General features: G+C 36.9%; 5 protein-coding genes and 2 pseudogenes across 21 annotated transcripts in view; 2 read left to right on the forward strand and 5 right to left on the reverse strand.

Moving 5' to 3' along the window:
- Positions 1-40,265: 40,265 nt before the first annotated feature.
- On the forward strand, positions 40,266-51,189 carry LOC128868451 (uncharacterized). 2 transcript variants are annotated; one of them, XR_008455118.1, is made up of 5 exons: positions 40,266-40,449; positions 40,585-41,832; positions 41,899-42,495; positions 45,900-46,215; positions 46,333-46,420. XR_008455118.1 is itself a non-coding variant. In XM_054110552.1 (4 exons), exons 1-4 carry the CDS (start codon positions 40,375-40,377, stop codon positions 50,904-50,906), a joined length of 2,067 nt encoding a protein of 688 aa, XP_053966527.1. In that variant the 5' UTR covers positions 40,266-40,374; the 3' UTR covers positions 50,907-51,189. The 2 variants fall into 2 exon arrangements, 1 of the variants encoding a protein (XP_053966527.1); XM_054110552.1 differs by lacking the exons at positions 45,900-46,215; positions 46,333-46,420 and adding an exon at positions 50,760-51,189.
- Positions 51,190-54,909: 3,720 nt separating this feature from the next.
- On the reverse strand, positions 54,910-68,838 carry LOC128868449 (zinc finger protein ZFP2-like). 4 transcript variants are annotated; one of them, XM_054110550.1, is made up of 5 exons: positions 68,757-68,838; positions 68,320-68,623; positions 67,767-68,265; positions 62,249-62,356; positions 54,910-59,244 (listed from the first exon to the last, which is right to left on the reverse strand). In XM_054110550.1, the coding sequence occupies exons 2-5, from the start codon at positions 68,614-68,616 to the stop codon at positions 57,692-57,694; spliced, it is 2,457 nt and encodes an 818-aa protein (XP_053966525.1). In that variant the 5' UTR covers positions 68,617-68,623; positions 68,757-68,838; the 3' UTR covers positions 54,910-57,691. The 4 variants fall into 4 exon arrangements, with proteins under 4 accessions (XP_053966525.1, XP_053966524.1, XP_053966526.1 ...); XM_054110549.1 differs by having other exon boundaries at positions 68,702-68,812; XM_054110551.1 differs by having other exon boundaries at positions 62,249-62,302; positions 68,692-68,812.
- A 1,216-nt stretch (positions 68,839-70,054) lies between these two features.
- On the reverse strand, positions 70,055-70,235 carry LOC128868981 (U2 spliceosomal RNA; annotated as a pseudogene).
- A 79-nt stretch (positions 70,236-70,314) lies between these two features.
- LOC128868985 (U2 spliceosomal RNA) lies at positions 70,315-70,410 on the reverse strand (annotated as a pseudogene).
- Positions 70,411-74,927: 4,517 nt separating this feature from the next.
- Positions 74,928-81,955, forward strand: LOC128868515 (protein flightless-1). Its single transcript, XM_054110691.1, has 7 exons — positions 74,928-75,097; positions 75,224-76,913; positions 78,075-78,416; positions 78,479-79,559; positions 79,625-79,775; positions 79,840-80,118; positions 80,179-81,955. Exons 1-7 carry the CDS (start codon positions 75,038-75,040, stop codon positions 80,311-80,313), a joined length of 3,738 nt encoding a protein of 1,245 aa, XP_053966666.1. The 5' UTR covers positions 74,928-75,037; the 3' UTR covers positions 80,314-81,955.
- A 4,646-nt stretch (positions 81,956-86,601) lies between these two features.
- On the reverse strand, positions 86,602-174,248 carry LOC128867340 (ryanodine receptor). Of its 12 annotated transcripts, none has more exons than XM_054108483.1 (33): positions 174,176-174,248; positions 173,328-173,381; positions 151,924-152,150; positions 148,976-149,179; positions 145,552-145,629; positions 145,124-145,312; positions 144,840-145,039; positions 144,603-144,777; positions 144,160-144,509; positions 140,886-141,010; positions 138,358-138,922; positions 137,851-138,288; positions 137,366-137,785; positions 135,132-135,735; positions 130,558-130,657; positions 126,011-126,215; positions 125,206-125,947; positions 124,214-124,591; positions 123,375-124,156; positions 116,109-116,261; positions 115,922-116,037; positions 113,171-115,443; positions 112,138-112,617; positions 106,620-106,757; positions 106,150-106,424; positions 101,080-103,177; positions 100,691-100,803; positions 99,666-100,008; positions 99,138-99,438; positions 93,757-93,867; positions 93,268-93,687; positions 89,638-89,839; positions 86,602-89,531 (listed from the first exon to the last, which is right to left on the reverse strand). In XM_054108483.1, the coding sequence occupies exons 3-33, from the start codon at positions 151,975-151,977 to the stop codon at positions 86,858-86,860; spliced, it is 15,306 nt and encodes a 5,101-aa protein (XP_053964458.1). In that variant the 5' UTR covers positions 151,978-152,150; positions 173,328-173,381; positions 174,176-174,248; the 3' UTR covers positions 86,602-86,857. The 12 variants fall into 12 exon arrangements, with proteins under 12 accessions (XP_053964458.1, XP_053964456.1, XP_053964451.1 ...); XM_054108481.1 differs by having other exon boundaries at positions 106,150-106,436; XM_054108476.1 differs by lacking the exon at positions 100,691-100,803 and adding an exon at positions 100,279-100,388 and having other exon boundaries at positions 93,757-93,891; positions 106,150-106,436; positions 116,109-116,306.
- Positions 174,249-184,174: 9,926 nt separating this feature from the next.
- LOC128868663 (nephrin) overlaps positions 184,175-288,358 on the reverse strand; it is a 104,574-nt gene continuing 390 nt past the window's right edge. Inside the window, exons 1-23 of one of the 2 annotated variants that reach the window (XM_054111003.1) lie at positions 287,523-288,358; positions 259,439-259,795; positions 254,350-254,502; positions 252,348-252,521; positions 243,819-243,972; positions 240,081-240,217; positions 231,717-231,884; positions 231,510-231,641; positions 219,917-220,053; positions 216,797-216,950; positions 215,259-215,396; positions 214,277-214,441; positions 213,893-214,189; positions 210,706-210,987; positions 210,200-210,623; positions 209,550-209,716; positions 209,017-209,205; positions 206,947-206,949; positions 202,716-202,862; positions 197,150-197,298; positions 194,707-194,818; positions 192,542-192,729; positions 184,175-191,148 (exon numbers count right to left, since the gene is read on the reverse strand). The exon at positions 287,523-288,358 is cut by the window's right edge and continues 390 nt beyond it. In XM_054111003.1, the coding sequence (XP_053966978.1) occupies positions 190,558-191,148; positions 192,542-192,729; positions 194,707-194,818; positions 197,150-197,298; positions 202,716-202,862; positions 206,947-206,949; positions 209,017-209,205; positions 209,550-209,716; positions 210,200-210,623; positions 210,706-210,987; positions 213,893-214,189; positions 214,277-214,441; positions 215,259-215,396; positions 216,797-216,950; positions 219,917-220,053; positions 231,510-231,641; positions 231,717-231,884; positions 240,081-240,217; positions 243,819-243,972; positions 252,348-252,521; positions 254,350-254,502; positions 259,439-259,795; positions 287,523-287,706 (4,602 nt within the window). In that variant the 5' untranslated portion in view covers positions 287,707-288,358 and the 3' untranslated portion in view covers positions 184,175-190,557. The remainder of the gene's footprint in view (positions 191,149-192,541; positions 192,730-194,706; positions 194,819-197,149; positions 197,299-202,715; positions 202,863-206,946; positions 206,950-209,016; positions 209,206-209,549; positions 209,717-210,199; positions 210,624-210,705; positions 210,988-213,892; positions 214,190-214,276; positions 214,442-215,258; positions 215,397-216,796; positions 216,951-219,916; positions 220,054-231,509; positions 231,642-231,716; positions 231,885-240,080; positions 240,218-243,818; positions 243,973-252,347; positions 252,522-254,349; positions 254,503-259,438; positions 259,796-287,522) is intronic. The other variant, XM_054111002.1, reaches the window with a different exon arrangement.

Consider the following 288,358-nt stretch of genomic DNA (forward strand, 5'->3'; position numbering starts at 1 on the left):
TTTTATACCATATTTTTTCATCTATTTTGCTTAAAAAACCATATTTTAAATAATAATATACTCCCAGAATTATTTTCTTATAGATTAGAATTGAATGAAAAGAAAAAATTCCGAAAAATTTTAGAACCATTGGTCGATAACTTTTTAAGCTAGAATGCCCACCAGTTGAAAAAAAGTAGTTTCGAGAAAAACGTCGGTCTAACTAACGCGCGATACGGTGCGGAACCGACGGGCAGTCACTTAAGTGCTCATAGAATCGGGAATAAAGCGAGTTTCGCTTTAAAATTTTTAACACATATTCTTGAGTAGTTATACTAACGATTTATGCAATAAAAAAAATTGAGTTTTTGATCGATCTAAACCGGTTTCCCCCTTAATCAAAATTGGTATATCTGAGACTATTATCTGTCGATTCTGTGGATGAATGGATACTAAAAATGTTCCGCACCAGGCAGCAAATGCAATAGCTTTATTTTGGTCGCAATGCGCAGTAGCCTAGTAGCAATTCCTTCGTATATTAGGGGTTTTTAATCTGAGAAAGAGTCTATGGTCTTTTGGCGGTCCTGCTTACAAATGGTTTTTCGCTTTCCTATCCCCTTTAGCTGATCTTCAACATTATCCACAGGCATCTTTATTGATGAGTGGAAATTGGTTTTTGTAGCACCAAATTTTAAAAACGGGAACAAGAATCATGTGAGTAATTATAAATCTATTTCCAAGCTTTGGATTACCTTTAAGTTGTTTGAATACATTGTAAAAGGTTAGATGTTTTTTGCATGCAAAAGTTTAATGCGTCTCAACCCGCACGGCTTCATCCTTAGTGGTCGATCTTGGCTTCAGAAAGGTTTCCAGATGAATGTTATATATACGGATTTCTGTGAGGCTTTTGCCATAGTTTCACATCCAATCCTTTTTAAGAAATTAGCGTTCCTTGGCTTTCATACCGTATTTCTCCGTTGATTAGAGTCCCATCTCCTAAATCGTAGGAGTGTAGTTGCTGTTGACAATCATCATTCATATTCATTCATCATGCCACCTGGAATCTCCCAAGGTAGTATTTTTGATGACCTGAAAACCTATTCTTGAAAGTTTTTTCTTGGTGCACCAGTTGGTTGGTTGGTTGGTTAGAGTGGTGATTCAGCCAGAATCCAACTAGCGCTTCCGCACCATTTTGTTGCCACATCCTCGTTACCAAATTGTTTAACAGTTATTTGCAGCAGGACTATATCCAGTCTGTGCGGTTTAGGAACCTTATTAGGTTGTTGACGTCTAAGCCAGATAATTGCTCGAGACTCTCGAACAGCGGTTTGCCCAGGGTTAACATTCTGTCCCTCCATAGGGCAGGGCATTCACAGAGGAAATGCAAGATTGTTTCTTTTTTCTCCGGTTGTTTACAACTGTGACAGTATGTGTTGTGAGGGATGCCCATTTTGGCGGCTTGCTCTCCGATAGACCAGAAGCCAGTTATGACTGCCGTAAGTCTACAGGTGTCCCGTCGTTTCATGTTTATTAATGTCGACGATTGCTTGAGGTTGTAGGTGGGCCATAACGTTCTACTGATTTTGCATTTCGTCTGGTCTCTCCATCTACAATCTGCAATTCAAAGGTATTTTAGGGAAATTGCGTTCTTGACCGCACCTAGTGGAGTGAATACTGGTACTGCAAGAACGCTATTCATGGCAGATCCCCCTCTTGCCAGTTCATCAGGTTTTTCGTTACCTTCTATGTTCCGGTGTCCCGGAACCCAAATTAAGGTTACTCTATGGTTTTCACTCAAGTTGGTGAGGCTATTCCTACTTTTCTCCACCACTTTAGAGGTTGTTATAGTCGCGTCCAGCGCCTGGATTGCGGCTTGGCTATCCGAAAGAATAGCGATATTGCCCTTAAAAGAGAAATCTGCGATTAGTAACCTACAGGCTTCCCCAATTGCTAGTACTTCCGCTTGGAAGACGCTGCTGGTATTAGGGAGACGCACAGATTTTTCAATTCCAAGTCTATGAGAATATATCCCAGCTCCAACACCACAATCCATTTTACTGTCATCTGTATAGACTGTGGTATCGAAGTTGAAGAGAGAATCCCTTATTCCATTCTTTTTTAGATGGAAAGAGTGTGGCAAAATTCCTATTGAACGTTACCATCGGGACGATGTAGTCAGTCCTCACCGAGGTTAACTGAGTTTGTCGCGATAATAGACTAGCGTGCACCAGTAATCAATTGTTTTTAAATATTTCAAAATGCTACCAAATTACTTTCGCCAAGTGCTTGTCCCCTTTGAACACATTTTCTTTCATTTCTAACTATATATGTATATATATTTCTATACGAGGTGTGTTCAAAAAGTATCGCGAATTTTGATTTTTTTTTTTTTAATTATTTATTTATTCATTAATACCTAGTTTTTCCCCTTCAAAGTAATCCCCATGAGATATTATGCACTTGCGCCAACGTTTTTTCCAATCTTCGAAACACTTAAAAAAAATCATTTTTTTCTTTATCTTGTTCAACTCCTCCTTCGATGCTGTCTTTATCTCGCCAATCGTAGCGTAGCGTCATCCTTTCATTGGCCTCTTCAGTTTCGGGAAAAAGAAAAAGTCACAGGGGGCCAGATCTGGGGAATACGGAGGCTGTGGCATCATTAGTGTGTTATTTTAGCCAAAAAGTCGCTCACAAGCAACGATGTGTGAGCGGGGGCGTTATCTTCATGCAAGAGCCAATTTTTGTTCTTCCACAAATCCGGGCGTTTCTGGCAGATTGCTTAGCGCAAATCGCGCATAACTTGCAGGTAATATTCATTATTGACCGTTTTATCCTGTGACAAGAACTCATGATGCACAACGCCCCTGAAATCGAAGAAAACGGTAAGCAAAACTTTTATATTCGACCGAACTTGGCTTCCATTGAGATGATTGAACTTTGGTTTCCACGTCATAACCATAAACCCACGATTAGTCACCAGTTATGACCCTCTAAGCAAATTTTGGGTCGTCGCGGGCAGAGTCCAACATCTCATTAGCAATGTTCATGCGATGCTGTTTTTGTTCAAAATTGAGCAGTTTTGGTACGAATTTTGTGGCGACCAATGTCATGCCCAAATCATTAATAAAAATCGAGCCAATCGATATGTCCTTAGCAACTTCTCTAACGGTGATTCGACGATTGGCCAATACGATTTTCTTCACTTCATCAATTTTTTCGTCTGTTGTTGAAGTGCACGGGCGTCCGGCACGCTATTCGTCGTTCACATCTTCTCGGCCTTCTGAGAGAACATTTTGTACCACCGATAAACGTTGTTTTCGTCTAGAGTAGCTTCTCCGTATGACACAGTCAACATTCGGAATGCATCGCGCTTAATTTCGTTTTTCACACAAAATTTGATTTATAATTTGGTTCTTTGATCCATCTTTTTGAATAGGTAAAAATCGAAGAAGAGATGAAACACGTGCAAGCAAAGCAGCTGTCAACAATTAACTGAACATTGAAAATGGCAGAACTCGTCGGCATGAGTGAGAGGCATAAGTACCAACATATCGCCACAAAACAATCGAAATTCGAATATACGTAACCTGCGAAAATTCAAAATTCGCGATACTTTTTGAACACACCTCGTATATAGATGTATACAGTTTATACAATTGGCTCTTAAAGTCTTCATTAGGTGTTTGGCCGAGCTCCTCCTCCTATTTGTGGTGTTCTTCTTGATGTTTTTCCTCAAATGGGAGGTCCGTACAGTTTTAATCCGACTCCGAATGGCAGATGGTTTTTATGAGGAGTTTTTTCATGGTAGAAATACACTCGGAGGTTTGCTTGCCGGGGGGCGACCGCTATTGAAAAAAACTTTTTCTATCATTTTGTGTTGCGCTTCGTAATGATAGTCACGCATCAACCCATTCGGTTATGGCGGCCTCCAATTTTTTAGCTATATTAGCATTTAAAAGGCGCAACAGTTCAGAATCTACAAGTTCTTATATTCTTAAACTGGTCTACACATAATTTGTTTGTTTTAAAACGAAATATGCATATTTCATCGGAGACCTTATCATGCCTGAGTTGAACATATAGTATCCAAAAAGTTTTCATTGGCTTTGCTCTATGTTTTCTTCGTTTTCATGACCCCATTCTCTCATACCATTCTAAATGCTTCCTTATCAATTTCAAATTTCTATGGGTTCGGCGATTTGTTTTGTCTTTATCTTTCGCCTTTGGTATTATTCAAAAATTTGTAGATCGCCCCTCCCTTCTGGAGTGAATCTGTCTTAATACCCCATCTTTAGTCCCTCGTAGTTTAGATTTTTTCCATATTAGATTTATAATAATTCTGTATACAAGGAACACACTCATCAAAAATTATACTATAGTAAACTGTTATACAATATGTCAGCTTACAGTTATATCCCTAATATATGTAATATATATATTTATGTTTAAGTACAGCTTGTATGTACATATATAATATTATATGTACATATGTACGAAAACAGAAAATAATATAATATAAAGATCGGTGACGATAGCTACCACCAACGTTGACCTGAAGATATGACAATAAATCAAAAGATGTTTACGAGCTTCTAAGCGTGTTGTTATGTGTTACCTTAACTGCCATTGCTGGCGCTGTTACTTAATTTGAAAACCGGTGGTAATTTTCGAGATTGTGAGTATCATCATCAATCTGCATTGCACAGAGTTACAATATCGTGAGGTAATTATTGGCTTCTGAGAAGAATCTTAGTGAAATAATTTTTAGAAGTGACATACTTCTTATATATTTAGTGCAGAAATTTTAAAGGATATTTGCTTTCATAGAATTGGAGGCTTAATAATTGATGTAATTAAATCGAGCACCTGTTGCTAACCTTCATTCTTTTAATTGATTGATGCTCAATACTAATTGTTTTTGTTATTTTCTTTTATTTTCGAATAGCATAAGTTAATCAATGGAATTACTTAAATGCCAGAAAGTGGATTGGTATTAAGGTGAGCAGTTTTAAACAGAATCCGCAAGCTGTTATATAGGGTTGTTCAATAGGTGCGCTTCAACTTTTTTCCGATAGGGAGGGCGAACGACGCAATATTTTTTATTTTTCGCTTGTCATTTGTAAACTTCATTAGTATACATTTCATCATGGAACGCCACACACTTGAGCAACGATTGCAAATCGTGCAAATTTTTTATGAAAATAATCGTTCTGTTGCTGCTACTTTAAGAGCATTACGGCCATTTTACGGTCCATTTAACAAGCCGTCCCGTTTTGGGGTTATGTGAAGTCATTGGTCTACAGTAACAAGCCGGCGACGATTTGTGAGCTCAGAGCCAATATTGAACGCGAAATTGCTGGAATTTCGGCCGATTTATGCAAAAGAGTGGTCGAAAATTGGGTTCAACGATTGGACTTCGTAAAACGTGCACGCGGTGGTCATGCAAAAGAAATCGAATTTCATACTTAAATGTATATGTTCAAACTCGATAATAAAAAAAAAATTAGTTAAAAAAGTCAAACCGTTTGTGTTTTATTCAAAAAAGTTCAAAAGTTAAAGCGCTCTTACTGAAAACCCCTATATAAATGAACACATCAAGTCTTAAGTATGGCGCAGTTGTGTAGATGACTGAAACAGTTTTTGTTGTTTGCTCTTGTAAGGGCTTGCACTGAAACACTTGCACTCTTGTGAAAGCTGTCTGAATCTTGTCAAACTATCTTCGCTTTTTAATCGTGAGTAGATGTTGGAAGTTACACGAAATCAAAAAATCTCACGAACCTTTTAAATGACCCAGTATTATTATTATTAGAAGGCCATTACGCACTGCGACCAGAGTTGATCTATTGTGAAAGGCCTATTTTGTAACCCTAGAGTTTTAGGCTTTTTAGAAATTTTAGCACAGTTTTGGGTTTGTTGTTCCAAAGATTGCATAGAGATACTACGATACCACCAAGGTGGTGAAGTCTTTGTCTGCCCAACGCAGGACATTCACAAAGCACATGTTCTGAGCTTTCTATGTCCATTTCGCAAAAGCGGCAGACATTGGTCTCGGATAGACCAATATTATTTAGATGGTACCTCAGGCTGCAGTGACCTGTAAGGTATCCGGTTAAAAGACGCAGATCTACTCTGTTTAGTGAGAGAAGTTTGTCAGATATTCCTTTGTTGGGACTTAGGAAAAGTTTAGCTTGACACTGGCCGGCACAGTTTAGCCAGTGTGCGGCAAGTTTTCTCTCTTCCCATTTCCTAAGGAATTCATTTATGTGGCCTTTTGTTAGTCCACAGAAAGGCTCAGGACCAGTAAGTTGCATATTTGCTCCTTGTTTTGCAAGGTCATCAGCCATTTCATTTCCCACATGTCCTTCATGTCCCGGAATCCAACATAGTGTTACTGTGTTGAGGTTTCCTAACGTATTTAGAAGGTTTAGGCAATCATTTACCAATTTAGAGGTGATAGTTGTTGATAGAAGGGCTTTTAGAGCCGCTTGGCTATCTGAAAGTATGTAGATGTGAGTACCTCTCATTTTCCTTCTAAGGCGTTCTCTCACACATATTTCAATAGCATGTATTTCTGCCTGGAATATAGTTGGGTAGGATCCCATCGGAATCGATTTTTTGAATTTGGGCCCATTGATTCCTGCCCCTGTTCTACCATTTTCCAATTTGGACCCATCAGTAAACCATAGCTGTTCGTTCATTGATTATAACTTGGAAGTTCCTGAAGAGTATTGGTTTGGGTGATAGTATATCATCCCTATGAAGAATGGGACTATGTAGGAAGTCTTCTAAGATCTTTAAATGTCCTTTCATATCCCCACTTTTAAGTTCAGATATACCTTTTAGTCTTAAGGCACTCGAGCGAGCTTCCCTTTCAATTAGAATTGGAAGCGGTGGTATGTTCAGGAGCACACCCAATGCTTCCGTGGGACACGTTTTCATAGCCCCTGTAATACCAACACATACCAGGCGATGCAGTTTGCTTAATTCGTTTGCCGCCTTTCTTTGCTTGACCTTGGGCCACCATGCTAAGGATGCATAATTGACTATGGGTTTTACAACTGTGGTGAATGTCCAGAAGGTCATTCTAGGGCTTAGTCCCCATGTCTTGCCAAAAAGCCTTGCACAGGCAAAGAATGCCCTTGTGGCTTTTGAAGTAACTCTCTCAATATGGGAGTTCCACGTAAGCGTTTTGTCAAGACTAACGCCAAGATAGTTCGCTTCTGTCGAGAGTTCAAGTGTTGTTCTATTAAGGGTCGGACATTTGAGATTTATGTTCCTTCTCCTAGTAAACGGTACAAGAGTTGTTTTGGATGGTTTGATGGAGAGCCCTTTTTCCGTGCACCATTTGTTTATTATTGTAAGGGCTTGCTGCATGCGATCCGAAATGGTTTCCTCATGCCAGCCTAATACATAAACTACTAAGTCATCAGCGTAACCCTGAGTGTGAAATCCTAGGTTATTCAGTGACCCAGTAAAGGTCACAAATTTCATTTCACGCCATTCAATAAACATAAAAAAAAACTTAGACTTAGATTCGACTTTTTTTAGTTAATCACACCTTGTCTTGAAATGAGACTCCGCTTTACTCCAAAAACCTGTTACTGAATGACGATAAATATTAAGGAATCCAGGAATGAAAAAAAATGTCTCGTTGATAATATACAGATACAGTTGTCAAAGGAGCATTTGCCCTGTTTTCCATAACACTCAACATGATAAGCGCTTTCTGTTTTGTAACTCAGAAGCGTATTTAGATATACTATTGAAAACTACAAGCAGCGGTTGATCTACGCATTTGCAACAGATTTTCAACAAATCCAAAAGTCAATTGCGTTACGTTAGCTACAGGCTCAATCACAGCATATTTCAAAATAATCGGAAGACATAGGTTTGTATAAGAAACACAATCTTACAAAAGGTACTGTGCAACTAATACGGTAATTTTCTAGAAGCATTTTGTTCTAAGCTTAGCTTTTCCAACACCATAAATATTTCAATAATTTTTTAAAGAGAAGGTCCAGAAGTCGCTTTTAGGTAGGTGATAGTAAATATCAGCACCGAATCCTTGGCGCCGCTGAAGGAGGCTGGAGGGGTAGTAAATTACGGCTTCATTAAGGTCACTCTGCGTATATAGTGGAAAGATGTGGGCACCATCAAAGAGGGCCGCTTACCGCGGACGCTAATACCCGTCAGGAGGCATCAGCGGATCCCATGCTAGAAGATTATTACTCCTCTGATTTGGAAAGGCTGACAGGGGTCAAAAGTACATACGAAGAGCCCGACGAACTAGACTCCGATGAGGACGAGGGCGATATTACGATGGTGGAGATAGACTTCAAAGACTGATGGGCATTAAATGTTCGCAGATTAATATCCACCATTCTAAACCGACCCCTAGTGGTTTACTGTACCGCTTAGCAAATCGCGGAGATGATGTTACTCTCATGCAAGCGCCCTGGGTTCATGTCAAGAAGGTTTGCGGACGAAGAACGGAAGCTCAACAATTCTGGTTATGTATTAGCGTCCGCTTATCTCGCTCCTGATCATGTTGAATTACCGTGAAAAATTTGTAAACAAAGGATTAATGACTTTTTAAGTAGGACTGATTGTGAGATACGATCTTAACGCTGACCCCTCCTTGTGTGGAAGTAGCTATATAAATGAAAGGGGTGAATTACGTGCAGAATTTATCCTGGGTACTATGTTAGTCATTTGTAGCATAGGTGAGGAACCGACTTTTCCATCTAGAGATGTTATCTCCACCTCCTATAAAGAGAACTTGTTTTTAGATCATAAGTTTATTGATTTTAATCTTTTAAACTCCCTACCAGCTCCGATTTTTCCGAGAAATATTAGGAAGACCTTGTACAGGAAAAACCTTTATGAAATCACTTGATGAGACACCTACGTAAAGGGTAGATACAAGCATCAGTCGCAATCAAGTAGTAGAAAAACTCACCAGAGAAACAAATGCCACCTTGGTGGTCGCAAGAATTAAATAAGCTTAGGAAAGATTTTAAGAGATTGTTTAACCAGACTAAAGGAATTGGTCTCCTAGACGATTGAGAACGTCATAAAGATAGCCTCAGAATCTATAAAAGTGCTCTTAACAGAACAAAATGTAGTTCGTGTCGAAACATTTGTAGCTCAATTGATGGGACTCAGTTTATGAAACTTCTAGGCTTAGGAAAGTATTGGTCCCGACTACAATGTCCCCAGATTCTAGTAGGGAATCTCTAGATCTCATATTAGATACTCACATTCCTGGTAGTTCAAGCATCCCTACTGGATCTGCCACCCCAGAGTTACATTAGAACGGGGAGTACAATAATGAACATTATAATACAAATTTTGACGAAATCGTCTCTGAAACCAACTCAAGTTATAAGTCACCTGTCACCGACGGTCTTGCTCCAGTAGAGATTCAGCGAATGCTTGATCCAGCGATACCATGGCTCCTGGTCGTTTTTAAAAGTTGCCTCAGGCTGTGTTTTTATTCCCAAAGCAGGGAAGATTTCGTGTGCCCTTCCTTTAGACCAATCAGCTTGTCTTAAAATCTCTGGAACGTTTGATAAATCTTCACATAAAGTTGAGAAATCTTTCTCGGTTAAAGAATATACTCTAGCAGCCTTGCTAGGCACTACAGATGCGTTTAATAATATCTCTACAGAGAAAATACTCTCGACCCTTTGTAAGGTTGGAGTTTATGTGTCAATTAGAATACTAGTACGTAACCTGCTAGTTAGTCGAAAACTTATTTCCAAAGTAGGTGCTTCTTGCACCGCTCACACTCTTTTCATAGCAACTCCTCTTCTATGGAACCTGGAACCAGACCGCTCTTAATAAGATGTCTAGGTGATGATGGCCCTCGGAAAACAGAATAAGTGCTGTTCTCGGAGAAATACAAAATTCCACAAAATGTAAAGTCAACAATAAATTGTGTAAAGCTAGAAATAGCAGATAGCGCCAAATATTCAAGTGTAATTATCGACAAGAAACTAAATTGGAATATGAGTGTAGAGGACAGAGTAAGGAAACTTGCTGTAGCTTGATTTTCATGCAAAAAGGCCATAGTACGCAGGTGGGGTCTTTCTCCGAAAAACACTCACTGGCTATATAGGAAAGTTATCTGACCTATCCTCCTTGACGAGATTATAGTCTTGTGGACGATTGGTCTTTTCTTCTTACCTCTCCTAGACTTGGTAAGAAAACAGAATGCTGCTCGGCTTCTATTCAATGGCGCGATTTATATATTGGGCTATCGACCATAACACTCGGTCTGGGTAAACCCAATCCTGTTGAATATTGGTTGAATGAACCATACTTTAAAGGTTATTTAGTATGAGTACTATTTAGTTTATACGTCCAGCTACACGCGAGTATGTTGACAATATACCAGGTCGGAAAAACCGCTTACGGCTCTCTACTAATGGCTCAAAGCTTGACGAAAGTTGACTTTGGTATCTACTGTAAGAAGCCAAAAGTAAGCGTTTCGGCTCGTCTTCCTAATCACTGTAGCGTAGTTCAGGCTGAAATTCTAGCCATTAATGAGGTAGCTGTCTGGTTAGGCAAAAATGTGACTACCTTTAGAGAAATCTATATTTAGCCAAGCGGCGATTAAATTTATTTCTCGCAAATTCCGGGTATCTCTTAACGAGCATAGTGGCATACCAGGGAACTGTAATATAGACAAATTAGCGAGAGAAGGCACTAGCACTCGCCTCCATCTTGGTATGGAGATTGTAGATATACTCCTCTCAACCTACAAGCTGCGTGGTGCGAGTAGCATTGTCACCTCAACCAACACGAGATGGATTAATAGTCCGACATGAAATGCTACAAAAAGAATTTGGCCAACATGAAGCGTCAGGCGCTCAAATGCACTACTTAATAGGTCAAGGGAAAACAAATCTACATATGTTAACGGCTTTGATCACAGGCCACTGGCTCCTAGGTCGACGTGCGCAAACATTGAATGTACCTCATTTTCATTGTTGCAGAAGCTGCAAAAATGAGCATGAGGAAGGTCTGTCAGACATCTGCTCTGTTACTGCCCCATATAGCATGCCACCAGGCTTACATACTTCAGCTCATCGTTCTTGAATGATACTGATACCTTAGGATTTAAAAAAAAAATTTTAACGAGGAGTATCAGATAAACTGTTACTGTGTATCACAATAGATCGGCAACGATCTGAGTAAGTTGGTTTTGAGACCGACTCCTACTTCTACCTAAATACCTACCTACCTACAATTATGTAATTTATGCACAACAAAGTTTAATGGCATACCTTAAAACAAGGTCAAATAAGTTGGAAAATATTTTATTTAATTAGAGTAAACTGTTGTTATACCAAACATAAAAAATCTCTTTGATATACTTGCACTTGAATATACGAGTATGCATGTAGCTGCACCCAAATACCCTAATTTGAAAGTATTCTAATAAAATACTCAAGTACGAGGTGTATAAAAAAGTTTCGCGAATTTTGTGTTTTTAAAAAATTATTTATTTATTAATTAATATCTATTTTGTCCCCTTCAAAGTAATCCCCAAGAGATATTATGCACTTGTGCCAACGTTTTTTTTTTTCAATCTTTGAAACACTTTATCTTGTTCAGCTCCTCCTTCGATGCCGTCTTTATCTCGCCAATCGTAGCGTAGCGTCATCCTCTCATGGACCTCTTCAGTTTCGGGAAAAAGAAAAAGTCACAGGGGGCCAGATCTGGGGAATACGCAACGATGTGTGAGCAGGGGCATTATCTTGATGCAAGAGCCCATTTTTGTTCTTCCTCAAATCCGGGCGTTTCTGGCGGACAGATTGCAATTGCAAATTGCGCATAACTTGACCGTTTTATCCTGTGCCAAGAACTCATGATGCACAAGCCCCTGCAATCGAAGAAAACGGTAAGCAAAACTTTTATATTCGCCCGAACTTGGCGCGCTTTTTTCGGTCTTGGTTCGTGCGGCAGCTTCCATTGATATGATTGAACTTTGGTTTCCACGTCGTAACTATAAACCCACGATTAGTCACCAGTTATGACCCTCTGGAGCAAATTTGGGTCGTCGCGGGCAGAGTCCAACAATGTTCATGCGATGCTGTTTTTATTGAAAATTGAGCAGTTTTGGTACGAATTTTGTGGCGACCAATCTCATGCCCAAATCATTAAAAAAAATTGAATGGCACGAGCCAATCGATATGTCCTTAGCAACTTCTCTAACGGTGGTTCGACGATTGGCCAATACGATTTTCTTCACTTCATCAATTTTTTCGTCTGTTGTTGAAGTGTCCGGCGTCCGGGCGTCCGGCACGCTATTCGTCGTTCACATCTTCTCGGCCTTCTGAGAACATTTTTTACCACCGATAAACGTTGCTTTCGACTAGAGTAGCTTCTCCGTATGACACAGTCAACATTCGGAATGCATCGCGCTTAATTTCGTTTTTCACACAAAATTTGATTTTGAATTTGGTTCTTTGATCCATCTTTTTGAATAGGTAAAAATCGAAGACGAGATGAAACACGTGCAAGCAAAGCAGCTGTCAACAATTAACTGAACATTGAAAATGGCAGAACTCGTCGGCATGAGTGATAGACATAAGTACCAACATTTTTTTTTTTTTTATTACTATTGCATTCTAGTTCACAAAACTAATAAGCAATTCATTTTACATAGTTTTAATTAAATTAAAACAATTCAAGTAAAGACAAAATTTGATGAAAAGAGATCATGCGGTTTCGTGCTTTTTAATCTTCTCGTGAGGTCATCAGTTACAAGTAGTTTGGCTGCTTCATCATTGATGTGCTGCTGAAGTCTCTCTTTATGTTTATTTGCGAATTTTCTTATGATATCCGTAATGGTGTCCATATTAAGATCCTTATGTAGATTGCAATTACGAATGTACCACGGCGCTCTAAGGATGTCGCGTAATACTTTATTTTGGAATCGTTGAATGATGTTTTTGATGCTTTCACTGGTGCAGCCACAGAGCTGTATGCCATATGACCACACTGGTTTCAGTATTTGGTTGTATAAAAGTATTTTGTTATAAATAGAGAGTTTAGAATGTCGGCCTAACAGCCAATACATTTTCTTGTATTTAAGAAGTACCAACATATCGCCACGAAAAAATCGAAATTCGAATATATGTAACCTGCGAAAATTCTGAATTCGCGATACTTTTTGAACACACCTCGTACTTGCTTGCAAGTATGCTATTTGCAAATACTTTTCGCTCTGTATTTGCTACCACAAAGTAAATACCTTCTATAGTAGTTTTGCTGTTGACCGATTTTTTAGTTATTGCTCTGCAATCGTTTACTAGGCGATTGTAGAGCTTTCTTAAATTATAAACTGAAAATAACCAATGAGAATCATGTGGTTCCGCGCTTCCGTTGCACCTTTCAGGGGCGAAAAATACCGTCTAATAAGGCGAACACTTATGTCAATAAAAATATTTGCAACTAAGTGGTCACAAGCAGAGTCAGCACTTCGTTTATTTAATATTAAACTGCATGAATATATGTTTAGGTACAAACATATATACATATGTATGTGCATGTGTGTGTGTATATATTTTCCTAGAAATTTTCTTTAATCCCACTTACGAAAACTATTGTTTCTTAGCTAAATACATATGAATGTGTGTAACTGTGTACACATATTTAATACATATCTATGTATACTACGCATTTTACAGTAGAAAACTCGTGCATCTAAAACAGCCCTCTCAGAAAATTTGTACAAAATCTCTTGCTATTCACAATCAGTTATCCCGCTTGCTTTCAGAATATCAGTCTACTATTTTTTTTTTTTTTTTTTTTTGTCGGGACAACTAGCAAGTGCAGCACTCAGACATTAATTGAGTCCATTGTACTACACTTGGATTCCCTTTTAATTTTCTTTAAATCTACCCGATCTCCGAAGAAATCTGAGTAGATCTTGTGGTGCCAAGGAGCCAAGATGGTCGCTTCTTAACACATCAGTGCCAAAGACCTCAAACCTGATTCGAGCGAAGGCGGGGCAGACACACAGGAAGTGGTCCGCCGTCTCATCCTCCTCTTCACAAGCTGGGCAGAGTACACTGTCTGAGATGCCCAACCTTTCCATGTGCTTTGCCCACAGAAAGTGGCCCGTCATCAGTCCTACCAGCCGTCTGCACTCCCCTCTGCTTAATGACAGAAGGGTTTGCGACAGTCGATCGGACATGACAGGTAACATCAGTTTTGTCCATCTGCGGGCTCTCTCAGCCTGCCAAGCTCGCTTGTGGGTAGTAGTTACCCATTTGCTAACCGTGGCCGTGATGGCCGCAGAGGGGAGTGGCAAAGCGGGCTCTGGGCCAAAGAATGTGGCCTCAGAGCCCATCTTAGCTAAGGAGTCAGAGGTCTCGTTACCCGCTATACCCACGTGTCCCGGGACCCATGTTAGCATCAGGCTATTATGTCTGCCGACATAGTTCAGCCTGGATTTACAGGACTTCACTACCCCTGATGTGGTTTGAGGGCTGTCTAAGGCCATAAGCGCTGCTTGGCTGTCGCTGCAGACACATATAGATCTGCCTCTCCATCGTTTTTCCACAACAAAGTTCATCGCTTCTTGAACTGCATACACCTCCGCTTGAAACACAGATGCATGCATTCCAAGAGCAAAGTGCAGTTTTGTCCCGCTGGATTCCACGTAGACCCCAGAGCCGGAGCCATGCTCGGTCCTGGAGCCATCCGTAAAAATGCGAAAACAGTGTTTGCCGGGCTCATTTTCTGAGTCTCCCCACAACTGAGCCTCTGGTAGCACTACACTGTATCTCTTTTCAAGTACGACCCTTGATGGCATGGAGTCAAGGGGCATGGAGAGAATCATTGGATCGATGTCCATGCCTTCTCTGTGTTCCAATGCCGGACAAGGGCCGTACCAGTTCCCACTGTGTTTCAGTCTGCAGATGGCCTTCAAGGCCTCTCCTCGGATGAAAGCATCAAGTGGTGGTAAACCAATCAGAGCATCTAGTGCCGGGCCTGAAGTAGTCGGAAAAGCTCCGGTGCAACAGATGGCCACAGTGCGTTGTAGTCTCGATAAGGTCCTCCTGACTCCCACTAGGGAGAGTCTGCTCATCCAGACCACTGATGCATAGGTGATAATGGGTCTTATCATAGCCGTGTAGATCCATAGGACCTTGCTAGGAGAGAGACCCCACGTTTTCCCAAAGACACCTTTGCACTGCCAGAAAGCTGTCAGCGCTTTTGATGCCTTTGTTTCAACGTGTGATTTCCATAGGAGCTTGCTATCGAGGATTACTCCAAGATATTTGATTTCCTTGGATAGCTGGATTGTGACTCCTCTTAATATAGCTTTGGCAGAACGAGTCCATCAAGCTTCCTCCTTCTGGTAAAGAGGACAATACCAGTCTTGGCGGGATTTGCCGACAGCCCGTTCGCACAGCACCAAGTGTCAATCCGATCCAGAGTTTTCTGCACTTTCCTGCAGATGTTCGTAAGCGATGATCCTGTTACCAAACAAGCAACATCGAGTAGAGGATCGATTACCATGCACCAGAGCAACGGAGACAGCACACCGCCTTGGGGGCAGCCTCTGTTAACCCCAGATGACACCAGCAGATCTTCCTCTGCTCGCACCGAAATGATTCTTTGGGCCAGCATCGAACGAATCCAATTTACTAGCACCCGGTCTACGCCGTGCCTACTAGCAGAGTTACACATACTATCAAAAGTGGCATTATCAAACGCCCCCTCTATGTCTAAAAAGATACCCATAGCGTAGTCCCTCCTGTCGATGGCCAGCTCTACCCTAGCAACAAGGTTTTGCAGTGCCGACTCGCAGGATTTTCCACTCTGATAGGCATGCTGAAATAGAGACAGAGGGTGAGCCTTCAGCGACTTCTGACGTATGCGCAGTTCCACCAGTCGTTCGAGACTTTTCAGCATGAAAGAGGTCATGCTGATGGGTCTAAAGCTTTTGGGGCTGGTGTAGTCGTCTTTTCCAACCTTTGGGATGAAAGCGACCCTCACCATCCTCCAAGAGCGTGGTATGTAAGCCAGTGCCAGGCATGCCGAGAAGATTTTCTTCAGGGCTGCTGTCAGGAACTCTGCACCCTCCTTCAGCATGGCAGGAAATATGCCATCTGGTCCGGGCGACTTGTAGTCGCCAAAAGATTTGATTACGTCTACTATACGTAAGTAACGAATTTCGAAAACTGAAATATTTAGTAACTGATTTTCGAAGCAATATTTTTTGTTTCTGAAAATTGGCTTTCCAAATATTAAATTTGCTACATAGTGCATGAATGGCACGAATTGCAGTGACTCAACAACAAAATGCAAGGGAAAAAATATTTGCATTCTTTCAACTTTTATTACAACTTTGCGCGCTGCAAAGCATATAATGTCGTATGGGATTTTTCTATTTCATGATTGAAATGCAAAACTTACAGCACTGTCTCCTTGTCATTTCTTGTTCACCAATGTGCGTAATTATGTTTTTGAGTCATTTTTTGGCTGAATTAAAAGAATAATTTTGAGTGATGGAAGTCTTTACTTAACCTCTACGTACTCATTGTCTGTTTGTATACTGCAGCTATTTAATTCACAGATGTCAAATATGATTGACGTACGACGCCATTTGCAAAAATTACAAATTTTCCAATTGATTAATGAAAGTGATTAATTTTGCGCCACCTTGTATAAAAAAAAAAAGTCGAGAAAGCAAAAACAGTTGCTAATAACAGTTGCTATTACTTTGTTATAAGACAGAATTCAACAGGAGCCGTTAATAATTTGAATAAAACCCGACAGACCGCCTGAACATACATATCTACTGATGATATTATTTTGGTCTAGTCCGTAATAAATGTGCACGCTTCTTATCAAGGAGTTATGAATAGTTGCAAACAATTTTTTTTCTAAGTTTCAGTTTGAATTTGTACTCATGAATTGAATTTTAGGCTAATTAGTCCTCTAATTAATAGTCGTTGTTCGCATTTCAAACATGGACATTTTTACGGAAATTTCTTACTTTCCTGTGATCTGTGCAGGATACTATTTTGCTTAACCCTTGGTTACATTACAAGCAACGTGCTGCAATAGCGAGTACATGTGTAAAACAAGCGCATTTGAATGGGCAAAGTGGTTCAAGGAAAGCCGTGAATCGTGAAACCCATCTCTCGTGAGTTATGAGGTAAGCATTTATTAGCTTGCTTTCCACCTTATATTTGACTTTCATTTTGTTGAGCTTTTATTTGGTATTCTTTGTTTCGCGTAAGCCATATTTACAGCTTCACACATACTTGTGATTTTTGCTTTTTTTCACCTGTTAAGATGTTTTTTAAGGGGTAAACAATTAAACATGGGAATCTCTTCACCTTATTAGACATTTAATTTGCTCCAATTTCTTACTGGCACGCATATATAAAATTCACGTACGTTCTCCTAATCGCATAGTGAAAAGACACCGCACAGCACCAATACGATCGATTATGAAAAATCGAAACCCCATGCGCATGCACCTCTATACATCCAAACATGCCACATAGATGTACATAGGAATGTACATACATACGTAGTTGTCACAGCAGTTGATGATGCTACTGTTTCATCCATTATTGTAGCAGGTTTGGTGATGTGGATATCGCCCGGTATGCGGTATGCAGGTAATTCCAAATATTTGCGCTCAGTTGGCGGGTTTTTGCTAGTACTCGGCGGTAGTTGCCTTTTGTTGTCAATAACAACGTTTCGAGGTTATAGCGGCAAAATGTAACTTTACTTGTCGGTAAGTGCGAATTTTCTTGTTGGCATAACATGCCTTTGGATTTGTTGTTGCCGGCTTACCTGTAATGTGCGGATATATGGATTATTATGGGATCATTACGGCGAAAACTGGCTTGTAGGGACTACCCATTTTTGTCAACCACTTGAAGTTCAATAATTGACAATCATGGGCGATCAATAGTTAATAACATCAAAGTAAGAATAAAATGTAATGAATATTATTACAAATGTTTCCCTGACCATTACAATATTTTAGTGCTCAATTTAGGTTATCGCATCGATATACAACAAAGGAAGTTTTATCATCCAGCTGGACGATTCAATTTTTACTAAATTTTTTTGTTTTGTTTGTTTGCTTTTTATATTGTTAAGGAGCCTGCCGTCAAAATGACGAAAAATAAAGTAACTCTTTTGGCCATATTCAAACAACCTAGTTTTTCTCAGCCTAGTTTTAATAAGCATTGTTTACTGATTCATAATAATATCGGTATTGTTCGATGGTTTTCGAACCCTAATTCAGCAGTGAAAGCACTATTCGATTTAAGCAACACAAGGAAATCTCGACGCCGAAAAGTTGAAATGATATTTTACAGTGAGCCTCCCCTAACGAAAACGACGACGCACGAGTAATGGAACCACATTTCTCAGTCCCAGCGTATCGCTGCCGAAGAAAAAATTCGATTTTGGAGGGTCTGAAAAATAACTGGTACTTCGAAGAATGCGACAAAAACCAAGAAAGGTGTGCTCAAAACTGAATTCATTTAAGATGATGGCACTAGAGCAGCTGATTGCGTATCTTGAAAATGGCATCATTCGGAAATGGTTTCACATGAAAATCAAGTACATACAAGTCTGAATCCTTGTTGTCTCGAAAATATCAAAGAAATTGTTTGCAAAGTAAATCAAGTAGTGGGGCTTCAAGAATGAGAAAATACAAGATTGCGCCTTCCAAATGACCGATACATTTGTACAGGAAAGAAACAAGCAACAGAAGGGAGAGAATAAGCGAAAGTATAAATCCAAGATTGAAAGAATAAATCGTGAAAGCACACATTTTCTATACTAACGATACTCAATTATAAAATTCCCCAAGAATAAACAGAAACGGTTTTCCGAAGGTCACCACTTATATTCTCTACATCGTAGTGGTACTTCACTTAAACTTCTATTTTCACGTTTTCGAACTCAAGCGTGCGCGCAAGAACACCCAGCTGTAGAACTAAATCGCTCTGAAACCCTCTTTAAATAGCATATAATTTTTTAAATATTTTTGAATATAAATTATAAAAATACTTAGAGCGCACCACCCTAGCAGCATAACAAACATACTATATGCTTACTGGCATAAATATGTAATATGGTGATGCCGTATAAAAATATAGGTATATATGTAAATGTGTAAGTATAAGTATGTAAATATGTAAGGCTTAGTATGTAAATGCGCACTTGGCCATCCAAACATATGTACTGATACTGCTCAACGGATAATGGCTTTAAGCAGAATTGATGCGCTATTAGATTATATGTATTAACTCTTTAAAAATGTATTATCATAAGATTAAGAAATTGGTTTTGTATGTGAATAAAAATAAAATAAATAATTGGCGCGTACACTTCTGTTAGGTGTTTGGCCGAGCTCCTCCTCCTATTTGTGGTGTGCGTCTTGATGTTGTTCCACAATTGGAGGGACCTACAGTTTCAAGCCGACTTCGAACGGCAGATATTTTTATGAGGAGCTTTTTCATGGCAGAAATACACTCGGAGGTTTGACATTGCCTGCCGAGGGGCGACCGCTATTAGAAAAATGTTTTTTATTAATTTTGCTTTCACCGAGATTCGAACCAACGACCTCTCTGTGAATTCCGAATGGTAATCACGCACCAACCCATTCGGCTACGGCGGCCGTGAATACATATGTGAATACATATGCATATAAAGGACAGTTGAAGCCGAAGGATGGGTTAGGTTATGGTGGTAGTCGGTCCGTATGACCAACTCACTTAGTCTTTACAGCTCCATTGAGATACCACTGTGGGACATGGGAACATTTTATATATATCTTCATAAAACCATTTTGTGGCTCTTATGAAGCGCAGGATTGGTATAATCCCCATGCCAGACAGTTCTGTAAGACAATTAAAAAAGTTTTTACCTAGATAACCTGGCTATCCGAGAATACATTTATAGTTTTTTGTTACGGCATGCGTATTTATTACGTAGCCACTTCTTTATAGATAGAACTTCTGCCTGAAGACGCTACAGTAGTCTGGTAGTCGAACGGATAGTTCCAGTCGTAATCCATTCGAAAATACTCCATAGCCAACCTTATCGTCTAGCTTGGAACCATTGCCTTGGTTTATGCCACTCTCTTTTTGACGGTATACTTATCTTGAAGAGCTTGTCGAAAGAAAATCTTCTATTGCAAGCAACACAAATATTACGAGTCTCCTGCTAAAATTGGTGGTAATGTATGTACGAATAATGTACTGATGTCGACCGTGGTCGTACAGGTAACCGAAATGTGTTAGCGGTTGTTGTTGAAGTAGAAGACTCCGACTTCTATTAACTGGCAAATAAAAATGGTACAATCAAGCAGCTTTACACATATAATCAGTTCGTAATTTGTAAAGAAAATAAATGAGATTTCTTTTCAAGAAATGTCGCTGAGAGAAGCAGCTGCAGCTAATTCGAGAAGCGGGGGACAATTCTATAGACGCTGTAGTTGCAAAAGGAAGTATTCTACAAATAAATGCAGTTGTAAAAGCACGGGACTCTTGTGCTATTCAAAGTGTCATAATAGTTTAAGTTGTTGCAATAAATAAGATTTGAATCACATAAGTAAGTTTTTTTTTTATTATTATTATTTTCTTTTTTTGTCATGTAGAATGTACCGTGTATTTTAAATTCTTTCTCAGGAAGAGAGGTGAAAAAGTTACGTTATTCTTGTGGCGTTTTATAGCGACTGAACTACGGAGAAGAAAACATAAATCTCCAACATGTTCAACATTCACCATTAGTGCATGGTGAATGACAACATTTACCGGTGTAAGTCAGAAATAAGTGTATTTAGCAAATATTTCGGATATAGGTACTTACATCAAGCGACCATGTGAATGTTGACATTCACCGGCGAAAGTCGACATTCTCCAGATTTCGGTGTTTCACTGTAACATACCTGTATACTTTAACTTTTTGAACTTAATTACAAATTTTGCATCATTTCAAAATGTAATTTACGAAATTTTTGACTAACAATTTCATGGTACTAATATATAAGTATATGCCAATGACTTACAAGATCATTTTTCGTGGGTGTGAGATAGTTCATAGTTTTGATTTACACATAGCGGCATTGCCTGAGGAAGCAAAATAAAAGGTTATTAGAAAAGATCGCCTGAGCTTCACAAATTTTACGAATTAATTGTTTCATTACTAATTCTATCTGAGCCAACTATATCAGTTGAAAGACAAGCCGACAAAAAGAAAAATAATGCTTACAGCCAAATTCAAGAATACTTATGATTAAATGATACTTATGATGAAATTTTAACAGGCAATAAGATACTATCAACGAATTGTGGCCAAATTTGAATTTCAAAACGCTAATGACGATAGTGAATTCGATTAAGAATTACTGTTAATTCATTCAACTTTCTTATTCCTGAGCAAAAATTTATTTTATCTATGTACTATACTCATACTCGTATACTCGTATTTGTGCCAGAAAGTATAATGCTGTTTACATTCGAATCAACAAAGTTTTATTAAGCTTAACACAGTTATATCAATAAATGAAGATGGAAGGATTTGGCATTACATGACGAAAAAAACGATCTACGTGTTTTCTTGAACTCTATCACAGTCGCTTAGGCTGTATGTGCGCCATTATAAAATAGGGAACATAAGTTATGCAAAACTAATAATGAACATAAATATTTTTGAGAAACGAAATCATGATGTTTGAAGCGATTAAAGAAATTTTGACATTTTGAAACTAAACGTACCAAATGTACAAGTCCACGCAACCCATGTACCCCTCATTTTGCAGTGTGTTTTTTAATCATTGTGTAGCAGCAATTTTGACCTGTAAATTCAGACCATTTACTGCGTAATATGTGTGCATGTGTATGTATACGTACAAGCATATACCATTCACGTCCCTTCTGTTGTTCGATCCTACTTCAGAGTACTTAAAGTTCTTTTGATTATCCAATGCGATATGAAATTTGATCTTCGTATAAGATAGCAAGAAAACAATACCGTCTTAGTACCTTTCTTATTACTCAGAATGCCCTAGCTTTTGTGATCGCTATCACATCCGCATCACTATGCTCAAATGCATTTTTTAATTTTTGCTTTTGTACTAATATATTGTGTTGTGATTTGTTTGTTGTGAATTACGATTAATTGTTCTGAATTATTTTATCAAATCAACAAAACCAATAAAACAGCATTTAGCATCTCCCAACATGTAACGCGATACTTTTCAATGTACGTATGTAAATACGCAAATGTGATTAAAAAGGAGCTCGCATCATTGTCAAACAAAAAATTTATTTCACAAAGCAACAAATTGGTGCGAATTGTAGGCGGAGGTGCTATGCGTGTCAGCAACTTTTTAAATACCTGATTATGTGATTTCTTTGATTTCTTTTTTCCCCCACATTGGGCATTTATGTATTTCAAACTGAACAAACTTAAAGAGATTCCGCCGTCTATCCCTTCAATCGCTATATTGTAAATAAGAGCATCTGATGAGTTCTGACTCCACGGGACATAGAGTTTATGTTTACATTTATTGCTATATAAACGCTTCTTTATTTATTTTATAATAACTTCTTACAAGCCCACTTATGGGCAATTCACAAGTTCTTGTAAAATGTTATAAAGCGCAGTTGTAAGAATATGAACTTGTTATGTTAACTCAATGCCAAGCCGAAATGAATCTATGATTCCTTCAGGAGCTCAAAAAGAGTTCTTCGAGAATTCGTAGACGACAGGATTAGTCAAAGTGTCCGTGTAGTTTCAGAAGAGTTTCGTACATCTGAGACTTAATACCGGAATGTATTAGAAATACCCAAATACATATGAGTATATTCAATCAGAGTGCAAGCGATGTGCGACTATAAGTTTCAAATATTGCATACCGATAGAGTAAATGGTTCAAAAATATTTCAGTTTTCAAATATCTGGGACAATAATTAATTAAGTTCACGCTTGGTCGCTGTTGCTAGTGGCTATCGACTGCAACCATATTTTATTACGTCATCCAGACAAAATAATCGCTTCTATTAACAATAACAGTGGTTGACTGTAGTTAATGTAAATTTAAAGCCCTGGAAATGGTATTTCGGTTTAAGTGGTTACATTTCGCATTGTTCTCGCCGTATGTTTCTACCGAAAATATCACCGATTAAGTTACCAAACATACGGGTTTGAACAACGTTACTCTACTGTGCCATAAATTGGTCAAACAAGACATTTCAATCTCAACCTTAAAGCATATAAATTTTATGCTGGGGGCACGAGAGCCTTTTTTCTAAATTGCTGAGCTCTAAAATATAGCTAATATGTGACTGATAGACCATTTTAGTTTTTTTTTTTTTAAATAACCAACAACAGCCTCTTCAAATGTAATTCATGGCTTAAAAGTGTACTTCGAGGGTGGGCCAAACAAGACCTTCTATTTTTTGACATATTTATTTTTCTCTTTTTGTAGGTTATAATTGAATTGTTGGAAATTTGTTATGGAACTCTACAGTATAACACAACTCGTTAAAATTATCGAGTTTTTCTATTCTTGTCAACGATCAATTATTTTAACGCAGCGTAAATATCGGCAACATTGCATGAAGCGCATTTCCATTTAAATGGTTATGTCAACAAACAAAACTGTAGATTGTGGGGCTCTGAAAATCCAAGAGCAACACACCAACATCAGTTGCACCCATCTACATATACTGTTTGGTGCGGTGTTATGGCCACAAGAGTTATCGGTCCATATTTCTTCGAAAATGAGGATGAAACGCCGGAATCGATTTCAGGAGCTTCTTACAGAACATTGATTGAAAACTTTTTGCGGCCAATGGCGGAGAAGTATCCTAATTTGTGGTTTCAACAAGATGGAGCAACAGCGCACTGCTAGGCAAACTATTTTATGAACCTGCTGCGTGAAATTTTTAGCGAACGTCTGATTTCCAAAAATTCAGATTTCCCTTGGCCACCTCGTTCGCCAGATTTGACTGCGTCCGACTTCTTTTTATGGGGATATTTAAAGGACAACGTGCATCTTAATAAACGAAAATACTGAGTCTTCAACCAGAAACATTATGTGATTTAATGAAAAACGCGTTAAAAAGAGCCAACCTTTGTATCGAGAAAAGTGGTGGACATTTGTCTTATGTAATATTTCATACATAATTTCCATAAAATATATTCAATGTATAAAAACAATTAACCAAAATAAATGATTATTGCAAAAGTTATTTGTGTTTAACTTTAGTAAGTCTTATTTGGCCCACCCTGAAGTTGAAAAATTTTATTTCTTTCTTTGTTGGGCTTTATAAGACGTATTATTTACCTCAATGATTCATTCACATTTGAACTATGTGGTGTTTATTTGGAGACCGTCTAACCATAAGTAGGTAAATTCTATAATTTACATTTACATCTTCAACAATACTTTATACTAATTTATACTTCGAGGCAACCAAATTACCATAACTTTTATTTATAAAACTTTCTGTCAAAATAAGCTTTCTATCGTACAAGAAAATATTTAGTCAAGCAGAAAAAAACTATGTACTCAGAATTTTTAATTGACCCTCAAAATCTGGAATTAGGGTCGATAAAGTGTAAAATACCGCTCTGGCAAGCATACGTACTCATTTTCGACGGTTTTTATATTTTGCGCCTTTGCAACACTACGATTGGAAAGCCAACCCTCGACGACAAATAATCCTCCCCCAAGACTATGCGAGCTCTGACATCTCGGCTCACACAAAAGAGTTTATGAGCACTCAAAAAATCAAATTAATTGGTCATCCATCTTACAGCCATAATTTGGCACCTAATGATTACTTTCTCTTCCCCAATACCAAAACTAAAGTGCAAGGTGAACGTTTTTCAATGCCTGAAGAAGCTGTTAAGACCTTCTGAGTAGCAAAAGTGCTTTGAAAGTGGTTCAAGCGAATGCAGAAGTGTATTGGCTTCCAAGGAGAATATTTTGAAAAACAATAAAGCCATTTTAAATATTATTTTACTGTTTTCATTGTTCGGCGCAAAATATACTTATATTATATGTGTTTAGCAGCGCAAATATACACTATACATGTAAGGGGAATGCTGCTGGAGTGAAATTCCTTAACTAGATATAAATCTGGGGATGTTTTTCCCAAATGACAAAAAAACTACCGTATATTCCCAACAAAAGTTTTCTTTGTAAGTATGTATGATTTATCCTATTAAAAAAATATTAATAAAAGTGTTAAAAAGAACTAAAGATATTTGATTTTAAAAAACTCTTTACCAAAATTTCCAACACTGAATAAGTCTCAAAATTATTAAATTTTTCCAGTTTTAGAAAGAAACTGGCTTGCATATTTATCAAAAAAAAGCTGTAAAATGTACCGAATTTCCTCTTTGTTGACTTCCATTGTGTACATCTTTACAATTACTTGCTACTTTCAATTTACACGCAGCCCACGCGTCATCCCTTCTTGAATATCCTCTTCTTCTGCAGAATTAGATATTACATCGCTTTTTCGATCTTATAGAAAACTTATCTTAATTTGTTTTTATGCTCTCAACACATTTTGCCATTGCTGGCATAATCATGAACAAGAAAAGGGCGATGATACCGAAAATCACAGTGCCTCATCGTGCAATGTAAGAAATAGTTTTCCATATGCCGTAAACGTACATACTATATGTAGGTATTTTGTCATCCACACACCCTTGCGCACGCAACGATTTAGAGACCTTGTCAACTTTAGGCCCAGACTAACGTAGTCTGTTAGCCTTGTCAGATTGTAATACTTCGAGTACACATACAAAGCCGTTTTGCTGGCAGCCTTTCTCAAGAAGACCACTCTGATCTGCCGGAAGAGTTCCATCTATGTCTGGAGATTTGTTTACGAAGAACAACAAGGATACTTTGCATGTATTAAATTTTCCATCAGCTGTAGAAGTAACTAAATAAGTAACTAAAAATAAAAATTCGTTTTTATTGAACCAAATACAATTATTTGCCACCATACCCACACCTTTACTAAAAATCCACATGTCATTGAAAAATAACTATGCAGCCTCAACGAATGGCTGGTATCGTTTCTAGGCTAGCGGAGTCATCAGACCGAATTTCCTCGAATATGATGCCGTAACGCTATTACGGTGGCCGATGAACTCTATCCTGACATGATAACAAGCTTTTGATGGCCTGAATTAGATGACATGGACTTGAGCAATATGATGGACTTGATTTTAACAAGATAGTGCTACTTACGCAGTTCATGAAACAATCATTGATTGGTCTTGTAGGAAACGAAGTTCCCAAGATGCATTATCTCACGAAACAACAAAGTTAAATGCCTGCCGAGATCTTGTGGTTTGAGTCCTTTCTCAGGAGCTACGTGAAAAGAATGGTCTATTCTAATAATCCCGAGACGATACCGGAGCTGAATAACGAAATCTTACGCGTTATAAATGATATAAGAGTATATCCCGAATTATGCCAAAAGGTCGTAGTACATTTTGATATGTGCATCCTGTGTTACCAGAGAGTCGTTGTGGGCATTTAACGAATAATGTGTGTCATACTGCAGTCTTGTTGAGTCCCCTGCAGCTACTAGTGATATCAGCAACGATATATGTGAATGTAGATGCCTTAAAATGTCGTGAGCTTTAACAATTTTTTAATTGCTATTATAAATCGGAAATAGTCATCCTATCAAATTATTATTATCATAGCCAAATAACGAATTGAATAAGCTTTTCGTTGGGAGCAAAATGTAATAAAAGGCAGGATCATAAGTTCGAATTCGTTTCCTTGGTTGGTTTTAATACAATACCTTTATAAATGCATATGTATGTATGTATGGTGTAGTAAATTGAAACAAAATACATAATGTTAAGCATGCATGCATACATATATTTTAAGCCTATCGAAAATCCTGTGCTAAAAAATTATCTTCATAACATCCCCACAGAATGCTTCCCAAGAGAGTTTCACGCATTCCACTGATATATACTCAATTATGTAAGTTCTATATGTATGCGGATATGAGCGTGTGTATAGACACATGTATCCAAATGCATAACATCAATCAGTCTTCATTTGCGCTTGCTGAAATTTCTTACCCACCATTTCGATTGCCATGTACTGCGGTGTGAAAAATGTTCTCAGAAGTGCTCGTAAATTTTAATAAATGGCATCTTTCTCAATTTGCAGATATTTTCATTTGCCAAATAACCCGTAAATTGTGTGCATCATCTCAAGTAAAATTCCCAGCCATTTTAAAGGAAATTCGCAGCACGTATATTTCCGTGAGAAAAATCCAAACCTATATATGTATGTACATACATACATAAATGCCTATCCTCAGAGTAACGCGAAAATATCCCAGCTCGGGATTATACTAGTCAGCGTTTAATTTCCAACTCCTTCAACTAAATCATTTCTTTTAGCGACTAACAAGCACTGATATTATATATATAATATATCGTCCCCTTAGTATTAAAATAGCCTATAAATTTTTTGATGTTTTGAGAAAATGAATTTCAAACTTTTTGTCGAAAGTAGCTCTAACTCAAATCTCGTTATGTCTGTAAATATTTATTATTTTTTGACTGAATACAACGCAAACGAAATAAAAGTTACTGATCGTTTGTTTTAAAATAGCTTATTTTGACAGATTTATTTATGTCTTTCGCTCTGTTGCGCTATGACGTGGTTAATATTACAATTTAAGCAGATAATAATCGGTTCATCTGCTATAATTTTGACATTTGGATGTAGTCTAGCGATGGCTGATTTCTCGAGTTTATTTATATATGATTTATTTATATATGATTGGCTCTTATACCCTTTTTGGATGTTTGGCCGAACTCCTCCTCCTATTTGAGGTGTGCGTTTTGATGTTTTTCCACAAATGGAGGGACCTACAGTTTTAAGTCGACTCCGAACGGCAGATGGTTTTTTATAAGGAACTTTTTCATGGCAGAATACACTCGGAGGTTTGCCATTCGCGAACGAGATTGCACCGCTGTTGGAAAAAACGTATTCCATCATTTGATGTTTCATGCCCAGAGATTCGAACATAAACGTTTCCGAATGGTAATCACGCACCAACCCATTCGGCTATGCCGTCCGAATATTAATATATAATATATACAGACATACATATATACAAAAATAAGTAGATGAGAATACGAAAATATTTTCAAAGAACAGAAAAAAACTGTAGCAGGAAATTGGAAATAATAAACTCGCACCTAACAACTCTGTTTGGGTGGTGTCCCGCATATTTCTTAACATATAGTACCTTGCCTGTTGGAAGAAACGCGGTTCATCTTATTTTCAAATACTAAAGTTTCCAATGCATATAATCCATACAACCATTCTTACAGGAAGGCACATCAAAAAACTGGAACTCACCCAAAAACTATTTCCCTTTTCCTAATATTATTTCCATCATACTCCAAGCCACACAATCAACTTTAAAAAAAGTTACTCTAGTCAAGAATTTTCAACTACAGCAACTATGAATCCTATATTCTTGTGCAACAACTCTGCATTTCAAGACTAGTCTACAGACAGTCGCGAAATGAATACGAGTATCATGGGAACTCCTATCTTGTGGCCATTGCATTTGATTACGGGGTATATTCATACATGTAAAAATGTATGTGCTTACATAAGCATCAAAATCCAAAACTGTTAACAATGGACGCCTCTTAAACTCCCGCATCAATATTATCATGACAACAAAATACATACTAATTTGTGAGAAATATGCCCACATACATATGTACATACATTCATACTTGCTAATTATGCTTCATATTTTTCAATTTTAAAACAGCTCAGTTTTCAAATGTTTCATTCTTATTGAATGCTGTCATTTACAAATTTGTCACATATAAAAATTTGTTAAGCAATTTTCGAATGCAAATACACGTAGGGTGCAGACATGTAAATACTTGTGTAATATTAACTATTAATTTCAAACGATTTCAATTTAAATACATTCTTTAACACCTACCCACCTAAATATATAGATATTTGGATAACCGGTTTTAATCCCTCAAAACTTCTATTTCACTATTAAATCATTTACTAAAATGACCGTGTAATCGTATAATGAATGTCTTGATTTTGTGGTTCGCTGGCAAAATACTGTAGACAAACGGTTAAGGGTGTAAAACGATTCTTGCGTGTCTCACACACATATCCGTTAACTCCATCTTCCTGATGTTATAAAAGAAAAATGTAGCTTACATCCATAGCATCGCCTGTTATTCTGGTATTGTTAAAAATATATTAAAGGGCACCAGGCTAACCAACCTGCTATTAACGCTTCATCACAAATTCACATTCTCACAAAAATGACCTAGCGCTTAATATCTTCTTCCGCATAGGTATATCATATAAAGGGTGATTTTTTAGCTATTATCTTTTAAAACAGTTGGTTTAAACAGCTGACGCACGTTTCGTGTTTTGTTTCACTGTCAAAAATCTTCAGTTTGGCCCATAATTTAACCATGAATCGTCTTACAAACGAACAACGCTTGCAAATCATTGAATTTTATTATAAAAATGCGTGTTCTGTTAAGGAAGTTTAAAGTCGAAAAATTGTGTTCAGCTCATTTTTGGATCAATGTGTACGTAAATAAGCAGAATTGTCGAGTTTTGAGTGAAGATCAGCCAGAAGAATTGCAAGAGCTACCAATGTATCCAGAAAAGGTCACAGTTTGGTGCGGTGTATGGGGTGGCGGTATCATTGGACCGTACTTCTTCAAAGATGCTGCGAATCGTAACGTAACTGTGAATGGTGAGCACTACCGTGAAATGATATCCAACTTTTTTGCCCAAAATGCAAGAGCTTGACTTGCATGACATGTGGTTTCAGCAAGACGGTGCCACATGCCACACAGCACGCGTAACAATGGACTTGTTGAGAGGCGAGTTGGGTGAACATTTCATTTCACGTACGGGACCTGTCCATTGGCAACCCAGATCGTGCGATATAACGTCTTTAGATTATTTTTTGTGGGGCTATGTTAAAGCTCATGTCTATTCAGACAAGCCTGCTTCAATTAACGCATTGGAAGACAACATTAAAGCATTTATATGTGAGATACCGGCCGAAACATTGGAAAGAGTATGCCATAATTGGACTAAGCGGATGGACCATTTGAAGCACAGTCGCGGTCAACATTTGCATGAAATAATCTTCAAACATTAAATTATATGGACTGTACTATCGATTTAAATAAAAATTGCATGCATTTTTCTGAATTTTACGTGTGTTTTATTGAAAAACTTTCCTATATCTCTTAAAAAATCACCCTTTACTTGTATGTGTATATTTTCATGCACGCATAGATATACTCGTGTATTATGTATGTATGTCATGTACACATGTATACGAGTATAAAGTGAGTGAACATCTTGTACATGTTCTTAGCTGGAAGAATCTGCCAAAAACTAAATGTTATATATTACCGCGCATATATGCAGTAATGTATACCTAACCGCGATAACGTATATAACAGTATATAAATAGACAAGCATACTTTCTTTGCATACCTTTTACAGCTAAACTATATTTTTAAGGTATAAAGAATTATAACGCATTTGATTCGAAAGGAATCATAATATTGAAGAAAAGATTTTTAACCAAATTACGAAACTAATACGGCTACGCAAAATGACGTTGCTCAATACCAGCAGCATCGTCAGAATTGGGAAGGACCTCTCCGAGCCGTTAGATACCAAACAAGGTTTCAGACACGGTTACTCGGGTGTAACATTTTTAACCTGACGCTCAGGGGCAATTTTTTATAAGAGCGTACAATTGTTGGAACCTTGAGGGACATTTAGCAGGACCTACAAAACGTCCTGCCCCATAAAATTTAGTAAAAAAACTCACCCTCCTTAGTGGAGCAGTGAGCTCTTAAAACTAAGAGAAAAATCTAGATGAACGTTTAACCTCAGCTACTCGACGGGAAATTGGGAATTGTACAGAGAAAGTCGGAGACAATACAAGAAGGCAATCAGGGCCGCCAAAAAAGAGAGCTGAAGGGAATTCGTTCGTCAATCGAATCCACCAGGGATTCTGCTAGACTCAGCCGTGTTCTTTCCAAAGACCACTCAATGGCTAATTGGGTTAGGAAACCTGATGGTACTTGGATTGCTCCGGCAGAAGAACTTCTGCTAAACACGTATTTCCCACTTACGAAAGTGGGAGGCGAAATATTAGGCAGAGCCAATATAATCCACAGCATCTTGCAAATGAAATAATTACCAAGGAGAAAGTTTCATGGGCAATCAAATCTTTCTCACCTTTTAAATCTCCGGGGCCAGATGGGACCATTCCAAAGATGTTACAGGAAACCTTGAACTATATCCTACCATGGCTAGAGGAAATTTTTAAAGCGTGTTTAAACTTAGGCCATATTCCAGATAGTTGAAAACTAGTCAAGGTCGTCTTCATACCAAAAGTAGGTAGGAGGGGACATGAATCAGCGAAGGACTTTAGGCCAATAAGTCTTTCGTCTCTCCTGTTAAAAACTTTTGAAAGACTTTTGGATATACACCTCAGAAGCTCTTTAGAGGGATCTGGTATATCAACTGCACAACACGCATACCTTAAAGGCAAATCTAAAGAGACATCGCTTCACGAGGTAATCCGAACAATAGAGGGCTCTCTAGAGAGCAAACATTATACCATGGCGGCATTCTTGAATATCGAAGGCGCCTTTAACAATGTTAGCACAGATGCCATCCAACGGGCGTTGCTAGACCTAGAGGTGGACAGTTGCATTAGTAACTGGGTCATCTCCATGCTAGAAACCAGGATCATCAAAGCTAATATGGGTAATATCAACATAACCAAGAAGGTCCACGGGGACACTCCACAAGGGGGAGTATTATCTCCACTTCTTTGGCTATTTGTGATCAGCAAAATCTTAATAAAACTTAATGGAGGTGGGGTAAAAGTGGTGGCGTACGCTGATGATGTGGTGATAATGGTGTCAGGACTGTGTCCCAATACGATCAGTGGGATCATCCAAAGGGTGTTAGGCGAGCTTAACTCTTGGGGCACAGGTTGTGGCTTAAGTTTAAACCCGCGTAAAACAGAACTTATGCTTTTTACCACCAGATACAAGGTACCAACTTTTACCCTACCAAATATCAACGGACAAACTCTGTCACTATCAACCAGTGCAAAGTACTTAGGGGTAATTCTGGACTCCAAACTTAGCTGGAAATTAAACGTCGAAGAACGGGTAAGGAAAGCAGAAATTGCTTACATGCATACATTATGGCTGTATAAGGCGGTTATACGACCCATTTTATCGTATGGTTCGGTAGTTTGGTGGAAAGCTCTAGGGAGAGAGTACAATTCCAAATTACTTGGCAGAGTACAAAGATCAGCCTGTGCAATAACGGTCGGTGGAATCAGATCATGTCCTAGAGAGGCTCTCAATGCACTGACACACGTTATTCCAATAGACCTACATATAAAGAAGACGGCAACCATGAGTGCATTTAGGTTAAATGAAGCGGGATGCTGGAAAGAAAAAAACTAATGGTCACGCTAGTCTATTATTGCGACAAGCTCAGTTAACCTCGGTGAGGGCTGACTACATCATCCCGATGGTAACGTTCAATAGGAATTTTGCCACATGTTTTCCATCTAAGAAAGAATGGAATAAGGGATTCTCTCTAAACAACTTCGATACCACAGTCTATACAGATGGCAGTAAAATGGATTGTGGTGTTGGAGCTGGTATATATTCTCATAGACTTGGAATTGAAAAATCTGTGCGTCTCCCTAATACCAGCAGTATCTTCCAGGCGACCTTTTTTAAAAAACTTCCATCATCTATTTCGTTTATTAAAATGAAGGACGTTTATTAAAGTTAGAAGGCAGCTTGAAAGCAAACCCACAGACGAAGTCAAAAAAGAATTAATGTCACTCGTATTGATGCACAAGAGGTTAATATATAATATTTACAAATAGACCCTTTACATTGTATTCTTAAAACTCAGGTAAACTAAATTTTAATTTCACGTTCTTATCGGTAGGGCGTCCAGCCTACAATAAAAAACAAATGATTACATTTACAAAGCTGCCTAAGTCATGGTTAGGCTAAACTTTGGTAACTGTGCTGAAAAACACAAAACTTCCGACTGCATTGTCCTTGAGAGAATTAAGTGTGCAAACTACAACAGCAATCACAAGTCTTGTTCAAGTCACAACTGCTTGTCCCAATCAATAATGTTTGAAGATTATTTCATGCAAATGTTGACTGCGACTGCGCTTCAAATGGTCCATCTGCTTAGTCCAATTTTGGCATACTCTACTATATGGTAGCTTTTGCAAATCTTCTGGCTAATCTTCACTCCAAAATCGACAATTCTGCTTATTTACGTACCCATTGATCCAAAAATTAGCTTCGTCCCTAAAAAACACAATGTTTCGATAAAAAAGTGGATCTTCGGCCAACTTTCCAAGAGCCCTTTCACAAAAAATTCTGCTTTGCGGTAGGTCGTTCGGCTTCAATTCTTGCACCAGCTGTATTTTGAAAGGCTTCACACCTTAATCCTTTCGCTAAATTTTGCACGTTGTTACAGCTGCGATATTTTCTTCAGTTCGCATTCTACGTAAGCGTGTTGGTGGTTTGATGTCCAATAATGTAAATTTGGTTCTATATTTAGTCATAATAGCTCGAATAGCCACTTCAGTGGGTCTATTAAACTGACCATAAAATGGAAGAAACGCGCGATAAACTTTTTTAACAGAACACACATTTTTATAATAAAATTCAATGATTTGCAAGCGTTGTTCGTTTGTAAGACGGTTCATGGTTAAATTATAGACCAAACTGAAGATGTTTGACAGTGAAACAAAACACGAAACGTGCGTCAGCTGTTTAAACCAACTGTTTAAAAAGATAATAGCTAAAAAATCACCCGTTACATCGAAGAAGCAGCAGGAAAGCTGTACATTTTGGCAAAATAAATGCAGAGAGTATATATTATACCTACTATATTATATTAGGCAGAAGAAGAAAGGCGTCGTTCAATCGCCCTCTAGCAAAACCGGTGCAACAGATCATTTAAGGGTAAATGAGGAATAAATTAATACCTATATTTACGATGTGGTTTGAAATGAACCTTCAAGGAACAAACTACCATCTAACGCAATTCCTTTTTGGTTACGGGGTATTTCGAAAATACCTATATAGATTTGGTCATTACAAATCCCCAAATTGCCTTAACTGCACGGATAGGGAAGAAGATGTTGATCACGTCTTGTTCCAATGCTCCCCGCGCAATGCTCCCGAAACCTTTAAAATTTTGAACAGAGCATATATTGTAGATTTCATGCTGAAACAAAGTAAAGAAAATTGTATTGCTATTAATTTGTGAATTTTATTTGACAGTCCAGTGATCGAACTCAGAGGAGTTATTGTAAGAGATTTATTTGGATTTTAACGTAGGAAAATTCGTAACAATAGCATGAAAATTGTAATTGATAACGCAGATTGTGGCAAATCATGAAATTCCGCGAACCGACTGGCAGCAAAAATCGAGCGAATGAGATACTAAAACAAAGCCATGAAGCTCCGCCCATCTTAAATCATTATGAATATGTTTTACATGCGGGCAGATTCCCTTCCAATTATCAGCTGATTTCCAGCGAGTCGGATTTGATGTAACATGGGCAATTTTAGGCAAACTATAATGACTTATTTAATGAAACTTGGTGGTGATGTTAAGGAGTGGTTCAGGAACATCTATTATAACTCCCAATTATTCCGGATTACAGTTTTGTAATTATTTGCCTTCAAAGAGCCCTCGGGAACTTCACTATAGTTCGGCACATTATAATATATTATATTTTTTTTTTCTTTTTAAGTCCTTCGTATATCGTATTGGGGCCAAAGGGTTTACGAAATAGCACACGAAGAAATTGAGCTCCATCTTTTCTGCGCTTTCCTGGGAAATAATTTGTGCAGTTCCCCCTTTAACAACTGGTAGGGGGATGCCGATAACCGGGTAGGAGGTCTCTAAGGCCAATTAAGTCCCCTTCTTGGCAAGCTCATCAGCAATTTCATTTCCATCTATGCTCCTATGTCTTGGAACCCAGGTCAGAGAAATGTTACCTGCACACCCAAGAGATTTGATCTCCTCCTTACAGGACTTTGCTAGTTTCGTTCTGCATCATGACGACTGTCGGAGAAAATGTTAATATCTTCCTCGCTCCCGCGTTTCGATGGGAAGTAAGTGTAAAATGACATTCAGGACAGCACTGAGGCAAGTTTTACATGACGCATATGACGTTTTAATTTTGGGTTTAATGGTTTTAACATGGAAAGGAGTTTTACGCAAAAATACTATGGATGACATAGCCGGAGTTGGACTGATGAGAGTGATTTTTTTTAAGCGCGCCCGAAGGCCGCTCACGCTAAAAGAAATTCTACGCAAGAATACTATGAATGGCATAGTCGGAATTGGACTGATGAGGGTCATTTTTTTGAAGCACGGCCGAAGGCCGACCATCCGTAAGAAAGTGCTAAGCAAAAATGGGACACATTTGCAAAAACCCTTCTAGTCGACGCTCCTATAGATTTAAATTTTATATGTTCACATATAAATAGATTATCTATTTTTCGTGCTCAACTCCCAATCCATAATGACAAAGCGAGATTTCCACTACAAAATGTCTCCCAAAATCTGAGATTATAAAATAATCTTAGATAATAACCATACTTTTTGACATTCAACCATGTGTTTTCTATGTAATAGATCATTATTTTTATTAGTGTGAAGAAAAACGTCTAAGTACAAACTAAATAAAATGGATGCCGGCGAAGAAAACTGGTTTGTAGACATAATTCTAATAAAATGTTTGTTAGGTATTATTAACTATGCTTTCATATAACAGAAAAAAGTTTGTGTCCATTAACTTGTGTCCTCTTATTACTTCTTATAAAATGTAATATCAAATTTCGAATTTTTTGCAACCTCAGTAAACGTCGTTTACGGATTTCCTCCAACTGTTTATTATTAGCAGCCAATACCGCAATCAAATTAGCTATTCCTTCTCCTTGACTTTTCTTCATATCATTAATAATAATTAAACAAACCAAAAACTTCGAAATATTCCACCAAAATAATTTCTTAAAGAAAAACCTTTCATAACAGTATTGACAGCTGATTGTCAATTTTGCAGGTAAACTGCCGTATGGGAACGGATTTGTAATTTTGTGGATTTATTGATAATTATGCATATGTGAACGTACTTTTAACTTTACATTTATTCGCTTACAAGTTCAACTTCCAACTGAATACCCTATGCACATTACCATATATATGTACATATAAGCACTATGATAATTTCTAGATATGGCGTGTTCTTCGTATCTTCTGCTGAGCTCTGACCTGCCATGAAATGACCAAGGCTAATTCATGTTTTTGTTTTGGTTTCTCATTCGGTCGCTATTGTTGCCAGTTAGTTGTGAAGTTCCACCGTTCGGAACCAAGAATGATAGAATACACGATTGCGCCTAGCGAATTCGCCGAGCGGATGAATAAACAAGCAAAAGGAAGGGTAGTTTCACAATTTAACACACGGCACTTCGCTTACATTAGTTTGGTTAGTTTATATCTCAAAAATTACAAAACTAACAAGCCATTCCCTGAATTTTCACAAACACGTAATTTTTCCTACTTTTGTTTGTTTTTATTTTGTATTGCGAACAGTAATAAAGTAATTGTTTTTTAATGGCGGCACCATAGATACTCAATTCGCCTTGGTCCCGAACAGTATAATGGACCAAAGCCAAAAGCACACATATACAAATATTTAATTTATATATAATAAACATGATTAAACATCGTTTCTAAATTATTTTACTGTTTTTTTTTTATTTAGCTTGATTTGTTTACGAATGCGGTGAATACAAACGTACAAAGCTGAAAATTGTTTTGTTTAATTCAAATTGCAACATAGCTAATTTTAATTTAAAACACACATCTTTTCATAATTGGCTAACCACGCAGCAGTATTCGCGCACCATTTCGAAGCTTGGCACATTTATATTTAGCGTATTCGAAAACAAACCAATGGTATGAGCATTGGCTGTAAAAGTACGTTCACATATGCATTAATTATCAATAAATCCACAAAATTAATCTACCCGTTCACCTATGGCAGATTACGTGCAAAATTGACAATCAGCTGTCAATACTGTTGTGAAAGGTTTTTCTCCATAGAAATTATTTTAGTGGAATATTTCGGTGTTTTTGGTTTGCTTAATTATTACTAACGATATGAAGAAAATACAAGAAATAATAGCTAATTTGATTGCGGTATTGGCTACAAATAATAAACAGTTGGAGGGAATCCGTAAACGACGTTTACTGAGGTTGCACAAAATGCGAAACTCGATATTACATTTTATAATAACTAGTAAGAGGACACAAGTTAATGGACACAAACTTTTATTCTGTTATATGAAAGCACAGAATTATGTCCACAAGCCAGTTTTCTTTGCCGGCATCCATTTTATTTAGTTTTTACTTTGACGTTTTTCTTTACACTATTAAAAATAATGATCTATTACATAGAAAAGACACGGTTGTATGTCAAAAAGTAAGGGCATTATCTAGGATTATTTTATAATCTAATTTTGGGAAAGACATTTTGTAGTGAAAATCTCGCTTTTTAATTATGGATTGGGAGTTGAGCACGAAAAAGTAGATCATTTACTTATATCTGAACGCATTATAATGATTTTTAACTTATATCATTAGATCAATATACATATATCAAAAAACTACAAAACAATATCTTTAGCTAGGAAAATTTACAATTACACACATTTTCTTAGTAATAATAAGGTTTTATTGCGAAAAATCTAAATTTGCTTTTTGATAATTTTTTTTTATGAATTTTAATAACTTTGTATGCAACCATGTATCAGAAGAGATCTCAGCTGTGATCTCAGCTGTCGGCATTTTTTAACAATCAACTGTTTTAATAACTTTGTATGCAACCATGTATCAGACGAGATCTCAGCTGTGATCTCAGCTGTCGGCATTTTTTAACAACCAACTGAAACTGTTTTTGTTTATAAATCTGTGCAGTATAGAGGACGCACAAAATACCGGAGGTAGAGCCTTCCGAAAACCGCTTTTTTTCGATTTCGACAACCGATGGCGTCACTACTGCAAATAATCAAACAAAAGGAAGAGGAGTTCGTTGCTGATATGTGAATAGTCTCGGATTTTAAGATTTGTGATTTTTAAATTAAACAAAATACTAAAAATGATTTGGTGCGTGTTAAATACAATGTTTTGCTCTTTTTACCGATAACGTTGTGGCAAGAAAGTTTGTGTGTGTAAATTCTTGTGTTTGACAGTTACGACTAGCATTCGCTTACATTTACCGTTTTTTTAGCTTCATGAGAACTATCGATATTGATAGCTATGGGTTGACAGCTGCATTTCGCTTTTCCTAAATGCTTCCAAATTCTGGATCTTTTGAAAAGTAAATCTCTTCGCGAAGTTCATAGAGCACTTCGTCCATTTTGCGTGCGGTTTACATCTATCATGGGTCTTTATTTCTTTCTTATTGCTATCGAGCCATGCTGACTGAAATTTTGTTTTTAAAAATTAATCGGCTAAACATCGCCGACTTTTGGCTCCAACAAGACGGCACAACTTACCATACAGTGCCCTTAACAATAGGGCCGCTTTGCTGGAAGCGTTTGAAGTACGGCGAAGTTTCAAATAGCTCAATGTTCTATTTAAAACGCTTTATTGTATATAGTTTGATGTGATTCAGCTTTATTTGTGGATCTTTAGGCATATAGAGAGATGTTTATTTACATTTACTTATCACAAATGTTTAAAGGAAATTTAATAAATGCCTTTGAAAAGCATAGATGTATTAACATTCTTCAATTGTTATTTGTCTCAAGCTTGCGCAAAGCACTCTCATATAGCCTATGTTTTTGTGGATCTAAATATAATACGGGCACCCAAAACTTTCGTTGTTAGCGTGATTGGCGTCTTATCTTGTACATTTTGACGTGATCACGTCTTATAATTCGATTTGGCCGGATGCACGCACGAAAAAATGCGTCGTTATCTTGCTGAATCGTCGTTATCTTGCTCATTCGTCATTATCTTGCTCATGCGTCGTTACCTTACTTGAACTGCGAGCGAGAACGCGGAACGAATGACAAAGAGCACAATCGGCCCCGGCATTCGGCAACGCTCGACATCTGGCTCTCTCCTACTTCAGTAGCCATATATATGTATACGATGCGCATATTTATATAAATTCACACATTTGTATTTGCATATGCCTTCTTCCTGTGTGCATGGTAATGAACCATTTCTCTATGAGGATTATTAATTTGATTTACTTGAAGAATTTAAAATAAAACCAATTGTATCATCACGATGAATTCGAATATAATGTGTGTTGAAAAAGTCAAATCGATGATGGTGCCTCTTAATGTTGTAGACTTATTTACGTCTGATGCGCAATCGAAATTGAACATATCTTTCATGAATTTGATAAATGTTTCGTCATTTTTCACGTTTGTGTAAATGTAACTTGTCCTATTCCATTGCGATTCCATTTACCTCCTTTTCTATATCCATTTAAAATATCTATCAAACAAATAAATTTAAAATTTTGTTTTGAAAATTGCAACCATTACATCAGTATTTTCTGACGTGGTCACGTTAAACTATCGTCAGTAAGCCGACTTTACAGTCAACCTCCTTTTTTTACTATTAAAAGTAAAATTCTCAATATATTTCCTCAGCTTCTAGTTAACATCAAGTTTCAAAAATGTATTATGTATTATTAAATAAAGCTAATATCTCTGTTTCCTTTTATGAAATATCTCATTGCTATGACGCGTTCAAGCCGCCCATTTGACCATAAAGTTTTCAAAGCAAAAACACGAACAGCACGCAAAGCCAGCAAGCATTGGGCCAGCACTTTAACTTATAGCCACGGCGGACATATCATATTTAAAAAACAAATGGCCTGAAATTGTTCACCAGATTATAGTAAAAAGAATTCATTCCTACAATATTTCTGCCTCGTATCTTCATTTTAAGTTTTCAAACTCTTAAAAACACCCGATACATCGATGTTCGTGGCTGGCATTTCGTCTACGAGTGAAAAATCGAGTGCTTTCGAGATGTTTGAACAATCGAGTCAATCGACTAAAACATCATAGACTCGCCCATTACTAGATACAACAACAATGAATGAGCCAAAAAGGCAAATAGTTGCAGTTTACTAACAATGCAGTAATTTTTTTGCATTATTTTAGGATTATATATTTGGCGATTCAAAAATGGGAACGGATAATAAAAACGGCGAAGGATATCATAGTACGTTTGAACCTAGCTTTGCCGATCTTCCTATGGAGGTATGTTAGAAATGTTATATGTTAAATATTATATCATGTGACCGATATAGGCAATTTTAAGTTCATTGCAGAGTTGTATATGTACGTCTAAAAGTATGCATTGTAGTGGCAAAAATAATTTTCTTTCTATTGTAGGTTATCGTTTACATTTTTCGCTATTTGGATCAAGCAGATGTGCAGGCAGCAGGCAGGACCTGTCAACGGTGGCGTGAAGCTACCTTTGACATGGAGTTCACTAAAAAAATTTTAGTGCGGTTTACCAAATTATGCCTATCCGATAAAATTCCTCCCGCACTGGACTATATCAAAAGTAATAGGCCTTTTCGGAATTACCACTTTGAGGAAATTACGTTCGGAGGGGTGAAACAGATTATGAAACACATTGGTAATACAGCAGAGGAAGTAATATTTGACAATGTTGATTTGGGTGACAAACAGTTCTGTGATATTATGAGGCAACTGCAAACAATTCATTCGTTGACCATAACGCGCTGTTCACAGCTTTTTATGTCGGGTTCTTTTTTGGAAAACGAGGATCGCTTGACACTTGGAATAAGTTTCGCCAAAATACGACACCTTTCACTAAAGGACAATCAATATCTTTCGGATGCAATTTTGCTGCGTCTGACAGAAATGATAGAGAGTATTTACACGTTGGATTTGTCTGGATGTCACATTGCTTATCACAATGCAATTCAACGACGCTTTTATCCAAATGATGGGCGCATCGTCCCAAGCGAATCTATATTGACATTCAAGTTTATAGTTCGCATATTAACAATGCATCAACAACACCTTCGCAGGCTTAACCTTAGTAATACATTGATCGGTGCACCCTCACTAAATGCTCTTTCTATGTTGAAAAGTGGTGGACTCAGACTGCACAGTCTTGGACTTGCAAAGTGTAGACAGATAAATTCAGTATCTCTTAAAGCATTTTTAGAATGGCAGACAAGCCTATTGGAATTGAACATTTCAGACGTCGTTAGAGTAGATGATAGTTGCCTGGATGTAATTGTAAAAAATCTGTCGTTACTACAAGACCTTGACATTTCTGGGTGTGTAAATGTTTCAAATGATGGAGTATCACTTTTAAGCACTTTGAAACATTTAAAATGCTTAAATATATCGCGTTGTGATGGTATTCAGTCGAAAGGTATTACACACGGCATAGCTTCTACCCGAAATGTAACACTGCAAAATCTTCAAATGACCCATTTAATGGTGTGCGAAGAAGCCATCAAGACTCTAGCTGAAAACTTCCCTGAATTACGAGTTCTCAATTTAGAGCAATGCGTGAATGGAGTAACCGACGAATCCGTTCAAAGTATTATTAAAAATTTACAATGGTTGCGTGAATTATCATTGGTAAATTGCTCTCGGGTAAGATGCATATTAAAATCATTTTGTTGTATGGGTGTTTCAATTATAATTAAATTATCTTTCAAGATTACCGACGCAGCCTTAACTGGAATTAATATTACTCATCTAGTTTCTGTGCCAAACTCGAACAACTCACCTGATAGCCTTGGCCCACTATCATTTCCTACGTTTGTAGAACGTGATTCTCATAATGAACTCAATCAACCATTTAAGATTTCTTTACGAAGCAAAGCCGAAGAGGAAATCGTACGTGATGCTAATAGAAAAAAAGCAATGTTTGCGGCGTATGAATTGAACTTGATTGAAGAATGTAATGTTGATGGGTACAATTTAAAGAAATTGCGCGGACTCAGAACCTTGAAATTAAGTGGCTGTAATAAAATAACCGATGTATCTTTAAAATATGGCATCAAATTTCTTGAACTGCGTTACTTATCACTTTCGAATTGTCCACAAATTTCGCTTATCGGTGTTGAACAAATGGTGCTAGATAATCCTTCAATTGAGATACTCGATTTGTCGGATTGCGAAAGTATTAATGATAGAGCTATACAATTAATCACATATAATTTGACCAGACTTCGTGCGTTACATATTAGCGGATGCAGCCAGTTAACCGAGCATAGCTTAGACGCAATTTCAGATAACTGCAAACATTTACAGGTACTTACATATGTATATATATATATATTTGTACCATACGATGGTATATTCATACTTTTTATATTTAGATTTATGAAAAGTTGTAGCTCATGCGAAGTTTCTTGATCCAAGGGCTTTTCCTTCAGCTATCTTTACTTATAATTCGGTTATTGTTGCAGCAGCTCACAAAACCTTGCCAAGTGCAATGAAATAATCAATTTTTTTGAAATTGCATTGAAATTCACTCGGAAGTGGATTACAGAATCTGCCCGATAAATAATTTAGATTTGGAAAAAGTAAGTGTCTGGAGAACACTTAATTTTCAAAGCAAACAACCTATCAGCTGTTCGTGTAACTTGGAAGTTTTTATTGATTTTATGTACGTTTTTTTTATTTCGAATAATACACTCTTTGACAGAAATCAGATAGTGATTCGCCAGAATTTCACTGCTGGATAATATCTATTGGAAAATTAGCCGAGCAAAACGAATGTCTACCATTTTAAGCTTTGCGTAGAAAATAACTTACAATTTTTTAGCTAAACATAAGTACAACTTTCTTAATAATAATAATAATAAACTTAAGATCTTTTAGAAAAAGTTGCCGTGGAGTATTTAAGCCCATTTTATTGACTTCGCGTTAACATTTATCTCCTTTTTTAAACACATTTTCGTCTTCTGAAATATTTCTTGTTACAAGCCATAACCATAAATATTTAGGAAAAAGCTGCTGAAGTGACACTCTTTGCACGGATATAAATCTGGGTCGTCCCAGTAACCTAGAACCGATTATTGTGAGAACGAACTGTGTCGCATATATTTATATCTTCTTCTTAATTGGCGTATCCATGCTGGATGTTCGCGATTACATACAAACGTCATTATGATCTTAGTCGTACGGTTGTCAGGTCATATTATTAATGATGTTATAATATTTTTGTCTGTTTCTCGCTGCCAGTGTTAGTTCGCCGATTGTTTTGAGACCCGCCCGTCAATAACATTCCATTCCGGCCATAAAATATCATTAATCATCTCTCGATAGCGATAGATAACTCCTGTTATTGGAAAACCCTTCATTTTCAACTAATTTACATCCCTCTACCAAATCCTTTAACGAGTATTTTACATATACCTCTCTCTTTCTGTATAATATGTGTGCGACAATTTGAGCCAACTAAAAGTCTTTAGGATGCGTACGTAGAGGAACGCCTTGTTGATTACGTAGTTGCTCGATCTTTGGCAGACGTTTTAGTTTCATCGCAATTGGGCACCCCAATCCCCCATCCAACTATTTAGTCGACGGCGATTAAGTTGGTGTAGTGTGCGCATCTTCATATCTCTTCACCGACAAAATGGTTGGCCGATAAACCGCCTATTATGTATTACGAACCATACAGAAATACACTATATGGAAATTCACAATTACTTGATATCATGGCAACACAATAAAAATATTTATAAATTTGTCATCAAAATTGACAAGTGCCATGGTGCCAGGCCATTTGCAATTAAGTTGATTTGAAGAGTATCGTCATTATTTTTATAATTTTGCTTTCAAATTTTGTAATTATTTTTTTACATTTTAGTGGTTCTTATACCCATTAAATTTGTCTTAAAGGCTATTACAAAGAAAAAACTATGTATGACTCATAAATTACTAAAGGTTGATGATTTAGAAAATTATTTCTCAATGGCAAGTTAGCGAACAACTGAAAGGTAACTCCTGCCAGCTCTTTTCGGTTAGTAGTTTGTCTTCCAATAAAATTTGTAAGGCTGCCCCAATGCAGGCTTTTGTTTGTTCGTTAACTATCAATATAACTTCAACGTACTATAATGTTCATACATTGGCAAATCTCAAACAAACCAACAAAGGCAACAAAAACAAGCCTGCATTGGTCCGACACCTTTAGTTGATAAATGTTTCATGAAAGACACCAAAGCGCATTTATTAAAGGTGGTGGAACTAGACCAACAACAACGTTTTGTATCATACGTTTGATTGTCACGGCAAGTTATTGACGAAGTAGAAAACAAAAAAAATAATTCGCCTTGTTTTATTCTGTGCTGACAGCTACATAGACATAGCGAAAAAAAAAAACAAATCAGCTGATTTACCAACACTACCTTTAATAGATTCTCCTCGAAAGACACTATACGAGTGTATTCTGGCACCTAGAAAATTTCGATGAAAAGGCAATTAGATACTTGGTGTCTACACGCTCAATAATTTCGAGTAGCCGCTTGCGAGTATCATGTGGTGCCATTGGTTTGATGTTGGCCACATCTTTGTATAATGTATATCGTGTGACCATTCTGCGTTTTTGACTGATAATGCAGCGAACGTTAATTCACGAGCTACGAATAGTATGAATTGTTAAAAATGAAGTCTAACCGCGAAGACTTTTTCACCTCGCCCAACCCGACAGTGGGAAAGTTCTTAACAGAGTTGATTACAGTGAATTCTCTATAGTACATTGGTTCTGCACACTTTTTGGTTTCTTTTGAAATCAAATTGTTGAATGGCCGACGGCATTTTGCAAGATATTTGAATGTGCATTTCTATGTTCCTTTGACAAACGAAATTTCATTGAATTTACATTTTATTACAGGGAATAATATATGAATTTGCATATGCTTTATGCATATATGGGACAAGATTTGAGCTAAGGGTTTAATGAATTTCTTATCACAATTTGAAATTTATTGGAAAGGGGGGGACTTTCTGCATGCAATGGATTCACTCTATGATATATGGACCCATGTATAGGGAAACAACATGGTCCACGTCCTGTTGGCGCTGAATGATGCAAAAACAAACGAACTGTTTAGTTGGCGAATATACTTCAAGTAGTGCCGGCGCCAAGAGCTCAAATCGTTTCCAAACACAGATTTTAAAAACTCAGGTACACGTATTGATTGGAGTTTCCCGTTTTCGCCGTGGCAACATGGCGTAAAGTAATTTCTTACCTAAATGTAACAAATTTCAAAAATATTTTAAGACACTTAGTATATGAAACAATAAAAGTTAATAAACCCCGAAAATCTGGGTGCTCCATAAAATTCTCCATGCTAACAACGCCAAGTACACATGTGCGTGTTTATTTCCAGTTTTAGAACCACTGTTATTTTTATCGTTGTCATTTCTTGACCACATGTCTATCAAAAATCAAAGTAAAAATAAGACATACATATATAATTATTAGTAAATTCAATGCACTCTTGCACTCCACAAGTGAAAAACTGCTTTCTTCGAGCGACTCGACCATGATAACCAGCATTCTGTAACATTTTTCTAGGAGTTTCCACACAAATAAAATGTTTGGCTAACGTTTTTAACACGTTGACTGCCAAGGCCATTTTCAGAAAACTGACCAAAAATTACATTTTGATTTTTTCACATTATATGACTAAAAACTCTATTTCTAGATCATTGGTATCATCAAAAATCAAATATGATGTTTTTTAACACGTTCGCGCCGGCGGGGGGCGGCGCGTACCACCGGTGGCTCGCACAAGATTGCTTCATGAGGCGGCGTGTACCAGCGGTGGCCCGCACCACCAATGGTACTTTATTAGACGGTACCTATGAGATGAGAAGCCATAAACTGTAAACGTTGCCGTCTGTGGGCGAATACCATGAATAACAGCGCCGGTGGGAACGTGTTAAAGGAGAAAAAGGACTTACGATTTATCTCGTAGTTGGCGTCTGGGAAAGAACTCGCTAAGAATTATCTCGTAGTAGGTAGGTCCTTTTTTTCCTAAAAAAAACATCATTTTTGCTTTCTGTAGTATTTTGTTTTATAGTTATTACTATTTATTATAACTATCATAATTTTATTATTATTTTCTTTCTTTTTAGATTTATAAACATTCTCTACAATTACTGTTATATTTATCAAGAACCCAATATGGATAAGAAACGGTCACTGAATCAAAGTGAAATTGAGTACAACGCAAATCTAAGTGATTCAGAAGATGATTTCAGCGATGGTAGTAACGACATTTATGAAAATTATTATGAAATTTATGAAAATATTAAAAATGAACTGGCTCATTGGACGGAATTCAAAACTCTCCATATATAACAAAATAATGATATACAATCAAATTATCAAACCCGTGTGGTCTTATGGCGCTCAAATTTTGGGCTGTGCCAGTCAAAATAATATTAACATAATTCAACAATTTCAAAATAAAATTATCAAAAATATTCTCAACGCACCTTGGTATGTTCGCAATGCAGATATTCATCGTGACCTATGCATTCCTACGGTCGCTGAAGTTATCAAAATACAAGCAGAAGCCCACTCTATGAGGCTCCAGAGGCACATTAACGAGGAAGCCAACAAATATCTCAACACCGCAGGCCTAACCCGACGACTCCAGCGAAAAAAACCATATGATCTTATCGGTAGTTAATGTAAAGAAGAGATTTTAAAATTCTCTTCATAAAAACCCCACAAAATTGTTAAAATCATACTGATTGTTAGTTTCCCTTAAACTAGTTGTAGTGTCAACAAACATTGTATACCTATATATAGTTAAATGTTTGTAATAAAAAATAAATAAAAAAAAAACAATGTATGAGCCTTCTGAGAATACAAGTGATAGTGAAGATGAAGTCATCTCCGAACCTGAAGACGTCTCCGAATCTGATAATAATGACGATGATTTTCAAGCAACAACGTCAAATGAGAATGATGATTTGTGGACAGAAGTTCAACACAATCCTGAATTATTTCTTTTCGAAGAAAATGTTGGTGTGAAATTAGATGCATCAAATTTTACAGTACAAACGCTGGTGGATTTATTTTTTCCGGATGAGTTTCTTGCATTACTGGTAGAACAAACTAATTTATATGATGCGCAAGAAATTGCAACATTGGAAAATGGGAATCAAAATGCTATTAAAAAATCTAAAAGGATATCAAATTGGCAAGACGTTAGTGCTACAGAGATGAAAGTTTTTATTGCAAATGGGACCTTGTACTTTTCCAACAATAGAACATTACTGGAACACAAACAAGCTATATAATGTAAACTTTTGGCGCACACATTTGAGTCGCAATCGATTCCAGTTGATACTTCATTATTTTCATTTGGTTGATAACTCACAACCATCCACTGACAGATTATACAAGGTGAGACCAATCCTAAATCATTTCAACGATGTTATGCGTGAAAACTATGTACCAACTAAAAATATTTGTATTGACGAATCCATTATGCTATGGCGGGGAAGATTGCTTTTCCGCCAATACATAAAAAATAAAAAACACAAATATGGTGTCAAACTGTATGAACTATGTGAGACCGACGGTCTTGTAATAAAAATAAAAATTTACAGCGGAAAATCTGAGGAAACTACCCATAATGTAGGTCACACTGCTGACGTTGTTTTACATTTACTTGAGGACTTTCTCGATAAAGGCTACGCGCTTTACATGGATAATTTTTATAATTCAGTTAGTCTTACAAAACTGTTATATACACGAAAAACTTATGTGTGTGGACCCTACGAAGTAACAGAAAAGGAAACCCCAAAGATGTGGTAAATCGTAAACTAAAAAGAAGGGAGTGTTTTTGGCACACAAATGGTCCTGTTACTGTATGCAAATGAAAAGACAAACGAGAAGTCCTTTCCATTTCAAACATGCACGCTATTGAAATGGTAGAGGTGCCCAATCGCAATGGAAGAATTTCTATGAAACCGTATATAATTCGAGATTACAATAATGGAATGTCTGGTATTGACCGATCAGATCAAATGATTTCGTACTACTTATCTCTAAGAAAGACTATTAGATGGCACAAAAAGGTTTCACTTCATATTATAGAAATATATATACAAAATGCTCACAGAATTTACCAAAAAGTAGATTCATCTAAAATAAAACTGATAAAATAAAACAGAGAAGAATTCGTCTTGGCGTTGATTGGAGATTTTCAACCAGCTTTTAAAAAAAATAGATCTAAAGAGCTCCATTATTTAGAGTGTTTACCACCAACGGAAAAAAAGCCATGTCGTGTATGTACCCAAGAAAAAAAACGCCGAGAAACGCGTTACTTCTGTCCAGCCTGTCCAGAAAAGCCAGCCCTTTGTGTGGAAAATTGTTTATAATTGTTTATCATATAACGAGTTATCTTGTAGTTGGCAGTCAACGTGTTAACAATTTTTTAGGAAATGATTCTAGGGTTAACCTCTGCCATATTGATTGTACTGCGTACTTCTCAGACCGATAGTGGTCACATACTTTGGTTTAGACGTTAAAATCCCGGTTTGCTTGATAGAGGAATACATTCTCCCAATAGCTCTGCCAATATTTTGCTATTTCCATCTTTCCAAAATTTTATAAGTTTTCTTTCTTATACACAAATTTATTTTTCTTTGGTTTGGCATTAAATAAAATATGCAACTGAGTTTGCTAACCGCTTATTTATAATAACAAAGAACTAAAGCTGCGCGAAAATAAATCCTAATAAATTAAAAGTAGAGTAGAATGGGGTAAGATAGGTATGGGGGCACAATAGGTAGGTGGGGTTTTCGTCGCACTGTTTTTGCAGAGGTCATCCGTCTTATGTGAATTGAATACGTGGTGGGGGAACAACGTTCGCGACTGTCATTTCGGCCGTCACCATTGATTAGTTATCCTAGTTCTGGCGTCGTTATTTTTTTGTGAGCTTTTCTCCGATATAGCATTTTTTTTATTCTACGGGGCAGTGCATTTAATGTATGTAAATATTTGTCAGGTGAGTTTTATTTTACGTAGAAAATAATGCTGAACACGAATAATGTGTTATATTAGTTTTTTGATATTTTTGTTTTTAAAAAAATATATCGACACTAACATAAAACATGTGCTTGGGGGCACTATAGGTCAGCCGTCTGGGGGCATTATAGGTCACTACTTTTAATTGAATAAAATAAATTTTAATTGTTTTTGCAGCAAAATGGTGCGTAATTATGTGCGAAAAACGCCGAAACGAAGTGAAGAGGACGCAAAAAACGCAATCGCGGCAGTCCGAGATGGCGCTAGTGTTCGATCAGCCTCTAAACAATTTAAAATTCCGTTCGAAACATTACGTGCTCGCGTGATGAATTAAAGAAAAATTCCTAACTTTTATAACATGTGCAGTATTCATACTCTATAAATAAAAGTTAAAACGTTAATTTCCAAGCCATGCACATTGTTCTTTTCCCCTCACATATAGTGACCTATCGTGCCCCCCGATTTTGAAAATATCGAAAAAAAAGTACCTTTGTCTTATTGAATGCAGCTTCCAAAATATTTAGCCAAACATAAGTCAGTATAACCAAAATGTTAGCAGATAAACAACCTTTTAAAATCTTGCTTATTTTTCAAAATCAATGCAAAAACACCGTAGCAAAAGCTCTCCAAAAAGAAAATGACCTATCTTACCCCATTCTACTCTACTATTAAAAGAAACAAGCTGTACACAGACTTTCATTTACATGTTGCTGCGATTACTTACCGTTATATAAACAATGATGTGAAGAATCTTGTTATTTTATTTTGCTTTTGTAACTTAAAGTGTGGTAGCAGTTGATGCCCTGTTGTTGATTTCCGTTGTTAAATGGTGTTAAGTGGGTGGGTTTAAGAAGGTATGGGAGTAGGTGGTTAGTATCGTGCGAGGTACCTTCACATGCCGGACATATATTAAGTATTTAGGGGTCGATTCCGAATAAGTAGGAGTTTAACCTACTTTGATATCCAGAACTTAATAAGCCAAAGTTAGGCGATGCAACTGAAGGCCTTTATCTGCGATCAGTGGTGGTTGGACTCCGATGACGGCATTCGGGGGTCGCGAATTTCGGAAGGTGGTAAGAGACTCTTGATGAAAACTGTTTCATATCTGTCTGCATGTTGTCCGATCAAGCAGTTGCAGTCGTATCTGGTCCTGGGTCTCCTAGACGTAGCACCCCAGCAGGAATTGGTTGCTGAGCATCTTACATTCCTATAACAACAGCCGGTTCTACGTAACGGATTGGCAAATATTACGACTAATAGATCACTGGGAATAAACGGCTTGTCTTAGAATAATATATACATAGATATTAATAATATCACACACTAGTAGCCTCCTAATTCAGCTAAAGATATGTAAATAAACAAACGAATCTTGATTGAGCAACGGTTTCAAAAACAATAAGTAATACGTTAGTTACAGATATATGTTAGTTAGAAATTTATAATAAAAAATGGACTCAATTAACTACTTTTAATGTTATACATGGAATTATCGTCTTTTTTTTTTTGTTTATAGACTCTATCAGTGCATCGCTGTCGTCAAATATACACTGACATCGAAGAACGGTTTGCAAATATGACTACATTACGCAACTTAAATATGGATAATACAACAAATACGGACATTTCCATACTTCGCTTAAAAAAACGCCTTGAATATTGATATTTTGCTATAATTTTTTGTTTTCTTGTGTCGTTTTCAAGTCTTCTATAATGGTTGAAGTTGGGATCAAAAGTATTGATCTTTCGGTGAAAATATTGCCAGAAATATTTGTAAAACATGTGAATAAATATAATTCTAAGCAATCGAAATTTATGCTTATTTTATTAATACAGTTGTACCAGACAGTTCAAGCGGCGAGCGAAAGTGACCTTAAAGAAGTTTTTCTACAGCCGCTGGACCATTTGCTTAACTCAGTATTTCCGTGCACATACACACATACAACTATATCGCTTATTGTTAGCAGTCTTAGGTACAATTTCATAAACGAACATAGTTAGCATCGTAGCATCGCCCATTGCTAATTTTTATATTTTCTGTATGTTTTTTTTTTTAATTTTTCACAGGTACAAGCAAGATTTAAATATGTATATTCAAAACGCGTATCTTAAGGAACATTTTGTGTGTTAGAATGTTTGGTTCCATCAAAAACATGACCTTAAAGCCTTGTGTTTTTCCTTTTCGAGTTGATTGGCAAGAAGAGCGAGGAGAAATGTAATGTCATCTGCTTTATGTAAAAAGTAGGCGCATTTTTAAAATACTTTCACAACTTAGATTTCATTGAAATTAGTTATAAAAAAAGTAATGTAAATAAGATGGTTTTAACAAACTCATATTTCTAGCAGTTGGAACTATTTTGAACTTTCAATGTGTTGTTTCTTTAGAAAACTCTTTTAAATTTTACAGTCCATGGTGTTAGTCATAATTTAAGACAATTTTTAATCAAAATCAAACTTATTTCAGTAAAAAAGGGCATACTAATAAAAAGCAGCTTTCAACTAAATGAGACTGAATCTATATGGAATGAAAAAAATAACGAATGTCTTTTTAAAACTTTAAAACCACGTTAACCCCATTCTTCTAAAAGGTAAGGATTAAAACATATGTAGCTTTAAGCGTTTAAACCTAATTTCAACTTCTTTATAAATACGGGTGTATTTTAATCACTATAAAACAGTTAGTTAAGTTTGTCATCAAATCACAACATGTAATTTTTTTCCTATGTGTTATTTTTTTACACATAAAGAGGAATATTTATAACTTTTAGTTTTATTTACAATGCTCACATATACAGCTATGCATGGAGAAATACCGCACTTCTCCACAATAACATATAATGATTATTATTTTTTCTGGAAGGCTTAGTAAAACAGTCATTTTTACACAAATCTCTTCTTTATTTCAGCCGAAAAACGCACAATAAATAATAATCTAATATCGACAATTAAAAGGAGTTGGAAAAATCGACAGTTATCACATTTTGAATTTGACATTGTGAACTTTTACTGATCTGCAACAAACAAAAAAATTATTTTAAAATGGTTAAGTTTGATTATTTAACACTAAAACTACAGTTGTTTTATCCTATTTCTACGTAACCGGTCCTTTTGATCACAATAAATATTAAAAAAAATGTAAATAGAATAAAATGTATTTCATTATAATATTGCAGGCACATGAGATATACATCTAGTAGTAATATTTTTAGTTTTTTATTTAGGTTTAGTTATTATTTGGATCACCACAACTTTTATCGGATTGAATAACAGAAGAAGCCATTTGTGCCGCCTCTCCAAAACGTTTACGTGTCCAAAAAAAAGTGATGCTTGTGTTTTCTTTCCAATCAACAAGCGCCTTATTTTTATTTTTAACAAAACGTTAGTGCCAATTTTCTGCTTTGAATTAGAGTTAATTTTGCTGTACATATACCAACGCCGGCCGCCGTAGTCGAATGGTTGGTGCAGGACTACATTCGGCAGTGCACAGGTTCGAGTCTCCATGCATGAAATACCAAATAAAGTGTTTTTTAATAGAATGGAGTAAGAAATGATAGGTAAAATTATTTAAGAACAAACTTATGTATAATATTAGAGTAAATAGTGGAGATTACTTTAGGACGTGCTTCCAAGTGTGTGGGACTCGACTATCAAACTTTTTTTATCGTCCGAAACGACAACCCCTAAATTCCAAGTAGTGTAGGTGCTGCATAATTTGATATCGGGTGAACAATCGCCTTGTGTATGTTGTTAGCAACGTTTCTTTACCGTCGTGCTAAGTGCTTACTGCTATTAGTTTAAGGACCTTGTTATAGTTCCGTACACTGAGAGACGTCGCCTTTGCATAGAAGGTTTGTGACTGAGAAATTTCGGGTGTTTTTTAAGAGCTTGGGAACTTAAAATGATAATACAAAACATTAATATTGTTGGAATGTTTTTTTTATTCTCTGATAGATAATTTTACATTTATTTTTTTGAATATGATATCCGGCATATGTCCGCCATGTCCACCAGTTACATGGTCTATTCGATCAGTCCAATTTTCGTTTACTTTTTCGAATGAATCTGGTCGTATGGCGTCAATGGTGCCTTGAATATTGGAATAAATCGATTGTTGAGCCCGTTGTATAGAAAGTAGTGCAGGTTCTTTCTCATTGCGAAAAAAGGACAGATGATACCGACAGTGCTCTATGAGCTTCGCACTGGAAGCGTTGTTCTGGCGTTAAACGATTCATGATGACTTGCCAAACGTTACTGAATAGAAATATCGACACAGTTTGCCATTCTCAACTGTCAAACCGTAGATATCGATATTTATAGCTCTCATGCAGCTAAAGAAAGCCCGATATATATCGAGAAGCAATAAAGTTTGGAGAAGTAGCGACTTACCAACTTCTTCGGTTCCCCATTGCATGTATGAATTAGGCCCATTTCCTAAATGCAAGTTGCAATGCATATTTACAACTCATATAGTTCCTAAACGCATTCGTGAATTTTATGGCAACGCCTCATGTTCCTAATCGGTTGGCAACTCATTTAGATGCGCATAAAATGTCAAAATCGTGCATCAGTTTTGTTTGGTATGCAAAGCGTGTTCAAGGAAATTACAATGGCAGAGTAAGTCGCTTTATTTATTATAAATATACTATTAATTTGTTTAGTTATGTTTGAATCTTTACAAATAATTGAAAACGTATATTTATATCTATGTTACAGAGAAAAGAAGTGGACACATGAACGCAAAAAGTTATTAATTACGACAAGACTTCGCCATGAAGCTGATTTTAGCGGCAAAAAAAAAAAGAAATGAAATACCATTTGGGAAACTATATTGCGAGAAATTAAAGATGTGGAAAGCTCTTTTCCCTTTTCCAGAGACGATATAACTAGATGTTTCTTAAATATCATCCTCTAAAATTTTGGTTACCTATTATATATTGTATTTCAAATTCATTTTTACTCACCTTGAAGATGTTTTTTTGTCGTCATCCATTAGTGAATCAGATTCGCAAAATTTTTTATTTTTTAGCACCTTTCTTTTCGATGCCTTCAGTGTCCTTAAAAAATTATACCGCTTGTTTTTTTTTTCTTTTTAATAAGTTGTCCTATTAAATCAATATTTGATGTATTAGTCTTATGCATTAGTTCTTCAGCACTTGCCAATAAAACAAATAAAGTATACCTTGTCGATTCCATTTTCACGAATAATAAAATTCTTGGTTTTATTATCTACTTTTGACACATGCTTTATGTTCCTAAACACCTAAAGCTATTTTATGCAAAGCATGATTGCAACTAAAATATGCTTTACATTGCATACACGAATTTTAGAGTTATGCATTGCAAACTTGAGTTTAGGAAGTCGGTCTTAGTTTAGGTGGCCAAGTGATGATTTGGTTATTACCTATCATAAGGCCTTGGCGCAATTCGTATTTCTATTCCCAGCTAACCAAATTTTTTCAATTGGTCATGTTTGCGGTTGTGTAAGACAGAAAACAAAATAAGCTGTCGAAGGTAGCTTCTAAAATTGTATTGCAAAACATGAAAAAGCTGGGTGACACAATTTCATAAGCCCTTTGAACAATATACAGTCGTTTAATGCTTTGGCATTATTTCTTTATTGATTTCGAATTACATCTAACAGTAATTATTTGCAAAAACTAAATCTATTTATTTGAATAGAAGTCAAGATTTCACTAAAATATGTGCCCCTTTTACTGTTACTGGGAAAATTTGTACAGATAAGCACGAATCAATACAGTGCTACTAGATAATGCTATAGATACGCAGTAACTATTTATATTGTGAGTCTTTATAATAAAAAAACAGGAGACTCCGTTGCCTGTGACGATCTTATAACCGTCAAGAAATTCGGCCCTGATCGAAGGATACCCGAGATTATGTATTTTTGCCTTAATAATCCACCTTTGGGTTACCCACGTACCCAAATTTAAAGTAACTGTAAACAACATAACATAGAAGGTGGTTCCGGGCGTAGAAGTCTACGCAGTGGGGAAAGTTTCTGAACACCATTCACCGATTCACCACACCAATTCTCCTGCATACGATTGAAGCAGCTCACAACCTCTGGGTTTCTCCCAACTATGTTCAGGGTAGCTTCCGAACACCGAGTTGGAGGCAAACTGATGTGAAAAAGCACAACTGACCGTGTGTGCCGAGTTTTCAACCCGTCTCGGTAAAAATATCCCAATGAGAAGAACAGTAATGCCTCCTTTAAGAATTTTCTGTGATGATGTCCATGAAAAACGAGATAAATAATGTGATTTCAAGGCGTGCTCTTAAATGGGAAGGACCTTCTGCCCGGCTAGTTGATGTCCTCGACAATGCTAAGGCTAAAATCATCATTATGCAAGAAAGTGAATGGACGGAACAAAGAAAGAAAATCACAGGACTCTGTAACGTTTATTACAGTTGTCGTGTAAAGGAACGAAAATTCGGTGTCGAATTAGCGGTGGAGAGAAATTCCGTTTGGACGAACGTTTTGCCACAATCCGTAACAAAGAAAAATTTGTCAACATATCGTTGATTTGCGCTAACGCCCCGACGGAAGAGAAGGACGATCTCAAGGGTCTCTTCTATATAGATCGCTGCCCAGCCACGTACTTGGCGATTTTAATGCCAAGTTGGGCAAAGACGATTTCTATCGTCGCACTGTCCTAAAATTCAGAGAAGATAGTAAGAGCTGCATAGCTGTAACGAGCTGATACAGCCTTCTACAAGAGCGTACAATTACTGACTGATATCAGACGTATCGACGTAATGATATCGACATCATCGCCATTAAAAGCAACGCTATTGTGTCTAAGGTGACGACCAGATTGGGCGCTGAAAGCCGAGCCGAGATTGTCAGTGCGATAAAGATTGTCAGTGCGATAAAACTGATTACATACAAGTCAATACAAATAAGCTTGTGTATAACACAGTGAACGCCGACAAGAGCAGAGAGCAAAGCCGATGAGTGCGAGAAAACAGTTTCAAAGCGTTTTGCGCGCTTTTTTGCATTGCTGATGTTTACTTTTTAGAGTGCAGTTGTGTTTTTTAATGGTTTAAAAATAAAAAAAAATGGATATCGATCAAATAATAAGTGAAATTTTTTCCCGGCCTGCTTTGTGGGACCAAAAAAACAAATTGTATCACAATCGTGTTTGTGTGGAAAAACTGTGGACATCGGTTGCAGCAGAAATAAAAGTACCAATTTGATTTGAGCACAGCAGGACATTTTCAGTCCAGCACATTTGTGCCAATTGAAATCACAAATGAACCAACCACTTCATCATTTGCCTCCATACAAATTGGAAGTGAGCCATTATTGGACCAAATACAAACGGCAAAGGAGACGCCAATTTATTACACTGACTCGATACATAAATAGTTTTTTATAAATACAAATTATTACATGAAATATAATTGAATTAAACAAGGTATTAAAGAATTATTTTACCTCAGAGTCACTATCAATCTTTCGCAAGAAGTTACTGGCACCTTAATAAAATTTGTCCAGTTTTTGTTTAGTTTCACACCTATCTTGTCCAGAATGTAATCAAATGTTGCAATTTTCATTCTGGTATATTGTTGAAATTTAGCTGGATATTTTCTTAAATCATTATATAATTGATGAAATTCACCAAATTCATTCCTTTTTAGTGTAATTGGATGTTTTCCAAACTCTTTTGTGTTAATAATTGCATTAATCACACTAGAAGAAGCAAAATACTCGTCATCAGATGAATCCATTACCGTGTACAGCAATTTTATAAACACAAATGAACAACAAAATTAAATGACATAAGAGCAAAACACATGGAATAAACAGAATTTCAGCGCTGATTCTCGCATTCACTGTGTTATATACAAATTTTCTTCTCGCATGAAAATAAGCGTCAATAAGCTCGGTTCGGCTCCGCTTGGCATCAGCGCTCACTCTGCTCGCACCCTAAAGGTGAATGAGGACAAAACGAAGTATCTCCTATTATCACACAAAAATGCAGTGCATTCGCGATTTAGGAACCCCGTAACTTTTGGCAGTTATTGATTTGAAAAAGTGAAGGGCTTCGTCTATTCGGGAAGTGTTCGAGGGAAAGATTCTGTGGCAAATTTACTAACTTTTGCGCGCTGGTGACGGCAAATATTAAACACGAAAGAACGATGAGCTATATGAGATGTACACAAACATGGACATAGTGCAGCGACCGCTGGGAAGGGTCAAGAGTAGAAGAGCTTGAACTCAGCTAAAATGTTACTGCGCCAATAAAGAAAAAGAAGAGTAAACCACAAAAATCCTGGTGAGATAAGAAAACGATCTACTGAGTAATGTTACAGTCAAACTAAAAAAACTTTTCAATAGAAATAGCAGCATACAACAAATAATACTTAGCGTTGCCACCGCTCACAACATAAATAGTGACCTTCGTATACAAATTTCAACCACCACTAAATCTCTTCTTTATCTCGCCTAATATCTACCCAAGTTATTATTTGGTGACCATCTTTGTCTAAATCATCAAACTCCAGATACTGCACGCTATCCGTTTCTGCAACATCACATATAATATCAGCTGTACCCTGCGGAATACTTTGCAGTGTTTCATTACAAACACTTGTATTTGATTCTTGTAAAAAATGGACAGGAACTTCATTCAGTTCATTTGTTGTATCATGCGAGTCAACCGTAATCATCTCACTTCCTAATGTCAGTGTGCCTTTGTCGTTTATATGCGGCTGGTTTATTATTATTGTGTCATTCGTGTGACCTGCATGTTTCATATGTGCCAAAAGCAGTGGCTTTCTCATAAACCCGGCACCGCATTTGAGACATTCGTATGGTTTTTTGGAGCTATGAACAAAACGATGAGCGTTTCGATTTGCACAACTGTTGAACTCTTTGCCGCATACTTCGCAGGTATATGGCTTAGAGTTTCCATGTATAAGCATATGTTTCTTTTTATGTTCTGGATAAACAAACGACGAACCACATATTTCGCATTCATGGGGGCGTACACCCGTGTGCACGGCGTTAATATGATACTGTAACAAGCGACGTCTTTTAAAAGAACGACCGCATTGATCGCATTTGTGTAATTTTTCATTTAAATGTGTAGACTTTCGATGTGTCATTAGATTTGAGCGTTGGGCGAAAGCGGCATCGCACATATCACATTTATAAGGCTTTTCCCCAGTATGTATACGTTCATGATCTTTGATTTCCGCGCGGCGTGAAAAAGATTTGCCGCAAGTTCGGCATATGAACGGTCGTTGCCCAGAATGTACAATCTTGTGCACATCAAGGTTGTGCTGGGTGCCGAAGGCCTTTGAACATATATCACAAATGAATGTTTTCTCCCCCAGGTGTAGCTTCTTATGGTGCGTAAGAGTTTGCTGGTTAAGGAATGCTTTGTTACATTTATCACACTTATATGGACGCAGCCGTTCACTATGAATTTTGATATGCGCCTGCAATGTATAATTTGACGCGAACTTCTTAGGGCATTTCGTGCACTTATATGGTCGTTCCCCAGTGTGCATATTCATATGATCAATCAACAAGTTCCGGCAACTGTATTTCTTCTGACACTCGGAGCATTCGTATTGAAAGGTTGCGATGTTGTGAGTGCGTTTGTGCAAACGCAGCAATCTTTGACTGACGAAAACTTGTTGGCATATATTGCACTGATATTCTTCAGAATTTTCTTGCATTGTAATATATAGATGGGAATGCTCCTTGTCAACATGCTCTTTTAAACTCTCATTAGAAAGAAAACCAGCGAAACAAAATTCACAAGTATAAAAATGTATGCCATGATTCTTAATCATATGCTCCGTAAATGGATCCGCAACCATTGCTTTTCGTTCTTTGCACAACAGGCAAAAGTATATATTGTCCTGCTGCTCGAAAATCGTCTTTATTTTTCCAAACTGTGCGTTCTCGTCTATATCATGCTCATCATCTGAATTTTCTTCACTCATCGTATAATGTAATATGGATGCTAGTCGCGCATTAATAAAAAAGAAAAAAAGAAAAAGTTAGATTGTTCATATTTCTGTAAATATATGAAAGAATAATTTGAATTGAAATATTAAAACTCTATAAAAATATGTTAACTTCTAGAAATACCAATTTAAGATGACTTAACTTAAGTTTACACTAGGGATAAATTCTAAGGAGTAACATAACTCGAAATATTTATATTCATTATATAATATAATTATATTCACAAACGCAAACGCAACCAAACCAAAGTACATGCACTTTTTCGCTAAAGCCATTCTATTTTTATTATTTCCGGGTATGACATATGAAACAAAAATGAAATAAAATGAATACATTATATTAGATTTATTTAGAATAAAAAAAAATCAATGGCGACAGTTTTGATACTAATGCACCGTTTTTATTTCTAAAAGTTGAAAATTCAAACATATACAACATTTGGACAAAAGTCAGCAGTAAGCCTTTTCAAACCAAAAGTAACAGTACAATTTTTCATGTCAAAAATGAAAGTTAAAAACTTGCTTTTATTTTATCGGTCAAATATAAGAGTTAAAATTTGTTTATATTTTCGATCCAAAATAGCAGCTTACCTTCCCATAACAATATGTCAGTTTTCACTTAAAGTAATCAAAGTAAAAATGTACTTCCTTTTTAATTGCACTTTTTCATTTCCTAGACAAGCATTTAATTTCTTTAATTTAACAATTAATATAGCTACCAAGTTCTGCTCGGATAAGTTGCATTGCAAATCACTGAGAACAATTTTAAGTGCTAAAAACGCGCATTATACACTGACTTGTATCGCTGGCACTTGATTTTTGACCAAAAAAATAAGTCAGGTTTTTGACTTGAATAAACTTCTGTTAGGTGTTTGGCCGAGCTTCTTCTTCTCCTATTTGTGGTGTGCAACTGAATGTTGCTCCACAAATGGAGGGACCTACAGTTTTAAGCCGACTCCGACTTTTTCATAGTAGAAATACACTCGGAGGTTTGCCATTGCCTGCCGAAGGGCGACCGCTATTAGGAAAAGCCTTTTTTATTATTTGATGTTCATGGACGGAGTTTCGAACCTATGCACTCCCGGTAGTCACGCACCAACCCATTCGGTTACGGCACCCGGGGTTAACTTGTATATTTAACTGAAAAAACAAATGCCAACTTTTAACTTATTTTTGACTGAAAATAAATCGGTGCAAAAATAACAATTATTTATTGATTCTTTTGAAAAAAGCGTAACAGTTAAAGTCACTGATAATAAATGTGCTAACTATTTCTGAAGTCCCACTTGTCTTATTAACTCTTAACCATCTGCACGTTCAGTAAAATTAATCTTAAATAAAAAGATTAAAAGCATTGAACACAAAACTTGGTTTATAATATTTTTAAAGGCCTAAATTATGCTTCTAGGTGTACAAGCAAACTTGGGTAGAAATTAACACAAAGTATGACTGGCAACCCGCGACACGTAAACCACCGGCAATTATTGTTTAATGAGCGAAATTTAATATATTAGTTTTTTTTTTTTTGAAAATTCTGAGTTCTATGCACAGTAGGGAGATATTGGATTGGTCATGATAAGTTTTAAGAGTATGATTGTTAGCAGAAAATGTTTATGTTTATGTTGCTGTTGTTGTTTATATTTATAGTTTAGCTAGATTATTAGTTGTGTTTAGTGCAGATAATGTATTCTTATACACACTCCGCGAAATTCAATTAAAGCTTCCTTATGTACTGATATCCTTCCGGGAACTTACAACCCAACCCTTTTTAACAACATCGATCCCCTCCTTTTAAAGAGTTACATGCAAGACAACATAATCAAAATATGGATTTCTAAAGAACATAGGTACATATCCGCCGAAGTCAACCCAATTCATCAGCCAGTCAAAAGCCTGTTGTTAGCGTAGCTTTATGTAAGTAAACAAATACTTTCTGTTGGGCCCATGTTACAGATATATATATATATATAATATATATATACAATTGGCGCATACACCCATTTTGGGTGTTTGGCCGAGCTCCTCCTCCTAGTTGTGGTGTGCGTCTTGATGTTGTTCCACAGTTTCAAGCCGATTTCGAACGGAAGATATTTTTTATTAGAAGCTTTTTCATGGCAGAAATACACTCGGAGGTTTTCCATTGCCTGCCGAGGGGGGCCGCTATTAAAAAAAACTGTTTATTTTGATCTTCCACCGAGATTCGAACCTACGTTCTCTCTGAATCCCGAATGGTAGTCCCGCACCAACCCATTCGGCTACGGCGGCCGTAGGTTTAAAGAAACCAGAAACATCTAAAATTTCACCAACGTGGGATACATTTGAAAAAAATTATTTATCATTCATAAATTCGTACAGCTAGAAGTTTTGCCGGCTTAGGGAGTTTCAACTATTACGGAGGTTCATTTGAATTTCACAAACAGATTATTTCACATGATGTTTTTATTGTATTACTTTTAAATTAAATACGACGGTTGTTATTTATATTTCTGTCCCAGCAATGGAAAAATGAACATTGCTGATTGAAAACGGTTTTATTGTTTTTCAGAATATTCTCCATGATGATCATTGCATTCGTTTCAACCAATTTACAAACAAGTTTGCCCAGTCGCTTTTTTTCAAATATGTGGAATCCAATGTGAGCACACCTTTTTTACCACACTGTGATCATGCAAAATTTTATTAGCGGTCTTCATACTACATACCTCAATCTCACGGTGACAATACGATATTGCTCAATTATTTCGATTAATTCCATTTTTTTGACGAGATGGATTTTTGAAGCCACTGTATACAGTAAACACATCAAAACGTTGTACCTATATAAGTATGGTAAAATATGTCCAGCTTTCAAATGAAAACGTCAGATGACGCCTAATAACACTAGAAGTTCCCAAGACCAGAAATATAAATAGCAACCCTTGTATAATCAGCTTCCATAGAACATGAGCAAGCTGTTGTATATATACTACAAAAACTCATAATAAAAGTGTTTACACCTACCGCTGTTGTTACTACAATCTGGATCGTACATTAAAGATTCTTCGCTTTTGACACCTGAAATGGAAGAACTGCCATTGAATTCGTCTCGCATCTGACATATCGTTACATCTACAACAAAACAAGAACAATAATGATACTAAATTATTATTATTATTTACATCTTTATTTTAATTAAAAATATAAAAAAGTTTAGAGAAGCACTAAATGTCATGACTACCAAATTACATGTACGAGTACATGTAGACTTACGAAAAGAAGCATTGAAGATAAAGAAGAAGATAAAGTGAGCTAAAACATCTAGAATTACTTTAACTTAAATGAAAATTCTATTATATAATTGTTTTATAATAATACGTGTATATACTACGTACAATAATTTGTGCGATACTAAAACACATTAATTCATGGAATTAAACGTCCCTTTTCCATGTGAAAAAAATTATTGGTACACTACTTCTAGCTTAACGTGCTTTCCTATATTGCACAGCTAAATTTTTCTGAAATGAATCGAAAACAAAGTTAATTCACGCAGTCTCAGCGCAAAATTATCTTTCATTTGCATACTGGTGGCAAATTATATGCAGAATTAGACGAAACAAAAAGGCAATACCTTCGGTAGTAAATTGCTCCTTAACCAGGAGGGAGGATGATTGCAGTATTTTGAAATGTTTACTGCTTTGTCCACACCGTATCACTACTAAGAGCCGACCAGCCGGCGCAGCGTTTCTGTGCCCCAAGTGCTACCGGCTAGGTTGAGGACCTTGTAGTAGTTTTTGACCGTAGTGGCAATTGGGGTTATATGCGCTGAAAAGAAGAGCAAACTATCGAAGGTGACACTCAAAATGTTGGGGTTGTTAAATGTTGGGGTTGTTAACTGTTGGTATTGGTGTGTCATCGCCTTTCACCTTAAGCTGTAGTCTGACCTTCTTTATCCAGGTGGTAAAGAAGGACGCCGTGGATTTAGTGAGGGAAAGTTTGAGATTCCTCGCAGTGAAAAAGCGTGACAGGCTGGAGTGATAAACGTTCACTTTGAAATACAGGCAATCGATGTCATTGCCCGACGCCATAATCGAACAGTTGTCAGCATAGGAGAGCAGTGAGGCGCCCCCCTGGTGGTTGAGCGAGTTCCGAGATCTCGAAGTTGAAAAGCAAGAGTGAAATGACACCACCCTGCGGTACACCTTATTTTATCCTCCTCTATTTTGAGTTTTGAATTCGAAAGATGACTGACAAATGCCAACCACTCAAATAGTTCGCGGACCACCTCTTGAGTTCCGGCGAGTGTAGAATATCATCTAGTAGAGTGGAGAGGCTGACTGTGTCGAAAGCCTTCTTAAGGCCCACGCTACTAGGACCGTCCTCTCGCGATTTATCTTGGTGTTTATGGTGATGAGGGCTGTGAGGGTACTGTGCAGTCTGCGAAATACATGGTGATATATGGCTGGAGTCAGTTAATTCCTGTAGAATGGGAGTAGGAGTAGGAGAGCCTCAATTGTCTGCACTACTGAGGAAAAGAGAGTTATCGGCCGATAAGACTCTCCTTGGTTAAATGCTTTCCGAGGTTTCCACTTGTCAGGAATTATGCGCGTGGCCATAGACAGATTGAACGCCCTTGTGAGGTATCCTACTCTCAATTGTCCCAGGTTTTCCAGGATCAGAATGTTAAGTCTATCGGGAAGAATAGCTTTCGCTGTTTTTTATGGCCACTTGAACCTCATTTACTCCTTTCATATGCAGATCTTAAGGTGGCACCACTTGTCGCATTGGAAGTAGTCTTTCTGCATAGAGCTGCTTCAACGACTGTAGACGAGGGGTGAGGTACGGTGCACTAGACAGGGCAAATTTACTGGGGCTGTAGCCTTGGTCGAAAAAACCACCGAGCATAGTTGTTGTTTTATTGCAACTCGGTTATTTGATACCCGATTTTCAAAAACAATACAACGGTCTATGACCAAGGCAGCCGGTTCTACGTTACCGGAATGACTCGGGTTTCTCCCGATCAAGGGCTGCCGCCCTAGTAAACTAGCCCTGTCTAGTGTACCGTATCCCAACCAAGTCGTATTTTAACTGTTTAAAAAAAAATACGTTAATTCTACTCCAGTTCTTTACGTTGATTACAAGTCCCTTAAATTTGTTTGTTATTATCGCTGGCCTTACTTGTGTCGGCCATGTAAATTCCATCGTATCCAAAGTGTATAATATTTCAAGAAATTTGAGAATGTCGACAACATTTGCACAAATTGGTTTCAGATGAAAACTTGTTCTAGAACTTATATTGACAATAATCTACTATCCTGAACTAGTCTTCACTCGACTGGACTCTCAATCTGCTCACAAAATTTATGTAGTAGGTATTTAATCATGTTACTCGCTTTGTATGCATATGGGCTAACAAAATATGAGGGGTTGTTGGATGTAAAATCAGGGATTGTAATTGCCCCGCTACTTCCTACTTTTCATTTTTACTCTCGCTACTACTCTGAACTTGAACTGATGAGTAGAGGAGCAGTTAGTGCAAAACACGTGATCAATTATTTTACTCAGCTCCAAGCTACGTTTCGTTACTGCTAGTAGCTCAGAGTACTGATCAAAAAGAGTTTTCAGTACTCTTTGTAGTTGGAAATTTGAATAAAATATAATTTTAAGTTGTATTCAACCATATGTGCAACCTGCAGTATTCGGACATACCTAATTTGTCGGTTATATAATATTTTCAGTGTAACACCGCAAAACCGCATACAAAATGCATCTAACGAAACAAAAACGAACACTGCTCAAGTAGTATCCATGAGAGTAGTAGTGCTATTTGGAGAACACATGAATAATTCGCAAGGTACGCTCCGGAAGAGTTCCAAATTTTCTGCTACTACTCCAACTACAGAGAGTACTGCATTTTTTTTTTACCAGTACTCTAAGCTATTAGCAGTAACGAAACGTTGCTTCGAGCGGGTTTTGCGTTACCTGCTCCACCACTCATCTGTTCAGGTTCAGAGTAGTAGTGGGAGCAGAGCAATGTTTTCGGTAATATTGCTGCTACGAATTAGTTAATGCAAACCCTGCGTAAAATACCTGAATTATCTGATTGTACTTAAATACAATTATCTAAACTCGGAAAAAATGTTACCCATATCTGGAATTCTGTTCCAGTTTCAATTCACACCATCTTAAATAAGAACAATTTTAAGAAAGTTCTGTATTCATACTTTCATGTTGCACTAGTCATGATCGTGTTGCAAAAATACATTTTGCACTATGAGTATTGGTATCTACATATATCCTGGACCAGTATACAGTCATATTAGTGGAATCCTCTATGTTTAACGCGATTGTACAATAGCATAAAATCCAAAATACCTTCCCTAAAGTATGCAAAAGTACGAGAGTGTTCCAAATGTATGTCGCAAAGTTGACAATGAAAGAATAACAAGAAACAACTTGCAGAAGGTCGCAATTGTCGTGATACAATTCATAGCCTACAAATATGCATGGATTTCGCTGGTGCGTACTTTACGAATATTACAAATATCATATACCCAAAAAGCCGACATATTTATAATAACTTTATCGCGAGACGAAACCGTCCTGGTTTTGAGTCCACGTCTGACCTTAAAAAACTAACAGATTTGATTGACTTTGCGGCTACTACAAATATTGATGGAAATCTCACTAGACATGATCGTATTGCAAGAACACCCATATTTAACATGAAAAAAAATTGGTTGTACTACAAGAGCAAGCTCGCTCAAGCAGACATTGTAATAAATATTGAAGAAGATATCAACGATAATATAATATTAATATTCTAAATACACACTAACACCTAACAGCAGAAAAAAACCGTTCAAAGAAAAACTTACGGTCAGAACGAGCGTCTTGCCACCAGAAGAAGGAAACGTCGGAGAAAATGGCAAACGTTCAGATCTAATTTCCATGGCAGCTACGTTACTGGAATGACCCCGGTTTTCCCGACCAAGGGCTGCCGCCACAGTAAACTAGCCCTGTCTAGTGTATCGTACCCCAATTTGAACCCAACCCTGGACCAGAATAATTCTATTGCTGCATATTCCACAAACGGTTCCACCCGAACTCCACTTCGGTTAAGTGCAACAAGTGCAACGGGTGGTGCCATCTTAAGACCTGTTCAGGCCTTAAGACACATAGGAAGTGGTCCACACGGTATGTGGCCACGTGTTGCTCCCGCCACTTGGGGGCCCCTGCCTCAACGGCTTCATCGTCGAATATACCGGCACTTCAAACTGCCGTCACTAATCAAACCTCAACAGAACCTAATCGGTGAAACATAACTCACTCTCTGACCCACAACCCTTCTGCTCCTATCCCAGTGCGGGGACAAACTAGCAGCTCTTGGTCCCCCCGCAGTCTGTTCCGTGTGTCACACCAAGGTTCCTCGGAACCTGACATTCAAGTGTAAATCTTGCAGTGACTATGCTATCGCTTGCATCAGACCATTGCCCATTATCGTCTCGATCGAGAAACCTGCCGCCTTTGTTTCCGCGGACCACCGGTCATACAACAACTTTAATAAAGCTTCTTGAACCAGATTCGCGGACTTTACTGAGGACATCTGCGCCGCTCTCCCCAATCCCACCAATGTACGCGCAGGCGAACGCGCATTCCGCAAGGTGATCACAGCTGCCACGGCCCGCTTCATACCTGCTGGAAGGATCGGGGACGTACGTCCCAATTTCCCATCTGAAGCAGCTGTTCTGGCAAACGAGCGTCACCTCCTAAGCCAGACCGATCCAGGGGATCCTCGCATAAATGATATCAATTTGGAGATCCGGCAACTGGTGACCCAACACAAGCGGACTAAATGGGAAGAGCACTTGAAGTTCTGCAACTTCACCTCTGGTGCTTGCAAGCTCTGGTCCACCGTAAGGTCCCTGTCGAACCCGACGAAGCACAACGACAAGGTGGATATCACCTTCAACGGTCGTGCTTCGTCTGATCCGAAGAGATGCGCGAGCTATTTTAGCCGGCAATTCATTGTCTATCCCCCGGCTAACAGATCCAAACGTAGTGCCACCAGACGGCTGCACAAACTGACGTACAACAGTACGCCACTTGCTTTCTCCAGCGATGAGCTTCAGGGGGCCATCAACCATATGAAACCATCTAAAACCTTTGGCCCTAACGCACTAAATCTGATGTTGAAAAAGCTGGGTCCATTAGGAGTATAGTGCCTCACAAGGATCTTCACTATGTCTATGGCCACTCTCATTATTCCTGACAAGTGGATATCAGGTAGAGTGGTCTTTCTACTCCCACTCTACACGAAACATCGAAGGATTTAAGATGAAGTGGTAACTTATTTCCTGCCTTTGGTATAAATACAATTTTTTGTAAGGACCCAAGTGCGATACTTGTTCTAGAAATCCTGCCCTGGTCTAACTCACGGAACACTGTGGGGTGTTGCTCGTTGGCCCCTCTCATGAAAATTGGAGCGGGAAGGAAAGCAAATTTCACACTGTTATTATCGCTTAAATAAAAGTATTACCTTGCTCAGCATTAACACGTAAGTCCGAATCAATGTCATTACATTTTACGAAACTGCTTTCGCCGTATTCTGCTCTAACTTCAGAATCAGTATGCGAAATGATGCACTCGCCAACAATTGTTTCATTGTCTATTATCTCTTCGACTAAATCTGGGTCTTGCAAAGTTTGTTCAGCTTTCACAAGAACTTCTGAATTATTTTTCTCTGCTCCATTGTTTTCCCAACATCTCTGGCTTTCATTTCGGGGTGTGATTATACTCGTATTTAAACTCTCCTTTTTACTCTTTGCTTCATCAAAAATTATACTGTCAAGCACATCTTTAACCTCGGTTTTATCTCCGTGAGAAATTTCGCCGTCAAAATCAATTAGAATTGGTTCAATGTTATAGCCCTCTACGGTCTGATTGTAAGAAGTGATTATACGAATGCGCATTTCACAAAATTTCTGAAGTAGCTTTTCAAACTCAATGACATTTTTGTTGCACGCCTCGCAAAGTAACTGCAAATAATACATTAAAATACGACATTTAAAAATACATTTTCACAATCTTACGGCTGAATGGGCGCTAGTTTCATCCAGGTCCCTGCCTAGTGCCGTTGATAATATGAAGGACAGTGGATTATCAATTCCTCCATCATCTCGCAAACGGCTTTCAAATATCAGAAAGGTACCTTCACCTTCGACGAAATTACGATCGCAAAGAAAGCATTTGGCATTTTCTATAATGAATGCTTCAGCAGTTAATGTACTTTCGCTCCCGATATCCTCAACTTCATTTGTGTAGTGTTCCGTCGAAGTTAACACCATCTTAGAGAGTTCTGTTTCTGTGCCGCTTAATAGACTTGTCATAACAGATCTATAACAGATATATAAAAAAGATAATCGACTGTCGCACCACAGATCTAATTTAACAATTTTCTTAACCGTTTGTCACCTAATTTACACTCTACAGCTTTTATATATGATATTTCATTTAGAAGCAAACCTACACATTAAATTAAATCCAAAATTGTAGAGTAATCAAACCTACAAACAACATAAACTTTTTATATCAAAGATGGGAAATAATCGATATTATTCCTTAGTAAACGTACGTTCACATATGCAGTAATTAGCACTAAATCCACAAAATTAATCTACCCGTTCACACATAGCAGACAATCAGCTGTCAATACTGCTTCGAAACTTTTTTCTTCATAGAAATTGCTTTGGTGGAATATTTTGGAATTTTTGGTTTGTTTAATTATTATTAACGACATGAAGAAAAGCGAAGGAGAAAGAATAGCTAATTTCATTGCGCAAGTGGCTACTAGTAAAAAACAGTTGGAGGAAATCCGTAACCGTCGTCTACTGCGGCTTCAAAAAACTATGGCACCAATACGCATGAAATTCGATTTTACATTTTATAATAAGTAATAAGAGGACAAAGCGTTTATGGACACAAATTTATTCTGTAATATGAATACCTAATTAATAATATTTAACAAAAATTTATTACAATTATGTCTACAAACCTGTTTTCTTTGCCGGTGTCCATTTTATTAAGTTTTTATTTTGATGATACAGGGCTGTATGTCAAAAATTATGGTTATTATTTTGGATTATATATATATATATATATATTTATATTAAAGGTAGAAGAATTTCGTTTGGGAAATCTCGATTTTTTTCACGGATTGAGAGTTAAGCTTGAAAAAGTAGATCATATATGTACTTATATGTGGATGTATTATAACGTGGAACAGAAATACTTGGCGATTATTTCCATACTGGCGGTCTTCACCTTCTTTATAAGGCTGTCACAAAGATCAGTTCCTTCCTTTGCGACAAGGATTTCGACTGCCGTGACGTGTAAAACTTACTGTGGCGCCACAATGAAAGTATTGCCGCATATAAACAAAAAAAATACCAGTCTAACGGTTAGACGCGATAGACGTGAAACCTTCTGTAAAACAAACTGAGAGAGAATAAGACGAAAGCAGCATTAGGAGCGGGATAAATATAGGTTCATTATAATCTTGCTATAAAGTTCATATTTTATTTTCTTCATTTTATTATTATTCATCCTCAATGTTTTCAATTTCAACAAATGATACGAGTGGCTTATGATAGATAAAATATGATACAAATGCTTTGGTTTCGATGTTGTCAAAAAAAATACCCAAACGGACCGAAGAAACAGACTTACAAATTTCTTCCATTTTCGTCTACTTGTATTCATATAAAAATTTATGTCTCTTCCCACCAAAGCTAAATGTATTAGTATATTTCTTCTTGTATTTATTCAATAATTTGGGCCGAAATTCCGGCGGTACTGCAATACCGGGCCAACCCGTGGCAGAGGTGAAGCAAGCCCCTAAAACACTCCGCCCATTTCCAAAAATCAGTTTAACATTTGTTGTCCTCCGATGGAGGATCTATCAGATGTTAAGCTGATAAGAACAGATAAAGTGGGCTTCAAGACCGTTTTCCCCGGGGGGACATTTCCCCCCCGGGGTGATACATAAAAAAATTCCCGCACTCTTTTCGAGAGTGACGGTTCGCTAGATATATTTAAATCAGCTTAACATTTGTTGTCCTCCGATGGAGGATCTATCTATGTTAAGCTACACTTTGATCTTAGCCATAAGGCCGAGAAGCGATAACCATACACAACCAACAAACTACCTTGTCAATACATTTTCTAATAAACCTTTTGAGAATTACACGCTCACAAAAATTAATGTACGAAATATTTATACCGATTCACTTAAACTGACTTTCAGTATCTAAACCAAAAATAGAAAAGCCAAAAAACTGTTTTCAATAAATAATCAGAAATGTCCTACAATGCAAATTTCAAAAAAAAAAAATTTGTTTTCTTGTGATTTGAACCAAGAATTTTGGATCGGAAGCTCACATTGCTAGCCGCTCGGCTATCGCGCCATACTGTCGGCGCTGGCCTAAAAGTTATTTAGTTCGTCGCTACGTTTATATGTAATATTCGTAGCCAAGAGGGTCGCTTTTTTCGTTTCACTTTTTCTCAAATCACTCCCAACGATTCTAAAGAAGTTTTCACTTCAAAAAACAGATTTTCCTTTTGTGAAAGTAAATATTATATTCCATTGTGCTGGTTGTATTTCGCTGCGGTTCTAGCGTATGCATTAACGCTTTTAACTAATCTCGCCAACGACCGTTAACAGTTATTCACATTTTGCGATGTCGACTATCATGACGCTGCCATGCCGTCATGCGAGCGCTACCTTTGCGCCAACGTATTCAATAAAGGGCCAAACACACTCTACACTAAGTAGTTCCGGCGTGCCGTTTACATCGTCGCCGATATTTTCGAGACCAGTATTTAATAATTATAATAGCATTATGCATGGTCCTAGGCCAACAAATGAGTTAAACAATTTTCCATTTTCGAACAATTCCGGAACAGTACTACAGAGGCTGCAAGATTTGTCCGAATTTAGCGGGGAGTCAGAAGACTGGCCAACTTTTTATACAGCTTACATCCAATCGACTTCAATACAAATGACAATAAGCGAATACATAATACTATTTAAGGAGAAGCACGAAGTGATTAATTTATTCAGACAACGTCGCCGACGCCATAGAGCAACCCGTTTCCCTTTTGCCGCCAAAGTTAAAAATTTAGCAACGTTTTTACAATCCGCGAGTGGGCAACAAAAGGGTGTTGGGATATTTGCCTTTAACAGCAATTGCTAGATCATCTGCGTATGCAGTGACGTGGCAAACCCCTCTCTCCAGGGTCAGCAAAAGGGAGTTTACCGACAAAGTCTACAGGAGAGGAGAGAGGACACCACCTTGGCAGTAAAGTTCTTAGTTTATTTTTGTAAACTCCCCAGTCGGTTTTTCGTATGTTTCTAAGCTTCCCGACTTCAAGGGATCTAATGTCAATTCCAAATTCAATGTATCGATGGTCTGAGCACGAATTTTCGTTTGAAACTCGCCATCTCTTAACGTGGTTGGAAAATATGTCGGACGCCAGAACTTTCTCTCTATTTATTGTGATAAGCTCTGAGCCTAAATTCAACACACCAATTTTGCTTTATATAATAAATTCAAGTAAAGACTCACCTCTAGAGTTAGTGAGTTAGTGTCGTTACTCCCCCACAGGTGTCATCTACATTTGCATTGCAGGAGACAACCAGGTGTTTCCTCTTCAGAGATGCCTCTTTCACGAGCGCCTGAACCTAATCCTGCGGGGCGTCTTTTTCATAGGCCATATAGGCGGAGGCTGTCCAAAAGCAGGTTTTATCAAATATTGAATCTTACCTGTGTGTTGCACGGTAATTAGTTTGAAGCCCTTGATTCCGAGTCCGCAGATTGTGTTGCCGTATATCTATGGCTCTTGAATGAGGGCTACGTAAAGTCCACTGGCAGCCAAGCGGACGGAAAGGTGCGCGGACGCAAGTTTAGAGTGGTGGAGATTATATTGGATCAGCTTCATGTTAATCTGTGCGTTTCATCTCTACCATCGTGACATTAACGCCCTTCTCCGAAATCCCCCCACCCTCAGTGTCAGCGAGGAGATCCTCTACGTTGAAGAGCGGCCCTACACCTGTTAGCCTCTCAGAATCGGTTGAGCTTTGGTTGCAGACCAACCCTTTTGCGACGCAAGCCGGCTTTGTCACTCTCCTCATTTGAGTCCAAAGCTGGCTCGCCACTGCGGTAGATCCGAATGGTTGCGTCAATAAACCCGAACCTCACAACATTGTTCTTCTGCGTCAGCGGGACGAGCGATTCTCCATTGAAGATGAGCATCACCTGTAGGCAGGTCGCTATTGCAGGACTTAAAGATCTGCTAAATTTTGCTTGGCTCAGCCGGCTTGGTCGGAATCCAAACTCGAGCTCGAGGTCTGTTCGGAATTTCTTCCTTAGTAACCGTTTAGAGTTGGCTCCCGGCCAAACCTCTCCTACCTTGGCCACGACCAACCTATTGAGCGCGGCTGACCTGACGTCTTCGCAGGGGATGAGCTTTGCTCTACCTTGATACCAGCCTGCGTCATGGCAAAGAAGAGGAGATCCGGGGTGTTCCTCTAGGATCTGGAGGTAATCTTCGGCGATAGCCTCCTAACTCCACCTCTATTTTTCCTTAGGAATGGTCCCTTCCTCCTCTGCCAATGGCTGCCGATATCTCGCCGCCGCCTTTTACGACCTCACTAAAAGTTGGGTATTTATGGCCACCTACTTTTTGCTTTTTGGCGACCTTTCTTCCGCTTTATCTTCGGATCGTTGCCTTTTAGGAGTAGCACCCGCCGGTTTTCTCAAGACGAATATTACTCCCTTTGGCCAATCCAGCGATCCTGCTCTTCTATTAGCTGATCTGCTGCTACCTCTCCTAGTCTAAATAAGACCCTATCCCCCCTGTCCTGCAGTTGTACTCCGCCTAGAGGTACTAGGCCCTTCTACGGCAGCCTGCCGGTTAAACCTAGAAGTAGGAGCCGACCCCCGTCCCCTGAAAGAGGTTGAGGGGAAATGGGGATTGTTCGCCCTAAGCGGGGTTGATCCTGCTGGGACCAGCCCTATCGCTCAAGCCCCCTCTATATCTTATTAATGGCCCCCTCTATGTAAATAATGACCTTGCTCGCAGCTGGGGCAGCAGGCGGGTTCACCTTCGTCGGCTTTCTGGGAGGGCCGTCCTCCTTCTTAAAAATATATTTCTTTAAGTTCACAGGTAAGGCTAGATAGAACCGGAGGTCGCAATGTAGCCGGAACACTCCGTTCTCAAATGGGCTATTTTTGATCTGGGTCCCCAGCTAGGCTGAACCTCGGCACGGGTCGTATTACACCTTGTTCCAACCCAGAGCTTTTTCAAGATGTTTGCTCCTCCAATTGGCAGAACTTGGTAATCGTTCAAAAAAGCAGCCCGAACCATAGGAATGGAGTGAATTCGCTCAATACTGGAATGTCCGTAAACGAACCCACTACCATTCAACGATAAGGTCTGATTAATTATTCGACCAAGCCCCCGCACCACGACCTTCACGCAGGAAGAATGGATCTGGCTTAAGAAAAAAAGGACACAACACAAGAATAGTGGTAATAAAACACCGCTAGTCGCTAATTTAGATTATTTAGTACAAATAATCAACCACCTCAAGAACAACAAAACATATTTTGCCCACCACTCAAAACTAAATCTAAAATATGTATTTTTAGCCTGTCTTGGACATTTTCCGAATGCTTTATCAGGTAGGTGTCAAACACTTTAAAAAAATAAGCGTTTCGATTTACTGGTGCTGAAGTTGCATCTTTCTTCAACCACTCGCTAACATCACCACACAGCGTATTCAGACGATGCTCGTCCCTTTTTCTTTTGCTTCTGCTCGTAGTTGTGCTGGAGGCTTTTTCTTGTTTCGGCTGAATTATTTCCGATGTCAAGTTTTCCGGGCTGATGCTCATACTATTCATCAGGGTAAATCTCAATGATCGGCGGCGAATGTAACACGGTTTCTTTTATTTTGGTTTGCTATCGAAGCTTGTGATACAAAATGTTCTGATATAGTAATTATTAAAGACACTTAAAACTTGCCTTCTTGGCGCCACATGTCGTCGTGAAACGACATCGACTTCATATACTGTCATCCACCAAACTCCTTCGCTGCACTTCCCAAAGGTGCCTTGCTGCTTTTTGATATACTGGTCGCGAAGTGACCTAGAACGCCATTGACACTGTTCAATTAAAATTTCAGGGAATATTACATAAAGAATGACTAATTTTCAAAATAGCTACTTACCGGACGCATCTGTGGCGATCGCCACATTTTTCTATAATTTCTTCTACACGAGCCTGTTCCAATACTCTTTTGAGCTTTTGTTGAAAAGGAAAGAGTGCAATTGAATAGACTCAGATACAATAATTTAAATTTGATTTTAATTATTAAAATTATATATTCGAAATACTGAAAAACACCACCGATAATAATTTGCGCAATACGCATAAAATTGGTCTGTTTTAAACAGTTGTCATTTTTGCCGTACGTCAAAAGTTGAAAGGTGTCAGTTTCTGTGCATTCCAGTATGGCGTATGTAGCGAATTCGATTAAATACACACATTCAACTTTCATTTCAGTCAAATTCATTGCCGCTACGGTTGAACGGATCTATTGTGAACGACCTATTAATGAGTTGTGTTTATCGTTCCTCATCGATATTTACAGAAATTGATATAAATGTATTTTGCGTTATTGCTTTGTTGGGGTAGAAATCTTCGTTTATTAAAGTTTATCTCATTAGTCCTATTAAATAGTTTAAAAAAATGGCGACTGGTGTATTGCCTTTTGTTCGAGGTGTTGATTTTACAAAAAATGACTTCAGTGTTAGTATTACAACTATGAATATTTCTCTTTATAAGTGTTTGTAATGTTTGCTTGCAATATGTAAACATTACATTTGTACATACGTATTATGATATAGTGACGCAGAGTTCTTTTTTATATTCTAGAAAGATAAATTTCCGGCTGCTATTAAGCAAATGAACCGAGTTCAATGGCTAACCTTGGATAACACTTCTCTTTGTGAAATTCCTGAAGAATTGGGGAATTTGTTTAAACTTGAGTATCTTTCCCTAAAACACAATGATTTGGAAAAACTGTATGGAGAATTGACGGAGCTTTCATGTTTACGCTCTTTAAACTTGCGTTGCAATCAAATAAAAAATAGTGGCATTCCACCAGAACTGTTTCGATTAGAAGAACTAACAACATTGGATTTGTCACATAACAAACTTAAAGAAGTACCGGAGGGTTTGGAGCGCGCCAAAAGTCTTCTTGTATTAAATCTTAGTAATAATCAAATTGAATCTATTCCAGCAGCCCTATTTATACATTTGACTGACTTACTTTTCGTTGATCTCTCGAATAACCGATTGGAAACATTGCCTCCACAAACACGTCGACTGGCGAATCTACAATCTTTAAACTTGGCTGACAATCCTTTAGAATTATTCCAACTCCGCCAATTGCCATCCTTGCAAAATCTTGAAAGCCTTAACATGCGCAATACTCAACGTACTCTTCTAAATTTCCCCACATCACTGGACAGCTTATCAAATCTAGCGGAATTGGATATATCGAAAAATATGTTGCCGAAAATACCCGATTGTGTATATAATTTGCCCAACTTAAAACGTATCAACCTTAGTGACAATGCCATTACCGAATTAAGTTCGAACATTGAATATTGGCAAAAAATTGAAGTACTAAATTTATCTCGCAATCTACTGACAACATTACCTGCAGCTATATGTAAACTAATACATCTGCGTTGCCTTTATTTAAACGATAATCGTTTAGACTTCGATGGAATTCCTTCAGGCATTGGAAAATTATGTTCTCTGGAGACATTTTCAGCATCAAACAACGTTTTAGAGATGATACCAGAAGGTTTATGCCGTTGTGGAGCTTTGAAAAAGCTCAATTTGAGCTCAAACAGACTCATAACTTTACCAGAGGCCATTCATTTGCTTGAAGGTTTAGATCAACTTGATTTGCGAAACAATCCCGATCTGATTATGCCACCCAAACCATCTGAAGCAATAAAAGGAGCTGGCGTTGAATTCTACAATATAGATTTTTCCCTACAAACCCAATTACTTCTTGCTGGTGCTGCTGTACCTCCAGTAGTGCCAGTGACCTCTAATATTAAGGATTCTACTGCACGTAAAATACGCTTGCGCCGAGGGCCACGAGCCGATTCTGATCAAGATTCAGCTAAAATACTGAAAGGTATGAAGGATGTGGCGAAAGATAAGGAAGAGTCTCTCGGCCCACTCGATGATTTGCAACACGAATCGCTTAAACCAAAACGTTGGGATGAATCATTAGAAAAACCTCAACTAGATTATTCAAAGTTTTTTGAAAAAGAAGACGGACAACTTCCGGGACTTACTATTTGGGAAATTGAAAATTTTTTGCCTAACAAAATCGAGGAAGTGGCACATGGAAAGTTTTATGAAGGCGATTGTTATATCGTGCTCAAAACATTTGTTGATGACTTGGGCCTACTTGCATGGCAAATCTATTTTTGGATCGGTAATGAGGCTACTTTAGACAAACGCGCTTGTGCTGCAATACATGCCGTTAATTTGCGCAATTACTTAGGAGCACGTTGTCGTACAATACGTGAAGAGCAAAGTACGTATAGTTGAAATTAATTGGTGATATGAAAAAATTATCGGGATGTAAGCATTCTTATTGTGAAAAAAGTTGCCTGCATAGGCTCGGAGTGCGTTCGGCTGCATAGAAGTAACAGAAGCTAAATTTTTGGTGGCTGTAAATAATGATTTACATTCCTAATATATCTTTTACGATTTTGCTTCAATAGATAAATCTTGTTCATATAATCTTTTCTTAAAGAGCTAAATATAGTTCAATAAAATTCATAAAAAAAGAGCAAACTCTAGGTTAAAAAGTAATTCAAAGTTAACAATTTTTTTGGGGGTCGGTTAGTAAAGCTAATTTTATTGGTTAGATGGGAAAACAGCCCTTTGCCCAAAAACGGATTTGTTACTAAACCAAAAAGCCGTTGTCGTTGCAAACGAAAATATATTTTCAATACCTGCAAAATATACAATAGCTAAACCCATTTTTATTTTCAGGCTGTTAGTTGTAGCCAGTTTTTTGTTGTTATTCTTTTACTATATGAGTACTGTCGTACTCTTGCACATATTAGTCAGGATTTTTGGATTTCATGCTGTTGTGCAATCTTGCTGGACATAGAAGATCCCCCCAATGTTTTTTACTAGGGTATTAAAATCAACGATATTGGGCCTACTCGGAACATTGATCTTAGATTTTAGCTGTAGCTTAAAATATAACTGAATAAGTGGAGGCGGCTCAGCCGAATGGGTGGGTGCGTGACTACCATTCGGAATTCCGAGAGAGCGTAGGTTCGAATCACGGTGAAACACCAAAATTAAGAAAAACATTTTTCTAATAGCGGTCGCCCCTTGGAAGGCAATAGCAAACCTCCGAGGTATTTCTGCCATGAAAAAGCTCCTCATAAAAAATATTTGCCGTTTGGAGTCGGCTTGAAACTGTACGACCCTCCATTTGTGAAACAACATCAAGACGCACACCACAAATAGGAGAAGGAGCTCGGCCAAACACCCAAAATGGGTGTACGCGCCAATTATATATATGCATATGTATAATATATATATTATTATATAAGTGGAAATTATGAAAATTATGAATTGCTTGTTGAACGTTTGATGGGTGCGCTCTGTTATGTTATTTTGTATTTTAAATGTTATTTTGTAAAGAATTTAATAGATTTTTAAATATGATTTACAGACGATGAATCTGAAGAATTTTTGGCACTCTTTGATACGGAAGTTACGTACATTGAAGGTGGACGCACTGCTACAGGTTTCTACACGGTCGAAGACATGTTGTATACCATGCGTTTATATCGTGTGCATGCCGCTGGTTCATCAGTCCACTTGGAGCCCGTCGCTGTACATTTCGACTCCCTAGATCCTCGATATACATTTATGTTAGACTGTGGAATCAAATTGTATATCTGGCTTGGGTGCGCATCAAAGAACACATTGAACTCCAAAACACGCCTAATGGCCGAAAAAATTAATAAAACAGAAAGAAAAAATAAATGTGATATCATAGTGGAAATGCAAGGTGAGTTTTTAGTTTTAGACTTTTTCTGTGATCATAAATAAAAGGACAATAATAATCTGCAGGGGAGGAAAGCGATGACTTTTGGAATAATTTGGGGGTTGACCCACAAGAAATATCCAAAAAGAAAATTATTCAGCATGTGTTGGATGGTTTTGAGCCTACCATCTCTCGCCTTTATCAGGTTCAACTTGGCATGGGATATTTAGAGTTACCACAAGTGCAATTGGCCAATCAAAAATTGGTGCACACTTTATTAAATAGCAAAAATGTTTATATTTTGGACTGCTATACAGATCTGTTTGTATGGTTTGGTAAGAAATCCACCAGACTAGTTCGAGCAGCCGCGATAAAATTATCGCGAGAACTCTTTGAAATGATAAGTCGTCCTGATTTTGCCTTGGTAACTCGCTTGCAGGAAGGAACTGAGTCGCAAATATTTAAATCTAAATTTGTAGGCTGGGATGAAGTAATGGCCGTTGATTTCACACGCACCGCTAACTCTGTTGCCAAAACGGGCGCAGACTTAACCAAATGGGCTCGTAAGCAAGAGACTAGGGCCGATCTAGCCGCACTTTTTATGCCTCGTCAAAACCCAATGCCGCTTAGTGAGGCTGAGCAACTGGAGGAGGACTGGAATTACGATCTTGAAGCGATGGAAGCATTTGTATTAGAAGGCAAAAAATTTGTTCGATTACCGGAAGAAGAATTGGGTAATTTTTATACGGGAGAGTGTTATGTATTCCTTTGTCGGTACTGTATACCTGTTGAAGAAGAAGACGGTGAGATAGATGACATAAAGCAATCGGATGACGAAATTCAATGTGTAGTATACTTTTGGCAAGGACGTAATGCCGGTAATATGGGATGGTTGACTTTTACTTTTACTCTACAAAAAAAATTCAAAGCAATGTTTGGAGAAGAGCTAGAAGTAGTGCGGATTCATCAGCAGCAAGAAAATTTGAAATTCATGGCCCATTTTAAACGCAAGTTTATAATTCACACAGGAAAGCGCAAAGACAAGTCAAATAATAGTTCATTAAAGCCGTCTGTAGAGTTCTTTCACTTGCGATCTAATGGTGGAGCGTTGTGTACACGTTTGATTCAAATTCAACCAGATGCAGTAAATTTAAATTCAGCATTCTGGTAATGTTTCAATGTTTTTTATTCATTTATGTTCACTTTATATTAATTACAATGAAATTTTTCAGTTATATTTTATATGTTCCCTTTGACACGGAAGACGAATCACAATCGGGAATTGTTTATGTTTGGTTGGGTTCAAAGTCTACAGCAGAGGAGTCTAAGCTTGTCCAGGAAATAGCTGAAAAAATGTTCAACAACCCATGGGTTAGTTTACAGGTAAGTTTCAGCGCTTGAATCGGAAATCTACGAATATAAATTATGTGCTTTTCACTAAAAATAGATTCTAAATGAAGGGGAAGAGCCAGAAAATTTCTTCTGGGTGGCTTTGGGTGGTCGCAAGGATTACGATACAAATGCAGATTTTATGAATTATACCAGACTATTCCGATGCTCCAATGAAAAAGGTTACTTCACTGTTGCAGAAAAATGTTCTGATTTTTGTCAGGACGATTTGGCAGATGACGACATTATGATATTGGACAATGGTGAACAAGTTTTTTTGTGGCTTGGTTCTAGATGCAGTGAAGTTGAAATTAAACTGGCGTACAAGTCAGCACAGGCATGTAGTAACACAGAGTCAAAAATAATTATTGTTGTTATTGTTATAGTTGTATTTCAGGTTTATATACAACATTTGCGCATTAAACAACCTGAAAGACCGCGAAAACTATTTCTTACATTGAAAAATAAGGAGTCGAAACGTTTCACGAAATGTTTTCATGGTTGGAGTACTCATAAATCGCCCCCGGAGTAATTATTTGCGTTTATATAGTTAATCTAAAACTAAAACTATTTGTTAAACTAAAACCGAACTAATTAAGAACGTACTTTTCATTGAAATCCAGTTTCAAGACTTTAAAGTTTCGACAAATTAGCCATCATAGCACAAAATCGGACCGAACTAACTTAAGTATTTATAATACTCACGAATAATAGCATGGACTTGTTGTGTAAACGGCGTAGTTCAAAATTTTAATTTACCTTATTTTATTTTAAATTAAAACATATTCTAACGGATTTATTTATAAAAAAACATGGAATATTTTAAATGCTTAATACGGTGCACGAAAGCGTATGAAAGGGCTTTTTAGGTTTATTTAACATCTCTTTTCCTCCGGGCCAAACCCATCATGTTTACGGAACTTACCGTTAGATGAGATTGACGATGACGACCGATGACTTCACCATGCTTGGGCTTTGTAAACAGTCTCCACAACACGAATTGTTTCACTTTATACCTTTTATATATTTTTATGTTTTTAGAATAAACTGATATTTACAAAAAAGAAAATTGGTCAACATTTTATAGCGTACCGATGATTTTTACGATTCTAATTCCGTCATAGCCACGGGCGTACAAAAACCTGCGATATGTAAAAAAGTTATAAAGCAAATCGAAATTCGCTTAAAAATCAATACATACTACCGCTTTCTAACAAAGTCGGTAAAATTTTTTCGTAAAATCCGGTTACCAATCAATGAGTTAATAAAATAACATGAATTTCTGATACTGAAGCATGTGATTTCTGAAGCATGTGACGATGGTGCGAAAGAATATGTTAACATCCTAATGAGCACGGTGAAAAAAAGCAAATCAGCTGGTTGTTGTTGTTGTAGCAGTATTAAAGAAATTTCAAATCAGCTGGTCTACTCAAGAATGACAGAATGAAAGATTGCGCCTTCCGAATTCGCTTTGACGACGTCATTGGCATAACCAAAAAACTGCATTTTGAGATATTTTTATAATTGACAATTTAACACGCGGCTCTTTATTTGTTTAGTTTATTTAATTTAAAAATTACAAATCTTAAAATCATAATATTACCATTAAGTCAATTACTGAACATTTACAAACAAGTAATTTCTCTTCCGTTTGTTTGTTTTGTATTATTATAACTCATGATGTCAACCGGTTGTAAAAATCGCTAAAAAAACGTAGCGGTTTTCGGAAGGTGCCACCTTTAGTTTCTGTACGCCGTTAATATCACCTTTAATAGCTTCGCCTTGACACTGACTGTATAAAGCTTTCGTTGCACAGTAAAAAAAATATTTATTTGCTTTGCTCATTGTGAAACAGTGCGAATGGTAGATAAAGAAAACGTGTCAAAATCATTTACGAATGCACGAATGACAACAAACGTTCGCATGTTTAAGGGGTTATATACAGTTAGAAGGCCGAAAAAAAGCGAATTTTCCAGAATTTTTTCAAAGAAAACTTTTGGATTTATTGATCTAAAAATTTGTACACATATTATGTTATCTTTCAACTGTATTTTAAGACTTAGTATTAGTAAAAATATTTATTTGGAAAGGAGCTACAGCTGATCTCCGGGAGCTCCTCTCAAAAAAGACGTTTTCCGGAGACCACTATATATCTGGACTGAATCCTCTGAAATGGCGGTTTCTCCATAAAAAAATCGACTTTTGACCAAAATTTCGACCTTAAATTGTTTATAAAAAATATTTATCGGTGAAAAAAAATCTTCGATTAGTTACTAAAAAATATATTTAAGAAGCTCGTGTTAAAATTTGAGACTAATATTGGTCACAGTATTCGAGTAATATTGGTCACCGACTTTGAAAACACTATTTTGAGCAAAACGCGTTTAAAGTTTGAAAATCACTTTACAAGCACTCTGAACGATATTAAATTTTCTGTGTGTATTCTTAAATATATGTACATTAAGAAAAAAAAATAATAAAAAAATCGATTTTTTAGAAATTTCTAACTGTATGTATATAACCCCTTAAAATTGTAAAACACGCAATATTTATTAGTTTATTATGGAAAAATATTAGTAAATAAAAATACCGTGAATGTACATTGTAACCAAAAGTAATCAGCAGTTGCCTAAGTGGAAAAGATGTGGACGAAAATATCTTTATAAAGGCACAGTGATTATGTTTCTAGTGAGAGCGCTGTCAAGCTGTGGATTTTTTGTAACTTTAGCAAGTGATGCCACAGCGGAAGAAACAATAATTGGGTGTTTTTTAAACAAAAATTGTAAATTTTTGAGTTTCCACACTACCATAGAGGTATGCAAACGGTACGTTACCGAAGTTAGTTTTGGATGCTCGGTTCCCCAATAGGTCTATGTCTCATGTAGCATGATTTAAAGAGGTAAGATTACGAAACATTTCGTGAATGAAAAAAGAAACGGACGTACTGCTAACGTATTCGAAGAAATTCGTATAATCAGTAAATTTAATTCACTTAATTTTAATTGAAAAATTCTCCGCTTTAAAATTAAGTGAGTACAGCCTTTGTAAAAATTTTAATTTCAAACATATTATATTAAACCATTTAAATCATAAAAAATTAAAAAAATGTATTTCAGTGTTTTATTTATTTAAATAAAAGTTCTGTTATAGTCTTTGCGAAGTTTCTTTTTCGCTTACACGCATTGTCTGCAAGTAATTTGTTTAATGTCTGTAATCCGAAAAACATTCAGGAGCGAAAGTACAATTTTTTTTAATTCGCAAATCACATTTTATATATTCTGAGTTTTTAATATGTCTCTCTATATAGTTGCTGGCAATGAATAAACCGATTTCATTTATTTCGTCAAAGTCTGCAAAGCTCACATAATCGTCCTCATTGTTGAAGTGGGGTTTGATAAATCACCGTTGATTTATCCATGAAAATTTCTCCTCGTCACATGATTCTTCATGCATGATATTGGAAATCTGAGAGTTCAGCTTGCGGCAGATGTGTCCTGACAGATTTTTTAAACCACCGCACTCCAAGTATTTTACTCTCCTCGACTGACTGATTTTTATGACTCCGACAAAATGCCATTGAATACACTGGCACACAAAAAAAAAAAAAAGTTGTCTGTACACCGGGTGCCACCTATCTACGGCCATGTTTTTCGACCCGCTGAATACGAATTCCAAGTCAGTTTGGGCCGTCCAGACTTCAATTACTAGTAAATTGCAAAAAACTCCAAAAGTTAGCGAACTAATGGTGTTCGTATTACATTTTGAGTACCAACATTTAATTGCATTCTCGTAGGCCATTCTTTTTTCACATAGTGATTCTTTCTGTCTATGCTATCCCACAAACATAGATAGCAAGGATATTTTATGAATCCTGATTGATGGCCTAAAAGAAGTGTTGCGTTGTGGTCCATCGCATCTTACTATGGCTTACTACCTTTCCGGAAATCGTAATTCTTTCTCCTGTAGCTATCTAATCGAATTCGTTGCATTTGTATCCAGAAGAAAGGTTAGTTTCATCTGAAACATTTGCTGCCTGTGGTCACTCCCGTAACGTCTCTCTACTGCTGCCATCATATTCTCATAATTACCCTTATCGGCTTCTGGAACTGTCTGCAGTACTTCGGGGGTGGAACCCCTAAGTGAGATAACCAATACATCAACCTTGTTTGCCGTACTCCAGTGATTTGATGTTGCTGTTGTTTCGAACTGGAGCTTAAATATCGGGAATGCTACAATGCCGTCGAAAGAACTTTTACTTTGAGACCACTGGTTAAGATATAATTTTCGGGCGATATAATTACAGTTCGCAGAGGCAAGTTTTCACTGCCTCTACCTCCATTTCAATCGCTTCCAGTTCTGCTTTTAACTTAGTTTTTCGAGTTGTGCATTTATTTACATTTATTACAATTCTGCTGACATTTGTGATATCTGCGATGAGAATTGTGACGACATATTTTATAATATTTTCAATCTTCTTATTATTAGCTTACAGTTATATTATATTTTCCCAATTATTACTTTTTGACTATTTGCCCTTTGTACAATATATTATTAAAAAAATATCTTCTTGATAAAGCCTCTTCCTGTTCAAAGATGTACGAATTATCTTTATTTTTCACATTCTACATGGTACAAAATACACTCATATGTTTATAAAATATTTACACATAGCTTATTAAGTCTGCGTACACCTTGCAAATATTGTTAAATTCATTAGAAACAAAAATATAAATTTATAGTTGAAAGCATATTTTACTTACTTTTTATTTAGAAAGAGAAAGACTCCACCTGCGACCTTTATTTACTCTGTCCTCTACATTCATGTTCCAATTTAGTTTCTTGTCGAGAATTATACCTAAATATTTGGAGCTATCTCTTACACCATTTAATGTTGGCTTTACAAATTGTGGAATTTTGTATTTCCTCGAAAACAGCACTAATTCTCTTTTCTGGGTCGGAGAAAGCCTGAGTCAACTTTTAAAAACGACCAAGAGCCACGGTATCGCTGGATCAAGCATACTGACGATACCGTCAGTACCAGGTGATTTATAAGGTGAAACTATTAACCGTCCATCTGATCTTGGTTTCAGAGACGATTTCGTCAGAGTTTGTATTATAACGTTCATTATTGTACTCCCCGTTCTAATGCAACGCTGGGGTGGCAGATCCAGTGAGGATGCCTGAACGACCAGGAATGTGAGTATCTAATATGAGATCCAGAGATTCTCTACTAGATATGGTCCACGAATCGTTCGCCTTTTTACAAAACCTGGGGACGTGGATGTCGATACCAATACATTCCTTAGCCTAGAAGTTTCATAAACTGAGTCCTATAAACTGAGCTATAAAATTTCGCCACGAACTACTACCACAGAGCACTTTTATAGATTCTAAGGGTATCTCTATGACGTTCTCAATCATCTAACAGACCAGTTCCTGTAGTCTGGTTAAACAATATCTTAAAACCTTTCCTAAGCGTATTTAATTCTTGCGATCACCAAGGTGGCATTTGTTTCCGTGGTGAGTTTTTTTTACTACTTGATTGCGACTGATGATTGTATCTACCCTTTACGTAGGTGTCTCATCAAGTGATTTCATAAAGGTCGTCCTGTACAAGATCCAATTGGTCTTCCTAATATTTCTCGGAAATATCGGAGCTGGTAGGGAGTTTAAAAGATTAAAATAAATATACTTATGATCTAAAAACAAGTTCTCTTTACTAACTCTCCAGCAATCTGTTATGGTGGAGATAACATCTCCAGTGATAAAAGCCGGTTTCTCACCTATGCTACAAATGAGTAACCTAGTACCCAGAAAAATTCACCCCTTTCATTTATATTGCTACTTCCCCACAGGCAGTCGTACCTCACAATCTGTTAATTTATTAGGATTCGCGCACCTCTAATTCTTTGTGTTATATTTGATCGGTTAGCGAACTCAGTTGCACATTTTATTTAAAAGTGGTACTAATTTGCAAACATGGATACCTAAGAAAAAGAAATTAGTGTATCAGAAAGAAAAATAATTATAAAAATTGTTGAAAGAAGTATTGGCAAAGCTTTTGGGAGAATGAATTCCACTGTCCAACACGTACTAAACAATTTCAAGCAAAGCGGTATTTTATCATCTAAACCAATGCATGAGCGTATAAGACCACTATCGGTCCGAGAAGTATGCATTATAAACCCTCGAAGTATTTCCTAAAAAATTGTTAAAAACGTTATCCAAACATTTTAGAAAGGTTTTGTGCGGAAACTCCTAGAAAAATGTTACATAATCCAGTATACCATGGTCGAGTCGCTCGAAGAAAACAGTTTATTTCACTTGTGGAAAGGGCAAGAGTGCATTGAATTTGCTAATAATTATATAGTAATCCACCAGAGTTTTGGAAACAAGTCATTTTTTCCGATAAAAGTAAATTTCCTTACATTTGTTTGTTTATTCATGGGCTCTGACGACACAACTAATTCGATAGGCACAGCCGGTGTATGTATGACAAGCCAATATCTACATACATATGGTAATGGTAGTTAGTTTAAGGAGGTTATTCATTTCATTTTAAGTTCGTTTTCTCTTGCTGTACGTATTTGACCGTAAACAAGTGCCGATGTTTTGTTTGCTATCCAGTCACGAATAAAACATTTTGAAATTTAGAAAATGTAATATTACCAACTTTAATGTACATACACATGTAGAACAATTACTACTACCACCCCTCATGGTTGTAGATCCTTTTGATCTTAATTTATATAGAGCTTTCCTTTTGGGACAATATGATAAGTGAGTCGCACCTAAATTTCCTTTTTCCTCTGTGCCAGACATAATAGATGCATTTTTGTTCTTTAGAAAATAATAGTTTTATTATAAACATTAATAATGATTATTGGGCTATAGATAACTCAAGAATAAGTTTGGTAGAGGAAAATTATTTACACATAGTTATAATGAAGTGTACAAGGAAGTGTTTATGTATACAAAATTGTGTGACAGAAATTTATTATTTAAATATAATTTACATTTTGCTCCTGAAATTATTTAGTGTCAGCTTACTTGCTTCATTTTATGTTTTGCTTAAACTATCCACCACCACCTCCTCCTGAAAGCTCATCCTCATATTGCTTACGGAAACAATCACCAACGGGGAAGAAGTCCCAACTGCGCTGTTGATACATGTTCCACACATATGTTTCCTGGCCGGTATATTCAGTATCCGGTTTGTTGATAAGATGCATCAGGAAGAACATATAATTTGCCAAGTTATGCTCCTTCTGCACATGTGTATCAAACCCGTGAGGAACTATGTCGAAAAAGTCTTTGCCCATGCCACATATAAAGCAATTAGATTCCATATTTTCTTTCACCGACTCAAGTTGATCACGTAACTCTCCAAAAGCATCAATAATTAAACCTTGGATAATGGCCAGAAGAATAATGATGACAAAGAAGAAGAATGTGATGTCAAAAATAATACGATAAACTTCATAGTCATCCCCATCAGGATCTCCAATCTCATCACCTATACCACCTCCTGCCCGCACGCCTTTGTATAAATGAAATACAAAACAAGTCAGCATATCATGACATTTTTTATCCACTTCTTCGTCCTCCTCTTGTATATAAAACTTTCGGAAAAAGTTAAACGCAATTACTGTGTATATATATACAATTATTGTTAGGAGCATTACGGTGAGAACGAGCTGTTTTCCATTATGTGTAACAGATTGTAAAATGGTACGAAGAGTTTTGAAACCTACTGCAACATCTAGCAAATGGGCAGCGAAAAAAAAGTTATTGAAGTTGCCCATCACTGAGAATGAAAAATACCACAGTGAGTACAGGAAGGCGTTATCAGTGAATGTAACGCCTGCTTTCCATACCTGATAGCGCCAATCTATGTTCATTATATACTTCACCAAACCACTTTCTTCACTCTCTTGAGCCATGAAGGCACTTTTTTCCATACCAAGTAGATTGGATATAGAGTCGAAGTCATAAGTTTCGCTGTACTTTTGTCTCACCTTCTTTTTGACAAATTTATCCCAATAATTAACAGGAAATGATTTAGCCGAAATCACCAATTTGTCCCAGTGTGATTTAAAGTCATCATCTTCCGGCTGGTCAGCAATAAAAAGTCCATCGAATTCTAAACGGCGTGCAATTTCCTTTTCTCTCTTAAATATAGCCAAAGGTACTTTTAAATGATAGTAGGCTATCAACATAGCGAGAGATACTAAACTATGTAACAAGGCAGCAATACGTATAACATGAGCCATGTAGAAAAAGTCTTCATCGACATGCACAAGTTCCGGTAAATCTTCTTCGCCGCCTTCGTCATCTCCAGAGCCATCTCCTGAACCACCACCAAGTCCGGAAGCTGCCAAGCCTCCACCAGATCCTGAACCAAGTATAAGTTCGTCATCACCTGAAGTTTCTTCGTCATCACCAAAAGATGTTACTTTATAAAAAAGTAACATGAAATTGATGCTAAAAGCCAAAACCAATGCAACGTATTTAAGATTATAAAAATTGCGTGCAAGGAAGCTAACGGCGCGGTGTGCATACTGAGCGAAATCGATTTGATTAACAGCAGGCGTTTCTTGAGCAGTAGCTGAAGACTTCTTAGCCTCAGCTTCAATAGAAGCCATAGCTGCTTCTTGTGCTTTTTGAGCTTCCTGGCGTTCTTGTGCTGCTTTCTTGGCTGCTTCTCCGCCTAGTAAGTCTACGATAGAAATAGGCTCTTGAAGTTGATACTGGTCGCCTTCTGCTGGTTGATCACCAGCGACTCCTCCATCATCCGGATTTAAATCACCTGTCTCCTCCCCCGCGCCTGGGGATTCGCGTATGGTTACTTTGTACTGCCCATTTTCGTCCTTGCTTACATCTCCAAACGCTTGTACTGGTGCAGGTGGCTCTTCAATAGGTAATGGTGGTAAAGCTCTTCCAAATGGTTCTTCCTCTATTGGTGGAGCCTCAATTTCTTCCGGGGCCGGTCCACGCATTAGATTCATAAGTATTCCAAAAATATATCGAACTACACAGAAATTGCCATAGCCAGTGTAATAAAACATGTAAAATATTAATTTAAAGAATCCAATGATCAATTCCGGAATCGACTTGGTTTGCATTACACTTATTTGATGCTTAATATTGGATGGACTCAACATATGTATTACAAATTTAAGTCCATCTTTAATGGCTTGCACGGTTCGGCGAATGGGGTCTCTTGCTGCCCTCTCTTCCTCTTCTTCACTCATATATGAACTATAGGCAGTGTCACGCTTCACATTGCTACCACCGTCATCAGTAGCCATTAAGCCTGAAGCGTGTGTCATTTCAAAAATAGCATCTTCACAGAAGTTTACAAATGCCTCCAACTTCTCTTTGTCACCACCCTCAGTGACTATGGAATAGAAGAATGCGCGTTTGGATTCTTTAATTTGTGGCTTTTCCCACTGTTCAATATTTGAGTCCTTAATTTCGAAATACACTCGCTCAATGCGTTTAGAGCTGCCTAAAATCTCAATTCGACCCAGGAAAGGTTCAAAATAATTAAGCACCGACCCAGCAGTCTCTAAAAATCTGGCTAAACGGGGCTCATTAGGCATATGCTCACTTAAGTTGGTCAACAATACAGCCAAATTGAAGCCGATCTCCTTTGATGGTTCATGGAAACGATCAACGAAGTCGCCGTAATCAATTTTGCCTTCGTGATTACGTTCACAGCATGCCAAAAGAAAATCCATTTCCTCCCTGTTTAAATATCGTAAAATAATATATTATAATAAAGAAATAAACAAGATATTAGAAATAAAACAATATTTTATATTAATTATTAGTTTATATTATATTAACTCACGGTGTGTAATTCTTTGACTGCTCCATTTTGTCCCTGAAGTCCTTTGGCGTCACCCAACCCTCATTTTTTAAATCGATTTCAGCGAAGCTTGGAGATTCAATCAAATCTTTTAATTTTAAAAACATATCGAAGTATTTTAAAATTAATTCAACGTTGCTTGCTGACTCAACCAGCGTGTCTACCATCTGTTTTCCAATAGTACCTGTAATTGGATTGAATTTCGTCTAATAAATGCAGTTTGTCAAGAAAGAGTTTTTTAAAGGAAGAACATCGTTCCTTAATTGCAAATACATAAATCGTTAGTTTATTTATTTTTTAACTTATTTCAAGTATTCACAGTGCTTGGCATTAATTTGCTACCAAAAAATATTAGATATAAGTATCTAGTTTAAATACTCTTCAAAAATTCGAAAACTAAAGATACCATTCTTTCAAAGTGTCAGAGAGAGGCATTTTTACTAGCCACTTTCTTCATCTTTGCAACCTATGATACTAGAACGCAAAACAGGCTACTATGACTCCTGTTTAAATAAATAAATATTTAAATTAAGGAAAACATTCTAGCGGTTCGTTAATATCTGATTGAGCGGTGAGTATGGGGTGGTTCTTTCCCATAAGAGTTTTTCTTAAGAAACTAGACTAGAGCAGTTATGCTCGATAAAACCAAAAGTTTTAATAGTTAGTCCTAATTTTTGCAAGTAGGCATTCGTTAACGCCAAAAAATTATTCAATTTATGCTGGAAAAATTGTTGATGATTTTTTATATATAATATCACCCCAACCCAATCTAAGTTTTATCGTCAACAAACCATCGTCACAACTTCTTTACAGAACCAAATCAGCTGAGTCCTTCAAAATCGCTGAGAGTCGGTTAATGATCTGACGTTGGCCACACCTCTGCATGGGTACATCGTGTGGTGATAGTTTTAGAGAGGATAGTGATGTTAAAAACAAAACTCGCAGTGTTATTGCTCATTTATACATGTCAAAGGCATATACATTGTGTAAAATAAGTACCCGGAATTTATAATTTAAACTCTCCCGGGAATACCTGACACTTCAAATTTGGTTTTTTCATGTTGGTACACATGTCCTTGAATGCACAAGCCTTATTAGAACGGGATCTATTACTTAGTGTGTTTTATTCTGCAGTCAAAGTGAGTTGATCTTTTGTTTACTTGGCGAATTTTACTATGGATTTTTGCAAAAAGAGCATCGGAAGGAGGTCTCTGAAGACATGGTTTCCCGAGCTAATACGGACCCTACGTTCATGAAACGCATAATAACTGGTGATGAGACATGGGTCTACGAGTATGATATGCAAACCAGTCAGCAATCGTCTGAATGGCGCTTCGAGAACGAGCCGTATCCAAAAAAACCACGCCAAAGCCGGTCAAAAGTGAAGGTTATGCTCACGGTTTTCTTTGATTACCAAGGCGTGGTGCACTCTGAGTTCCTTCCAGAGGGCCAAACGGTTAATAAGGAATATTATTTATCCGTTTTAAGGCGTTTACGTGAAGCCATTCGCCGTAAACGGCCCGAATTGTGGAAGGACAATTCGTGGATTCTGCACGACGACAACGCGTCATCGCACCGAGCCTTGATTGTACGCGAATACAAGACCAAAAACTTAATAAATACTATCGAACAGCCACCGTATTCGCCAGATCTCGCACCCAGTGACTTTTTTCTCTTCCCAAAACTAAAATTGCCACTTCGGGGAAGGCGTTTTGAGTCGATTGAAGACATTAAAAAAAATTCGCTAAAGGAGCTGAAGGCCATTCCGGCGCCGGCCTACCAGCGGGCCATGGATGACTGGGTTGTTCGTTGGAATATTTGTATCGGCTCAAAAGGAGCCTATTTTGAAGGCGATCCAACAAATAATGATGAATAATATGAAAAAATGTGTTTTTTTTTAAATTCCGGGTACTTATTTTACACAATGTAGGTAATACAGTCGAAGGTACTCTATCTATCATTTTGTTTTTTTTTTCACCGTAGGGGATGGCCAAATCTAATCTATCATCATTGTGTAGAAAGCTTATTGAACACCAGCACAGAATCCGGATATGAACCCAAAAAACTTGCACTTTAAGAAAAACGTGGAAAAATGGGCTCTAAAAAGTCGAGCAGAGTTAAAAATTGTAGTAAGATGCAGTGACATAAAGTGATAGTTAACTACGACATAGGATACTTATTCACTCCATTTTCAAAAAAAAAATTAAATAAGCTTTTCAATTAGTTTTTTGTGTTATTATCTTGTAAAGAAATGCCCGTTTTTGGAATTTTTAATAATTTTATATTGTATGTACATATAAAGGGGTTTTCAATAAGGGCGGGTAGATGTTGAAATGGAATAAAATGGCGTTTGCTGTGTGGCACGTAGCGCCGTCCTGCTGGAACCACATGTCGTCTAGGTCCATATGGTTCAATATGGGCAATAAGAAATTGGAAGGGTCACCAGGTCTACCGAAAAATGGGCGCAATGCGCGCAACGTTTGCGTTAATGAACACCCATTTTGATAATAAAGTTTTATCATTTGAACGTGCTGTTCAATCGTGTAACTTGCCATGATGATTTGGCATAAACAACTGAATAATAAATAAAAGATTTGACAGATGTCACCAAAACAAAATGGCTGCCACAGGGCGCCAAAATCGACCCGCGCTAATTGAAAAACCCTTTAGTATATATGATGTATTTGTAAACTAAGTATTTCTCAATAGTTACATCAATTTATGAAATATTGTATTGTACATATAGTACATACAACAAACTACTAAAGTTGTAAGTGTAGGGTTTTCTAATAGAGTCGGGTCGATGTTGACAGGCTATGGCAGCCATGTTGTTGTAGTCGGCCAAAATGGTAAAACTTTCTTATAAAAGATTTAAGAGAATGGTTATCATTTTCGCAAATTACGTGAACTTGCCCCCAAGATCGCTAGACTTGCGGGTTTCTTTGAGGCTACAAGTCTATGCCAATAAACCACAAAGCATCGTTTCCCCCTTCCATAACCTCATTGCTCAAATGAACCGGATCTTTATATATATGTAATATATATACATATAGTTGTGGCGTGTGCCTTGATGCTATTTCATAAATGGAGGGACTGTTTCAAGCTGGCCCCAGATGTTTTTTATTAGGAGCTTTTTCATGGCAGAAATACACTCGAAGGTTAGCCATTGCCCGCCGAGGGGCGACCGCTATTAGAAAATACTTTTTCTATTATTTTGGTGTTTCATGCACGGATATTCGAATGGTAATCACCCACCAACCGATTCGCCTACGGTGGCTGCCTAATCTATGGCCGGATCTATGCAGCAGAATTATTGGCAGACATCTGAACGATGTTACATTCCTTTCATAATCTTTAATATTTTACACATGACCTGTTTGTTCTAGTTAGACCCGTAGTTACTGGAAAACTATAAAAGACCCCTATCGTAAAATAACTTAAATAAAGTCATATAAATGTCACAGCCTCTCACTGAGTAGTTTGTTAAAATTTAACGTTTTTCTGCTTTTACTTTTATTTACTCTAATTATCATTCTCATAAACAAAAGTATATTTTTACCCAAGTTTTATAACCTTAGGTAATTATTATTTAATAGTGAAAAGTCCACTTACCATTAACCACGTTGCCCTCCAGCATAGAAAGCATCATCGTGATCATATCTTTCTGCAGATTCAGCAGCTCTTTCAGTAAGTCTACTTGACTAGAATGTTTTGACAATTTATCTTGCATATGTGAGAAGAGGAAAAGGAAGCCGCCAACCGCATCCCATAATCTCGAATGGGCTAAAGCTTGTTGATTCAATGTACATGGACCTTGAATTACCTCAGTTAAGGTATTAAAAACTTGACTTGCCACACCAATCGCTTTGAAAAAGTTAGCTTTTCCAGCGGGATCAATGATCTCTTTACTCGAGTAGTGCCAATAGAAGTCCATTATAGATTCTTGTAGTCGTAACAAGTAATCGACTGTACATATTACAACATTGACTGTAGTAGTGTTGCCTGCTTGAGTACGCAAATAGTTCTGCCAGTCTGGAAATATTTTCGTTTTTTATTTTAATAATAAGATTTATTAAATGTGTGTTATTTAATTGTACTCACCTAAGTTATGGCCTTCGCATGTAAGTTGAATGAAACGGAATAGGGCACACGTGAACTCAGCATCATGCATGTTTTTCTCGCCTGCAGCGCCTTCCGAGCCTACGCCAAGACCTGCGCCCGCACTTGGAATGTACTCTTTGTTGCAAAGTTTTTAATAGTGTGTTTAGGTTGGGGATGGTAGGAGCATGCGTGGTATTTTTGGTTTGTTCGCGAAATCATTAACCAAGGCCAGGACGAAGGTGTAGGTGGATATATGAGATACGCACGTTGTTTTCAAATTATAGAGCATAGCATACATATATGTAAATATACAGTTGATGTCAAATAAAATTAATATATGGGCGTTTGTCTGCCTATGATTTTGATAGTCATAGGTAAAACGCAATTATTTACTTGAAATATGATACAAAAATTTAATTAAAATATAATTCCTGCCTTCAGAGACACATTATAATTTAGCAATTCCGTTAAGAAGCTACATCAACACCTTAGTTTCTAAGACGACGTATACGAGATATATGTTATAAGTATTGGTAACATTGCAAGTTGGAAGGTCGAAGAGTCGCCTCTATTAAAAACAGTAAACAAAGGTAAAAGGCGTGGGCTTATCCTAAATATTTGGAAAATCATGCCACCTTAAGAATCAATTTTTCTTGAAGTGTCTTGCTACTGCCAATATTAAAACTGTTAGGTGGGCTCTCTCCCCGAATAATAAAAACATTTGTTAACTTCCCATGCCAGCCTTTCAGCGGGATAATTTCATATTAAAAAAACAGTCTACTTTATTTCATGTTGAAGAACCAATCAGTCTCTCGTTATGCAAGTCTCCGGAACTCTCGGAAAGAGTGCGTAATGTAAACCATTGTAGTAGTTACGCTATAAGTATTGAGTGGAGCAGAGGAATGGAATAATATAATGCTAGGGAATGAATATACAAAAAGCTAACTGGCTGCATAATTATAATGCAAGGAAAATTATTATGCGTAATTTGTTTAAAAAGCGGGAATGCGAAAATCTTCAGAATCCGGCCGTCTGGAAAATGCCCAAAAATTCTACTAGAAGGAAAGAGTTCAAGTAAAATTTAATCCACTTGCTTTTTTGGTTGAAAGTACAGTGGCTCACAGCTTATTTCGTGTGCCCGATCATCAAAATAAAAAAGTTTAATAATTTTGTATAAACTTTATTTAGAAAAAAAACTTAAACGTACATTCAAAGATAAATTATTTCTTGTTACAAACATACATAAATAAACTTAAATTATTTCTTCTTAAGTAATATATTTACAGCAAAATCAAAATTATAACTAAATCCACGTCACACCTTATTTCGTGTGCTTAACCAAACTAGAAAAAACATGTTTTTTTTTTTTAATTTATTAAACTTTTACTAATGTAATATTTTGTAGGGGTAGCCTTTTTGTTTTAATACAGCTTTTAACCGGGATTGCATGGAGCTAACAAGTTTTCCAGTGTATTCAGGAGATATTTTCTCCCACTCCACTTGCAATGCTGTTTTTAGATCTTGTTTGTTGCTTATGTTATGTTTTCCAATTTTTTGATCCAGAATATTCCATAAATTCTCAATTACATTGAGATCAGGTGATTGTGCTGGCGTTTTTACCACATGAGGGCAATTCCATATAAGCCACCGTTGCACTAATTCCGACTTATGCTTCAGATCATTGTCCTGATAGAACCTGAACCTGTCCCGAATGCCTAATTTTTCAGCACTTTGTAGTAAATTATTTTTTAATAAATTCAAATAAACTGTTTTATCCATAATTTCGTCGATAAAAACCAAGTTTCCGACACCAGCTGTTGACATGCAGCCCCTAACCACTACATGGCCCCCACCGTGTTTTACTGTACCACGCAGATTCTTCGGGTCCAGCTCCGCGTTGGGCTTACGCCAAACGAAAAACTTTCCATCGGAACCAAAGAGGTTGAATTTGCTTTCGTCGGCGAAAATAACGTCATTCCAAAATGTTTGGTCTTTATTAACATGGTTTTCGGCAAACTCCACCCTTAATCTTCTGTTATGCTCATTAACAAACGGTTTGTTTCGAGCTGTACGACCATGGAAATCAGCTATGCGCAGAATTCTTCTTATTGTTTCAGGATTACATGACTTACCAAGTACTTTTTCAACCTCTTTTGTCAAAGCTGACGCACTAATTCATGGGTCTTTTTTAATTTTTCTTAATATCCACCTTTCATCAGCTTCTGTAAAAATTTTGTTTGGAGCTTGGCGGCCTTTGTCAACCACTCTTTTTTCACGAGAAAAGCGTTGAATAATGCACTGTACTGTGGAAGTACTTAAATTAACAATTTGAGCAATTTTTTTCTTCGACTTTCCATTTTTGTAATGCGTAATCACTAATTCGCGCCTTTCAATCGACGTACGACGACCCATCACGGTATTTTTAAATTAAGCTGGACAACCGACTACTTTCAATGTGTAAACTAAATAAGGATATAATCTAATATACTATGCAAAACAAATTTCTTATAATTGCTAACCGGTTTACTGGCGCCGATAACGGTAAAAGTGAACACACGAAATAAGCTGTGACGTCAATTTACCTAGTATTCTGTTTTTGTTGTAAATATTCTACTAAAGCAGAAAAAATTTGAATGCATTTATACATGTTTGTAATTAGAAATAATTTATCTTTGATTGTGCATTTAAATTTTTTTTAAAGTAAATCAAATAAAAATAATTTTACAATTCTTTAGTTTAACATACAGCCACACGAAATAAGCTGTGAGCCACTGTATATGGTTTGATTGAAAAGTAATGAGCCTTATTTTTTTAAGGGGGGAAGCTGGTCTAGAGCGCAAAAAATGAGCATATTTTATGAATTTATTTTGACTCAACAAAGGAATCAATCAAAAATCTGTGAAATTGGTTTAATAATATAGCTTTCATGGTACAAATACAAAATTTTTCGTCTGAATTAATTTCAAAATGGCCGCTGTCCAGCAGTTCTCCTAAGGCGCCTTTTTTTCTAGTGGGTCCATTGCCGAAGACGTAAACTCCTTAATTTTTGTCCTGGATCAAAAAATAAAATTTTTTTAGTTTCTATATAACAACAGAAAGAGACGTACGTAGGATTTTTTCGATATTTTGTTTTTTCGCGAAATGGTGCACGTTTGAACAAAAAGTTACAATTTTCACTATAAAGAACGACATAAAATTGTTGATTAAAAAAAAAAACTATGTAATATAAATAAAAAATCCTACGTACGTCTCCGGAGAAAGGTATTTCGAATGTATTGTCAAAATTTCGTAAGAATCGGTAAAGATTTGTTCGAGTTATGTCTTCGGCCAGTTTAAAAAAAGTGATTTCGAGAAAAACGCGTTTAAAGTTGTAAGTAGCGTTCGGGGCATACCTGCGAGGCACTGCCGTCGAATGAAAAATTTGGGCATTTAGACATTTTTGCTGGCATCCCTCATTTGGTATATTATTTCTAAGACCCTAAAGCACCTTTTAAGACAAAAAAAAATTTTTCGATTTTTTCAAAATTCTAGACCAGCTTCCCCCCTTAAGCAGTTTTATTAAACCTTTTGGCTTATACAACTAATATTCTTCAAAATAGGACCCTTGAACGTCAATACACCGCTGGTAGCGGTCCCTCCACTGCAGGAAACATTTTTTAAACTCATCCGCCGGAATCGCGTTCAATCCATATAAAATTTCTCTATCGGTAATCCTGGATTATGAATGAATCATAAATTACGAACGAAAACTGAAGTAGAGACGAAACGACAAAAGGGGAAAATAAACAGTAGTGGTTACTGAATGAAAAAAGGCTAAAATTATATTTAATAAAATAATTAATAAGCCTCTCGGATTTCAGCCAAATGCTTATTACTGGCGATCAATTGTGCAATTGAATTAATTACTGCGTTTCTTTGGCTTTCTCTCATAACAACTAGAATTTAATCAGTCCTTATTCTGTGTGAATGAGTTGGATTCATTTTCGACATCTGATACGATATACATAATAACTAGTGTTCTGCTATATTTGCTGGCTGCATTTTAATTTCATTTTATTTAAAAAAACGTAAGATCTGTACGTATCATTTTAAATTATCAAACTCTAGGTTTCCCTAATTTCTTTTCTAGGCCGAAAGCATAAGTTTCCTATATGTTGACATTTATGGGAATATTTTGCATGAGTATCGCAAATGCAACCATCAGGCTTTGTTTATGTACCTACACATCTACAAATATTTACAAACAGGTGCACATTTTTGTGAGTTAATTAAAATGGGGATTGGAAGGGTTTGTGTAGGGAACAGCTTCTGTCCTCAATATTCTTAATTAAATATTGATAAATACATACTCGTGCACACATATGTGGCATATATTAGGGCATCTCTTATATAAGAAAACTTGAAATTTACTCCAGTTTGAAGTCCCAGACTGGCTTTTATTTTTCAAATTATTAATTTTCTATGCTTACGAATGTTATTGACTTTTAACTTTACATTTCTGAGGTCACCGATTTGATTCTTGTCTTTTATTCACATATTTAACCTTGGAAGTTTCTATGTATACAGATTGGTTGAAAAGTATTGAAAGCAAGATCTACATATTAATTTGTACAGGTGTCAAGATTGATGCGCCTCCTCCAAATTATGCGCCATTTTAATTTTTAATATAAAAAAAATTATTTTGAGTTTTCAATTCAGTATTTGTTTGCAATCCACTTGAAGTTCAGTGTATTTTTACAACGGCAATAACCGAACAGCGTTAATTTGCGAACGTTTATCAGCAACAGAAATTCATAATAAAATGACGAAAGTGTTAAAAGAACCGAGTCCTTCAATTTCAACTGTGGTCTTTAGAGTTAAACGTGGTTGCACAAAAAATGAAGTTGGAAAACGTAAAAAGTGCACCAACACCATTTGTCTGTGACGCATTTTATTTGTGTGACGAATTGCTTGAACACCCACTAGCTGCCAGCTTTCACTTCTTCTCCACCTATTACTTCTTCAGAAACATGAAAACTTCTTTCGTGGAAAGCGTTTTTAGTCGGATGAAAAACCTATTTTAGCTGTGTCACAGGTTTTTTTCAAAGCTTCCGAAACAACATTACAGAGATGGGTATAAAACTAATGGATGATCATTGGAATATGTATGTACATATATTAAATTCGGTGGAGCATTATTTTATTTTTGTTTTGACTACTCGTACTTTCCAACCAACCTGCACCTGAGAACCTACTAGGTAATGGATTTTAATGAATACACATTTAAAACGTGGGAAAGCAAATTTAGCTCAAAATTAAAACAAACGATTTAAGAGACACCCTAATTGTGTATTTATATGCATATGTTTTTACATAATACGTGTACTCATATATTTGCATACCTTCAGCTTTTGTATTTCGTTCGAATGCATCCAAATCTAATACACTACAAGAATTCATAAGTCCTGCAATGGATGTAAAGAAGCCCACGTCTTTTTTCTCCTTTAAATGATTAAGCATGCCCATTTGAATGTCTATGTTGCCACCGCGTAGTATTGCTATACCCAAATTTAAAGTTGTCATGACCATTTCTGATGGTACACCTTTTGAGGCGGATATATGAAGAAGCACCATTTCAGCCACGCCACGATTTGAGAGCCGCGCCTGGTGGAATAAGAGCTTCTGCTTCTCCATTTCTTGTTCCTGAAAATCATTTAAATTTAGGTTGCCATTTTATCTTAAACAAATAAACACCACGTTTCTTTATATAATATAATATGCCCTTACATAAGTGTAGCTCATTACCATTTGCTATCAATTGTGCGCTTCAGTTTGCACCATGCATAGATAATACTTATTTAAATAAGCATATGTATGAAACCATTAGTGTTTGTTTTCGAGTTTTTTTTTGGCTAGTTATGCGGACTTACATGTATGCTGGCACCTTCCTCACCACCCTCTCCGCCTCCTTCTTCATCTCCACCTTCTTCTTCTTCTTCTCCACAAGACTTTGCTGCTATTTGTGCGTACGACATGTAAAGCAAGTCCTCTTGCAATGCCCCACTTCGTTCGGTCATGGCTCCCCGGCAAAACGTGGTAACCAACTGTGTTAGAGGATCTGGTTTACCTTCAGACTCTTCCTCATCTTTCTTCGATTTCTCTGATTCTTCAAATGTCTGTGTTAAATCTTCAATCATTATCTCTTGCCCTACATTTTCTTCTTGAAGCCATTGTTCATAGTATGATCGTGCAAAGATATTGCATGCCCGATGTCTGTTAACGTAAATACAAGTAATAATTAGATTTAATTTTGAATAAAAATATACTAATCATGCATACGTTCAGTTAGTATTGTTAATTCCATTGAGGCATATACAAAAACATTTAATTTCAGCGAGTTTCCGATACAAATATAAGTATGTTTGGTACATTCGTGTGAAAACATCATGCTTTCCGAAGATTATATAGATTTTTATGTAAGAGTAATTTGTCCAATGACTTTTCGAATATGCTTGGGGCAACAAACAACAGGTGGGAGTGTACCTGCTCATGCGATAAAGATGTATAGCGCGTAAGCTGGATATGACTGCCTGGCGTCGGGCCAATGTAATTTTCGAATTCCAACGTTTGCTTCTTTGCTTAGGACGTGATGCCTAGGAAGGAATTAAGGACACAATACACGGTATCAGCTAGTTAAAGCATTACAAAGACTACGCACCATACATTTGGGGTTAGTACGGAAAATTAATTTGTAACAAAATTATAGAAAATATACAAGTAATAATACGAAAGAAATGGAAGCAATGAAATACTATACAAATGAAGTGAAAATGAAAGAAGTATCTTAAATCCTTCCAAGACATTAGATTATCGACTACGTGTACACTGTTCATCTATGAGCATTGTGACTGTTAATGTATTGAACAAGCGAAAACTGTTCTCATTTTGTAAAAACCTGGGTAGAGAATGTAGAGATGTCTGGCGGAAACATGCAATAACGGCACGTTTCCTTTGTATGGATACAACACTCCTGTAGACGTTCTTGCTTTGTTGTTGGGGATGGTCAATCTGTAAATGTGGTGAGGTCCGAGATTTCAATAATTTTTATAAATTGTCAATCAGAGCAATTAAGAGTGTGATGTTGATGTTGTTTCGCGATAATGTGAAAAATAATCAAGAAAAATGTTAAAATTAAAAATATATCAAAAAAGAAATCAAATTGTCTTTGTCTTAATTCTATTTAAATTTTACATATTTATATTTTTCGTACACCAAGCAATAAATGCATATAAGTATATTCTTACCATATGCAATCCAAACAGTATAGTAAAACTCTATCCTTACCATGTGCAATCCAAAAAGAACTTTGGCCATAGCTACTATTCGGTCCACAGTTTCTTGGGTTTTATCCTTGTTCTTATCATTTTGATTAGAAGCTTTTTCTAGTGCTTGTTCATCTGCGAACTCCTCTCGTTTGCCTAGCTTTGAGTAGAGATAATGTTGCCATGACATTTCATCTGAAGGATCTAATTTGTCAGGTAAGGTCAGCTGGTTTCGAGCGAATTCGATCACGTCGTATTCTTGCATTTTTTTCAAATAGCGGTCCTTGCAATGCTGCACAAGCTCCTGCTCCCGGCCAGCAAATAAATTTAATCCAACTGGAAGTAAACGCTTCAAGCAAGCCACCATAAGGCTTGCTTGTACCTCTTTATCTTTATCCCGCTTTTTGTCTCTATTCTTCTTCTTCTTCTTAACTTTGCCTCCAGTTACGGGTGCTCCTTCAGTAATAGCGGATCGTCTTGTTGCCGTTGGCATAATAAGCGCCATATTATCAATTTCGTTAGTCGATATAAAATTTTGTTCTTCCTTTAAGAAATACTGACTCTTGGACCATATGTTAAATATTTCAGCAACATGATTGTACAGATCTTCTGCTTCTCGGATATTGTCTTTAAGCCAATGGTTGCGCTGCAGATCGACATATTTAATAAGAAGTGGATAAAACGAATAAATATCCCGCACAAGAAGTTGCCAGTCTTCTTGTAATTGAGTTTCAACTTGGGAGGTGTCATCTGTGGCTGATTTAATAAAACCGCGCATACTTTCTTCTTTATGGAACATGTTTTCTGTTCGCTTTTTCACACGTTCTGCTAATGGCAAGAATGGGTCCTTTAGTAACTCTTCAGAAGTGTTAATAATTATTTGCTGGGTGTACGCAGCGATTCTTGTCATCCAGGGGGCATTATCATTGCCAATATTTTTTTTAATCATTTTCAAAACATTGCGTAAAAGTGAGTTCATATGATCTGCGGTTACCATAGTCACATGATTGCCACTAGTGGGGCTTACGTTATCCGGCCCTTGTGCCCACCAAAATGGAAGATAAGAGCAGAGTAAGGGCAGAATGACGTCTATTATATGTGGTGCATCGCTATATGTTTTTTCCGATTCAACAAAGAGGTCAACTTCTCCAAGAATTGTTTCTAAGTTCGGCATACAACTTTCCATTCGCACCATTATATCTTGTGCTTCTAGTGAATGGTCAGCAATGCGGTTAAGTAGTGAGTATTGATTATGCTTGTTGAGATGGGGTTCTAAGAACGCTACAGGAAAGCATGAGCTGAATGCACCCAAACATGAGCCCAGAGCAGGTCGGTGCCGCTCTATTTCGGTTTTAAGATATTTACGATCATGTGTTAGAGTGCCATCAGTACCGAGATGGTATAAGGCAGCTAATATTTTGTAAGAAGCTACTTGTATCTCGTCCAATAGAAGATCACTACCATAGTCACAAGCAGCTAAATGATCAAACATAGCGGTCAATGCTGGTAGTACTACTTGATTGACATAGCCTAATGAAGTCGATGTTTTAAGATGAGTGCCTCGAAGATGACTATATTTGCCTTCTTGTAAGTTGAGAATAGTATTACCAAGATCATCAGCAGTTTGATTAAAAAATGTTAACATAGAAGTTCTTATGAATTCTGGACAATTTTTCACTAGAGTTTTAGCATCTATGCCCTTCACTAATACTTGGAGGCATCTAACAGTAATTCTTACATCGGGACCAAAAGCACTTAGCCGATTACGAAGAAGCGATGCCAATTTGCAAAATATAGATGCAACCATTTCCTTTTCTTTTAAAGATGCTGCTCCAATTATATTTGTTGCTGTTGCCATCGCAACAAAATAGTTGCGATGTGTTGAAAAATATTTCTCCATTAGAGGGAGTACAACTTTGGAAAAGAACTTAATATCTCGCGAAGCCGTTTTGAAGGAAGTTCGTCTACTAAAGGTTGTCGATGGCTTAAGCAACTTCATATTGATTGTTGCTCGATCTAAATATTGGATTAGTTTTTCAAGAAGAGAATACGAGAAGCGGAGCTCCACGGCTGCTTGTGTGGCACCTCCTTCACCTTCAGTAACCCCACCTTTAGACGGCCTATGAAATATAAATGTAAATTAAAACATACATCGCATCGGTACATGTTTACATTCATAGATGACTTGGAGCAAGTCTAGTGAAATAAATTTAATATAAATACATGGCATACAAATGTGTGTGGAAGAAAAAGATAAATGTCGCCATTTGTCACCCTAAAAAATTGCTTTGGATAAGCTATTTACAAAAATATGCTTAGCATTTTTAATTCTTGAAAGAGCATATAAAAAAAATTTTAAAATTCAATGAATATTAAAGACTTAACTGACATGTTTATTGTCTAGTGGTTGCATATAACTTCGAGACTTTTAACGGTGCTACTATATAGCATTTAAAATAGAAAAGCAGAAACTTCTATACTAAAACTAGCGACTAGCGACATACGCAATGCTAAAAATCAATTGGTTTCAATTAGATTCCTGTTTTAGACATTATCTGGTGCTGCCCTTGATTACACTTCTTTTGTTTAAACTTTTGCGGAGACGTTATGCCACAGGATTTAAATAAGCTCTATTGTCAAATGCGCTTTCATATGCAGATTAAAGACCATTGCTTAAATTTTGACACCGTTCACACAGTGATATGTAATGAAAACAGAGTGGGACAGCACCTGAGATGAGAGATTGTTTTTTTTCTTCTTAACAATTTTTACAACTGCTATAGCATTCTTGGAAAGACGCATTAAGCCTTTTTGCATACCATACTTGTTTATTAAGCAGTGCCCAATGAGCACTTCGATGACAGTAAATCGTCTTTCAAAAGTGGCGCTAGTTGTCGGTAGTGAATAATTTTTAGACGGTACCTTTTTTATGTCATCTTTGACATTTATCAAGTAGACCGATATACAACTTTTAATATGAATACTTCTTTGTATAAAACTGAATAGAAAAACATTACTACCGATTATTGGAAGTTGGAATTTTAAGAATGCTAATTGGATATTGACACATCACTGAGATTTTCCCGTAGCATCGTTTAGGTTGAGTTTAGCGAATCGGCGTCTGCTGGTGATTTGAAAAGATCAAATCACGCTTCCGCTCAAAGTAAGAGATCGATACAATGGCATTTGCATATAGCGTTAGATAGCTAACGAGCTGGATCTACTTATATAATAATACAGCAGAATGCAACGTATTATGATTGCGATTGCATCTACGACATCGACGCTTGAGCGGGCATTATAATATTAGATGACCGTTGGCAATCAGTTGATGCAAACTCCATCGGGGCACATGCCACCGATGCCACCTCCCTCCTCCCATTGGGCTTGTCTTCAGGATTTGTAGAGGACATAATTATCAGAATAATTCCACAGCTTGTGTATAATGCAGCAGAAAATATAGCTTCTGGGCACCCGCAACATGATAATTGGGATAACTGGGATTACAAAAGCAGGCTCTAGAAAAACGAAGACGGGTATCAATTTCAAACGATGTGCGATTCGATAAAATTTTTAATTTTCCATTATTTTGTGACAATGATTTCAAACAGGGGGATGCCACAATGAGAGTGTTGTCGTATGCAAGCAAATACAGTAGATTCTGTTTTTATGCGGTAGATACGTTCCGCAAGAAACAGCATAAAAAAGCTACCAGTTCTATAGTAAAACTATAGATACGTTTCACAAGTGCTAAGAACTGCATAAATCTGAAATAATGTAATAAAATCGCATAAAAAAAGGGCACTAGTCCCATATTATAACTATAGATACGTTCCATAGACCGCATGAATCTGAAATAATCAAATAAAATCGCATAAACAAAATATTGTATTTTTGAAAATTATATCTTTATTTAAGAAACGTCAGAATCGAAAAATAAATTTACGTCAGAAATAGAATCAGACAATACCCACATGTTGCGCATTCCTTTAGGATTTGGCGTAAAATCACTTTCGTCACTTGAGGAAATGTACACGTCTGACCTAGATGGTTATGCAGGCGGTTCCATACTTGTAGGGTTAGCATTTCTGATGTAATCTGTGTTGAGTTTTTGCTTAGCTGGTTTAGAATCTTGTTTATATGTACAATTCCCGATAGGTCGACACGCATTTTTTAATTAAAAAAAACCGCACTATTTCAAAACCGCATAAAAAAAGCCGCATAAAAACAGAACCTACTGTATATACTTGTACCCAATTAAAATAATAAATTTGCATATGCCCAATAACTACATACATATATGAGCGTAGTAGAGATATTTTAACAGGCAATTTTCTCCTTAAATGATATGATATATTATATGAAAAATGCATTAAATATTAGATTGATTTTCGTTATTCTACACAGCAATATGTGCCGAACTTTTATGAAAAGCAAATGCATACCACGTGTTAAACCATTATAAATCGTCATTCTGAAGATGTTAGGAAATTAAATGTTACAAAAAATTGTGATTTCGTATGCCATCGTACCGAGAAGGGTAAACTTTAATCTTCCTTAGTAAACTTTAAAAACGCATATGACTGATATTTTCCTTTGAAGTCCATTTACCATACTCCGTTGGCAAAACCTTTTAACTTTTCGCACAACACTGTATTAACAGGGGCATATTAATTGGATCCTGTACTTATAAATATATATAATTTTCGCTTACACCCATTTTGAGCTTTTGGCTGACCTTCTCCTCCTATTTGTGGCGTGCGTCTTGTTGTTGTTATCACAAATGGAGGAACCTACAATTTAAAGTCGATTCCGAACGGCAGATATTTTTATGAGGAGCTTTTTCATGGCAGTAATATATTCGGAGGTTTGCCATTGCCTGCCAAGTGGCGTAACGGAAAAACATGTTTTCTTCATTTTGGTGTTTCACGAAGATTCAAACCTATGTACTCCGAATTCCGAATGGTAGTCACGCGCCAAGCCAACCGGCTACGGCGATCGCTTACTGTTATGAAATAAGATTATACTGCTCCACATACCATATATTTTTAACAAGAATAATTATGTTTTAGTAATATGGTTGCATACTTACTTGTGTAATTTATAGCCTTGATATTGCATATACTTTAGGAATTCTTGCGAACGTTCACGATCTTTCTTTTTTTCTTTATCTGTCAATAAGTCATATGGAACGAGCTGTGGATGTATGACTCCACCACAAGAATTCAGCTCTTCTTTTTTTTTCTTAGCCCATATGTCGTGCGAGTTCTCAGCTAGACGTTCGGCCATGTTCTGCATTTCTCTGCTTAGTGTTAGATTTGTCATGTCAACTGGATGTGGGTTATAATTAAACGCACTGCCTTCACTCTGAAAATCATTCTAGTTTTGAGAAAGGGTCCACAATGTTGAAAACAAGTAAATTTAGATGATTGGGTTTAGGTGGAGTTTCGGATCAGGCAGAATTCGGATAAAAATACATAAAAAGGGAAAGCAGGTTATAAAAAGGTAAGGTAAATTAGTTAAGAAGCCAATCAAGGTTTACGCAAAACATTGTGTACATACGATTTGTGGTTTGGATTGACGACGTGTTGATCCCCGGTGATTGAGTGGAGCATCGATGTCCGACTGTTCAATGCGCCAACCAATAGAAACTAAAGCCTTCAAGCATTCCCTCACTGGATCTCTATAACGCTCACGTTCCTTTTAGAGATTAAATAATTTTAAATATTATATAATGTCTTTCATATGGATTATATTTTCCTCAATTTACAAGGTATGCATAAATGTATCATAACTACTACATTAATACATATGCAAATACTGTGTCTACAAGAAATACACATTTATAGTTGATGGCTATAATTTTAATATTGCCAAACATGCATCACTCGACTTCTATCGAAGATATAAAAAATGAGCTTTTGAACTAGGTCATGAATAACATATTCTAAAACTAAACGAAAACAAGAAAGATATATGCATTATAAGCCATTAACTGTAAAGTTAATTGTGAGCCGTCGCGTCAAAAAAGAACAATTTATTATTGCACAAAACTATTGCATACTAGATGAGAAATGTGCTGGCAAACACTAAACTAGTATGTGTAAAATTAAGATAAAGGTGGAAACAGACAATATTAAATGTGCTAATTGTGGCAAAAACTATATAGCTAATTATAGAGGCTGCGAAATCTACAAAAAACTCCAAATACAAGGATATCCGACACTACGCAAAAAAGAAATTCACACTGCACAAGAACAAGGCAATAATGCCACCGCCAGGTAAATTTCGGTACTAACACAAATCAAACATTTATACCAGGCGTTTCTTATGCACGAGTAACATCAACGAAAACATTAACAAATGCATTTAGTACCTCACATCACATCACGATGATTTAAGGGGACAGATACCTGTAAAATTTGGAAAAAATCATAAAATGTTAATACAGGTATAATCCTTTAAGAATATGTCAAAAATTTTTTAGAACGTAAATTTAAGTACATATTTCTTATATTACACTGCCCTGCATCGGTTTTGCGAATAAGATGGGACCTAGTGATCCCGAAGGGAATTTTCGCCCTAAGCACGAATCCGAGTTCAAAAATTTTCCATCACGTCAGGTTTTCGAGAAAAAGGGGGTTGAAACCCCTAAAAATAGCGTATTTGGCCATTTTTCAAAAATTGTATAGCAGAACCCTAACGTGCTACGATCTTCATTATTGTCAGTAATATAAGGTTGAACTTTGCTCTTTGAAATAAGCCCAAGCCCAAATTGTTCGCATGCACCCTTAGAGTAGGGGGTGTACTTATGTCTACGGGGGTAGAGAAAAAAATGAACATAGGAACTTATCTACACCCAAGATAAGATATAATGAAAAGTGCAGTGTTCCTAAGGTATTTAGTGTCGCTGATTACAAATCTGAAGTCAAACATTCCATTTAAAAAGAAATAAAAAAAATCAAATTCAAATTTTCCTATGTTAATTTTTTTCTCTACCCCCGTAGACATAAGTACACCCCCTACTCTAAGGGTGCATGCGAACAATTTGGGTTTGGGCTTATTTCAAAGAGCAAAGTTCAACCTTCAATTACTGACAATAACGAAGATCGTAGCACGTTAGGGTTCTGCTCCACAATTTTTGAAAAATGGCCAAATACGCTATTTTTAGGGGTTTCAACCCCCTTTTTCTCGAAAACCTGACGTGATGGAAAATTTTTGAACTCGGATTCGTGCTCAGCGCGAAAATTCCCTTCGGGAACACTAGGTCACATCTTATTCGCATCAGAAAAATTGAAATTTGCAGGGCAGTGTTATAGATCGTCAACCGTGACGACTCTATTCATTGCGTTCGAGCGCTGGGAGAGGTATAGTTACGTTGCCGACAATTAATTCACATAGAAATTATGACATTAATAAACAAAAGTTTTTGTTTTTTTGTATTCTGGTCACTGACGCCGATGCTACAATGCCCGCCGATTTAGAAGCCTCGCTGTGACCTTGGTGGAAGAATTGAATGTACATCCGCCATTTTAAATGATTAAAAAAAAATTTATATTATTTTAATGAATAAATAAACTGTATGCCAATTTTGAAAAAAAATATATAGATTTCTTCATTTTAAATAATTTTAATGAAAATCAGGGAAAATATGGTCGTTTACAGGTATCTGTCCCCTTAACCGAGCTTGAAACTATGACAAAACAATTGATAACACAAATGGCCACCTTGATGAATATTGTAACCATACTGGTATCGAAGCTAGATGGAGTCAATAAGTATAATGAAAATTTAAATTCGGAACGCAAATGGAATACAATAATATCCAAGACTCATGCAACTAATACATCTTTTGTAAATATTCCCAATTACATCATCACTACACAAATCACCCAGAAAACAAGGCTCCCGGAGGAACTGTAATTAGCATCAAATTATTTGTTTGATAGATATTTTGTATGGATATAGAGAAGGAGGTAAATGAAATCGCAATGGAATTGATCAAGTTACATTTATTTGTACGCATAAATACAATTATGTCAATTTTTTTTTACAAGGTACATAGCGGTTCTGCATAATGGGACGTTGTTCGAAACAATTTAGAAAAATTTCCGCCAAAATTCAGTACTACAAAATGCCAATATCTAGACTATGTATTTAAATGGGAAGTCGATATATTGCTGGTGGTCCCTACAGGCGAAAAATTCTATTTGGGGATCAAGGTTGACAACTTCAATTGGCCGAAAATTACTAGACGCTATTACAGAAAATAATGGACATTTCATAAACACCGGAGAGCCGACATATTGGACTAAAGCTATAAAAAAACAATAATTGATAATTCATTGTTAAAAATATTCCCCAAACCCATCTGACAATTAAGTCATGTTTGGAGTTATCGTCGGATGATTCGCCACTTCTAATGACAATTAATGAAACTCTGCACGAACAAACTTTCACAGGACTATATACAATCTGTGTTAGAAGAAAAGAAACGATTTTTTTCTTGTAGCTTCAAGATATATTTCGTTCTGCTTTTTTTCATAATAATCCCACTCAAAGGCTACGACGCCAGTGCTAACTCAGGTTAGTGTCGTTCGAAACTTTCCCGTAAACGCAACCAAACAAAAATGAGTGAGAAGTACGCGAAGCTGTTTGAGGTGGTATTTTTATGCACGCATTCGAAAGGGCCAAATTTATCTCACGCCGCGGCTGCAAAAGTAATTAAAAAATTAAAAAAAGTTTGTTGTGATTTGGAATCAGCGGTATAAGGTGTAGAAAAATGTTGATGACTTTTCCGAGCGCGGCTTGAAGCGAGTGACGACATAAAGCAAGATAAAGTGACCGTCCAACTTTTTAAGCGGGACCCTTCTTTGTGATTATGCCAAGCAAGATCAGTTCTTGCTAAAAAGGTAATAGATGTGAGTATTAACACCATCGAACGTAGACTGAAGAAGGCGAGCATATCCTACCGTCCTACATCATCAAAACCACTGCTCTCAGAATAACACATTGAGAAACTGACCTTCCCAGTCCCCAGACGCCAACCTCATTGAAAAAGTGTGGTGAACTATGAAAACGCATCTTGCCGGAAGGCCAGTCCATGATTTAGAGCAACTCGTGCGTCAAGTTCGCAAAATCTAGTCCTGTTTATCGACGAGCTACGCAGAAGAGCTGGTTCAAAGCATGAAGAAGATGCCAGGCTATACTCGACAACGATGGAGACTACACGGCTGATTGAGTAATTGTGACTTGTAGTTTTGTACATACTTTCATGTAAAAAAATTTCAAATATATATCTTTTATGCTCCATGAATAATCGCGGTTCCATTTTTCTGACACAGATTGTAAGTATAATAATAAAACGGACTGGAATTATTTTCAACAAAGTTGGAAGCACAATTGGTAATGAATATTTCATTAAAAACGGAAAACGAAATTGACTCAGCAATAGCTTTTTTCAACAATTCCATCATCAAAGCCCCCACCCTTTCGACACCGACTATAAAAATTCACCAAAAAGAATCTATTCGATAAAGGTATATCAAACAAAAATACAGCAAAAAATTAAGCTCCATAAAAAGCGGCAAACTACTAAACATCCCGAAGATAATGCAAAACAACAAATCAACAACTGAAGTAAAATCATTGTTAAAATAACACCAAGATAAAAAGCCAGCATAAAACATATTTAACACAGTCCCACACAAATCTCCCATCGAAACCCAATACGGGACTTGGTCAAAAACCAACAAAGAGACGGTAAACACACTAGCTGAACACTTTAAGAAAAAGACAACCAGCACATGGAACAAAATGTAAATGCGAGTAACCCAGCAGAAATCAGATACCATTCAGTTCAAGCCGACTCCGAACGGCAAATGTTTTTTATGAGGAGCTTTTTCATGGCAGAAATATACTCGGAGGTTTGCCATTGCCTGCCGAGTGACGACCGCTATTAAAAAAATCTTTTTCTTCATTTTGGTGTTTCACGGAGATTCCAATTTATGTTCTCCGACCCATTCCGCCACGGCCGCAGCAATTATCATACATATGACAAATATTTAACATCATATTAAGCACACTTCCACGCCTCTCAGATTAGACAAATATAATACCAAGTCACCAATTTGGATTTAGACGACCTCATTGAACTGTGCAGCAAGTCCACAGAGTTATAAACGAAATATTAAATTATACATATGGATAATAAAAGATTCTGCGTAGCTGTCTACCTAGACATTGCATAAGCCTTTGACAGGCTGTGGCATAAAAGACTACTGCATAAGCCCAGAATGCTGGGACTTGCCTTGTACTTGATTTTCACAGCAGATATACCTATTTCAACAACAATTGCATGATATCCACATTCGCGGATAACACCGCCATAAGATAAAATCGAAAAAAAAAAATACTGACATTCTTCAAAAAATAATAAATGCCCACGGCTCGATAAATGGGTAGATAAGGCGGTACAAGTAATATATGCAAATAGAAAGCCTAAGAAACATTAACTAAAAATAAAAAACATTGAAATAAGAATTCTTCCTAGTGCAAAGTATATTCGTATGACTATAGCTGAACAACTAAATTGGAAATGACATTTAGAAAATAAACGAAATGAAATCAAAAGCAAGTTCAAACAATTATACTGGCTTTTAATGTGAAATTTAAAACTAAGCCTTAAAAACAAAGCAGTGGTATACATATAAATCAATAATCTCACCCATTTGGAAATATGGGATAGAAATCTGAGGCACACAAAAAAAAACCAATATCCAAATAGATAATTCTAAGGACCCAATCTAAAATACTTCGAACAATAACAAAAGCATGCTGGTATATAATTATATAATGTAGCACAATAGAAAATAATACAATGTAACATAAATTGAATTTTATCTGTTTTTCCAATGTATTCTTTAACTACATATTTTCTCATATCAAAACTTACATGTGCTCTCGCTTAAACATGAAAAGAAAGTGTGACGGATGCCTACCTACGACTACATACCATATATACCGTGTAAGTTGAGGGCATAAGACAGCGCATGGCTTAAAACAAATACAATATACATACGTAATCGCTTAACATGTTATATGGTTTCAGCCGTGGATGTTTTCGGTCATTATCTGAACGTATTTCCCCATAAGACCATCCACTTTCCAAGCGACGGCTAGCCCAGGCATCGTGATAATGTTCACTAAATTTCTGCACCAGTGTTTCGAGGTCATTGTTTAATTGTACTTGAGCTGTATCAATAGGTTGAGGATCATATTGTGGTTGATCCGGAGCACCTGATTGCCGACCATAATAGTCCTCATCCGTATTTTTGGATAAGCTGTAATCTGGTGGCAAGGCACAACCAATAGCAATCAAACAAGGCAATGCTTTTCCAAATAACTCAGGATCGTAATCCATATTACTGAGAGAATCAAAAATATTAGAGAACAAAAGCATCGTGAGTCGCTTTTCCTCATCCGATGATGCCCCATATGATCCCTGGCCTTGAGATGAACCATAATATTTTGCACAACGATCAAAATGTATAGTGAGAAGCTAAAAGCAAAATATAAGTTAAAGTAAAGCTCATTTGTGGAGTCATTACACTGGGCTAATTGTTAAATACAAAAAGTTGGGTGCCTGAGGATAAAATAAAAAACTACGCGCGTGTGCTGGAAGAGGGTCATAATTTAAAAACATTGCTTAGGCCATTTTGAGTAAATGTGCCAATTGAAAACTATAAATATATTTTCCTCAATTTTGATGTTTTCGAATATGACATTCTTCCGGAAGCGCACGATATGTAATTCGAATATATTCAATTTGATAGAGAACTGTAGCTTTTCCAAGGCGTAGGTAGCTATAGAAACTCTTTCAAATGTAGTAACAATTTTTAAAAACTAGTTCGCGTTCAAACTTCAATATAAACGTTTAAGGCCGCTTTTGCCTCTTACGATGAATAGAACTACTGTTGCATCAATGGATTAGTCAATTTCTAAAGTACTTTGCTATCAACAAGTGTGCTCAGGTTATGCTCAGGTGTCCATCTTTATGTAAAAAAAACATTTTAACCACCGTGTAGATGCCATTACTATCAGATCTAACATACTCGTAATGCCACGGTTGTGTACTCGGATAATTTGGAGACATCCACCGTCAGCTTGCGCAACAGTTTCAATAGCATAGCAGGTTGCATCTGGGATGTCAGTGCCACTAAGAAATCCGATACAGCCTCTCTCTGGCCCTTTGTGAGCATACGATTCTTAGATAGTCTATATACAGTGTGTAGCGTCGCATCCAACAGACTGGCATAATTTTCCGCCTCATTGTAAAATTTAGAGTGTTTTATGAGTAGTGGCAGTATTGAGTTGCCAATATATCGATTCATCGAAAGAGCCATATCGCTTTCAGAACCATCACTCTTATCAAGAATAGTGGCTGTACGCAAATCAGGCAAAAACGCATCTTCGAGCAAACGGTAAAAGAGGTCTTGAGTTTCAATTCCATAGACTCGTTCCAAAAACAGCACTATGCTTTGTTTATTGTTTGGTAGCAGTCCGGATGGCATATCCGATTTTGGTTTTTCCTCGCCTGGTGCAGTTTGTGTTAATGTAAACTTTAAACTTAGGACACCTTGCAGATCCTCCAGTGGCACTAGGGATCTTAAAATAGCTCTAGCTCTCAGCGATTCATTTTTACCCTGTTCAATAACAGAAACATCTGGTGCACATCTTCCAAGAAGATCCACAAGTGTACAATAAAAGTTAAGAATTGCTGCACCAGTATCAATATAGTCCTCATCTTCATCTCCTTCTGGTAATGGATGTGTGAAATTTAAGCCAGCAATTGTGCCTTCTGCCTCATCTTGCATATTGCATCGATCAGAAATCCGTTCGGACATGCGATTTGCTTCAACTATTGCGCGAAATAGACCTTCCCCTTCTCCTCTTAGAGCCGGTCCTAAACATTCTGGACGGCGGATAAGAAGACGAATGACAAGGTTTGCGTTCTCCTCGACGCTCTCGCCATTGACCCAAACACAATATCGAAGGAAATCGAGGTAACGTTCACCTTCTACTGGATCCCATCCCAGGTCGGGATAACCTTTTTCAACTAACTCCGAATTGCTTTGTAGTCCACATCTTGATAGGTAAACCGCAATTTTTTCTAAGTAATGTTCCCTAAGTGCTAGGGCCAATTCTGTGTTCTCCATCAAACTCGAATATGCCACATCTAATGGAGTAGAACCACGTAAGCTGGGCCTTGCCAGCAAAATATTGGCATTGTCTAATAAAAAGTCGAAATGATCAAACATAGCCTTTTGGTTCTGACGACCTGTTCGACAAAAATAACAAAGGAAACGGCAGCAACCAACAACCATTTCATGAGAGGTGTCCTTTTCTTTTGGTGGCGCTCCTTCTGCTCCTTCGGTTTGTGTTGGAGCATCACTTTGTGCCTGGGCTCGTCGTCCTAACGTATTCATCATAACAGCCATTACATTTTCATGAATTCTAAGTATTCGTATAAGGTCAGGGTGTTGAAAGAATGTTGCATTATTTACTAATTTCCAAAGCCGTTTCCGCATAAGCTCCTCCTCTTCTTGACTCATTTGCACTGGAAGTAAAGCACGAATTTGGCTTAAGCCTACCCACATCTCAGCCACATCATCTCTAGCCCTGTTATTGATAACATACGTTTTACCAAGAGCACGGACCAACTCGCCTACGGTATCATACTGGCGAACCAACAAACTGAACATTTCGCGTACAAGCTTTGGGTTTTCTATTTGCGACTCTTCAGCCCAACTGACAATAGTTTTTATTAACACTTTCCGGAAGACCTCCTCAGGAGTTTTCTTTTCTGCCTCCTCAACCTCCTTAGGTCCTTCCTCAAGTTCTTTTACTGCATTTATAAAATTATAAATCTTTGTTATTGGCCCCGTTTTCACTTCTTCAATTGCGTTACTGTCGAGTTCATCTGGCTCTTGTAAGGCATTGAGCGACACCTTTTTCATAAGGCAATCATGAAAATCATACAATCGGCTTCTCAAATCTAAGCCACATGTACAACTTTCTTGATCATCTGCTTCGAGATTCTTAAAGCACAGTATTTGATTCATTTGTTCTCTAGGAGGACAGCGGAATTCTTTGGTTTTCTTAGCAGCCACAGCACTAGGAAGATCTGATTGTTTGATGTCAATGTAACGACGCAGTTGATCAGCTTGCAGGTCACCAACAAAATCATGAGAAAAAGATATGATGCTCTCAACTCGATGCCTAAGTTGTATATCGTAAAGGTGATGAAGAAGATAGCACATCTGAAGCTTGGCACCTTCTGCCATTTTCATTGTTAATAGCCCTTTGCGATGTTCATCTTTCCCGTCTATATATCAAATTAAATATGATACATATATATGTACATTTATATACGAGTGTAATGTAAATGGTCTTTCAACAGTGACGCCTAGATGTCAGTAGTAAACAACCCCAAGACAGTACTTGTTTTTTATGTCATCTTTAACATTTGTCAAGTAAACAGATTTACAAACTTGTCGATCTTTAAGAACAACATATCGAGAAAAGTCGTGATCTCAAAGTTTGGTGACAAAATTTCAACATTGCATTCATGAATCGACTGTTTGGCGTATTTTACCTGTAGACGTGCTCATGATGGACATTCAAATTATGTAATTTTTCAAATATAATTCTTAAGAGTCGTATTTTGAATAAAAAATTTTGAAACCTGAAGTAATTTAAATTTTGATATGTTTTATATTATTTTACAACAATGTCCAGGCGCGTCTTTTGAAAGACCCTTTATATAATATATAGGTGATAATAAACTTCGCCGAAGCACAAACCTTTTTCAAAAGTATTATCCCATGTTTCAGGATCAATCATTATCAGTAATTTTTGTACATCTTCATCCATAAGAACACCAACTAGTAGTAAGCGATCAGTAAGTTTAATTAGGGGTCTGAGAAAAACAAACAAACTCTTTACTATTTTTAATTAACAATTCACAAATTTAGATAGTATTGTACTTACAGGAACAGATTTTCATTAGTCCAACCAATAGGGTCTCGATTGTGCACTTGATTTACTTCGACTGCTTCCTTTAATGCTTCCATTACGAATTCTCTTACTATTTCCAACGGAAATTTCGGAGAGTAAAGTTGATCAATGTTGGGTATTGGTTCACTGGAAACACTTGGTAAACTAGATGTTTGACTATATACAGGGGGTCTTCATAATCGATTTGTGCGAATGTGGTTATGTTAATTATTTATGTTGTATGTAATTCATGTTGATCGTGAAGGGAACACAGGAATACGAGTTTACGTATGTGGATGTATACATGTGCAAGAAATCGTAGTGCAAAGGTACATGGAAAAAGTGAAAAAATAAAATAGTTTCTTGGACTTGTCGAGTTAAAAGTTATAGTAATATACATGTGTAATTATATAAGATAATGAACTACATCAACACTTAAGCAGAGTTCCCGTGGAATATCAACTGTTACTTTAGGATTAATTACGTCGGGAAGGACTTGGATACATTTTTAGGGGTTGGTAAACATGGATAAGTACGGAATTCTTGGATATGAACACATTTTCCTACATGCCTATTATTCATCAATTTATTATACATTTTATTGGCTAGTTTTAGCACTAACAAAGAGCCATGTTACCAAAACGCTAGCAAAATACACAGATTGCGAATTAAAGTAGCATTTTACCTCCGCCGTGAGGATATGCTCCACCACTTTAAAAATTGTGTAGGATTAAATAACTTTAAAAATAATCTTTTTTCAGGAATCCGTGCAAAAAAAGTAATCACGCTTTTAACTATTTATAAAAAAAATATTTTATATTGGAAAAAACATTTAATTTGTGTTAAATTAAAATTAAATCTATAAATACTTTTAATATATGCAAGATTAAATTGAAATTAGGAGTAAATATTCGTTTCGAAACTATTCAGCGCTACTTGATGGCGAGCGTGCACTTTTTTTGCGTGCTGGATAAAAAGTGTCATCATCGGTGGATATGTAAAATAGTATGTCCAGCCCATCTGTCGGGGTTGATTCAAACTATTAACTGCTTCTGTTGATGTGTTCTTAGTGACTGTTTTTTGTGGTTTCTCAAGTTGCCTATACAATTCTTGCTATCGCGTTACAGAAGACGTAAGGTAACGTTGAATATTTAATGCACAGTCGGACTTGGTTCCCTCTAAAATATACTTATTGCATCATTTCAAGGAATATACATATGTACATATGTAAATATAATAAGAAAATCTTTACTTGTTTTCGCTATCTTTTAGGAGACATGTTTTTTCCGAACGAAAACTTTGTATAGGTGAAACGGGATATTTTAAAATCGTGTAAAAAAAAACTAAAAAGAGTTGGATGTATATGACAAGGTTAAGGGTGCTGGTCCAATACATAACTGTTTTGCTTAGACAATTGTCCAAAAATAATAATAAGAATGTACAGTAATGTGTGAAAGTTGGCGAAGTGGCACTTAGTTTTGCTCACACGTTTTAAACGCTTTAAAGTTTCTAATGGCGCAAATCAATATTTCCAAGAATGATTAAAAAGTGGATTCATCAATCCCTTCCAGCGCGCCAACAGTGAATGGAGTATATGAACGAAGTCATGTTCTTTAGGTATTCGTAAAGGTATGAGATTTACATACAATAGCCAAACTGTTACTATGCAATATGGATATATTTCGCTTTGTGCCCCAATTTTCTTTTTGACTTAAACTTATTTAAGTGAGATAGTAACTTTAAAAAGTGAATAAAGCCTTAATACCACCAAATTGGATTCATCTAACAAACATTGTGACTACAAAGCCACTGAATCCTTAATATTCCGTCTATGTTGTAATAATGCCCCTACATACTGGTAAGGCATTGTGTTTAATATTGTCCTGTGCACTGATAACAGGAATCTAGTGAGTTCTGATTTGCTTTCCATGTAGCGTGCTTTATCCACCTTCGTCGTGTGTGCTGCTGTTGAGAAACTAGACACTGTTAATATCAAGGTCGATAGATTACCATGTTTGGCCATCCTACGGTGAAAAGATTTTAGAGGTGTCGCCAAGATCATACCATTAACTGGCTTTCAGCGAAAAAAAATCAGCTGATGGACTAATGTAACCGGGGTCATAACAACGATTTAATTACGAAAAAACTGAGATTGTGTTGGTAATATAGGAAAAAAAATCAACACAGCCTTCGCCCATTCTACTTCGTAACCACCTGAACGACTGAATGGGCTAGTGTGTGAATACATAGGAAATGAGCTGGCAGAAGGATGATAGATTCCCAGGTTTGGGCATAAGCTATGGTACGTTAGTATCAACTGACACGATCAAACTTATCAGAGTACCATGTAAATGATAACTCACCAACGTGTTCGTGTGACGGTTATGCGTGCGTAACGCGAGAAATTTCGATTTTCCCCGCGAAGCCGCGTCAGCTCGTTGCTGTCTCATCACACAGTGTTGAAAAACAGTACATTTTAAAATCATTAATTTAATTCTTATTAAACTAATTTGAAAGCGATGTTTAATAATAGGCCTCTTCTTTTCGCCAAGCTTTAGCAAATGGCTGAATAGATGAAGCAACTGGTATAAATGAACATAGGTATATTGGCAATGCTGGAGTAGAGCTGTCTAAAATTACATTTTAGATGTAACAGTTTAATGAGTCATAACCATACGGCGGCCGTAGCCGAATGGGATGGTGCATGACTACCATTCGGAATTCTCAGAGAGAACGTAGGTTCGAATCTCGGTGAAACACCAAAATTAAGAAAAACAATTTTCTAATAGCGGTCGCCCTCCGGTAGACAATGGCAAACCTCCGAGTGTATTTCTGCCATGAAAAAGCTCCTCATAAAAATATTTGCCGTTCGGAGTCGGCTCGAAATTGTAGGTCCTTACATTTTGGAGAACAACATCAAGACGCGCGCCACAAATAGGAGAAGGAGCTCGGCCAAACACCCAAAGGGTGTACGAGCCAATTACTTGCTAGCGGCGAATCTTACTCGATAACTTTGTTGTTGTTTTCGCATTCAAATTTATCGTTAAGTTAATCGAGCAGAGTGATAGCGGTCAGAGAAGTGGCGAGTAGAAGAGGCCTAACGTTAATTACAGACGAATGAACTATTTGCATTAGTTTGTTTTGGTTTATTCTACAATAAAAAATTGTAATTCATAACGGTGATGTGTGTAAAAGTATGCAAACATAAGAATGCCAATAATGTGCCGATATGAGCAAACACAAACCGATGTATTTTGTGAACATGTAAACAAGCGAATTTCACTGTTTTTACTGTGTGTTACGTCACTAGGTACTCGGCAAAAGAGTTCTGCTCGCTCATTTCACACCAAGGATGATAGATTTACAAGGTTTGCTCTTTAACTATGAAAAATAAAATTGTGAGCAGTACTCCAGCGACGTGTCAGGGTTTGAAGATTTGACAGCCGAATTCTGCATTATTACACACTCGTCCAGATAGCCATGAGCCGACATGAGGGAAAACCAAGAATGATAGATTTTAAGGTTTGCTTGATAGTTATGTGACAAAAAAATTGAGAGGGGAACTTTGGCTGACACGTCACTTCGCGCACCATTTTGCAGCTACATTTGAGTTGCGCGCAAGAGCTACTTCTGCAAAAGCTATATGTGACTACAGGGTTTGATTGAAAAGTAAAGAGTCTTCCCGCGCGGAGCGTCTACCAAGCGATCAACCGAATCGGCTGGTGAGGGAAAATGATCGTTTGACCTTCTCCTTCCACTAGAAACCGGTCTCAGTTCGCTGGCAACACCGGTGCAGTCAAAATCGCTCCGCGCGTGAAAAATGTTTTAAAAGTGCGTTAGGATTTTGTAGTGCCGAAAATGCAGCGATCGTTGGAGCAACGTTACTCGATCAAAATTTGCGTAAAGCTAAACAAAACGAATACCGAAACCATGAGGCTACTCAAGAAGGCTTACGGGGACCAATCTCTGTCCAGTGCCCACGAAAAACGGTGGCACAAGTTGTTCAAGGAAGACCGGGAGGACGTCGAAGACGAACAGCGATATGAAGGTCTTCGACGACGAAAACAGACAAACAAGGAATTTTTACCTCCAGGAAGCTCTGTAAACGCGGCATTTTACAAAGAAGTGCTCCTTCGGCTAAAAACCGCGTCGCCCGGGTTCGGCCCGACCTCGTCAGCAATTGAACCCTTCATCACAACAATGCGCCGGCGCACACCGCCTTCCTCTGCACCTCTGCATTGTCCAAGATGGGGGTTCCGGTGCTTCACCACCCTCCCTACAGCCAGCCAAGACCCTCCGGACTTCTCGTTCCCGCGCCTGAAAAGAAAGCTGAAGGGGAGGCGTTTCGACTCCATCGAGGCGATCCAAAAAACTGTGACAGCCGAATTGAACGCGATTCCGGCGGATGAGTTTAAAAAATGTTTCCTGCAGTGGAAGGACCGCTACCAGCGGTGTATTGGCGCTCAAGGGTCCTATTTTGAAGAATATTAGTTGTATAAGCCAAAAGTTTTAATAAAAAAAAAATAAGGCTCATTACTTTTCAATCAAACCCTGTATATGTGAGTGTGTGGGAAACCAAAAAAACATAAAGATTGGTTGGCTACGGTTTTTACTATTAATTTTAATTAAACAAAAACTCACTTCAAATAACGCACAATTAAATTACCCGCTTTCGCACATTTGTATTCACTGTATTCGTAAACAAACCGCCGCATTGCATGGGCATTGGCTGTGTTGATTTATTCGTATATCACTAACACAAGCTTAATTTTGTTAAACACATCTCAAATGACTTCAGCCCATCAGCCGATTCTGTCAAATTCGCGCAGTGTCAAATAACGGTTGGTTACAAGAGCACCTCTAAAAATTTTTTCACCATGAGCGAAATCGCCAGCCGAAATTTGCATGATAACTTCACACATATTTACATACTCGTCCAATCAGTCGCTGTTCACACGGCAGCGAAGTGTGATTGGTTGATATTTTTCGTATATCACCAACCCAATTTCAGTTTTTTTGTAAACACATCCAAAGTGACATCAGCCTATCAGCTAATTCTGTCAAAATCGCTCAGAGCCTAATAGCGGTCTGTTAAAGGGCACACCTCTAAAAATTGTTTCGCCATGATTTCACACGCACTCACACACTCGTCCAATCAGTCGTTTTTCAGACGGCAACGACACAACATGGAGGAGTATGTGTTGATTTGTTACGTATATCACCAACACAACCACAAGTTTATCGTAAACAAATCGTTCTCTTGCCCCGGCTGATCGGTCTGATCTTGGCCACACCTCTAAAAATCTTTTAACCATGGTTATAAACTACCTTTTTCCTTTGCCCAATATGCTAAAATTGAAGTTTACATATATTTATTACCTTAGGTTAACATCTGGATTATCAAGTATATCATTTCCGCTGCTCAAATAAGGCAGCTTTGTTAATATAGCCACCGAAAGAAAATATGGAAAGGTGGATGGCCGTTGTTTAAAATTTGTTAAAGACATGGTTAATGATAGAAAGTTAGAATTGTTATACGCCGAACGAAAACGGGAACCGTGAATTGTCATTTAGAAAGGCACATAAATTGTTTGTATAAACTTTTGCATATGAGGCACGTGTTAAAAATCCACTTTTAGAGTACATCCTGTGTAGTCATCTGAACATACTAGGTCGAAAATTAAGCTACCGGTAGAATGTGATTAAACAAAAACCAAGGATTGATCCAGCTCTAGCAAAGAGTTTCTGTGCACATTGAATACGAAACATCTAAGGTAATGTCTGCACGACGAAATTTCCCGACTGGGTCTTCAAAGAGAATTCTTAAAGGGGCTTCCCTGCACGCGAAGAGTGCAGCAGCCAAAAAAAGGGAAGAACTGTAGAATATTAGACAGCAACAATGGCAGTTAATGACAACATTTTAACTCTTTTGAATATTAATTTTCATGGAATTGAGATGGTTGTGATATGCTTTACATAAGTAAAAGGCTAATGTAATGTAAGAATCACAGTTTCGAAGTGGCTCTGCAACATTTGAGGGAACTAACAAGCTCATTACGAAGAAGAAGCCGCTCGTCAAACTAAAAAGGTCGGCCTAATATAAATAGATGCTGATATAACATACAGAGGAATGAGATAGATATTGCAGAAATCAGAGATTTCGAAACCATTATTTTGCAATACCTAAGGTTAGTATCTTGGGTGAAGAAGTGCTGTAATAATGTGTTCTGAGTTAGTTTAATATCAATACTGAGTCTAGACTTACATATTGTAGAATATAGTATTATTACATTTACGTCGGCAGAGGTAAACAATATTTCATGAACGTACGACTTACCGTATATGTATCCAACTGAACTTGAGTGGCTAACTTAATCTCTTTAACTTTCAATTGACATTTCATTTTAGCGCTTTCGACACATCTGGTGGTGAAAAAAAAAAACCGACAAAAAAAATATTGCTTCCATATTAGTCTGGATTCTAAGGATCAAGATCTGTAATCTACGTTACAATACGTATGGCAATGGACTACTTCGTGGAGTACATGTACGTGGAGAGTCATAAGCTTACTGCAATTAAAGCACTGACCAGCTCACTGAATATTCCTAAACTAGTTTGGTGTTGCAAGACCCTATCTAAAAATATTGGTAAACATAACGGAATTGTTTTATTCTGAATGGCGCATCTAACTTTTTGGCCAGAATATGCTCGAGTTAGACTTTTCTTGGGCTGTAACCAATTAATAACCGTTGGGGCCACCGTCGAGAATAGTTCACTCATTGACGACTGACTCATTGACACTCAAAATTTGTTCTAGGGCGACACAAATAAAACTTCTGCTCTCGTGATTGTGGGAAAGATTGGATTTAAGAATTAATGGACCTTATTGGGGTTTATAAGTTACTTACGTTTGTGTTTATATTCAGAGCTTACGTATGTTCGAACACTCTGAAGCAAGCTTGCGTACTCTTTGCACATATCGCACCCTAAATGCAAAAGGGGCACAACTCAAAATGAGCAGAAGCTCAAATATGAACGAGACGTTATCAATAAAACGGTCCGCGGATGACATATGGCAAAAATAATTTTTTTGTTTTTTGGTAGGACTGTTATAAGCTTACATGGCAAATTTCAGCGTGATATGTCACATAGTTTGTTTTCTGTGCTACTGTAAACAAGTCAAGCTCGAGTGTGGAAAATTTTGAGTTGTGCCCCTTTTGTATTTAGGGTGCGATATGTACATATGGAGAAAATACTTACGTTATCTCAGTCATTCGCATTTGTGGTCGCACAGACTCTGTTATAAGTGATCGTAATGAGTGGCACATCTCGTCATCATTATACAGTTCTTTAAGCTCTACTCCTAGTGGTATTATGTACTCATTTTTACATACTTCCATGGTGGTGGCATGGGATTCCAAATGAAGGGCAATCAATAAATCATAAAATCCTTGACGTAGAGGTCCGCTCATATACTCTGATCTTATTGCATAAAGTAGTTGTTTCTGATCAACATGCTGACAAAGAGCATGGGCAGCACGATAGTTGGATTGATAACAAAGGGCTGCATATAAAGTGAGTGTGTGGGCGTGAAATGATAGTAATTTATCCATCTCTATTAATTCCAAAATATCAATGCAACGATCTTCTTCCGGTATGTGAAGTGCGAGCATTGATACCGGGTCCTCGCATAGCATAGACCAACCCCTTATATCTGACAGTTTGAGAGCATGTACCGGTAATGCCGTATTTGGAACTCGTGCCCACTGATGAGGCCTAAGGCATTGAACTTTAAGCCGAGGAGGAGACTGGGGATTAATGTGCTTATCACTTGTAGGCAATACGGCAGCAGAAAGCGGTAAAGTTGTAGATGTTCTTCCCAATTCAATTTGCAATATTTCTTTACTTGTTGCTTCTACAAATATCGCTGGAAAAAGTTTCGTGTCTGGCTCCATCATCCAACGGTGAGACGTTTCTTTCCCCTCGCATGTAAAATGAATTATCCCAGTAGACGTGTCCACAAAACATCCAATAAACATTCCCTAAAAATGTTATCAATAATATAAATCTTTGGCTCGTTAATCATTATTCTTATTTACCTGTGAGGCGCCCTTTCCGGAAGCGTCTTGAGTGACTTCATTAAAAAGTTCATCAGCTCTGACAACGTAGCAACTCTGACGATCAATACGTTCCATGACTGCTTCATATTCATCTTCTATAACAACCGAACCGCACCGTACTTTTGATTTGTTAAACTCTTTACTGTGGAGATGATATTGTGTTGTAACCCAACCAACATACACATGCGTAGGATCTTGTCCAGGAAATATTCGAACACCATAAAAATATTCATTTATTAGTTTCAAACATTCTGCGTCAAATAATTCGTTGCCTGATGCTTCTATTGGTGGTTGACCCAATGTTGTAGAGCTAAGTTGCTTAGGTCCTTGCGGTATTGGCGTAGATGGCATATCAGTCTAAAAACCAAATTAAATATAAGCGGATGGGATATGTTGAACAATTTATTAAAAAAAAGTGATGAATCGACCTAGTACCGAAAAATATCATTGATTCTCTTTGCAGCCTTTTAAATCTTATATTATTCAGTGAAACGGTTTGTATTTTTAAGAACATTATGCACCCAACTCTTTTGATGCAGACTTATGGAATGGAGTAACTATTGTAGAAGTACCACTTCAAACCCGCTGTTGAGCGAAAATCATGTGGAAATAATTATTATTTTTATTTGTACTGCTATTTTTGTTTTCCCAAATAATACGTCACATCCAGATATACTCTCACGGATGTCGCAATCTTCTAATCTATCATTTTCAGGGGAAACTTATAGCGGAAATTAGTAGTAGTAGTAGTTTTTAACTCTTGCAAGAGAGCTTGTTTAGAAAAGCTCCATGTGGATGGGTGCTTCTAGTCAAGAGGATTTAATTAAAATTAGTAGTGTACGTAGTATTTGAGAAAACATTTCCTTTTGCCCCGACGACTTCTGTCTCAAGCCCCTACCCTGACAAAAAGGTGCTCAGTTTCACATATTTATATTTTAAAACTTAAATAAATTGCGTACAAGTAAGCTTACATTATTCAAGCGCAAGGTTGGTGTTTTGGTAGTCATTTGCGCATTAACAACATTGCGACCGTGTGCGACAGTATTTCTCCGTTCAAGTGATGTCTCCTGGTTTCGACCGGTCATTTTATCCCTGCTTTGATCCCGTGATTTCTTTGAGAAAAATTTAAAGGGACTTCGACCACGTTTTTTCTTATCGTCAATTAATTCTTCTGTTCCATTGATTCCATTCATGGTGTTCATCATATCACCCGTTGACCCTGAAAAGTCTGACTCGAATGTAATATTGCGCGTCAATGAATTTTTGCGCGGAGGCCTTGCGGGACTGCGTAACTGTTCATCCGCTTCTGCTGTGTCCTCAAAATTTTGATGTAGGCCTTTAATGTCACTCATGGTGAATCCTCCTTTTAGCATGTGGTCCACATTTGCAGCTGCTTGCTGTTGTTGGTTAGCTAACTCTTGAGCTTCGCGTTGTAATCGATATTGACGAATTTTAATTTCTTCCCATCGTCGCGCCTTTTCATTTTCACTCACGAATTGACCCATACAAGTAACAGGGAGAGAAAGTCGCAAAAATTCCCAATTAGCCTTCTCCATAGTCTCAAAAGTGTTATGAGAAATTTTTAAATGAGGTGGTGTGTCAGCACCTCCTGGTATACGTGTAACGTCTATGCGACAATCTGGCATCTCTTCAGTGTTTTCAAAAATCGGTTGGTCCTTTGTATACCAATGAGTTACTGGACGACGCATATTGCTAAGATAAATGAAAATTACAGCATGCAAAAATCAATGAAACGAATATACTTCTAAAACTTACACACAAAATGGCTCATATCCCTCTTGAAGGCCACAAGTAGTGAAAAACTTTAATGAGTCGACATCCTGTCCATATATTAGTCGTGCTTTTTGCCCTACGCCCAAGGTACAAGCTGGTACAAAACCTACCCCTTCAGCTGTAACGTCCGCAAAAGTTGTCTCCCCACCCAAAGCATCCATTAAAAGCTCACCGTTAAGCGAGAAACCTGTTTGGTTGTATGATGAATAAATAAATACATTAACGTCGGTTGCATGTATCTCTTGAAAAAGTATGGTTTTACAGCATTCAAACATTTTAGCAAATTATGATTCTCTCGTGAATAGAATTGCGACGTAAGGCGTTAAGTCAAATTTGTTATGAAGCAGAAGAAAATTAGCAACGCAAATACAAGAGCGGCTATTTGTCGTCATTGAAGAAGATTTATATGATTGCCTTTAATTAAATTTTGTAACTCTTTAAAAGAAAGTATGTGAAAATATCACCGAGTGTTAGCGCATCAATGAAGAATGAAATATATAGAGGCACAGAAATAAACCGCTGTTATTTGAATCCTATTTTATAAATAAATTATTATAAGTTGAGTTATAAGTCGGTGAATTACATTTTTAGTTGGTTATTATTATCAGCGATCGTTCTGAATTTTAAAATTTTTCTGATATCGTCGTATATCCTCAGCTGAGGTAATAGTCTATGTCTTAATTTTTATGCAACGTTTTTTGACGACTAAATAAATATTACTATTTGACATATGTGGATGCGTCATGCGTTGCAATTCTTCCTATAATATATTAGTATCAGATTTATAAGCAACATGAAGCGAGATTTAGTAAACAATTAGGACATTTAGTAGTGACGGGCATTATTGACTACAATTAATTGTAATTACAGCACTCGAAGCTAATAATGAATTGCGAGAGTAATAACTTGCACATTTTTAAGCTAAGATTTTACCTACAAGAATTACCATAAATTTCCAATTTGTTTCTAGATATAGTACGTATTTATTTGATTCTTAATTATGTAGTAATTTTCTATATGTTTCTTTAAAAATAACCGGAACTGCGGTTTCATAATTTTAACTTTGCAAAAAAGCTTTTGATGCAACAAATATATTTTCGTGACCGATCGAATGCCTATAGATTTTCAGTTTCGATGACCAAGTTGAAGTATACAAATATTCAGATTAAAAACTTTCAAATTAAGTCGAACATATTGTGGTTGACCTATTCCTCTAATTTAAACGCGATTGACTCGGATCATTCCTTTTTGTAGCCGAGACCCGTTTTCTGGCGTACATACGCATTAAAGAATAATGCAGAAAGGTTGGAGGATTCTCAAATAGCTAACACCGGAATGTTCAATCGTATGAAGTTTCAAAAACTGAAAATGCCATTTTGTCTGTGATGTGACGGCTTTTAACGTAAATAATATAAAATAGGTCTTCCCACGCTTAATCAGTAATGAGTAATAATCACGTGACACATTCGACATAATTCAATTTGAAGTGGGATTAAATTTTATGTGGAAATGGTTCTTATGGGAATCATACCCTGTGCTCTGATTTCTTTTCAGAAGGGTTGGAATCTGAGACCTCTTCCAGTAAGCTATGCACAATCCTCAGCTAGTACGGTCACATTGGTCATATTAAAACTTTTATTTATCAGAGCTATAATAGTAAAATTCCTTTGCACAAAATAGCAAATTAAAAAATAAAAAAGCAGAAAATGTTAAGATTTGTCATGCCATGAGTTTAAGAGTTTAAGAAAATGTGAGACAATCAATGAGAACAATAATATACATACTACAATTATTCAGTTGCATGCAGGTTTTTACACATCGCTTATTTGCTGCATGAATGTCATAATGTCGGAGGAAACGGCTTAAAAGTTTTCAATTTATTACTATACCTCCCGAAGTAAAAGTAAAGACACATTTTCGTCTAATGATATACCGTTAACTAATACCACTTTGAATTTATTACACATCGTACAAGAGGAGCTTATGATCATTTCTGCATCCCTATCTGAACAATTTTTTAGATTACGACACTTGCCATGAGCAAATGAGCATATGATACATGGTTTGCTTGTTTTCAGACCCTAAGCGACATCTTTTTCTCATTTAATTACAATTTTTGGGCTAATTTAAATCCAACTTTTGTTTTTTTAATTCAAGTAGAAATGTCAACTACGTAGGTAAGTGAATTAATATCGGCTATTAAAATTATACTAGTTCTTCTAAAAACCTTAATAGAGTATACAAAGAAAATAAGTTTAGTTAGATAATTAGTTTAACAATTCCTAAAACCTTTTACGAGAGTTGCTACTTAAGTTTTGGGATATGGCAAGAACAGTTCGTATTCAGAACGTTTTGTCGCACGAGTATTATTTTTGTTGATTGCAGGAAACATTCTTATTGGTTAAAAAATGTAGTAAAATAGTGAACATTTTCGACCGATATTTTCGTATGACTTTCGAAGAAGAAGAAAACCACAACACCTTGCACGAGGTGATCGACTCGCTTCGAATTTTAGTGATGAAATACCATCTCAAGCAACCGTGCTTCGCAAGTTTATTGTGCCAGAAAAAATCAATACTATGCCTGAACTGATATTGAGGCGTGATTGGGCATTAGCTTCCCTTGAACATGTTCAATATTATCTGAATCAAGACGGCTGTTAAAAAAGTTTGTTTGCATTGGATACCGTATAGCTTGATAATCGTTAAAAAAAGGCCCGTGTCGATGCATAAAAATACGTCTATAGATTGTGACAGGCAAAGCGTTAAGCATTCGTGCATATAAACTCGAAACTAAAATAAATCGAGTGGTTAGGTCTTTCAAGACAAGTGAAATGCACCAAAGTTATTCATACACGCAAAATTTCGAGGAAAACAGTTTCTTGTTTCTTCGGAGCCATTGAGCATATCACTACCGTGCCACTAGAACAACCTAGAACGGTCACATTCCCATTTGTTTGCCGGAAGGAGAACTTATCGCAGAAAACTATTCATTCTCCACCCCGAACATTTTAAGTTAATTTTCGAGTATTCAAAACATCGAATTAATGAGCTGAACAAGCAATTTCGTTTTCGTTCGGATCGAAAAATACGAGGTCAAAGCTTTACAACAGCCGAAGAAGCGTTCAAATCACATGTTTTGAAATAAATTCAATCGGAATGGAAAAAGTGCTTAGAAAATTGGCCCAAACTATGGTGTTTCATAGTTAATATTTTGAAAAACTACAAAACTTATAAGCAAATACTTATTTTTACTTGTCTATCTCAAAACATTAGAAGTAACCCTCGTATAAGAGTATCGATCTTTGAAATTTACCTATTCCACTAAATATGATTCCTATTCAGAGATTTTATAAGCATCCGTAAGCATCCCTTTTACTGTTAACTTCGATTCTTTTAAATTATACTAAAAATCTGTAAGTCTGTATATGCAAGGTCCGGCACTGGAAGTGTAACCAACTTCAGACTGCTCGCGTAGCCGATGCACGAGCATCAGCTGTCTGTTAGCTGATTAAATGATAGTCCAGAGTATTGTTTACAAGCGCGCGGAGCCGAGAGTAAACTCGAAAAAAGAAATTCAGTAATGGATTTCAAACATAATAATGTAATTTGTGTAGATTTAAAAAGTAATAGTGTTATTTGGCTAGAAAATCACAACCAGCGATTGTTCGTGCGCTCCAGCACCTTAAAGTAAATAAAGATTTTGTTTATCGCACCATCGATACAATGATGCTGGTAGCATCGCGAAACGCAGATGGACGCTCTCCAGTCGTTTTAAACAAGCCTGGCGTCTAGGTAAATGCGAAGTATTATCGGGAAAGTATTCTGGAGTTTGCTTTGAAGCCGTGGGCAGACAAACATTTCAGACAAACGTTTAAACTGGACTCGGCACCGTCTCACAAAGCTCGAGTGAACAAAGGATGGCTAACAAACAACATTCCAAACTTCATGACGTCCACGCAATGGCTTTCAAATTCTCTAAACGCGAGTCCGATGGATTACTCTCTTTGGGCCATTTTAGAGAGCAAGGTTTGAACTAAAAGATTCACCTGTCTCAAGGTGCTGGAAAAAGCCATTGTCCGCGAGTGGGCCAAAATACCTGCACGTCGTATTCGGATATCGTGTGATTCGGTCATATCGAGAGCAAAAGTAAATTGATTCTTATCTTTGTATTATTTTCACACACTTTTTACTTTGAATTGAATAAAAGTAATTTTCCAAACTAAATTGATGGCCTTTTTAATTGGTTACACTTTGAGTGCCGGACCCTGTAATATAAAAGTGTATATTCATAAAGCAGTAAAAGGAAATAGTTCTGATCGCTGCTAAAAAGCCAGGATTTGTGTACACATTTTCATAAACAAGATATTACTTACAAACAATTTTTTATACTATAGGGCATGAATAGAGGTGGTAAGGCTGTATGAATATACAGGTATGTAGGAGATTTTCTAATTTTATCAAGTGTGTATAAATATTTTTAGTAAATATCGAAAGCGAGGACACGGAAAAAATTTTTTGATGTCTTACTGATTGTGTGATCGGCGAGATCTAAGAATACGCCGACAATATCCCCAGGCCCGCATTGTTTACCAAACGATTCACAGGTGCCACCAGAAACTTTTTCTTCCTAATTTATTTAGTGTTAATGAATAGAAATACTTGGTTAAACTAATCAAATTCAAAACAAATGAACTGTTAAATATATCAATAATCGCAATACATATTTTTTTACTTTCACACAAGTTATTTTCGCAACCCCATTTAAAAACACAGAAAAATAAGATAGTTTCCGCTAAATGTTATGTGTTGTAGAAAAGTTCAGTTGAATAGTAACACAGTTGTAATTAATGAGCAAAACAGCGGAATGAGAAACGCTTAAATTGAATTTATTGACAACATATTTGTATTTCTTACTGATGGTTCGCTCCAAGACATCGATAAAGCAACCAATAACGTCACCTGCCTCATACCGAACACCAAAGTGTTCCACGGATCCACCGTGCATCTTAGTCACCTAAAATTTTTTATATACATCGATATACATACACGCAGTGGTATGTATACAGTTGAGCATAATAAAATAAACATAAAATTGAATTTTTTTTATTGAAAAACCTTGGCAGATTCGTTAACTACATGTTAGTTATTGTTTAAACATACTACTACATACTGGAGTTACAGTTCACTTCGCTTCATAGGATTTCATTTCCTGAGGCTTTTTGGTTGCATTTATGCGGTGATTTGGGTTAAATATTTCAAAATTAGAAAGATGATATGTCGTCTAATCCACAAAACTATCTGTATCTAAAGGCCTTATATGTTTTCTTTAAGCGATTATTTAGACGTGCAACATTTAAAAAAACGAAAAAAGCTACTATTTTATTTAGACGAGGTTAAACGGATCTACAGTTACCAGCTTTGCTCGTAATTCACTGATCACTTCCCTAAAACTTAAAAAAGGTAAGTTTAATAATTGAATGAATTGTAGATATATAAATAGTTTAGAGAAAGGATTTGAAACTCGTTTATCTCAAAATCCCAACACGCAAGTCCTCAGAAGAGGCACTGCACGGGGTAGTGGGTACAAAGAAAATCAATTGGCGCACTCTGGTAGCATTCCTAAGCACAGAAGGAGCTTTCAAAATGTTAACTTTAACTCCATAGTGGCTACTCTCACCAAGTTAGGCTCAGAAGCAGACCTCGCTGAAATTGCTAGTGTCACTACTCCAAGATCTGTCAACACAGGCACCCAGTTACTAGTGGTCAAAAATATTCTCTCAACCTTCAATCAAAAGAGAATCAGAGTAGTAGCGGACGACATGGTAATAATGGTTCGAGGTATGTTTCCAAATATTATTCCGAAATCAAGCGCGGGCAGTAAAACTGAACTTCAGAATATGAGCTGCCAAATGTATTAGACTTACACCATTGTGAGGCCTATTCTTGTAGTACATATGGATGGCACTAGCTAAAACCTACATCAAATCAAGCATGGGAGGATACAAATATCGGCTAGTATATGTACTAGTAACAGAGGCATTATGCTGATGTCCAATGCTAGTATCAAAGAAATCGGGAGCTGGATCACTGAGAACTCAATTCGCTCAGTCAATGGCTCGATATCACTTTAGCATGAGCTCCAGGCCAGAGTAATATTGAGGGTATCGAGGAGGCGAGTACGGTTGCTAGACTAGGATCTTCCTTTCTAGACACAATAAAGAGGAAATAGCTCTTTTGGAAACGTAACTACTAAAACAACAACGGCGCTAGACGATAAGTATCTCCCAGTCCAGGAAATAAATAGCAACCGCAGCCCAGTCTACTATTTTAGGTATTGCAAAATCCTTCCGATTGAAAAACCGTTCTCTTTGCCTCCTTTTGGATTACTAAATCTAGAGGTAGCAAATCGGGCAAAGCGTTAAGAGTCGATCCTGACGTTGTGCTCAAAACGTTGCACTCACGACAAACACCCTGAGAGATTTTCTTAATGATAGTGCACAAACACCATCCGCGTAAGTTTGGATGTGAACCATGCCTTACATTTCTATTAATAGGGCGTCCGCTACCAAACACCACAAGAGAGGTGAGAATACCCTGAGATCACTACTTTGATCTAATGCACTTATACTTTTCGACCATGCGCTCCATACTCCTCGGCAAGGGTGCCAGAGTGATTGCTCTGAAGGTTTTGGTCAACGGATAGTCATATTTCTCCTGTTTGGAGACTACCGGAATGAATACTACCCTACCCTGGGAATGTGACCAAATACCAGACAAGCCATACTTAAGCATCTTCGGATACACACCAACCGCAACCGGTGAGTTAAAGTCGTCAAATGAGTCTAAAGCAAACTGCACTGACTACGCAGTCACCACCTGCGTTGCTTCTACCCAGAAATGGGGTTCGAAGAGAGTGTTGTCCAGCAGGGAGGGAATCCAGCATAATCGTTAGATCTTATTGAAGTACCCTACACATTTTGGCAAAAAAGTCTGCTGATATTGTCAATATCAGTGCAGAAGTCGCTTTAAGAGTTTGCCAGGGTGATACTGACACCTAAGCTTCCATCACATAAATTTAATTTGAAAACGTACGAATAATTTTTGTTTTGATACCGGGCCAAAAAAATGCAGAGAAAAAATTGGTGGCTTGTGCCCCACCAATACCTTATAGTCTAAACTGTCCAAGTCACGAAAACAAAATGAAAATTGTGTCTGAACATTTCTTTATGCTGTTAAGCAAATCCACTTGTAATTACATACATATGTATGTATGTCAACTGAACCAAAAGTACTTGTACATGACTTGCTGACAGTAGATCCAATGATTAAAACCTACGCAGACATAAATCATCTAAATGATAAGAACAAAAATTCTAATGGGTTCGCCCACCATTAAGTTGCACAAAAAGTCTCATAAAAATCATACAGTCTAATCAGTTGATGAATGTGCCTCACTGTCCTATTATCATACATATGTACCAGTAGATAGAGCAAATGAGAATTGCTGGTTCAAAAGTATTGTGGATTAGAGATCATTCAATTATTTATCTATAATAGATCATAAAATTTACTACATATATGAAGTTAACAATTCTGCCATGGAATTTTTTGTTTATGTACGTGGATATGTGAACATTTGACAAATTATTATTTGTAGAAGTTTAAGTTTGTCAAAACTCTAGCATAAGAAAAAAAATTCTAGGTATAGTCATTAAAAGATTCTACTTATATTTAGGGTCGTTGTATAATTCTTTATAAATTTGATATTTTAAGTAACGATTTAAAGCTGAAAGCATTCAACATAAATTTAACTAATTTTTGCTATTAAAAATACTGTAAGTAGGTAAGGTTAGTGTGAGTGGGATGCCCTCGCCTTATTTACTGTTTTTTTCTTTTTTAATTGGTGATAAGATTAAAAGTTCGTCAAGCTTTCACTCCTAAAAATTTATGCTGACATATCTTTTGCTATTTGGCTGAGTTTCGTTTTTATATGGTCAAGTGTATATATGTAGATGTGTATGTAAACTAAAAAATGTACAATATAATTTCAAAAAAAAAAGTTGATCGTCTTACAATTTTGGAACAATCACTAAAATTTTTGTAGATATAGAAACCTTTTTTGATGTAAAGACTTTACAAACAAAATTTCGAATGTGTCATAGTTAAAAAAAATAAGGTATTTAATTTCCAAAAATTAGTTATAATGTTTTAGATTTCATTTAATATAATTACATATTTGTTGGATGGATTTTAATTAAAAAATATTGTATATCGGCAGATATTTTTTAATTTGTTTCAAGTTATGTTCATCCTTCACTTACATGATTGCACAAAAATTGCAAATTGTAAAAAAATTGTAGAAAATATTAATTTTAAGCTTATATTGATTATACAGATTAATAAATATATAGTTTGAAAGTTTGAAATAATTTAATTTGAGATGGGTGCCCACACTCACCAACGTAACCGTACGTTCCGTGTCAGCAGACACGATCAAACTTATGAGCGCGCCATGTAAATAAAAACTCATCAAAGGGTTCTTACGACGTGACAAATTTTGAATATTCCGTAAAAACGTGCCAGCTGATTGCTCTCTCACCACAAAATGTTGCCAACCAGTACATTTTAAAATCATTTACAAAATAAACTTATAAAAATTTAAATTTTTATGAAAATGATTTGCAAATGATTTTACGTTAGTTATGAATAAATTAACTATTTGCGTTTGTCGATTTTTGGCTTCGGTATATTGAAAAATGAAAAATTGTAACTGATAACGACAGCATTGTGTCGATACAACCGAACACAAACCCACATAAACCGATGTACTGCGTAAATATGTAACGATCAATTTTGTGTATCTCACGACAAACAGGGAGGGACCGTGGTAACTTCTTTGAGTGTGAGCACCATTAGTCATGTTTCTGTTACGTACTGAACATTAAGTCTCTCTCCTATTTCTACAATAAATAGATCGTCAAATATCCACATATGCATATACATACATGCATACATTAGCATTTTTTTCAGTATTTTCAGCCTTTAATTTTGGATTATTAATCTAGTTAATTTAGTTTATTTGAAAAAAAATAAACACTTACGTTATGCCCGTCGAAGGCCCAACTTGAGTCGTCGCTACCTAACATGGTTCCAGGATGGCAGTCTGCCCTTGCCCATCCCACACGCATAGGGCCGGAAGTTAAAACTTCAAACTCGAAATACCATTTGCCAGATATTACAGCGTAATTGCGTTCAACTCGATATGTGCGAAATGCAGCGAATTTTAGCCGTAGGGCTTCAGCTAATAAGGCTTCGTTACCTTCACCTGTTGGAGGGTCTAACACATACCCGTATACCAACAGCGTGCGTACCGTTTCTGAAGCTGTATCACGATTTGCTTTTTTAATTGCTTCATCGACTTTTGAGTAAGGCACTAAGTGTGGGCTTCGATGGTTATCTGAGTCTTCATTTAGCCCGTAAGTCCAACCTTGTTGAATGCGCTCCCGCGCCCATAGATTGTGTGTGTTTTCAGCTAACTGATCGACTAGCTCCTCCAGTTTTGGGGACAATGTAACTGCACTGAGATCTAGAGGTGCTGGCTTGTAGCCATTAGCTTGCATAAAGATCTCATTTGGCAGTCGAATTGGACGAATGCGCGCTGGCGGTTTATCCATAGTGATATAATATCCCAAGGCTATAATAGTCCTATGAAGGAAACATTAAGGGAATACTCAGTTGTATGCTATGTAAAGTAGCTATGTATAATGAATGATCGAAGGAAAGTTAAAAAAGATGGAAATTAATTGTACTTTCAAGCGTGTGTTTTCACGAGTTTTATATTTTTATTTAAGTTTACGAAAATGTGGATTGTGTGTTTGCAATTAATTTAAAATAATTATTTGAACAATAAATAAGTATACAAATATGATATTTTGAAATTATCTCATTAAAATCTGTTTTATTGAGAAAAAATTAGCACTTTCAATGTGTCGTTTGAAAAGTCCATGCAAAACTAAAAACTAACCTAATTGTTTAAGGGTAAGCCTTTTCTTATTTTTCGACATATTCTCCTTTTATTCTTATACACTTCATTCAACGCTGTTTATTGATCCCTTCCGAATAATAGGAAGAATAGGGTGAATGTGAAACGAGTTGGAACCCTATTTCCATTAATTTTACGACCAGAATTTCTGAGGCGTGAGCTGGTGGAAAGGAGGCATGAGCTTTCGTGAAAAGGAAAAACTCTCGATTTCCATGATTCAAACGAACGCCTGAAACTTGATGTGTATTCTTCCACAAGATGCTACTAACTAGACATAAGGTCGATATGTGGCGGTGGCCGTAGCCGAATGAGTAGAGCATAACTATTCTGTCGGTCGGAGACTGTATACAACTTTAAGTCTTTAGTACTTTGAAGCAGGCAGTGCAGCAAAAGAGAGCAAAAGAAGTAGCAACAAGCGTCAACTATTATTATTCTTTTAAAATTCTGTCAATATAAACTATTTTTAATTTTGATCAATACGAAATTCGACATTTTCGGTTTCTTTTACAAAAATTGAGATATTTAGAGATATTGAGATAATAAATATAAAATCAAAAACAATCACAGTTCGAATCCCTAATTTCCACACATCATCGCCCTAACTTGGTGATCAGCATCCATCCACCTCTTCTTTCAGTTGTTTTCGGATTTTACAGAAGTTCCAACATCATTCAAAAGCGTGATGTAGGAATTCTAAATAAAAGCAATTAAAGCGGAAAAATGGATATTCTTATGTATATAAATTGCTAAAATGTGAGTAATATTGTACATTGAGCAGGGTAGTACATTTGTTAAAATTTGGTTGTTCACACAAATGTACAATAAGGCAATTTTCATTTACATTTTTGTAGTTTTTATCTATTGTACATATATTTTTTCGGTTTAATTGCTTTTATTTACATGGAGAAAATTTATACGAAAGTCCACGACTTAGAACTACGAGTGATGCCGCCCTACAAATCTCGAATTTACGTTCGTTGCTATGTGAGTTCATTGACACCGTTTCCATTGAACCTGTGAAAGATCCAGTGAAGTGATTACCATCATAACACTTAAATTTTATTTTACTTTTCTGCTTAATTACTGAAGTATAAGAGGTGTGGCTATTAAATAACACATGACCCAAGCGTCAGCCATCGCTGTTTAGCTCAAAATACTCCCTTTGAATACAGTACCCTTCGATTTTGCAAATGAATTAGTAAAACTATACTGTTCGTTTACATTTGAATTGCTTTTTTACTTCCTTGCAAAAGTGCTAATGCTAGGTTATAAAATTTAAAAGGAAAAACTTACTTAAGAGTTTGTACAGCCAGTTGACTATCGTAGCGACGTTCCGGTGATGGGAGTTTTTCGAATTGAGTAAGACATGGATGTATTCGATGATAGTCATCTCTATGCTCACCCCAAGACCAGCCTGCCTCTATTTTGTTCAATGCCCACATTTCATGAATATTTTCCGCCAGCTTTTCTTTTATTTGATCAACAGAGGAAGGGAGTGTAACACCTGATGTATCAACAGGATTTGGAACAAATGCGGTATCATCTTCAATGAGCCATGGTCCGGCTAATACATTTTTATGTAAGTTTCCAAAGTAAAAGCATGGATCCAAGCTTAGATTTTGGTGTGGCATCAAGCATTGTACTAGAGGCGAGAAACCAACTGGTGGAGCAAATTTTAAACGACCATGATCTCCACCAAATAAAAAACGGCAACTAAAGATTATTGAGTATGAAAGATATGATCATATGTTTTTAAGATTTGCATATGTTGAACTCACCTAAGTTTTGAGGAGCAGCTCAAAGCAGGAAAAAACATCCCGTCCAAATTAAAATCTCTGAAACTGCCTCGAACTTTACAGCCGTTAAATGAAAATGTAATAATAGGTATAGAAAGATCAATTGTAACACCAATAACATCTCCTTTTCGTATGAATGGTTCTTCGGGCAAATGATCAACAACCAAAGTGCGGCGTCCACCTGTCCATAAGTAGGAGCCGTCAAAACCGAAAGAATAAAGGTCGTCGCCAACACCGTTTCCGCCCCATTTTTTACCGCCGCCAGGATATGGAACATAACCAGAAGTGTTGGCCCAACCGATCCTCAAATGTGGCATCATGTGCGTGGTTTGCTCAATATGGTCCATAGTAATTTCAAAGTACCATTTTTGGTACATTGCAGATCCCTCTACCCGGCCAACAAAAATATTGGGGCGTATGCTAAAAGAAAATCAATCAAAAAAGAAATCAATACCAAACCATTTATTTATGTAAAATTATATTATATACCTGGCTACATGATCCACTAGCTGCGTTTGCAACAATAAATTTTTCCCAGGCAACAGAAAGTCGCATATATTGTTCTGTGATGATCTAACTGCCACTCCATTACCCACACACAGGGAGCATAGTACATCGAGAACCTTCGGGTCTCGACCATGTTTTTCCAATAACGAAATGATTACTTTGATATGTTCATCCCGCATCATATTCAGTGCTTCCGGTGAATCAATGAGTACACAATGTAAGACATCTAACATGCCGGAACCTTCACTAGATGCTTGCGAGCCCAAACGCGAAAATAACCAATTTAAACGATTACTGTTAGCAAATTGGGCACAATTAGTATGGTTTCCTTTGATAATTGCAGCCAATAGTTGATAAAGGTATGTCGATATTAAGTCCCAGCTTTGGCCAGTCTCATCACCCGCCAGAAAACTAGCTAAAAATCCTTGTGAAGTAATCACATTAATTTTATCGATAGCTTCAAGAATAAGATTTAGTACTCCCTCTTCTTGGAAAAGGTCTTGTCGGTTTCTGAGCGCTCGAAAACGGTTTTGTTTTTCTTCGTGTTCTGAAAATTCAATGATATTGTAAATTAATCGCACTACATGACTGATTCTAATTTTTTTTAACTGACTTATAAATAAATAATCTTAAGGTACCTATATTTTTCTATATATGGTAAGGGTAATGCTTTTTTTTTAATTCACCATCTAAAAACCTATTGAAAATTACCAGCGTACGTCAAATTTATAAAACAACGGTTTAGATACGTATTTAAACGCTTACATTAATAAAGTGGCTCACATGAAAGATTGAACAGCATCAAGTACATTTTCATTTTTTACCATATACATTTTTTGGTACAATAGTTTTCGGCTGTTTCAATTCCAGGAACAATTTCGTATATCTAAACATAATGGTTGATGGCGGATAATTCCATATGGGGAGATTACCTGATTGCCATTCACTTGAGACGATTATTCTGCATATGGTCCAAGCAGCTTACAACTTTCGTGCTTTGCGCAAGTATCCTCAGCAATCCAGGATATCTGGTTGTGCGCTGGGTTTGGGAACCGCCAAGTCAGATGAGAACTACCTACACTGATGACGACCACTGCAAACGAACTAAGGAATACGAATTGAGGGTTCCGGTTGCTTAATGGGGAAGGTACCTATGCCCGGCTGGTTGAAGTCCTAGTAAGGGCAAAAGCTGGCATCACTGTCATTCAATAAATGCGATGGACGGGGCAAGACAAGAAAAACATTGAACCTTGAATTTGTTGTGGTACTTACATTCACTCCGGTAGACAAGCGAATCACAATAATTCGCATCCAGAGCGTGCTTGAATTATGGAGTGAACTCTTCTCGAACTTGTTAAATAGTGCCCATGTCACAGAGAATGTGAAAATCTGGATACCCCAATCATTGACGACGGAACTGTCGTTCCGCTACCCGACCATGACGAGGTAAGAATTGCGATAACGCGGCTAAGGAACAAAAAGGCCGCGGGAGCTGATGGACAGCCATGACATGACCCAGCTAACGAAGCCGGATGGACGCCTCATCGGATCTTGTCATCGTTCAAGCTCCTGGTTTAGACTTTGCTCATCCATATATGTATACTAAAGTTACCTCACTTGTACGATCAAAGTTGGAATATGCTGTCTTTATATGGAAGCCACATTAAGAAGCTTGAACGAATTCAAAAGCATATTCTTCGTTTTGCTCTCAGATCGCATAATTTTGCTGATCCGATTCATTCGTGTGTTTGCAAGATGTGCCTTAATAAATTTGAAGTCGTTACAAAATGGAAGAAGTATTTTTCACTCCGGTTTATTTTTGATATCATCAGTGGTGCGATTGATTAATGATTAATGTGCTTCTTTTACAGAGCATTAAGGTTTACATACCAAAAAAAAACCTGCGGGTTACTAATTTACTCTTACAGCGGGCTAGAATGATCTATGCCTCTTACGCTCCGCTATGTTACATAGAACTTTGAATGAATTTAATAAAATTTCAAATTCTTTGGGTTTTGATTTTTCATCTTCTATACAAGCTTTCAAACTGTCACTGAATGAATTAAATACGCAGACATGTACCAAGGTGGTATCGGTAAATCAGCTGATTAGTTTTTTTTCTTTCGCCGTGTCCATGTAGCTGTCAGCACAGAATGAAACTAAGCGAATTCATTTTTTGTTTTGTACTTTTCCAATACTTTGCTGTCACAATCAAACGTACAAAGCATTGTTGTAGGTCTAGTGCCACCATCTTTAATGAATGCGCCTTGACATGTACGGACTATTATCGTTAAGTTTTTTTGTTGCAGGTTCGTAAAACTATCAAGTTTTTGTCACCAGAGAGTGACAAAATTATATAAGAAACATTCTAATGCAAATTAAAATAACTATTATGAGGTTACGGAGCTATCAAAGCTTTCAATTAGGCAGTGCTTCTCCAGTAATTAACATCTAACTATGTATATATCTATTACAAGATGTATTCACATACATATTTATGTGTGACTTACCCATGTCATCTTCTGGTTGAGAAAAATAGTTGATCAAATCTTCAAGACACATGACCATTTCATTCAAATTAACTTTTTGAAAGAATATTGAATGACGACGATTGGATTGTAGAGTTTCTAAGGCACTATAAAAGTTAATAATAGTTTAATATTTATTTTATTTTAGTTATTTTAAGTAAGTTATTAAATTATAAATTTTGCATTGTTTGTTGACGTTACTTAGAGCACTTTTAAAAAGATATTAGGCAATGTTTACACCACACAATATTTCTTACTACAGCCGTTTGTAAAACGGACCACATTGGGTACTAAACCGAGAACAACTCAGATTCCAAATATATATACATATTATACAATATATATATATATATAATTGGCGTTTACGTCCTCTTTGGGTGTTTGCCGAGCTCCTTCTCCTATTTGTGGTGTGCATCTTAATGCTGTTCCTACATTTTTAGGCCGACTGCGAACGGCAGATATTTTTTATGAGGTGCTTTTGCATGGCAGAAATATTAGAAAAAACTGTTTCTTCATTTTGGTGTTTCGTGCACGGAGATTCGAACCAACGTACTCCGGAATGGTAGCCGCCGTATAGGCCAACCAAAGTACATACTCCATTCCCTCTAGGATGCGATTAATTAGGACCTCATTAAAAGTGGATTGGTCTTTAAAACAATGAGTATATGTACATTTAACAAAGCAACTGAATTTATTACTTTAGAGATGGTTATCTACATATATATTAATACGGAGAGCAAAATTTTGTCGTGCTTCTTTTTAGTATTTATAGTCAGAGAAAAAAGTTGAAACATATACCAATGGATAGCATATGTGGAGACGGTTTGCACAATGTATTAAAATAGATACATAAGTGAATAGGTGCAGGTAAAATTAATCACACTATTTTACCTGTATTATGATATATAATGTTATAATATGTATCATGATACTATATACATATATGTACCACGATATAAAAGTTGATGAAACTTATATATTGTGAATCAATACTATTACAAATTTGATTCAGAAATAATGATGGTCATGGATTAATTAATGATTGTTTTTTATTATGGTTTTTCAAAAAAAAAAAAATTTTCCCATAATACATGAAATTAAATGTTTCCAATTCATGAATAAAAAAAATTATGATACTTCAAATACACAAATATAAGATCGCTTAATACAGGTAAAATAGGATACTTTTCACATTTAATTTTACTACATCTATTCACAAATATCATGTAAAAAGTTTCAACATAAGCTATCCATTTATATATGTTTCAACTTTTTTCTATGATTATAAATACTAAAAAAAGGTATGACTAAATTTTGCTCACCGTATTTATATAACGTCGAATAACGTCTAAATTTCGACGTACGGGCGATCCTACTTGTAGTACGTATTAAGACTTAAGTGCCAATTTCAAGTGTTTAGGCCGATCTCGCCATACAATTGAAGTGTGCTACATTTTTATGTATGTATGTCATCGATGAACTCAAAAACTACTGGACCGGTTATTATAAAAATTGGTATATATATGTATTTTTCCACGGAGAAAGTTCGTAGAATATGCTCATTGATGCCACTCGCCACCAGGTGGCGCTGCAGAGTAGCAACTTCTACCCGGTTCAACTGATTGCAATAAAAATTAGTATGACCATGTATTTTTACACAGAGGAAACGAATATGACATGTTCATAGACAAAAAATAAGTGCGAGGCTTGCTCACTTTTATATTTCATTTCCATAGTAGGTTACTGCAAGAGATCACCCAGCCACAGGCGTAGTTTATAGAGTCAACTCTCAGTAGGGTGTTATTATTTGATCCAATGAATAGTAATTGATTCTCTTGCTGTTTTCCTTAAGGGCTTTGGTGTCTGCGACTTATCTTATAGAGAAGCGTAAACAATACTAAATATTATTACCTCTATGGTACGGTAGAGAGGACTCACATTAAGACTATCATTTCCCTTGCTGAACAAGTTTTACTACGTAAGGCTTAGCATGAGCTTAATCCAAATACAGATGCTTTATTTACTCATTACAGAATCTTAACTTATGGTTCGGAATTGACTCTGTATGAGGTCATATGTTGAAGCAAATGGGTATATGGTTCGGTTGTCCAAGCTGATGTTTATGCAATCTCTATGAACTACATTGTGGTGGAGAAGAATGAGTCTAATACATGCATTGGAATCGCTAAATTCTGAGTGTCAGGTGGCACGAAACAAAACTGGAACTCAATTTTCAAGCTCTGCTGCTTACACATCTAACGGCTTCAGGTATAAATGACAGAAATTATAGGGAAATACTGCACAACAAAACTGAAAAGCGAAGGCATAGAAAGTAGGTAAGTTTTCAAATCTGGCTTTTTGGTCTTTCCAGGCTTCTTGTGACAAACATATATTTGGAATGTTATTACCAATGCAAGTGATTATGGTTAAGACAATCGACAATCGGGACAAGACAACCGAAAAATCTTCTTTTGTTTTGCAAATATTTTACATCTGCTCTCATAGAACAACTGACGCTGCTACGATTAAGTAAAGGGTGGTTAAATTTCAAGGGCCGATGTTGAATGTGAACCACACCTAAACGTCAACGACACCGTTGGACTTCTTTCTTTGGGGTTATTTGAAAGAAAAGGTGTACGTCTATAAGCCAGCAACAATTCAAGAGCTAAAGGATGAGATAATTCGGCACATTAACGGCATAGAACCTCAATTATGCCTCAGCGTCATCGAAAATTTGGACCATCGGATGGAGGTATGCCGCCGAGGCCGCGGCGGCCATTTGGCCGACATTTTGTTCCATACGTAATTGAGCCATACCAATATTATCATAATAAAGAGAAATGACAATAATTTCCTAAAAAAATTGTATTTTATTCAAAATCAACAGCGGCCCTTGAAACTTAACTACACTTTATATGGATTCGCTAACTGGGTGAAATTCGTCACCTAAATATGATCACCATGTACCATGAGAGCCGTCCCGAGTTACTAATGGGAATAGTAATTGCCTCCGGGTTGCAATGAACTGAATATACGACATATATCTATACATATAATTATGTATGTAGGTACTCAGTTCTCTGAGTCAATAATCTCAGACAGGCATACAAAAATTATTTTTAAGCACCTTTGTATGGAGATTAATTGAATGATAGCGAAAAGTAAAGAAATATTGTTAGTATCGGCGGGCTCCTTATAACTTCATACTTGTATACATATATTGCAAAATTCAAAAATAAATAACTTGCTGCTTTACTTAATAAATTGGGTGAAAAGGCTACTGCATTTGCGGATAACACGTGCTGTTTTCGATTCTTCTTCCTGAGATCGAGAAAAGTCTAGACAATCGTCCATTTTTCCTTCTTCATGCAGAATTGCTTGCTTTTCCTCCACTTTGCCAACGCCTTTCTTTTTGGTTTCATAGCTTTTATAGCTGAGCCATAGACTAGACTCGCAGTGTTGTACAATGACAGTGGTATCACCATATTTTATGATAGGGATACCAATAACTTCAAGATCCTTATCTTCAAGTACTTTTTTTTCATCGTCCTTTTCTTGCCTTAAGCAGAAAGTCGTTGACGCAATCGATGCTTCTTCTTTTTTTACCTTTGAACAAAAAAAAAATAATATTAGAGTAGATAAATCATGTAAACCCACAATAAGTTAGGTTAATTTAACATAAAATTTAACTGTTATTACCAAAAATAATTCGTTATTTTCGTTAACGCCTAGATATCGGCCAGTGGTAATGTGACGTATGCGCATCGGGTGATACCAATTAATGAAGCCACCGGTCCATTTAGTGCGTGCTAACTCAAGTCGCCATAATGAGCGAGCCTGTGACATTACTGAACCACCTTCATATATAACAATACTGCAACGAGAAATAATGAAAAGGTCACAACTCACGTTTTAACAAAATGTATGATTAATTACTTTTGTCCCGCTTCGCGACCCCATGTACTTGGTATAGTTAAGCATTCATCACCACCGTGGAAAAAACGTAGCACATCACCACCGAACACATAGCCGACATATTTAACTCGTGAAATACCGGTACCATAAGGCTGCACTGACCAATGAGTCACGTGAAAACTAGCATTTACAATTGATTGTTCGTTTTCCTTGGTAGTATGCTGCGTATTGAATTTGTAAAAGAATATATGGATAATTTTTTACAGATAGATAATACAATACTTGGTTTATGAGGGTTCACTTACCAAATATCGCTCCGTGGCCACCGAGACCAAAATCAAATCATCACCCACCCGGACTTTCTCACCTTCAGATCGTTGTTTGCTCGCTGGATGCACTGTCCACCAACAAGCTTCGCCTTGGCTGTGCTCTTGCAATCCTACGTCGAAAGACAACTTGTCATTCGAGGAAGAGGTAGACAGGCATGCCAAGTACTATATTAAGCAAAACATTATTAATTAAAAATAGTTCAATAAAGTATTTACTAAGTATACACATATTTAAAGAGTCGCTTGTATGGGAAACAGATTCATGAAATTTGCCTGGTTATATAAAAAGGGCACTTGACGCATATTTATAAAAAAAAAAAAAATATATATATTTATAGGCGAGGGAATATTAAGCGCAACTCCCTTAAATAGTGCTCATGAGTCTCCGTGCTCCTCTAACTTACCATATCACTATTGTGGTGTCGCAAAAGTATGGCATTTCCATATAGTAACGTCCTATGACCGGATCCCGTCCCTTTGCCCTGAAAATGTATAAATTTACAAGGTTGGAAGGTTAAATACTTAGATCATTATGAAAAATGTAAGTTTTTATTACTTCAATCATGACCAACGGAAGTGTGAAGAGTAGGGATCTTATTTTTATAGTGTTTACAAGTGAAGTGATACTAACTGGATTTAATTATAAGTGGATTACGGACTATGGAACAGTGATTTTGTTCCACAGCAAAACATCAAAGTTTAACCTTGCAAAGTATTCCTTCAAAATGAGTAACGTTGGCAACCCGTTTCATACTTTTTCATCTCTATTCGATTTTGAATTAGTCTGTCTAATGGTGCCCGCACTCAACGACGTTATCGTAGCCCCTGTATGTTGCCCGTGAGATACACAAAATTGAGCAGAGCTCCGTAGAAAACAGCTGCTTTCGTTACATATTTACACAATACGGTTTGTGTGCGTTTGTGTTCTGTTGCATCGACACATGACGTTGCCATTCATATTTTTGCATACCAACTTTTACACACATCCGCGTTATCAGTTACAATTTTTCATTGTATAATAATGCAGCCACTTACCTATGGAACTGATGCCGAAATTCCCCTTGTTACGGATTCCGAATTGCTTGGTGAAATAAATAAACTAAAATCAAAAAAAGCGCCTGGGTATGATCTTATTACTGCTGAAATTTTAAAACAACTTCCTCAATGCACGATATCTAGGTTTACTGAAATAATGAACGCCACATTCAAAATGCACCATATCTCAATATATTGGAAAACTGCTGAAATAATTATGTTTAATAAACCAGGGAAGCCAGCGCATGATGTCACATCTTATCGGCCTATCTCGCTCCTACCAATTATATCAAAACTGATGGAAAAGCTTTTAGCCAAACGTCTCAACATAATTATTAAGCAAAGAAATATAATACCAGTGCATCAATTTGGTTTTCGCACAAAACATTCTACCATCGATCAAGTGCACAGAATTACTCGCATCATTGAAAACGCCTTTGAGGAAAAAAAGGTGTGCTCTGCTGTCTTTCTCGACGTGTCTAAAGCCTTTGACAAAGTTTGCCACATTGGGCTCCTCAACAAAATAAATGCGCTTCTACCAATACAATATTTTAATGTTCTAAAATCGTACTTATCCGATCGTTTTTTCCGAATAAAATACGAAGACACATATTCCGAACTTAAGGAAATTAAAGCTGGCGTCCCACAGGGCAGCGTGCTGGGGCCCATTCTTTATATTATTTTTACGTGTGATCTACCTATTCACATAAATTGCTCCACAGCAACTTTTGCTGACGACACAGCCATCTTATCGGTAGGAGAAACTCAGATTGACTCAATCAAAAACCTTCAAATTTATCTAAATAAAATCTCCGAGTGGACCATTAAATGGCGCATAAAACTAAACGAAACAAAATCGGTTCATTTAGACTTCACACAGAAGAAAATCAAATATCTGCCACTACATATAAACGGCGTACAAATCCCGCATCACAACACCGCCAAATACTTAGGTATGACACTAGATACCAAGCTTAGATGGAATGCTCACGTTAAAAAGAAAAGAGAAGAGTTAGATATCAGATTTAGAAATATGTACTGGCTTATGGGCAACCAATCAGCCTTATCCCTATACAATAAAATTCTTTTATATAAGCAGGTGCTTAAACCAATTTGGACATATGGGATCCAGCTATGGGGCTGCTCAAGCTCAACCAACATAAAATCCATACAAAGATTCCAAAATAAGGTACTACGATGCGCTGTTAATGCACCTTGGTACGTCCGTAACACCGATATCGAACGCGACCTTGGCATCGAATCAGTTGCCACTTCGATCAACATCAACGCTAAGTCTCATATGGAAAGACTACGCCACCATGTAAATAGCGAAGCCTCAGCCCTAATTGACCCCGTTAAATGGAAAGAAAGACTGAAACGAAAAAAACCGCACCAACTCACGCAGTAGCCCATCTCCCTGCAAGCCTGATGCAGAGTATTTTTAAATTTAGTTGTATTGTACAAAATTAAATCCAAATTGTTCGTTAGTTTATAATTTATTAACTAGTTACAATGTAAATAATAATAAAAAAAAAAAAAAAAAAAAAATTGTATAATAACTCGAAGCCAAAATCCAGCAAATGCAAATAGTTAATTTATCTATAACTAACATTATTAAACATCGTTTGTAAATTAATTTCATGAAAATTTAAACTTTTTTTAGGTTAATTTGGTTAATGAAAATTACTGTTTTACAAGACTGTGGGGTGAGAGAGCAATCAGCTGCCACGTTTTTACGGAATAATCCAACATTTTTCATTTACCTACGTAAACGATGCACGATACTACGTAACGGAACGGTGGTGATTTTTCATTTACATGGGGCTCTCAGTAGTTTCATCGTGTTAGCTGACACGCAACGTACGTTTACGTTGGTGAGTGTGAGCCCCATAAGGCGAATCTATTCTAGGTGATATCATTTTTGGGGGCTGTTAAATTTGATGTTTTTTTGCATTTTGTTTGCTTACATTTTTATTTGAAAATTGTGTACAATTATGTGAAAGCATATCATTTAAACACGGGCAAGTGTGGAATGGGAATGGATCATTTTTCCTACTCTATAACGTTTGTAATCAAGTTTACCATTACCACAAATAACTCGTATTTGTAATCTGATAATGTATCCCTGTATCTCATCGAATTCCTCAGTCATTTTTCGAATAACCACGGTATGCTCCATTGGCTGCGGCATATCTTCAGATATTTGCATCCACTTGCATTTATGAAAAAAATTGCATTAAACTAGAATTTTTCAATCCAATCATCGACGATACAGTGAAAAAACTTGTTATACAAAATACGTGTAAATTTAATTTTTGTTCTACTGAGTTAGTCGATATTATTCAATTTGTGTCAAATTGGTTCATTTATATTTAGTTAAGAATTGTTAACTTATTGCGTCTAATGAGTTTGCAGCTTCTGATAACTTCTAATAGGAATTCGGCAGGACCTTGGTTCATTCACAATTCACAATTATCGTCAAAGCTTCATTTGTTCGGCATTTTGACAAATTTAAGGGGAACATTAGAAAACGCAAAAGGATTAATTCTTCACATCGAAAACCGCTTTCGGTTAGAGTGCGGAAATTGAAGACTTGCCTGGTCAAAATTAGTCTGAGAAAAAAAAAAAAATGTATGTATTTTAATAAAATGTTCGTCTATTAAAAAGCCCCTAAGTTTTCTCTCGCAGATGAACGTATATTTAATTATATAGCCAAATTAGAGCAATATACCGCCACTTTTTTATTTATATATTATCATTATATAATTATTTAAATTTTTTTTTTTAACTTACAGTCTCTGATCCAGCCGCAGTAACTAGTTCTTGTAAGGCTCGCACTGACAAGGCTTGCTCGATTACGAAAACGCATTGTGATAAATCTGGCGGGACGTTTTTGTCCGCAATATTCTCCAAAAAGCAATGCCGATTACCAAATCCTTCAGCTGCTAGGCAGACACGTTCTCCCGTTGCTGTACAAGAAAGACATACCATATCTTCCTGTAAATTATACAGATAAAACCCTTAGTTAATGAAAGCCTGGATATCTTCGCTAAACATATTAATTTAAAAGTTTCTTTTATGTTTAATTTCTTAGAGAATTGATACAAATGTAACAGTTGAAATAAAGGATGATGTACAGATAAATTTCAAAAACAATCGCTAAAACGAATTTCGAAACTTTAAGGGCTTCAAAAAATCGATTTTTGTTTTTTTTTTTTTCATAAATGTCATCCCAAACTATCCAAGAATGTGTCCTCAAAATTTCAGAAGCAAATTCAAAATATTTTCGGAATTACAGAAGAAATTGTGAGCAAGCGGCGAGCAGGTATACAGGCGGCCGGTATATATAGTATACAAAAACTTTGACGCGCGATTTCTCGGTTTTTTATTTTTGCGATTTTTCCTAATTGGCGGAAAAGTTAAACGTCCTATCGAAACGAGATAACATTGATTGTATTCGGAATTAAATTCTCTTCTAAAGAGTTTTTCAATAAGGGCGGGTAGATGTTGAAATGGAATAAAATGGCGTTTGCTGAGTGGCACGTAGCGCCGTCCTGCTGGAACCACATGACGTCTAGGTCCATGTGGTTCAATATGGGCCATAAGAAATTGGAAGGGCCACCACGTCTACCGAAAAATGGGCGCAATGGTGCAACGTTTGCGTTAATGAACACAAATTTTGATAATAAAGTTTTATCATTTGAACGTGCTGTTCAATCGTGTAACTTGCCATGATGATTTGGCATAAACAACTGAATAATAAACAAAAGATTTGAGAGATGTCACCAAAACAAAATGGCCGCCACAGGGCGCCAAAATCGACCCGCGCCAATTGAAAAACCCTTAGTTGAACCTAAAGAACCTTAAGAAAATTATGATTAACCCACTTTTTAAACAATTTAAAGTGAATATGTTTTTCCAAAAAAATGACTTTTAAGAAAGAAATTGTTAAATTTCTCACTTTTTGTTTAATTTTCTTGGTTTAACTAGAAGCTATACTATACTAAAATAAAAAATTGTTTGGGTTTTTGGTGTCAGATGAAAATTGCGACCTGCATCTTTCCCGCCGCACGACACATGCACACTCGAGGCGCCTGGCAGGCATAATACGACATATATTTTAATAAAACAATTTTAGAAGACTGTTGAAATATATAACAAGAAAACCTGAAAGTTTCGTTTCAATCGAATATTTCTTTCCTGCCCAAAAAAATCCACGAAAAAATCGATTTTTTGAAGCCTCTAAAGCAGGCTCCCCCCTTAAGCTTGAACTATAAAGCAAATACTATACCTTCCTCTTTATAATGAAATAAACATCCGATCATTTATATTAAAAAATAGCATTTTTGTTTGAATATTAAAATAACACCTCTGGTTGGAAAACCCTATATATATGTATGTGTATATATTTTAGTAGCAGATAATTATAATCTATTAGGTTAGGGAATAAGTTCGTAGCGTTTTACCGAAGACTTTTATTTAAACAAAAAACTATAATTATATCAATAAGTTAATCAATTATGTTAATTATGCTGTTTACAACTTCTTGCCACCTCTCGTCCAATTTGTTGATGCCGTTCCGCCAAAAATCGCCTGGTCTGGTGTCAAAGAAGTTGTTGAGGCAGTTTTTAAGAACCTCTTTGTTATAGAAGGTAACACACTTTATATGGTTTGACAGGGAGCGGAAAAGATGGTAATCGGTCGGTGCAAGGTCCGGAGAATACGGCGGATGCTGAAGGACCTCTCATTCGAGTCTTTAGAGTGCGACTTTGACGATTTTTTTTCACGCGGTGTAGCTGGGCAATGTTGACCGTGGCATTTTTTTCGAGCCCTCCCAGTTCCACCAAACACATATCATGATCTTCTTTGGATGAAGATCCGGCTTGACTCTCGGCTTTGGCGTATCTCCTGGAGCCACACACTCTTTTCTTTGCTTCATATTGATGCATAGGACTCATTTCTGATCTTCCGTGACGATTCGGCAAAAAAATACCGGTTTATGACCCCGTGTTGCTCGTTTTTTTCGGTAAATCCCATTGAATGAAGGTGACTGAAAATCGTTTTATGATCGCAGTTCATTTTTTCTGTCAATTCACGACTGGTTTGTCGACCGTTCTCCTTCAAAAGTGATTTGAGATGATTTTTATCGAATTCAGAAGACTTTCCGCTGCGGGCCGTGTCGTCGAAGTGGAAGTCGCCACTTTTGAACTTCGCAAACCATTTCCGTGCTGTAGACTCGCCTATGACACCTTCTCCATACACGTCGCAAATGTCCCGGACTGCTTCAGTAGCTTTTTGTTCTCAATGAAAAGCAAAGAAGAGCAGATGTCGAAAATATTGATTTCTGGGTATTCCGTTTCTAAGCCTCAAACTAATAAATAAATTACATAACTGAAAAATACAATTAAGATAGTTTTGTAGAGTAGAAATAGTTCTATCGAATGAATACTCACCCTTTGCCAAGTAGCAAAAAAATCGTTGTAAAATAAAAGAAAATTTAAAAGCGCTATGAACTTATTCCACGACCCAATAGATTAATTTTTCAGTAGTTTACATTACATATAACGTTAATTGTATTAAATTAAATTTACCATGAATTCATGCAGAGGCTTGACCAAACTCTAAACAAAGGATTTTTGCGTTTAATATAACCATGCAAGCATATTCGTCATCCTTTTAATTTAGTTAGCAAGGTATCTCTTTTTTATACTAAACAGGTTCTCAAACTGCGTTGTACTCACCGTCCGCAGGAACGAAACATCATCCTGCTCCGACCCTCCTTCGGCTTCAGCCATATTGGTACTAGTAGATCAACGCCTTCCTAACATTAAATTTGGTACTCAGATTTTCAATACTGAAGTTTGAAGTTACACTGCTGGACGGACTCGCGATCCTATGAGCAGTGTATTGCTGAAGGTTGTAAGCAGATTTTTCCTCTTGCTATGTGACTGGTTTCCGGTTGCAGTAACTATATTAAAAGAAAGTTTTAGAGAAAAAATATATTTGTTCATTAATTTATCAAGTGAAGTGAAGTGTTTCTAAATAGTAATGTATTATCTATCGTCAATATTAGAAAATTTTCCGTACATACGCGGCAGCTCGCATATAAAAAAAAATAAAACAAATAATGGAAATATGTATAACAGAATATACTAATGCCATTTTTTCAACTTTGTCCGTTTAAACGCGTTAATCTAAGGAACGTATGAACCCAATTAGATCCCATTTATATCCCGGTTCGAATTATAGTCTAAACAAATACGAATTGTGAAAACAAATGTTTTCCATAGAAATTAGCCCACTTTGTGAAGTTCAGATATTTTGGAAAGCGTATTTATGTGGTGCCCAAAATCTAACGGAAATCACACAAAAACGTTTTTCACTATTAGCCCAAAAAAGGTATCCATTGCGGTGGCTTCATCGGTATGAGCAGCCGGTAATTTTATTACCCGATTACTACCCATACAATGTAAAACAAAGTGTAACTGTCACGATTTTATACTATTATAGCCTAAAAATGTGGGACGAGCATACCATGGCTAATGGTCATGAGCAGTAAGATCGCTTAACAGAACCTTCGACAAAATGATTGAGCCATGAACGACGATACCAAAAATGTCTGTGCAGATTTTTTAAATATGTACGTATGTGACATATGGCATCACTAGGGCAAGTAATAAAAGTCAGATGTGCGAACAAGCGAGAGACAGTTGAACAAGAATATATCGTCACATGAAAACAAAAAAAGCCCTAAGTTACATTTTAAAAATTTTACAGGAGAAGCAAAAAACCTTTTAAAATGAAAAATATGGCCAAATTTTTCAATATTTTCTGAAGTTAAGATTATTTTTCATAAAAGTATCAGTATTTGAAGAAAAAATATTACTTTTCGTATTACTTACAGATATATGAATCTTACGCCTTCTACAGTTAGTTTTTTCTGAAATCGAAAAGGGCGTAACTCAAATAGAAAGTTTGTTTTTTGGTAATTTTCTCAAAATATTTTGGTTATATCTTGCATTAAATTGATTATAATATAATAATATATTATAATGGATATTATCCAATTTATTATTATATATTTTTTATTTTGATAACAAACCAACAAAACAAAAAATAACTCTCAAAAAGAAAGTTAAACAAAAAGGAATTAAATTCGTAAAAAGACGAAAACTTTAAATAAATCTTGCTATTCATTTTCATAGGGCAAATTAGTATAAAAATCATGACAATCTGCTGGTATAAAGGACTTAAGATCGTTAAGATGTTCCCACTTTTTTTTAGAAATGTTTAATCTTTTGGAGCATTTTTTTTTAGCATTTTTCGACGTTCCTTTTGGCGGAGTAATATCCAATTGCGAGTGTTTTAAAATGTTCGAATCTACCCAATTTCTTATCAATTTTTCATTTATTCCAAAAGTTGACATAACCATTTGCCGGCAAACCTGGATATGAGTTGTTTTTGCTTTCAAATAATACCGTTTAGATAGCGATCACCTCGAAAATGTGTTACGGTTTCGTGCTATTTCTTCTAATTCTACTTGACTTATTACATAAATCTTTTTTTCTTTCCACGACATGTGCCAAAATCCATCAAATATTTCTTGGCGCATATTTTCATCATATTGGGAGCCATAATGCAATGTGATTTTTTCACAATATTTAGACTGACATCTTAAGCCCATTTTTCGAGGATTCTTTTCACACACAATTCCCTTATTAAGACCTTTATAAATTTTGCCGCTCATTCGGTTATTGTAATTTAAATATGTTTTATTCACCGTTTTTTTTAACACTGACTTATCAAAATTAGTTTTGTTAATCATTTTTAGAGATTCTAAGTTTTAATTAAATAAACTCGAACTCAGTAAAGCCTCTTAGAAACATACAAAAGAAAAACTAACTGTTAATACAGAGATGCAAAAAACCTTATCGTCAATACTTTTCGTCAGTAACTGATAAATAAAAAACTGATAAATAAGAACATACACAATGGCATGGCATGCTAGGCTTTCTTGTGTTTGTTGTTTATTATTTCTCTAAAGGCGTAAGTTACAGTTTTGGTTGGCAAATTTGTTACGCTTGCACTTAGGGCTTTTCGAATTTTGTTTATACCAATGTCATTATTGGTTGTTGGATTATAAAATTTTAAAGGAACATGTATTATGATACGGTACATGATAATCAACTAAAAAGTTCTGTTTTGACATTTGTGTAGTAAACACATGCGAAATACGCGTTAATAAACAATGTTACGCTACACTGCTCCAGAACCCGGAATATTGCTGACTATTTATTTGACCAATAATCGGTCAATGACTTTGGCACAACGTGAATTTCGTCGCAGATTTCCTCGCCGTCCAACGCCTACTGGTGAAACACTGCGACGTTTAGCCGCTCGCCTCGAAGAGATTGGCACAACACGAGATGCTGCCAGGCGTGGCAGACCCCGGAGTAGCCGTTCTGCAGAGAATATTGCTGCTGTAGCCGAGGATGTCATGGAAGCGCCGTCGACATCGACCAGACAACGTGCCACGCAAATGGGTATCAGTCGACGGTCTTTACAGCGAATTTTGGTACAAGATTTGAAGATGTTTCCGTACAAAGTCCAGACGGTGCATCAGCTGTTAGCTGCTGACCGCCAATCGCATCTAACATACGCTCAAGCCATCCTTAATCACCACCAAGAGGAAGATGATTTTTCATCAAAAATAATCATGAGTGATGAGGCCCATTTCCATCTTAGCGGGTACGTAAATAAGCAAAATTTACGCTTCTGGGGCACTGAAAATCCGCGTGTAACCCACGAAGAGCCATTACACCCGCTCAAAGTCACTGTATGGTGTGCTGTTTTCGCTGGAGGAGTCATCGGACCTTTTTTCTTCGAAGACGTCACGGGCCAAACGGTTACTGTGAATGGTGAGCGCTACAGAGCAATGATCAACGAGTTCTTTTTGCCGCAACTTGATGAATTGGGATTGGAAAACATGTGGTTCCAACAGGACGGTGCAACGGCACACACTGCACGTGCCACAACCGATATGCTGAAGGATGCATTTCCCGGGCGCCTAATCTCCTGTTTTGGCGATTTGCACTGGCCAGCAAGATTGCCTGATTTGACCGCTCCAGACTTCTTTTTATGGGGCTTCTTGAAGTCGCGGGCTTATGTCAACAAGCCTCAGACTCTTGCAGCTCTTAAAGACAATATCCGTCAAGAATGTGAGGATCTATCGCCGGAAGTTTTGGCCAAAGCAAGCAACAAAAAAGAGTCAAAAAGAAGTGGAGAAAGGCGAATCGAAGCTAAACTCAGCAGCAAAAAGTCCACTGGAAGTTGAGGAAAGCGGTTTAAAGTTGATAGAATTTGAAAATTTTAAAGTGAACAATATGCAGCCAACATCAAGTGTGAGCAGCAACTCGGCCAATTCAGTTGAATTTCTCGAAATGTTAGTAGGAGCGTAACGGTCAACAATTCTCGAAAATTATACCAAACTACGACGGTAAGGCAGGTCCACTCAGAACGTGGCTGGAGGATTTCGCCCAAAATGCTTTTGCGTATCGTACCCAGAAGAACAAAAGTAAATGAATGCGGGAAATAGCCAAATTGTTCTTGCCAAATGGTCAGCGTCTCAAACCATGAAGCTTTATGTAAACCATTAATCGAAGAGTTTGGCGAGATACTTAGCACTGCCGACGTTCTTAAAATGTATTTCAAATGAGAAAGGAAGCAGTACTAGGAGCGGTGAAAGATGTAGCAGCCATTCGGTATATCGAGGATGGTCGAAAGGTACGTGATGACTTGAAATACCCTTTATATAGTGCCAAAACGTTGTAGAGCAAAAGCAAAACTACGACAAAGAAGGCGGCAGCGAATTGCGTGGAGTTTCGAAACAACATTGTTTCAATTGCGGGCCAACTTGTAGAATCGGATCAGTGCACAGAAATCGTAATGAAATTAATCAATGATTATAAACTGGCTACAGCTACCACTGCTGTACACCCTACTCAATTAAAGATAATACCAAAGGGAAGTTTACTAAACTTTAATGAGAGTCCAACTCGACTGTCTGCAGCAAAGCGTGCCATTATTAAAAACCAAATTGAGGAATGGTTAAGGCAGGCTACAGTGCGTGAACCCACTGCGAATATAGCTAGTAAAGTCATTCTAGTAGAAAATAAAGACGGCGGTTATCGTGGTTGCATAGACTACCTGGAAACTGGATTTCGCTGTGTTAAAAGATTGATTCCCTGTACCGGTTATTGGCAGGTTTTGGAAAAAATGTGACTGCATTAGCATTATTATTAGATTATTTTCGGTGATGAACCTGAAAAACTTCGAAAGAAAGTAGACAAAAATACACGGCATTCGTTATTAAAGAAGGTTTATATGACGTTACGTATATTTTTCGAGGGAGTAATGGAAATGTATGTTGACAACATAGCAGGCTTGCAAATTAAATGGGCTAAGTGTAAGTTCTAGTAGAAAAAAATTTGCTTCTAAGGGCATGAAATTCAGAATGGCAACATATGGCCAGGTAAAGATAAATAAAAGCTGTTAAATATTTTCCTTAGCCGAAAAATATAAGAGATATTAAATAAAATATTAACTAGATATTTTAGAAAGTTCAACCCAAATGATGTAACTAGAGCTAGGTCGCTAACGCAATTATTGGAAAAAGTTGCAGCATTTGTAATGAGTGTCACAGAACATCCAGCAATCAGTACATGTGTTGAAAGCAGCGCTTACTTAAGATCCCGTTTTACAGGTTTTCAAACAAAACGAAAAAACTCAACTTCATGTCGATGCATCAAAGCATAAGCATTCGGGCCTTTATTAAAGCCGAAAGACGTCGCCACAAGAAGAAAAACTCCACTGCTACTTTCAGGGAGTGAAGGTTGCATATCCAGCGACGAAACGTCTTTGTCATTATTTGACGACCTAATAACCGATTGCGCAGCGTTTAAGTAGACGGCTACCAAAAATTTCTGACCAAGTCGACGGGCGCATAGGAAGCAGTAAACATGGATTACAACATTTGAGAATCCACAAGGAATCGTGAGCGACAGAGCTTTTTTATAAAATGTATTTAAAGACTTTTGCAATAAGAATAAAATTGAGCATTTTGTAATAACAACGGATGTCTCGAGGGGCAACGGACAAATACGCGTCAATATTTATAGTGCTTTCCCTATTGGCAAAATTATCAGCTAATGACTCTGCCAAATGGTATAATTATACAGCGATGGTACAAAGAGCAATTTGCGAACACGTTCATACAACAACAAAATTTATACCGTACGGAATTATGGTTGGGTTAAAAATGAGAAACGAAACGTCTACCACCATAGTTAAGTTACTTCAAAATGAAATGTTGGTCGCATTCCAAGATGATCGCAACAAACTAAGAGAGGCAAAATACCTATGTAGGTGTTATCCCAGACCCCAAACTCAGCTGGAAGTCCAACGTAGAGTACAGAGTAATGTAAGAGAATGTTGGGTAAAAAATGGGGTCTCCATCCAAAACCTTCCAATTGGTCCTATACAGCCATTGTAAGGCCAATACTAACATATGCGGCACTATCTTGGTGGCCCGCAACAGAAAAGAAATACAACAAAACTAAGCTGAACAAGATACAACGAACAGCGTGTACCTTAACTACAGGAGCGCTTAGCACCAGTCCTACTGAAGCGCTCAATGTACTAACTCATCTGCATCGGTGAGACTCAGAGACATAGGAAGCTGGACAACAAGCCCGTATGGTCACAGTACGATCGTCCTACAGGGACCCTCGCTGCCCAAAAACAGATCAGACTACACAGTCCCCGACCTAAACTTCAAGAAAGGCTTCACGGTACCATTTCCACCGAGAGCCGAAGGGAGCAAAGGGAAGCTGATTGGAAGATACGATATCGAAATCTATACCGAAGGTTCTAAGATGAACTGTGGTGTGGGAGCTGGCTTCCATTCGGTGCCGCTCAACCTATCCCAGTCAATTCGCCTTCCTGACTATGCCAGCGTGTTCCAGGCAGAACTGTTAGCGATCAGAAAGGATGCAAATCTCTAAAACTCTACAAGGAAGTTGGTGCAAGAGTAGCTGTCTTCTCAGACAGTCAAGCAGCTATAAATGCCTTGGACTCCAACTCCATTTCATCCAAACTAGTCTTACAGTGTAGAGAGGAGCTGGAATTGCTCAGTCATTGGCTTGAAGTCACTCTGATATGGGTTCCCGGTCACAGAAATATACTGGGTAATGAGATAGCGGATGAGCTAGCAAGAAAAGGCTCGACACTAGAAATAGCAGAGGCGGTGGCAGTCTCCACCCCACTCAACACATTAAAAGCATCCATTGCTTCACACTATCATGCTCTAGCCGAAAGAAGATGGAAGCATCTAACTAAATGCATTACAAGAAAAAACACATGGCCGTCATACAAAATCCAAAGGTCGAATGATCTGTTAGGATGCTCCCGGCCAAACATCTCACGTATCACTGCAATCCTTACAGGCCATTGGAAAGTAGGGGATCATGCAGCTAGACTCAATCTACCCTTCAATCCTATCTGCAGGTGCTGTCAAGCGGAAGGTGCGAAGGAAAGTCTTTTCCACTACTTATGTGAATGTCCAGGGCTAGCTGGGGCACGACTCCGCTCCTTTGGTAAGCCTTTCCTGCAGCAAATTAATGAGATCTCAGATATCGAGATGCTGCTATGCTTGGACAGCACTAAATGGATTTGACTTATAACACCAAAAAAAAAAAAACATAATTATACGAGAACGGTGCTGGTAAAACGGTGCTGGTCACTAATTGGGATTCTTTCAGTGGAAATACTCAACCACTTCAACAACACAACCCTATGCGCATGCAGCTCTTCATATACATACATATAGATGTTCTTAATAACTATCGTAATTTCTCGATGTGGCAACTTGTAATTCCTGGCGAGTTCTGTCTTGCCATCTAGAGTCGCCATCAAGGCGAACTCAAGTTTTCGTTTTAGTAGGCCTCTTCTATTCCCCATTTCCCCGATCGCTATCTCTATGCTCAATTAATTTCACAAAAAAATTGTATGCGAAAGCAACAACAAACTTATCGAGTAAGATTCATCGCCAGCGAGTATGGCTATAGCTCATTAGGCCGCACTGCCTTACCAGCACATGTAATTTAAGGCAGTTCTCTTCTCGCGTTGCCGACATAAGTATATCCATGCTTCATCTATTCGCCACTTGCTAAGTGTTGGCGAAAAAAGAGGCCCAAAATTTCATTCGTGCGCTCGATTCGGGAAAATTCACTACAATATTAACACAGTTATTCACTTCCGGTTTAATTTTTCTTTTTGAATGTACAATAAACAAGCTTTTATCTTCAAAACACGCAATTCCTCTGATTGGTTTTAACTGCTCTACTTTCACCAATTGCATTGCTGATTTGCTAGCCACCAAGCGCAATAATTTTAAGTAATCAATATTCTAGGTAAACATCAAAACGTGTACTGAGTAATAAATTCAGTTAATTGAAAGTGTGATCTAGCCCAGGGCGAAGATTATGTCTCATATTCATATTCATTCCTATTCTGGTATAAGACGGGTCCTTTTCGAAGGAAATGCAAATCTAATTGAGAAGTTTTCGTATTATCTTTTCGTGGATAAAAAACGTTAAACGCAATCGAAACACAGAGGCCATAATTTTTACTAGTCGCGATAAAACAGTTACAGATAAAATTTAATTTAATTCGATATCGATTCGTTTTTTGTAGTCTTTTTAATATTTCGATTTTTTTTCTCGGTAAATCGGAAATATCAGGTTTCAGTATGCTCTGTAAAAAGGTGAGAAAGTTTTGGTCTGCACTTGACACAACACTAGTTATGTTTAAACGTTCGCAGCTGTGCGAATAAGCAAAGCAAATAAAATAGATAGTGCCAATCCTTGTAGTGGATTATTGGTTAGGAAAAGAAAAATAATTTTGGTGGCATTTCACAACTTTAAATTTTAATTAAATCCAGATCCACATTTCGACCACTATGGGTTTGTGCATGACTACCATTTGGTAGATAGAAATAGCAGCCACCCCTCGGCAAAACATTCGGAGGTGGCATAAAACTATAGGTCCCCTTCATTTGTGCAACAACATCAAGATGCACAGCACAAACTGGAGGAGCTCGTCCAAATACCTAGCAAAAACTAAATATTATTTATTTATTATTATTGATGTGACAATAAACATATCCGTTATACGTTAATATGCAATTCCAATAAAATTTATTTTTTGTTTAAATCTCAACAAAAATTAAATCTGCTTAACGAAATACTAAAAGCTTCCAAATGGCTGCTTTGTTCATGTTATTAAAAATATTCAAGTGGATATTGGATTTTGTGTTCAAGAAACAGGAAGAATTTTTAAGAGAAAGTTCGGTTGAAATAATTGATGCTCTTTGGACACCTAAATTAATAATTAATACAATCTTTTTTTTATAAAAAATAGTTCTTGTCAGAATTATGCCTCATTTAAAGTGTTTTTCAACAAATTTCATTTGGTGCCTACATACATACATACATATGTATCCATATATCGGATACAATATTTAAATTGATCGAATGTTTATTTGAGCAATCCTGTTTAATAGTAGGTTGTACTCGTAACTATGTATGTATGTATATTCAAAAATATTTCAGGGCTTTTCAATTATTCGCCATTTATTGAACCGCTAAACTGAAAATACAAACTCTAAAGCGTCCGGCACTCGAAGTGTAACCAATTAAAAAGGCCATAAATTTAGTTTGGAAAATTACTTCTACTCAATTCAAAGTAAAAAATGTGTGAAAATAATACAAAGTTTACTTTTGCTCGATATGACCATCTTTTGCTTTGCCTATGGCCTTGAGACGATCCAGACGAATCACAAGCAGCCCGAATGTGACTTACAGGTATTTTCGCATTTACCTTGACGCCAGGCTCGATCGAAACGATTGGAGAGCGTCCATCTGCGGTTACAGCGGCCCAAACCATTACCTGAGGCACGTGCTGCCTCGGTGACCAATCGATGACTCAAATACACGGTCAGCCAAATACACCTTATCGTTTTGCGAGTTTACGAATTGATCAATTTTAAACATTTCTCGTCAGTAAACACAATGTTCGGAAATTTACCGCTTTCGGCCAAGCGAAGCAACTCCTTCGCTCTCCCAAGTCTGAATTGTTGCTGCTTTGGTGTGAGATCTAGCGCCTTTTGGATCTTGTAAGGCTTGACTTTGAGATAATTTTTCAGTATGCATCGGATGATACGGTCAGATATTTTTACAGTTCTTTCGCCATTTGAAAAGCACTTCGTCGGGGATTTCGCTCAAGTCGCTCCTTCCCTTTTTGAACCATTTCGCGTGACGTTGCAGTCTTTTGATGACCACCTCAACGACGTTTCGCGATGCTACCAGTATCATTGTAACGAGCAATGGTGCGATAAACAAAAACTTTATTTACTTTAAGGTGTTCGAGCTCACGAACAGTCGCTGGTTGTGACTTTCCAGCCATTATAATGCAATTACACTATTACGTTTGAAATCCATTACTGATTTTCTTTCTTCGAGTTTACTCTCGGCAAAATGCTTTCGCGAGCTTGTAAACAATACTCTGGTCTGTCACTTAGCCAACTAACAGATGCGCGAGAAGTCTGAAGTTGGTTACACTTCGAGTGCCGGACCCTGTAAACTTGTATTCTAAAACGTATGGATACACTTGGGTAACAACAAAAGTTATGATTATACATATAATACGTACACATGTTTATCTTATGTTGAGAAATTGTTATCACCGAAGATTACTAATACTAAAGATAAAATATAATATAGGGTTAATGGCCCTGTGGCAGCCATTTTGTTTTGGTGACATCTCTCAAATCTTTTGTTTATTATTCAGTTGTTTATGCCAAATCGTCATGGCAAGTTACACGATTGAACAGCATGTTCAAATGATAAAACTTTATTATCAAATTGAGTGTTCATTAACGCAAACGTTGCGCGCATTGCGCCCATTTTTCGGTAGACGTGGTGGCCCTTCCAATTTCTTACGGCCCATATTGAACCATATGGACCTAGACGACATGGGTTTCAGCAGGACGGCGCTACGTGTCACACAGCAAACGCCATTTTATTCCATTTCAACATCTACCCGCCCTTATTGAAAAACCCTTTATATGGAAAACAATACTGAGAGATATATTAGTCACAATTCAAAAAGTGTTTCTCCAGATTAAGTTTTGATTTGAAAGTCTCTGGTGAGTTAGAGAATATGTCCAAATTTTGCATAATTGGTTAGACTGCCTTATACAACGTGCACGCCGTTCATTTCGACTAAAATTGATCTTGTAATAAGATAAAGGGAACATATTGCTGAGTCTAAGGTTACGAGTAGGGCAATTAAAAAGTATTAGCTCCAGCAAGAAGTGACATTTGATATGGTTCGTAACTATGTCCCTTATAAACATTACTGATGAACTTTTTCTCCGCATTTCTAAAGTTGCTAACAAAAGACATCTACTTTTATATGCAGGTAAACTGCAAGGCCAACGAAGTGAATGAATAGCAAATCTAGTGAAACGTTTTTGAACCTTCTCAATTCTTAATGATGAGCCCATATAGAATGGATCCCAAATAATGCTGCAATATTCGAGGTTTGATCTCACAAGAGAAAAATACAAATTCCTCAGCGTAGATATATCCTGGCATTTACCAGCGATAAGAGGTAAGGAGTTATCATCACACCAAGCTTCCAATCTTGTTAAGTCTTCTAGAAGTCTTATGCAGTCAGTTACGTCCTCTATCCGACTATAATTTTTCAGGTCATCTGCGTACATCAGACAACGTGATGTCTAGAAAACGTCTGGAATGTCATTAACAAACATTAAGAACAATAGAGGCCCAAGATGGCTACCTTGAGGTACGCCTGAGGTAACTTTGATGGCATCAGATTTTATGTTATTTATACGAACGAATTGAGTTCTATCTGCTAGATAAGATGCAAGCCACTTAAGTAAGCTAGGATGAAGACCAATTGAACCCACCTTTTTTATTAGGATACTATGGCAGGCTCTATCGAATGCTTTCGAAAAATTGGTGAATATGGCATTAAGACAAAATTGGCAAATAACCCTAAATTCGTAACAGTAGATCTACCCTTGAAAAAGCCGTGCTGATTAGGCGATATGAGATCAACAATTTGAAAGAAAATCAAATCATGAAGTAGATTTTCAAAGAGATTAGGTATGCAAGAGATTTTGCAGATAGGGCGATAGTTTTGGACTTCCGACTTGCTTCCAGACTTATGTATTGGTATGATAAACGATTTTTTCCAATTATGTAAAAACTCACCGGAAGCTAGTGATTTATTGAAGATAATTGTTAATGGTTTTGCTAACGATGCAGCACAGTTTTTGAAGTGAAAACTTCTTTAGAATCGTTGGGAGTGATTTGAGAAAAAGTGAAACGAAAAAAGCGACACTCTTGGCTACGAATATTACATATACACGTAGCGACGAACTAAATAACTTTTAGGCCAGCGCCGACAGCATGGCGCGATAGCCGAGCGGCTAGCAATGTGAGCTTCCGATCCAAAATCCTTGGTTCGAATCACAAGAAAAAAATTTTTTTTATATAGTTATTTTATTTTATTTTATTTTATGATATGTTTATGAGGAACTTTTTTTCATGGCAGAAATACACTCGGTGTTTTGCCATTGCCTGCTGAGGGGTGAGCGCTATTAGAAAAATAGTTTTCCTTAATTTTGGTGTTTTCACCGAGATTCGAACTGAAGTTCTCTCTGTGAATTCTGAATAGTAGTCACACACCAACCCATTCGGATACGGCGTTTGTTTAATTTTACTGATGCAAAAATGAGGAAAAATATATGAATAAAGTTTGCTTACTGTTTACACATTTTCCAAAGGTGACGGAGAATCAAAAAAAAAGTCGATTTTCAAACAAATACGAGTGCATATGTGTAATTGTGTTAGAGTTTCGGTCACGCCCCAGCAAAACCTGCGTGCATATGTGTTTGTAACATTCAAAAAAATGTAATTGTGTTAGAGTTTCGGTCACGCAGGTTTTGCTGGGGACGCTCATAATAGCAACCGCGTGTGTATTTTTATATTCGTAAATATTTTCATTTTTAAATATTTACCGCAATTATGCCGAAAAATAATGCAGAAAAGTGTCGTGAATATCGACAGAAAAAAAAATCAATAAATAGCATCACGGAATTCATTCACGAAAATTTAATAAAGTATACACCAGAAGTATCGCGGATACTTAGAAAAGATTACAATAAAGTTCCAATGATTTTAAGTGGCGATTTTAACGTAAATTTTGCATTGGACACAGCGGTTCCTTTAATTGACGTTCTCAATACAACATTCAATTTAAAAATGTGTAACAATCGCACTGAATCGACAACACGATCAAAAACAACCATTGACGCGGTATTTCAAAGACATGTTGACAACATCGAAACCAAAGCATTTGTATCATATTTTAGCTATCATAAGCCACTCGTATCATTTGTTGAAATTGAAAACATTGAGGATGAATAATAATAAAATGAAGAAAATAAAATATGAATTTTATAGCATTATTATAATGAACCTATAATTATCTTGCTTCTAATGCTGCTTTCGTCTTATTCTCTCTCAGTTTGTTTTACGGAAGGTTTCACTTCTATCGCGTCTAACCGTTAGACTGGTGTTTTTTTTTTAATAATATAGGAGGGAAGCCATCTTCTCCAGGATTTGGGTCATTTGCCAAGGCCAAAAGGCTCCTGAGTACATCATTAGACAGATGAAGAGGAGAAAAACAACAATGGTAGCATTTTAGTTCTTATGCCGCCAGCATTCTGATAATACTGTAGAAAATCTGCCGTATTTCATAACTTATTAAGAGCGTCGGTACCAGTGTTGCCAATTTAGCGACTTTGTCGCTAGAATTGACGACTTTTGCTTGAGTCTTGGCGACAAAAAAAAAGTTTTGACGACAAAAATTATTTAGCGACTTATCTGGCGACTTTTGGAGAGCAAATCAAAACCGTTTTAGGCAATAGATACTTTTCTATCAACTTGATTACCCGTGAATGCCCTTTACCTTCCATACTCTAGAGTAACAATTTACTGATTATATGTAGATAAAATAACGCAATCCGTCGCCATTTTTTTCATATGAAAATTTTCGAAATTCCGTACGTACAACGATAACTACATTTATAAAAATTAACAAGCAGTTTCAATTTTTAATTTCAGATGATCCGTTTTTGAGTAATCGATGCAACCATGGAGGAGGAAATACTCCACGAGATTGTTTATAACTTTTTTTATAAATTAATATTTTCCCATAAAAATTTACGATGACAGTCTTTAATGGACACTTAATTAAAAAAAAATCCGATCCACAAATTCCTTCATGTTCCCCCCTAAAAAAATCACTTATTTCTGTGGCTATCACAGTGGTGTTCCCCCTTAAAGCATAGCTTTTTTATGCCACTTTTTCTTTACTATGCTTAAATATATTTTATAAATCCATTTCAAGACTTTAATTAATAAGAATATAGTAAATTGTTATATGATTTGCCTGGTTTTATTATAAAAGCGTAATAGTTAATATTATTAATTTTATAAATTTTCAAATTTCCATTTGAATCCAGTACTGGATCAACTTCGTAAATAACTTTTTCAACATTGCTTGAATCACTCATGCTTTCCAATGATATTTTAAAGATACGAATGTTTTTCAGACACAAATTAACAAAGCGTTAGAAAATTTAGTAGATTTATCGAATCATAATAAAAAAAACCAGTATTTCAGGAGATTCAAACTAACTTCCGTTGATCTCTCTTCTAGCGACTTTTGATATTGACCCTAGCGACTCAGATTTATTGGCGTTGGCAACACTGGCCGGTACACGCTAGGTGTGCGGTGGTTTCGTCTCTTCTTTTTGAAAATTCTTAAATGGACGTACTTTTATGTTCTCTTACCAAAGAGAAGCGTTGAAAATCTTTTTATAATTTTTTTTCAGACACACCAAGCTTAAATGATAGTCTCTTTAGTCCTTTAAATTCGACGTGTTTCTTTACTAACATATAACAAGAAGGGTCGCTCTTATCGCTGCATGGTTGTGTAGGTACATATTCAATTATGATTTCAGCGGTCACTGTGTGGTTGAAATATGACAAATGTACCCACTTCATTGCTACAATTACATCCAGTTCTCGGTTTGCATCAAGAATGATAGAAAGAAGATTGCGCCCATCAGAGCGTACGTGACGTCACGTTTGCTGAGTTGTGCAGTATTGCCAACCATTTGCTCTTCGCAATAAATTTAGTGCTTTTTTATACCGAAAATGCGAAAATTTTGAAGTTTCGTGTTTGTTTCGTTTTTTTAATTTAAAGCTACCGAAACTTTAAGTTAAAAATCAAACTATATTATTAAACAAAAAAAGGTTAAAAAATGTCACTCTGAGAAGATTTTAGTGCTAATGAAAATTTGTTTACTCTTATAAAATTTGATAATTTGAAAGTGCAAATTTAATTTTTGGCTCCATTTAAGATTATGCAAAAATATTAAATGCCTCTCAGCTCTTCTTAAGATTGAAAGCCTTTTTACACATTTAAAAAAGTCTTTGAATTTATTGAATGCGAATTAAAACCATAGAGGTCTAATGGTTTCTTCCGGTCATCAATCCTTAGTGAGAAATGTCCTATGTCTAGAGTTATATTCATTGTAAAAATAAACAACAAAATACCAGAAAATACTAAAGAAACCATACTGACATTTTTACAAAAATGGGCATTTAAGTGCGTTTTTATATCCAAAGCTAGGCAACTCTGCAGTAGCGAGAGAGAGATTTGACTGCCGAAAGCAGAAGAACACCAACAACACCGGCAATCGCGGGCAATGCCACCAGATGCTAAAAAAAAGTAAAGCTAAATAAAACTGAGTGAATTATTTACCTAATTCTTAAAAAATGTATATTTTACAAAATTATAAACATGACATTTTAATTAGAACCGCTAGAAAAATGTCATGAAGAAAGAACTAAAACTCCGAGACAAAAAATAACAAAAATAACAAAAAAAAATGCTAAATCAAGTTACGAAAATGGTAATCTGGCCATACTGGAGCTAAAATCACGTAACTAGTTGTCAAATTCGCTGAGCGCAAAGTAACGGGACCACGATAGGCGCCATCTCATTATTCTTTCCATCATGAGCTTAAATGATAGTCTCTTTAGTCCTTTAAATTCGACGTGTTTCTTTACTAACATATAACAAGAAGGGTCGCTCTTATCGCTGCATGGTTGTGTAGGTACATATTCAATTATGATTTCAGCGGTCACTGTGTGGTTGAAATATGACAAATGTACCCACTTCATTGCTACAATTACATCCAGTTCTCGGTTTGCATTGCAGCCAACAAACAGTGTTTTTTGGTTTACGTTGTTGGTTGCTTAGCATCAACGGTTATAAACATTTCATCATTAACCGGCTGCAGCTGCGAATCAGCAAGAGAAAGGTTATTCGACGGCACTGCTTTTGATTGGTTTGAGATAGCAACGACGTAAGCAGCGCTGGAGAATGCGTATTATGTTTTTTGTGTTTCTACTGTATTAGGGGGCGTCCATAAATTACATGAGGTGTTTTTTTCAATTATCTGACCCTCCCTCCCCCCCTGGTGAGATGTCGTGAGATTTTATTCAACCCCCTCCCCCATCCCCCAATCTCACGTGAGATTTTTCAAAATGTGGGTTTCTTATGTAAACGCGTTGGATTGTTATTGTAAAAAGAAAAAAAAATTGCTTCGTGCTTTTATTTACGACTAGTTAAGACTAGTAATCAATATTGCTGAGAGTTATAAGTGTAATAAAAATTAAACAATAGAAGACTTAAATCGTAACTACTGCGATTAAAAAAAGAATATCTACTCTAATTCAGTCCATGGAGAATCATGCGCGGTTTCAAGAGAGACTATTGGGACCAACATGTCCATATGATTTTCAGTAAAATCATGTGCTCCTTCAACTTCGTTCTAATCTAGCCACTCTAAGCCGTTGACGCTTGCGCACAGTAACTCATTAGCTCGTCTTGTGACAATCCGTGAGGGTCGCACTTTGCGGAACATACGCGCTTGCTCAGCTGGTGCAATGTGAGCTGCTCGCCTGTGCTCTGCAACTCTTGTGATAGATGCGAAGTAAATACCGCATGTACTGCAGCATATTTTCTCTAAATCATCACGTATACTTGGGCAATAGAGATCAATAGGCGTGCTGATGAAGGCATTCAGCGGTTGAATCGGTACGCGTATTAGAAATGGAGCAAATGATTTTCCGTCATGTTCTTTAAAGTCCGGAATTGTCAAACGTCAACCTGAGGGATAGGGCGTTCGGCTCATAGTGGCGCGAAAACAACCGACGGGCTACACTGTACCGCAAATTCAGATTAAATTGAGCTATTTGGTATAAAACAAATATGGTGGTTTGACAATAGTAATGTATAACGTCGAAGTATGAATGAAATTATTTTCTTTCGAACGAATTAGTGAATGATCTTAATCATACTACGATTACGCTTGAGATTAAATCTTAAGCATGTACAATTTTTTTGTTTCAATCAGAAAAAAAATTGCGTGATATTTGCCGAGACCCCCCCTCTCTCCAACGTAAGATTAGATGAGATTTGACTCGACCCCCTCCCCCCCTTAAACATCTCACGTAATTTATGGACGCCCCCTTAGATATTTTGGCATTAGGCGGAGCAGCGAGAGAGAGCTTATTGCAAACCTTAGCATTTCGATCGATATTGACTGGAGAGTCGGCAGCAGAAGAGAAAGATGGCGGTGTTGAGTTAGAAACAAGTACTCGATCCTGTTTTTTTGTTGTTGCAGAATTATTGTCCTGTAGTACATGTAAATTGTTGCGAAGGGCTTTTATATCATTAGCCAAAGCGGGAATAGTAGCAGCGACATCGAGATCGCAAAGTTTGTGACGAACGGCTTTTACCTCAAACTGTAGTTCTTCTACCTTTTTAATTAAGTTTCTCATGTCGGTTTGCAAAGAGCTAACTACGGCTATCATTTTCTTCTGAGCATATCTAAGAGATTTAATTTCGTGGAAAACAGCTTGCAGGTTGATTTCTTCCTTGCTGCACTCCGCTGATGGATTCGGTCTCACGGTTACCGAAGTAGCTGGAAGCGATGAGACATTGGCGGTCCCAGAAATATTTTCATTTGAGTTGTCTGCATCTATTGGCGGAGAAACTAAGCGAGGGGACAGTAGGACCGATTTACGGCGCGCTTTTGTGCATTGTTTACAGCAATACTGCTTATTTATTTTCAACAGGTACTCAATGTCAGCTGGCAATAAATTTTCGCAAGTAAGATGATAAAATTCGCTGCACTTAACACACTGATTTTTTTTTGTTTTGGCTGCCCCATTGTGGATAAAAAAAGTGTCCAAGTAAAACGATAAGCTAAATCGAGTCACTGTCGCACGAACGATTAAATACAATATATCACCAATAAAATTTAGTTAACGCGGGAGGTCCGAAAAACACGTCCGTTACGTACAATGTTAACTTTGTTTCATATTCAATCCACCAAATCTCAAAAAAAAAAAATAATAATAATAATAATCAGCTGTTCCACTGCCCTTGTGTAAATGCGCTTTGCCTTTCTTGTTGTATTCATTATGAACTCGTTAGTATATCTTTAAATAGGACGCAAATTAAGCATTCTATTTATGACGGTTTTTTTACTTTCATCTTAGTTTCATAATTTAATACCATTAAATTTCCAATACTACCTAAATATGGCTGTGGAGTAAATCTATAACAAATGGTTTTTTAGCATAAAAATTGTTTCTTCTGTTAGGAGAATCGAAATACACACAGTGGTCACACAATTTATTCGTACACCCTGGGTAGTACATAAAAATTGTTAGCTTTGTGCACAATATTTGGTGTAACAATGTACATACATATCTCTTTTGGGTCACTGCAAGAATATTACATTCCCAATGAATTGTCGCAAACAAATTTCCCGTTATTTCAACTTACACTGAAGGGTTCCAAGAAAAGCAGGCAGATGTAGCAAAATGCTGCAAAGCATTTATTCGTACACTTTCAGCTCATGATATTGCTGCTGCAAAAGTAACAGTAAAAATCGTTTCTGCTTTACTAATATTGCTGAAAACGAAATAAGATTGGTTTTTCTTAGTTTCTATCGCCGAGTAAGTTTTAGTTTCGATTGAAAATGGAAAAAAGGGACGAAGCGCGGATTTACCATTCGAAATCCGTAAAATTGCTGTTAAATTGTAATTGGAAAACAAGTCTCTGCGCAAAATCGGCAAAACATTTGGCAAATCGTATTCTACGGTGCAAAGAGTTATTGCCTAAGCTAATCACCACCAAGCCGGAAGGCGAAAAATATTGACTCCACGACTCCACAAAAATAACCTCTACGATACTATGCCGAAATATTTAAGTCTTTGAATAAAAAAGTAAGCCGTAATTGTCTGCATAACGCCGCAAGCCCTACATTTCAGATATTAACAGAAAGAAAAGATTGGAACTCGCCAACGCTATATAAATGAACCAGATTCTTTTTGGGAAAACGTCATACTCAGTGATAAATAGAAATTTAATGTTTTCGGATCAGATGGGCCTCCAAAAGTTTGGCGAAAAGAAAATACATAACTGAATGAAAAAAATCTTATTCCTTCCAGTAAGCATGGTGGAGGAAATTCAATGGTTTCGAGGTGCATAGCTTCATCTGAAGTAGAAAAAATGGTTTTTATGGATGGTAAAATGGACAAACATCTGTATTTAAAAATTTTGAAGAATAAATTGCATGGTAGTGGCGTTAAACTTGGACTGTATTCTAAAGGGTTCTTGTTTCAACAAGACAATGACCCAAAACACGCATCTTATCTCGTGCAAGAATGGCTTATTTACCACTGTAAGCAGTTTAAAACTCCACCTCAATCTAGCAGCTCTTTGAAAGGAGAATCAGAAAGCACAAAATAACATCAAAGGTATTATTAAAGACAGCTTTAAGTGTTGAGTGAGAGAAAATTGCAGATAATGAAACCAAGGTATTGGTAAAAAGTACTATGTGCGAGGTTTGGCAGCAGTTATTAAAGCTTAAGGCGGCCCAACAAAGTACTGAGTACTCGATTTTTCTATTAAAATATAATATTTTAAATAACATATTCTTTATATGGCTATGTACGAATAATATTTTTGCATAAAATTGTGCCTTATTTCGTTATTACTTTAAGTTCTCTAATTCCAGAAATGAATTTATAAGTTTTTGTTCCTTAAATACTGAATATTGATTTTTTACGAATATATTAAAATTTTTTTTTTTTTTTGGATAAATAGTGTTAAGTATCAGGTGTATCAGGTTAAGTATCGCGGTTTAGAAATCCACCTGAAAATAGGAGTGACTTAAGCGAAGAGCACGCAAAAATTCCATCAAACCATTCGCACTTAGGAAGATTAGGGTTAAATTTGCGGCAATGCGAAAGATAATGCCAGTATATTAATGAGTAAATTACTAATTTTCTCGTCATGGCTCATGTTGTTGTCTTTTCTGTATTTATTTCTGCACTTCGAAATACACAAATAGATGATAATATATATATGCAAATATCTACTGCTTACGGCTATCGCACCAATAATAAATGACAGTAAATATCGTCATGGTTAATACTACGGCTAAAGTTACGGTACGATACCTCAAATTTAACCTTTAGACCATTTTTTACTTAAAAAGAAAAGTCCAATTAAAGCCATGTTAGAGACCGGCCGCCGTAGCCGAATGAGTTGGTGCATGAGTACCAGAATTCAAAGAGAACGTAGGTTTGAATCACGGTGAAAGACCAAAATGAATAAAAAGATTTTTCTAATAGCGGTTGCCCCTCGGCAGGCAATGGCAAAGCTCCGAGGGTATTTCTGCCATAAAAAAACAGCTCCTCATAAAAAGTATGCCGTTCGGAGTCGGCTTGAAACTGTAGGTCCCACCATTTGTGGAACAACATCAAGACGCACACCATAAATAGGAGGAAGAGCTCGACCAAACAACCAAAAAGGGTATACGCACCAATTATATGTATATGTATATACATATATATATATATAGAGACTTTAAAACTGTTTAATATAAGAGAACGATTTGAACTAAATACAAAATTAAAAAGTAAAAATGCACCAGTGTATTTATCAAATAGGATAGAATACATAAAATAAGTGCAAAAATGTTTACTAAGAAATAATAATGACTTTAATAATTTATGTAAGATATGTGAAACTTAGCTTATTCTAATAAATTAATAATAATAATAATTGCAACTGGTTCAATAATCTCCACTCCACATCTCAATAAATTGGCTGTTATTGGAAAAGCGTTTCGTAGAATAAATTAAAATTTAACGTCAAAAAGGCAATACCAGTGCTTTATTATTATTATTAAAAGTGGCATAGAAAGAATCCCTTATTGCATACTCAAATGTGCAGGGCATATGCATATGTATGTATGGATATACATATGTATATGTATAGTATTATACAATTTGAAGCCAAAAATTTTAATTCGTGACCAGTGCGCATTTTCGTACATAGTAATTACATAGCAGAGGTCGGATAAATTATAATGCACTATATTAATATTATGTGTAATAATTTTAATGGCGCAGTGCAAACGAGATTTTATGGGATTTTATCTATAATTTTCTCTCATTTCCTATAATAATTTTAAATTTATAAAATGTCTGTTCTATTCACCACTGCTCTGCTCGACTAACTTAACGGGAATTTTGCTTGTGAAAGCAACAACAAAGTTATCAAGCGAAATTCGGCGCTAGCGAGTTGGGTTATACCTCATAAAGTTGGTATAATTCACTATTTTACAAACAAATGTAATTCTGGGCAGCTCTATTGCAGCGCGCCAGGATATATTTATCATTTACTCCATCAATTCGCCCCTCGGTAACCCTTGGCTAAAGAGGCATAAACTCTTTTATCTAATCAGACGGAATACTCCCCATAATTGTTTACAGATAATTTAAATAAAAATAATAAATATTATATATTACCGACAATTTGTTGAAACATAACTTACATTTCGAAATATGAATGAGATTTATTTTCTTAAAAATTCACTTTATTGTTTGCACTGCAAGAAAAAATAAACCACAAGGACTTTTATAACATTTTTTTTATTGCTAAACTTCCGATTATCACACAGAGCCTCGCATTTCAAATATTATATATATATTTATGTATTTACTATCCGTAAAGTTTTATTTTGTATTTAGTTGTTAAGGCAGCATTCTTTAAATTTTACATTGTTATGTTTTTGCACTGCACTGTTTCTTATATTTTTTTATTATACATTTATTTTCTAAAATGCAAATTGCTCTTGTATTTAGCACATAGTCTCTTCAAATATTTAAGAAACCGGTAATTCTGTGTAAGACAACCCTGCCGTGGTATTTTAATAGATGAATATATTCACAAACTTAATGCATTTGTTACTACACCTCAAAACATATAATTTCTTCATTTTCGAAACATGTTTTAACAATTTCTTCTTATACATATGCATGCACGTATATTCTGCCGACAAACGTGTCCACTTCGAGCGGTTAAAATTAGCGTTCATAACGATAGCCGAACACACCCGAACTTACAATACTCAACACGCTTTACAATACCCAACACACATCCAGGCTAAAAATAACTTGCAGTTTTTGCCTGGGAAGATTTTCACTTTATTTAAAAAATATACTAAAATATCAGAAATTTTAAGTAACACATATAAATTTTAAATTCCGACCGAAACTTAAGAGTTTTACTAAAGTTTTAACTTTAATAGTAATTAATTACTGGATATTCTGTGGTAAATACATTAGTATACCATACAAATTTTAGGCAAATGTATCGAAATAAAATTATATTCTACCGTACCAGCACTTCACCACATGCGAATTCACAAGACAATTCACCACTTATCGCGTCGATTATTCTCTTCAGACTAAATATGCGAGCGGAAAGAAAACTTTCACATAGCCGACGAAAAATTTTAAATCTCTACTCACACGAACACCTCAAGTACAAATGTGCATATGTATAGTTACAATTTTTAGTCATACTAGGCTGTTCCTTTAACAACGTTGAGAATAAATTGTAAATCCCATATAATAAGCAATACGCTCACAAGTGAAATAAAGAAAAATTTAAGTAAAGTAAATATATTAAAAACCCACGGTGTACAGAAGCTGAAGGTGGCCCCTTTACAAAATCGTAGTGTTACCAAACCATTCACTGAAGATTTACAATCAAGGCGTACCTATTCAAGGTGATGTGATTAGAGATTTGATTGCTTGTTCTTCATTTCGCCTTTAAATGAGAATGTCAAGAAAACGGAATTACGGAAAGTTTTGTATACATTCAAATTCAAATAAGAAGAAGTGAATATTGTAATTTTCTGAAGGATTCTATGCGTTTTCTGTGTGAATTTAGATTAAATAAAAATTCTGTAAGAAAAAATGGCAAAGTGTGCAGTGTTATTAAAAAAATATGAACGCGGAAGAGGACCTTCTTCTAAAGTTCCAGTTGGCGAATCTGAACGGCAGTTTTGGTCCAGATCATGCCGAACGCAGTTTGAAAGTATGCCCGGATAATTTTTTGCGCACTTGATTTTTCACTCTACTATGACTTAGACTTAGAAGGGCAAGAAACAAAATTGGCCGAAAAACAACCATCAGACAAGGTTCAACCTTGCCATTATACATGTTGGAGCGGATTCGGTGGTGTATTGCAACAAGTTTTGACCGCGAGGATATCGATAATCTTTCAATTGTTGGGAAGTGAATGAAGACTGCGACATGCGTCCACCTAACCACCAGCTACCACTAAGACTGCATCACTAATCTGCCAACTTAATACATATATCCTTGCTTTGCTTGATATGCATCAGGTGAATACGTTCTTCCAAGCCACTTCCGTGGTTTCATATTCTGGATCTAATTTGTACCTACAAATTCAAAATCAAATTCAGTCAAAAGGAAGTAGGTATAACAGATGTACACAAAGTTCAACTTGCCGGTGTCAACTTTACTGTATTTCGCACAATGTTGTGAATGCGCGACAAACTAATTTCATCTATTTGTCATTCATTCCATTCTTCTTTCTCTCTCCGTTGATATTCTCATTTAAAAAACGTTGTCGGTTATCGAACGATACCACATTGTATAGAATCGCCTTGTTTACAAACAAATAATTTCACTTCCTTTTGTTTGTTTTGTTCAATTCAAAGCGGTTTTCGGAAGGCGCCTCCTTTAGTATAGTGTACACCGTGGTAGAAACATTATCTATAGTAGAAACTACAAGGTAGTAGCAGAAGAGCAAGAACAACAATTGAGTGTACATATTTTGTTGATTGAATAAGTCTCATCTTTTCGCCAAGCGTTAACAAGTGGTAAAATGCCTAATGCATCATCAAAGCTGCCGTCGCAGCAATGGTATGCCCGGAGACTAATAAACTCCCCCCACTGAATGAAATGAATGTGCGTCTCGATCCTAATTATGGTGGCACCTACCGTCTACGACTACCATAAATTCTATTAAAAAACTCTTTCGCTTCAATAATCCTTAACTTTATAATGTATTTCACAAACAACAAAAAACCTGTTTATACACAAAGAAATATGATATTTGCTTGTTGCTTTTTTGTTTATATGCGGCAATACTTTCATTGTGGAACCACGGTATTCCCCGGACTAGAGGAGTCCAAGAGATAACTTCTGCCGACAGGTGGTATCACGTCCGCTCAGCGAGAAGCCCCGCCGATTGCGAGAGAAGGTGTATTTCACCGGAGAAACTGTTGAGTCAACCGCTTTGGGGGTATGGACCTGGCACTTCCGACGCGTACAAATCGGATATCCTCCGTTCGGAAGCGCGAATCGTTTCCAGCCTGACCAGCACCTTTTTGGATCAGCCTCTCTAGACGCGCATTCCAGATTCACCCATCGTATTGCGGACGAAACGAGTAAGTTCTATTTAGCAATTACTGGCACGGTGGCTGTTATTATAAGTTGCTTAGCGAGGCAGCGACATTTCCGCTGCAGGATCATAGAGGCATGGGAGTTGGGCGATGCCTTGGAAGTTCTGATTGGCTTGGAACAACAGAAACACTTCAGGGAGGAGATTGAGAAGCTAAAAGCCGATTCAGGTTTGTTTTCTTCCAGTCGAGTACTGTCACTACATCTATTCTTTCATTACAACCAAATCGTGCGCGTCGGAGGGCGAATAGAAAATACAGAGTTGAAACTTGACCAGCGATTTCCAATAATTCTGCCAAAGTCTACACCTCTAGTTCATCTTTTAATAAGCCAAACCCATGAGACTACGTTCCATGAAGGAACGCAGCTGATGCTACTGCCGGTTTTGGATTCTCAATGCTAGGCAAGCTGTCAAGAATTTCGTACACAAGTGCGGAGTGGGCTGTCGTCATCGTGGACGGATGTTCAGCCAGCAGATGTATAATCACTAAAGCCGTTCATATTGAATTGGTGGACGACCTTTACGGCATGTCTTGCGCACGCTTATGTTCCACAATTGTGGCGTTTGGTGAAAGTTGTATTTGTCCCAAAGCCAGGCACGGACCGCTACGCTTTACCAAAAAGACCTATAGGCCTGACATCGTGTATGCTTAAGAGTCTGGAACGTATGGTGGAAAAGCACATTAGGACGAGGGTTCTAAGTCGAAACCCTCTCAACGTCAGACAACATGCTTAGAAAAGTGGGAAATCTTGCGAATCGGCTCTGCACGATTGCGTTAGCATAATCGAAAAAGGGCTGGAAACAAGAGAGTACACTCTTGGTGTGCTTGTGGATATTGAAGGAGCTTTCGACAATGCTACCTTTGACTCTATGTGCTCTTCTGTCAGAAGTCATGGAGTAGAAGAAATCATTGTCCGATGGATCCACTATATGCTATCCAAAAGACTGCTCGCCATGGATAGAGAAAGTGATGAAGGAGTCAGTGTTGAGGTTAAGAAGGGTTTGCCCACAAGGTGGTGTACTCTCTTCCCTACTTTGGTGCTTCGTGGTGGACTCTCTTCTTAATGATCTACAGGAAATTGGACACATCCAAGCCTACGCAGACGATGTGTTACGCACACATCTCAGGACGATCACTTGAAGTTATATGCAATAAAATGCAGGTAGCTCTAAACAAGATTGAGTATTGGTGCGAATTGCATGGTCCTTAGGTGAATCCTACAAAAAGTACAATACCTAAGTGCTTTTCACTAGGAAACGCAATATGGAAGGCCTGTTACTACCCTAATTGAAAGAGGTAACACTGCAACTGCCTTCTGAGGTTAAATATCTAGGAGTAATCCTAGATAGTAAACTTACCTGGAAGAAGCACGTCGAGCAGAAGGTCTCTCGAACACTAAAAGTCTTCTGGCAGTGTAAGAGAACCTTTGGCAAGACATAGGGTCTAAGACCGACCCTGATTAGACCCATTATTACATACGCCTCTGTAGTATGGTGGAAAGCCGCAACGGTTAATTCCAGAGTAAAACCTCTACAGAGAAGTGTGTGCTTGGGTATCACAGGTGCCATGAGCACGAGATCTGGTGATGCCCTTAATGCTATTCTGAACTTGCAACTTCTAGATCTTCAAATTTGAAAGGAAGCAATGAAGGCGGCGTGCAAGCTCCAGTTAAACGAAGTCTGAGGAAATGAAGTAAGCACTGGCCACTGTCAGATATACCACCAGTTGTCGGAGCGGTGCACACTGTTCTCTCTGACGGTGGACAATCGGGTGCCTGTCGTTAGCTTCGGTAAAAAGTATGATGTTTTGATCCCGGATAGAGATCAATGGTTAAGTCCACAGAACCTATTAACGGGTTACCAGCACACTTTCTACACCGACGCATCCAAAACCAGTGATGGAAGCGGATCTGGATGGTACTTAGATGAAGACACTAAGTGCCCCTATGCCTCAGGACAGATGGCCCCGGTACTCCTTACGGAAGTCTATGCCATCTTGAATGTGGCGTACTGGCTAATTGAGAAAAAGTGGCGGGGCAACAGTATTGGAATTTGTAGTGACATTCAAGCTGCACTGAAAGCCCTTGCTAACCCACGCTGCTCTTCGAAGTTAGTCGGTAAATGTAAGACAAAACTGAACAGTGTTGCAAAACACAACAAAGTTAGTCTTATTTGGGTGCCTGGACATTGTGGTATTGCAGGGAACGAGTTAGCTGATATATTGCCAAATGCTAGGCCCTGAACCCTTTCTAGGTTTCAATTCCGCATCGATTCAACTATGGATTGATGACTTCATGAGGTCTACCACAGAGGTCGTTGGTCTGAGTTGAACTCGTGTAGAGTTGCGAAGTGCTTTGTGAAAGAACCAAACAGGAAAACAGCGACCTTTCTCCTAAAACTCAGCAGGAAGGACCTGAGAGTGCTGGTGGGTATAATCACAGGGCACAACGTTTGTGGTCAGCATCAGGCTACAATGGGGGTTGTGGACAGCCCGATATGCCTATCCTGTCTTGAGAATGACGACACTGCAGAGCATTTTCTCTGTAGCTGTCCTGCATTTTCCAGAATCAGACTTAAGATATGGGGTTGCGATACACTGAGTATGGCCAAAGTTCATACTCTTCCTCTTCCGGATCTCTTAGACTTCATCAATGAATCCAAGAGATATGCGGAAGATGGACCTAAAATAATTTATCCGTTTTTACCATTTTACCTTTTTATGTTTGCTATCTCTATTCTTTCTACTGAATTCTATCCGGGTGTAGTATATTACAATGGTCTACCGACTGAGTGCTTGGACTTGTCCAACCCCCCACAAATCTAATATATTCTAATATACTCCAAAGTGTCTCCCATGGGGAAAAAGATGAACCAAATGCTCTAATCGCGTTAACGGCGGATATAAATGTTCGGTATTTCAAGAAACGCTCCAAAAGGTAACATAATTATGAGATTGCTACAACTCAAAATCCATCATTCTGAAGCCGCACAAGATCTCTTCTCGTAAACAATTACAGAACTAAACGTTCATGTAGCCATACTGAGGGAACCGGAAAGTTTAGCCAACTGGACGCAAGACGCTTGTGAAAAGGCTGCAATAAGGTCCTGGGGACGACATACCTTACACCTAGAGAGCGTGGTATAGCCGATATACTGTTCGAAAAATAAGGTGCAGTTTCAAATTTCGCGGGCTACCTACATACATTCGGCTTTCGATTATTATTTTTTATGTTGGTGCACTCAAAGATATGTTCACGGTTTTAGCTGTTGTTTATGAGAGTCATAAATAAGACAAGTGTTTTGCGTGTTCGGCGATTTTCTGCTATCGAAAAAAAATGAATCAAAGAAGTTGCATTAAATTTTGTGTAAAAAATGGTATGAAGTGCTCACTTGAAATGTTGACAGTGGCATACGGTGAGAGTACTTTGAGTCAAATATTTACAAGTCGTGCAAGCTTTTAGCGGAAGGTCGAAGATGTGAATCACAACGCTCGCTCTGGACGCCCTAGCACATCAACAACCGATGAAAATGTTGAAAAAGTGAAGAAAATTGTTATGGAGAATCGTCGAACCACAATTAGAGAAGTTGCTGAGGATGTCGGCATATCGATTGGCTCATGCCATGCAATCTTTTCGGAAATTTTGGGCATGAAGCGTGTGACAGCGAAGTTCGTTCCAAAATTGCTCAATTTTGATCAAAAACAACGTCGCATGAACATCGCTCAGGAATTGTTGAATGACGTCAACAATGATCCAGATTTGCTTAAAAGGGTCATAGCTAGTGACGAATCATGGGTATAAGGTTATGACATCGAAACCAAAGCCCAATCGGACCACAGCGAACTACGCCAGGTGAGTGCCCTCCTTGAAGCATTTACATACCTTAGATCCTGGTACATTTAGAGAAATGTACGAGATGCGCGAACGACATGGCAACCAAAATTGTGTGTGATATTTGAAGTGCCTGCGATACATCAATGTCTCACAAGACGACAACAAATCAACATGTTCCTGTCTATTAGTGGAACGAGGGTATACATTCTTTGAGGGCAGAATGCATTAATGCTAGAAGGAGCTTCTAACGGGCAAGAGGTAGACCTAACTTCTTAGAACCCAGAAAGACGTACAAAGCTGCGCGATATCACTTCAAGACAGCAATAAAAGAAAACAAGCGTCAAAGATTCCAGGAGCTATGTGATGATGCTGAAAACAATCCTTGGGGGAGAGCATACATCGTGGTGACCAAAAAGCTGGAGTTTGCTAAGAAATCAATGCCAACATGGCCGATCTTATTGCATGAAGTGGTGAACACACTGTTTCCCAAACAAAGAAAGTAGGTTTCCTTAATCTCCGCAGTCAACATCGAACTTCGTACACTTATTTAATATATACCTCCAGGATGGAACGCCCCCATCGATATGGAAGCCACAAAGGCTAGTTCTACTGGCCAAGCCCGGCAAGCCTCCCTCGGAACCGTCTAGCTTCAGGCCACTCTGCCTACTCGACTCTGCAGGTAAAGTACTAGAGCGTGATCGGTTCCGCCAGGGGAGTTTTTTACAACCAGTTTGGAAGGACCACCTAGAAATGGAAGGACCACCGTTAACACTGTGAATACTGAAACAAAAATTGTTCCCAAGGTCCCAAGGTTCTGTGCTTCTCCGCGAAGGTAGGCACCTTGTTGGGATGCGGTGGCTTAGTCGAATCATTAATCAGACCTTATAAAAGGATGATTGTGTGCCCGTTATATACATTCCACTACTGAACAAGTGCAGTCCATTCCTATGGTTCGATCTGTCTTTTTGAATGATGGCCATGTTTTACCAATCAGAGCAGCAAACCTCTTGATAAAGCTCTGGGTTGAAACAAGGTGTAATGTGACCCGTGCCGAGATTCCACCTGGCTGGGGACCCCGACTTAAAAACAGGCCAGTTGCGAACGGAATGATCCGGATACCTGGCGACCTCCGTTTCTATCTAGCCTTACCTTTGTACATGGACCTCTGTGCAAATGAACTTCTTTTGTCCGACACTCATGAGACCAAAAATGAGCGGAATTTCTAAAAAAGAAAAAAATGGTGTTCGGTCCTCCTAAAAACCGACGGAGGTGCCATCCAGAGTCGTACTTGAAAAGAGATACAGAGTGGTGCTGCCAGAGGCTCGATTGTAGTCAAACTCAGAAAATGAGCCCGGCAAACACTGTTTTCGCATTGCAAAAAACTGCACTTTGCTCTTGCAAAGTGGAATGCATGCATCTGTGTTTCAAGCGGAGGTGTATGCCGTTCAAGAAGCAATGAACTTTAAGATCCATATGTGTTTGCAGCGACAGCCAAGCTGCGCTCATTGCCTTAGACACCCATTCAACCACTTCAAGAGTAGTCCAGTCCCCTAAATCTAGGCTGAAATATGTCGGTAGACATGATATCCTGATGGGTCCTGGGACACGTGAGTATCGCGGGTAACGAGATCTCTGAGTCTTTAGTCAAAATGGGCCCGGAGCCCGTTCTGGGAGTGACAGCTATCAAAGCCACGGTTGACAAATGGGTTACTCTAGCCCACAAGTGAGATTGGAAGGCTGAGAGAGGCTGCAGATGTCTTTTCATGTTCGACGAACTGTCGCGGTTGCTCCTGTCACTAAGCAGAGGGGACTGTAGGTGGCTGGTTGGACTGATGACGAGCTACTTTCTATGTGCAAAGCACATGGAAAAGGTGGGCATCTCAGATAGTGCACTCTGTCCAGCATGTGGAGAGGAGTAGGAGATGGCGGACCACTTTCTGTGCATTTGAAGATAAAATAAATTATGCAAATAGAAAGTGTCAAATCATCTGGAGTATATGATGAAAGATTAAACGTTATGTTTGAACAATATACTCCACCAAAAAAACCACTACATCCTTCCGAGCGTCAGTCTATATGTTTTGAAACTAGAGCACCACAACAGGAAGCTGACATTATTATCGATGCAATTGCGACCCACATCTTTACTGATCATATGCACGGAAAACTAGTCATATAGGTATAGCGACAGTTGTTCTTGTTTGGAAGCTATTCAAAATCGAAGCAGTCCCAATCCCTCTAGTTTGATAACATCATTTAATGATTTTGTTAAAAAAATTACTGATAATTTGAAAAACTTCAATGCTATAGTAATATAGTAGAACAACTATCTAACTGCTTGTATCAAATCGCAGGCATTTTATTTCCGTTGTATTTGTTAAACTATAAAATATCCACTTAAAAAATATTTGTAATCTGTCGTTGCAAGCGCCTAGAGACAAAGGAAATTCCACCCCAACAGTAGTCAGACGGCACGTGCTTTAAGGTTTAACCGGTAGGTGATCGTCGAGAGACCAGGCAGCTCAAAGAAGGTTGCAAATATAGGCAAAGAGGTTTGTCCCTTTATGCAGGCTTATTACGAAAGGAAGGCGGGTATATTCTAAGTTAAGAGATCTGCCAGCAGATCAATTGACAGAAGAACAGGCCAGGTCTGTTGAATGGGCAAATGGGGTGGTATCCAGCTTGGAATAACTGGCGGATACGGCTCCAAAAGACAAAGACAAAGCCGGGGGCTGCCACCGAACACTCGCCCCACTAGCAAAAAACGATTGGAAGGTCCGGTTTGGGTTTGTTTACGCAACCGTTCCGATTTACCGTAGTGACGAGCCAGTTCTAGAACTTGGTGAAGAGGGCGATAGAGCTGATTCGAACAGCGGTGATGTAGAACGGTTGTCTAGCAGCCAGTACTCGACCGATTGAGAGAGACTTACCGGTGTGGGGTCGTTATTTAACGAATATATCTCCTTGCTGATGACACCGAGGGTGACGAGATCGTTGTGAAAGACGTCGAAATCCCCATGGTGGAGGCCAAACGGGCAGATTCAAATGAAACTGATCCAAAGAAACCTCCACAATTCTAGGCTCGCGTCTGCCAGCCAGTCAACACAAGGGTAAGATTCGTACTTGTGTACTAGAAAAAGATAATACAAACATATTCTTGCTTCCACTACTTAGCAGCGGAGAAGCATGGAGCTGGGCAAAAACAGCTTTCAACTAGCCTCCGCTTATTTGGTCCGCGAAAAGAACGCCCCGCCAGATGAGCTGAGGGCGCTTGTTAAGGAGGCAGCTAATTTGAAAAAGCACCTGGTTGTCTCCTGCGACGCAAATGCCCACAATAAATTGTGGGCGAGTACCGACACCAATGGAAGAGGTGAGTCATTATTAGACTTCATTTCATAAAATAAACTTAGTGTCTGGAATTCAGGCTTACAGCCGACCTTTGAAACAAAAACGAGGTCAGAAGTTGTGGATTTAGCCCTGGCCTCTGACGTTTTTTCTACGCACGTTAAAAGATGGCTAGTGTTGAGAGAAAAATCCTACTCTGATCATCGTTACATAGAATTTGCCATTGATCATAAGCTTCCTCAAATTTAAGAGTTTAGGAACATCTGAAAAGACTGACTGGGGAGTATACAAAAAAAAATTAAGAGCTTTATTGCCATAGATACTCAATCAAGATCCCACCACAAACGGGGAACTGGACGGATTGGTAAATCAGGTAACGAGATCCATGAACAGTTCATTAGAAACTGGGTGTCCGGTTGAACGTCATAAGGCAAAGCTACCTTGGTGGACAAAAGAAATAACCTCATTATATATAGTATATCCATAGATAGTAAAATATATGTATATAGGAAAATTTTTCACAGAGGTTATGGCAAGACTAAGAAAAAGCAGCAAAACTTTAAAACCTTTGAAAAACAGAGTTTAGCCAACGCGCGTTATAATTTCTCGTGCTTTTTCCATACACAATTACAAACAAAATTATTTTGTATTTATATAATTTTATTTAAAAACCATAGCACATTTCTATACATAATGATAAGAATATTTCCATACACATAGCTTTAATGTTGGTATTTATTCATCTTTACATACAAATGTATGCATACTTATTTATATTTTCTTAATAATTTTCATCATGAAACTTAAATTCTTAATAAAATTTTAAATTTTATATATTAAATTGCGAATATACAGTTACCTAAGAAACTTTTTAAAAACTCTTTGGCAATTTTTATAATAAAAATCTTCACATACCACTTATTCTTAATTCGTTCTTTAGCTCATTGTTTTATATTATTTTTGAATTTTTTGTTTAACTTTATATTGTGTTTACTATAATATTTGTTATTCCACTAGTCGTTAATAGTAGGTATTGGAGGAGATAAAATAGTTATATAGGTATGTAAATGCAGTTACTTAAGTGAATATTTAAACTCAACAGAAAATGATACATTTCTTCGGGAGAACAAATGAATTGCATTAACTAATTTATTTGTAGTGCATAAGTTGAATAACGCTGGCAGCAGTACAAAGGATGTCTGTTTAGCAAGCGAAAATCACTTTGAAAGTAAGGAGAAAAAAGGTTTTGTTTTTAATTACGATTCAATTCCCGATTTATTACGAAAAGAGCAAAAAGGCATTTTTCACCATTCTCTTATTTTTACATCTTTTTTACCCATAGGATCTTCTTGCTCAATTGCTCCCATTCGATTCGTGAAACTATAGATTTTCTATGGAAATGCTGTAAACTCAATTCTTTATTTTCTTATCAAGTTATTTTTTAAAGGACTTTAAAGTTTCAAAAGACTAAATTTTCAAATTAATGTTTTACACACTTTGAAATTTTGTTTTTTATTTTTGGCCATGACAAATAAAGATGTTTTTAGTATCCTTTAATTGAGTATACTTTATGTCAAATTAGTAAAGTTTATAAATATGTCTTTCAAGTTTTTATAAAAAATCAAGAAGAATGCAGTTGAGAAGTAAACATTTTGCCCGTGTCTACGGAGGAGCTACCGCTATTAGAAAAACCGTTCTAATATTTGGTGTTTCATGGGCGAGGTCGCGCACCAACTCTTTCCCATTTGAAGTTCTTTAAAAAATTAAATGGGCGAGAAAATGAAAAACCGAGTATACCGCCTAACTTTAAAAAATTAATAGTTTCACGTGAATATGCAGTTTTTTATAAGTTGTTATAAGCACTATTATAAAAAAAAAAGAAAAATGCTTGATTTCAGTAAAATTACAATAGTAAGAAATTGCCTATGAAAATTCTTGAAAAGAAATTCGAAATTCGCTGACAAATGCGTATAAAAAATATACACTTGCAGTTTCTATTTGTAAAAAGTTCGGTTTTATGGGATAAAAAGTGCAGCCGGGATACTTTCGCAAGTCCCTATGTACCTTATTTTTTATATCTTGTAGTTGTAAATCAAAATTAGACACAAAATGTGGACAAACACTTATTTTTTCAGAATACTAACTACTTTATGAGTATCATTTATCAAAAAACGATTAAGCCTAGCTCTAGGATACAACGAAATTTTCGAAATTACACAAAACCATATATAATTATAAAATACACATTTAAATACTTAAGTAAAAGCAAAAAAAAAAACAAAAAAAAAACATACCGAACTCATGCACATCACCTTTAATTAAATGTACATATGAGTTTGCCCTTTGTAAGTATGTCAGATTCTTATAAGTACTATATTTAGTACATAAAAACAGAAAAATTTAAGAAATTCAGTTGATAAATTTTGTTGTATATATATATATAACTGGCACGTACACCTTTTTTGGGTGTTTGGCCGAGCTCCTCCTCCTATTTATGGCGTGCGTCTTGATGTTGTTCCACAAATGGAGGGACCTACAGTTTAAAGCCGACTCCGAACGGCAGATATTTTTATGAGGAACTCTTTCATGGCAGAAATACACTCGGAGGTTTGCCATTGCCTGCCGAGGGGCGACCGATGTTAGAAAAAACTTTTTCTTAATTTTGGTGTTTCACCGAGATACGAACCTACGTTCTCTCTGAATTTCGAATGGTAATCACGCACTCACCCATTCGGCTACGGCGGCCGCCAAATTTTGTTGGAATAAATAAAATAATAATAAAATGAAATAATAATAAAATAAAATAATAATAATAACACAATTTTTTGTAATTGATTTCAGAAATTTTCTAAGGCCTTTACATTTAATAATAAATAAATATGTATGCTAAAGCGTCTTGAATGAACGCATGGCCAGAACGTTTTGAAGATGGAAAAACAATTATGTTGCTATTGAAACCTGCATAAACGCAATATGTCACTTTAAATTTTTCTTAATGTCCGCTGAATGAGAACGTTATTAGTTTATTGAAAAACAACAAGTACAATAAATATATCATGTGATGGAAGCAAAATGGTTGTAACACAAAATACGAATCTTTGTTTTTTGAGCAAATATTTAAGATCAACATTTAGCATTGCAAATGAGTGGTCGCCTAACGGTCTTATTTAAAAAAAAAAAATTGATATAAATGTAAATGCAGCAAATCAATCTAGCTTTGGCCATATAATTTGGGCTTTGCTCTCAAATTTGACATCCTCATAGTAAAATAACATAATATTGTTAGGTACTTCCTATCATACAATATATATAAGAGCATATATGTACGTGTAATATTTGATGTATATTCGACTCAATAATAATTTGTATTTAACAAAATCTGAATTGAGATTTTCATGTTAATTTAATTATTGTTATTTAGTCTTTATTACAATTCTTAATATTTTTATAAAAGTGTTTGCATAATTTCTTAATAAATGAGTTTACGTCTGATGTTTGGTAATTTAGACGGGAAGACATAAGCAACGATTACCGATACCTTTTACAATTTTATTCTAACTTACAACTATGGCAATGTTTAAAAATACATACATACATGTGTAAAAAATTGTTTCATAACATTACTCTTTCGAAAAATATTATTATTATTAATGTTGAAAGGATTAAATTCAACAAGTCACCGAGCGGTAATTTCGACCTTATTACATCTGCGTCATATGTACATACATACGTATTGAATGTGTAAGTACCCATCCGAATGCTAGCCGTGCTTAATCTGTTCAACTGCGCCAAATGTTTATTTGTATGTGGTGTTGTTATGGATTGTAACAATTTCCGGATCCTGCATCCATTTCAGACTAGATTTGAGCCGGTCTTTATTAGGCAGCTAAATTTATCAAATTGTCACTTTTACTGCGGTCATGACGGTCACAATCGTCATTCTGCATCCGTTTTGCCTTAAGTCAGCTTTTCTGCAGAACAATCTTAAGCTTGCTACCAGAATTAAGATATATATGCATGTATGTAAGATATTTCATCTGTTACATACATATGTATATTTAAGTATTTATATTAACATTTTTGTTTATACAATAATAAAAAATACTTTAATGGGAGTTTATAAATTAAATGCATTCATTTTGTTTAATATCAATGACTTCAACAATATTTAATTACACAATATTCAAGCTTATAATAGATTGGCGAAAGACTGTTCCACGAAAGGTCAGACTCAATGTGCACACATATTAGTACGCTAGTTTGTAAATGGTACCGATATTGCCCGCTCATGGGCTGGTAGAATTTGTATGAATACACTGATTTTAAGAGTATGTACATATGTATGCACTTTAATAATTCAGAAAGAATAGCTAACATAATCAATGTACACACATACATACATATGCATGGATATATCTTCTGTGTGAAGAACTTGTTTGGCTAACTTTATTTTTACAGAGAGCTTTCTATGGAGAAATTCCAGTCCAAATTCATAAAAAATTGACTCCTTTAATTTTCCTAGGATTTAAACTAACTTGAAATTAATCTATGATCATATTTAAAAAATGGATGCGCAATCATTCGATTTAGAATAAGTTAATGTTATTAATTATAAATGCAATTTTTCATAAATCTTATATAATTAATAAATTTGAAGGGAAATATCTATTGTACCGATTCTTAATATGTAAATATCCTAATTATTAATTAACATGATTCGATCTTTCTTTAATTCTGGCGAATTCATATTCGTAAGCTATTTATTAATGTTTTCATCTATATACTAGCTATAAAGAAATTGTACAGCATGTTTATTGTGTTATTATATATGTACATACATATGTATTAATTGTCTAGGTTTTAATAAAAATTGTTTTGTTTCGTCAATGGAACAAAATGTTACTAAATTTCAGTCGGCTTTTGGCAAATCTTTTCTTACTCCTTTAATTGCTTCAAGTAAGCACATTTGTATATATTGTGTGTATTTAACAAGTACCTAACCGATCTTATGATTCCACCTATTCACTGTACCTGGTGTGCATGACTGAATGTGGTAATTTTATAACGTCTGCTGTCAAAAACCTTTCAAACTTTTGAAAGAGAGAATTGTGTTTCGTTTTAAACTTTGACCGAAATTTGTTTTTATGACAGAAATGCACTGATGGTTTTTTTGTTCACAAACTTAAATATTAAATATTTAGAGTTTGATAAGAAAATTTTGTGTTAGAACACAGGAGTGGTTAACTAAAAAACGTAATATTCCGATTTAAATAAAGACTTTGGTTAACAGCATTAAGTTAAACTTAGCGTCAAAACTTTTAGAAGTTAGTTTGTGACAGGAGTACAGCAAAAATCCAATTCTATTACAACCCAAATGATTCGAGTTTGATCGGCTGAAATTGAACATTGGAGAAGTGGGTAATGGTAATATTCCACACGTGCGTGCTTAACAAAACTAGCTATTTTTCACACTACGTACGTAATATCTTTGCTTTTTGTTATTTCAGAGAAATTTTCCTTCGGAAAATATTTTCGGTTTTGGGTTTTTAAGCCTTCAGAACACTTCAAAATTTAAAAAATTTACTTATATATACATACATGCATATGCGTTATGATTCAATTATTGAATGTTTGCTCACTTATGGCATTCGAGTTTTGACACTCCCTTACAAAAGTGCTCTGGACACTTCATTCAACCCATTTAAAGGTAGGCAGTTATATATACCATAGCGTCCTGATTGAGACTATCCAACTCTTCTCCTTGCGGTTGCATCAGTTTGCACGTGACCACTAACAGCAATTACATGTTATTAAAAGTACTCTTCTTGATAATTTTTGAATATTTAATGCAACCTTACCTAGTAGTACTTCCGTAACCTATGTTTGAAATGCATCTGTCTCAGATTATCAAAAAGTCTATCTTTCGCACGCATTGATCCAAAGAATTGCTCTATGATGCCCTGATTTAAGTGGTATGGCCGGATGCATTTCAGGGCATAATGACCCTGGACATACCAGTGCAAACTTCTGAGCGAGTTGGTGCTGTAAAAATCTGGCTTTTCCTCCACTTTTACTCAAAATTTCTAGAGTTAGCAACGCAGTATCTTGCTAAGGGAGTCGATTTGTCAAGCGGGAACGGAAAAGCTGCTTACTGACCAAACCTTTTAATACTGAATCATGCAAATATATATAAATAATTAGCTTTCATACTTTCGACTTTATGGCGAAACAAAGTTTTTATATCGTTGCCGAGGAGGTTTGTGCGTTCCTACCATTCTGTTAAACACGAACTCAATGCACAAATTAGAGGAAAAGCTCGGCGAAACATCAAATAAAGGATGCTTAGAAGCTAACGTCGCGGATACATATGAATTAATCACCCTTTAAAACGATAATATTCAATTAGAAATTTCAGGAATGTAAAGCGATTAGCCTTCGATAGATGTTAGATATGTAGGTGGATATAGTTCAGATATATGTAAATATAATCCGAATTCATCTCCCCAGTCATAAAAGAAAATTTGTGCACAATGTTTTAGTTGATAATAACTGTTCATATGGTAGTAATATGTATTGAGTTTAACACAATCAACACGTGAATTTTTTAGAAAATATGTAATAAATCTTTTTTATTTTCCATATAAATATGGTATAGCAGAAACAACAATAACTCATACTCCAAAAACGAGAATTCTTATTTGTATTACATTTTCTATAACAAATAACCGATCGCATTTTTAAACGAACTGTAAAACTGTTAATTTGGATTCAGTGCATACATTACGATGATGAAAATTAGTTGGGCACTTGTCATACGTTTGACAATTTTAATGCAACCATATCAGCATCAGGTCGTTTAGGTTGATACGCAATAGTCTTAAATTTAAGCTTAAATTTACCCTTAATTGTAGTCTCAGTATCTTTTTCTCTTGCCTATTTAATGTATTTTCTGCAATATTTTCTCACTTTGACCTGTGCAATTGTACGAGTATTATTTGTTTGTCAATAGCGTGCACTATTGGGGCTGGCTGTAACAGCAGCGGAATCCGAAGAGGCACTAATTACGGTTAGTGCAACTTCCATCGGTGGTCGCTTGCTCTCCTACAGCTATACCAAGTGGCCATCGGCATCGGTATAAGCCAATGTCGTGCCTGTTGTAGTATTAAATGTGCTAAGATTTGCCGGATCGTATGTTCCACTCGCAGTCATCAGTAAGTTTCCACTGATGCCTGCAGATGTGGGAATATTTAGAATTTGAAGGCTACCAGAAGCTGTGGGCACACCCACACCTACAAGATTTGCACTTAAAAGCTGTTGCTGAGGTTTAGTCCTATTTGGATCCTTCAGAATGCTCTGAGGTTGTTTGGAGGTACAGCTTGGGATCGTTGACATCATGCTTCCATTGCCTGTTATGCTTGTGGTTTGAGTGGAGCATGAATTATTCGAAATATTTATTGGGTGCAGTTCATGTAGAATTTGGATGTTATTTGTGCCAGGCATACTCGTACTTGTAAGTTGAGTAACGTCTGGTGGTGGCATGCCTACAACTCCACGCATAATGCCTCGACGAAGGGTACCACTACCACCGCCAACTGATCCCATCATGGCGTTACCACTAATAATAGATGCTTGAGATATAGGTTGAAGATGCGTCATGGGAAGTGGAGGAGTTGCAAAATCCATTTGTGGAGAATAATCCTGCAAAACAAAAAGAACAACAAAATATTAGTTTTATTTAAGTTTATTCGATTGTAAGCGTGCATGTATTTTCACGTGACATCGATTTATCGATATGCTCAGCATAAAATAGTTAATAATATAACTATTACAAATGACGCATACGTGGAGCATATTCCCATTGGTTAACAAAAAATATATTTTTCTACTTTATTCCTTTTAGCAAAATTTAAAATTTAAGACATTTAAAAAGATCTTAAGGGGTTACATGGGTTTCGTCGGGTAAAAAAAGTCCTATTTTCAATTTTTTTTTCTATGTCAAAAATTATTTTTTTAATTCAAACTTTACATATTTAAAGAATAATTTCTGAAATTAAAAAAGAAAAAAATTAAAACTCCTCCATTGTGACGCCATTTTCGGTGACCCCTCGAAAAAAGGTGCGTTCCTGACAGGCTCCTCAAAAATGAAAAAACAAAAATAAGTGCTTTAGTTAAGACCATAAACTCGTGCTTGAACGAAGCAAAGAAAAAAAGTAGGAAGTTTGGCAAACATATTTGCAAAAAAATGAAAACTTCGGTCAAATTTGCTTGATATTTTGTTTTTTTAAATAGCTGTAATTGAAAAAAAAAAAAAAAAAATCCTTCGTTCAAGCACGAATAAATTGTATTTCGAACACCTGTGTAAAATTTCATCAAAATCGGTTGAGTAGTTTTCGAGTACATTTGACAACCGACTTTGAAAACACACTTCCGAGAAAAACGCGTTTAAAGTTTGAGTAACAATAAAAGTGGCTTGGTGCGCACACATTCCAAAGGCTGTATCTCTGAATTTATTATTCGGATCGACTTGAAAATTTTGGATAATATTCCGGATAAGTGATAGAAATTAATAAGCAAAAAAAAAATTAAATCGATTTTTTGAACCAACAAAACCCATGTAACCCCTTAATGTCAGTATTTTTCAAACAAATATACTGAAATCCGACATCGCCACTTTAATTTAAATTTTTCACAATGCAATTCCATCATCTCATTGTTGAATGAGAAGAACATATGTATGTGCGTATGACACACATTACAGAGAACGAAATGGCATTAAAATCAAATAGAGAAAAAATAAAACAAAGATGGCGGACGAAATTGATGGTGAATAAAGAACACCATATTGACATTGACGCCAGTCTTGTTTATTTTGGACTTCACCTTGTATGTACATAGAAATGCTTGTTTTGGATTTTAATATTCAGATTTTATATATGGTATATGTTTTTAAAAGTGTAGAATTTTTACAAGCTTTTAATACTTATATTATACTCGTATATACCAATATCGTAACAATCGTTTTGACATAAAGGAGGAGCATATAAATTATTTAATTATTGATAAGGTACTTGCATCTACTTTAGATACTCACCATAGGCGGGTACGAAAGATATCTGTCACTATTCATATTATAATATGAACCATCAGGCGGCGGCGCTGGCGAAGGGGACGGAATATACACTCCTTTGTTGATGAGAATTTGATCATCGTGAGCTCGGTGATCTAATATATTTGTAACATTACTGTGGTGACGCGGATGTGGTAAAGTTCGTGCATTAACTGTAAGATATGTAATTTTAAGATTAAAGCTTATTTGCAGATTAAAGCTAAGATGCAAGTTTTGAGTAGTCTAAGATTTCCTATGATTTTCTATGATTTCCTATTTTGAGCTGTAAATAATTTTAACAAAACCTTAACTCCTACCTAGGAAGACCTCAAGCTTTATATTCGCATGGAAAAGAAGAAATATATAAAGGCCAATCAAAATAAGCAACAGGAAAACTATATATGTAAATTAGTAAAGAACAAGGAGTTTCTGGAAGTTTTTAAAAATGATCTGGGAATCCGCGTGAATATTCAGCTCTTCGAAAAACGAGTTTTAATGTACCACCTCTTTGGACTCAGAAGAAAATTAGACTGGCCTAGATATAATTGGTTAAAAGGTTAATTCCTATTTTCCTGGATCTGTTCAAGAACCACTTGTATAACCTAACCTAAATTGTATAGTTTATATCTAAATAATTAAACCAAATATTTTTTTAATTTACAGCTTAAAAAGAAAACGGACATATTTTATAGTAATTATTGTTATTATTCAAATCTTTATTATAAGTTCAAACAAAATATAGAGAAGAACTAGCTGCTATGGGTATCGGTTTTCTATAATAAAACAGTAATAGCTTAAGCGAATTCAACAAGCCCACTACTCTTTTCATACTCGTACTAACCGACTAATTAATTAGAAAGAGTAAGTGATGTGAGTCCTTCCCAAATTCGAGTTTCTCCTCCTTACTTTACACTTGTACATGTAGATGCTACTGTTGGTTACTATATATAACAGGTGGCGCTAAAGTAATCCTCCTATCAGAAAATGCTATAAATTTTGCGATTGGCCCCTAATGTCAGTTCTGTTTTGACATTTGTGTAGTAAACACATGCGAAATACACGTTAATAAACAATGTTATGCTACACTGCTCCAGAACGCGGAATATTGCTGACTATATATTTCACCAATAATCGGTCGGTGACTTTGGCACAACGTGAATTTCGTCGCAGATTTCCTCGCCGTCCATCGCCTACTGGTGAAACACTGCGACGTTTAGCCGCTCGCCTCGAAGAGATTAGCACAACATGAGATGCTGCCAGGCGTGGCAGACCCCGGAGTAACCGTTCTGCAGAGAATATTGCTGCTGTAGCCGAGGATGTATGGAAGCGCCGTCGACATCGACCAGACGACGTGCCACGCAAATGGGTATCAGTCGACGGTCTTTACAGCGAATTTTGGTACAAGTTTTGAAGATGTTTCCGTACAAAGTCCAGACGGTGCATCAGCTGTTAGCTGCTGACCGCCAATCGCGTCTAACATACGCTCAAGCCATCCTTAATCACCACCAAGAGGAAGGTGATTTTTCATCAAAAATAATCATGAGTGATGAGGCCCATTTCCATCTTAGCGGGTACGTAAATAAGCAAAATTTACGCTTCTGGGGCACTGAAAATCCGCGTGTAACCCACGACGAGCCATTACACCCGCTCAAAGTCACTGTACGGTGTGCTGTTTTCGCTAATCCACAAAAAGAATCAAAGTTTTTAATTTTTTTTTTTAATTACAGCCAAAAAACATCGCAAGGTTACTTTTGCGCCACCTTGTACAAGGCATCTCACTACCATTAGCGGCGACTTTTTCCTAATCTTAGTCCAATAAAAAATTTCGTGTTTATCAAGTCAAGAGAGTCCGTGGAGCATTGTAGGGATAGAGCAGAGACTTATATTGTTTTTGTGGCGGCACGTAAAGTTCTGGGACACTTTGATAAACCAGTCGTCTCTCATAGACTACGTTCAAAGCGTGGCATAAAGTCATATAAAGTCATTTGAACGACAGGATTATTTTCATAAGATGCAATTAAGATAGTCAAACACGATATTATTTATAAACTCGAAGTTTTACTTTCTACTTTTGCCCTTTAGTTGAAAAAGTTCCTACCCATAAATTACTTGAAATGACTTGGTTTTGAAAAAGCAACTTGAGTACTTACCAATGTTGTTCGGATATACAATGGGCATGGTACCATCTTTTTGATAACGAGGAGGCGGCATATCTGTACTTTCGACCAAATACGTTGAAGCTGCTTTCTTACGGGCTTCATCCTGCCAATAAGCATATAAGAAATCAGTATGTACGAGTATATAGTGAAATTAAGGTAAATTTTGAAGTTGAGATTAATTGCAGTAAGTTATATTACTAAATTTTGATGAAAAGACTAAAGTCAGGTATATATTTGAGACTTGGCTAATTTTATTCCTTAATACATACAGTGCGGGCAACCACCACGGTGCATTTTTATCCTGGGACATGTTTCTGGTAGAGCGTAGAGATACTGTAGAATCAAATAATAACTGTATTTTCAACTACACTGTGCAATAACCGAAACCATTGCAAATATTTCCTGAAAGTGTACCTATGTAATTGCAAAAGTTAATTCGAGTATCTTTTATGGCCTACTAAATTTGTATGTCCCGGCCTAAGCTGTGCCGCAAAGCAAAAAGTGGAAATAATTTCTTAAAATACAATGTATCTCTGGACGAAATGAAGGGGTAAGACATATTATACTGTGGGCAAAAAGTAAGGTGAATTTGGTTGTAAAATGAAAAATCTTTATTTATTCTTGTAAATCAATTTCATCCCCTTCCAAATAATCCCCTCTCGATAAAATACACTTATGCCAACGATTTTTCCAATCCCCGAAACATGCCAAATAGTCCATTTCCGGTATAGCCATCAGCACCTTCTTCGATTCAGCTTTTTCTCCTCAATCGACTCGAAACGCGTTCCCCGGAGTGGTCTCTTGAGTTTTGGGAATAGCTAGAAGTCACACGGAGCCAAATCAGGCGAATACGGTGGTTGCTGAACGATATGCGTGGAATTTTTGGCGAAATGGTTATGAAGAACGAGTCTCACACTGACGGTGCATTATCGTGATGCAAAAACCAAGAGTTGTTGGCCCATAATTCTGGTCTTTTTAGACGAATTGCTTCATGTAAACGACGCATAACGCTCAAATAATTTTCCTTATTAACAGTTTGGCCAGGTGGAAGGAATTCATAGTGCACCACGCCACGAAAATCGAAAAAAACTGTCATCATGACTTTTATTTTTGAACGACTTTGACGTGCTCTTTTCGGTCTGGCCTCGCCTTTAGCAAAAGCTTTCAAAATGGTTTTCACAGATCCTTCTGAAATTCCGATCATAGCAGTAAGATCTTTAACAGTCAACCGACGATTTTTGAGCACTAACTCGATGGTCGTCCGGAGCGCTCCAAGTCATCAACACGTTCTCGACCCTCTTTGAAGTCTTTGTACCACTGATAAACATTTTTCTGCGACGTGGTCGAATCACCAAATGCCTTCTGCAACATGCTAAACGTTTCCGCAGCCGAAATTTCATTCCGCAAACAAAATTTGATGGCACTTATCTGCTCAATCAAATCAGACATTGTAAAAATCGAAAAATGCACTCTTGGTCGTTTGGTAAACACAAGCGTAAATATATTACTTATAATAACATTCACATGAAAGTTGGCCCAGATGTTATTAACAGTGCTGCCAACTCATGAAAAAAATAACTAGAGCGAAATTTTAATCCCGCGAAGTTTGACAAATAAATTCACCTTACTTTTTGCCCATAGTAGTAAATTTCACGGAAAATATTAAGTAGAATCCCATTTAACCCACCTAAAAGATTCGTTGTGATCGTTACTTCAGAAAACCCCTCAAAAAGCTATCCTGGAAAGTCATTAGAGGATTGAGATATTCAAGAATATTATTCTTTGGAAGATCTTACTAAGAGTCTTCTCACTCAAAATCTTTATATTATATATACATATAATCCTATTTGTGGTGTGCGTCTTGATGTTGTTCCACAAATGGAGGGACCTACAGTTTCAAGCCGACTCCGAACGGCAGATATTTTTATGAGGAGCTTTTTCATGGCAGAAATACACTCGGAGGTTTGCCATTGCCTGCCGAGGGGCGACCGATATTAGAAAAATGTTTTTCTTAATTTTGGTGTTTCACTGAGATTCGAACCGACGTTCTCTCTGTGAATTGCGAATGGTAGTCACGCACCAACCCATTCGGCTGCGGCGGCCGCCTTTATATTAGTAACGTATAAATCCTTGGAAAAGCTAAACAACACTACAAATTAAACTACTCACTACAGAACTATGACAAACATTAGATAACTTATTTACGTTGCACACCATTTTTCAAATATTATTTACATAAATGCTAATAGCGAACAGACAAACTGCAATAAATTTCTAACTCTTCATTGAACAAGCCAAAAGTAAATAAAAAAAAAATGATACAGTAAATTGATAGTTATCAGATTTGTTCTTTTCATTTTTTTGACGTTCTTGAAAGTCAGTTGGATGCATTTAGTAGTATACATATTTTCTCATGGCTTAATCAGATACTTACAGTGTATTCCGCTTGGCTTCCTTCATTTGAGTACGATTCACTTTTCTCTGAAACACTAGACAAAGTCTCGCCTGTGACGGTATCGTTATAGGAGCTCGGCGCATACATTTCTATTGTTGCTGTTTTGCCTGGTTGATTATCACTCTCAGCTGCTTGTACAAAAGTAATCATATTTGGAATTAAATTACATACGTATTATTATTGAAAATAAGATTAAATAATTTGTTATAAATGGCTATAGTTTATTAATAATATTCTATGAATAGTACGTAATAAGTACATACATTCATATAAATAAAGAAAACAAAACTTGTTAAACTAATAAATATTAAGGAGAGATCCGTTTCCCTAAAAATGCTCTTGCCAAACTTAAATAGCATTAAAATAGCTGATTTAAGACATCTGCCACTAAATTAAAAGCGTTTTTTATTTGTGGACCCAAATGTACAAAGAAAAAAGGTATGGAAGACTTCCTTGCAAGCGTGGAGAACAAGCGTTCCAAAATAATGAATTACCTGAGGTATTTACAGGGTTGTCGTATTATTGTATTTCGTAAATTTTAAAGGAGTAACAATATATTTAGGGTGTTCGAAAGGTACCGTATAAGTTATTTTATGAATTCTCACACTGTTAAATGTTCAGCGCGGTTTCAAGTACTCTAAATTTAGATTTGATCTTAAAAACTTTACGACATAACACCTTGAGAACCACCTAAGAGTATGTTGGGAGCTGCTGGGTGTAAAAACTGAATTTCAGTGGAATAAACAAATGAACAATATTCTAGTAAAACAAATTAGATATGGTAACTATTTGCATGCCCTCGTCTATGTCACTGCTACTCAAAAGTCACGAATAAGTACAGTAACAATTTTCAAAAATTCAAAGGAATAGTACGAATTACGTTTTAGGAGTTCGACGATAAGAAACAGAGGAGTGCGTTTTTCACAATAACAAAGACAGTTGAAGTCATTGCTCACAAACTGAGACAATAAACATACCGGTTACAATACATACATGTACATTAGGGCGGGTCGATTTAAAAATCGCTCATTGCTCTGTGAAAATCGTATTTTAGGGATCAAAATAAGAAACTTTGCTGAAGGAACCATACCTCTAAAACGAATTCTGATGTCCCCCAATTTGGGTCAAACGTAAAATCCCACTTTGACCCATTTAGAGTGCTCCAATCGTATGACCGACCCCCACTAACTTTGGACGGCCGATCCACCCATGCCAGTGGCACATCCTCTGGAACTCCCCTGGGGGGTTCCCCATACAATAATTTCAAAATATTACAATTTTTGGCCTTTACATGAGAAAAGAAACTAAAAAGTTCGACCCAAATTGGGGGACATCAGAATTCGTTTTAGAGGTATGGTTTCTTCGGCAAAGTTTCTTATTTTGATCCCTAGAATATGATTTTCACAGAGCAATGGGCGATTTTTTTACCTCCCCACAAATCGACCCGGCCTAATGTACATAGTTGTTTCCTAAATAATTTTTAACTCTTCCAATTCTAGTTTCTGATTATGGTATACGGTGTGGTATGATTTATAGTGCTACTACTTTTTTGCTTAAATTAAAATTTTAATGTAAGTTTTTTATAATTTAAAATGTATTCTGTTATTCGCAGTACGACTCAATTTTATAATTATATCAAAATCGAATATGAATAACTAAAATAAGCGACTAAATTAGTCACTAATGCCAAATAAATCAATAATGCCTCAGTTAGTTGACTCGGTAAAAGATTTCGGATCAAAAATCACTATACCATCTCTAATACAAATTTACAGTCTGTCTAATGGAAGTGTAACCGCCATAAGGTAGAGACTATTTGACAATTTCGCTGACTGCATTGTATGGGCTTATAATATTTATTGTACGCAATATATTTAATAAAATATATGGTCATCACCATTCGCTATAATGGCTTCAAATCTTCGCTGGTTCCATGTTAGAGCGCTGTTAACTGCTTGGAATTTAAATCGAATAGATCTGCGCCAAGAACCTTTGGGTCTTCCTTAACCCCGTAAGCCTTGAGGATTTCACTGTAGTGTCATCCTACTAAAAGAATGTTCGGGTTTCCGGAGGGTGTGTTCTAGTCATCTCCACTTTCTTTCTCTAATTTCAATACTGATGGATTTTGCTTACATCGCTTGATAAGTTCTTCGTTGGAGATCCAATTTTCCGCTACTGGATTGCAGCCGTCTGTTTACAAAGGTCTGCAGTTTTCCCGATGTTTCTTTGGATGCCAACCATATTTCACAGCTGTAGAGCAGCACAAATTTGACATTGGTTTTTGTGGTCAATTGTTTCGAATACAAAATGCAATTTAAGCTATAATCGATACTTTAAAGGTATCTTTCTTCTGCGGAAACCCCCGTTTGTGAATTTTTGTACAAGTAACTTTCGTTAGCGGCTGCCGTAGCCGAATGGATTGGTGCGTGACTACCATTCGGAATTCTGAGAGAACGTAGGTTCGAATCTCGCTAAAAGACCAAAATCAAAAACAGTTTCTTCTAATAGCAGTCGCCTCACGGCATCAAATGGCAAACCGCCGAGTGTATTTCTGCCATGAAAAAGCTCCTTATAAAAAATATCTGCCGTTCGGAGTCGGCTTCAAACTATAGGTCTCTCCATTTGTGAAACAACATCGACACGCACGCCACAAATAGAAGGAGAAGCACGGCCAAACACTCAAAAAAGGTGTATGTGCCTATGCCTATATGTATAAGTTCCGATCAGGCATTCGTAAAAATTTGTATTAAACTTTTTCCTTTACAGATTTTTAGAGCAGCGTTTCTGCAAATACAATCGCGACCACCTTAGTTATGTTGCGATATCTGTAAATAAATTGTTTTTAAAAGTTTTGCAGGTGTTCATAGACGCCGAGGCACAGCGTTCCAACACCTAACACCTACATATGTAAACATACTTAAGTTGTAATTATACTTAGTATTCCCATAAGTTCTGTTACAAGTAAAGTCCGTTATAGATATAAAATTATAATACTGTTTTTTAATGAAGTTAATTTTATTTAATCATGCAAAAAAAAAATTCATTCGAAATGATCACCATTTCCTTTTACACAAGCGTATTTGTAAGTTAACTATTTCTAAGCCCTTTGTTTTCGGGTTTTGAAAATTGCGCAACTGCAGCGTTCCAACTCCTGTACGAATTAGTGCAATCACCTTGTGCAAGAACTCTAAAAGATGCTAAGAAATTTCTCCATGTAATTTGTTCGCTATATTAAAAACCAGTACATTACTTACTAAGTTTTTTTTTTTTGTTGGGACAACTAACAAGTGCAGCACTCAGACACAATTAAGTCCATTGTACTGCACTCGCATTCCCTTTTAACTTTCTTTAAATCTACTCGACCTCCAAAGAAATCTGAGTAGATCTTGAGGTACCAAGAAGCCAAGGTGGTCGCTTCTTAACACATCAGTGCCAAAAACCTCAAACCTGATTCGAGGGAAGGCGGGGCAGACGCACAGGGAGTGGTCCGCCGTCTCATCCTCCTCTTCCCAAGATGCATGCATTCCCAAGCTGGGCAGAGTACACACTCTGAGATGCCTTTCCATGAGTTTCGCCCACAGAAAGTAGCTCGTTCTGATTAATGACAGGAGGATTTGCGACAGTCGGTCCATATGCAGCCTCTCTCAGCCTACCAAGCTCACTTACGGGTTGTAGCAATCCATTTGCTAGCTGTGGCTTTGATGGCGGCAGAAGGGAGTGGCAGAACGGGCTCCAGGCCAAAGAAGTTGGCCTCAGAGCCCATTCCAGCTAAGGAGTCAGAGCTCTCGTTACTCACGATACCCACGTGTCCCGGGACCCATGCTAGCATCAGGCTATTATGTCTACCGACATTGTTCAGCCTGGATTTTCCACAACAAAGTTCATCGCTTCTTGAACTGCATACACCTCCGCTTGAAACACAGATGCATGCATTCCCAGAGCAAAGTGCAGTTTTATCCCGCTGGGTTCCACGTAGACCCCAGAGCCGGAGCTGGGCTCGGTCTGCAGAATTCCCTAAAAGAAGCCCTTTTCGACTCTCGAATTAGCTTTTTGTAGTTCCTCTGAACATGACGGTATTGTTCCCAGTGCTCAGCACGATTAGTCTTAAAGGGCCGGTTTAGAAGTTTTCTCGACTCTCGCCTCAATGTTTGGAGCTCTCGGATCCACCACGGAACGGGAGTCCGATCAAGGAGAGGTCGAATTGGCCAGGCTCACTGAAATCATTCAACTAAGGCAGCGCTGAGTTTTTCAACTGCCACCTCAATACCCTATTCTTTCCGAAGTTTTGGTGGCGTCACGTCAAAGCCCCGCAACGCTCCCCTAAACTTCTGCCAGTCTGTTTTTCTGGGGTTTCTAGAGGGCAATGGCATTTGTGCCTCCTCGCCTCAAACCTGTGGTCCGAGCACGAGTCTGTGGCAAGTACTCTCCAGTTCCTGATTGACCACCCAAGCTTTAAATTTGATAAGATAAGATCAATCACCTCCTGCCTTCTAGTATTAACAAACGTAGGCTGTCTGCCCTTGTTGTGTATGTTTAGGCAAGAGGAAGCGATAAACTCGAATAGCCGAAAGCCCTGCTCATTGCATTTGCTGCTGCCCCAGATTGTATGGGCATTGGCTTCGCGGCAGAGAACGAGGCCCAGACTGCGCCGCGCACAGAACCTCATGAGACTGGTGGCCTTCCCAGGTGGTGGCGCTTCCAGCGCATCGTGAGGAAAATAAACAGATGCAATCACAAATCAGAATTTGTTAAAGACCCGTCACAGTGAGGTGGGATGGTGCTATAAAGCCTGGGACCGATCTAGACGGCCCCTAAAGACCCAGGGCTCTTGCACTGTTGTTATATAGGGTAATGTGTGCAGCTGGATAAGTCGTTTACTTAGGAGTGCAATAGCGGCCTTGGAAGTTAATCTGTGTCACCGTCAGGGGACGGTAACTGCAGAACCATAGTCTGAGCCCCTCATTTGGGATAGACATAGTCTGAGCCACTCATTTGGGACGGTTCCTGTACCGAGAGCCCATGACATCAACACTGACCTCAACCATTCGCACCACAAGAGAAGCCCCTTCCTTTCCTTCCCGGTTGCTACCCTTGGTGTGCGAGGGGACTCGCCAAAGCCTCGTGTTGGTGCCCGGATTCTGGGCACGCAGACAGTACAGGACATCCACTGTAGACAGATCGGGATCTGGAATGCAACAGATGGCCTTCTTGAGGGATATGCTCTCTTCGCGTTATTGACATACTAATTTTGTGGGAAATGACTACACAATTGTATAAAGCTCAGTATATTATTGAACTATATTGTGAAAATTGTATCACAACACAATTGTTTAAAATTACGCCACTTTTTTGCTACATCTGCGACTTTATACGAGGGAAAATCTTAAACGTCACTTAAAAAAAAACAATGCGCCTTATATTTTGAAGTCAGTGCTCACTTTTATGGAAAATATGTACGCCACAAAAAGCCAGTTAGATGTACATACATATACATATATCTCAAATCAACTCCAATAAAATTAAAAATATAGAAAATAAAACAAACCTTTCTTCCGACGATTATGTACAAAAAACCAAGCGACTAAAGCAGCGTTGACCACCAAAAAACCAAATGCTGCCATGCAAATTCCAAGTATTACCAGATTGGGAGTACTTGAGTCCTCAGTTAGCTCTTCCGTCGATATATCCAATCCTTGTACACAAACAAAAGCACATAAGAAATAAAAGCAACCAAAATCCAAAACGTCGTCAAAGTATACGTATACATATGAAAAGAAAAATAAAAAATATTTTTTATAAAAACATGCATACATAAATTATAAAAAATAAGTTGAATGCTTTTGTTTAATTTTGGTCGGACATTTATAAGGTCAATTTAAACTAATTTTATTAAAAGTTTCACACATCTGACAAATATAATTTTTGGATGATACCATCTCCATAACCTCTATTTGCAAAAGGTATTTACATACTTGTATATACGAGTACGTAAGTATATGTTTATGTGTACTAGGCTGAAACATAAATATATTAAGTCGAAAGTAACAATAACAATTATATTACTGTTTTGCGGTCACTTAAACCTTTGTGGCACATAACGTTATACATATGACTAATCAGAATGCTACCGGGATCGATACCGAGAGCTAAGAAAGGAAGAGAGACGTATTATCCGAAAGAAGAAACGAGAGGCCGAAATACGTGAGTGTGAGGAGCTTGAGATGCAGGCCAATAGAAACAACGCCCGAAAATTCTACCAGAAAGTTCGGCGGCTTACAGAAGGTTTTAAGACAGGGCGTTTTCCTGTAAGAACAACGACTGCGATTTGGTCAATGACATCCAGAGCACACTTAAATTATGGAGGGAACACTTCTCGAACTTGTTAAATAGTGATAGTTGCGCATGTCACAGAGAATGTGAAGATCCAAATACCACAATCGATGACGACGGAATTGTCTTTCCACTACCCGACCATGACGAGTTGAGAATAGCGATAACGCGGCTAAAGAATTACAAAGCCGCGGGCGCCGACGGACTGCCGGCTGAGCGGCGAGGAGCTGGTAAGGTGCATGCATCAGCTACTATGCAAAATATGGATACATATTTGAAAGCATACCTGCCGATTGGAATTCAAATGTGCTCTGCCGAATCCATAAGGGTGATCCTGCAATATGTGCCCGTTACCGCGGGGTTAGTCTTCTAAATATCACCTATAAGGTTCTAGCGAGCGTAAAAGGCCGAAGCCCACCGTCAACCAACTGATCGGACTTTATCAGTGTGGCTTTAGACCTGGAAAGTCTACCATCGACCACATATTCACAATATGCAAGGTAACGTTGCGCAATACGAGCAGCACCGTCAGAATTGGGAAAGACCTTTTCAAGCCGTTTGATACCAAACGAGGTTTCAGAAAGGGTGACTCGCTGTCGTGTGATGTCTTTAACCTGATGTTGGAGGGGATCGTACGCAGAACTTAATCGCTCAGACACAATTTTTTATAAGACCTTACAATTGTTGGCGTATGCCGATGATATTGACATTATCGGCCTTAACAACCGCGCTGTTAGTTCTGCCTTCTCCAAACTGGATAAAGAGGCAAAACGAATGGGTTTGGTGGTAAACGAGGACACAACGAAGTACCTCCTGCCCTCAAACAAAGATTCGGCGCACTCGCGTATCGGTACCCACGTCATTGTAGACAGTTATAATTTCGAGGTTGTAAAAGACTTCGTTTATTTAGGAACTAACATTTACACCGATAACAATGCCGGCCTTGAAATCCAACGAAGAATCTCTCTTGTCAACAGGAGCTACTTTGGACAAAGTAGGAAATTGAGTAATAAAGTCCTCTCTCGACTAACAAAACTAACATTCTACAAGGCTCTCATCATGCCCTTTCTAACGTATGGCGCAGAAGACGATGTGGACGATATCAACATCCGATGAAGCGACGCTTGGAGTGTTTGAGAGAAAGATTCTGCGCAAGACTTTTGTACATTTGCACGTTGGCAACGGCGAATATCGCAGGCGATGGAACGATAAGCTGTATGAGCTTTACGACGACATAGACATAGCGCAGCGAATAAAGATACAGCAGTTACGTTGGCTGGGTCATGTCGTCTGAATGGATACAAACGCTCCGGCTCTGAAAGTATTCGATGTGGTACCAGCTGGTGGTAGCAGAGAAAGAGGAAGACCTCCTCTGTGTTGGAAAGATCAGGGGGAGAAAGACTTGGCTTCACTTAGTGTGTCCAACTGGCACCGGTTAGCACGAGAAAGAAACGACTGGCGCGCTTTACGAAGAAGGAGAGATCAGAGGGTTCAACAATTGAATCAAAATGATAATGACACTCATTACTGTAGAAAGCCAACCTCTTCATTAATTATTGCTATAGTTACTTAAATTCTCCATTTAATATTTCTTTCAGCTCGACATAGTTTTCATTTCATTTGAAGAAGATTTCATTAAATGTGAAAATACTACATATCCTAAGTCCTACCATAAGTTTTGTTACAAGTGAATTCCGTTATAGATATGAAATTATAGTACTTTTTTAATGAAATTAGTTTTATTTAATCATGCAAATATTAAGTAAAAATAGTAATAATTTTTATTCGAAACGGTCAACATTTGTTTTTACACAAGCCTTCAAACGATTAGGCCATTCAGGTATTGCAGCGCGCACAGTTTTTATGCATATGGACGTCGTTGCTCGAACCAAAGATTGTTTGAGACTCTCAAAACTTCTATGAGGTCTTTGACAAGCCATGTTCTCCAATTCTGACCACAAACTGTAATTCAATGGATTCAGATCTGGACCTCCAGACGTCTAACCTTCTGCGGCTATGAACCCAGAAAATATGTTTTTAGCCAATGCTGGGTGGTTTTCCCCTGCGGACTGGAACGGAATCTTGCTGGAAAGTTCAACGTTCTCTATTGAAGAGAGTGGGATAAGCTGCTTCACGACGTCTTCTAAAACATTCTCCTGGTACACTTTTGCCTGGGTCTTAACCACTTTTTCGCAGAAATTAAGAGATGTAACGCCTTTACAAAGCACTCCCCATCAAACCATTACACAGACTGGATGGTGGCCATCCTGGAATAACAGTTTTTGCCTCTTTAGAAGCTTTAGATAGATTTTAGCACAGATTTCGTCGCTTTACTTATTAAAAACTTCCCCAATACTGAATATTTTCTCATCTGTGAAAAGAATATTTTCATGGCCGTTGACCGCGTGTCACCGAAGAAGCTGCTTGCATCTGTCGAGTTTAATTTTCTTCAAGCGCGTAGTCAAAACATGGCCAGTTGAGCGATGAAGGCTTTCGTGTGGAGATCATCTCTAATTAGTCTGGACATGGATCTGGCGGCGGCCGCCGTAGCCGAATGGGTTGGTGCGTGATTACCATTCGGAATTCACAGAGAGGTGGTAGGTTCGAATCTCGGTGAAGGCAAAATTAATAAAAACATTTTTCTAATAGCGGTCGCCCCTCGGCAGGCAATGGCAAACCTCCGAGTGTATTTCTGCCATGAAAAAGCTCCTTATAAAAATATCTGCCGTTCGGAGTCGGCTTGAAACTGTAGGTCCCTCCATTTGTGGAACAACATCAAGACGCACACCACAAATAGGAGGAGGAGCTCGGCCAAACACCTAACAGAAGTGTACACGCCAATTATTTATTTTTTTTTTTTTTATGGATCTGGTCGATACGTACATTTCCTGGACATGATTTTCTGCTTTCTAAGAGGAGTTCTGCGAATTCTTTCTCAAACGGTTTTATAGCTGCACTGATTTGAACGACGCGAGGACGACAACTTCTTTTTTGGAAAAACGATTGATCGTGCGGTAAACAAACATTCTCGAAATACTAAGTTGTTTCAGCAATTCCTAGATCTAATTTGCACTTTTACCACCCTTATGTAATGCAATCACTGCAATGCGATTTTCCTTAGCTCCCCACTCCATTATTAATAAGCAAAATTTTGTCACGAAACAGTAGGTATAATTTATGACTAGACAATGCATACTAACAAAAGCACAAATAACGGAACTTTTTTCTCCGAATTTGTTCTCGCCGTACTTGTAAAATGTGTCACAGAAATTAGGGCAAAACTAAGGAGAGCCTAGAGAGGAGGGCATTATAGCTACTCTCTTTTCAAACGTAATGTCAAATTATTTGATTTAGTGGAGTTTTAAACTCCGTCTTGTTTGAAGTGTAACCGAATAAAGGTTGGATCTACATACATATGTTTCCTCTTTGTGGATTGATTTTGAGACCCTCTATTGCACACTAAGTGGTCTTAAGTCTCTGGTGACTAGGAACTTATCTACTACGAAATACCATATAAAGGGACGGCAAGTGGTGGATAACCTTTCAAGACTATATTGCTAACGGAAATACTGCCTTAAAACGAAATAATATTGTGCTCGTTCAACATTCTGTTAGTCCAGTCAAAACAGCTGAATGATTTATTGTTGTATTACCGAAACCCACTCGTTAACTCATTCGTGGAGTGAATAATCTGAGATTTCAGCTAGTATGTATGACACGTACATCGGAAATCGAACTTATGGGTATATACAATTTGAATGAATCAAACCTAAAGATGGATATGGAACGAATTCAACGGTATTTTCCTAAGGTTCATGTTTGGGACTGCTCTCTGAAAAATGGTTTGGCCATTTATTTTGTGCTTACTTGGTATCTGTAACAGGCAGTCTATGTGTATCAGTAGAATATAAAAGTCAAAGATAATATATAATAATATGAAACCCTATGATTTTTCTGCTAATATCGAACGCTGATAGTCAAGCCGAGCGTAAAGCTGATACCAATCGGTTTATGTATCGCAGAGTGGATGCGAAAAGCAGCGCTGGGTGTAACGCGTGCTTTAATTTTGTAATTTTGTTTGTGCTTATGCAAGTATAATTTAAAAATATAAACTGTGCGTCGAGCTCTGTATTGATTATTTTTTAATGAACAAAAAGTTTTGAAATTATTTAATAGTTTTCCTTTTTTCTACTAAAACAGAGAACACGGCTCCAAATAACTCATATTAGCGCGAGTTACCGACGAAAAACAGTTCCACACTGAATTACCCGCATTAATCAGCTTTACTCTCGGCTCTGGTCAGCTTCCACTATGTGATGTCTGCGCAATCCTCTACACAAATTCTATGTAACCGGTTTCAAAGGTTATTGCACGCAATCACGGCTTTTACTCTCCTCTCGACTTTCAGCGCCCACTCTGCGGGTGTGCTAATACGAAAAACTCATACCACAAACTTTAAATCACAAAATTTAACTTGAATACGGTGAATACTTAAATAACTTTCTAATGATTATAACGGTAATATTAGGAATAAGCAACACTAAAAAGACCAACATTGATTAATATTATACCTTTAGAAAAATATAAAATCAACAAAATTCCTCAATAAATGCCCACACCCGCATTTGTTACGGCACATTTTGTATCTCATGAAGTAAAAAAGTTCAAATCCAAGGACCACCAAAATATTACGAGTTACCTTGATTATCGAATTATAACGCACTTTCGCAAACCAAAACCAAAAATAACGGTTGAAAGCGATTTGGGATTTTTTAATATTGTTCTATAGTTATGGAACAATATGAATAATGAATAATTCAACCCTTTTTGCCAGACATGTACGAGTAGAAGAAACTTAACGTTCGGCTAAGAAATAGATGCGAATTATCGAGGGGACCAAAATTCATACATACACTTTATAAGAGTTATATAACGAGTTATCGCGATTTTCAACTTATCGAGCTTGCAGGTTATCGCGATTCCACTCTAATTCAAATAATAAGATTAACTAACAACTTTGGACCAGGAACAAAACTTCTAAGCAAACTGAAATAAACGTAATGGTTTATAGGGTTTTCTGATAGGGACGAGTCGATATTAGCTGGTTGTAGCGCACATTTTATTTTGGTAGCGTCGGTAAAATCGGGTGTTTATCATTCAATTATTGGTGGCAAATTAGACGGGGAAGTTATACAATTGAGCAGAACGTGTAAATTATAAATCTGTATTATGATTTCAGGGTATGGTTATCTCTCGTGGAGGAGCAACTTTTTTTATGAAGATTTCCTGAATTTGGAGACAACCAGCCGAGCATTTGAAAATTGAATCTCACGCATTGGGCCATGTGCAGCCGGGCGGATAACTTACATGGGCCTTTGAAATATCGTCAATACCTCCCACGAAACTAGTTATATTAAATTTCGACTCTTCCTTATTGGAAAACCCTATATATACATAGCTATCAGGTTGAAAATCAGGCTAAAAAATACTTTATTGTTTTTCCATCAGAGAAATACCTCGTTTAAGACGTTTTTGATTGCGCTTGTGCAGGCAACATCCGATGATGAAAATATTTAAAAGTACTACCGTCACACCAGAAATAACGCCGACTAGCAAGAGTAAACCAGAAGTGCCTCCTAATGGTGTGGAAGTAGTTGTCGGTGGTCCACCCAACGATGAGGCTGGCTGAGAAGGTGGCGGAGCTTCTAGAGGTTCAAATAATTATTTTTTTTTTAATATCGAATGTTATTACGGCGATGACCAAACGTAATTTCAGCAAAAATCCGAACGCAGCAATTAATGGTTATAAAAGATGTAATAAATAGAAATATAGTTAGGAATTCTGTTAATATTTTATTTGGTTATCGTTTTATTGCATTCCTATCCCTTAGCCTAACTCCCCAATAAGCTAGGATTTAGGTGTTTTTACGTATTTCTTTAGTAGTGAACCCCATATTGCAGATTAAAGGAAAGTTCATCCAAATAAATAAATGTCCAATGACCAGTCAACCCCATTTATAATGTATATAAAAAGAATATATATGTTTACCTTTCGTTTGCGCTCGTTGTAAATCGGGTAGATATTTACTGCTTCCCAAATCGTTGTATGCCATTACAGAGAATAAGTACAGAGTGTTTGTTTTTAAGCCAGTTATGGTTAACTTATGGCTGTTTGGCAAACTGTCGATATATTTATATTGATCCCGGCTTGCCTCCCTAAATGGTGTAAAATATATAATTATAAAAAAACTCTAGTATATTGATATTATAATATTATTCTTAAAAGTACGTTTTGTTTTAATTGATACAATTTTCCAAATTTAAAATAGTTTTTGATCTCAAAACTTTTCATTTACATTTCTTAGACCTTGGATAGAGAGTAATATGTGAAACAAGTCTCATTGACATGTCACATACAACCGTTGAGCAAACGAAAATATAATAACCTTGAGCACAAACGCGCGGGTATAATGAAGCGATCAGTTATGAAATGTATAAATATTTACATGTTTAATTAAAAAATATCTAAAATAACAAGTGGTAATCCCCAAGTTCAAAATCGTGGTAGCGACAGCTTATGTCAACAAAACTTGGTTTATGTCAACAACATTTAAGCGAAACTACCTTATGAAAATTATTGCGACCATTCGCCGCTATTTAAACTTGATAATATGGATGTTATTATTATGAATACGATACCTGTATCGAACTCTATAAGATGCTTTTATTCCTCCATCAAATCCCGGAGTCCACGCTAAAGAAACACTATCATGTGTAACATTTAATATATTTAAACTAAGTGGTGTATCGGGTTGGGAGGTAATATCCAACCGAATCGATTCCGTGGTCTGGCCCAATTCATTTATTACCATACATTCATAAGCTCCATAATCGGCTGGTGCCACTTTTTCAATTATCAGAGTGGATTCATATGTCAATGAGTCAATTTTCCTTTCTTCAACTTCATATTTATAGGTGCGGTTTACTTGTAGATCTTTGCCTTCTTGACGCCAGATGAACTTTGGTTTTGGAGCAGATTGAGCACGACATGGTAGACGACCTCGTTCACCCGTTCCACTCGCTGCACGTAAAAATGTTGGTGATTTGTCAATTTCAGGCGCAACTGTTATCAAGGAAATTATGAAAAAAAGATTAAAATACACATAAAGCATTTAATCAGACTCATTAAATGTAGCATCACACACATTTGACAATGAGTTGGACATCGCGGTTTGTGGGATTAGCAACACGATTATCCGCAATGCATCGAAAACTTCCGACATCTTCCCGGCGTGCATTTTTTATATGAAGATATGAAGTGCCATTGACGAAAGAAGTTGTGGTTTTTATTGTCATATCATAAGCAACTCTCTCCCATTTAATATGCTCCTCAGTTAACGGTTTTCCTTCTACAGTACATGATAACATTGCATCTTCGCCTGGATTTACTACAACGTTTTCGGATATAGTTTTTATTGACGTGCCATCTGCAAATTCAAAATAGTAAAGCAATGAACTAATTAAAATATTACGAAATTTTCCTTTTAATATTAAAAATTACTTATGTACATACTCGTATGATACGATTAACCGTGACATTTTATTATATAAGTATATGTACTTATAACTATATTAAGTTAAAAACTAGTGCAATTCTAAGCTTGTCAAATAATATATTACAGTTATGATAATTCCACAAAAATTTCTATATGAGCATACTAAATAAATATTATAATTAAAATACTTTTTATCAAAATAAACAATAGTTGGAATTAGTTTGGTCTCGCCTGTGAGAAATAAAATATTGAAGTAGTGCCAGAAAATTCTGGTCAACTTTTGATAATTTGCAAACCATATGAGGCCTTATACAGACTGTGCGAGCTGAGGGAGATAAGCGCATACAAAACCAAGTCGGACGAATCTGTAATGATGGTCGAAGGTACGGCGCCAATCGGAAGAACGAGTGAAAGTGTACATACAAAAGATGCATTGCAACACTAAATAAAATGACAGGAGCGTTTGGGAAACTTGACCAAAGAAAGGTTTACTTATACGCTAGTCGCAAACAAGGCAGGATGGTTTTGGCGCAGTTCTGGTGAGGTTAATTTCTAGCTAACGCAATTCCTGACCGGGCATGGTTGCTACCAGAAGTACCTACGCATCTTTCGACTAAGTGATTCCGCTTTATGTCCAGTATGTCATGAAAAAAATATGCACATTTCAATCGACATATTTGTGATTTTCTTTGCAATTCGACCAAGTACGTTACCAATCCGATTCCCTTCTCAGTCCATTAGACATGTATGTCATATTATTAAAATGACTTTTTCTTAAAAACTTACTTTTCTTACCTCTATGTCTAAATTTTTCTCTTATTTGTTGCATATTTTGGCCCTGATTTGTCCATTTTAAAGCATCGACACAAACATGCATAAGAAATTTAAAATAAAACTTGGCAATTCATTTATGAGAATATATGTATGTTCTCATCAACATATTGAAAAGAATAAATTAGGTCATGAGAACAATTGCGACGAAAATAGTCCAAAACTAATTATTTGCATAACCATTAGAATAGTTCCTATGAATATAGGTATGTAAATAATATTAGGTGCGCAACTAAGTTTCCGCTGTTTGTCAGTAGATGCCGCCAACAGTGTGTGCTAGTCGATTCTAACATAACCTAAACGTCATAAACCAAGCTTAGACATATGGTAGACAAACTGTTTCGACACATTAGTGATTTTATTTTGGTATCTTAGTGATTTTGTTTTGGTATCATATACTTTTGGTTTTGTGAACATGTCTGATTTTGTGTCGAATATTCGCATTTGTGGGAAGTGTTGATTTTCCTCTTTCATTCGAAAACAACGGCGGCTGAAGCGCATTGAGAGCTACACAAAGTTTATGGAGATGCTGCTTTAAGTGAAACAAAATGCCGAGGTTGGTTCCGTCGCTTCAAAGACGGTGGTTTTAATGTTGACGACCGTCCGCGTGAAGGAAGGCCAAAAACCTTCGAAGACGCTGAATTGGAGCCATTGCTCAATGAGGATCCGTACAAACGCAAGAAGAGCTTCCTTCATTATTAGCACTTACCCGCCAATCTATTTCCAAGCGATTGCACGCTTTGGGAATGATTCAGAAACAGGGGACTTGGGTTCCTTATGAGTTAAAACCAAGGGATGTTGAACGTCGTTTTTTCGTCTGTGACCAACTGCTCCAGCGGCAAAAAAGGAAGGGTTTTCTTCATCGCATCGTGACGGGTGATGAAAAATGGATTAATTACAGCAATCCAAAGAAAAGAAAGTCATGGGGACTGCCCAGTCATGCTTCTACGTCGTCGCCTCAGCCAAATATTCACGCTGCGAAGGTTATGCTATGTATTTGGTGGGACCAAGTTGGTGTTATTTATTATGAACTGTTAAAACCAAGCGAAACCATCACTGGGGATCGGTATCGACTTCAATTGATGCGATTGAGCCGAACACTGCGCGAGTAGCTGCCGCAATACTCGGAGAGGCTTGAAAAAGTGATTCTACAGCATGACAACGCTCGGCTTCACGTTGCCAAACCCGTTAAAACCTACTTGGAAACACAGATATGGGAAATCCTACCCCTCCCGCCATATTCCCCAAATTTTGCGCCGTCCGCTTATCACCTGTTCCGATCGATGGCACATGGTCTATCTGACTATCCATTCATTTGAAGACATCAAAAAATGGCTTGACTCGTGGATAGCCTCAAAAGCTGAACAATTTTACCGCGACGGTACACGAGGTCTACCAGAAAGATGGGAAAAAGTAATAGCCAGCGATGGGTAAAGCTTTCAATGATTCATTTGTAACAATTTTTTCAGAATTAAGTTGTATTTTCATTAAAAAAAAAACAGCGAGAACTTAGTTGCGCACCTAATTTTTTTTTTTATTTGTTTTTTGAGAATGAAATTCTCATTGCTATTTACAAGATTCTCGAGAATAAAATCAGTCTCATTATAGCTTTCTCAAGAGAATGGTAGAGAAAAAATATACAGTTGTATCTCAGACGCATCAATTGTCCAAGCGGTGGTTGGAAATTTATGGTGCAATGAATACTCTTTTACTATATACTCGTATAAGCACATTAACATTGAGTACATATAGTGCAATTATATCGAGAACTCTACAATTCTATGCTATTTTTGCCGGCGCTATATAGCGTTCGTACCGGTTTGTAGAGTTCATGAAAGAGAAAAGCTGTAGTTTCTTTACTTTTACTCTATCTAGATATAATATTTAACATATTTACAATAATTTATCGTGTAGAAATATTTTAAAGGAAGAAAAAGTATCTCGCTATAGATGGTTTACGCTTTAAAGTATCCTAAAAATACAAGGTTTTCACATTTGAACTTACATTCTACCACAATGGTAATGTTAAGTTTAGCAGAACCCTCTGAATTGCTGGCTTCACATAAATAAATTCCAGCATCATTCCGATTTAGCTTTGTAAAGTTAAGGTTAGCTCCGTCGGCATATATTCGATGTTCGGCGCCTCCATTACTGGTTGAAGTTGAAGGTACGGGTAAGCCATCCTTTGTCCATGTGTACAAAATAGACATTGGATTTGCTGTAGCGCTGAGAGTAACTTGTAATGATTCTCCTTCAACCCCTACAGCTGTAGATGACGGAGGCGGAAGGAACAGTGGTGGATCTGTTAGGGTAAATAGAAGAATCAAAGCAATTGAGAACAAACAGTTACAAATGTAAAGAAATTATTTACATATAGGATAATACTTACAAAGAACATTTAAGCAGATTGCCTCATGTACGCTTCGCTGTAATGCTTCATTTGCGCTCTGACATGTATACACCACACCGTTCATTTCCTGAGAGACGTTCACTTTAAACTCCAAAGTCGAGACCGTACCACCCCACAATCCAGGCTTAGATGAATTATTTATGCCTAAAAGACAGGGCAAAAAAAATGTCAATAAACTCAATATTTTAAAGCCACGATCTGGATTTAATGTTCAATATAAATAAATAGTATATAGGCTCAGATGAAATATGTATACTCAGGAAACGAACCCAGTTCAAGTTTGGTTCACAATTTCTCTGATTTATTTGGGAATAGGTTCGATTTGGCAGGTAAATACGAACTCATAGTTTTATTTGCATATGCGGAACCCCTTTTTTAATTTAAACGTATTTTGTGATAATTCCATATTCTCTCTCTATCATTTGGTATTTTACGGAGATTCGAACGCGGACACCACCGAATGGTAGGCACAAACCAAACCATTCGACTACGGCGCGCAAAAACTGATTCCTGAACTGCAAGGTGGATATTTACAGTCTGTCTAATGAATATCTCACAGACGTTTTCTCTGTGAATTCCGAATGGTAATCACGCACCAACCCATTCGGCTACGGCGGCCGATGACATAAACGTAGTGCAGCGAATAAAGATCCTGCGGCTTCATTGGCGTGGTCAAGTGTTCCGAATGGATACAAACGCTCCAGCTGTGAAAGCATTCGATGCGGTACTAGCTGGTGGTAGCAGAAGAGGAAGACCTCATCTGTGTTGGAAAGATCAGGTGGAGAAGGATTTTGGTTTCACTTGGTGTGTCCAACGAGAAAGAAACGACTAAAATGATCGTCGAAGAAGCTTACAAAAAAACCTATGAACTGGGTGCAGTACAAAAGGAGTTTACATGCACATTAAATTGTTTTTATATTTAAGTAGGTTAATAATTTAAAGAAAAAAATATTCAACTTACCGTCAATAGGAATACCGTCTTTCCACCAAGTAAGTTTCGCTGGTGGGTTGCTTGAACTTGAGTCACAAACTATAGTCACCTCCACGCCAGGCTTAAGTTCTTCTGGTTCAACACGAATTTTAACAGTTTCAGGTGCAACTATATACAAAAAATAAGTTGTTACTTTATATACATACATACATACATTTTCACAAAATACTTAACAATTTGTATAAAGAGAAAACAGTTGAAAAAATTATAGTAGATAGCAAAACTAACTAAAGTAAAATAAAATAAAATATCATAACGGTGTTACAAAGTGTCTAGTAGTAATACTAGTGGTAATACTGTAGTTAATCTCATCAAAACCTTTCTAGTGATTTCACGAAAGTGCTATTTTTTAGATATTAGAAAATATTTCGTTTTGATTTTTCGCCCAGTTTAGGTAAGCCTGCTCTACAAAAATCAAAAAAATTAAAAATTAAAATTTACATTTTTAACCAATTGCCTTCAATCAAGGATGTCTCAAGCTATTATGGGCATCATTCTTTTGAGAAATAGTGACTCCAAAACTTTATTGAGAGGGTGCTTCAGATCAAGTGTCTGGAAATACTTCCAATCAGTTTTAATGTTGTAAAGACAACATGGGGCAAGTGAGTCAGGTGTATGTTTATTCAACACGGAGAGTGCTCGGAGGAAAGTTCATAACTGAGTAACAGGTTATTTCACTAGCCGGGATACCTTCCGCTACATAAAAATCGATTACACCGGGGATTTTGTTTGTGTTACTCGGCTAATGTGTTGGGGAGAGTGAGGAAGCTATGATGAGATTCAATTTTGTTATCGCTGCTAAGAGCTGGCGACCTTTTGGTGTAGAGAGTCGAATTTCTCACTGCGTTTGTTTGGCGGTATAGCCTCCTCCTGCAATAAATCTGTTGCCGAGGGTTGAGAAGTATTTTTCATATTCTTCAGATTTGCTTGGATGGGCTGGTGGAGGTCTTTCGGGTTTTCCACAACTACATATGTTCGTGGCTTGAATTGCTGAATAGCTTTTGCACAATAAGAGTTAGTGTTGTAGTGTTTGCTGGTGTTTTTTATGATAATAGCAGAGCCGGCATATGCTTTTTTATCGGAGTGCATTGTGTGATATAATTTTCAATTTGCGATACAAAAGTAGCTTTTATGGGGTATACAAAAGTAGCGAGCAATTTGAGTATAACTTGTATAACGGGTTTTCTGTGGCAGTAGGTTTTATTGTGGCCGTATAGCTGGTAGTTAGCGCATTGGGGAATCTCGCGTTTCGGGCGACAATTTTCGAGCTAAAAAGTGTTAAGATGACATAAAAAAACAACAGGCGTCACTAGACCTTTTGTATGTAGGTGCTTTTTTAAATTAGATGACAAATACACAGGTGTTAAGCTACTTTTTTAATTTTTACTTAGATGAATGCTACAGCTGTTTTGGTAAATGATAAATAAATTTATAAATATATATAATACTAAATACACATATACACTTAAATACTACTAATACAGATATAATACAAAAATCAAACTTACAATGAACGCTGAGAATAGTGCTCTCAAATAAGGGTATTTCGGTTGCACTATTAGATGCTTCGCATCGATATTGAGCCTGGTTATCGGTTACATTTGCCAGAATAGTTATTTCGGCAGAAACAGACTTATCGGCCGTACGTATCACTGAATTAATCTATAACGAAAAAACAATAAAGAAACTTTTATATACAGGGTGTCCGGTGGCAGAATTAGGTATTAAGTTCAAAGTTCTCCTTAACCGCGAATGCATGAGCTGGGAGGGGATCGCATTAGCTTCGCTATTCGTGCGGGTTATTTGATAATGTGGCAGTGGACGGGTGAAAAACGATCGTTCGCAATCGAAGAGTATTTCAATACCAATAATTCATGTGTCCGTCGTAAATTTTGTTCACGGTACAATATTCAACGTTTATGTGATGCCCCAAGTAAAGGTTTGATTCGTTCATGGGCAACAGGTTCACTCGCGGACTGCCCAAGATCGGGTCCCAGAAAGATATTGAAAACAAATAAAAATATTGAACTCGTTGCTACAAGTTAGATAATCGGCGTTAGTCCGTGCGCGCACCTATCCTTCAACTTCCAAAACCTATTGTGCATGAAACATTCGGTGACATATCCTGGCCACCCTGGTCGTCCGATCGTAATAATACTCGGGACTTTTTCAGTGGAGGACTGTTGGACTTTTTTCTACCTCAAAAGTAAAGTCTGTGAAACACACCCAGCGGCCATTTCAAGACTAAAACAAATATCGTTCAGTTAATGGCGTCTCGCCATCACTTCTCCAACAAGTGACACGGAGTATGGAAGCCAGATCCCAAGAGTGTATCCGACGTAACGGCTGAGTTAATATTTTTAAAATATAAAATCCGCACTTGTCTTCTTCTTAATAATTATTGAAATACATTGTTATCATTCATTATTTTTTTTAAATTAGATTTTAATTCCCAATTTTATCTGTGTGTAGGAATAAAGATATATATATATATAAATTAGGAATTAAAATCTAAGGGTAAAATACAGGTTATCCATATATATATATAATTAAAATTTAAATACTATTTAAATTAATTTAAAAATTCAAAATTAATCAAATAATGTGCATTTAAAATTACGTTCATATTACAGAGTAAAGCAAAGATTGATAGATAACAATGATATATTGGGTTGGGGAAAAAGTAATGTCGTATTTCAGCAATCGTCAATTCAGCGCGACATTTAAACATATCTTGCGTTGTGTACTTATTGCATCGGGTCACACTAAACGGCGATTTGAAGACGGCAATCTGTACTACAAGTGCCTCTTTGACAATGCTGTGATCGTACGTTTCAGTCTTAAGTTATAGCGCGTCAAAGATGGAGTCCATCAAGCAAGAAATTCGTCATATTTTACGTTTTTACTACCTTAGAGGTAAAAATGCAACGAAGGCAGCGGCAAAACTTTGTGAAGTTTATGGGCCTGATACTGTAACGATTCGCACAGCACAGCGTTGGTTCGATCGATTTCGTTCTGGTGTAGTAGATGTCGAAGATGCACCACATACTGGTAAGCCAATCGTCGTAGAGACTGATAAAGTCGTTGAAATTATCCAAAGAGATCGGCATGTGAGCATTCGCTCGATTAGTCAGGAACTAGGTGTAGACCACAAAATCGTTTGGAACCATTTGCAGAAGATTGGATTCCAAAAAAAGCTGGATGTTTGGGTGCCACACACGTTGACGCAAAAAAAATCTCTTGGACCGAATCAACGCTTGCGATTCTCTGCTAAAACGGAACGAACTTGACCAATTTTTGAAGCGGATGGTGATTGGCGATGACAACGTACGACAACGCCAAGTGAAAAAGATCTTGGTCGAGAAGCGGCGAGCCGGCCCAAACCATCGCCAAGCCCGGATTGATCGCCAAGAAGGTTTTGCTGTGTGTTTGGTGGGATTGGAAGGGAATTATCCACTATGAGCTGCTCAACTATGGCCAGACCCTTAATTCGGTCCTCTACTGTGTGTAACTTGCCCGTTTGAAGCAGGCGATTGACCAGAAGCGGCCAGAATTGGTCAATAGGAATGGTGTTGTGTTCCACCAGGACAACGCTCGTTCTCACACATCTTTGATGACCCGCCAGAAGCTACGGCAGCTCGGATGGGATGTCCTATCGCACCCACCATAGAGTCCGGACCTGGCGCCAAGTGACTATCATCTCTTCCGGTCCATGCAAAACGCCCTTGGTGATACCTAGTTGGCCTCGAAAGAGGCTTGCGAAAACTGGTTGTCTAAGTTTTTTGCAAATAAGGAGGGGGGCGGGGGGGGGGGGGGGGGGGGGGGGGGGTGGGGTTTATAAATGGGGGATAATGAAATTGCCTTCTAAATGGCAATAAGTTTGCGAACAAACCGGGGCATATTTGACTTGAATCGGATAATTCTAAGTACGTTAAATAAAGCGGCAAAATTCGATCACAAATACGACATTTCTTTTTCTCCAACCCAATATTACTTTTTTCTGTAATCGTTACGGTTCACCAACTTTCGAGGTTACCAATGGTATCGAGCTGTAAAAATATTCATTGCCATTTCGTTATCAGCGGCTATTTCTAAAAACAAAGTTGCTAATTTGGAAGGGAACACATTCCACAAGCTTCAAAACATGTACAAAGATGGGCAGTTGGTGCAGTATAAGTCATGGCGGCAGGGCCGTGGAGAGAGTATTCGGGCTCCAGGAGAAACTTGAGATGCGGGCCCCTTCAAAATAATTATTAATTACCTTATAAATCAGTAGCATAAAATGTTCCATTTTAATAAGAGCTCAATAATATACACTTTTGTATCACCATATTATATTTATTCTTCGTAATCGTGATCATAACATTCGATATGGTAACACCAAGAAAAGTCTGTGACGGAACTCTGGTAGAAGTATTATTTACTATATTTTTTCAAGCAGGAAATTTCTTGGAATTACCCTCGAGTCCGGGCCCCTCTGAAAACTCCGGGCCCGGGGGAAAAAGTACCCGATCCATTTTAAACCCGAACATTTAATAAATTAATATTTATGGGATCGTAGCAAATGCGTTACATGCGTCAGTATGTTTTCGACAATTATTGCATTCATATGCATATTATTTACTTACCCGTTTATCATTTTTATACCAAGTGAGTGTAGCTAAGGGATTTCCGCCCGAGGAGACACACAATAGTTTCTGAACAGAACCCGCTGGTATAATTTGCCCTTCCATATATCCTGAGATTATTGGGGAAGACGGCGGATCTGTTAAAAAGGCACAAATATTATATTACATTTTTAAAATCAAATATATTACTCATGCATATATAATATATAGTAGATAAATTTTGCCTTCCAAAGTAAAAATTATCTAGTGTGACATTAGTTTGGTCAAATAGAAGAGAAGGTATTATCACGCACGGCACATTCGCCTATTCAGTTATCCACACCAACACGTGGAGAAGCTAAACTGGCATACTTGTCCTCAAGTCTTACCGATGTACGTGTAACGGATGACCCTTCTCCGTACGCCTAGCCCACTCTGCGGGTTATGGAAACTAATACGAAACTTTCTAGTCAATCTCTAAACTTCCTAATAACTTTAGTACGTTAATACTTTATAGCGACGCACAGTGTGGCCGATTCCCAAAAAGCTGGCCAAAAGTCGAAAAAAAAAGTTTCTAGATTGAGTTTTTTTGTCTTTGGGTTGGCTACAGTAATGCCTTGAGTAGTGAAAACCGTTCATAGCAACGTCCTGTACCCTAAGTATCCTCTGTATTTTCCGTCGCAACGTGGCCTTCGTTTGAGCATCGTATTACTGTCGATGAATAGTGAAAGTTATACACATTTGAAAGATTTTGTAATGGAGTAAATTGAACAAAACCAAATGGAATCATCTTCGGAAGGTTAGTAAAATACGAGAAATCTTTAGTACATATCAATACCTCGACACAAAATTTTTAGCTGCAGCAATACGTAGATACATTTTTTGCAATTTTTTTTATAAAATTTGAGTTTTCAAACTGTATAGTAATACAACGCCGTCATATGCTGCTTTGAAACCTATTAAAGGTTACTCAAAAAAGTAATGGTTACTGAATAAAACAAGATTCAGCTGCTACCGCTTGCTCTTTGCGACCCCGAAAACATATAAATTTACATGCATCTTGATTATGTTCTAGAATATACGCTATTTCACGTGAGGGGGTGGCCAATAGGGGTGGAAGGGGGTGGATTTTCAAAATGTTTAGATCAAATGCGTAATCAGCGACCCCGACAGCCCCCGAGTAAGAAATTTTGAAACAATTACTTAATTTTTTGAGTTTTGGCCAGCTTTTCGGGAACCGGCCGCACTGTGCGACGTAATGGTAAGGATACAAAACACAAAACCACATTTAACTCATTCAAAGTGTTTTCTCCGGCAGAATTTCCGAATGCTGAGCTTAATACTAAAAATCAAGGACGCGCCTAGATGTTGTTTTAAAATAAAATATGTACAAATTTAGATTCCTTCGGGTTTCACTATTTTTATTCAAAATACGGTTCTTAACAATTATATGTGAAAAATTATTTCATTTAAATATGCACCACCTAATCAGAATCGCAGACGATATCACAGCAGTCACCACAGCACGAAGCTTTTAACAAGCTCGTAGAGAACTTAACCAAGTTATGATACGGTTCGATTCAAGTGAACTCAAATTAGACACAGAGAAAACGGAGCTAATACTTTTAAACAAGAAGCACATCCCATCAAAAATTAGTATGCAAACTTGCTCAAATACGCTAACAACAAGAACGTTTTTAAAGTACCTAGACATAAGAGTGGACTCGAGACTAACCTTCTGAGCCCAAATAAAGCACGCAGCAGAGAAAGCCGCTAAGTAGACATGCCTACTCAGTAGACTGATAGCAAACATAGAGGGTCCAACCCAAACTAAACAGGAAATAATGAAAAAAAAATACTAAAAAGTCGAATACAGCCGCTGGGTGTTTAGCTGATCTCTTCTCTAATTATTGGTGTACGTCTTGATAATCGCTGCAGCGAAAAGCCACCCTAGTATGAAAGTAGAATGCTCAGATACTGATATTTAATAGATGAAATCATACTAGGTCATCGGCTAGAATAATACCAGTCTGCAATTTAGTTGATAGTTCATGATATTATTGTTGCAGGAGTAACAGTAAAAATCGTTTGCTTTTTTTTACTAACATTGATAAAAGTGAAATAAGAATGGTTTTTCTTAGTTTCTATCGCCGAGTCAGTTTCAGTTGCGCGTAATATCTCGATGTAAAATGACAAAATGGGTCGAAGCGCGGATTTACCATTAGAAATCTGTAAAATTGTTATTAAATTGCAATTGGAAAACAAGTATTTGCGCAAAATCGGCAAAATAATTGGCAAATCGCATTCTAGGGTGCAAAGTGTTATTGCTAATTACGTTAACACGTACGTAAATTGGAAGCTAATCACCACCAAGCCGGAAGGCGAAAAATATTGACTCCACGTGAAGAACGCAACATAGTAGCATCAGTCGCGCAAAATCCAAAAATAACCTGCACGATATATAATATATATATACCTATATAATTGGCGCGTACACCTTTTTTGGGTGTTTGGCCGAGCTCCTCCTCCTATTTGTGGTGTGCGTCTTAATGTTGTTGACTCCGAACCGCAGATATTTTTATGAGGAGTTTTTTCATGGCAAAAATACACTCGGAGGTTTGCCATTGCCTGCCGAGGGGCGACCGCTATTAGAAAAATGTTTTTTCTTCATTTTGGTGTTTCGGCGAGATTCGAACCTACGTTCCCTCTGCCATTCCGGGACTACACGCACCAACCCACTCGGCTACGGCGGCCGCGATACTATGCCGAAATATTAAAGTCTTTGAATAAAAAAGTAAGCCGTAATTGTCTGCATAACGTTCGTTATCATAGCAGAGTGGCACGCCGTAAGCCCTACATTTCAGATTTAACAGAAAGAAGATATTGGATTTCGCCAAAGGCTATATAAATGAAACAGATTCTTTTTGGGAAAACGTCATATTCAGTAATGAGTCGAGTTTTCGGATCAGATGGCACTCTAAAAGTTTGGCGAAAAGAAAATACAGAACTGAACGAAAAAAATATTATTCCTTCCATTAAGCATGGAATGAAGTAGGAAAAATGGTTTTTATTGATGATAAAATGGCCAAACATCTGTATTTTAAAATTTTGAAGAATAATTTGCATGGCAAAGCCGTTAAACTTGGACTGAATGCTAAAGGGTTCTTGTTTCAACAAGACAATGACCCAAAACAATCATCTTATCTCGTGCAAGAATTGCTTATTTACCACTGTAAGCAGCTTAAAACTCCACCTCAATCACCGGATCTGTGCATGTCTAGGAGCTCTTAGAAAGGAGAATCAGAAAGCACAAAATAACATCAAAGGCGTCATTAAAGACAGCTTTAAGTGTTGAGTGGGAGAAAATTGCAGCTAATGAAACTAAGGTATTGATAAAAAGTATGCATCGACATTTGGTAGCAGTTATTAATGCTTAAGGCGGCCCAAAAGTACTGAATACTCGATTTTTCTATTACTTTTTTAATAAAATATTCTTTATATGGCTATGTACGAATAATATTTTTGCATAAAATTGTGCCTTATTTCGTTACTATCTACCTTAAGTTATTTAATTACAGAAATTAATTTGTAAGTTGTTCTTCCTTAAATATTGAATAAAAATATTATTTTTTACGGGCATCCTTACGGGACATTATCCGTTAGGTGTTCACGCCGTAAGACTTGGGACTACCTCAAGTCCGTTCTGCAGAAACTGTCTGGAGGACGAGGTGGAATCATCTCAACACCTTCTCCTCAGCTGCCCTGCTCTCGTCTGGCAAAGACTTAGAAATCTGGGTTCCCACTTTTTCGCTACGCCTGCGGATATAGCCGGCGTAAGTATCATAAATTTGGTGAAGTTCATTAGTAGCTTGTTACGGCTAACTACGAAGGCAAATCAGCCCCCGTCGGCGCCGTCGTAAAATGTATGGTCATCATCGTATCTAATCCCAAGGCTCCTTCTTCCTTCCCATCTCCTTTCTCCCCTCCCATGTATGGCACCACAACGGACGAATTTCTTAACATTTGTCCAAGTGAGCCCTTTAGCTAGGGCAGCCATTTAACCTAACATAACCTACGACTATATATAGTAAAATTTTGTTCTTTTGTATAAATTATGCAAAGTATCAGGTGTATCTGTTTATAAACTGTGAGTCTTTGAATATATTGTGTGACCACTGTATATATGTATATAAGTAGACACTGATGACTAAATTTATTTGAAAAACATTATACCCAGGCCTATCAGATAATTAATATTTGAATGAAGTTTACTCACTTTATATGGAGCATCGCATCACGAGGAAAGGATTTATAATACACGTATTTTTACACTACCTAAGTTCCCATACACTTACATAACAATATTCATTATTTTTGTCAAATCTAATTTTTTTTTAAATTTCATAAATATATAATATTTTCAAATTTTAGAATGGAATGTAATCAATTTTTTTTCTTTTAACTGGTCTAAAACCGGTTATTTTAGAAATATATTGGACTAGAATTTTTTTGGCTAATATTTGCTGATGCATTGAAGGATAATTTACATTTCTTTAGGAAACCGCCGTGTTCAAAATACCACTTCTACCATGGATGAAAGATACAATCCGGACTTGTTGAACTGAAAAGTGAACTGATTATATACCAGTTCCCAACTATTACTTCTTCTTGTGATGTTTTATACCCAAGGGGTTTCGAAACAGCGTCCTAGCAAATGGCCGTGTCGCGCAAACGCATTCGACTACGGCGGCAATCAGAACTTTCCATATCACCTAATATTTTAAATAAACATCCATTTATAAGCATACAGACGTTTCAGATTATTTTCAATAAATGGCGCTATGGAATGGGAACTAAGGTAGAATTAAGCCCTTTATTTGGACCGCCTTCTGCTTGGTTTATTCATGATTATCGCGTGTTCGAGAGTCTGCAAGTTATCCTGTTTATTGGATTAAACGTTGGAAAACAAAACAAAAAACACAGTTTATCAAAAATGTTTGCATTATTCCAATGTGTCTATAACTACCAACAATTTTCATTTAATTACCAAATGAATTGGAGTTCCCTTATTGAATGCAATTCGTAGTCATTTATGAAGAGTTATAAAGAAAACAATTTTAGGGGGCACGAAGTTTACTGGGTACTGCTAATTTGTATATAACTTACACAAATATGCAAACAACAACATCATCAAACACAAAATGCCTAAATACGCGCGCGCATGTACATTCATATGTGCTTCATATACAAAATATTTCTGCTTATTGAATTAGTATGTAGTAAATGGCGCTCATTCAATTACTTGCACCGTGTATTATTTTCATGGTGTCAGTAATACGATCGAGCTGTAGAAATTTAAATTCTTGAATTTTAAAGAAAAGTTCACATCAGCTGTTACAGTTATGCCTGTCTTAAAAAATATGTAGCTGAAAAGTATCGATGCGTTTTGACCGCATTATACACGGTGAACTGCAAAACCTCATATGAAATTCGCAACATTTTCACAATAATTTCGAAACGCCGGCGTATAATGAAGAGAAATATTTTTCGAGAAACTAAAACCCCAAGTCTAAAAAAACCGAAATGTAATAATTTCGAACTCAGCCTGCATATAAATCCTCTGTTATAATTTGAAATTTGCGGAACGAATTCCGTCTTAAATGCTCATTGTATGATTTTAGATCTTAAGTCCTTGAATAGCCGGAGGACTTTCATTTATACCATGTAAAATAGTAGTTGGTTCCGTTGACTGTCCCGCACTTTTTAATAGAATTACTTCCAATGTGTCCTCACATATCTTTCAGCATGTAGGCACATTCCACATACCATACTAAGTCATGAAAAAACTCATCATAAAAAACTATTTGTCGTTCGAAGGTGGTTTAAAACTGTATGTTCATCCATTTCTGGCGAGACAAATTGGAGAAGGAGCTTTTTGTATTACTTTGCATTGCTTATTAGCAGCAATGTTACTACATAGTATACCACGGGAATGTAGTATAAGTAGATTCACAACTTTGGTTTACAAAAAACCATCTGAGAATTTTGGGCGAGAATTTGACCTAAATTTCCTACTGTGCAATGTACTGAACTTAAAGTTAGAACCAACTTAAAATTAAATTAATTAAGAAGATCAAAATCATTGACATTACCAGCAATTGACGCATAGGGTGTAACATTTTCAGTTATTAATATATCTTAAAAGTGCGTTGCAAACTTTAATGGGATACATAATTTTATAGAACTCCAAATCCACACTTAAATCAATTTTCCAAATTTCCAAGATAATTAAAAGCTATATCTACTACTGGTAATATAAAATAACATCTACTTTCGCCCATATATTGTACAAGGCCAAACAGATAAGGAAATTATTATTATGAAATAACTCACAGAAAAGACAATTCCTTTAATCAGTGGAGTTCTAGCACTGGAAAGGCATTTCACTCAATTTAGCAAGCAAACATTTTCTTACATATAATTAACATGTGGCGTTGCTCCAAATTCTACCACTCAATACAACTCAAGTGATTGAACTGATTTAATACATTCGTAAACGAATAAGCAATACAGGAGAAGAAGAAATTTGTTTTTTTTTTGTTTAATGAAAAGTATGTTTAATTTTTTTATGTAATCTCACTCAATGTAATACACTTTTTAGATCATAAATTAATGAATTTATGTTATTGAAAAAATATTCTTTAGATTCCTCTTCAAATGATTTCTCTCTACCAGTTTCAATTACATCCGCCTTGAAGTACGAAAAACTGTAATTCGTTTATATTTTTGCCCGGATAGCATAGTAAATTCTCTAAGCCGTAGTTTATAAGTGGCATATGTCACTCCAATGAATTGGATTTATCGTACTTTTTCTTACTTTATTATTAGCAATGTAATTTCCCTCTATGCCCTTATAATCTGGGAATCAAGTCAGTCTCTACCACCTGTTTGGGGTAGTCATCTGCTACAGAAATCGATGACCCCCTCATATAGAAAAATACATCCAGTGCTGGATACCATATAGTTTAACAACTGCTTAAAAAATGCTCGCATCGATGCACAAAAAGACGACGATGAAACAATAACGAGCTGTGGGTTTCTTCAATACGAGCCAAATCCAACTAACCTTAGTCGGACGAAGCACTTCGAAACCAATAGTCCCTTGATTTTTCGGAATCATTGGATATGTCGACATCGTAGCATTAGAGCAACTTAGAACTGTCAACTTTGAATGGAATTCATAACGAAACATAGAAGGGAATCTTCTACGATTCAGAACACTGAATTGATGGTTATACGCAGTAAGTTAATACTTTGGTACAAAAAGAGATTCAAATCAAATATTTTGGAAATCTGAGTGAAAAAGTGCTTTGAGAGTCCTCTTCTCAAATTACACGATATGAAATGACACAGATACAAAGTGCTACAACTGCGGTAAGACTGAACACATTGCATTTGCGTTTGTAACTATTATACCACGAACTCAGGTAGGCGGAACGAAGCGCTGAGACTAACAAAGGCGCTCCCGATACACAGCAATCGGTTAACTAAAACGAACCAGCTCTAAGGGGCGAGAACTGATTCCCACAACTGAATGCCCCACAGTCTCCGTCTCGCAAAATGGACGGAAAGCAACAACTTGACGGTAAGAGGAACTGTATATGGTCGACCCCAGGTGTTTACACACTGTAATATGGTAATATTGGTACACTGTAATATGAAATCATTGGTTGGCTACAAACTTCAGACAGCTACAGGAGAGAGAGCTACCATTTCCGGAAAGGTAGTTTGGAGGATCGTTATTGAAGCTTTGTCAGTAGTTCACACAATTTTACTGGCTGAAATCATGGATAATGCTGCTGCACGGATTTAATTTGAATTTGGGTAAAAGGGTTCTGTCTTGTCAAAATATGGAGATACCCCTTAGTATCGGGTATGAGTACAATCCGGAAAGGTTACCCTAAGTCATCGTCAACATATTCCGCCAAAATCTTATGTTCAAGCATCCAGACACATTATAGACAGACGTTTTATTTGGAGAAAAACGTAACAATATTTTGAAAAGCACTGAAGCCATTTTGATTACAATATTGAGTATCAATCCCTAAGTACCAAGTTATTTATTTTTACAATTATCATATCTTATCCACAGCGCTACTCGTACCTAACATTTTAGCCATAATGAAACAATTAAGTAATATTTATTTCATATTTGTTTAAAATATTCGATTATATGAAAAAATTGTGTAATACAAAAAATGGAAATTGCAACTTTTGTGATTGGTTTAGTATCATAACGAGTTTTAAAAATTAAAAAATTGTTCATAACAGCTGGTGTCGTGAAATCTTTAATAAAAGGAATTATCTTCACCATGCACTGATTTTCACAACACTTCTTAATATAGTATATGGATCGAGACTACGGCAAAGATTTTAATTCTCCATTTCGAGCAAGTTTTTACTAAATTCCGTGTGCCATAAATGTAAATAAAGTTTCGCATTTCTCTTCAACTACACTGTGGCGAAAGTAGTAGTGAGCATCGCATAAAAATTGCCTAACTTTTGGATAATTTTTAGTGAATTTAGAGAATCCGGTATTCAACATTCAACTAAATATTTTCGGCTTTACCATTTGGGACTGAATTACTAAAAATTACGGCAACAATTTCAGATAAAGCAAGCTTCAAAGAATACAGGCTATATTACCTCACAGCACAGGAATAAATTTAAAATAGAAATCTAGAACATGATGAAACTGCAGAGCTATCACGTTTGTGCGTTGAAAACATAATATTATTGTGAATATAACAATACTAATTTTACGGTACTTACAGACTGAATTTGATTATTTCAGGAAATTGTATTTAAGGCGCAAGGAGTTAATACTCAGAAGCTATGCTCCTCAAAATAGTCCTTTTTGGAGGGAATTTAGAAAGGTATTACCAGCTATTCCACCTGAACAAGAGCGGCTGAGATAAAAGCATGCTTCAAGAGCTCTAGCCTTTGCTCATAATATATAAGCAAGTTTCTAGAAGGAAAATGCCAAGGATACTCGTACTATATTCCGAAAAGCTCAGATAAGCGAGAGAGATAAAATTGTGGTATTTACAATGTGAATAGTCTCAGAATAAAAATTTTAACACTTGGGCTGGTGCATACAAATACACGTCGGGTATGGCTACAGATAAATAAAAGAGTGCAACTATCATACTTTGTTTGTATATTTGTTAGTATATTTTAAACTATAAGTAGTATCACAATGGTGCTACATTTTCTTTTAATTTCCAAACCTTACTGCAATCTAATAATATGCATACATGCATATTATAATTATATTGGTATACACATATAAAATGCACTTTTCGTATGTAGAGAAGAAAAATTTAATATGAGCATGAGACACCGCATATATGTATTGAACGATCAAGTGACGGAGCTATAAATAGCCCAATGCGGAATATTGTTAACTCCTGCTGTGATTCTTTGAAAATCCACATGCTTTGGTGCATTGTTGATGTTTCTTTCTACTTGTGATTTAAAATTTGTTTAATATATATTTGGCCCTAATATTGAGATGTATCGTTTTAGGAAAATGTACTATACACACATTTTATGGTTGGCGTAACTATGCAAAAAAATTTAATATTAAGAAAGGCATTACATATTAATTTTAAAATAAATATTTAAAATATTTTAGTTTGCAACTTATCAGTAATATTTTCAGACCCATTAATATAATTCAATTTGCAATATAAAATGTCAAACTACAAGGTCATATTACAAGATAATCGACATGGGTAAATAAATATTACTTCATCGCAAAGGCTTGACGTTGCGGCATTGGTGTGTTTTTGTAGTTTTCTGAAGTAATTAGTCACTACCAATAACTTTCTACATTTGCTGGAAGAGTTAGTAAACAGATTTTTGATCTGCTAAAAGATTTATATGTTTAACCTTAGGTTTCGTGTTTCTGTTCATGAGACCTATAAATCACCTGTGCTTTGTAGTTAATATTCGAAATAATCAGTCGATTATCCTTCTTTCTTGAAAAATTATCTTTGAATTTGAAAGAAATCTTAAATTTCTTTCAGATCGATTGTTCTAGTTCGGAGCTTCTAACTCTTTGAGTTTCGCTTGCAAAAATTTAAACTCCCAACATTTTAATTTCTCATTCTCTTGGACGCAATTCAAGTTTTGACCACACTTAAATTGTGCACGGGTGTATTATCTTATCGAAAGATCCAATTAATAGGCCCAAATGTTTCATGAATCTAGGAAAAAGATGATTCCAACAGTGCTTTATACGTTTTTCAATTCGAACGCGCCATAGTACGGTATTGCTCCATATAACATAACACCGCCTTCACGATTGTGATGTCGACTTAAATAATTGTACCCATCCGGCCTAGCAAAATCGAGGCGACTTTCTTTGAGAGATTTTTCAAGCTTGGTTTTTTGTAATTCTTTCTGCTTCAGATGTGGCTCTTCTCATTTTCAATAGGATTGGCATCAGCCGACTGTGAAGGTCAATTGGTAAATTGTATTCAACAAAACTGCTTTCAAATTGGTGGTAGACACAAATAAATGGCCAAATCATTTTTCGGAGAAGAAGCCCCAAACAGGAACCATAACTGGATGATTAACAGTTCGTTGAAGTTGTCACCAACTTGAGTGCAATTTTGATGAATAAAATTACCAAAAAGCATTATTACCGTCAGCTGCGAATTCGTTTGGAAGAACTAACCAACCTTGAATTTTACAAGAAGAAAACAATCCCAAGCATCGACGCCGAAGTTGTGGACAGTGGAAGCAGCAAAATGGATTCGAAAGGTTGGATTGACCTTCACAGTCGCTCTGATACCAACTCTATTGAAAATGTTTGGGCAATAGTTAAACAAAAATTCAAAGGAAAACAAATATGGAAGGTCAAACGGTTATCAAAGCAAATTCGGTTGATTTGGAGCCTATTACTTCACAACTTATCAGAAATTCACACAAACTATGACTCGAAGATGCAATGATGATGCCTATAGAATTTATTGAATATGTACATATTGCGTATAATAAATATTATAAACCCAATAATGCAGTTTGTTAGAATCGAATTGATGAAACAGTTTATAAGTTATAGAAGCGTATATATTAGACAGAATGTATTTGCATAAGAGATCTGAAGAAATACATTTGTATTATATATTAAATGTATTATTTCAGAACAAAAGACGCAGATAAATGCGTTCAAAAATATTTGGCTCAGGCAAAAAAAAAAGTATTTTTAACTGTTCCATGAAAACCTCAAATATCATTATAACTCGAAATTATATTCAACCTCTGCAACGTTTTGAAATAGAAGTTTTTGTAAAATATTTTTTTCATTTGCGGCAGTTTGGGGCAAAATAGTTAAACGTTATGTGTATACTCGTAGTATGCGTTAGTGATCGTCATATTTACGAAACTTCACTGTATTTTTAACTTTGAGTTCTGTCTTGTTCGAGGAAAATATAGATTTCATTAAACTAAAATTAAATTTACAAAATAATTGGGTAAGGCAGACAACTTTCTAACGTACTTTTGCTAAGATTTCGTTACCAATAAATAAATAAACAATACTCACACAAAATATTTACTGTATGTGTTGAAACAACGTTCTCTGTTAGCTGCATATTGAGTCCATGACAAATTACTACAAGAGATTTTTTATTAGGCTCAACCGTTGCTGTTATGTTCGAAACAGTAATCCATCCGCCTAAAAGTATTATAAAGGTGCATACGTACATAGTTTCGCATTCGAAATCGATTGTAAGAAAAAATACTATCTTACCTTCAGGGCTGACATTTGTCTTTGCAGTCGCATTACGAATTTGGCGGCCACCAACCATCCATTTTATTTCCGCTGGTGGATTAGATGGAGCAGTAGAGCACGTTAAAGGTACTACGTCACCAACGCGCGCTTCAGTAGGGCCCAAGATGGATAAATGCGTTGGAGCAACTTTTATTATTATTGGTTATGTCCAGAAGATGAATATAAAATTAAAAAAAGAAATGCAACCGTTTTCAATAAGTAAATTCGATTATATATATATGTATATATGTATACATATATTATATAATATATTAATTAAATATGCAATCTAATATCTGAAACTATTACGGTTCTGGATTTTTAAAAGCAAAATTAAACGCTTAAAATAGTTTCCGATCATTTTTTTTTAATTCAGGACCTTTAAAATTATCTTTAAGTTGTTCTCTGTATTGTCGGTCGTTCCAAACAATAATGAAAAAAGGCATATCAATATGAAGTTGTTTTTGGAAATATCATTAGACCGAAACAAGACTACCAGTAATTTGCGGAAGTGAAAGTTTTAAAAAATCGGTACACGCGCATCTTTGGGTAAATGAGTGTGCAAGTATATTGACCATAACTTAAAAAAACTTGCCCAATCTTGCTACACGTATTAAACCCTACCTAATTTAGATTAAACATACATAAATACTGAGAGCGGATTAAAGGAGTTTGTTTGATTCCTAAAATTAAGAGCTAGCCCAAATTAAATTTCATTAAAATGTGTTCTGTCTATAGGTTTTATATATATCTAAATATATTATTATTTATATTATTATATATAATATATGCATATACCTATATATGTACTTCCTTTCAGGATGCGCAGTTTACGATTAAAAATGCCAAAAAAATGAGATGTAGCTGGAAACATTCATAAAATATCTTAATTTTTCAATCAATTGAAATTATAATATGTTTCTTTCAGAAAAAATAGCTATACAAGCTTAAAACCTTCCGGGTTACATACACATGTACATATACATATGTATATTGTAAAATTATTTAATATTAAAAGTAAATTATGAACATTTGGTTTTCTTAGTAGACGGTAAGATGCAACTAGTCTAGGGCCAACATGACGTAGACGATCAGCAGTTTATGAATATCTAATAATATATTTTTTGAAACAACATTTTCTTCAAGAATGGGTTATGTATGACTGATGATGGAAACCAGCCGATACAATAAGAGGGTCTAAAAATGCGCACATGCTTTCCACATTTAAATATGTGAACATATAAATACAGATTCATATCACACATACATATGTATGGTATATTTCATTTTTAATTTTATGTTCATACACACATATGTATGTATACGGAAACATACATTCATATGTATGTATGTTGTACCCGCATGTAATTGTTCTTACCCTTTTTATGCATTTAGATACGTATAAATACAAACATATGTATGTACTACGCATGTGCCCATATGTATGTGTATGTAAGTACCTATTCTTGCATAAGTTGGCACTGCATATGCATGTACATTTGTATTTATGTTATGCTGGTATATTGTACGCCCATGTACAAATACATATACATATCTACGTAGTAGTTTCAAGTATGAGTGCGCTTGACAACACTTGGCATATTAAACAGAAACAACGCCTTGGGAAAACAACAGCTGCCACTGCACCATCAACTGTTGAGTCGCTGCTCCCCCGCCAAGTACAGAATGCCATCACTCGTACAATCCGCTCTCATAGGTTTGCGGGGTCGTGACGAAAACACGACGAAAACACATTGTTCAAAACTGAGTTTTTATCCGCTTAATATACTATTGAGCGAACTAGAGAGAAATACGATTCATGTCTAGATACGTAACTGTATATACATATGTATGCTTAATAATCTAAAAAAACAGACATTCGCTCTAAAGTAGGATATTATTAAGGATTCCGTACTGCGTCTGTAGCTTGCAGTTTCGATGTTTCAATATTCAATACCTGTGTATATATAAGCACCTACAAACATAAGTGGGTGTTATAAATTATATTTTAGAAATAATGGCGTGTAACCAAAGCCAAAAACCCGACTTTAGTTAGACAATTAGTTTTAACCTTAACTAGCGAAAATAAATGTTTAGTTCAAATCAAAAAGGATTTTCGCTCATTGTCAAAACTAAAAAGTAAACTCAAGTATAGCCCCTCTTTCACATAACGACCACGGCTTCTGATGCAGTGAGTTGCCGGCTAGAGTAGAATGGGGGATGAAACGAATTTTGTGAATTGACGAATAAATTATTAAATTTATGTATTTAATACAACCTTTTATGGAAAACAAAAGAAGATTTCCAGGCAGTCTTTTAATGACCTCATATTGCCTTTAAAAGAGTTCCAAAATCAGGTAAAGGTATGCATTGTTTAGATCTTCTGCAGGTTTATCAATTAATCTAACGTACCTAAATCCAATTTGCGAATGCCGCGCAAGGCAGCTTCTCAATACTTCACCCCCTTGATGTAACAAGCATGTAATCTCCATTGACCGCCTCATTTTGCATCCACATTAATTTTTATAATTTTGAGACAAATCTTCTAGCTTGGTAGTAAATCGTCGAAAATATCCTTTGCAACGCAACTGCACCTCAGTTGCTGTAGAATTGCAATTTACATGATCAATCACCTTACAACGGGCACCAAAGGCTCCACAAAGCTAAATAGGATAAAACAACTAAAAATATTACTTATCATTCTGCTTGATTCGAAGATTGTGTATAATCCCAAACGAAGAGCAAGCGATCTCTTTATATTGCATCTTTTAGTGGATAAGGCCGTGTAATTAGAAGGCCAATCGGCCATTGGTCACGACAGAATAAGCATGCTGAGTAGGCTATGGCATCAAGGTATTAAAGGTATGCCTCAGGCAAGCGTTCTTGACCCAACGTTATACCTTTTGTTTACATTTGATATTCCCATAAGTAGAAAGGTGTTAACTTCAATATTCACAGATGTACTGAAATATAGTATATGCCCAAGGGAGATACCGAAAGTCTTAAAAAAACACCTAAAACGTGTAGGCGAGAGGCTGGAGAACTGGCGAATTAAAGTGAATGAGCAAAAATGTAAACATATGACATTTCCACTCAAGTAAAACACATGCCCAGCTCTTATTTGAAATGATGTAACCATTAGATTAAGACTCAAAAACTTACTGTTAGGCTTAACTTTACTTCTAAGCGTCGGTGCACACGATAACTACACGAAATAAAAAACTTGATTGTTTTTATTATAAATGAAAACCTTATTATATTATATAAACCTTAGAAAAAAAAAATTGGAAAATTGGTGGTACCACACCTTAAAAATAAAGGTCACAATCTGCATTTTCTTTTTTTAACTTTTACAAATATAAATCAACATCATTTTAAGACCTATTTGAGAGTTATCCATGAAAAATATAACTTCACTAGCACGCAGAAGTTACACTATTTGAAATCCTTTTTGAATGACGAGGCTAAGTCTTACGAAACAGCATAGGTTAAACGAACGATATAATCATTATAACATTTCAGATGATGTCAACGAGGTTATACGGGGTTCGGATGCCATCGGAAGGAGCGAGCACGACAGCTCACTGACCCACTGGCTGGAGTCCAAATTAGACACTGAATCAGGCTTAACGGATTGATGAACACAAGGAGGTCAGTGTTCCTTCTTTACCGAATTTGTTGAGTTATTGGATTCTCGCTGCGAGGAACTTGAGTTGGCCTTCATCTATTGGCAAAATTTCCTCGCAATCATGCAGCAAATCACTAGTTCTACCTGCATCAAGAAGATATGTATAAGTATAAGTTTTGCTATTGCAATGTCCATGCAACCAACGTCATCACACTACGTTACACGCAGAGTCTTCTGAAGAGAATCCCGAAGTAAATACATTCAACAATACCTACAGCATCGCCCTCTGTTACAATGACGCCGGTTGCGTCACCGCAGAACTCAGCATATCTAGGATATCTTCACCTTCAACAAAATAGTCTACAACGTCGGTAACCAAATCGCTATCGCAACCTCATAAATTTGGGAAGATCGAGGTATCCAAACCACATCTACCAATAAACCCCGATGACCTTTTTGAAGAATCACACTTTCGGAATACGGCATCTTGCCAGACGGATGGAACATATTCTGCTGATCTTCCTTTTAAGGGAGAACCGCTATGTTTTGCAAACACCTAGACGCTTGGAAACCCTAGATCACTAAGCTAAAATCAGTGTTACTATGTCACTAATCATTCGTCTCACAGACTACAAATTAAAAATAAGTATATTTTTATATTTGCTTTGTTTATTTTCAACGCTGAGTATAAATTTAGAGAAGTATTACATTATTTCTATTTAACTATTTATGAAAGTTCTGTTAGTGAGGTGGTGTGATGGGAATTAGCAAAACTGCAGGTGTGAGTGGTCTATTATAAGAATGTTTAGTGAACCAGGGTTAAAGAATACACAACTACGCAATTAATATATGCAGTTTTTGAGACACTAAGAGTTCTTAAGACAAATGTGCAGGCAGCCTGCAAGAAATCGGTAATAAGCTCGACTACTGGCAATGTTTTCAAAATACGTATCAAGACTTCTAGCAACCTGGCATAGGGAATATCTGAATTCTTTACAAAGTCGCCCAAATTCCCAATTCTGAAACGCTGTTTTAGTGGCTGCCGGAATATTCCGGAACATAATTCACGGCATTTTCATTCACTTAATCTTATTGCACAAAATATGTACATCACGGCTTATAAAGCTTACTTTGTAACGTGGTTTCGAGCCATAAATTGTATAAGAAAACAAAAAACATGATGCGGATTTGCAAGCTGCACAAATTCAAGACACCAAAACAAGGAAGCCGGTATTTTTATTTATAACTTTTAACGATATGACAGCGCTATTAGCAATATGAACAATTTATGAAACTTTAAAAATCACTGTATCTGTCAAAAATTTTTAAGTCAAACTACAAAGTTGAATCTATTCAAGGTAATGGCAGCAGTACAACAACAATTCCGCAAGTGCGAAATACACTGTTTCTGAAAACGTTTTTCGTTTCGGTGTTTCGTATACCTCCTTCGCATACGCCAATTGCGTTCACTGCTCGATCTCTGTTGCATATTCCAACAAGGTCTTATTTGTTCTCTGGTTGTGATTCGTTAGTTCCATTTAGAACATTTTTTGTCTGTGGTCAATCGCGTAACGTCTCTCTATTGCTGTCATTAGGCTCTCACAGTTACCCCGATCGGCTTTTGGAGTTGCCTGCAGTACTTTGGCGGTGGAACCCGTAAGTGAGACAACCAGTGCAGCAATTTTATATGCAATACTCCAGTGATTTGTTGTTGATGTTGTTTCAAACTAGAGCTTAAAGATTGGGAATGGCACAGTGCCGTTGAATGATAGAGCTTTTACTTTGGGAACACTAGTTGAAATATTCTGGCAATTCAATTATAGTTCACTGCATCTTTGTTCTTCTTTGCTGGACCTACCTCCGTCACAATCGTTTTCAGTTGCGACGTTGTATGTGTTTTCTCTGCTTCTTACTTGGATATACGTGCATCCGCCTGCTGCGCCTTTAAAGGGTATCGGAATTTAAATTGAAATAAAAGAACGAAAATTTAAATTGATTGGGCAATCTTTATTATTTTAATGTAGAACCATTAATGAAATTTATTTTTAAAGATATTCGTTTTCAAATGCTGACCGCAACTGCGTCGTAATTCGGCCATCCGTAAACACCAATTTTGAATGACTCGCTGGAGGACTCCGGTCGGTATCTCGTAAACAACTTTAGTAATGTTGGCTTCCAATGCCTCAATCGAATCTGGTTTATCCACAAATAATTTACTCTCACTGTCACTGTACATAAGACGCCACAAATAAAAGTCCATTTAGATCCCATAAATAAAAGTCCATAGGTGTGATATTACACGATCTTGGTGGCCGATCCACTGGTCCGAGCCGGGAGATAAATTGCTCACCGAAACGACGACGTAGTAAATCCATTGTTTAATGGGGTGCATGGCAATTAGCGCCGTCTTATTGGAACCAACCAACCATGTTATGGAGATCAAAAAGTCGTTTATAATGGCGCACTAGTGTTCGACATTCACTGTTACATTGGCTCCAGCCTCGTCTTTGAAGAAATATTGACCGAAGATTCCTCCAGCCCATAGGCCGCACCGAACGGTTGCTTTCAAAGGATGCATTGGCTGATCTTGAATGGCTTCAGATTGCTCTGCAGCCCAAGTACGGTAATTTTGCTTATTGACGTAGCCACTAAACCAAAAATGGGATACTTGCTGAATGGCTATGTACACCATAAGTTGGCCTGAACGCGCGATGAACAATTTTCACAGAGTGTCGATTTTCGCAATACAATTGTACGATTTGTAAACGTTGTTAAGGCGTAAGTCTTTCCATGGTGAAATGTCAATGAATACTGAAAAAAAGTATGTGTTTAGTTAGTCACGCGTGACTGTAAAACACAAACCCTATGGAAAAAGTACCTCCACATTGGAGAAAGTAGATCACATTGATCACCCTTTATTTGCGACGACAACTCCCCTGATTTGCGAGATATGCGATGCAATTTCCGATGACTGCGATGATATTGCGTCGACATTTGTAATATCTACGATGACATTTAAGCTATTGCAGCCACATTCACGTTCATGTCTACTCCTGGTGATGGTCCTGGAATCTCTACCTTCTCTTCCACTTTGGTCAATTTCTCAGCTTACGCCTGGAACACATATTCGTCTACATAGATCTCCTCTGTCTACGTAGCCTTGCGTAGTAGCACTTGCAACTCTGATTTGTTTCTTGAAGTTAATAAGCCCCGCTGTTCCAACTACTTCTTCTAACACTTCTGAGATCTGAGACCAATTGTTACGTTTTTCTCGCTTAGCATGGTTACGTCTCTTTAAGTCCTCTGAATTCTATCACTGGATTGCTAAATAAAAGTGTCAAACTAATGGAAACACAACTTGCTTGTTTACTGAATTTCTTAACCGCATTACTACACGTTTACACGTTCGCACACTCAATTTAAAACTGATTACTTTGTGCGCATGCACCTCTGCTTACATATGCTTAACAGCTATCGTAATTTCGAGATGTTGCAACCGTATTCTCTGACAGTTTCTGTCTTGTCATCTGGCAATCATTTTTTTGGTTTTAGTATTTCATTCGTTTGGTTTCGTGAATGTGCGCCACAATATCCATATTTGTGTAGATGTGTGATTAGAATAAGGAATTAATATTAGGAAATTTTTTATACAAAGAGCTGTTATGTGTATTTACGGAAGGATTTTTATTCACATATGTATGTAATATTTGTCCATTATGTATTGATTTTCGAGCCAAATATAAAATAAAGTAGGCGCATTTTCAAACTAAATACATAGTACGTAAGCTTTGAAAAGTTAGGTTTACATATATTTATAACTCGAAAAAGCAAGAGACCTCGCACACTATTCAACCTAAATGGAAATCAAGTGCTACGGGTCGAAGCGCAGCAGGTTCATCGATAGTAATCCTATTTGATATGCTAGATTATCTCCAGTTTTGAGCTTAACTCCTTAACTCCTTTGAGTTTTCGACTATTTTCAATCATTTATTGATTAGTTTTGTGAAACAGAGGAGAAACGTTAACGAATATAGGCCCCGGCAAGGAAAAAAGGTTAGTAGAGATACATAATTTTAATAAAATCATCTAAAATGGCTTTGATACATTATTTTTTATTATAAAATATAAGAAAGAATTTTGAATGCCATAATCCTTGGCAACCTTAGTAGTCGCCATTTTCTGATTTCTGATGATGAATCTGGCGGTCAATTGTGCCATTAAATAAATTGCTGATTTTATTTACTTTCTTTCATATTATTGATATAATTTATCAAAAAAAAAAACTACACAACTGTCAAGTTTAATTAACACGTTGATTAATCTTGAGTCTGACTGCATAATTTAAGTCACCATTTGTTTTTGCTCGTTGGTTTTACAACGCTATAAAAATTTGTGTTTGCAAAATAAAAAACTATTTTTATTAGGAACATTTAGAACCTCCCAAAAGAAAAAAAATGTTTTTACGAAAATCAAATGCGGGAATAATTGAGTTCGTGGCCAAATGAAGCCAATTAGGCTTTTTATAGTTTTCTTTAACAAAAAAAAAAATTGTAAATTTTAATTACTGTTTATTAATATATAATATAATAAATTCATAGATTTTATCATACTTCATTATATTATAATATATTTACTTTCTTTTTTTTAAGATTTTTCTTCGTCTCTGTATGTTCATGTACATATACCTAAATATATTTTTTACTTTATTTACTTACACAGTACTGTTATATCTATTTCTGCTTTCAAAGGTGTTTGAGACATAACGTTGCTAGCTTCGCATCGAAAACGTGCATTATTGTCGCTTGCTTCTGCAGTAAAGGTGTATATATTTTCGGAGAGGCGCCCAGCAGTCCTAAAAAGGGTAATATGGAAATTAAAAATCAAGTAATTTTTTGATTACACTTTTTTAATATCTAAAAATTTTTCTGTAATGCCAAGCACTGAAGGAAGCGAACAATTTAATGTGTAAAATATTAGTATTTTATTTATATACCCTATTCCATATACCATATACTACATCAGTAGCGCAATTCACTAACTTTAAACTATTCGACAATTCTTATTTTTGTTTACAATATTTGCCGTTTGCACCAGCGGTTGTGTTATTCACAATTGTTAACTAACATTAAGGGAGGGGTCTAGGGTTTGACTTTCAAAAAATCGATTTTTTGGAAATAGCATTTTCTTATAGTAAATCATCTCAAAAATATTGTCCCAAAATTTCAGCTCAATCGGAGCAAAACTTTTGGAGTTATAGACGTTTTTGTCCCCACTCCTCTGCGACAGCTGCGAGCGTTTGGAGCGGAGCGTTTTTTTCAAACGCGTTTTTCTCGAAACCACTTTTTCAAAGTCCGTGACTATTAGAACTTCAACAATATTTAACCGATCCTTTTCAAATTTGGTATACAACTTCTATATATAAAATACCTCCCCCCCACTGAGAGATTTTTCACTTTTTTGTTTTACATTAAGGGCGGTTTCCACTTATACAGCGAAAAAATCAGTGAAAATCGCACTTTTTGCTTCAAAAACGCGCTGGCAGCGTAAAAATGAAAAAAAAAAAAAAAACGGAGCCAGTGGGGGGGAGGTTTTGGTGATAATTTAACCAAATAATTCTGTTTTTTTTATTTCAGGTGATTCTACAACTAGATACGATAGTCACCGCAAATCACCTTTTGGAAAAGGCGTTTTCGGAAAAGTTACCTCACCGGCTTATTTCCCGATATTTTCTTACAAAAATTTAGTACAATATTGTTGAAATGATGCTTTATAATGTACAAAAAGTTTAAATACATTTTCACTATTCATATCTCTAAAGCAAAGACTCAAAAATTCATTAAAAAAAATGCTCAAACCCTAGACCCCTCCCTTAAGCCTCTTTTATTCGCCATTTCCCCGCGCTCGCTTTTCTATGCTCGATTAACTTAGCGAAAAATTTGCATGCGAAAGCAACAACAAAGTTATCGCGTAAGATTCGCCGCTAGCGAATATGGTTATAGCTCATTAGACTGGTATAACTCACATCTTACAAACACTTGCAATTCAAGGCAGCTCTATTCCCGCGTTGCCAATATAGGTATGTATATTCATTTATATCAGTTGCTTCATCTATTCGCCATTGGCTAATGCTGGGCGAAAAGAAGAGGCCTATTATATAGCTATCTTGTCCTATTTATTCAGACTGATATAAATAGGCATCTCAGTCAAATTAAATATCAAAATGAGCGGATAACGCACTAACTTATGCATACTAGACAAGCTGATAAATTCAACTTTGAGTGTTTTCTTCAATTATATTTGTGCAAAGTAAGTAACATAAAATAACTCTTTATTTGAAATTAATTTGTACATATAAAGCTTCAGGATTATATTAACAGCTCCTATACGAAGCTGCGCTAAAGCCACCACAGAAAAATTTCTTTTGTAGCTTGCCGCTCTACTTAGTTCACAGGAAACTTAACCTTTGCGCAAAACATGGAACATTTGATTGCATCTGTTACACGATTTATTCTCCATTGCTCACCTACGGGTTTTGACTGTCAGGCCAAGGAATTACGTTCTCAGAGAAGTGTGGAGAGTTTTTGCAATTCCCCTGCAGCCAAATGGAAAGCATTGTGCACAAGTAATTGAAAAGTGGGAACAGCTATCATAGCCTACCTACCCTACGACTCTTTACAGCCACCTCCTTCGAGGGAGTTAAGAGAAGTGGTCAAGTATGCAGAATCCAATAATCTGGGGCTAATAGTGGGCTGTGATGCAATATACGACGCGTTTCAGCTGCACTCTTCTTTAAAAAGTAATAATGAAGGATGACTTCCCACAAATGCTGTTTTTTCGGGACGAACGTAAACATTTTTGTCGTCAGAAAAAAAGGATCTTTATGTTTCAAACGAATGTCAACTAATGCGATCGAGACCTTACATATACACCTTCAAATCACCAGTATTTTACTAGAGCGAACTCAAAAATAATATCAGCAGCAACATCTCTTTTACGAGGGCGGAAACTTATTCCCATAGCCAATATTATTACATAATATTTATAGCAGGGTTGCCAGCTCAGTCCTTTTGTACGCGGCACCGATCTAATAGCCGTTTATCGGCTAAGTGCTTTCCGAACTATCTGCGGCTTCCGGGCAATTGCAGGACTACTGCCGATAAATATTCTGGCAAAATAAATTAAGTCAGTATATAACTAAGTATGTAAAGGGTTTTGCAATAAGAGGTGTTATTTTGATATTAAAAGAAAAATGCTATTTTTTAATATGAATGATCGGATGTTTATTTCATTATAAAGAGAAAGGTATACCGTTAGTAGTGGAAAATAACATCAGGCAAATGACCACCACGATCACGCTTACAGGACAATATCCTTTTCATGAAATTTTCAATAACCCAATTGCAAAGTGGACGCCATGTCCTCGATAGCCTCACGAATTCCTTCTTTGAGGTCTTGAATAGACCCTGGGCTGTTGACGTAGACCTTCTCTTTCACTTGGCCCCAAAGAAAAAAGTCATAAGGTGTTAAATCACAAGATCTCGGTGGCCAATCGTGATCACCTCTTCGAAAGATAACACGGTCCTGAAACTTTTCCCGTAAAAGATCAATGGTTTCGTTGCTTGTGTGGCACGTAGCACCGTCTTGTTGAAAATAAACGTTGTCCACATCAATACCATCCAATTCCGACCATAAAAAAAGTTAATCATCTCTCGATAGCCTTTTATATATTTAAATAACACCTGTTATTGGAAAACCCTTTATAAGGCTATCCGAACAAAACGATAGAGCAAGGCGTTAAGAAATTTCAGAAAAGGAAAGATTTCGTTCGATCGACCACTGGTAGGACCGGTGCGGACCAATTATTGTTGATTTTATGCTGAAATCAGCTAATAACTGGAAGAGAATCTGCGTGCATGTAACACACATTCATAATGATCTAGAACGAGCGGAGTTTCAAATTATAAATTTATGCGATATCCAACGAGAACCAGTCTTTTTTCGACAAAATTTTAATGCAATATTGAGTGTATGCTGATCGACGATCATGCTGGAACTCGTTGTACCAACCTGTCCCCGTGGCTAAGTGAGGTGATTTAACGCTAAAGTAGAAGGAAGTTGATCACTACACTCCTGTCTCGATAACCCACGTGGATAATCGTAATAAATCATCACATGATAATGTTCACGGGTTAATTCCGTGTTTTTGACTATATGAATTTTTCAACTCACTGAAAAACAAATAAATCGCGTAAGTGAAAACGTTATACTTAAATTTATGCTAAAAACACCAAACTTTTCAATAAAAATATTGGTGTTGCAAAGGTGCAAAATTTAAAAGAAGGTTGCTTATCTTCTCCACTACCCACAAGTGAACATAGACTTAAGACACTTAGTGTATGAAAATTGTTATTAGTGAATTACAGTTGCGTTCAGCAAGCTCAATGATAACTTACCTATAAGCCATCCGTATTTGGGATCCATTTTTATACCAAATCAATTGCGCTGGTGGATTTCCACCTCTACTTCGGCATATCAGTTCCACTGTTTGACCCCTTCGCAGAATTTCGCCCTGTGTATAGCCTTCGATGTAGGGAGGCCCAGGAGGATCTGAAATTAATAAATGTTTGGTTAATGCCAATTCTAAACCAATTATGCTATTCTTAATTAATTTTTTAAACTTCTTTAGGACAGTCAGGAGAGCAAACGAGGATCTTGAAGACTTGACTTGGGCGACTGAGTTATGATTAACATATTTCTACATTGAATAAATGGAATTGAATTACTAAAGTTCTTCTTCTTCTTAATTGGCGCGATAACCGCTTACGCGATTTTGGCCGAGCTTAACAAAGCGCGCCAGTCGTTTCTTTCTCGTGCTAACCGGCACCAATTGGACACATCAAGTGAAGCCAAGTCCTTCTCCACCTGATCTTTCCAACGCAGAGGAGGCCTTCCTCTTCCTCTGCTACCACCAGCTGGTACCGCACCGAATACTTTCAAAACCGGAGCGTTTGTATCTATTCGGAAGACATGACCCAGCTAACGTAACCGCTGCATCTTTATTCGCTGCGCTTTGTCTATGTCGTCGTAAAGCTCATATAGCTCATCGTTCAATCGCCTGCGATATTCGCCGTTGCCAACGTGCAAAGGTGCAAATCTTGTGCAGAATCTTTCTCTCAAACCATCCAAGCGTCGCTTCATCGGATGTTGACACCGTCCACGCTTCTGCGCCATACGTTAGGACGGGCATGATGAGAATCTTGTAGAGTGTTATTTTCGTTCGTCGAGAGCTGACTTTACTACTCAATTGTCGGCGAGAGAGATTCGACGTTTGATTTCAAAGCTGACATTGTCATCGGTGTTGATGTTGGTTCCTAAATAGACGAAGTCTTTTACAACCTCGAAATCCTAACTGTCAACAGTGACGTGGGTGCCGATACGCGAGTGCGACGACTGTTTGCTTGATGACAGGAGGTACTTCGTTTTGTCCTCGTTCACCACCAGACCCATTCGCTTTGCCTCTTTATCCAATTTGGAGAAGTCAGAACTAACAGCGCGGTTGTTAAGGCCGATGATGTCAATATCATCGGCCAAAAATTATTTTGATTAGTAAGAAATATGGAAAGGCAAATCATCGCGTAGAGTTATAGAAACGAGGAACGATGGCTTTGCTCGTATACAGAGTAAAAATAAAGCGTAAACAACTTACAGTGCTACAACTCCATATAAAAAGTGGGCAAAAATAGGGATATGATGGATTTGACTTTTCCTATCTCAGAAAGCACTCTGCGACGCAGTGAAGCAAATGTAGTGTCGATTTGTATTCGTCCAAGCGCTGAGCATATGTACGTATGCCCTGTTGGTGTCCTAACATGCACATGTACGAGCTTACAAACTTTAAGATTATTGGCTACAAACCACAATATACATATGTATGTACATTCATTTGCGCACACGCAAAGACATGATTCGTCAGTCGCGGTGGCGCTGAAGAGTGTGAAATATTGTATAGTACAACATATACAAGTTCATTCATAATCCCAAGTGAATATTTCTCAAAGGAAAGCATGTTCATTCATAAAATATGCGCACATCTCCCCGCACGCACATGACAATTTATGTGGACGAATAAAACAATTCTTAATCTAAACCCGCAATTTAAAATTGTAGCTATGGCTTTTTTTTTGCTATGGCAATTGCGTGCCGGGGAAGATGGTTCCATATGTAGATATCCACGCAAGTGGGGAAAGTTACTGATCGCCATTCACTTGGGAGTGGTCAGGACGATTTTTCTACATATGGTTCAAGCAGCTCACAATTTCCAGGATTAGCCCAAGTATACTCTGGGTAGCTTTCGACCACCCGTTCGGGAGTGCGCTAACGTGAGAAGGCGAAGCATTCCAGGATAGCTAGTTGCGCGCTGGGTTTGGGACCCGCCACTTAGAAATCCCCCCAATGAAAAGATGTACAAAGCCTCGGATGAGACCTTCCTATACTGATGACGACCACTGCAAACGAACTAAGGACTACGATTTGAGGGCATGCACCTGGAATGTCCGGTCCCTTAATGGGGAAGGTGCCTCTGCCCGGCTGGTTGATGTCCTCATGAAAGTAAAGGCTGAAACCACTGCTATTCAGCAGATGCGATGGACGGGGCAAGGCAGAAAAAACTTAGGATCTTGTGACGTTGTATATCAACGTGGCCTCTAATATCTCTACAAGAGTGCTGGAAGTAAACATTTTCACCAATACGGCTGAAACCAAGCCGTCTACAGCCAATAGGCAAACGCAATCCTCTTCTCCAGCGACCTCTGGTAGGGATGTCAAACAGAAAAAGAAAAAATCCTCTGGGTCGCTGCTCAAAACGCGCTACCTGAGAGCCAAATTCATTCTGGCCAAGATAGCTAAGAATGAATTGCCCGGTAGACTAGATGATCGCGATACATGGGGCAATGTCCGATATGAGGCCGTAGTTCGAAACCATGGCCGCGAGGAAAACTACCGACCTCCAATCACATAAAAATCCTCAGAACCAACCAGCGGTTAAGCGCGCTGCCAAGAAAATTAAAAATTTCTCGACTCAGGGAGTTGGGGAGCCCTACAACAAGTGCGGTGGTTGCGGCTGCGAGGGTTGCTTATAGCGAGGTGGCCAGGGATCACTAAAGAAAAATAGCTCCACTGCACTACTGCTAACTTCTGAAGAGTCCCTGAAGGTACTCGAGGAAAATAAGCATAAACTTCGTTTTGGGCTCAAGACGGCCAAATTTAGGGTCTTCTCCGCGCCTGATGCTCCGGATGGCGAACTGGATGGAATAGGGGAAGTAGCAAATCAGCCCGACGAGCTTCGGACGTCTGCGACGGGCACGATACCCGAAGCCAAGAGCTCCATGAAATCCTCGGAGCTCGGGCATAAAACAGACTTAAGTGAGCACCCTTTGACGAAGAAATGTTAAGGGGAGCTCAGATTAACCTTCACCATGCTAGTTTACTCACCGATAATTTCTGTGTCGTTCTCAGGGAGGAATACATAGATATATGCCTGATCCAAGAACCCTGGGTTCGGCAGTCTAAGATCATGGGCCTCCAGAGTAGACACTATGATATTTTTTATGACCAGTCGAAAGGTAAGCCTAGGACTTGTATCCTCGTTAGGAATACTATTAATGCCTTTCTGACTTCTCATTTCAGCTCACCAGATGGGACAGTAGTCCGTGTAGAAGCATCTAGTGGCCACTGCTACTATTTGGTTTCTGCATACAGCACTTCCTGAGGAAGTGGGGCGTTTGGTGGCCTCACCTGCATTTAATAAAGAGACCATTCTCATCGACTGCGACGCCAATGCGCCATTTCGGGAAGCAGCTAGATAAATGATCAAGGTAAGTCTCTTTTTGATTTCATTATTAGCCATAATCTCCTTATTTAGAACAAAGGCAACACTCCCACGATTGTATTTCCAGCATCGGAAACATCAAACGGTTGGGAGGAGGTTCTTGATATCACTATTTCGACTAATTCGACTGCCATTCGGGTTGATAATTGGAAGGTTTCTCAGAGAAATTCCTTTTCGGATCACAGGTCGATCCTTTTCGAAATCAATTTCGCACAGGAAACCATATGTCCCCACAGGAACCCTAAAAGAACCGACTGGTCTCTGTTCAATAGGGTTTCCAATAACAAATTGAACAGGCGAACTTTTTCCTACTCATCCACTGATCAACTGAACAAACAGGTGAAACATTTCCAGCGATCCTATCAGACGGCCTTCAAAGTGGCTGGTACAGTATCTTTTAGCAAGAAAGACTTTCCTCCCTGGTGGAACAAGACGCTGACCGAAAAAGAAACCAAAAACTTTGAAAATTACCGTATAATTTTGAATGAATACAAAAAAACCATTAAATACGCGAATCGCAACTTCTGGAAGGAGTACTGTGAATCCATTGAATCCATGAAGGATTCCTCCAGGCTAAACAAGATCCTTTCAAGAGACCACTCCTGCAGAACTCTTGTAAAAAGGGAGGATGGGAAGTGGGATGAATCTGCAAACGTTTCCTAAATCAAAACCGGATAGGAAGGAAATTTGATGTCAGATTTCCATTGCGTGAGCAATGGAGCAATCCAGAATGCATGCAGGGAGGAGGTTTGACGGATATTTTCTTTACCGATGGGTCCAAGACTGAAATAGGATCTGGAGCCGGATGGTACTTAAACGATAGTAATAAGTATCACTATGCTATGGGGGGAATGGCAACTGTTTTCCAAACAGAAGTTTTTGCCATCCTAAAAGTAGCCGAATGGATAATCGAGAGGAGATGGAGCGGGAAACAGATTGGAGTCTTCAGTGACAGTCAGGCTGCATTGAAGGCCCTGGAGAACGCGAAGCAAACCTTAAAGATTGTTCAAGAATGTAAGAAGAAGCTTAATTCTGTCGCAAGACAAAACAGGCTTGTACTTATATGGGTTCCGGGACTCTCCTGTGTTCAAGGAAACGAAATTGCCGACGAATTGGCCAACCGTGGATCAGCGGTGCCCCCACAGGGGCCAGAGCCAATAATCGGAATCAGTCCCGCAGGAATCAAGAATTGGATCAACGATTATGTAGGCAATCTACATAAAGAGCGATGGTCCGGTCTAGAACGCTGCAGAACTGCAAAGTGTTTTGTGACAAATCCGAACAGAAAACTGTCAAACTTTCTACTAAAACTTAGAAGGAAAGACATTCGGTTGATGGTCGGCATCATTACAGGACACAACCCATGGGGTCAGCATATGACCACCATTGCAATCATCGTGGACCCGGTATGCCTGTCATGCTTGGAGGAGGCGGATAGCACTGAGCACTTTCTCTGTGAGTGTCCTGCCTTTGCTAGAGCGCGACTACGAGTATTGGGTTCCGATGTCATGGGAATGAGTAATATACGTTCTCTAAAACTGGAGGATATTTACAGATTTGCCAAAGAATCTGGAAAATTCTCACAGGACTAACTATCTCTACCTCTGTCTCTACTCTTTCCTATCTCTTTCTCTGATACTTTCCTCCCTCCCTCCTTGACTATCTACCCCCTTTCCAGAGCTTTAAATACAATGGGCTTTTTAGCCTGAGTGTTTTAGAAGCCACCAAATCTTCTGGTGCTCCTTGGCTTGACCTCTTCAAATTCAATTCAACACCGGATACTCTAATAGAGTAGCTTTATAAAATGATATACCTCAGGGTTTGCTGACGTGCTGATTTTTTTCAAAATCAGTTGTCCAGTTTCACTAAAAATAAAATTTCCATATTATTCTAAGAAGATGCTATATACGCTACTATATTGAACAGAAATCAACGTCTTCAAACAAACAACTAACCCTACAGTCTATCAGGAAACCATTTTGGAAATTATGGTTTGCTTAAACCAGGTGAACTTAATTGTAGTAAAAAAGTTCGCTTATATAATAGCAAGGCGGCCGCCGTAGTCGAATGGGTTGGTGCGTGATTACCATTCGGAATTTGGAGTACGTTGGTTCGAATCTCCGTGAAACAACAAAATGGCAAATGCAGGCAATGGCGAACCTCCGAGCACATCTCTGCCATGAAAAAGCTCCTCAGAAAAAATATCTGCCGTTCACAGTCAGCTTAAAACTGTCCCTCCATTTATGGAAAAATATAAAGACATACACCATAAATTGGAGGAGAGCTCGGCCAAACAGCCAAAAAGGGTGTCAGCGCCAATTATATATATGAGTAAAGCCATGACAAGTGATCCTCGAAAATTTCACTAAGTTATGGATTTTAGTGCAAGATGTTTCGTTGTGTAGTCAAAGTCATGTTAATACTATTCTATAAATATTTCGCGCAAATTCGAATTTTAGCAATTGTTATTAACAATCAAAGTTTTAAGCAAGATTAAATTGAAAAATTAATATAATTACTGCAAAACTGCAATAGATAATGACGTGAAATTTTGCATACCATTCAAGTATTGTCTGTACTATTTTTCAATTGTTAATAACTTTTTTTATTGTGACAAATAGATAAATAAATAATAACTTTTTGTAATCAGTTGCATTTCTTCATGTTTTCTTCACGCTGTTAAACAACCAGACTAACGCTTCTTCAAAATATGACCCGTCTGAAGCACCCAACGTTTAACCCAGCCCTCCATGCACCCATAACCTTTCGACTGAAATCTCCGTCCACGAAGTGGTAACGTCAACTTGGGAAACAAAAAGAAGTCGCGCGGGGCCATATCAGGTGAATACGGTGCTTGCACGATTTGGTCAAATAATCCAGCACAATTTGGGATCGGTGCGATGGCGCGTTATCATCATGCAAAATCCAAGAATTATTTGCCACATTTCCGGCCATTTCCGATGTACAGCATCTCTCAAATGCTTCAAAACGGATAAATAATATTTTTATTGACTGTCTGGCCCGATGGAAGGTACTCATGGTGCACGACGCTTTGACAATCGAAGAAAACAGTCAACATCACCTTCACGGTACTTTTTGATCATAGGGTATGTAATAGCAATGCAATACTTTAAAAAACAAAAGATTGCGACACTGGGATGATTGAGGAAACTCTCAGATGTCCTTGATCCCACAAGCTTATTCTTAACTGAACAAGGAGCAAAGGTCCGCCCACTTTAAAAATATCAAAATGCAGCAAGTGAAATTTGAATAATTAATTTTATTATTTACTTTTAATAAGGGGTGTGTTAACTTTTATATTACATATACATGGTGCAGGAGGGCCAAGAAAACAGCAACGAATATAACGCCACGTTAAGCAACAGAAAGGAAATTTATCACAGCAGTAGCAACAAAAACTCGCCATTCCTCAGGTGTGTATCTCTATATGGCTGTAACATTAAAATCAAAGCAAAATGCCATCAGGCGCCATTTTCAGAAAATGCACATTCATGTTATAGAATTACTTATGCTCCACCCTGTATAGTTATTATTCTGATGCCAAATTCGAAATGTAATATATAATAACCACATGTCAGCGAAGTGAATTAAATTGGGGGCGTTTTTGGTGCCGCAATTTTGTAAAAAACGTGACAAAACTGTAGTGTACGTATGTACGTAAGAAGTACTAAGGTATATATATTTTTGTCTTTCTAGTAACGATACTAATAGTCATTATTGAATTTAGAATACTTGTTTTTAAATGATATTTATATATTTTATTGAATAGGTAAGGAAATGTGAAAAAATTCGAAAAGAAGGGTTTATAAATGAAATGAAAAGTAAGTAGAAAAAATTTAAATCATTATTTTATTATATGTATACCATATATAATTGGCGCGTACACCCTTTCTGGGTGTTTGGCCGAGCTCCCCCTCCTATTTCTGCGTGCGTCTTGATGTTGTTTCACAAATGGAGGGGCCTACAGTTTTAAGCCGACTCCGAACGGCAGATATTTTTTATGAGGAGCTTTTTCATGGCAGATATACACTCGGAGATTTGCCACTGCCTGCCGAGGGGCGAGCGCTATTATATTAGAAAAAACTTTTTCTTAATTTTGATGAGATTCGAACCTACGTTCTCTCTGAACTCCGAATGGTAGTCACGCACCGACCCATTTGACTACGGCGGTTAGTTGTCAAATTAATCGATTGCTGCTACTTTTGGTGAAAAACGTGTCTATGGTGATAAGTCTTCGTGAGACGAGTACCCCTCAAAATTCCATGCGTTCCTATCATTGAGACTACTTTATACATTGACGTTCTCTGCACCACAAATTGCAGAGTATTGGACACAAATCAGTTGAAACACAAATCAAATTATTAAGAAAAAATATAAGAAAGCTTATTAACCGTTTGAGTGCTAAGCGATTTTCTTTAATACATACGAAAATTGCGAAGCAAAATTTGGTCTAAGAAAACTGAAATATGATGGCTTTACAAATATAAGCATAGAGAACACAAAAAATTACATATTTCAATAATTTTATTTTTATTTTGTAGACTAAACTATTAGTTATGATTATAAGAAAAACTTATTTACATTTTTTTAATATCATATTTTTTTTTTTTTTTTACAAAAAGTTCCGGCATTATTATTCAAATTTTGGCACATTTGTGGTTCCCCACACATGTACCATGCACACCTTTTTTGCAAATGTTGCATATTAGCCGGGAACGCTTTGGATTTTTAGATCCTTTTACACTACATACTACACATTTGCGCAATTTATTTTCAAAATATCGATATTGAACGAAAAATAAAAATTGTTTTTAACGGTCTCAACTAATTTATACTTTTATATGACATAAATTTTTTATAAATATCGCAAAATAATATTCAACACGTTCCTAGCCGAACGCCAAATGCACAGTGATGCAATCGTCGCTATAGCAACGCGCCGCAAATTTGGAGTAATTAGTTATCGTCGCTATATCGACGAATCGCACTCAAACGGTTAAAGATGAAATATTTTCAAATTATGTATGGTATCGTTCGGTATATCTACTTATACTTTTAGGTCTTATTTACTTACAAAGAACTGAAAGTTGAACAGTCGAGCGCATCGGCATGTCTGGTGGCAATGCTTTGTGCTTTGCTTGGCAGGTGTATTCCGTGTAGTCATCATCAGCATTCGGTTTTATGTTCAGGGTTGACTTCGTAGTATATCGCTTTGAAGAAGTTTCTTCAACTTTATCAACGCGTTGTCCTAAAAACAGTAAGAAACCTAAGTTTTATAATTGGCAAATAAAAGTATTAGTTACAAGTAAGGAACGCAGTAAATATAAATTTTGAAATCTATCATAACCTTTTCGCGTTCATATGAGCATCTTCTCCTTCTTGATTTACACGATAACTACTTAAGTAGTTTCATCCGAATTTAACAAGTCATTTTTGCCTCGTATTAACGGGCATCACCTGATCTTTCCATCGCAAAGGAGGACATCCTCTTCCTCTGCAGGGGTGGCATAGTGAAGCGTTTGCATCCATTCGAACGATATGACCTAACCAGCGGAACCGCTGTATCTTTATTAGCTGATCAATGTCTCTGTAAAACTCATATAGCTTATTGTTCCAACGAGTGTGATATTTTCCAACCAGGTCTGAAGCCACACTGATAAAGGCCAGTCATTATGAACTTCATATATGATTTGTTGTTGTTGTTGTAGCAGCTAAACATTCCCCGTGCATATACGGGGAATGCGCCTTAAGTGACAGTCCGTGGCCGGATATAAATCCGGTCGTTCCGGATTTTTGTGCTGGAATCCGGGGATGTAGACTACCACGTCTCGGTCCCTGGCGAAGCTGTCCAACCTCAGACCATTAAAGGATGTTTGTCTTGCAGGTTGAATTTTTCGATTATAGGACCAAAAATCTGTTCCTTACCCACACGGGCCTTTGCGGGTGTAGACGCAAATTAATATAGCAAGATATTTAAGGGTCACGTTTTGATTACGATTATGGGAAAGGGCTTCTCCACTGGAGAGAACGAAAGTACTTTGTTGGGAACTAATCTACTTTTTTATTTGAAAGACAGAAACATTTTGTGACGGTATAATTTCCGGAAAACAACGGCAGCTTTACCTCAGGCGAAGTTCAAAGTATGGTTAGCCACTGCTAGAGAGAAAGACTGAAACTGTTTATAGGACGCGAAGCGAACTGTAGCAATGAGGAATATGCAATATGGAATACTCTAATCAGGGGACTGTCCCTTTTATAATATACTCGTCAATAAAACTAAACAAGAAGATTTATATGTGACTCACAGCAATCTGGTTTGCCATTGGGAGATTTCCTCCGCACTCTCTCAGTTTGCGCTGGATCTAAACGCCTTGAAAGGAAGTTCGAAGACGACCGCCAGAAATTCAAATTGGGAAAAATATAGAAATGTACCAGATATAAATTCACCAGTTTAGGAAAATTAACTGTATTGCATTGGAAACCAGAGCGAGATGGCCACGATAAATAACTAGGGTGGGAAGATTCTCGGACACGGAAGCTGTGAGATGTAGATGAAATCATTCGAATTTAATTCCTGTCACCTTTTACCATACCCATACCCACTTTCGCACCGCTAAAGATAAATAACGCCTTCAAGAAAAAGACAATTTTGGTTCGTAGACGTTGATAAACATTTTACTACAGCTTTTGTGAGTACATTCGTATTAGTATTTTATCAAAAGACTAAAATTCCAGAACCAATTGGCAATAAAACATGGATTCGCCTTGACACCAAATGGCAAGACAGGACAAGACGAGTTAAAAATCGCCAGAAGATACATGTTGTTAAATCCAGAAATTACGCTAGTTACTAATCACATGTAGAAATATATGTGCACGAGCAGAGGTATTCGGTCGTGAGTTAAGAGTGAGAACATATAAACCTAAAATAAGCGATTGAAAGTAAATACAGCAAATTGTGTTGCCATTAGTTTATGACTTTTATTTAATAATCCAATGATCGAATTCAGTTAAATTAGTGAAACATGCTTTATTTAGATAAAAACGTTACAATTTCGTAACAGTATTATAATTACCTTGTTTGAATTCCACGTTTCCTCGATACCAAATTATTTGTGCAGCTGGCTTTGCATTCTCTACAATGCAATTTAACGACAAATCCTGATTTTCCCTCACTTCTACCTTTGAATTGTGTGCATAACCTTGTATTTCAATGGACGAAGGTGAAGCTAAAAATAGAGAAAGAACAAATCAAATTTTTAATAAAACCATTAAATATTTACCCCATAAGTGTTTAAAATATCTCTATGGTTATATTTCTTAATCTCTATAGTTATATTTGGTCCTGAGCGCCATTTCAGTCGACACTCTCATTTGTTAGAGTGATTCCTCGTTGGATTTTAAGCCTGTACCTTATTGTTATCCGTATCAGAGTCGGATGCACGTGACCGAACAATTTTAGTTTTGAAACAGAAAAACTAAAATGCGACATTTGTTTACAGTCCATATTTTATGTAGGTATATGCTTCAACCTTTGGAGTTAGGCGTTAAGATAAACAGTTTATTTAATCTTATTACTATAAAGGTCAAACTATCAGGAAAAATTTCATTATAACAATATAAGCAAAGCGCTAGCAGTTCTCTCTTATTCATTGAAGTCCAAAAAACCTTCTGTGAAATATATTTCCCTGTTTTCATTACTTTTAATGCTTTCACAAAACATGTTGTTGAGCCTTTGGTAAGCTTCTCCTCCTATGTGTGGTGTGAATGCTGATGACTTTCCACAAATGGAGGGGCCTACAGTTTTACCTATATCGTCTTCGAATGACAGATAGTTCATGATTTAGATTTATGAGGAGCCTTTTCATTGTCTGTTCAGGCGCGTTCTATCATTGGGAGTGTCATGCCCGGGGTTTAACATTCGGGCACTACCGAATGGTACGCACCAATTCATTCGGCTACGGCGACCGAAATGCATGTACTAAGTGGCACACATGTATGTACATCTTCGAAGGGTGTTTGGGTGGAATGTCTTCTTCAATACGTGGGTGTGGACCTAGACGACGGATGTTTTTTTGAGAAGATTCAAATAGGTATCGAACGCAAAACATATTGCCGGTATATTAACATAGCAAATTCGAGGTAACCTTTCTTCCGTATTTTCATAAAATTTATGAAATCTTAATGACAAGCACTGTTCAAGGTCATTGCTCAGGTATTCTAAGGTTTCTATGGTACAAATCGTCCGGATTTCTAAAGTTTACGTGTCAAAATTATTTAAAATTTATATTAAATTTCGGCAATCGAATGATAAATAAAAATTGTATTGTTTGCTTTTAAAACTTTAGCTCATTCAAAAAACAAAATTCCATATAAGTAGACTCAATGTAGCTCTAGTCAACCAAGATTCTTAGCTAGTCTTTGCAAAATGTTAAGGGAATGAATGAGAATTGTAAAATAGCAGTAAAAAGTTGCTGTTAACGTAGTAAAATTATTAAAATTCTGGATACCTGATTTAAAAACCGATAACAAAGAGAAAAAATCTCTAAAAATAGGCTCTCAATTATAAAAACGTCTTTTATGACAAAGCACAATATGCTTGGAATACGTTTACTAAACAAATTGTTGAAATAGTTCCTTTGCTGGTCGTGATTTACCATTTAGAGTTTGCTCCTGTTTCATAGCACCATTCTCGAACCGAGAACTTTTGTTTCTGAAAATTGATACGTGATACGGGATAAATATAATTCGAAAGAACTGATTTCAATCGAGGTATCTGTAACACCAGATTCCAGCATAAAAATCCAACACCTAGAGTGGTTGTTATAGCCAAGATTCGCGCAAACCTCTGTGCAGTAATATACGAAGAAGAACTGGAATCACAACAGACAGCCACCTGATTTTCCACAGGACTTTAACTTCGGCTTACAGATGCGCTGCAGAACAATCCGGTAGGAGCGCATTGCCGTCGAAGAAGATATTCAATTTTTCGCGAGTCCGAAAAATCCACTGGGAAAATGTGTCGCAGAAAAAATATATATACTGCGATCAAGTGCAACTCGAGCCGTGTGGGATCGGCGGCCTACAGAAGGTTTCTAGACTGGGAAGATCTCCTGTAGGAACAAAGCGGCGATCTGGTAACTGACATCCAAAGCATGTTATGGATGGAACACTTCTCACACCAGTGGATGTCACAGAGAAGGTGAATACTTCGATTTTAAAGCCATTTTCAACACCATTAAAAGGAGTTTCTTATATTTCTTATATATCTAAGATATCTTGGAATCCTCGGTGATACCACACGATTTTCTATACAAGTGGGCCATTTCTGGTGTATGGCGATGATATAAATATCAACAACTTTAACAACTCTCCGTTAGATCTGCTTTTCTAAGTTGGGTAAAACCAGAGCGAATAGGTGTGGTGGTGAACGAGGCCAAGACGGAGCACCTCCTGGAAACACACGAAGAGTTTTCGTGAATGAAAGTAACGCAGACACAGTTTGCCTGCAAGCATATGGTGATGTCTACTCCTTGGACTTAATGTTTGTATGCACGTACGTCAAGTATGCTCGGGGCGTATCTTCCATTTATCACAAGCTGATCAATATTGTTTTTCGTTTTTTTACCAGGCGACAGCCAACTAACTTTTGAATACTTCGAGCTACTGTCTGGTATGGCTCACTGCCATACCTCCTTTGTCGGAGTTGTTGTCGTGAGGGCAGTATTTAGCGACTGTTATCCGACAATTTTAATATTTTGGAAGGGGCAATGCTTGTACGTTTCTTCCAGAAGCTCGTAAAACCCTATTCAATTTAAAAATGGCTGATTATAAAAAACGAGTATAGTTAAAAAAAAATAAAAATTTGTACGCTCCGAATATTGATTCTGGTTTTATTTTGAAGGTACATTTATGTCAATACTGTGCATGCAATAGCCACTTAATTCAAATGGCTTCCTCAGTTCGTTGACAGGCGGTCAACAGAAAACCACCGAACACGCAAAACACTTGTCTTATTTATGCCTCTCCCAAACAAACTAAAAGCGTGAACATTTCTTCGTGCATCGCACGTAGCCCGCGCAAAATTGAAAATGCACCTTCTTTTTCATCAGTAAATTGTACAGCTGCTGGAAAATAGCAATTGAAAAACGATCGTTGCTTTCTGGTCACCCTATACTTATGTATATATTTACTTCAAAATACGATTATTCGCGAAAACACTATAGCAGTTTTTTACTATGCCCATTGTAATGCCGCGTTCGGAACTTCCTCCTCATCTCTCCTAAAACTAATTTCAGCTTTTTAAAACTTGCAGAAGATCCCTGATTTCCACAGTACTGAAATCTTTCAACTCATTCCAACTCTACGTCTGAAAGGAGCAGGACTGTGGCACAGAAGGTGCGAAATCGTCTGTTCGTCTGTTTAGACAGCTTCGTCTGTTTAGACAGCTTTTGCAATTCATGAATGTAACTGCATGCCCATCCTTTGGGTGTGCCTGCCTATTAAACAGTGTGCCGTTTTAACGGAAATCAGTGTGCTACGACTAACTATGCTTATTTTGGCTTAGCAGAGATTCTGTGCGTTTAACATTGAGAAAATACTTAAATTCCGAATATACAGTGTCGGACAAAACATATTGAACTCATTCATACTTCGATGTAATTATATTTTTCTAACGTGAAATGTCATTTCAAATATAAATTAAATACCCAAAAATTAAGACTAACTATTTATTTCTTGAATGCATAAAAACAAACTTAACAAATAGTTTACTTCATAAAATTATATGCATAAAAAACAAAACATATGCGATATTCAGAGCGATAAAACATATTGGAATAACAATAATTAACTAATATTTTATAGCATAACCATTCTTTTTTATAACTTCACTACATCTTTTTGGCATGGAAGCTATTAGATTGTTCATAACATCGAGTGGAATATCCAACCAGGCTTGTTTCACAGCTTCAAATAGCTTCTTTTTGTCCCCATTTACTCCTGTCTATCCTCCTATTGAGTATCTCCCAAATGTTTTCAATTGGATTGAGGTCCGGAGATTGTGCTGGCCACTCGAGCACTTTGATTTTTGCCTATGCGATTTGCTACCAACTTCGAAGTGTGCTTTGGGTCGTTATCTCGTTGGAACGACTACGAAAGTGGCTTATTCCACTCAGCATAGGGGAAACATCACGCTTTCTAGTATATTTTGATATACAAACCTATCCATAATTCCATCTATTAAATGGAGAGGTTCAACACCAACCCCACACCATAATACCATCTCCGCCATGCTTAACCGTACCTTTGCAGTATCGAGGATCTAAACGAATATTTTTTGGCCGGCGAACTCTTCTCATTCCGTCTGAGTATTTATTTGATTCATCAGAAAAAAGTATAGTTCTCCATCGTTTGACTGACTAGTTAATGTGCTCCCGAGCGAATTTCAACCGCTTTAGCCGATTTTTTGTGGAAATAAATGGCTTGTTTGCTGCTCTATAACTGTTCGGTCCACCAGCACATGCTCTGCGTTGTACAGTTCGGCTGCTTACCTTAAAGTTCAGCTCTTTAACAATACTTGCTGCCGACTTATCTGGATCTTTCTTCAATTCGATCAATATTTTCGAGTCTTCGTAATTTTGGTCGCCTACTTATCCAATATGTTTTGTCGCACTGGATTTGTATATGTTTGCCTTTTTTCGCATGTAATGTAATACAGTCGTATCTTAGAAAATATTTTTTTATATATACAATAACAACTGGTTGCTTTTCATTTCTGTGATATTTTCTCTTATTTTAAAATAATATTTGCAAGAGTAAAAAGAAACAGCTTCACTAATAGGTATCAGTCCAATATGTTTTGTCCGACACTGTATGTACATACTCATAGTACTGTAATATTGAAGGTTATGCCCATCAATGTATGTACATTTCTATATAAACAAGTTTTATAAAGCATCTTAAAAATATTGTGAATGTGTTTTAAAACCCTTTTTACACTGGTTTTGTTTGGCAGCACGAAAACAGGCTATGGTGTGTGGGAGGGCAACCTGAAGGTAAATTAGGCCATTTTTCAATACATAAAGTAATCAAAAGTTATATAAAAGTACATATATGTAAATATTTTCATAAGCTAATACAAAGAAATATAAGCATTTTACTTACATATTACAGTTAACTTTGCGTTTGCCCGGATAGCTGAGTTAAGTCGCGCCGGTCCTACTTGACACTGATATTCTGCATCGTCTGTGATAGAAGCATTCGATATTCGTAAGTTATATACGCCTTGCTTTCGGTCTCCCAAAACCGAATAACGGCTAAACCCTGGAATAACGGCTGAGAAGCCAAGGGCAAACCCATCTTTCGTCCATTGCACAGCACCTGCTTGATTAGATACTTCACATCGCATCATGGCTTCTGCACCTTCAAGCACTTGAAGATCGTATGGGGTAACACGAAACTTTTGCTGTTGGGCCAATGAAGGAGGTAGGAGAACTGTGATAAGCAGGAGCAAAAAATATCCTAAAAGAAAATCAAAATAAAAAGCCGTTATAAATTTATAGACTGTAGGGCAACTTGTAGGGTAACCTAATATTGATTGTTGAGATCATGTACAGTGGTCCAAGCATGAAATGTCTTTTTAAAAAAGTAGTAAATAAACAAAGCTCAATTTATGTTATTATAATAATTTACGCGTATATTTATTATTAAGTGTTTGGCCCATTGGTTTTTACGTTGTTTTACAAATGGAGGTACCTTAAATTTTATGCCGCCTCCCAAAGGTCCCCGTATACTGTACTGTACTGCATTGTCTCCGCTGGTCAAGCGCGGGCTATAAGCAGATTTTTTGTATTTTGTGGTTCGTGCGTCGAACCCCACCTCCAAGAAACTGTTATTTAATAGTTGTTAATCGATATCTACGAGAATACTAGATCTGCGGTTTGCAATCCATGATTAATAACCTGGAGAAATACTGCGCTGAATAGAATATGGAAGTAAACCCAAATAAATCGGAGATGATGGTCTTTAGAAGGGGTGGACGACTTTCCCAGGCAGAAAAATGGTGGTACCATGATGAAGAAATTAAATTGGTGGGGGAATATAAATATCTCGGTGTCATTCTCATCCCCAACATCGCATTTGGCAAGCACGTAGAAACCAGAAATACTTCAGCAAAAGCTAGTATTAATTAGACATGGAACGATTTTTTAGCGAAACCATTGATTTCATTAAAATTAAAATGGAATCTGTTCCAAACGGTATGCAGAGCGATACAAACCTACGCAGCGCAAGTTTGGGGTTATGCCTTATTCGATGAAGTAAATAAACTTCAACGTTACTTTATTAAAGGAATCCTCAAACTACCCGACTTCACTGCAATTTATGCAATAACACTAGAAACTAATTTAGAAGATAGCCACATTTATTCTTTAGAGCTACACATGAAGTATATCAGGAAAACCATTTATAAATACAATTGCAACAGACTCCCACACAAACTAACACAAGGCATCTTAAGTAAAAATGTGTTTTGGCTTAAGCATCTGAACGACATGGGAATGGAGTTTGATCTGAAGTTTGAAGAAAACATCACCGCTATAGACTGGCAAGATCGCTGTGTGCAACTTCTTATTGAAGAACAAAAGATCTGAACATGGCACAGTCAAGCGCGACCCGAATTTATAAATATTTAGACTACTCAAAAGGGGAATCATATGTTAAAGAAGATATGCGACTAGCTGACATTACGACAATTTTCAAAGCAAGATGTGGTTTACTGAAGCTAAATGCAACTATGTATGGAAATGCTCAGAAAATAAGCACCCTCTGTAATTTAAACGAGGAAGAAGATATGCAGCACTTCTTAGAAAGATGTCGGGTACTGAAGGAGATCAGAACAAGATACCTAAACACAGCGAAGCTAAATGAAGCAGAAGTAATAGATATACTTAATGGCCACAATTGGAAAAGACTAATTTGCTTTATATACTCAGCCTTTCGCTACAGAGATTTTCTTATGGCAGAGTTTAATTTTTGATTAATTTTTGAGCTGTGACAGACAACATTGTTATTGCCACAAATTTATTATTTTTTTCTTTATGTATTTATATATTTAAATGAATTAGTGTATAAATTATTGAAATGTAAGATGCAATATTTATAAATAAATAAAGAATTACTACTACTAGTTCTGAATCGTATTTTATTTCATTTATATACCCGCATGAACTAGGGATCATGGTTTGAGTAACCCGCGAATACTCCTTGCGTGTACAATATTACTCCCCCTACACTTCTGTGAATAAGTACATACATATTATTTTTTATACTCGCTTTTACATTGCTGTCCTAGGAGGGCGAGCAACGGAAAAAACTACCATTATGCTCCCAAACGAAATACTGAAGGGGTTTTTTCAATAATTTCACATTCTTCCCAACACCCTCAAAGGGTGTTCTCTTTACTTCTTCGCATGAGGAGATCTCTCCTTTTACTCCACAATGAGTAACATTGGATTATAGAATTAAGAAATCTCCTTCTATTGATCCAAAATTATACCAGAGGGAGTACTCTTTCATTTATAGCTTGGGGAGATTTCACTTCAAGTTCAACTGGGTACGTATAAATGTATATACATACAAACATATGCACGCAAAGTCATATACATAGATACGTGTATATTTGATGGAGCATAAAGAATAAAACATGGGATAATCTCAATGGAAATACATATACCAAAATACCAACCTTCGTAGTGATTATTCGATACCTCTTTGGACAGATACTTTTCCTTATTCCTGGTATAGGAACAAAGTATCGGGTACTGAGAAAATATCGGTAAAAGATATTGTGAATATTCAAGTATCGAATAAAAATTGTTAATTATAATTTATATTATAATAATATTTATAATTTCAATTTTATTATTGAACGGAAACTATTTTTTTACGTTTTGTTTGAATCTTACAAAGCGAAATGCACAAACATTATATTCTTACATTAGGCAAAACGTATTAAACAAAAAAATTGGTCTCATTGATTGAGGATCGCTGGATTTCTTATCTGTGCACTTATATCTCCTACTTTCGAGAAATCTTTCGCGAGCAACAGAATACTTAACCCGTTTTTCTACATATTTTGTGTACTGATAAAAATGCTCGGGCGAAACAAGGGTAGTTCACAGAGCCGAGCTTTCATTTCATCTACTTGAAGCTCAATAATTTCCAGTTGGGACGCCATGTCTGCCTTCTGTACTACCAACTGTGATATCCGTGTATTCTGCTTAATTTGCGACGAGAACTCTGCTGACTTTTGTGACAACTGCGATGACATTTGCGACATCTATGATGATATTTACGACGGAATTTGTGATATTGTAATCATCATCACATTCATGTCTATACCTGTTGATGGCTCTGCCTCCTCTTCCACATTAGTCGATGATTCCTCAGCTTACAGCTGGAATACATATTCATACATTGACCTACTGTGATTCCATAACCTCGCGCTGTCGTACTTGAAACTCTGCTTTGTTTCCTGAAGTTGATAAGCCACACTGTTCCAACTCATTCTTAAGTTGCGGAATCTTAAGTTCAGTCACCTTTGCCATTTTTAATATCCTGTTTCATGAGACTTTATTCAACAATCCCACTTCTGACACCAATTGTGACGTGTTTCTCCAGTAAAGCGTCTACTGATAATTTCTCTGAGTTCGATTAGTGGATTGCTAAACAAAAAATAAACTAATGGCGACATAACTTGTTTGCTTTATTTACTTTGAATGCTTATCACTTTTCTTTACGTTGACACGTGTAAAACTGAATACGCATTTTCTGGCAATTTCTATCTCGTCATCTGGCATTCATGTTTTTTAGTATCTCATTCCTTCGGTATTGTGTCCAGTCGTTTCCCGAATATTCAGTATTCGTCAAACTATTTACGACGCTGCTGCAACAAGTAGTGATATATGATATTTATGCAAAACCGTTTTAAGGGCAAGTATGTAAATAAAAGAAGGGGCCAATATGCCATACTTCTCATATACTTCTATATGCTGACATTTTTTGTAATTCAGTAAACATTAGTAAATGTAAAATAAATTATAATTCATAATTATTTTGGTGCAAAGTATAATAATTGAAGAGATCTCGCGATATGACATTTGACAACGATTTGCGTGCCTTAAGATTAGTTGTGATTTCGGCTGAAACTACTTTGGAAACTATCAAGTCCACGTGGAATCGTTAAAACTCTTGTACCAAATGTTTTAGTACAACCCTTTAACTAGGACCCTCGCCCCTTTAGACACAAACACAATTATACCGTAGATCGGATAATTACAAACTTTTATTTTGTGTATCATTTACTTGGATAGTTTTTTGTTAGTATTTAAAGTTAACCTATTCTGGCACAGTGCTATTCAAGTTACAGCACATTCCCATCTTCGGTGAGTTCCCACTATTGTTAGCGTGCTTAGTTTTTTATTTTTGGTGAGCTTATATGTATAGGCATTGAAACTCGTTTTATGGTGTATTCCTTTACGGTTGGCTGAATTTTCAACAAGAAACTTTTTAATTGTGTGTGCGATTGTGAAAAGTGCCAATTTCGAATGTATGCAGTTTTTAAGTAAATCTTTGTACCAATGTACACATATTAAGGTGATCCGTAAATTTTAACAGTTTAGAAATATCTAAATAATAATTTAGGACACAACTTCATGTTATGTTGATATACATATGTATGTATGTGCATACATATTTTAACTAAACAAAAGGGAGTCATTATTCAATACGAAAAACTATAAATATGAGTAATGGGTATAAATATGTACACAAAGGAGACATTATTGATACGAGCACAAACATTTCCGTACCAATTTATTCAGGAAGAGAAGTACTTTATATCCGATTTCGAGCTCCACTTATTTCAATCCTTTCAGTGAGACATATTCTTGAAGCAATAATTGGTTTGATCCTGGAAATTTTCGTACTTTATAACAGAACTTTTTTCTGCTGATGGATTTCTGATGATGGATATGGATTTGCGATCGCACAAAGGAACATTGCCAGGGAAAGGGGAAAAAAAGTAAAAAACTTATCCAAAAGAAGAAAAGCAAGTTGGTGGAAACACAAATACAGCAAATAGAGTCAAATGGTCCAAGTAGCGCTAGAATATTTCACTCGAAAATAAAACACCCAAGGTCAGAGTACATACCTAGACTAAACGCATGTGAGGGTGCAGGGCAACACTATATCTGAAGAAGAAAAAGTTCTCACAAGATGGAAAAGATATGTACTTTCAGGACCTCCTAAATAATAAAAACGATGGCATTGAGAGCAACAGCATTCCGTCTAGCGCAATTCAATCAGCATAAATTTTGGTTGAACCACCCTCAATTGATCAAATTTGTCTTGCGCGCAAAAAGTTCAAAAATGGAAAAGCAAATGGGGAAGATGGAATAACTGCCAAACTCATCAAAAATGGATCAACGGAACAACAAAACATATATGGGAATCTGAGACTATACCAAGAGAATGGCAGACTAGCATAAGAAAGGTGGGAGACGCGACTGCAACAATTGTCGCGGAATTTCGTTATTAAGTACAGGAAATCTTCATGAAAGTTCTGCACCAGAGATTGAATACGTAAATATTAGGCGAGTACCAATGTGCCTGCATTCCCTCTTTATAGATTTTCTGAAAGCGTTCGATAGTACTGACAGAGGCAAAACTGAATACGTGCAACGCCTACGAGAAATACCGACCGAATACAGGACCTACTCTAAAGTTCTCTTACAAGATAAAGCGTCTGATTTATTCAGAGTTGAAATGGGAGTATGGCAGGGAGACGCGTTGTCTACGCTTGTGTTCGATCTGATCTTAGACTATGTAATTAAAGATGTTCCATGACCATTAGACCATATTCACCAAAATTTTCCAAATATATGGCTTTGCAGATGGTCTGGCCTTCCTTGTTAGAAATATGAATATTCTAAGAGAAATATTCTATACACTCCAAATAAAAGCAAAATTCTTTGGATTAAAGATCAATAAAAGCAAAACGAAATACCTCACAAGACTTAACACGTTGAGAAAAGAGCCAGATCTTATAATTGGATCAAATTAAATATTTCGGACTGTTTCTCAGTAGAATAGATGGTACAACGATTGCTACCCAAAAACGTTGCAGGCTGCAAACAGAGCATATTTTTCCACGTTAAACTGTTAAAAAGCAAGCTCTTGAGTAAAAGAACGGAAATCAAAATATATAAAACACTAATTCGACCAGATATGGATGTGAAACGTGAACACTGAAAACAGATGCAATTACACAATTAAGCATATTGAAAAAAAATACTGGATCCAGTACGAGATGAAAAAGATCAGATCAGATATAATAACGAGGTAGAAGTATTCCTACAACGTGAAAAAGCCGTCCGGTTTTTTCAATCGCAGCGCTTTCGATGGCTAGGACACGTTTGCAGGATGCCAGATGAAATAATACCTCGCAGCTGTAGTGGTGTGCATGATGATGATGAACTTTTTTTATTTAATAAAATCTTTCTCAACTTCAGTACCCTTACCCACTTATAATTTTATACCATATCTGTAATTACAATATTTACCAGAAGCTCTGTGAAATACTATTCTTCAGTTTTTTCTTGAATTGTGATATTTAATCACCTTCTTTTCTTCGCCTTCTTCGTTCGTACTTTTATACCTCTGTGAATGTTAAGGAAAACTAAACCATTTAGGTAATCTTTGTTCCCACATTTAAAAAATGCATTTAAAGACATATGTACATATAGTATTACAGTCGAGTCTCGATAACCCGCTAAATCGAAAATCGCGATAAATCGAAGAAAAATCTATCCCTTTGAAAAAAATTCGTTAATTTGTAAAAATTCCATACATTTTGCTCCCCTCGTTAATTCGTAGTCGTTTTCACAACTCATAGAATATTAAACCTCTTATAAATTGAAATTTTGTTTTCGTAACCTCTTATAATTCGTATTGCAATTTGAAACTTTTTGTCGTTAAATTACAGTTGCATTTTGCAAACAGCTATGACGCCTTAATGTCGCTGTGCATGTTGAATTTTTCGCTTCTCACACTGTTTTCGTTTAGTTTGTCGAGTTTTATTCTAAGCGCAACATCATTTCTTAGAGATGGCAAATATTACGCGTAAGACTTTATCAATCGCACAAAAGCAAGACATTACGAGGGGTGCCTTTTATATTTCGGGATTAGAGAACAAAAACAAATTTTAATCATCGAAAATCACTTTATTGTTTTTCAAAATATTCTCCATGAAGATCTATGTATACACTTTTGCATGCGTTTGAACCAATTGTCGAAGCACTTTTGCCACTCTGAATGAGGTACCTCCAAAACATGCATTCTGAATGCCGCAACCGCTTCTTCAGGTGTCGAAAAACGTTGACCTCTCAGTTTGTTTTTTACGTACGGGAATAAAAAGAAGTCATTCGGTGCCAAGTTAGGACTATACGGCGGATGACCCATTAATTCGATGTTTTGGGTGCTCAAAAATGAAGTTGTTTGAGCCGATGTGTGAGAGCTCGCATTGTCCTGGTGAAGAGTGATCCGTCTTTGGCGATTGGTTTTCCTAATTTCTTGGAAGACCACTGGCAAACAAATGGTTGTGTGCCACTCAGAATTTACTGTTCTGCGTTGTTCTAGTGGTACGGTTGCGACATGTCCAGTTTTTCTGAAAAAACAGGCGACCATTTGCTTGGAAGTGCTTCGTGCGCGAACAACTTTTGTTGGATTTGGCTCATTTTGAAAGACCTATACAGTCGACTGCTGTTTAATTTCGTGCTCATGCGCGTAAATCCATGATTCATCACCTGTCACGATGTCATAGACGTGTTTCGAAGCCCCGCGATCGTATTTTTTGAGCATTTCCTTCGACCAATCGACACGAGCCTTTTTTTGAGCGATTGACAAATTGTGTGGGATCCAACGCGAACGATTGAATTCACCATACCATCGATAAACACTGGACCTTGATGGAGCTTCATCGCCAAAAAATGAATTAAGTTCATCCATGCAAAGTTGCTGAGTTAATCCACGTCGAAAGTTGTAAAAAATAATAGCACGAAAATGTTCACGATTTAATTCCATTTTTGGACCGAGATGAATCTTTTAAGTTACTGTAAACAACACAAATAGCGCTGGTATTTCAAAACGTTCTGAGTACGTAAAAGCCAAAAAATGTCAAACTTTGCGATACAGCTGTCAGTTGCCAGATTGCAACACCAGGGTTGCCAAATCCCGACATATAAAAGGCACCCTCGTATAAGTAAATTTTATTTTAAAATGATATTAATCGGTGGTTAATCTGCGAAAAACGTTTAAAGCCAAACGAAAGATAAGTGTATAGTTTACTTTTATGAATTATGTATTGTATATTGTATATATTTGTATTTTTTTTTTTTTTGTATTTATGTATTTTTTGCAAACTCCGTAAGCATTAAGGAGAGTTAGAATCCCTAAAACTTTTATCTGCGTTCACCCCTGATATTAGCATTTTCACATTATTGAAATTTGGATCTCACAAAAAATACTATATAAGTATTGGATTATTTGAACAAACAACAATAATTATATCAATAAGTTATTGGATTATTGAACAAACAACAATAATTATATTATATCAATAAGTTAATCAATTATATATTCGCCGTTGCTGTTTACAACCTCTTCCCACCTCTCGACTAGTTTGTTGATGCCGTTCCGCTAAAAATCGCCTAGTCTGGTTTGTTGAGCCAGTTTTAAAGGACCTCTTTGTTATCGTTCATATGGTTTGACAGGGAGCGAAAAAGATGGTATGATCGGTCGGTGCAAGGTCTGGAGAATACGGCGGACGCTGAAGGACCTCCCATACGACCTCTTGGAGTGCGGTTTTGACGACTTGTGCAACATGGGGTCTGGTGTTGTCGCGAAGGAGTATGGTTTGACCATGTCGATCAGGACTTTTCAGTCGAATAGCCCCATACACGCGGTGTATCTGGGCAATGTAGAGCTCCTAGTTGACCGTGGCAATCTTTTCAAGCATTTCCCAGTGTACCATGCCTTTCCACTCCCACCAAACACATATCATATTTGTATTTTAATTCAGATTCTTCACAGTGGGATTAGAAGCCAGTAAATAAGTGACAAACTTCGTGTATTTTTCCAATCCTATACATAGATTTTTGTGCTCTTTACTCATCATATTCATAGGCCCTAACCGGGGAAAAAGTGCAAAACTAGTTGCTACAAACTTTTATTGCTACAAAACTACGGTGATCATTAAATTTTTTATATTCAATATACTCGTACAAGGAAGTTCCTCCTCGAAATACGCACTATTTTCGCAGGGCGTATGACAATATTTTCATTATGTTGACGCACAATTTTCGGAAAAGAAAACACTGTTTGGTAAATAGGCAAGCCTGACTAACTTCATTCTTTTGGCCTTTTTGATAGGTAAGTAATATCCATCTTTTTCTTTTCTTTTGACTCAGAACTATCAGGTCAGTCCATAAGTTCGTGCGTTTTTTAAAGGTCGTTTTAAAATTAATAAAAAATATGTTTAAAGTGTTTATTAATCAATAATATATTTTCCTTCATTACTTACAATGTCTTCCCAACGTTTAGGCAAATTTTTAATTCCCTGCTCAAAAAATTGTTTGACCTTAGAGCCAAAACACGCTTCGATATCCCTTTTTATAGCTTCTTTTGAGGAGCAGTTCTTGTTACTCATATGGGATTGAAGTCCACGGAAAAGGTGATAATCATAAGGTGCAATATCCGGAGAGTATGGTGGATGCGGCATTAGCTCCCATTCGAGCTCGTTCAGCTTGCTTAATGTTTGCCTTGCGGCATGAGGTCTTGCGTTGTCGTTGTGAAACAAAACTTTGCATCTATTCACTAAAGACGGTCGATTTTTGTTAAGTGCCTCATTCAGGTTTGATAGCAGATGGGAATAATAATCAGCAATTATCGTCTGGTTTGGTTCCAGAAGTTCATAATAAACAATACCGGCCATAGCCCACCAAATAGACAGGAGAATCTTCTTGTGGTGAAGGCTATCTCTAGGGGTCGGTTCTGGTGTTTCAACTTATCCAACCACTAGCGTTTGCGAACAGGATTATTGTAAAGGACCCATTTTTGATCACCAGTAACGATACGGTTCAAAAAAACTTTCATTTTCAAGCTGAAGGTTGGCGACGGAAAGTCTATGCTGAACCCATTTTCCCAGCTTTGAAACCTTACCCAACTGAACCAGGTACCTGTGAATTATTACATGTGATGAATTTAACCTCTGAGCTATCATATCGATTGTCAAATTTGGCTCAGCTTCCACGAGTTCGAGCAAGGCTTCGGAGTTAAAGACTTCAGGACGACCAGCGCGCGGGGCATCCTCCACGTCGCAGTTACCACTTCGGAATTTTGAAAACCACTCTTGCGCAGTCCTTACACTCACGGTATCCTCTCTCCGTGAACAGTGTTTATTTCTGCAGCAGCACTTGTTGCCTCTTATAGGCGTTCGAAGATTCCATTTTATTTTTTAACAACACGTGCTCCTATCCGCGATTAAAATCACTTGTTGAATGCACAATATATCAAAGAAAATATAAATAGTTCCATTATATTCTGCGAATAATTTTTTGTATGCAAAAATCGTACAAAAGTGAAATTATGGGTAAAATACTCACGAACATATGGACTGACCTGATATTCACCCCTATGATATTTGCTATATTTCTCTCATATCTCTAAATATCATACTTAAAAGAAACGCTGCAATGTCGGCGGCGCTGCCAAAAACCATTTTATTATGGAAAGTGTCATCTTTCTTATTAGCAACCATGAGTTCTTCAAAAAAATCTGTCCCGCACAACATCAAACCTTCTGGACTTCAAGAAATGTACCATTAAGTTCTACTATAGAAGTCTCAGGGTAGAAATCGTATTGGAATTTGTTTTATTCATAACATTTTCGATAAATCATGCATCAAAAATTTTAGTCCTCTTCGGCAGACGTCCTGGAGACATACTGTTTTATAATTATTAATGTGCGTTCATATTGAGTTACCAGTGCTGGACAGTGTAATAATTATTTAACAAGTCTGATTCATACCAAATTCCATTTTTCTACTCTAGTGGTTTAGGCTGTGCGTTGTTGATAGTCAGCCAGACAGTTTCTTGGGAAGGCGTTCATCCAAACGAATTTTTCATTATATTTGAGTGATTTGAAACAGAATAATTTCTATACGATCATGAATTTGTTGAAATGATCATCTGTGGGGTTTTTAATGGGTTCAGCGCAACGGTCGGTATTGGTAATTGTCTTTACGTCCGCCGAGAAAACCAAAAGCGCTATTGATTTTACAAATCTAGCAACTGTCAATATAGATTTTTCCGTATACTTCAAAAGATTGGTATTGTGATATATTATTCAACATTGTGAATACAAGGCGAACCATCCTCTCTCTTGACTTTTCTTTGATTGTCGGTGATTAAATCACGTTATCCATCAGATTCTTAACAGCGAGTCTTGTGTCAAACCGGCCAGGAGGCTCATGGTACGTCTATAGAGATTCTGATTATTACGGAAATCTCGAGTGCGTCCAATGTCCATTTGTACGCCATCACACAAGCACACCCACGTAGCTCTATAGTAGGGTACTTTCGACATTGATGAGCTTTGAAAAATGTACTTCTCACATTACGCTTAAAAGATATATAATTTCATATTTAGTTTCACACCCCTTCCCCCTGGGAATAAAATGTTCCCCCTTAGAGAATAAAATGTACAAAATTGTTGTAAGCTTTTTTCATTCACCCTATTCTATTGTTATATATTTATTCACATTTAATATTTAAACAAACAATTACTGCAATATGCACGTCAAAAGTAAAGAAACGGCGAATCGAAAGTAGCTAATGAATTAACCTTCAAACCAGCGATATCCAGTCCGCCCACGTTTTAGCTTATTTAGTTTGCTTTTGTATTGAGCTGACGCTATTATTGGCCTCCCTATGTCTCCCATTCAGAAGAAATCACACAAACAATTCTGTTTCGATTTAGGCAGTTACAACCCAAAAAAATATAACCTGATTATGGAAATACCCTTTGTTTTTATTGTTTTATTCATTTTATAGCTTGTAATGTTTACTTGTTCATTTGCAGTTTATAATCATCACCAAATACTATAATATGTTCGCAATTGGGGTATTTAACATAACCTAAAATAAAAATCAAATTTTCTTAAAATGCTACATTCTAATCAGGTAAAAGTTCAAAATTTTCACTCTTTCAAACGTAGTGCTGAGTGTTGTCCAGCTAATTTTAGTTTATCTGTGTACATAACTCTGACAAAATAGTTTTGCAAAAATTTAAAAATTGATTTAATATAAACGGTAATAAGTTTCTGCCCTCGTAAAAGAGGTGCCGCTGCTGATATTATTTTCGTTTTCGCTCTAGTAATATACTGGTGATTTGAAGGTGTATATGTGAGGTCTCGATCGCAGTAGTTGACATTCGTTTGAAACGTAAAGATTCTTTTTTATGTGACGTCAAAAATGTCTACGTTCGTCACGATAAATCAGCATATGCGGGAAGTCATGCTTCATTATTACCTTTTAAAGAAAAGTGCAGCTAAAACGTGTCATATATTGATCAATATTTACGGTAATCACGCTCCATCAAATACAAGTTGTAAAGAGTGGTTTCGACAATTTCAAAGTGGCCATTTCGACCTGAGTGATAAAGATCGCGTTTGCACGCGATGGGAATGGTCCAGAAAGTAGGTAACTGGGTGGTATATCAATTGAATAAGAGGGATATCGAAAGACGTTTGGTGACGTGTGAGATGCTTCTTGAACGGCAGAAAAGAAAAGGATTTCTGCATCGCATCGTCACTGGCGATGAAAAATGGATCTATTTTGATAACCCTAAGCGTCGAAAATGTTGGAGCCTGCCAGGTGAACCAGGTCCATCGGCAGCGGAAAAAAATATTCATGCTTCAAATTTTGCATCTAGTGTAACTATTCTAGACCTAAGCGTAACTTAAGCTTCTTAAGAGCAACCTGCGAAATGGAAAGCATGATTAAATAATTACTCCAGACTTAAGAAACTTAGATCTGTATTCTTAATTTACATAAATTGCCAGCGGTAGATAATCATGCTGCCATGTGACTAATTTCTTTTTAGTTAAATAAGCCTTAAAAAATGTTTATGATATTAATTTTAATGTTAGGTGTTTGGCCAAGCTCGTCCTCCTATTTGTGGTGTACGTCTTGATGTTGGAGGGACTATGAGCGACCTACTCCCAATGGCAAATGGTTTTTACGAGGAGCTTTTTCATGGCAGAAATGCTCTCGGAGGTTTGTCATTGCCAGCTGAGGGGTGACCGCTATTAGAAAAAACCTTTTTCTGTTATTTGATGTTCATGCACCAACCCATTCGGGTACGGCAGCCACCAGCGGCAGTAAATCAGCTAAGGTAGAGCAGGCGACCAGGCTTAGAGTTAGGATCGAGTTACAGAAGGTAGAGATTACTTTTTGCTATAAGCTCAGTAGAACTGAGGATAAAAATGTATTAAAAACATGTGTGCCTTTATTAAGTTAACATTATACTCTACACTTAAGTCAGCTTGACAACTGGAGTTTAAGTTCTTAGGTACCTTAAGTTAAGTTACGTCTAGAGTAATTACACTATAGTGCCTCCCATTTGAGAACCATACTTAAACTTTCTATATACAAATCAAATGTAAAACTACTTTAGAATATAAGGTCATAGTTTAAACACCAAGGAAGAACGGAACTGTCTGAAATATACATACATATGTACATTCATACCCTGGTACATAGAGCGTGGTATCTTAGCCTTTTTTGTTTTTGTTTTTTTTTTTAGTCAGGAGGTGTAAATCAAAATATCTGAAACATCATCAACGGTGCCGTCACACCCATGGTATGTGGGGCATGCTCCCACTAACACTATAACATTCCTCCTCCTCGGCTGATTTCCACCCTGTAACCGCGTTACCATTTCTTCAAGGTGGAGCCGCGCTTATGTCTGCTGACACAACAGGTTCCTGCGTCCAGGTTCCGCTCCTGTGGGCGTATGGAGATTTTGCGTCATCGATAGTATTCACTCCTCCCACTGGCTTCGAAAGAGGTTGTGGGGAGAATGAAACATCATCTCCACTGTCCACATGCTAGCAAAGGTACCAAAAACTTTGTAATCAACGAAAAGGCTTCATATTTATAAGGTTGTTTTGTATTTTTTTTCTTCCTTTTCTCCTAAGAACTGTCGAATTATGACTTAGCTGGATTAAGTACATTGCATAAGAAATAATCTAGCTGGTCTTGCTACCTAATTAATTTAATATCTTAATATTGAATACTTAGTCTATCTTTCTGCTGGGTAAGCTTTCTCAAGTGGGCCACAAACTTACCAAAGTGAATATTTTGCGATGAAATTCAGCCAGGACTGAGTTCTATGATCCAGAAACACACTCAGAAAATTGTGTTGTAAAATTCTAAATAGTTTTGTTTTTATTAACTATCGAAGTTTTTTGCAGCGCTTGAATAATTATCACATTTCTCGTAAAGTAAGTATCCGATTACAACGATTTTTCAACTGCAGATTGATAAAGGATGATATTTTCCAAAAAAGTTATTTTTGTTCCGAAACTTGATGTCTTGTTGTTGTAAATAATTTTTTTTAATAAACAATTAAAAATTTAACTTATTTCTGCGCCTCTCGGATGAAAATTATTTAAGGATATTAACGTAATGCACAGATGTATTTGTGTATGGAAAAAAATGCGTGCAATTCGAAAAGGATTAATTACAATTAATTTTTTTGTGCCAGGATGCGCGCTTCGACTTACGCGGAGGCGCACGAACACACAAGCGACGGCTCGCGGGCGGCTTGCGAAAAACCGTGTTTTGGACACGTCTCAAAGCGAAATGCTTCCGGAAGATCAGTTTTGCCGACATTGTCATTAGTTGTGTCTAGTCTCCTTCCGACTGCTGTGGTGATGTGTTTCGGTGATAATAAAAACTGTGATATTACGAGTACGTAAATCGCGTACGTTAATGTGTACAAAACTAAGTATAGACTAATATAATGCCACATGCAAATCGTTGTTGTAACCATAGTCGTGTTTACACAAATCTAGTCCGAATAAGTGACCAAAATGCGAAATTTAGTGAAATAGCTGGACAATTTGTGTGCCGTTCTTGCAGGACATCTTTATACCAAGGAAAAGTTCACGTCTCCCCTATTGTATGTTCCACATACTTGTTAAAATAATACGGTAAGTGTACTTATAATTATAAATGCATCATTTACAGGTTGGCCTAACTTTCAAAAATGATCCTCCGAATCCCATTGAAAATTTCGCTAACGAAATTATTACTACTGAAGATAATGAACAAGAAGATCCTAATTTCACTTGTGCGGCTGTTGATAACTTTCAAAAATGATCCTCCGAATCCCATTGAAAATTTCGCTAACGAAATTATTACTACTGAAGATAATGAACAAGAAGATCCTAATTTCACTTGTGCGGCTGTTGATAACGAAATAAAAATTGATAATATCACTAATTTACTAGAAAAATTTGGCGTGAGCCCGGTAAAAATTCGCCAAGTCTCTTGTCCAACAAACAAAGAAAAAGTAAAATTAGCTGCGAGCGTTGATGAGTTGAAAAAAGGGACTGACTGTAGTGCACGTCTTTCTAGAAATTTTGAAATCGGAGGATTTGACAAAAATCTTGAAGAATTGCTGGTATTGCTTAATAGTAAAAACAATCGTACAGATAAAATACATGTGCTCACTTTCATCCCAGACTCATGGACGATTAAACAAATTCGTGAATATTTTCATGTGTCTCGACGAATGGCCACTGCAGCTAAAAAACTTCGGAAATCGAAAGGCATTGGATCGCAACCAGCGAGAAAAAAAAGGTCGCCCAATCGATTCAAATATAATTGAAGCTGTTCAGAATTTTTATCGGTCGGAAGAAGTAAGTCGCATGACTGCAGGTGTTAAACAATATAAAACAGTAAAAAATATACATAGGAGCTGGCCATCGTGAACAGAGAAGATTATTATCAAATAAAATCGAAAACATCCATAAAGAATTTCAAGAGAAATTTCCAGGAATTCAAATATTACTTTAAAAATTTAACAAATTGCGCCCCCAAGAGTGTGTTTTTGTTGGTGCAAAACACACGTACAATGTGTGTGTGTGTAAAACTCACCAAAATATTCGTCTCAAATTTGTTGGATTGAATAAATTTATCAATAACACAGAAAATCCACTGCACTATCGAGATTATTTTAGCCGCATAGTATGTATGTATGTGAAAGTCCAAGTGACGTTTGCTTCTTGCTAGAATGCCATGACTGCCCTGGTACAGAAGCTGTATCAAGAAATCTGAACTCAATTCTACAAAGTGCAAAAGCAACCTATGTATGTATGTATGTGAATTACGATCAATGGATAAGTACTGACAGGTATTGTGCACATTTCCAAAGTTATTATTCAAATTAAAAGTACCTATGAAATAAGTTGAAAAAAAATTTAAAAAAAAAATATTCCAATGAAATTCAATGCAAATTAAACAATTTAGTTTGTACCTACATGCACTTAAATATTAATTGACTTCCAAATTTTTTGTTTACCTGTATACAGTATAAATATGATATAACATTAATGATAAATTAATTAATCACACATTTTGTTTGCAGATGTACTTTCCAAGTAAAAAACGAACCCGTTACAGAATTTGTTGAAAACCTGAGTAAAGATTTGCTTGCTGTTTTAAAACATGATTTTCTCGCGAAATCACAAGCACAGTATTTCGTCGATATTAAAAAGAATGTGATTGAAAAAGAATACGTCGTTTGCCTTGATTTCTCCGAAAATTACGCATGTCGTGTTCAAAATTCACAGGTAACAATACATCCTTACGTTGCACAGTGGTCCGACCAGAAGGCGTTGGCGGACAAAATTCAAAAACTCATTTAATTAAGCTGAAAATATATATTTAGGGGTTTTAAGGATCAGTGATGACGAATCTGACCTTAGTTTTAGCAAATTTTAAATTCATTGAATACTATAAATACATTTTTACTTCCGTAATTAGCTGGTGAGTTCATTTTTACATTTTTTACGACCCCAGAGAGTACCACGTGGAGGTTTACGGTAAGGTTATTCTCTCCTCATTTTTTTTTTGTTTTTAGATTTTTTTTTTAATTTTTTATTTTTTTTTATTTTTAATTTATAAATTTTTTTTGTTTTAGTTTTTAAATTTTTTTTTATATTTAGTTGTTTTTTTGTTTTTAATTTTTTATTTTTTTTTTATGATTCAGAATCCTCGGTTTCTGATGACCTGTTTTCTGAGGCTGGATCATTTTTCAAATTTAAAAGCGCAAGAACCTTTTTTGAAAATGGTTTTGGCTTGTTTTTCGGAACCTTAGTTTTTGATATTATAACTACATCTGATGAACAAAGCAAAGCATTTAATAAATCTGTCATTGTGTCAGTTCTCGACATTTTTCGTGTATTGTTTTGTCTAAAATTTTTCAAATCCTTATTGCGTGCTTCCTGAGCCTCTTCGGAGAGTTGGCCAATAGGCAGCAAAGCATGTTTAATAATTAAACTCCCATGAATTAATATTTTGTGCACGGAAGCCGGCATGTAATACCAATCATATAAATATTAGTTTAGCAGAATCAATGGCATATTTTTGAAATGCTTCAATATTAATATCAAGACCAGACGATAATATTTGTAAAATAGTGGCAAACCGCTTGATTAAATGAATATCAATTTCAGTAATTTCTGATGATACTTCAGGATCATTAAAAAACCTGCGAGCCGTGTTCCCATAATTTGTCGTTCCACTACCACCCGTTTTAGGAATATCCACCAATAATCCCATTCGACTTTTGAATGCTGCTTGGACAGATGTCTTTTTATTTTTTAAACTATTTTTTTCTTCTAGACTTCTAGCCTGCCACTTTTTGAACTTTGATATGTGTAGTAAACATTCGAAAAATCTTATTCATACATGTAAAGTGGACAAGCCAAATTGAAATGTAGATGGATCGGTTTCCTTTAGAATTGATTCTTCGATTTTGTTCATCATTATTGGCGTTGACCCACATACATAGCATTTTTGAGATGATGATGTGTGGGTTGTTTTTTTAATAAACATTTTTTTTTTTTTAGTTGTCTCTTAATGCTGATGGAGTCTGTGATGTCTTTTTCTGTCTCTTACACAAAATTGCATAAGCCATATGTAACGTTTTGCCTGTGGGTAAATGCACAAAAGCTACATTATTTTTAATTTGCGCAACTTTGCGCAACAGGTTTCAGTTTGAGATCATAGCTGAAATATGTGGCTATATCACTCATGTTGATTTCAAGTGGACCGGTGTAGACCACTCGAAAAAATGATCTTTAAAAAAAAATTTTCGAAAAATTTTGAAATTTCAAAAAAAAAAATTGGATTTTGTACCACAACTTAAGAGAATTATTACTGTTTCCGTTAATATATTGAATTATCTTCTTTTTTTTCAATATTTGGTTAGCAATCAAATGGTAATATTTATTTGCAGACATGAAAATGAAACTCTTGTATGAAGTACGATTTGCATACAATTTCATGTTTAAAGTCAAAAAACTACAATAAAAATTGTTTAAATTAAGTAATATTTTCAGGAAATCTGCCTTGAATATTTAAGAAAACATCTGCATTATCAAATTTTTATTTCAAAAATGTTGAAAAATTGAATTTTGTCCGGCCACCACTGTGCGTTGTGTTACAAAGAAAACGGCGTAGAACAGTAGAAGAATTTTGTGATAATTTCTGAAGCATTGGAACATGACAGTTCCGCAGTCAATTTATTCAATTCTAAATTGATTCAATATTTGATTAAACAGTTTGGTAAACGAAATGTGAAGAAAATCTAAGGATTTTGGCATCGATGCCGAGTGACACTTTTTTGCCTCTGCACATGGGAAAGGTGCTATAAAGAGAGATGCGTACCATGCAAGCTTGCGAGATAAAATCCCGGTGAAAATTACGGCACCGAAACAGTTGTATGATTGGGCAAAAGTCAATTATAAGAAAATTAATTTTGATTACTGTAATAAACAAGAACATGAAAATCACTCTAGTAAGTTGAAAAAGCGCTATTCCAAAGCGCAAACTTTGAAAAATACGAGGCAGTTCCATTCTTTTATTCCAAAAGATAAAAATTCCATTGAGTGCAAAATATTTTCAGCCCACGATCAATCTAAAATTATACCCATTATGTAAAAGCGTGAATGATTTTCATTTTTTCTCGAAATAACAAATGAATATGCGATATCTGTATAACTTTCTATCTATATCTATTTCACTTTTTGTGTCCGTCCGTGAATTGTTGTTGTTTTTCAGCGCGAAATTTTAAGGGCATTTGCTGACTGAACTTACAATGTATAGATCTGATATGTAAACATAAACGTGAGTAAAAAAAACGTATATATGAAACCTAGCATAACAGCTTATACATTCCTTTGAATACATTTGATTTAATTATCATTACGCATTTCCGCGACAGTCAAAGCGCAAATTTTGTTATACGTAAATTATTTATATGACCAATCTTTAAAAACAAGTAAACACCAGTAATGGAAAAGTCGGCAAAACTGATCTTCCGGAAGCATTTCGCGTTGAGACGTGTCCAAAGCACGGTTTTTCGCAAGCCGCCCGCGAGCCGTCGTTTGTGTGTTCGTGCGCCTCCGCGTAAGTCGAAGCGCGCATCCTGGCACAAAAAAATTAATTGTAATTAATCCTTTTCGAATTGCACGCATTTTTTTCCATACACAAATACATCTGTGCATTACGTTAATATCCTTAAATAATTTTCATCCGAGAGGCGTAGAAATAAGTTAAATTTTTAATTGTTTATTAAAAAAAATTATTTACAACAACAAGACATCAAGTTTCGGAACAAAAATAACTTTTTTGGAAAATATCATCCTTTATCAATCTGCAGCTGAAAAATCGTTGTAATCGGATACTTACTTTACGAGAAATGTGATAATTATTCAAGCGCTGCAAAAAACTTCGATAGCACAGTCCTGCGAGGGTGAGTTTCTAGAATGGCTGTACTTGTTTCTTGTAGTTTTTTATGCGCTGAAAACGAATCTGACCTTCAAAATGCTCCATCACGTCAGGATTTTTGGTAAATGAAGCCTAAAAGGTCAAAAAATGGCCATTTTAGCCATTTTTGATAATTTTTTTGGGATAGAAAATTTTTTTTATTGGCGTAACTGAAACTGTTAATTTCAAAATGTCATAACTTTTTTTTAAAAAATCGTACAATAATTTAAAAAATGGGTTTTAAAGCTAAAGAGTTGTACTATGCGACCTTTTCGTCGAAAATTGAAAAAAAAATTTTTCTATCCCAAAAAAAATTATCAAAAATGGCTAAAATGGCCATTTTTAGACCTTTTAGGCTTCATTTACCAAAAATCCTGACGTGATGGAGCATTTTGAAGGTCAGATTCGTTTTCAGCGCATAAAAAACTACAAGAAACAAGTACAGCCATTCTAGAAACTGAAAAAAGTTAAATTTCGCAGGTCTGTGTAGTTAATAAAAAAAAAACTATTTAGAATTTTACAACAAAATTTTCTGAGTGTGCTTCTGGATCATAGAACTCAGTCCTGGCTGAATTTCATCGCAAAATATTCACTTTGGTAATTTTGTGGCCCACTTGAGAAAGCCTTACCCTGCTTCTACTGCTGCTGCCGCTGTTGTTGCTGCAGTAGCAACTGCTGCTGTCGTTTCTGGGCTTTCCTTTTCCAGTCAATGCGGTTGAGACTCGTCACGACTGTAGCCGCGAACGTTTTTGCGACGTCCCATTTAATGATAGTCGAGCACATATGCTGGACAAATCTTGCGTGGGATGGCGGGTGTTCGAATGCCTTCGCCAGCATTGCTCGATCTTCACTGAAACGTCTGCAGTGAAAGTCTACATGTTGTGCGCTCTCGACTGTATTCGAGCAACTCGGGGAAAAAAGGGCTGTCGGCCAGCTGGAAACGGTGTAGATATTCAAGGAAGCAGCCGTGTCCGGTGAGTATCTGAGTTAGGTAGTAGTCAATATCGCCATGCTTTCTATTCATCCACCCTTCAAGGTTCGGTATGAGTTTGTAAGTCCACCGGCCTTTGGTTGACTCATCCCATCTTCGTTGCCATTCGACCATCGATCGCGTTCTTTCTACCGCCTTTTCTGCTATCGTCGGTTTCACTCCTTTTACTCCATAGAGGCGATACAGCTCCATCGCATGAATATCCACTGGTATCTTTCTAGCAATAAATATGCGTCGTCTGATACCTTGTTATAAGCGCATGCAGTACGTAGTGCGCTGAGTCTGTGGGTGCGAACTACCTCGCGCATATGGCTATGTTTATCCTCAGCCCATATCGTCGCCGCATATAATACGATAGAGTCCGTCACAGTCGATATGAGTCGTCTCCTCTCTCCTTGCGGGCCACCTATGCTAGGCAGAATTCTCGCTAGTGCGCCATTGACAGCCGCTGCTTTACAATTAACTGCTGCCAGATGATGCTTGAAGTTTAGCCTCGTGTCGAGCATGACTCCGAGATAGTTAATCGCCTCCTGTGAGAATATTTCGTGTCCGCCAACCATGATCCTCATAATTCTTTTTTGATTCCACGCGCTTATAAGCACGGCCTCTGTTTTCTGGGCTGCCAGCTCCAATCCCGCATTACCGAGCCATCGCTGTACTCTTGCTGCTGCATCGTTACATTTTGCTTCCAGCTGATCTAACCGCTTGTCCACATCTACCAGCGCAATATCATCAGCATATGCTACGATCTCTTTACCTTATCGGGAAGTTTCAGTTCTAAGACCCCGTCGTACATAACGTTCCAGAGTGTTGGCCCCAGGACCGATCCCTGAGGGACCCCACCAGTAACTTCGTACTTTTTTGGCCCATCATCAGTATCGTACTGTAGACTATGGTTGCTGAAATAGCTTCTGATGATGCGCAAGAGATAACATGGCACTTTCAAAAGTTTTAGGGCTAGCGGTATGTTAGACCATTTTAGCCGAATTGAAAGCATTCTTTACATCCAATGTGATGACTGCGTAATATTTCATGGAGAAGATTCCCCCGCTGATAGCTTCCCGAGCTATGTCTGTGACTATTCGGATAGCATCCACGGTTGACGTTGCTCGTCGGAAGCCAAACTGTTTATCAGAGAGTCCGCTGAGCTTTGTAAGCACTCTTGCAGGCGATCACATATGATACGTTCAAAAGTTTTCCCTACTTTATCCAACATACAGAGAGGTCTGTATGCGGATGGTTGGTCAGGTTGCTTGCCTGGTTTAAGTAACAGCACCAATCGTTGCAATTTCCATCGCTTCGGGAAGGTTCCTTCCGCTAGGGAAGCTCTGTATAGGCTTGCGAACATCTGGGGTTTAGCCCGTATCGCGGTTTTAAGTGCAATATTAGGAACCCCAGCTGGGCCAGGCGCCTTACAGCCTTTTACACATTTTAGTGTGTTTAGCACTTCTTTCGGTGTCACCGGTTGCACGTTTAGAATTGTATCTATGCCATATTAACTAGGTTACGATACTAGCCGAAGTAATCAGTAAGGTCATGGGTCATCGTTAAGTACCTTAGGTCGTGAACTTATCACCCGCTTCTCAATCATCATTTATGATCGTCGATTTCTGAAATCATGGGAGTTTGTTGTTATGTGACTTTTTTAATTAATCGGATCGGAAAAAGCTTAGGTAATTATTTCACACCACTAAAAACGCCAATGCTTTGAAAATTACCATTGAATTTCCATGAGAGGAATACACTTTCAAAGAAATTCGTTTTAAAAATTTGTATAAAATGTTTACAGATTGTCAGAAGGTACATTTATATGTATGTGCATATATACCATGTATTCTTCGTATTGTTTAGATATGCGGACTTAAGTTAATTTTCTTGAGGATCGCGTATTCGCGCAATGGGATGTGATATGAGCTATGGTGATGGAAGTAGGTGACTTAAAGTATGGACAAGAGAGAGTGCAATTGTTGTCTATCAATTGTTCGTGTGTTAATTTGGTGTATCCAAGTCTTAAGCATTCACATTTTATGATGCCAAGTCTGTTTAGGTGCACACTGTTTACGTTTTGAATGGTTTTCTGTTGACGTTGATATCTTTGAACCATGATGAGGTTTACTCCCAGATTTCGGGGAAGTTTATTTTAAGCGCATTCTTTATGTATAGTACTGGGTTATAGCTCCTTGCCCGACCTTGAACGACCAGAAAACATTTTATCCAAAATAACGAAAAAGTGCATTTTCACTATCGCAATTTTCAAAGCGATAGCGACACTTGTAAATATTAAGTTATTTGACCACGTGTTGCTTTGATAGATATAAAATTAGAATTTTTTTGATCGCGTGCTGCTTTGATAGATATAAAATTCAAAGCAATTCTACCCAAAAACTTAACGCAGATATCTTCAATTATATCTTTAAAAATATGAGTCGATGCTTCGTCAATATTTACAAAATTTAATAAAACATCATTTGCTTGATCCACTTTTGCTTCTGAGTACAATATTCGTATATTTTAATTACCTTCCTAAAACTAAGTTTCCTTATTTATATATTCAGTAACTTTTTAAAATGTATCAACACTCTTCTGTGTTCATATCGTCAGGGGTGACAGACGGCTATATCATATGCAGAAAACAAAAATGTGGGAAAATTTGATTTTATTAACTCATTTTAAGAAAATGACATTTAATGAAGATATTGTGATTAAGGGCTTTGTACCATTTAATTTTCAAATAGTGGTATATTAAAAGATATATTAACGTTTTTTGATAATTTCTGGGCTGTATTTTTGATTAGATATGACATATTTAATAACATATTGAACATTTTTTAACTATTTTAGATTTGGATTAACGAGGTTATTACAGCTATTATTATTATATAATATTATAGTTGCTGGCATAAAAGCAATAAAAGTTTTTGGTATAAAAGTGCCAAAATCGTTTCGACAATTTCGTTTCAAATCACAGCCTCTGATAGTGTTATGAAGCTACAAGTAATATTAAACAAATAATGGCGAATGCGTGCAACAAGCCACAAACGCATACACATGTGATCTTTTTTGCTTATATATACCACAACTTTTGATGCAACAACTTGTATTATTTATGCCTCTCACAAACAAACTAAACATGTTATATTGCTAAATCCGTGAACATATGTATATTCGCGACGAGTGCAACAACATAAAAAAAAATAATAATCGAAAGTCGAATGTACGTAGCCCTAGAAATTTGAAAATTCGCCTTATATTTTGAACACACCTCGTATAGAGATGAAAACCCCAAATTTGTTGAATCGGAAAAGCTTTTAGTTCAGACTTAATAAACTACTGACATGAAATAAAGAAACTATTCGACTTATCGTATGCTAAATTTATATTGTATCTGACCGAATGCTAATACGTATATATGTTAATCATATATATTATAAAACCTTTGAAATAGTTTTTGACAACGACTGAAGCCCTTGTAATATGAACCAAATGAAGTTAAATATTCGTTGAGCTCACATATGCCCAAAGATCTGGCTCCGCAAAATATCTTTCCAAAATCAAATTATGTGGCAGTGTTGAGGCAATACCGGAAAGAACATATACACATGGTAGAAAAAGTCTGCGTTCACCCACTGTTATAAAGTATTAAAATAATTTAACGTGTTTATCTTAAAACTCTCAGTTATTTCTTTTCACTTATTTCAAAGAAAGTTATTCATAGAGGTTATGAACAAAATTTTTTGGAGTTTGAGCTGCGTCGTGTTCAGATAACGGGATTGTAGTACAGTTACTTAAATAGGCTAAGCAGAAAAAGTGTGCGTTCATTTCGAATAGTGACGATTATTTGCATGGCAATTACGTTAAATTAAATTTTAAATCATTCATGTAGTTGACGCGGTTAAGAACAAATCTAAAGAGGGAAAAATTGATATTAGAAATACATTTTTTGTTACTATGGACCAAAGGCGAAAAGAAATAGATATTGGTGAAAGGAAAATCATTGTAAGCTTGTGGCAAAATAGTATGAGCTATCGGGAAATCGCGAAAATTGCTGGGAGGCAATACTCCTCGGTCCAAAGAGTGATAAACAACTTCAAGCAAACGAATTGTTTGGAGTCTAAGCCTCGTTCTGGGCGTCCAAAAAAAGTGACGGAAAGAGAAGAACGCAACATAACTAGTCTTGGGAAGTCTTATTCACGCGTAACAGCAAGCCAAATTTCAAAAGACATAGAAGTAAAATACCAAAAGGAAGTACATCCAGATACAGTAAGAAAAATTCTAAAAAGAATCGGATGTCATGGCAGAGTGGCCCGAAAAAAACCCTTCATATCGCGAGTAAATCGACTTAAGCGGATGGCTTTCGCCAAGGAATACGTAAACAAGCCACCTGTGTTTTGGAATAGTGTGATTTTTTCAGATGAGAGCAAGTTTTGCATTTTTGGGATAAAAGGTCGTACAATTATTTGGAGGAAAAACGGAACGGCACTTGGAAAGCAAAATCTGGTACCTACGGTAAAGCATGGGGGAGGAGGTGCCATGATATGGGGGTGTATGGCTAGTTCGGGCGTTGGAAATATGCAGTTTTTTGAGTCGATAATGAACAGACATGATTATCTCGACATTTTAAAAACGAATTTGTGAGAAAGTGCAATCAAACTGGGACTCGGTGAAAGATTTGTTTTCCAACAGGACAACGACCCGAAACACACAGCAGAGATTGTTAGGTTGTGGTTGTTGTATAATGTTCCAAAACAACTTCGCACACCCCCACAATCACCTGACCTTAACCCCATTGACCACTTATGGGACGTTCTAGAAAAAAAAAATACGAGAGCGTACAATAACTAGCAAGGAAATGCTTATGAACGCGCTTAAAGAGGAATGGGTACCCATAAGTCCAGAAATAACAGCCAACTTAGTTGGATCAATGAAAAGACGCCTTCTAGAAGTCATAAAAAGGCGTGGATATCCAACTAGCTATTAATTTTAAAACATTTCTATGATCTTAAGCCTTTTATTTTATTATTACTGAAGTGAACGCAAACTTTTTCCGTTTAGTTTGAATGGCCTTTTTAATTTTATGTGATCTCATTTTAAATTTGATTTTGTTATTGGTAGCGAAATATGTGTGATAGTTACGTTTAAGTGAACTAAATAAAACTCATTAAAAAAAATTTCTGAAATATTTATTGTTTTGAACTTTTTCTAATGCAAAGAATATTTGCATAGGTGAACGCAGACTTTTTCTACTATGTGTATGTATGAACATTTATAAAAAAATGGCACACTTTGGGGCGTATATGCTTCGCTTCTTACAACCATAACTACTTTTACTCTGGCATTATATAAAATGAACCGTAAATCAAAAAGAATAGTGATCTAATAAACCGTTACTCAAGAAGTTATTTTGATTGACTTTAACATGATACAGGGTAAAACGTCGAGATTTATGAACTAAAGTCGTGGTAAAAAAATGCTTAAAATCTCATTAATTTTTAAGAAATAATAATTATTTTGTTAATTAGTTCTAATGCAGTACCACCCCGGTAAACATTGCTCTCAATAAACGTGAAACCTCGTTTTTCCCGAAATCATAAATTCTAAAATTGCAACATTTGATCATTTTGGAACTCAATAAATACGACTCCCATTTGTATTCGTACTATTTGGTTTAACGTTTGATAAAATTCTTTTCTCTCATTAGGTATTTCAATTATGCGGTTATTGACGTTTAAAATGAGAGTAGTCAAAAAGTGCCGATGCCTTCAATTAAGCAAAAAAGTGAAATTATGGTAAATCAGAATTAAATCAAAATATGTCCATATGAAAGCTGTAAACTTAATACAACGTTCATTGATCTACGATATGCCGCATAACAAAAAATAAATACTTTAAACGTTTGTTGCGCGCATGCATGTGCAATTTCGCCGAGATCCTTATCCAATTTACGATATGTGTGAAATATTATTTTTTTATAGTTCTAACAAAATATGGTTTATTATTATGTTGTTTATTATTATAAACACCAATATTTCACACACAGCAGAAAATGCATAAACAATTATGTATGGAAAAATTACAAGAACGTAAAGTAGAAGTGGTTAGAGTTATTTTAATATTGAATTCTGTAACATATAATATTTATAGTACATACATATTAGAGTGTATGACGCGAATCAAAAAGCGTAAACTTAAAAAAAAATATGTGATGTTTATATTTACAGAACTTATCTGAAATTGAATTCTTTGATCACACACCTTTTTTCTACAAAGGATCAAATCCTTTTCCTAACGAGTTAACATTGAGTTAAATTTCATAAAGAGGAAAACTCAAATACGAGTATTATAATATTTATCAATGGCTTCGGATTTACACAAGGTATCTGAGGCCGGTTATAGATTATATTTAAAAAACAAAACACAACACAAATGTAAGTCAATATGTACATACAAAAGGCCGCAAAAAATAAATTATGTATTTTACTACTTCCCTCAGAGTATTTTCTGACGATTTATTTCATTTGGAAGAGTTAGAGTTTTACTTAATTTATGTAGGCTTAAGTAAACAAATTATTAGTTACCATAAATACATGTATACGTACATATGTAGGTCCGAAAAGTTAATTTCTTGAGTTAACTTGGCAAAGATGCATCGGATCTGGTTTTAAACCAGTTTGATGAAGCTACTATATTCGACAGTAACAAGTACATACTGACTTACATACATATATTAAGACTGCGTTACGATAAATACATATGTAGATGTGTACATATTACAGTATATGTGCAAATACATTTGTGTATATCCAGTAGCAGCTGCTTTTGCTTGGGCAACAAATAACAAGAACCTGGCACGCCATTTTTGTCAAAGCACAGGTGCATCAGAAAATTTTCTTCGGCGGATACACATATGTATGTTGGAATATATACATACTTAGATAGGTGATATGTATTTATGTATGTATGAATATGCATAGCAGGACCCAAGAAGTTGTAAGAAAGAAGGGTAAAATGAGTTTGCGAAATGAATGAAACTTTTTTATCTTTCGCCAATTATAAAAAAAATAGATGAAAAGGAACTCACCATTGGGCATTACACGACAATTAAGAAGGCGAACTCTTCGATATTGTTGCCAACTAAAAACTTGGTATAGATGAAATGGGCACCGTAGTCGCCATTTGCTGTTGGCTTCTTCAATGTTTCGCCTTGTGAATGAATTTTCAGTCTTGCTGTCTTTCCGTTTTTCTGGTTCTAGTCGCCGTACCATTTTGTATTTATGGATGCGTTTCTTCAAGATAGCATGTCTTTTTCACCGTTTAATTTAATTTAAGGGATATCTTGATTGGTGAACACTTTTAATTTAATTTCTTCATTTTTATCCCTCGTTCCATTCCAAGACTATTTTTATTCGTTAACTATTTCATTTCAAAATATATGTGCTTATTTAGGTTTTACCTTTTTTAATGAATCGTTTTTTATTTTTAGTATTTATGTTAATAAAATAGTAATCTTTATATTGCTACTTTTACGCAAAATATATGCTATTAGGCATCGGTTTAAGAAACTCACAGGTAAAACTTTGCTTTTTCGGAATCGATTTTTGAATGACTCTGATTGTTTAAAAAAATCACTTTAACTTATAGTATTGTATTTTACCGTTTGCGTTTTCACATTATTGATGTAATCAAATGAGTGAATTTATTTGTACCTTTGTTTTTGCTGGTTACAAATGCAAATTTTTATGTATAAATGATTGGAATAATTGAATTTCTCACTGCACTCAACTCAAATGCAACTACATATAGTTTTCAAAGACACAGACATATGTAAGCACATAAGTAAATATAAATGTGCAACCTAAAATTCATATTGTATATGAATATTTAAGGTTTTTTAATTTGTATCAATACACAAAATCC

Source organism: Anastrepha ludens, chromosome 6, assembly GCF_028408465.1.
Source record: "Anastrepha ludens isolate Willacy chromosome 6, idAnaLude1.1, whole genome shotgun sequence".
In the NCBI taxonomy this organism is placed as follows: Eukaryota; Metazoa; Arthropoda; class Insecta; order Diptera; family Tephritidae; genus Anastrepha; species Anastrepha ludens.

Excerpts from the sequence above, each read along its gene's own strand:
- LOC128867340 (XM_054108475.1), bottom strand. The coding sequence starts at position 151,977 with ATGGCTGAAGCCGAAGGAGGGTCGGAGCAGGATGATGTTTCGTTCCTG. Across the intron at positions 141,011-144,159 it reads CTTTTCACCCAATTTATTAA|TGCCTTAGAAACTCTACAAT; the intron begins GTAAAGCAGCAA and ends TAACTTTTATAG. Across the intron at positions 135,736-137,365 it reads CTGGCTGTACAAACTCTTAA|GACTATTATAGCCTTGGGAT; the intron begins GTAAGTTTTTCC and ends TTTCCTTCATAG.
- LOC128868451 (XM_054110552.1), top strand. The coding sequence starts at position 40,375 with ATGGGAACGGATAATAAAAACGGCGAAGGATATCATAGTACGTTTGAA. Across the intron at positions 40,450-40,584 it reads TTGCCGATCTTCCTATGGAG|GTTATCGTTTACATTTTTCG; the intron begins GTATGTTAGAAA and ends TTTCTATTGTAG. Across the intron at positions 41,833-41,898 it reads CATTGGTAAATTGCTCTCGG|ATTACCGACGCAGCCTTAAC; the intron begins GTAAGATGCATA and ends TTATCTTTCAAG.
- LOC128868449 (XM_054110550.1), bottom strand. The coding sequence starts at position 68,616 with ATGACAAGTCTATTAAGCGGCACAGAAACAGAACTCTCTAAGATGGTG. Across the intron at positions 62,357-67,766 it reads ACGTGTTAATGCTGAGCAAG|ATGTAACGATATGTCAGATG; the intron begins GTAATACTTTTA and ends GTTTTGTTGTAG. Across the intron at positions 59,245-62,248 it reads AGATTGTAGTAACAACAGCG|CATCCATATTACATTATACG; the intron begins GTAGGTGTAAAC and ends ATGCGCGACTAG.
- LOC128868515 (XM_054110691.1), top strand. The coding sequence starts at position 75,038 with ATGGCGACTGGTGTATTGCCTTTTGTTCGAGGTGTTGATTTTACAAAA. Across the intron at positions 75,098-75,223 it reads TTACAAAAAATGACTTCAGT|AAAGATAAATTTCCGGCTGC; the intron begins GTTAGTATTACA and ends TTTATATTCTAG. Across the intron at positions 79,560-79,624 it reads AATTTAAATTCAGCATTCTG|TTATATTTTATATGTTCCCT; the intron begins GTAATGTTTCAA and ends GAAATTTTTCAG.